Source organism: Channa argus, chromosome 2, assembly GCF_033026475.1.
Source record: "Channa argus isolate prfri chromosome 2, Channa argus male v1.0, whole genome shotgun sequence".
Lineage (NCBI taxonomy): Eukaryota > Metazoa > Chordata > Actinopteri > Anabantiformes > Channidae > Channa > Channa argus.
This window is the reverse complement of record NC_090198.1, coordinates 31,217,765-31,506,122: the sequence shown is the minus strand read 5'-3', so window position 1 is coordinate 31,506,122 and position 288,358 is coordinate 31,217,765. Positions and strand designations below refer to the sequence as shown.

Below are 288,358 nucleotides of genomic sequence, written 5' to 3'. Positions count from 1 at the left end.
ACACTACATTGGTTTAAATCTTATCTGTCAGACAGATTCCAACTTGTTCATGATGACTCTTCTTTGTGCTCCAAAGTTACTTACGGAGTTCCACAGGGCTCTGTGCTAGGACCAATACTTTTCAATCTGTATATGTCACCTTTAGGCAAAATTATTAGGAAACATTCCATAAACTTCCACTGCTATGCAGATGATACCCAGCTCTATTTATCTGTGAAACCAGAAGATACTAACCAATTAGTCAAACTTGAAGCATGTCTAAAAGACATAAAGACCTGGATGTCCTACAGTTTCCTACTTTTAAATTCAGACAAAACTGAAATAATTCTCTTTGGGACTAAAAACATAAGAAATATGCTGTCTAACAATATAATTACTTTAGATGACATAACTTTGGCCTCCAGTACTGCGGTGAGGAACCTTGGAGTTATTTTTGACCAGAATTTGGCGTTTACATCACATATAAGACAAATCTCTAGAACAGCCTTCTTCCACCTACGGAACATTGCTAAAATTAGAAGCATCCTGTCTCAAAGTGATGCCAAAAAACTGGTCCATGCATTTGTAACTTCTAGGTTGGACTACTGTAATTCCCTACTTTTGGGGTGTCCTAATAACTCTCTAAAAAGCCTTCAATTAATCCAAAATGCTGCAGCAAGAGTGCTGACTGGATTAGGAAAGAGAGATCATATTTCACCTTCACTAGCTTCTCTCCATTGGCTTCCCATAAAATCTAGAATAGAGTTCAAAACCCTGCTTCTTACATACAAAGCTCTTAATGGTCAAGCTCCATCATATTTAAAAGATCTCATAGTTCTGCATCACCCGATTAGACCACTTCGATCCCAGAATACAGGCCTACTTGTGGTTCACAGAGTTTGCAAAAGTAGAATGGTAGGCAGAGCCTTTAGCTATCAAGCTCCTCCCCTGTGGAACAAGCTTACAATCCAAATTTGGGTTGCAGACACCCTCTCTACTTTTAAGACTATGATTAAAACCTTCCTATTTTATAAAGCTTATATTTCAAACTACTCACTCAACTTGAACTAGCTCCTACTTAAGATGCTATAGGTTTAGAGTGTTGGGGGACTCCCGCAAGTGCAGTGAGCTCCTCTCCTCTTTGTCTCTCTATACATTTATTTGTCACCACTGTATGCTATTAATTTTGTGTCCTACCAGCCTGTATAATGCTTTGTTGTTGCTTTTTTGTTGTTTTGTTGTTGCTTTTGTTGTCATTTTGTTGTTGCTTTTTGTTGCTGCTTTTTGTTGTTGTTTTGTTGTTGCTTTTTGTTGCTCTGTTCTTTTCTCCCCTCACTTTCCACTCACCCGAACCGGTCAAGGCAGATGGCCGTCCACCCTGAGCCTGTTTCTGCTGGAGGTTTCTCCCGTTAAAGGTAGTTTTTCCTCTCCACTGTTGCCTAGGGCTTGCTCAAGGGGGTTTGCTGGGTTGCTTCTACATACTTGTGTACTCTGGACTTTATTCTGTAAAGTGCCTTGAGATGACTTTGTTGTAAATTGGCACTATATAAATAAAGTTGAATTGAAAAAGTTTAATTGAATAGAAAGAACCCAACAATTCCCCCTTGAGCAAGCCATAGGCAACAGTGGAGAGGATAAACTCCCTTTAATGGAAAAAACCTCCAGCAGAAACAGACTCAGGTTATACGGCCATCTGCCTTGATCGTTTGGGGTGAGTGGAAAGGGGAGAGAGAAAAAAACAGAGCAACAAAAAGCAACAACAAATCATCGAGAAGGTTGGTAGAACCATTAGCTGCACGCTGGAAGACAGACAGCTTCAAAGCCGGGGACACCTGCAGAAAAGGACAGAGAGAGGGGGATGGAGAAGGACAAAGACAACTACGGGAGAAAACACACAGAGTCAATGACATACAGTGGTGACAATTGCGGGTTGAGAGGAGAGGAGAGATGGTCAAGAGGAGGAAAGGAGCTCAGTGCATTGGGGGGTGGGTCCCCCAGCAGTCTAAGCCTATAGCAGCATAACTATAACTAACTATATGCTTTATTAAAGAGGAAGGTTTTCAGCCTAGACTTCAAAGTAGAGAGGGTGTCTGGTTCCCGAATCTGAACTGGTTCGGAGCTGGTTCCAAAGGAGAGGAGCTTGATAGCTAAAGGTTCTACCTCCCATTCTACCTTTGGAAATTCTGGGAACCACAAGTAGGCCTGCATTCTGAGAACGAATTGGTCTACTGGGATGATATGGTGCTATGAGATCTTCTATATATGATGGACCCTGACCATTCAGAGCTTTATATGTAAGAAGCAGGGTTTTAAATTCTATTCTAGATTTAATGGGAAGCCAATGGAGAGAAGCTAGTGTAGGTGAAATATGATCTCTCTTGCTAGTTCCAGTCAGCACTCTTGCTGCAGCATTTTGGATTAATTGCAGGCTCTTTAGGGAGTTACTGGGGCATCCTGAAAGTAGGGAATTACAGTAGTCCAACCTAGAGGTAACAAATGCATAGACCAGTTTTTCGGCATCACTTTGAGACAGGATGCTCCTAATTTTGGCAATGTTCCGTAGGTGAAAGAAGGCTGTTCTAGAGATTTGTTTTATATATGTGAGGTAAAGGATAAATCCTGGTCAAAAATAACTCCAAGGTTCCTTGCAGTAGTACTGGAGGCCAAAGTTATGCCATCTAGAGTAACAATATGGTTGGACATCATGTTTCTGAGATTTTTGGGCCCAAATACTAAGACTTCAGTTTTGTCTGAGTTTAGAAATAAAACTGTGGGACAACCAGGCCTTTATGTCTTGTAGGCATGCTTGAAGCTTTATGAACTGATTATTTTGATCTGATTCCATAGATAAATATAACTGGGTATCATCAGCATAGCAGTGGAAATTTATGGAGTGTTTTCTAATGATGTTGCCTAAAGGAAATATAAATAAAATAAAGAGTATTGGTCCTAACACAGAGCCTTGTGGAACTCCATAGCTAACCTTTGTGTGCATGGAGGAATCATCATTAACATGAACAAATTGAAATCTATCAGATAAGATTTAAACCAACCTAGTGCAGTTCCTTTAATCCCAATTTCCCAATGTTTTAGTCTCTGTAATAAAATGTTATGATTAATGGTATCGAATTCAGCATTAAGATCTAACAGAAGAAGTATAGAGATGAGTCCATTATCTGAGGCCATGAGAAGATCGTTAGAGACCTTTACCAGTGCTGTTTCTGTACTACGATGAACTGTAAATCCTGACTGAAAGTCTTCATACAAATTATTCCTATGAAGGTGATCACATAATTGTTTGGCAACTACTTTTCAATTACTTTTACAATAGAAACATCATCAGTGAAGCCTTTTTTCTCAAAGAAGTGAAATGTAAAATATATTAAGAAATAAATTCACTTTTTTGAAAATTATTCATCAGTACATGGTTTATGTAAAAAGATGAGAAATGTTTTATTGTTCTTGGGTCGGTCTTTTTGAGGCTCAGTGTGGAGGGAGGTTTGCTGATCAGAAACAGAGCAGAGGAAAATGTTTGTATGTGTGTTTCTGGGGGTGGGGAAGGAGGCATCTTGTTGAGGACAAGGGGGTAATAATAAATTAGATTGCTCAGTGGGGATTTGAGTGCTTCTTCTTGAATGTGGCTGAGAATTAAAGTCAGTGACGCAGCCAGCTGGTTTCCCACTGAGCTCTGAACAATGGGAGTTATTTCCATCAGTTGGCTCATAGCCGTAGTGGGGAGGGAAGGGTGGGGGGTTCTTCTATGCTGCTGCACACACCCCATATTTGATTCTGGACTAACATCTACACTCATCTCTCCCCGGTGCTATTGGAAAGGAGCTGTATTTCCTCTGTTGTCGCTCTGCCAGAGTAAACACTCTCTCACACACACACACACTCCAAGTTCACTCTGAGCTTGTCCTGTGGTTGCCAGTGTGCTGCTGGTTAGGTTCACTGCAAGATGCTGCCAACAGCTCACTCACTGACCCAACTGCTGCTGGACCAGGACCAGAACACATAAAAGCACATCTGGTCGTATTAGGACATAAGTTCCTAGAAGCCAGAAAGAACCCAGAGTATAAAGTGCTTGTCACATGTTTTAAAGATCTGGATTTCTCTGCCTCATGTCTCCTACTAACGGGTATTGCTGAATTGAAAGTAAAACAAGAACTCAAATACCTTTACTCATTTCAGAGAGAAACACTGTACTGTGGTGACATGCACAGATGCCTCAATAAATTTCAACTTTTGTCATGTTACTTATTTTTAAAGGTAAATAAATTAAAGTCAGCTACAGCTGCCAGGCATATGACGGACCACACAGGCCACATTATAGAAACGCTGCATCATTGCTCTGGAAATGATAGTTTTTTTACAGAAAATACATGTGAAAATTACAGAGGCCAATATTTAAAGAGAAAACAGTAAGAAAACAGTGTAAAACAGAAATACAACAAATGGAAAAGAACTTCAATTCAACTTTACTTTTATAGCGCCAATTGACAAAAAAGTAATCGCAAGGCACTTTATTATATAAAGTTTATAAATTTATAGACACCCCTACTGTTTAGTTGAAAAACGTTGTCAAGGAAACAATGTTTTGTTTGGGCAGATTTTGGAGCTAACGGACAGGAAAACAACAAGGTAGTAGCGAAAAGTTGAGTTTGTAGCTGTGGAGGTACACAGTTTCTTACTGTGGAATTAATTGGTTATCATCTCATTGTTTTCTGTGGAACTTGTTATCAGCTCAAATGTGGAATGTGGAATTCAATAAATGTTCAGTGGTTTATCATACAACATCCTCTGGAGTGGATAATTGTTGGACAACCAGACACGAGTATGCATGCCTCTACAGAGAGAAAGAGAGAAGCTAGTGAAGGTGAAAAATGATCTCTCTTGCTAATTCTATTCAGCACTCTTGCTGCAGCATTTTGGATTAAATGCAGGCTCTTTAGGGAGTTACTGGGGCATCCTGAAAGTAAGGAATTACAGTAGTCCACCCTAGAAGTAACAAATGCATGGACTAGTTTTTCGGCATCAGACAGGATGCTCCTAATTCTGGCAATGTTCCCTAGTTGAGAAGAAGTCTGTTCTAGAGATTTGAGATTCTAGAGATCATTTATATGTGAGGTAAAGGACAAATCCTGGTCAAAAATAACTCCTTGTAGTGGTACTGGAGGCCAGATTTATGCCGTCTAGGTTAGAAACAATATGGTTAGAGTATACTATATAGAGTATACTTCTGAGATTTTCAGGCCCAAATACTATGACTTCAGTTTAGAAGTAACAAATTGTGGGACAACCAGGCCTTCATGTCCTCTAGGCTTGAAGCTTGATTAACTGATGTTTTCAAATCTGGTTCCATAGATAGATATAGCTGGGTATCATCACCATAGCAATGGAAATTCATGTGTTTTCTAATAATGTTGCCTAAAGGAGACATATATAAAGTAATTATCATTGGTCCTAAAAGAGATCCTTGTGCAACTCCATAGCTAACTTTTGTGTGCATGAAGGATTCATCATTCACATGAAGTTGTCTTGTAGGAATGCTTGAGGTTTGATTAATTGGTGGCTCTGTGGAAGAGCATTGGTTTTGGATGCAGAAGGCAGCGGGTTCGAATCCCTCCCCACCAGGTGTCGCCCCACCCAGCCACTTAGGGCCACCTTGGTGCCATTCCTGCGCCCAGATAAAATATGAGAGTTGTGGCAGGAAGGGCATCCGGTGTAAAAAAAAAACAAAAAAACAAAAAAGCCAAATCAATGTGCGGGATTGCTGGAGGTCTGCAGCCTATTCCAGCTGTCATCAGGCGAGAGGTAAGGTACATCCTAGACAGATTGCCAGTCTATCGCATGGCCACAGAGAGACATGCACAGACAGATAACCATTCACACTCACATCTCCGCACAATTTTTAGATTCACCTGTTAACATAACATGCATGTTTTTGGACTGTGGGAGGAAAACGGAGTAACTGAAGGAAACCCACGCAAGCACACGGAGAACATGCAAACTCCACACAGAAAGGCCATGGCTGGCCGGGGATTATATAAAGTATAAAGTATTGGTTCTAACACAGAGCCTTGTGGAACTCCATAACTAAGTTGTGTGTTGAGGATTCATTATTAACATAAACAAATTGGAATCTGATAAGATTTTAATCACACTTGTGCCTAGTTCCTTTTAAAAGAGAGCCATGCTCAAAGTTTCTCTGAACGTCAATTCATTTTTGCAGTTTTGATCTTTTTTCGGATGAAAAAATATCCATTAAGATTTAGAATATGTGGGAGCATATATATGGGGACCGGCTGTCCTCTGAGCAGCTCACAGTGCCCTGTCCTCTCTGTACTGCTGCTCTGCTGTAATGTAAAAATTCACTTTGAAATAACAAATTAAATGTCGGGTCATGAAACTGTGTTACAGATTCTAAAGGGTCCTGAAGCCTGAAGCTCTTCATGACAACGCTGCCTCTGTCTCACCTTCACCAATGTGTGTTTCATGACTTATTTCTGTCTGTCATACTGTGACCTTACAGCTTAAAAACCCTGTGAGTGACTGCGCAGGCCAAACAGGAGATCATGCAGTTTCAGGTCAGGGGAGACCAGAATAGTTTGGTTCTTCTGGGATAGAGGATGTGATCATCCCTCTGCCACTGTGCTGCCCCTCCTCCCCTCCCCACTCTTGTTATAGATTAAGTGATTTAATAACCATTTAGTTCTTCCATGCAAAGCACCTAGTGAAACTGCTCTTTAAAGATGTGTTCCCTGCACATCGGAAATCCAGAGGATGTACCAGGATACTTAAAGTTACTGCATCCTGCTCCCTGCTGTGTCTTGGATAAGATCTGTGTTTTAAACTGTGAAGTATGTGGAGAGAATGTGTGAAATTAAACGTTGGATCTGTTTTTAATTATCTAATTTATTTTAATTTTCCTCTGACATAAATGATGATGACAACCATGGGGTCGTATAGAAGCTGAAAAACTGACTGTGATGTTTGGCGCTTGAAAGTCTCCACTCACCAACTTCACCCTGGTGTTTTTTCATCCAAATCTGCATCATCCGAGTTTGCAGTTTAAACCAAACATACATACCTCTGTATGGTTTTTATTAGGATTTTTTATGTCTTTGTCTCTTGTTTTCTGCTTTACAACAACTATTTTGTTGTGTATGAAAGCTCTTTGCCTGTGATTTAAGAAAAGCCTAACGGTTTCATTACACACAAGAAACGCACTCATCACATCAGCTGTTTTAACTCATCATCACCTTGTTATAGCTTCACTTTTACTGAGAGGATGAAGATGAGTTGACGCTGTCCTTTTCTTGACCTCTCATGCTGAGCAGTTAGAGGAAGTGTTTAGACATCACCTGTGTGACAGGTATGTAAGTATGGGTGTATCGATTCTCTGGTATTGATACTTAAGCTGTGGACACACCTAAGGACTTGCAAAGACTGTTTCCACCAACTATAACAGATTTCCAGTCTCTGACAGTCTGAAAATAGCACACAATTAACGACTGGTCGGGAACTACTGGATGTTCTACACTCCCTTGTGAACAGGAATTATAGCATATTCTTGTACCAAAACAAATATGGCAGCAAATGGGAACTTTGGCTTTTTAACTTAACAATAAGTGGGTGAAAGAACAAAAGACGAAAAAAAAAAACCCAGCAAAATCACGGATGTAAAGCGAGGACCACATGGACCACAAAGTCTACAGAGAAAAATTAAGGTAAAATAACTTTATAAAGCAACGCTACATTCAGGTAAAGCTGCAGTTACTGTAGGTCTGCTTCTGTTGTTTCAAAACAAATCATTTTGAAAACAACTGCCAGTGACTTGGTCTTCTGATGGGCTTCAATGTCACATGACATGGACTTTTATTTTTGCAGTCCTTTTTCCCATTTCCTGTTCCCGGTTCTCGCTTCCAGCTTCACCACTCATTTTTGTTAATTTTTTGGTTGGTTCAGGAGTTTACTCCTTCTCAGTCTCTGCACTTGGGTCCGCGTTAATACAAAATGTGATGGCCTTAATCCTCACTCTGCTGCTCAGAATGACCTCAGAGTCAGGAGCTCCGTGGCAGCATCGCTGGCTGAGAGACAGAGAGAGATAAACTTAGTGTGGTGCTATTCACCCAAAATTAATGCCATGTGCTCTGTCTGCAACAAAGTGCTGCCACATACAAGCCATCTATCCGAATTATCTCAGTCTAATATAAACAATTGAAATTATCATTTTGCATTTTGTTATTGATGATGACAAGAATGGTACTGCTGATGATGATGATGATGATGCTAGTTTTGGTGATGTTATGATGATTTACTGGTTTAATGTAGGTTCTTGAGCACACTTTTGATCTTTCAATTTAAGAAATGTTACTTTGTAGTAATTTATAGTTTCTTTCAACTATATATGTTCTTGAATTTTAATAATATTTCATAGTGCCCTTGCAATAGTTATTAATGAACACAGCAATCATGGGATTTTCCTGGTATCGTATCGATAAAAAGTAGCATAAACTAACTGTATCGAAACGGAAAATGTTGGTATCGCCCATCACTACAGGTATGTACTGTATTTTTTATTTTTGTATTTTTTTTTAAATTTCAGCCTGTGATGTGCTGTGAACAAGTTAATCCAGGTGAGGGGCCTTTAGGGGCCTTCAGGGACCGATCAGACTTCAGTAAATTTAAATGTAAATATCTTTTCTAATAATCCTTTAACCGAATAATGAAAATAATCAATAGTTTCAGAGTTAAAAATTAGCCGACTGTGTAATAAACAGTCACAGCTTTTGTTCATGAATAATTCACAGCAAAGAAGAAAACCTGTTGTCCTCCGATCTGATTCGGCTGTATTCAGTGTTCACCACTCACTGTTCTGTTTCATGTGGAGCCTTCTTATGTTGTCCTGATGTTTGTGGCGGTTCCAGGTCGAGCAAACGCCCGTTCGCTGCTCTGGAATGTGGGGATGCATCAGGAGACCGGCCATGTGAACCATCATGTGGGTCCATGTGCTTCAACAGAAGCATTCTGTCTCTTCATCCCTCATGTATTCTTCTGTGGTAGATAATGATAGGTCCTCAGGAATTAAATGAAACTCTTATATAGACTATGGAAGCAGATAAAGGAGATAAAAATGTTGATTATCTTAAGTTAAAATTTATTCTGTTAAGATTCGGTCCCTGGTCTGTGGTGCTCAGACTTGAATCTGACTGAACATCTATGGATAGATTTGAAAATGGGTGTTCACTGATGGGGAGCATCAGGTACTGCAAAGACTGTGCCATGTTTGCCAAGCTTGTAGCATTCTTACTCAAAAAGACTTGAGGCTGTAATTGGTGCCAAATGTGCTGCACCAAAGTAATAATCAAAGGCGGTGAATACTTATATACGTGTGTTTTTTTTCATTTTAAATATGTTTGCAAAGATTTCAAACAAACTTTTTCATGTTGTCATTATCAGGTATTATTTGTAAAATTTTGAGGAAAATAATGAATTTGAAAACATTTTGGAATAAGGCTGTAACATACAAAATGTGGAAAATGTTAAGTGCTGGAAATACTTTCTGGATGCACTGAACCAAGAGTAAAATTACAACATATAAGTAATAAATGTTTTTATGCTTCTCGAATCAAGAGTCTAGTAATTATTTAGAGTGGTTAGCCCTGCTACCTCACAGCTAGAAGGTTGTGGGTTTGTGTCCCTGACTGACCATGCATGTTCTCCCCATGCTTTTGTGAGACCCTATCCCCACCACTCACCCAATGACAGGTGGGATAGCCACTCAACCACTACAAGAGTAGTTGGCTGTTTTGCAGCTTAGCACACATGATTCCCACCAATATAACAAAGAGAGGAGGCACAGTCTGAAAAATTTGACTTTTATTTCTATCAAGGAATAATCCAGGTGAACTTTGACATCATGTTTTTTCTTTTACATTTTTATACAAAATTCACAGTTTAAGTGATGACTAGAGAAGAGACGCCATAAATAGCTTCATTTGAAAGGGAAAACAGGACATGGGCTAATGAAGGAAGTCTACGGAGCTTTATAGAAACTATAAACACATGATCCAAAATCACCACTTTCTAGCATTGTGGTGTGTTAATGACGCAAATCTTCACCACAATAAATGCACCTGTTCTTTAAATATGTGAATTTGGAATAAAGTTGAGGTTTGAGTTCTGTTGGATTCATCGCAGCTTGTTAGTTTCTGCTAAAACATGACACAGTATGAAAAAAGATTTCCTGAATATAAAGATATAGTCAGTGTTTGTAGGAAAAATGACCTTGTGTTTGTTTTCTGGCAGAGAGAAACTGCATTTAACTTTTAATCGAGAAGCACAATTGTATTATCATGCTTCATTATCTGATTTAAAATGATCAGATAATAAAATGATAAACAAAGGTCCAAATGAATTGTGAAACGTATTAGTCTCGTCCAGCTTCCTGCTGTCTCTCTAATGTAGTAAACAAACACAGACAATGTGTAAATGTATTTTTTTACACATTATAATGGGATATACATTCAGAGATGCAGAAATCTGTGGGTGGATGCAGAGAGGAGCCGCTGCAGGAGCTTGGTTTTGGAGTGTGTGTGTGTTTCAGGTCTCCTGACAGACCAAACAGGTGGGGTTAGTTCTTGTTTCACACAATGCTTCTCAGCAGCTTAACCACAAATATCTCTCCAAACTCTAAGAGCCCCTGTGATTGGGCTGGATCGGATTAATCCATCACTGATTCTATGATTCTATGACAACTCTGGGCAAGACGACCACCAGGTTTGGCTCATTTGGTGCAAGAACTGGGGCTTAAAGTCAGCTTCACTTAGCAGAAGGATTTGGATAGAGCTTGAGCCAGAGTTAGCACTTAGAGTAAGGCCGGTCTATTAAATGAGGTGAATAGGAATTATATTATATTTTGATGATTAGGAAATGTTCGTGAAACTACATGACACAGATATTTGTGTATGTCTGCATTTAGAGACGTTTCACATCTGTAAAAACAAGCTGCTGCAGTGCAGCATCCTCTCCGTTGTCTCCGTTGTATCGCTGCGTGATGAAGGCACGTGACGTCAGTGTGACTTGGTACAGTACAGCTGATCTCGCTGACAGATGGGAAGTCTTCTCTGTTTGACCTGTGGCTGCATCCCTATTTCTACCAGGCCCTGGCCCCTGTCCTACAGGTGTGTCCTCTCTGAGCACGGGGAGGTGTCTCAGGCCAGACAATGCAGAAAGAAACAAACATTTGGGTGCATCATTATGATCCCTTCAACATGTTAAAAACACCACATAGGAAACGACAGGTTCAGCTCTGTGAGTGCGTTACAGAAGTGGTCCTCTATAGCTGCAGGATTATACCATCAGTATGTGTCTACTTGGGTTTCTCCTCCTCGTTGTTGTTGTTGTTGTTGTTGTTTTGCAGGCTGAGGTTCAGATCAAAGCCTGACTGCTTCCTCAGAGCACGAGGCATCAGTTTCTTCTTCATAAACAGTTTCTGGAGGAAGAGGTTGCTGAGGGTGTAGGGGCAGTAGCTGTAGATAAAGTACATGAGGCCGACGCCAGGCCCAGCAAAATAGCGCATCTGTGGCTGCGGCGACAGCAGCGCCTGGATGATGGTGTCAATCACGGGAGTCACGTCGGGGTTAGCCTGGCTGGCATGGCTTTGGAAAAGCTCCTTGGTCTCATTAATGTAGTCCTCGCCATAGTCCTCAAGCAGTGCCGGGGACAGGCTCTGCAGCAGCTGTTTGTGCTGCTGCTCCCAGTAAGCGTGGTTACTGGACCGACCTGAGGAGACAACACAACATCACATCACAACACATCATTATTTAGGATGGGGATGAAACTAATTTAAACAGGGTTAAATATTTTCATCAGATGTGAAAAACTAATACATGAAAAACTAATCAAATCTCTTTCTTTAGGTCCATCCGTCCTGCTTCAACATCTTACCACCCAATACCAATACTTCTATCCAAGCTTAGAAATTCTCATCAAACCCAAACACACAGCAGAAAGATTTTTGTAAAACACTTCAGTTAAAAATGTACTTATTTGCGACTGCTCTGATGGTCTATAACAGAAGACATCAGAGGTCAAGTCAAGTCGATCATTGTTTGTCTATTTGTGCTTAAATATGATCTGGACCATCATCTGGTACAGATGATAATTGGTCAGATGGGTTTTTGTTTTAAATGCCTCATTAAGTCAGACCTCAGAATAATCCGATCAGTCATGCAGTGACTCTACAGAGTCATTGTAGCAGAGACTAAATAAAAACAGAAATGTGAATAGCAGAGGTAAAAATATCTTCACTTTTAGTCCCAAAATGCTGGACCCTACAGTTCCCATGAGGCACCTGGATGAAGGTTTCATAAGAGCCAGTTCTTAACCCAGACTTTGTGTTAGATAAAGTCCATGATTTGACAAAGTATTAAAATACAGCCAAAAGCCCAATAAATGTTCCCAGAATTTTCTGGTTTAGATACTTATTTATTCTGTTTTCGTTCCTATTTAGTTTTTGGCTCTCACTTTATTGTTTGTGGTTTTGCTGATTAAGGTGCTTTAACATTGTTATGATTGTTCCTCCTTCCAGAGGCTGCGTCAATGATGGATACAAAATCCACAGTTTTCCACAAAAGTCACATTAAGTGGTTATTTTTCATAGCAAATTTTCTATTGTTATTTTCCTTTTACTGGAGCTCAAGAGGGAAACGCAAAACACAAATTTCATTCCTTTGTAACTGATTCTAATTCTAATAGACTGAAAGAAGTCAGACTGATAAAAAGCCTCATCTCAGCTTTAGATACATTAACACATTTGAATGCCTTTTGCACATTTGGCCCCATCACTTCCGCTGAAAAGGTTCTGGGAAGTGGTGTCAGCAAGATTTGATTAGGAACTATTTCAGTGTTCATATGGGAACCTTTTGTTTTTGAGCAAATTGTCGTGATAGTTTTTTTAATTGTGATTTTGTCTGTTCTTCATCTCTAGATAATTATGTGGCTGTGATGTTGGTGTCATGCCTAGAGTCTGCAGAACCCAGTGACCTAAGCTCAGAGTTACTGAGACATGATGAAACACTGTTTTTTAAACCACACTGATCACAAAGTGTTTTGTATTGGTCAATGTGCTGGCTCTGTGTGGATGTACTCTCTGCCCCAGCCTCTAATCACATCCATCCATCCTGCAGGAGTTTCAAAATCACAAGTCAGCAATTTGTAGCGGCTGTGTGTGTGTGAAAAAAGATGGTCCATCCCACATGTGGTACTCATAAAGAGAGTATTTCCTCAGCAAGAGGCCTGTCATCATGTTTAACATGAGGCCAAACCACAATCTACAAGCCTGAGTAAAGAAGTAGCCAGAGAAGGAAGAATGAATTTACTTCTGACTGATCAGCATCAGTGAGCATCTGATTGTTTCTCTGCGCCGCTCCATGCTTACACAATGATTCCACCGCTGCCTGACCCAAGTTATTGTCCTGACATATAACTTTATGTTTTAAACGCTGCCTGAACTTTAAACTTCACTCCTACTAAAACACTTAACATGTGCAAACATGGATTTACAGTTCAAACATGTCCACAAGTGTGCATGTGTTACTTTCTAGATTAAATACTGCTCACTGACCGAATTTATGGTTTCCATGTTTTTACGGAATTTGAACATTGAACTTTACAAATTAGTAAGTTTTATCAAGGATTTATTTGAAATGGGCAAAAACATTTGGTATGTCTTCAAAAATGAACTCTAAAAATACCACAAAGTCTCTGGGGAACAATGAATGTTGGTTAAGTAATGAAGCCCTGTGAGTGAAGGCACTGGGATGAGTAACACTGATAGTGTCTGTGATCGACATCTGGATGAACCACAACCTGACAACAATAACGGAGCTTTGTGGCTTTACACTCTGATGTCCTGTAAATAATGTACGTGGAGCTCTTTACTGCTCACTGCCTCTGATTTTATATTTAGTCAATAAAACATCAGGTGTTACGCGACTGATCTGCACACCCACCATAACTGTAGGCTGCTGTGGAAATGAGAGGGGCTGTCACCTGTCTTGTATGCGGCTGGTAGGATGGTGGAGACTCGGACTCCCCAGGGCTCCAGCTCATGATGCAGAGTGTTGATGAAGAGGTTGAGAGCTGCTTTTGACGCTCCGTACGCTGCCAGGCAGGGAAACGGTTGGTCACCTGAAAAACAGGTGACTGGTTAGTTTTGATGTCATGATGATGTGGTACCACAATATGCAGTACCACAAAACAATAGTGCCACTAATTAGTCCACTAATTTCAACTGTATCTGCCAGTGCTCTGTCATCGTGAGGACAGTCATCTGCTGATGCTGAACAATAACTACACTGTATTTGTATATATTTAACTTTAGGGTTCAGATCAAACAGTATAAATGTGTGGTTTTTCTGGCTGTGTAAATGTGAAATTACAGGAACAGCCTCACTTGTGCCATCAGATTATAGACTTTACAAACAGACATGTGGTTTGGAAAAGGAAATGCTTTACAATGAAAAGTGCAATGGATGAAAGTGTGAACAGGAACACACTGACAACACTATGAGAAAAAAAACAGGACAAGCTGGTGACCAAACACTGAAGTGCATTTCTCTGACACGGTAACCTTTAAACTATTTCTGAAGCCTGTAGCCAGTGTCCCCCCCATTCTAACGTGAGACCCCTTCCGTCTTGGAGGCCATGTGAACAGCAACTGTAGCATTAAGCTGTGGCAGCTTGAGCCCAGTTTTTATAGGATAAACTCTTTTCCTCCTGACTGCAGAGAGGCCAAACCCTGAACCCTTGATGAAATTTCCAGAGGGGGGGGGGGGGGGGCTATGTGATTGATTTGGTTGTTTTGGTGTGGTGACAGAGTAGAGTTAGACAAACATACAGACGGCAGAGAGACGAGGAGCAGCTTTGTTTGTTTGGTTTGGCAGTAGCCAGTTCATGTGGTTCTGGAACATTGATTTAAGATTTATTACAGAGTGTGTGTGTGTGTCAGGCACACACCAGCAGGGCTGGAGATGGTGATGATGCGCCCTTTGGCCTGTCGCAGCAGAGGCAGGAAGGTCTTGGTGATGTACAGCGTCCCGAAGAAGTTGACCTCCATGCAGCCACGAAAGTTGGACATCAGCGACAGCTCAACATCTCCGAAGTTCACACACACTCCAGCATTGTTTACCAAAGCCCACAGACCTGCCACACACACACACACACACCAAAGATTAGTGCGTCTGGCGAGCTTGGACAGAAGACCTTCACCTCATGGAGGCCGAAAATAAAACAGTTTCCTTTAAAACCAGTGCAGGAGAAACAAACTCTGTAATGTTTCCCAGATGGTGTCCAGTCTAACATGTCAGGGCCTGAGAAGGGTCTGACCCAAACTAATTCAAAGGAAAACATTTTGTTCAGATCTTCAAAATGCTTCAAAATGACTAATAATACCCCCCTTCTTTTGGAACCTGTCCTCATGTTGCTGTTGCTCCAACCTTGTTTTCAAATTAATTCCTTTGTCCTTCTATGTGTGACAGAATATATTTACACAGTCGTATCAACGCCTTCACTGAAGTCTCTGTCCTGCAGTCCCATAAGACAATCATCACAACATCTACACCCTATCAAAATGTTACTGCACCGTGAGGCCAACCCTCTCTCCCTCTTGTTTTTCTAGTGTAAACAAGTCTCGCACGCCCTTATCTGAGTGCTGACCCAGAATTCCTCTCTTTGTTTACCGAGCCGCTGTGGGAACTATGTTTAGGTCTAAAGTGCCTCAAAGCTGGTGAAAGATCGTTCCAGGTTGGCAGACACTCAAACACCTGCACGCTCACTTCCTGTCTACAGTTTGGAGGATGAACAGGATCCCAGTTCTTCTGCTTGGAAATATTGGCACATCCCAGACAATCAGTATGGTACATTTAGACCGGCAGGATGTTTCACTATGAGTCCTCATGTGTGCAGCACAAATAAAACTGCAATACGTGAGTTCATGTTGCTAAATGCGGTCCAAAGCCCCTCTGGCTCTGACTGGTCTGGAGCACATCCCAGTACAAACAGGAGTCATATTACATGTCAATTAAGACACACAGCAGCTGTAAAAATTACAAAGCAACTAATTTTATACTTGTACCACAGTACTGAAAGTGAATGTTCAATATAAATTATTTTAGTACAACTGTCCAACATTTCACAAACCTCTGGACTAAAGTGATGAAGTAGATAAACCAGCTCCTATGCTGGTTCATCAGTCAGTATTAACACCAGCACAATTGTTGAAGGTGCAGAAAAGGTACTTTTACTACAGATGGTCCAAATAGATTTTGTGCTTAGGACAAAATGCTCCATATGTGCTGCTGTCAAACACCTGGCTGCAGCCTGCGGCAGGGAACACACAGTGATTCAGTGTGTGTATTAGTGACCTTTCTCCTTCAGTTCTTTTATTACCCCCCCTCCCAAACACACACACACACACACCCACACACACACACTGTGTATCCTTAGATGACTCTGAAGTAAAGCCAGAAGTCGGGCTGTCTAATTACAAAGCCAGTGGGAGCTGTAGGCCTGAGCCAATCACAGAGTGACCCTGGGGACTCTCTGCTCTGATTCAGCATGTGAAACATGAGACACCTCTCCCCCACTTCACCGCTGAATCCCTTACAGATTCTACTCTAAAATCGGTTCAAGCTGCTCTGAGATCTTTGGTTGTTACAGGAACTCTCCCATATCGTGGCCTGCTCTGCTGCTTCTGTAGGTCAGTGATTTTCTAGAAGGCTGCTGAACAAACTCTACCACACATTCCTCTGCATTTTAAGTACACTGAGTGTGCCTCCAGATCCTGGAAAAACCCACCCTGAGGTGAACTCACATGCTCTGCAGAATCAGCAAAACCGCGGAGTGTTTAGAGGAACAAGCCAAGAGTTTGTGAAACTCTCGCCTGTTTTTCTCAGAGTAGAGAACAGGAGGAGGTGGTGTGCACATCAGCTGGACTGACTCCATTTCAACACACCTGTACCCATGGCTACGTTCTGTGGGAATAAACTATCTCAATACAAATGTTTCCAGCTTCACACTGTCACCAGTGAAATAGAGCCTCGCTGACCTGCCTTCTCCTTACCAAGAACAATATGATGAGGTTTAACACGAGCTCAGATTGATGTAGGACTACACAGCCTGTAGGGCTTCTATTACTTTGGCTTAGCAAAAAGACTGGAAACAGGGGGAAGGATTAGCCTAAACTCCACATGTGTGTGATTGTCTGTACCTCTGAGGCCCAGCACTGCCTTGGTGTCCAGCAGCGCTTGTTGGACCTGTTGTGGTTGGGTAATGTCCACCTGCAGGAGAGTGAGGCGGGGGGAGCAGGTCCTCTGCAGCTCTCTGGCTCCTTCTCCGGACAGGTCCAACACTGTGGCAAATACCTCGAAGCCCAGACTGTCTAAACGTTTTGCCGCTGCCTTTCCAAACCCGGAGTCACAGCCTGCGGGGACACAGAGAGGACTTATAATCAGCTGGTTCCAAGGAAAGTTCCTGGAAAACATTTTACGTCTTTAATTGTGAAGCCATGCTCAGACCCTAACAAGCTAGCATCTCCAGTCCCTAAAACCAATTTGTGGGGTTTTGTTCAAACACAACATGGAGTTTAAGCTCTGCCTACGAGGTACAGGAATAAAGTCTGCAACAGATGTTATTACAAAAAAATTGAGACCCTTTAGCATAACTGCGGTCCACAGGTGGGCCATCAGCCAACACTAACCACTTAGTAACATCCACTGAGATTGACATGCTGACAAAAACCAGCACAAACCAAAACCATGTACTGAAGCACCACAGCAATTACTGACTCAGCTGGAACACAGAAATGCCCAGATTCAAAGAATTATCTGGTGCTTACTGTATATCTCCCACATTGACATTCATTACGATCCATGCTGTGGCTGAACCCGTGTTGTTGGTACTTTATCAGACTGGATCAGTACATTATTGTGTTTTTCCTTTAGAGGAAACTGATTATTATACAGCATCAGTGTGATGGAATACAGAGACTAACTCCAGCCAGCTGTTGGGACGGGCTGATGTGATACTGACAGCTGCTGTCAGTGCAGGTTTGAACAGACACTTCTGTGTTGTGGCATCAATCCACTGCTGCCTCAGCATTCTCGCACAACGAAGACTGATGAATACCAGTGGTGTGATTTACTGTTTCAGAGTTATGCAGTTGGCTACATTCAGTTTAAAAGGCTCAAAACAACTGAAAAGAACAGAGAACTGACCAAACTAAAATACATCTTTACCCATCGACTCTTTTTTATGCTGCTTTAAGAAAACGTGCAGAAAGAGAAGCTAAACCCATCTCTGTGAATGTGACCTACACTATGAATTGTCCCTAAATGCCTCAGGTTTGGTGCAGCAGAGCTGCTGATGAGGGCTGCTATTGCTACCTGGGGTACTGTCATAAAGTAAAATCTTTTGTAAAAGCAACTTGTAAAAATTACTTTTTACAAATTTTAGCTAATCTCCCCCATCCATGTTTACAGACTTTTCTGTAAACAGTGAACATCTCAAAGTGAATGTTTGTGCTTGAGCTGTTTTGGTTGAAACTCTGTACGTGACTACAGCAGCTTGACAGCTGGTGGACTAGGTTTAGTTCAGGTGTCAAATTCAGCAGCAGAAGCTCAGGTCTCACATTCAGCCACATGCAGTACTCGTGCAGCTCTGCTGTTCTGTGTGACACAATCAGAAGCACGTTTATTCATTGTCTTGTCCCGTGTAAAACATACTGAGGGACTTACATTATCTGAATTTTTGAGCAACCTTCACACCCACACATGTTTTCCCAGAGAATCCCTCACCACCGGCCGCCGTAGCTAATCTCTCTCGGCATCCATTAAATCCCAGCACCTATAACCTGATCCTCAGCAGTACTCGCTGTTCTGCTTGCTCTGTGCTGGTGAGAGTGTGGAGGTGTTGGCACGCCGCCGGACTCCCTGTCCTTGGAGGGGTTCCAGAATCACATCCCAGGAAGAAAGAATCGCTGGCTCCAGAAAAAAATACCACCGCTCAGTGTACACCCGATCCACACATGCTCACATTTTCCCTCGCAGATTTCTTTGTGAGCTGTGTTTCTTTGTTGTGAGTGGTTTGACGGCTGACAGCAGAGTGAGAGGAGCCGCAGGTTTATGACTTTCACATCTCTTGTCTCTCGCAGTCAGATTCAACTGAAACAAGACTCAACTGAACCTGCTTGTTTTCACAAAAGACACCAAATTAGTTTTTATGTAAAACGCAGACGAAAAATCACTTACCTTGAGTTGTTGCTTTGTTCCTTTTTATGGAGCCAAACTCTTTAATGACGTGTATCCTTCCAGTTTTGAAAGGTTTAATTCTGAGATATCTTTAGCCCAACGTCTGTTTAGCTGCGAGTCTGTGGATATGACCAATAAAGCAGGACGGAAACACAGACATCAGGAGAAACAAGCGTTATTCTAAAAACATCTAGTTTGCAGCTGTTTGTTCGAAAGTGTCATGACTCCAGCCTTTTTAAGCAAAGTGCAGTTTTTTACATTGAGCTGGTTCCATTTGCTCTGTATTGCATCTTATTGTGCAGACTAAAGCTTTGGGCCATGTTGCACTGGGCCCTGCAGAGTGGGGTGGCTTCAGACCACACACTGTCCCACATTCTGCATCCTGTCCACCACTGAGCTCTGATTACACTTTCAGAGACATCTGCAGAGATGGACTCAGTCCTGTCCATACACCCAATTGTCCATGTATGTTGAGCTTATAAAGAACATATGAGGCTTTCTTTGTAAAATACCAGCTGACAGGAACATCCCCAGTCCAAATGGAAAATTTGCCTTCACGAAATGTTGGGTTTCAGCTTAACATGTGGCTGAGGAAGTGCTCCAGGAGCAATAGGAGGAGTAGCCTTATGTAACAGAATCTCAGGGAGACGTTAGATGAAGAGGATGAACACTGAGATAGATGAAGTCAAAAGTACACATCTGCTTCTGGGTGGAGGCCTCAGCATCTGCACACAGCAGCCCCACCTTTACATGGATTCACAGGTGGACGACACAAGTAGAGACAAGAGAGGCTGTTGTGTTGCAGTTCATCGTTGCAATAACTTGACTTCACCTGACTTGAATGTTTAGTAGGTAACAAAAATTTTGTAGCATTTTATTATTGAATATTTGGAACAAAAATCAAAAATAGCAATTGAGAAAAAGTCGTGAATGACACAAACAAACTCATTCCCACTGTCAGGTTTAAACGTTCAGTCGAGTTCTGAGAATGCGCACCAAAATCCCAACCAAATTAAGGCTTTAGGTTTCTTTGTGGACATCACAATTCAGAAGTGTATCGGGAGCTTCAGCATGCAGAGGCTGATCAGAATATCCAGAGCAGACCCCAGTGCTGCACTTGTGCTGGGCTGTACCTTCAGTCTGATTTACACCATGCAGACATGGGATGTATCTTCTGTCTGGTCAGGTTACTGTAGGTAAATTCTGGTGTTTCTTTCAGAAAACTATACACAGAAGGAAATGGAAAGTGTTTTCATGGGACTGAGGGAGCATCGCAAGTTTGTCAGCAAGAGAAAAGCTCCTCAGTAAATCACATTTGAACCATATCGCTAATACCAGATCTGAAAACAGTCTCAGCTGGACTCGCCCCCCTTGGTGGGTCGCTCATGGTGGACTGGAAACTCTGCACAATTTCTGTCCAACTATTGAGAAACATTTTGCTGAATGGTGTTTGTTCTGTTAGACAATTTAGAGTCTGTAAACCAAACAGGAGTGTGCAGCAAAGGTCTTGATTGCTTCATTACTCAGAAAATGTGCAGTGACAAAGTGACGTCCTACTGTGAGCAGAGTTCAGGCAACAGGAAGGAAACAGAGTCAAAACTTAAAATTACCAGGGTTCAGCAGATAATGATGGGCATCAGGAGCTATTCAGCATGGCTGAAGCATTATGTAAGACTGGGAATGTGAGAACGTGATCAATGTGATCAGGGCACAGCGCTGATTCAACGCTGTTATAATCAATTTTTCTGTTAATCACAGACGATGGGAACCATTGATTGGTTCTTTATTTACACCAACCTGAAGTTTCAGAGAAGAGAGGAGGATGAAATAGAGGAGTCGCCTCAGAGAGTGCAATGAGATGACTGACAAGAGAAAATAAAGTGTTGAAAATGCAACAATGAGAAAAAAAGACGAAACAATATGTAGACAAGGACTGACAGAGAAGAGAAGGGAAGATGGCAGAAAAACCAAAGAGTCATACAGAACTAAACATAGGATTTAGACTAATTTAGAGAGGGAAGACGGGGGGAAAGGAAAGGAAGCAAAGCATAAATCACAGGAAGAATCAACAACCTAGAATAGAAGAGTTTTGAAGGCTGCTGAAGAATGTGTGTTCTTGTTTCTGTTGGACCAGTTTTACTGCAGCTGTCAGTACAGACATCAGAGTCTCCTGAGAAGCGATCCTGGAAACTGGCCAGAGTTCAGCTCCTCCACCAGAAAGCTAAGGAACACATAAACAGCAATAGGAACAAGTCCTGAAGCTGACTCTTCAGACAGAAGTGTCTAAACATCAAACCCCAACCAGCAGGGACAGAAGTCTGTCTCGTGGAGCCTAGCAGCTGAAACTAGAGGTGAGCAGTGGTTCTGGGTCAGCAGTACAGTTAACGGGGATCTACTCACCACAAACTGGATCCCTGTCCATTTAACCTCTCAAGATTAAATGAAATATGTCGGCTTATAAATTGTTGTGTCTGAACAGCAGCAAACATCTGATCCACCCTATGTCACCAAAAAGGATGCCAGAGCACTTTGAGCCACTGACAAAGTGCAGGATTCAGAAGTGAATCAGGATCTATCTCATCAGCCAATCATGCCTCAGCATCCATAAGGGGTGAAATCAGTGGTTCCTGTGTTGAGTGTCCAGTTCCGTCCTCATGAAAGGACTCAGAGCGTGCAGCGCTGCCTGGTCACCAAACCCTATGGCTTCAGGCCTCATCCTTTGAAGAATGTGCCTCTGTGTGGAACACTTCAATTAGCTTTCTAAGCGGTTTACTGGCTCCTTTTTCCACTGCTCTTATTTCCAGAGTGAACCTGTTTTGAACTTTACCAGCTTTCATTAGAGCCAATTACCAGTGGGGTGTAGGTGGAGATCTCTGCCTTGGACCAGTCTTAAATCTCCTCTTAGATATAACCTGTTGTACTAGCCCATGAGGATGGGATAACTTCCACACCAAAGTCCGACCTAAAGCAAAGAGGTTTTGTTTCTCGAGGAACTGAATCATGAAAACAGGAAGTCATGTGTCACACAGGCTCATGGATTTCATACCATGTTGCCAAGACACCAGACGACCTCCAACAGCTCTCCAGCTCAGCCAAAAGACAGCTTAGTCTGCGGTATATGTTGATCTGATTACTTCGGCACAGCACCAACGCCCAAAGGTGTAAGCGCTCTAACAGGTTTGATCTAATTAACTGCTGTATTTATAATTTATGTTTCTGTTACTTTCCCTCCACTCCATATGCATTTGTTTTAAATTAATGAATTAATAAACTGTGATATGTTACTGTGGATTACTCACCTGTCAGAACATAGACCTCAACATTCACCTGCTGCTGGTTCTGTGCACACCAGGTCTTTTTAGTCACACTCATAGTTTCTATTCATCACTACTAATGCTTCTTGGATTTTTCAACTTTAAACAGGTATTTGCTGTTTACAGCACAAATGTAAAATTAGTTGACATTAAATATTTTGTCCTTTCTCTGCTGTTTCCTCCAACATTTACTGTTTTATTGCTACTGACTAAAGTCATTTAGTGAACAATAGACATGAATGTTGACTTTTTCAAATTAAATAGTCCTAAATCAGGTTTGTGAAGTGCGTTTGGTTAACCGTCATTAAAGATGGTAATATACACATTTTAGCTCTGATGCTGTCGCACATTTATCTTCACTGGATTATAGACAATTTGTCCAACATGTCCCACATAAACGTCACTCATGATTTGGAGAAAGACAGACTTGTAGTTTGAGCTGAAACTCTGCGTGTGGAAGTGTAGTATCAATCTGCTCACTCCATACACGTCTTCTCTGGATCACTGCAAAGTTCACTATATGATGTTTGTGTAAGCCATGCAGGTGGAGACAGGGACCACTCCAAAGTCTTAAAATGTTTGCCCACAGGTCGTTTGAAACGCAGTTTTACTGCAAAACAGTAAAAACCACAAACTAGTTATGTGGGGTTTGTAACGCTAAGCACATTTAATTATTAAACATAAAATAATGGATCTGTGAATGACTAATAAATATGTGTCCATTTTCTCTTTGCTCCTTTTGAGATTTTCATTAGCAAACAATTATTTTAGTGTGACCTGCTGATTAAAACTCATCACGTTAAAATCATATGAACGTACAAACTCATTAATGCAGTCCATGGATGCTTCCTTCAAACTGGATACTACACTCAAAGATGGTAACCAGTTTCTGGGACAGTTTTACCAACATAAAACTTCCATGAATGAAAGAGTTCATAACACAAAGAGAGGGAGAGTTATTCTTGTTTGGAGTTGGACATGTACAAACTAGTCTTTATTTTTATTGCAATACCACAAGTGAACACTGGAGGAACTTGTTCTCTCGAACGTGCATGTTTTTGGACTTAAGGCTGCAGCCAGGCAAGGATTTGAACCGGGGACCTTCTGTGAGGCAGCAGTGCCTCACAGAAGGTCCCTGGTCCCCGGTCCCCATCATCCCCATCATCCCCATCATCTTGCTGTCCACTCCCCACACAACTCACAATAAAGTTTCCAGTTTATCCTCTGGCTGCTACTTTGGTAACGTATAAACGCTGACTAGGCAGTAAAAGACACTTATATTTATGATCTTTGGACTCAGAGTGTAACATTATTTCACTTTCAGCTGTTAAATGAAGCAGCAATAAAAGAATGACAGCCCCCCCCAAACATCCATAACATGAAGTTACTTCAATATTTTACTTCAATAATTTGGTACAACTATGTCAAATCTTTGTCCTACACCACAGGACAGTTTTGGATGATGTTCCCTATGTTCCCCAATGTCTCATTGTTTCCTGCCACTGCACAGACCCACAACCTGACAGTGCCCACAATTATCTACTGTACCCTTACAGAAAAACAGCAGGCAGCATGAAACCACAGCTAAGTAAAGACAGCTTCACCCATCTCCATGGCGACAGCAGTTTTGTACCTGTCAGGTCACCTGAGGACCAGGAGATGTCTCTATGTCATAGTTAACAAGGTAATCAGATCTGCAGATTAATGCACCACGCTCTGCCTTTGTGTAACTGTGCTCAAAGAACCCAGAGCCAGCTGGCTGTGAGGCATCAAAAATGTGATTAAGGCTGCATGGAGATAGATCCAAACACATACACACACACACGCACAGATTCATAAACAGACATCAGTCATCTTATTGCACTCAGAAAAACCACACTCAGCTGATGCTTTCCTCCCCTCTGTGACTTTTATTATGAAAGGGAATCTCCCCTTGCAGCTTTCTATTGTCCACAAAGCCTATTCCCCAGGACACACAAACACAAAGACACACTTCCTCCTGCTCAGTCCGGTTTCAGTGGGAACCAATGGGTTCCCATGTTCATATCTCAACTCTCATCATTTACTATTTCAGGATAATAAAGCTGCAGCACAAAAAACAACTTTACAACCCAGAATCAATGTGCAAACTGCACATCTTTGCAGTCACACGTACACTTGAGTGAGTGGGAGGGGCCCCCACTTACCTGTGATGAAGACGGCCTTCCCGTGAGCAGACAAGGTGGTAGATGGGGGGCTAGTCCTGGTGGCAGAGTAGATGCAGCAGGCGAGGCCAAGCAGCGTCAGCAGCAGCACGGCCGGCAGGCAGAACGCCCATAGGCGCTCCACTAGCACGGTGGCCCCCAACCAGGCCACCAGGGTGGGGGCGGTGCTCAGGTGGGACGCCAGAATCTTCTTCATGGCTCCTCCAACAAACACGGTTAGAACCAACAGGTAAATCCAGAAGGGGAGAGTGTAGTCATCCATGGTGAGAGAAGAGTTTGCTGGTTCACCTGATTTACCTGCCTGAATCTCTCTGGTTCTTTATGTTGTTTTCTGTCCCTGCTTCAAACCTAAGCTCCACAAGGTGTGTGTCTGTGTGAATGTCTCTTTACCTCTCTCCCTCTCTGTCTTTTGCTGGACTGCAGCTGGCGCAGAGCTCGTCCCTGCCTCTCTGTCCGTCTCGCTCAGTGTATATATAGAGGAGAGCTGCATGGTAGGAGGGACTACAGGCTGCAACCCCATCACACACGCTCAGAGTCTGGCTCATGAATAAACATGAGTTTGGGATGTTGGAGTATTCTAGGCAAACTTTCTAAACAGGAAAACTGAAATACACACAGCAGAGAAACTTTGTGTCTCTAAACCATGTCAGGTTCTGTGTTTTAGGGAAAGCCTCAGTTGAGCAGCAGGTCTCTGTCTGAAAACACAGCAGGAAAAAGTGGAGATAAAAGGTTTCCGCCCTGCAGGCTGTGTCACACTGCAGGGTGGAAAGTGTTTCCAGGCTGTGAATAAAGAAAAACTGGAACCAGAACACGGAGCAGTCAAAGCTGCTCTGCTCAGAGATGAGAGTTGAGGCTATGGAATCCCATGTTTAGTCAGCCCAGTGCCAGCAGTTTGCCTCCACACATATCGGAGGACCTCTGCACTGACATTCCTTCGCTGCATTAGCATGTTGGAAAACAAAGACTTTTTTTCCGTTTGAGCAGATGAAGGAACCACAAGTCAATGTTTTTTGTCCACAGGAACATCCCATACTGACTCACCTGAACAGAGGAAGACGTCCAAGCCATCGAAAAGCAAGAAGAATAGAAAAGTGGAGCGTGACAAAGCAGCTGAAGACACAAACATGTACAGAATGATCTGAGGTGGAACTGACTGTTTGTGAAAGATGTGCGTTATTAAAATTTTTTAAATGTCACAACAATTTCCTCAGCTGCACCCTGGTCAGATGTTCTTTACAGTAAATGTTCAGTACAAATGGATCTAACCCCAAAATAGATCTCAGGACACACATAATAGGGTTAATGTTTAAATGAACTGCCTTGCATTACCAAGTGGGTCTGATGCTACCACAGGTATGAACTGCTCACAGACATCCCAGCTCTCAGAATCTGTGTCTCCTGTCATCCGCCTTTAAACCCTGGAAATGTGAGATTTTCTCCTCTTGTTTTCATCATATAATCAGGGCGTCAGCTTGTGAAGATGCAGTCTCCATATACATTTTATTTTCATGTGAATTTGACTGTTGAACTTGAGTCTTAGTAAAATATTTCTACATTAAAAACTGTCCTTGGTTGTATCTAAGTTTAGTTCTTGTTTTACACTCTAATGGTTTTTCTGTCTTAGTCTCCCCCGTTTTTTAGTTTTTAAGTTATTCTTCATCCTAAATTGACTAAAAACTTTATTTTGGGATTATTTCCTTCCTTACTGAGGATGGTGGTTTTGATCAGAGATGCTCTGCTGTTCATTACCTCCTCTTCATCAGTTACCTCTGGAATTAAACACCAGTGTGTGAAGATTTTGGACACAGACAAATGAGATGCACAAACCATATATACATGAGTGTGGACACATAGACACAAGTCATTGTTGTCAAGTTTGAACCTTTAAATCTGCAGTTCACCTAGTGAAAATTGTTTTTATCACGATTTTCAATGTCTCTGCCGTCTGTGTGTAGACCTAAGGCTCACCTCGTCCTGACTTTAGTTTCCTGCTCTTCTGCACCCTGAGCTGCAATCAGGATCAGGTCAGCAGCACATGGCAAGTGTGTCTGACACGATTATCTGCCACTGTGAACACACCTGCTGAGCTGCACGGTCACAATGCAACTCTAACCCTTTTCCCTTAATCCCAACCGCATTTGACAAGCATCAAACCGAGGAGCACTCCTCACGTGGCTCAGATCAGCTTTACTGATCCCCCAAGAGGCGCCTGGATGTTCCTCAACCTGTAGATTAGAGACAGAACACAACCAGCAGAACCAGGTCATTTGGAGAAGCTTCAGCATATTCACTGAAACCTTTTTCTGAAGTCCCTAATGATGTCTGATAAATCTGCAGGATGTTTAACAATGTTTGGCCGTGATATAAAAGGATCTCCACAATCGTCAGAGCATCTGGTGATTCCCAGGTGAAAGGTCAATATGCTCCTTGTGGGTCTTTAAAAAGCTCAACTGGCCTGTGATTAAAAACCTCCTGCTGGTGCAGCTCCAACCTCCAGTGGTTCAACAAAAGCACAGAGCAGCTGCAGCATCACTGCATATAGACATGAATTCAATCTGTGAGGAAGCTGTGGGTTAGGAAATATCACGGTCTTGGTGGTTCAATCCCCAGCTCATCCTGTCCTTATGTCAAAGTGTCACTGGGCAACACACTGAATAAGAATGTTTTATCTGTGCTATGTGACGAAGATGCTTTCAGTTCCGAGCATCCGTCTCACACACACACACACACACACACGCACACACACACACGCACACACACACACACACACACACACACACTCACAGACACACTCCTCCAGGGTGCAATCAACCTGAGAACAAACAAAGCTCTCAGTTAGTTACTCAACAGAAAAATGAACTAATGACAGCTTAATCTTTAGTACAAAGCCCTCTGTGGTTGGAACATGGTTTTCAGCCTTTTACGGCTGGACATTAAATATATTTTGTTTTAATGGGAATCAAGTCTTTATTTTACATTAGTGAAAACATAGAAATGTAGATGTGAGTGATGCATGTAATAAAAGTTTTTTTTTCAGTTTTTCTTCTTGGAGAAAAGTCACTGAACATTTTTATCAGCTCTTTTTTGTTTATTGTTCCCAAATGAACCAGATTCATTGAGCTCCATGTTTCCCCCTCAGCAGCTCCAGACCCCATTGACTGTACGGCTTCATAACAACACAGAATCCTGGAAATCATAATCTTTCCCTGAAAACCCGCTGGTGTAATCCAAACAGAAAGAATCAGGCTGTGTTATGATGCTATCAACGCTGGTGCAGGTTTTTCACCTGATGGACTGATCTGTCTCAGCCTTCTCTGAGGACAAGAGCTTTTTGGATTTATATAGGAATCGCATACTGTCTGTCTATATCTCTGATGGAGGTGACCGTAATCACCTCTATCACCACCACCTGTCCCATGTTGCACTGATTCTGGAGGCCTTCAGTCAGGGGAGCCACATCTGCAGCATGTAACTGGAATTCTCTGAGCTCCAGAGCTAAACACAGTAGACATAAACCAAGACAAACAAACACTTCAGTAAATTGCATTTACAAACTAATAGAGCAGAGAACACAAGACCACTCATCCTGCAGGTGATGGGACCCTGACACAGCGTTTACAACGAGAGCTGAAGAGGTTTTAGCCTCGTGCTTAGAAGACACATGTCATGTGATCGATACCCTCCTCTTCTATTACATTCTAGCTGTCAACAGTGCCTGTGTGTCAGGTCACACACTGCTTGTGTTACACGTGTGTGAATGTGACCTGAAGCATGTTTTTAACTCTATTTTACACACATAAACATGTCCACAGATTAATACAGCTGAAACTAATGAGCCTTTCTGCTACACCTGCGACCCCAGGGTTTACTACCAAACCCACAGTGTGTGTGTTATTTTTTACATATTTTCACGATGAAACAGATAAAAACTTCTTAGCTAGTGTTGAACGGGACCTCTGTCCTCTTCAGTGTGTTACTGTAGGGTCCTCTCTGTCTCACAGTATCTCCAGTGTGAACATGTATCTGATATTACACTTTCTGTGCAGTACCATCCTGAAGAGGACTGTAGACAGCTGGACACAGACAGCTAAATTCACTCTGTCGTTGTTAGTTGGGTGAGGCACCCAAAAAAGCCCCCACCCCCCCCCCAGTAGAAAAAACATGGTTTCTCCCTGTGTGCAAAGTTTCTTCAAGGTTGTACCTCAGTTCATCACCTGGAAAGGATTCATGACACAACTAGTGAGGAGCCAATCACAGCTTATCATGAAACTGACACAATGAGTAAGGACTTTGACACATTGAGGAAGAAATGTTGTAATCAGTGTGACCTCATGTTTGTGGGGACTTGAACACAAACTTTAAAACACTGCTGATTCCTTGCTCTTGAGCCCATTGTGGATCCCTGCAGCCAGCCCACCTGGTGAACACAGTTTGTTCAGCTGCTGTCCTTATATTCTGGTGATACACATAGATTGAATTTATGGAGCTCTTTGTAGGTCTTTATGTCCAAAATGATTTTTCTGTTCAAGATCTTTGGAGTAAATTTACTGGATGTTCTGTAGATGGAGTCTTAGTTTAATTAGATAAAACTGATAAAACTTATGTAACGGCGCTCCTCTCTGCCAGTGTTTGTCTGTCCTTGTCCAGATAAACATTTTTCCTCCTGCCCTCTGCCTCCAGGCCAAGCTGGGTTTGATTGCAGCTCGTTGTGCCAGACATGCTTCATTACAAGAGCGGGCTGGCAGAGACGTTCAGTCAGGCGGGCCACTCCATGAGTCCAATTTTAGAGAACTGCCTCAAAAGAGACGCTGACACTATGGGCTGATTGTTTGTCAGTGGGGGCAGCTGAAGTTATGGATGCCGGCTGGTCCCAACTGTCGAGGTGGACAGGAGCAGATTTATGTAACACCTCCGGGTCTTGTTATAGCTGTGAGAACATGTAGAACATGAACAGTGGTTAATAAAGAACAACCCTTTGTGTGACAGTCCAATGGAAACATCTTTCAGAAATTTCTGTTCTCTATACAGATCGTGATCCTTGTGTTTCCAGCCCAAACACCTGGTGCAGCATCAGGTGCAGGTCCTTTAAAGCACTCAGGCAGTTTATCAGTCAAATTTCCTCTGTCTCGCTGTGGTTGTGCTCTTCTGTCTCGGTGTGAGAGAGACGCGGGGGAGAACAGTCGGTGTCTGTTTCCAGCTGGAGAACAGTGTGACACACTTAAACGAAATTTGGGAACTTAAAGCTGAACTGAACAAAAAACAGGACCTGTTTACTCTTCTGTACAGTCTGGACTCAGCTGGTCTGTGCTGGTTTGTGCTGCTTTCAGGAAATAGTCTCACCCTCACAATCTCAGTGGGACACAAACAACTAAAACAAACCACAACAATAAATCAGGGAAATACTTTAAAAATTTCTTCCAGAGTTTTTCCAGAGTCGTGACAGCAGACGTGACATTTTTAGTTTCAACACACATTTTTACTGCAAACATAAGTGCTTGTCTGAAATTAATTATTAACACAAAGAGTGACAAATTAGAGGAAAAACCTGATTAATTGATTAAAGAAACAGAATGAACACAGATGTTTCCACAAAGGTCCAAAGCACTGTACAATCCAGTCACGCTCTCATAAACATGCTGAATAGGCCCAGTTGTAGCACACAGACTTCAGAGCTCCATCACTGATGACAAGCCGTTCTGACACCCCCCCGGACAGCTGTAGCTTGGTAGGTAAGGCAGTTGCCATTGGATCACAGGGTCAGTGGGTTGACAACCGGTCCATCGTGGCTATGTGTTGACGTGTCCTTGGGCAAGACACTGAATTGTTTCAGGTGGGTCAGGTGAGCACCTTGCAGCTGCTTTCATCAGTTTGTGACTGTGTGTGAATAAAAGGTACCTTAGATAAAAGCAGTATATAATAATCAAATCAAACTGCGCTCCAGATGTTAGTCAGATGAGCCAATCAAAAGTCAAAAAAAGCTTCATTACACAGGAAAGATTTTTTTTCAGGACATGATTGTGTTACCCTTAGTTCTGTCTGCAGATATTCTGCCCTATTCAGGCCACAGACTGTTAGCAGAGTGAGGGGATCATCACCACTGGCTGCTGCTTATTAGCTTTGTTGCATTGATGAAGGGGCTTTCCAGATCTCCTGTTACCTCAAAACACAAGGAAAACATTCAGGCCGAGTCCAAACATACATAGATATTTAAAGACGTAGCTTGTTCAGGCGTATGGGCCTGTCATTCACACAAACTCTGTCCATGGTGAAGATATTTAGAAATCTGTGACACACCATTCGAAACTGGCTTTACCTGCCTGAGTGAGCCATTGAGTGAATGAATAGCGGGAGAGCAGTCCATTCTCATTCCAGAGGCACCAAAAAGCGTTGCTCTTAACATAACCATACCTTGACCTTAACCCTGTTTTGTGAATATGTAAAGTTGGTTCCATGGCGTTCAATGGTGGTTCTCCTGGAGCATCCAATAGTGACGGGTGAGTTTACCTGTGGCATCAACATAAGATGCCAAAGGATGTTAAAAAAAAAAAGACAATTGGGAAACATCATCATGTGACACTGTGGGATATTCGTGGAGCTGGAAAAAACACAAACTCTCAGGTCTGCACAAACCTGCAGGAGAATCATTGTCAGGCTTCTGTTTGACCAACATGGCTTAACAGCCACTGACTGTGGATTTGTTTGTTCTCAACACTTTTTGTGTTGTCAAAGGGTTTTTGAAACAATGCTTGAGTGGCTTTTTTTTAAATGAAAGAGGAAAACCCTGTGTTAAAAATAGACATCTGGACTAGGCCTCAGATAAACGAGATGCAGACACGTTTTCAGAAGTCTCACCCAATGAGGAACACACACCAGGAATCAGCGTGTCCTGGTGTCCACAAATCACTATGTTGACTAGAGCAACCAGGGATCAAACATCCAACCCTGGAGTTAGTGGACTACCCACTTTCCCCCCTGAACCACAGTTGTTGGCGTTTCCCTCATCGCTGTTCAGTCCTGCATCCAATGACTCTGCTGTGTGATGTTATCATACAGTGGGACCAGGTGTAAATGTCCTCACGGTTTCCTTACACCAGGTTCTTTGTCTCTCAGGTACTTCCTGTTTCCATTAGCAAGTAATTTATGGCCAGTGAGGAAGACGTTTATATCATGAGAAATTCCTGTGAGGATGTGTACAGGAAGTGTTGTGCTGGGGAGGAAGGGGTCATGTGAGGAGCTGCTCAGCTCGCACACCTTCATGCCTGGTGTACTTAGCCACTCACAGTGAACAATGAGCTGCAAATTGAGGTCAGTGTGTCACAGATTACCCCCCCCCCCAAGGCTTAGGTTTCTGCAGGCTGGCTCACACCAGATTGGTCATTGTGGAAACCAGTGGACTTAATGGGGAAAGACTCAGACCTGTGAGAAATGTGTGTGGAGTCACTGCCAAAGACTTTTACTCTGTGTGTGTGTGTGTGTGTGTGTGTGTGTGTGTGTGTGTGTGTGTGTGTGTGTGAGTGTGTGTGAGTGTGAGTGTGTGTGAGTGTGAGTGTGAGAGAGATGAAATCGTATTGCTTTGGTACACAAACCACCTTGGTCAGACTCTTCAAGCTCCTGAATCCCAGGGTTCATCACTGGGATTTTTGTGTATGTCATCATTTCATGAGAAAATGAATGGTGATTATTTGGGTTCAATAGAATCTGCCTTGAATTCTAAATGTAGACCTCATTTGTACTTTGAAGTTCACATAAACACATGATTTTTATATAAGTCTGGTGCTTTTATAAATTGTAGAGGGAAGTTATGTATCTGAGCCGTCACAAGATTCTTCCTCCTCAGATACACTATATTGCCAAAAGTATTTGCTCACCCATCCAGTAAATGAATTTAAGTGCACAAAGCAAGGTCCATATGTATAGATGTGTGTGTGTGTGTATATATATATACATATACACACACACACATCACACAGTGTTTGGAGCTTGTTAAAGACTTTGCTTCACACACCTGTGTCAGGTTGTAATCAGGCTCTCGGAACCTAAAGCCTCTGTTCTCTGTGTTTCCTGCAACAAGTTGTCTGAACATACACTGAGTTTATACATATGCTTTGGTGTGATGATCCAGATACTGGGATCTCCCAGAAACCCGTGTAATAAAATGTGACTTCAGAACAAAACAAACATGGAGGCTCCCTGTGGTCATTTACCAGCATGTCGGCCAGTAATATTTGTCCCAAGGAGAACAGCAAGCAAAAACAAAGGAGGGGGAAAAAAGTAAGAAATTAAATCAGGGCTGAGAGAAGGAGTCAGCATGGTGTGTGTTGTTGAGGGTCAAAAGAGTAAAACCGGGCCCAATATTATCCTGATTATCCCGTAGTGTTTCCCTAGGCTCAAAGCAGGTAAACGCTGCAAATTCTGCCTGTTCCAGATAAAACATCAGCTGTGGTGATATTGTTGCTCTTGGCTTCTTATGTATCCTAGAAAGCACGACATGAAATGATACGTCAATAACATGCCAGGCATAATTGAACTGGCAGAGTGGAATGTTTCATAGGTTAATGGCACCTGATCAATTTGCTACCTGTCCACACACGTCCTACTTACCCCCTCATGACAGTTCATGTCTGGCCAGAAGTTTGAAGCTCACAGGTTCTGGATGATAACTTCAAGACACCTTATGAGGAGGTTTAATGACAGGAAATGTTTCTAGAGCTCTGAGATAAAGATACAAAGTGTCACCTGAGTTTTTACCTTCAAACACACACAAAACAGAAAAACATCAGAGTGGCTCAGTTCATTTTCACCTTTTGTTGAGTGTTTACCTGAGCCAAAGGGCCCTTCATTTGAACTAATTCACCACAATCGGGGGATTCGCTCACAGCGTAAAGCCCTGTGAGCGTCACTGAAATCATTAAATTTACCACAGGTACTTTTAGACCTTTGACTGTGGATGCTAACTAGGGCTGAACTTTTTCTTTATTTCCTGTCAGATGTTCTCTTTCAGAGGTGGCCACGAATCATGTGCCTCCACCTAACCCTATCCTCTGCATCCTCTTCTCTCACATCAACTAACCTTATGTCCTCTTTCACTACATCCATAAATCTCCTCTTTGGTCTTCCTCTGGACCTGACTTTGTCCCCAAAACATCTAACATGAGCTGTCCCTCTGATCCTATCCATCCTCTTCACTCCCAAAGAGAACCTCAAAATCTTCATATCTTCAGTGCAACTGTCTGTAAGCCGAACAACATCTCTTGTCTCACCACCTTCTTGAACACCATCTGCAAACATCATAGTCCACAGACATTCCTGTCTGACCTCATCTGTCAGCTTGTCCATCGCCAGATCAAACAAGAAGGGGCTTTGAGCTTATCCTCGATGCAGACCCACCTTACATTTACATTTAGTCATTTAGCAGACGCCTTTATCTAAAGCAACTTACAAGTGAGGTACAAAGCAACAAAAATCTAAGTCAAGGAGAAAACATCTAAGCAAAGTCTAATCATAAAAGTGTTTAAAGTTCATGAGATGCATGTGCAAGAAAGAGCAGAAAAATTTTATTTTATTTTTTTATAGATTTAAGTGCTTAGGAAGATGTGGAAGAGTTCTGTTTTCAGCAGTTTTTTGAACATTGGGAGAGAGTTTGGTAGCTCATTCCACCATTGTGGAATCATTGCGCTAAAAAGTTTTGCTTGGTGTCTTATGTGCGGTGCTGGGACCACCTGACCTCGTTTGTTGGCAGACTGCAGCGGGCGGGAAGGATTGTAGATTTCAATGAGTGAGTTGAGGTCAGCGGGAGCTGTCAAGTTAACCACCCTGTAAGCAAGAGACAGAGCTTTGAACCTGATGCGAGCAGCTATAGGAAGTCAGTGTACAGATCTAAAGAGTGGTGTGACATGGGTCTTTTTTGACTGATTAAAAATGAGGCGAGCTGCTGTGTTTTGGATCATCTGCAAGGGTTTTATTGTGGATATTGGTAACCTAATCAACAAATTGTTCCAGTAATCGAGACAAGATATGACCAGTGCCTGTACAATGAGTTGGGTTGTATATTCTGTGATGTAGGGTCTGATCTTCCTGATGTTGTAGAGGGAAAATCTGCATGCCCTAGAGACTGAGGAGATGTGGTCCTTAAAGCTCAGTTGGTCGTCGATGATGACCCCCAGATTTTTCGCCGATTTAGTGGGGACAATCACTGTAGATTCAATGTTGATGCTAAAGTTTTGTTGTGTCGAAGGTCTGGCTGGGAAGACAAGGACTTCAGTCTTGGAGAGGTTGAGTTGAACATGTCTCTTACTCATCCAGGCTGAGATGTCTGAGAGACAGGCAGAAATGCGTGATGAGACAGTTGAGTCGTCCGGTGGAAAGGGCAGGAAGAGCTGTGTGTCATCAGCATAGCTGTGATAGGAAAGACCATGTGAGTGAATGATGGAACCCAGGAATGCAGTATAGATAGAAAAAAGAAGAGGACCAAGAACTGAGCCCTGTGGAACACGGGTAGAGAGGCTATGAGAGTGAGAAAGATGCCCCTGCCAGGACAACTTGAAGGTTTGTCCCGATAGGTAGGAATAAAGCCAGTCTAGAGCTGATCCAGAGATTCCTAAGTCAGAGAGTGGGGACAAGAGGATCTGATAGTTCACAATGTCAAAGGCTGACAATAGATCAAGTAGAATTAAGACAGAAGACTGACCTGTGGCTTTTGCAGCTCGAAAATATTCAACGACAGTCAGGAGTGCCGTTTCTGTGGAGTGACCCCTCTTGAAGCCAGACTTCTGTGAACTTCTCCCTTCCTAGTTCCAGTCAGCACTCTTGCTGCAGCATTTTGGATTAATTGCAGCGTCTTTAGGGAGTTACTGGGGCAAATGTGTCAAATGTGTGGACTAGTTTTTCGGCATCACTCTAAGACAGGATGCTCCTAATTTTGACCATGTTCCGTAGGTGAAAGAAGGCTGTTCTAGAGATTTGTTTTATATGTGAGGTAAAGGACAAATTCTGGTCAAAAACAACTCAAAGGTTCTTTGCAGTAGTACTGGAGGCCAGACTTATGCCATCTAGAGTAACGATATGGTTGGACATCATATTTCTGAAATTTTTGGGCCCAAATACTATGACTTCAGGTTTGTCTGTTTAGAAGTAAAAATTGTGGGACATCCAGGCCTTTATGTCTTGTAGGTTTGCTTGAAGCTTGATAAACCGATTTTTTTTTTTATCTGGTTCCATAGTTAGCTCAGCGAGATCTATGGGTAAAAAGCAGTCTAAGAGGGATTAGGGCCTTAGTGATGATTAACTAGCACTGTTGTACGTAAAGATCTATCTGTAATATTTGGGAGGAGAATCTGGTGAATTCTTTCTCTAATAGCTACAATTTTATTCATAAAGAAATTCAGGAAGTCATTGCTGCTCACAGTAGAGGGAATACTAGGCTCAACAGAGGTATGGCTCTTAGTCAGCCTGGCTACAGTGCTGAACAGAAACCGTTTTGTTCTTGTTTTCCTCCGTTAGTGATGAATAATAAGCTGTTCTGGCATCACGGAGAGGTTTTTGTACATTTTTAAACTGTTTTTCCAGGTTAAATGAGATTCTTGTAAATTTCTAGAACGCCACTTCCTTTCTAACTTTTGTGTTGCCTGTTTTAAGTTGCATGTTTGCGAACTATACCATGGAGATCGCCTCTTCTGATTTACTGCCTTCTTTTTCAGAGGGGCAACACTATATAGTATTGTACGTAGTGAGGCTGCAGAGTTGTCAACAAGATGATCAATTTGTTCAGGAATAACATTACTCTCCATTGTACTGACATATGAAGCAAATGAGGAAAGACTAATTTTTTTAAATTTTTTTTACAGCTTTTTCACTTAAGACCTGCTATAGTTGAATTTTTCCCTAACTGCTGTTTATTGACTAAATGTAAATGTAGAATGAAGTCCATTATTGTAAATTCAGACAGAAGAGAGTTGTTAAGAAATATTGTTAAATTATCCGTTGGCTCATGGCTCAGCATTTGGAAATTGGCATCAGCAAAAGTTTTTCATCAATAACTCAACAAACTGCTTAGTGGGGCTTATTCAGTCCAAAGGATATTTGTGCTGTGTGGTCACTTCAGCACCACAAGGTTTTTCGTAGTCTGTTCTCTTGTTCAGTGACATCAGGGTTTGCTTCTGCTGAGGCCATCTTCACTACAGTTAGCAGCACTGTAGGTGGAGGGGGGGCCGATCTTAATTCTTATTGTATCATTAAACACACAGACTTCAATCTCAGCTTTTGCGATATGAAAGTTGTGTTCTGTTAAACTGGGGCTAATTTAAAAACTATTATTCATTCAATCCTTTTTGCAAACTTAAGATGAAGTGCTATCTTGCAGCCACAATGATCTGTGGCTGCAACCTATGGCTTTGGCAAACAGTGAATTTATTGCATAGTTGTATTAGCAGCTGTGAAAAATGTGAGAAATTGTCGTTTACCTCACATATAAGACAAATCTCTAGAACACCCTTCTTCCACCTACGGAACATTACCAAAATCCTGTCTGATGCCAAAAGTCCATGTATTTGTTACTTCTAGGTTGGACTACTGTAATTCCCTACTTCTGGGGTGCACTAATAACTGTCTAAAAAGCCTTCAGTTAATCCAAAATGCTGCACCAAGAGTGCTGACTGAAACTAGCGACAGAGACCTTCACTAGCTTCGTTCCATTGGCTTCCCATAAAATCTAGAATAGAATTCAAAACCCTGCTTATTACATACAAAGCTCTTAATGGTCAAGCTCCATCATATGTAAAAGATCTCATAGTACTGTATCGTCCAATTAGACCACTTCGATCCCAGAATACAGGCCTATTTGTGGTTAGCAGAGTTTCCAAAATTAAAATGGGAGGCAGAGCCTTTAGTTATCAAGCCCCTCTTCTTTGGAACCAGCTTCCAATCCAGATTCTGGGGGCAGACACCCTCTCTACTTTTAAGACTAGGCTTAAAACCTTCCTTTTTGATATTAGTTATACCTATAGTTAAAACTGCTCAGTCAACCTGAACTAGCTCCTACTAAGATGCTATAGGTTTGGAGTATTGGGGGACTCCCGCAAGTGCAATGAGCTCCTCTCCTCTTTCTCTCTATACATTTATTTGTTACCACTGCATGCTATCAATTTTATGTCTTCTCATTCCCGTAGTTGTGCTTCACCGCCTCTCTCTCCCTCTCTCGGTCCCTACCTGCAGGTGTTGGAATTTATGTAAACACAGTGAGGGAATGAAAGAACTATTTAGCATGGAGATGAGTAGCACTGTGATGAAGATGGCGGATGCTGCTTTCCCGTGCTCAGACTCGATTTGAACTGTTTTCTCCAGCAGGAATCCGTGCAAACGTGCAAAGGGGGGATGATCAAAATAGTCGATGCTGAAGAAGGCTCTCTTTGTGGAGGTCGAGCTGTTGCTCACGATCGCTCTGTGTTCAGACTCATTAGAGGATGGCGTGACACGAGGACCAGTGTGGACACAACCGGATTCAAACAGAACAGCAACAATACCACACCATGTCCACTTCATTTAACAATTAGTGCTTCAGTAGTAAACAGCATATTGTCTGAGTGAGCTAATGGTAAACTCTGTATCAGATTGAGGAAGATGAGGTTGATGATTGATGATTGAGTCTCTTTTAGAGAGAAATGAGATGAACCTGGGAAATGTGTTGCAGTAGGTGCCAAGCATGACTCCACTTTACACAAATGCCTTAATGTTTTATGGCTAAATGTCAGCACCTTCTGTTCCTCCACTAAAATGAGCCAAACTGACACAATAAAACTAAGTCCATAAAGTAAAAACTGAATGTGGACTCATACTGGTGGAACTAAAACTAGACTAATCTTCAGATTTGCTCCAACATATAGAGTGACTAGACTGCACAATGGACACTTGATGAACATATTTCACATTGATAGGTTCTAATTAACAGAAAAAGTATCCCTTTACTTTCTGTGGGACCCCCACCTTCAGGTGTGGACATTTGCAGACAAAGCGTTAAAAAACTAGACCTGATAAATCATAACTCATTGCTGCGAAACATCAAGGTTAAATTAGTTCAATGAAATATTCTGCCTTCTGCAGACAGGATTAATTCCATCTTTGTTGGAAAGTGGTCAGGACTGCTTAGACAAACAAAGTGAGATAGTTGAAGATGGTCACGTTAAAACCATGTTTAAATAGACTCCTAAATGCCTGAGCTGCTGCCTGACTCCTGCAGAGAGTTGTTCCCAGTGCTGCAGCTTTGTGCTCAGTCACATGTCAACAAGAGGTCCTTGTTCCAGGTTTTTCTCCTACATATGCTCTTTTGCAACTGCTGCCAGAAGGAGCTTTTAATCACATCACCTCTATTTTTACACCACTTTTGCAGCACATGGATTCAAAGCAGATATGAGATCAAAAGGCAACAAACTCAAACATGGTGCAGCAATGAAGATGTTCTGTTGTTGGAGTAAACTCTAATGAGGCTCTGTGTGAGTCTGATCCACCACTCGTAAACATAAATGGTAAATGTAATGCACTTATATAGCACTTTTTCACCTATTGGTACTCAAAGCGATTTACTCTGCTTTTTATTTACTAATTTTTAGTACCAATCATTGGTACGTTGGGGAGCTGCTATGGGACGGGGAGCTGCTAGCAACTAAGTTGGGGTTCAATGATTTGCTGAAGGACACTTTGACATGTGACCAGAGGAGCCAGGCATGGAACCAGCAACTGGGGGATTGGTGGTCGATTGCGCTACCTCCTGCAGCACAGCAGTATCTATGAAAGTAGTTTGTCCTGCTCTGGGTCGGTCCATTAAAATCAGAAGACTCGACCTCGACTTACCAAGACCAAAGTAAACTAAAGTCACAGGGACACAGACATTGTTTACCAGGAGTGTCGTGGTGAGACTGTCAGGTTGTTCTGTTAGAATGTTATCACTGAGAAGTGGTTTTCAAGAACCACAAGTTGTAGAGAACATACTACAAGTGAAGTATGTGAAAAATTACTGTGACTGTTTCTCCAGGTACATTACAGACTCTACCAATGTGAAACACTCAAACTTGCAGAAGTATTTTTGAAGTCTCTTTTGACCTTTTAATCTCCTGGCCTGGTGCAGTAACCTCATTTGTTATGCAGGGTCTTACAACATCATGAGCCAATAGAGCTGCTTTTGGTAAAGTTTCCTCTTTGGCTGTGGATGTACTGACTTTAAATTCACCGTTTGTGCATCCTGATGACCTAGTGGATCCTGCATTGATTCAGAGAATCACTTGTCATCATAGAGTATGCATGTGCATAATGCAATCCCTGGTATGTGTGATGGTGCAGTGTCAAGTCATTTTAGAAGCAGCTTTACAGTGAATGTATGTTTGTGAGAACACGTATTGAGCCTCTACTTGCATCTTCATAATGTTGTTGTTGCCCTATTTTCTGTCATCTCTACATCAGCCTTCTTCACTGTCCCTGTGGCCCCAGTTTAAGTTAATTTTTGATCGATGATTTTTTAAGAAGACAGCCAGAGCCTGATCACAGTCAAGTGCTCCACAGAATGTCACAGGAGATCCTTTCTCCCAGTGGCCATTAAACTGTTCAACTCGTCTCCCTTCTATAAAAAGGAGGGGGACTGAAAGGCCTAACTGGACCTAACTAAATTATATTGTTTTTACTTCATTTATTATTTTTATTTGTTGTTTTTTTTACACCTGTAGCTGGATTTTTTCTTATTAATCAGTAGTTTGTACTTGTTAATTGTTTTGGTTTGGTGGAAGTTTTTTTTCTTTCTTTTCTACTTTCACATAAATACCAGCTGTAACATGCAACACAATTTCCCCATGGGATCAATAAAGTTGTTTGAATCCTAAATTTTAAATCCTTAGACATACAGTGTGTGAACAGTGATGCCGATGCCACAGGCATTGTGATTATTTTGCCTTTATTTAATGGCAGCAGAGTTAACTGTCTGTAAACTGTCTTTAAGTTAAATTTGATGTCCTTCATTAATCTTCAGGAGGATACCCGTGTCCTCCTACTTCCGTGGTGTAGCTGCAGGATCATCTCATTAGGAGATAATGAGTTAATGAGGATTAAGTGTGTGCTCGTTAAGCATAATGTGTGCGGCTCTTTGTTTTGTGGGGTTTAAGGGGTCAGACCAGAGTCTCTAACTTCTTGATCCTGCTGTACCCGAGCAGACAAAAACTATACCTACTTCTTGTGAGAGAGAACTGTGGGTATGATCATAGTGAAATCACTTCCTGCTGCCAGATTACTCAACAGTTAATCTATGTCGTAATGATCCTGCTGGCACCAGCTGAGCTTCAAAGCCTCAGATCCTGAAGACATTAGTGTCCATGTCTTAGATACTAATACCTGCTCCTAACCACAATCCTGTTCTTGGACTGGGCTGATATTTACTCTGCTGCTCGTGTGTTTCCCTCTAGCTGTTTTTGTCAGATGTAGATTGAAAGCCAAGGTCCAGAGGAGGTTAATCTACTTGCTTTTAGTTCAGACCTCCAATAAAAACAGTTTCCATGACACAACCATTAACTATGAGTAGAACAGAGTCTGTCAATGTTTATTTGTGTCACATGGATACTAGAAATATGACCGCTACACAAGCTGCACACATCACCTACAAACATGCGGAAAAACTTTTTTTTTTTTTTTTTTTTTTTTATAAAAACGATCTATTTTATAGACACAGGCAACAATATACAAAGAAGAAAGAATTTTTAAGAGCAGGGTATGTTCAACAGGACACATCAGTCCCAGTCTGGCCTGGTCAAGATCACTTCAGACCAGACAGATGGAACCTGTTAGTATTAAACATTAAGAGTTGTTGGGGGAAGGATTAATTTTCCAAGTGAATTTGGTGGAGTCTTCACCCAAAGGCTCAGGAAAAGGAAGGAAATCCCAATGGACCTTTGGACTTAACAAATTCTAGATATGGACACATTTTGACAGTCTTGTCTTACAGGGACAGAGCGCTACATCCCATGTATGAGTGTAACCTGGACACTTAGATTCACCCAAAATGTGAGGTCGGTGTTTGTCATTTGAAGTTGAGAATGCATTTTGAAGCTCTAAAAGCGTCTCAGAATATTAAATTAAGAGAAAATAAGAGATAAACAGACATGGGGTGTTTGGTAAGGCAGTCACCCACGGACCACATGGTCAGTGGTTCTTTCCCCGGTGCCAGCTATGTGTCAAGACACTAAACCCTAAGTTAGTCCAGGTGGGTGACATTAGCACCTTGCATTACAGCCCCTGCCATCAGTATGTGTGTGAATGGGTGAATGAGAAGCAACGAAGTGGCGAATTATAAACAAAACAAATGTGAGACACTGTAGCTGTAATTAAACCACTACTTAAAAAACCCTGTCTTGACCCAGATGTTCTAGCCAATTACAGACCAATATCTAATCTCCCCTTTATTTCTAAAATAATTGAAAAAGTAGTTGCAAAACAATTATGTGACCACCTTTTATAGGAATAATTTGTATGAAGACTTTCAGTCAGGATTTACAGTTCATCATAGTACAGAAACAGTACTGGTAAAAGTCACCAACAATCTTCTTATGGCATCAGATAATGGACAAGTCTCTATACTTGTTCTGTTAGATCTTAGTGCTGCATTCAATACTATTGATCAAAACATTTTATTACACAGACTAAAACATGAAATTGGGATTAAAGGAACTGCACTAGGTTGGTTTAAATCTTAACTACCTGATCGATTTCAAATTGTTAATGTTAATGATGAATCCTCCATGCATACAAAGGTTAGCTATAGCGTTCCACAAGGCTCTGTGTTAGAACCATTACTTTTTACTTTATATATGTCTCCTTTAGGCAACATTATTAGAAAGCACTCCATAAATTTCCACTGCTATGCTGATGATACCCAGCTATATTTATCTATGGAACCAGATGAAAAGAATCAGTTAATAAAGCTTTAAGCCACCAAGACAAAAAGGCCTGGATGTCCCACAATGTTTTACTTCTAAACTCAGACAAAACTGAAGTCATAGTATTTGGGCCCAAAAATCTCAGAGATATGATGTCCAACCATATTGTTACTCTAGATGAAATAAGTCTGGCCTCCAGTACTACTGCAAGGAACCTTGGAGTTATTTTTGACCAGGATTTTTCCTTTACCTCACATATAAAACAAATCTATAAAACAGCCTTCTTCCACCTATGGAACATTACCAAAATTAGGAGCATCCTGTCTCAAAGTGATGCCGAAAAACTAGTCCATGCATTTGTTACCTCTAGGTTGGACTACTGTAATTCCCTACTTTCAGGATGCCCCAGTAACTAAAGAGCCTGCAATTAATCCAAAATGCTGCAGCAAGAGTGCTGACTGAAATTAGCAAGAGATCATATTTCACCTTCACTAGCTTCTTTCCATTGGCTTCCTATTAAATGTAGAATAGAATTTAAAACCCTGCTTCTTACATATAAAGCTCTGAATGGTCAGGCTCCATCATATATAGAAGACCTCATAGCACCATATCATCCCGGTAGACCACTTTGACCTCAGAATGCAGGCCAACAAGTCACTTCCTCAGTGTTATGTAAAGTACTGATACATGTTTTAAAGAAGCACAAAAGTCAGCACACACTTGGGATTTCGCTAAAGATCAAACACTAGATAATTAACTCCCAAACAAGCAAAAACATCAGTTCATTAACTGCAAGTGACTGCAGCTCCACCACATTAAGTCATCATGTGATAACGGACAAAGACATTTTGTTCCTTTCTGCAAAGTATTTGTGAACATGAAAAAACATTGTTTCCTATTTTCTTTTTTACAAAAATGTGACTTAATTCTATGGCAACTTCATGATGATACTACTTTACTTTCATCACACCTGGGATTTCTTTACTTGTTTTTTAACTACATGGAACTTGTCAGCTAGTGTTCACTTTTAGATAATCTGCTGAGAAAACAAGAGTTTCCGCTCAGTGTTGGATTAAAGCTGGAAACAACATGTCCATTACATAAAGTCCAGCCTGTTCTCTGGCATGTGGTGTTGTTGTTGTGGAGGTGTAAATACTACTTCTCGTGGCTACTATTGCACACAGAATGTTCCGGTTGGACAAGTAGTAGGTGAGCCGATTAGCAGATTTGGAGGCGGAGCTGCATTCAACAACAGAGGCAGACTGTACCAAGATAGCAGACAGTTTTAGAGGGATAGGGCAGCACCTTTCCAAAAGACAGTTTAACCGTAACCCCTGTGTTAAGAATGGATAAACCCACTGGTGAAAACATTGGCCACTGTGTTACACAGCACAGTGCTTTCGGCAGCAGCTATTAACCAAGAACAGAACCCTGCTCCACAGCAATAAAGATAGTAAGGTCACTGTCAGATGTTAGAACAGAGGAATTGATCTGAACAAGACCTGGACAGATTTCCTAGCTACCGGAACCTGAAGGTGCAGATGTGGTGTAGTGTCTACAGTAGGAGTTTGTGCAGTTCGACTGTGTTCATGAAGAAAAAAAGCCAGAGACTGATTTTTGTTCTTAGGTGAGAATGCAGGAAGAACTGAGTCAACTTGTCAATTTGCTTCTCAGTGGAAAAGTCCTGTCATCCACAGAGGTCCCCATCAAATCCTGTTGGTGACCAAGAGTCAATGCAAAAACAATAGTGTGTGTGTGTGTGTGTGTGTGTGTGTGTGAGGAACATTGTTTTCTCTTGACCAGACCAGATTTAACTGAATGTATACATATACATGTATTACAGTACTACAACATTTAAAATCTGTCTGAAGTAAATTATCTGTTTTTGTAGAAGCAAAATGCACCTGAAACAGTGTCATGGTCTGATGCTGGGGCATGAGGACACGTTTTATGCTGAGCTGAACCACACAGTTGCATTCTGTTGAACCTCAGCCATCAGTGTTTCTGTGTGTTTAGTATCTTTATTATCTATTCAATTCAATTCAATTCAACTTTATTTATATAGCGCCAATTCACAACAAAGTCATCTCAGGGCACTTTACAGAATAAAGTCAAGATTATAAAGATATATAAAGAGAACCCAACAATTCCCCCTGGAGCAAGCCATTGGCAACAGTGGAAAGGAAAAACTCCCTTTAACGGAAGAAACCTCCAGCAGAACCAGGCTCAGGGTGGACGGCCATCTGCCTCGACCGGTTGGGGTGAGTGGAAAGGGGAGAGAGAAAAGAACAGAGCAACAAAAAGCAATAACAAAACATCGGGCAGATTGGTAGGACCAGTAGCTGGACGCTGGAAGACACACAGCTTCAAAGCCGGGGGACACCTGCAGAAAGGGACAGAGAGAGGGGGACAGAGGAGGACAAAGACAACTACGGGAGAGAACACACAGAGTTAATGACATACAGTGGTGAGAATTGCGGGGTGAGAGGAGAGGAGAGATGGTCAAGAGGAGGAAAGGAGCTCAGTGCATTGGGGGGTGGGTCCCCCAGCAGTCTAAGCCTATGGCAGCATAACTATAACTAACTATATGCTTTATTAAAGAGGAAGGTTTTAAGCTTAGACTTAAAAGTAGAGAGGGTGTCTGCTTCCCGAATCTGAACTGGGAGCTGGTTCCACAAGAGAGGAGCTTGATAGCTAAAGGCTCTACCTCCCATTCTACTTTTGGAAATTCTGGGAACCACAAGTAGGCCTGCATTCTGAGAGCGAAGTGGTCTACTGGGATGATATGGTGCTATGAGGTCTTCTATATATGATGGAGCCTGACCATTCAGAGCTTTATATGTAAGAAGCAGGGTTTTAAATTCTATTCTAAATTTAATGGGAAGCCAATGGAGAGAAGCTAGTGAAGGTGAAATATGGTCTCTCTTGCTAGTTCCAGTCAGCACTCTTGCTGCAGCATTTGGATTAATTGCAGGCTCTTTAGGGAGTTACTGGGGCATCCTGAAAGTAGGGAATTACAGTAGTCCAACCTAGAAGTAACAAATGCATGGACCAGTTTTTCGGCATCACTTTGAGACAGTATGCTCCTAATTTTGGCAATGTTCCGTAGGTGGAAGAAGGCTGTTCTAGAGATTTGTTTTATATGTGACTTAAAGGACAGATCCTGATCAAAAATAACTCCAAGGTTCCTTGCAGTAGTACTGGAGGCCAGACTTATGCCATCTAGGGTAACAATATGGTTGGACATCCGGTTCAATCCCCGGCTCCTCTGGTCATATGTCGAAGTGTCCTTGAGCAAGACACTGAACCCCAACTTAGCTGCTCCCGGTGAGTGTTGGCCAGCTGCATAGCAGCTCCCCCATCGGTGTATGAATGTGTGTGTGATTGTAAGTGTGAATGGGTGAATAAGAAGCAGTGTAAAGCGCTTTGAGTGCCAATAGGTAGAAAAGCGCTATATAAGTGCAGACCATTTACCATTTACATAATATCTCTGATATTTTTGGGCCCAAATACTATGACTTCAGTTTTGTCTGAGTTTAAAAGTAAAAAATTGTGGGACATCCAGGCCTTTATGTCTTGTAGGCATGCTTGAAGCTTTATTAACTGATTATTTTCATCTGGTTCCATAGATAAATATAGCTGGGTATCATCAGCATAACAGTGGAAATTTATGGAGTGTTTTCTAATAATGTTGCCTAAAGGAGACATATATAAAGTAAAAAGTATTGGTCCTAACACAGAGCCTTGTGGAACTCCATAGCTAACCTTTGTGTGCATGGAGGATTCATCATTAACATGAACAAATTGAAATCTATCAGATAGATAGGATTTAAACCAACCTAGTGCAGTTCCTGTAATTCCAATTTCATGTTCCAGTCTCTGTAATAAAATGTTATGATCAATGGTATCAAATGCGGCACTAAAATCTAACAGAACAAGTATAGAGATGAGTCCATTATCTGAGGCCATGAGAAGATCGTTGGTGACTTTTACCAGTGCTGTTTCTGTACTATGATGAACTCTAAATCCTGACTGAAACTCTTCATACAAATTATTCCTATGAAGGTGATCACATAATTGTTTTGCGACTACTTTTTCAATTATTTTAGAAATAAAGGGGAGATTAGATATTGGTCTGTAATTGGCTAAAACACCTGGGTCAAGACAGGGTTTTTTAAGTAATGGTTTAATTACAGCTACCTTATAGGCCTGTGGTACATAGCCTGTTTCTAAAGATAGATTGATGATATCTAATATGAACGTATCTATAAAGGGTAAAGCTTCCTTGAGCAGCTTAGTTGGAATAGGGTCTAGCAGACAGGTTGTTGGTTTAGATGAGGTAATAATTGAAGTTAGCTCAGAGAGATCTATGGGTAAAAAGCAGTCTAACAGGGAGTGGGGCCTTATCCATGATTCTAGCACTGCTGTACATGAAGATCTATCTGTAATTTTTGGGGGGAGGATCTGGTGAATACTTTCTCTAATAGCTACAATTTTATTCATAAAGAAGGTCATGAAGTCATTGCTGCTCAAAGTTAAGGGAATAGTAGGCTCAACAGAACTATGGCTCTTAGTCAGCCTGGCTACAGTGCTGAACAGAAACCGGGGGTTGTTCTTGTTTTCTTCTATTAATGATGAATAATATGCTGTTCTGGCATCACTGAGAGCTTTTTTGTACGTTTTTAAACTATTTTTCCAGGCTAAATGAGATTCTTCTAACTTTCTGGAACGCCACTTCCTTTCTAACTTTCGTGTTTCCTGTTTTAAGTTGCGTGTTTGTGAACTATACCATGGAGATCGCCTCTGCTGATTTACTGCCTTCTTTTTTAGAGGGGCAACACTATCGAGTATTGTACGTAGTGAGGCTGCAGAATTGTCAACAAGATAATCTACTTGTGCAGGAGTAACATTAAGGAGACTACTTCCCATTGTATTAACATATGGTGAAGCAAATGATGAAGAAATAATTTCTTTAAATTTGTTGACAGCTTTTTCACTTAAGCATCTGCTATAGTGGAATTTTTCCCTAACTGCTATATAGTCCGTTATTGTAAATTCAAATGTTATTAAAAAATGGTCAGACAGAAGAGAGTTGTGAGGACATATTGTTAAATTATCCGTTTCAATTCCATACGTAAGGACAAGGTCTAACGTGTGACTAAAACAGTGAGTGGGTTTATTTACATTTTGGGAAAAACCAATTGAATCTAGAAATGAATTAAACGCAGTGCTCAGGCAGTTACTGTCAGCATCTACATGAATGTTAAAGTCACAGACTATAATGACTTTATCTGTACTAAGCACTAAATCAGCTAGAAAATCAGAAATTTCAATCAAAAACTCTGAATAAGGGACTGGAGGACGGTACATGATAACAAATAATAGTGGTTTTTGAGTTTTCCAGTTTGGGTGTGAAAGGCTAAGAGTAAGGCTCTCAAATGAGTTATAACTATGTTTAGGTCTAGGGTTTATTGATAAGCTACAATGGAAGATTGCTGCAACTCCTCCACCTCAGCCTGTGCTTCTAAGAACATGATAATTAATATGACTTGGGGGGGTTGACTCATTTAGACTGACATATTCTTCCTGCTGCAACCAAGTTTCAGTGAGACAAAATAAATCGAATTGATGATCGCTTATTAAGTCATTTACTAACAGAGATTTAGAAGAGAGAGATCTGATATTTAATAATCCACATTTAATAGTTTTGGGGTTTTGTTCTGTAAGAGGAGTAGTCTTAACTTTTATTAGGTTATTATGATTAACTCCTCTTGTTGTCATATTTACTTTATGTAATTTAGGTCGGGGAACAGACACAGTCTCTATAGGTATGTGGGAGTTGTGGGGGGGTGACGGTTGTAAGGACACTGCAGAGAGGCGTGTAGGACTGGATCTCTGCATCCTAGGCTCAACTCTGGATTGTCATACTTTTGGTTGTCTAATAAAACCAGCCATATTTCTGGATAAGAAAGCTGCACCATCTAAAGTAGGATGGATGCCATCTCTCCTAATCAGCCTAGGTTTTCCCCAAAAACGTTTCCAATTGTCTATGTAGCCCACATCGTTTGCTGGACACCACCTAGACAGCCAGCGGTTGAATGACGACATGCGGGTGTACATGTCGTCACTGGTCAGATTTGGCAGGGGACCAGAGAAAATTACGGAGTCCGACATTGTTTTTGCAAAGTTACACACCGATTCAACATTCATTTTAGTGACCTCCGATTTACGTAATCGTGCGTCATTAACTCCCACGTGAATAATAATATTACTGTATTTACGTTTATCCTTAGCCAGGAGTTTCAAATATGATTCAACGTCGCCCGCTCTGGCCCCAGGAAGACATTTGACTACGGCCGCTGGAGTCTCTAACTTCACGTTTCTGACTATGGAGCTGCCAATTACCAGAGTTGGTTTCTCAGCGGGTGTGTCGCTGAGTGGGGAAAATCGATTAGAAACATGAACCGACTGGTGGTGAACCTCGGGCGTCTGTTTAGCATTAGATCTCTTACGAACCGTCACCCAGCCGGACTGGCTTCCCGGCTGCTCGGGAACTGCCGGGGGACAGCTAGCAGGGGCTACGCTAGGTCGGCCCGCACCAGCTACCGGGGCCTGACTAGCGGAGTTGTTTTCCATGGTGCGGAGCCGTGCTTCCAATTCCGTGAGCCTCGGCTCCAAAGCTGCAAAAACGTTACACTTATTACATATACCATTATCACTAAAGGAGGCAGAGGAAAAACTGAACATGAGACACACCGAGCAAGTGAGAGAAGGAGAAACAGAGGGAGACAGAGAAGCCATTGCTAATGTTTAACTGCTAAGCTAGCGAAGCTAATATAAGTGAAATGTGGAATTTGTAAACTTTAGCTGGTTATGTTTTGCAAAAGCAGGTGCTTGTGCAATACAAGCGTATGTTACGACTAAGTATTAATTCTTGTGTGAAGAAATCACTTATTTAAGTAAAAATAACAGCTACAATTAATCAGTAAACAGTCTTTCGGTAGAAACCCAAGAGTGTGCAGAAACAGGAAGTGACGCAATACGCTTACCGCAAATCTGGATGGCGCACCAAAGTGTCTCTGAACTATTGATGTAACCTTAAGATTTCATTTGGCTGAATCAGGAGCAACCAACATGAGGACTGGACGTCTATCAGCAAAGACTCAACTCTGAGTGCTGCAGATGTGTAGCAGCTGTTTTTCGTTGGACATAAACAAAGGTGGTACATGGGGCGGTTTCCACCATGCCATTTCTTCTGCAGAAAAAAGACCTTGTTAATTGCCTTCTCCCAGCGGCCCAAAGCCTGCAGAGAGAAATATCGAGTCCGCTGTGCTTCTAATGGTGCTGACCAAACATCTTCAAAACTTATATTAATAGTTAAAATGCAAACAGGCTGGGTCCACGCTGTGATATCAGCAGCGTTGTTTCCACTTGAAACACATAAACTGTAAATATACTAAAGAGGATCATAAAATTCACAACACAACTATAATAATTAACAAATTACATTAAACTCTGCTACACAGGTCAAAGACTTTTAATGATTTTCTGCTGGTTTGGATTGAGATTCGGTTGTTTACAGTTACCAAACTTTACTGGGTCATAAACTTAATTTAACACCAGAGAAAATGAAAAGCAGCAGAAGAAGATCTTTGAGGCTGAAGCTTTATAGTTTAAATTATACATGCAACAACTTTTTAAAATAAAATTTGAGCTCAGGCTCACTCTTCACCATGTGGCTCATAAAATTGGTTTTATGGAGCAGAACATAGTCCCACCTCTCCAGAAACACACAGTAAAAATCCACAGTGCAACGAATGAAGGTGATCAAACCCTTGCAGATGATCCAAAACGCAGCAGCTCGCCTCATTTTTAATCAGCCAAAAAAGACCCATGTCACACCACTCTTTAGATCTCTACACTGGCTTCCTGTAGCTGCTCGCATCAGGTTCAAAGCTCTGTCTCTTGCTCACAGGGTGGTTAACTCAACAGCTCCCGCTTACCTCAACTCACTCATTCAAGTCTACAATCCTTCCCGCCTGCTGCAGTCTGCCAACGTACGACGTCTGGTGCTCCCAGCACCGCACGGAAGACACCAAGCAAAACTTTTTAGTGGAATGATACCACGATGGTGGAACAAGCTACCAAACTCTGCACGCTCAGCAAACTCACTTTTTTCAAAAAAAAATAAAAGAAATAAATAATTCCTTTCTACTCTTTCTCGCACTTGCATCTCGTAAACTGCGAACAGTTTTCTAATAGGACTTTGCTTTGATGTTTTATCTTTGACTCAGATTTTTGCTGCCTTGTACCTCACTTGTAAGTCACTTTGGATAAAAGCGTCTGCTAAATGACTAAATGTAAATGTAGGTGATGTCTCCGGGCAGATTCAAGGACTGTGCCTGGCTCAAAGGCAACTGCAGCAGAGTTGTTGGTGCCCATCGTTATCTGGTTTGGTTAAGATGATAATGATGAAGCCACCTGTGGTTGTCATAGAGCTCCAGTTTCAAAAATCATTCTAGCTGCATTCAGAAATGATAATTTCTAATGATTGTTTTTGTTGTGGTGAATTATTGGAGCCTGTTACATGAAATGATCCCACTGCATAAAGCTGCACAGAAAGATCTTAAAATTTTCTGAAACCATAACTAACAAACAAAGTTCAACTGAAAGGTTCTGCTGAATATCATAAAATTTCCTCTGTCGTGTTAGGACAGGACAGGACTCGTTCAGTGATTAGCTGGTACAGCTTCTTCAGTTGGATGTTTTTGTGGTTGTATTTCAATGAAATTTGGTTGAAAACACATGAAGATGTAAAGTGTGTCATATTTCAGTCCTGTTTCTGTTCTGCCCCCCACCAGGTGTCCCCGACTCCTGCCCCCTCCCACACCTGTCCTGCTTTCCCCACAGTCTCCTCACCTGTTCCAAGTGGACCCGTAGGTTTCTCTGTGTATAACTGTAAGTTACCACTTGTCCTGAGCTGGATTATCTTAATTCTTCATGAATCATCTATTCTCCAACCACTGCCACTGTTCTCCTGTGGACCAAGTCCTGTGTCCAGTTATTCCAGTGTGTAGGTTCATGTTTGGACTAAAGCCTGCTCAAATTAGACTGAATGATTTGCTAAATGTGCCTTCTGTCTATGCACCAGTAGGGCAGGTGTGCAGGGGAAGGTCCACTTCCAATTTGACATATTTTCCACATAAATTTAACATGTTTAATAATTTTAATAACAATAAACAGGAAAATGCACCTGAAATGTTTCTTTAAAGGGTGACTTCACCAATTTTCAACTTGCTTTCTATGGCTTTAGTTTAGAATGTAAATTTACATTCATGCTTTTAAACTTCCATCTGACTCCCCTGTTTTAAAATATTTCTCTGCTTCTAGTTGAAAAACTAGAAGCATTAGGAGTTCAAATGATGTCATCTTGAGGAGCTCTGGATAAACAGGTTGACCATGATTACAAACTCCATAATGTGAGGAAGAAGATTACATAATCTGAACTAAAGGTTCCTACAAGTGATGTCATCTGGAGGCATTTTTTCAGCTAGAAGTAGCAAGATATTTTGACATAGGCAATAAAGAAAGTTTAATGGAATTTAGGTATATGCACCCTTCAAACTAGAACCAAAAGCAGTAAGTTCAAAATCACTAGATGCATTCTTTAAAAAAAGATTCAGATTTTTTTTAAAAAAGGAAAAAAAAAGCTTTCTCAAAAACAATTTTATGGCAATAAATCAATAAGCTGTTATCAGTATAAATATTTAAAATCTAATAATTACTAATATTTCCTTTGCTTGCAGCAACAAATCCTCTAATGACATGAGTCTCATTGGATAAAGTGGTGAATACAGTCTTATAACTACTGTTGAACTAATGTCTAATGTGGGTTACTTGGAGACATTTCTCTGGTCTGCAGTGTTTTCCCAGGCCGGTTGCTCGGTCTGCCCTGGGTTTGTTCCTGCTCCGAGGTGTCAGCTCCACTGGCAGCTTTCCATTATTTACACGGCAGCAGAGAATGTGACACAGATTTCCAGAACACGGTGTTCTGGGCGAACTAACCCCCTCCCCTTGTCCTCCTCGCACTGCGTGGGTGGAGAGCAGTCCCTAACAAATCCAGCCTTTGTGCTGCGGCAGAGCTCAGAGGGGAGGATTAGCAGGACGTGCCACCTGTTGTTGAGATGCAGATACGGTGTCAGTGCAGGGCAGCTGTCAAATTATCAGTTCTCTGCAGAAAAAGATCAAGATGAAACTGTTAGGCTGAAGCTTCAGAGAGAGGGTTAAGAAGCTGCAGGTTGTGTGAAAATCTGTTCTCCAAATCTGTCCCCTAATTTGCACAAAACCTCTGGAGCTAAAGAGGAAGAAGAGACGCTGCATCTCAGACTATCTGAGGCCAGAACACCATGCAGAAACCAAATCCACAAACCAGAGCTTTTACTTTGGACAACCTACATTTTGCACACAAAGTTTTTACACGTTTGTCTTGGTGAGCTTTACAGTCTGATCCACTATGACACTTGGGAAAAAAAAGAAGAAAAACCTGAACCAGTGACCAAAATACTAACAAACTAACGTATCTAAATACTGCATTATGTCACATGCTGGGAGCATTCTGAGCTAAACTAACACACGTCTTTACAACACAAATCACTTCTTTCTTCTTACATTCTCCATTGATCAAGTCACTATTTTGAAAATTATTTAAGGTTCTCTAGCTCCTGCTGTGGCCAGTGGTGGAAAGTACATTTTTCATGTATCTGTACTTTACTTAAATACATTTAATGGCTACATTTAATTTTATGGCTAATTTCACTTTTACTCCACTACATCTACTCCATTATTAACATAACGGTTATTATGACATCAGTGAATGATATATATTGTATTATAATAGAAGATATATACTCAATCAGTTGCATTACATGTTACAACCACAATAAACCACTTTGTCCATTTAAAAAAAAAAAACAGCAGTGAAACAGGAATCATTTAACAAAACCTGGTGTAGGCAGATATAGTGTTATTCCCTCCTTCCATTAATGAGACTTCTTTAACACATTAGCCCTACTTAAAGTAAGCAGATATGCAGTGGTTTTACTGTTTGGCCTGTTTATAGAGATCTGCCCTCACCAAGCAGGAGCACACACAGCTAAAACCTACAGGCTAATTGTCTGTCTTCAGACATGAAGCTGCTGAATTCATAGTAAAATGTGCCTTAAATGAGGATCATTGACCACAGTTCCTATTTCTCTCTTCAAAGTCCATGAAACAATAGAACGAGCAGCCTCCAAACATTTCCTGAACCTGGCCTCTGCGTTGCCTCCCTCTCCTTCAGTCTGTGCCATGCATGCAGAGAGCGCGAGCTCTTGTTGTTACTGTGAACAGACAAGAGCGCTCCCTTTTGATTTATACATTGATATGAATATTTTTGTCCACAGCTGCCTCACACATTATGAAGTGTTTTTCTATCTGAAGCTAGGCAGCCACATGCACTAGAGCGCAGAGGGGTTAATGTTGGATTAAATAATTTACAATGAATAAAATAAAACTCAGACCTTTACACTCATGTTTCCCCCAGGGATTTCTATGTCTCTTTAATTTTCTGTGTCCTCATCTTATTTCCAGGTCTCCTGATGTTTTCTATTGCTTGTTACTGTCACTGTGTGATTTGAACATGAGCAGAGTAAAAATAAAACTGAAAAAGCATCAGATCATAAAGCCAAAATAATCTCATCAAGTATTTCTATTCCCATTAACTAAGTGTCATTATGCCACTGACATCTGACTACCTCCCTGCCCAATTTTGCCCGTTCTGTTGCCCCACTGTGAGCACTGTATATTGGTTTTGAGTCTAATGAAAACCTGTTTGGCTCTAGAGCTGTCAACTAATGTGACATTTGATTTGGGGCTATTTTGGTTAATGGTAAATGTTCTGCTTATAAAGCACTTTTATCCAAAGCACTTTACAGTGTTGCTTCTCATGCACCCATTCACACACACACACACACACTCACACGCTGATGGCAGTGGCTTTCATGCAAGGTGGTCACCTGACCCACCAGGAGAAACTTGGGGTTCAGCATCTTAACCAAGGACACGTCAACACATAGCCAGGAGGGACCAGAAATCAAACCAGTGACCCTGGGGTTTGTGGATGACTGCCTTACCAACTGAGCTACAGCCCCGACCTTTGGTTTGAATATATATTTAAAAAATTCTGGCTCACCCCAAAAATTCTGTGCACCCCATCATGTGGTAAAACGATGACATTTGATATTCTTGATATATGGTCAACGATTTGTATTCTTTTTTTTAACAACAAACCCAAAGGGACAGGACAAGCACCGAACTAGGTGCTTGTCTAGGTGAGGAGATATAGGTGAGGAGATATACTCAACAAGTAAGTGCTGTTTGAAATTTGTTAGTTGATTTATACATCTTTATAATCTTGACTTTATTCTGTAAAGTGGCCTGAGATGACTTTGTTGTGAATTGGTGCCATATAAATAAAGTTGAATTGAATTGAATTGAATTTCAGAGATAGCTGAGTTTCTGTCATTTCTCTTGAGTCTGCTGATTTAGTCTGTTTTTAATAAATTCAATTCAATTCAGTTCAATTCAACTTTATTTATATAGAGCCAAAAGCCGGGGACACCTGCCGAAAGGGACAGAGAGAGGGGGACAGAGAAGGACAAAGACAACTACGGGAGAAAACACACAGGGTTAATGACATACAGTGGTGAGAATTGTGGGGTGAGAGGGGAGGAGAGATGTTCAAGAGGAGGAAAGGAGCTCAGTGCATCAGGGGGTGGGTCCCCCAGCAGTCTAAGCCTATAGCAGCATAGCTATAACTAACTATAAGCTTTATTAAAGAGGAAGGATTTAAGCCTAGACCTAAAAGTAGAGAGGGTGTCTGCTTCCTGAATCTGAACTGGGAGCTGAGTCCACAGGAGAGGAGCTTGATAGCTAAAGGCTCTGCCTCCCATTCTACCTTTGGAAATTCTGGGAACCATAAGTAGGCCTGCATTCTGAGATCGAAGTGGTCTACTGGGATGATACGGAACTATGAGGTCTTCTATATATGATGGAGCCTGACTGTTCAGAGCTTTATATGTCAGAAGCAGGGTTTTAAATTCTATTCTAGATTTAATGGGAAGCCAATGGAGAGAAGCTAGTGACGGTGGAATATGATTGCTTGTTCTAGTCAGCACTCCTGCTGCAGCATTTTGGATTAATTGCAGGCTCGTTAGGGAGTTACTGGGGCATCCTGAAAGTAGGGAATTACAGTAGTCCAACCTAGAAGTAACAAATGCATGGAGTAGTTTTTCGGCATCACTTTGAGACAAGATGCTCCTAATTTTGGTAATGTTCCGTATGTGGAAGAAGGCTGTTCTAGAGATTTGTTTTATATGTGGGCTAAAGGACAAATCCTGGTCATAAATAACTCCTAGGTTTCTTGCAGTAGTACTGGAGGCCAGACTTATGCCATCTAGAGTTTAGAAGTAAAAAATTGTGGGACATCCAGGCCTTTATGTCTTGTAGGCTTGAAGCTTGATTAACTGATTATTTTCATCTGGGTCCATAGATAAATATAGCTGGGTATCATCAGCATAGCATTGGAAATTTATGGAGTGTTTTCTAATGATGTTGCCTAAAAGAGACATATGGTATATAAAGTATTGGTCCTAACACAGAGCCTTGTGGAACTCCATAGCTAACCTTTTCATACAAATTATTCCTGTAAAGGTGATCACATAATTGTTTTGCGAGCGAGATCTATCGGTAAAAAGCAGTCTAAGAGCAATTGGGGCCATATTGATGATTCTAGCACTGCTGTACGTGAAGATCTATCTGTAATATTTGGGGGAGGATCTGGTGAATTCTTTCTCTAATAGCTACAATTTTATTCATAAAGAAAGTCATGAAGTCATTGCTGCTTAGAGTTAAGGGAAAACTAGGCTCAACAGAACTATGGCTCTTAGTCAGCCTGGCTACAGTTCTGAACAGAAAGCAGGGGTTCTTGTTTTCTTCTATTAATGATGAATAATATGCTGTTCTGGCATCACTGAGAGCTTTTTTGTACATTTTTAAAGTATTTTCCAGGCTAAATGAGATTCTTCTAAATTTCTGGAACGCCACTTCTTTTCTAACTTTCGTGTTCCTTGTTTTAAGTTGCGAATTTGCAAACTATACCATGGAGATCGCCTCTTCTGGTTTACTGCGTTCTTTTTCAGAGGGGCAACACTATCGAGTATTGTACGTAGTGAGGCTGCAGAATTGTCAACAAGATAATCTACTTGTGCAGGAGTAACCTCAGCCTGGATGAGTGTGAGACATGTTCGACTCAACCTCTCCAAGACTGAAGTCCTTGTCTTCCCAGCCAGTCCTTCGACACAACACAACATTAGCATCAACATTGGTTCTACAGTGATTGTACCCACTAAGTCAGCCAGAAATCTGGGGGTCATCATCGACAACCAACTGAGCTTTAAGGACCACATCTCCTCAGTCTCTAGAGCATGCAGATTTGGCCTTTACAACATCAGGAAGATCAGACCCTACATCACGGAATATACAACCTGCCTCATTGTACAGGCACTGGTCATATCTTGTCTTGATTACTGCAACGCTCTGTTAAAGGGGTCACCAATATCCACAATCAAACCCTTGCAGATGATCCAATACATTGCACGTCACCTCATTTTTAATCATCCATAAAGGATGTCACACTACTCTTCACCACTCTCTACACTGGCTCCCTGGAGCTGCTCGCATCAGGTTGAAAGCTCTGTCTCTTGCTTAGAGGGTGGTCAACTCAACAGCTCCTGCTTACCTCAACTCAGTCATTCAGGTCTACAATCTTTTACGTCTGCTTTGGTCTGCCAACGAACGACGTCTGGAGGTATAAGCACCACACAGAAGACACCAAGCAAAACTCTTCAGTGCAATGATCCCACGATTGTGGAACAAGCTAGCAAACTCTGCACACTCAGCAAACTCACTGCAATATTCAAAAAACGACTGAAAACAGAACTCTTCCGCATCTTCCTATGCACTTACATTTATTCAATTCACAATATTTTCATTCACAATGAAAATCATCCTAAGGCACTTTACAGAATAAATTCAAGACTAATAAGATGTATAGAGAGAACCCAACAAACTATTGGGCAAACTATTTAAAAAAACAAAAACTGCTTTGATGTTTGCTCCTTGACTTAGATTTTTGTTGCCTTGTACCTCATATGTAAGTCACTTTTGATAAAAGCATCTGCTAAATGTAAATGTAATGTAAATGGAAAGAGAGAAAAAACTTTTACTTTGATACAATAAATGCCAATGTCGTACATATAATTTTACAAGAGTACATTTTTATATATGCATTTCTACATTTATGTAAGTAAAGTTTTTGAGTCCTCCATATCCTTAGCCCCAGTCCACGGTGGATAGAGCAGGTTATCCAGTAACTGCATGGTTGGTGGTTCACACTGCACTGGGGGTTGAACCGGGGTGTCCTAAGCTCTAAACTGCCTAAATGTAAATGTTTGTGGTTGCGTTTGGACAACTCTCATATCTTTAAGGTTGAGGAAGACATACTGGTCTTGGTCTTTTTTGACTAAATCCCTGAAAATTAGCCATAGAAGTGTGATATGACCTGAGGCTGAGAAGAGCCATGATCACAACTGCTTTTAACCTGCTGTAAGTTGTGAAAACCCTGAGGCTGACAATTGATTATGAGTAGAGAAACATATTGATTGGAAGAGTTGTGGTCAGGTTTAAATAAAAAGCAGACTGATGTGTCTGGTGTTGATGTCTTATATTTAAATATTTACTGATGAAAGATTTTCACAGATCTTCCTCCAGCCTCGCTCGGCGTGGACATCAAGCTCTGACAGCTTGATGTTATTCACACTTTCTGAGTTTTATCTTTAGTTGTGTGACCAGAATTGAGACAATAAGAGATGCACATGTGCAGCTCATTTACTCCACATTGCTCGTGTCCTCAGTTGAGTTTGCATTAGAGCAAGACATAAGTAGACATCACCATTGCGTAAAAAACAGAATGCAAAAAAGGTTTCACAACACAACTTCACATCATCCAGCAGTGTTGGTCAGATTTAGGTACGCGCATATTCCTGGTACACAGGGCCATGACCTGTGTATTCCTGCTGTTTCCTTAACTTTGCAGAGTTCCAGGCTGTCCCAGTGTGTGTGTGTGTGTGTGTGTGTGTGTGTGTGTTACTCAAACCGGTGTTCCAGATTAGATTTCATCTTATGGACCTGAATCAACATGCCAACAGCCACACTGTTTAGCACAAGGCTATTTTCAGACTGAGCTGTTTTTGTCTGAACCAGTCTCAGCATTAGCTCACAGGCTTCAGTTCTGTTCCCGTGGTTTATTTGTAATCCTGACAGGTAGGTTCATGTTTGAGGATCATGTCACAGAGTGTCCACATCCATCATCAGCCTGACACAGAAAATCCAATTTAAAGAGACGTGGAAGTCACCAGTCATGAGTCTCTTGCTAAAGCAGCAGTAGTGGAAGTGGAACATACTGTACAATTTCTGAGGGTGTGGTACCATTACTTTTTGAGGTGTGTGTGTGAATTATACTTTTTACTATTATTGCTCACCATTTCAGAGAAACATTACTTAAGACCCTCCACACCTGCACAGGTGTTTTCAGTTTTGTTTACCTTCACAGGTTCTCAAAGATGTGTTGGTTGAATGTAAACCAAGATCCAATTTAGTATTGATTCATGATTCACAGTCATATTTAGCTTTCTGTTTTTCTGTTAGGTTGTTCAGAAAAACTAATGACAGCTCTTCATCAAGAGTGGTCATAAATGTCTGATAGAAAGCTGTTTTAGAACCAGAAAAAGCCAAAATTTGCCCTGAAATCCAATTTTCCTATTTTGAGCTGTTCTGCAGTGAAACCACCAGCATTCCTGGCAGCATATTAGATCAGATCACTTCCACAGCTCAGAGGACCAGGGAGAGGCAGGAAGAGACAGATCGGACCCCTGATGAGGGTAAAGGAAAAACATCCAGACTAAGTCATCCTGAGAGTCACAAGGAGAAAAACATGGTTGAGAAAATTACCAGAGCTTCCAAAGTGGAACCCAGAACAAGGGTTTTATTTAACAAACATCATGTTAAAAGCAGATTAATGCAAAATAAAATATCTGACAATCAGCGCTGTGAAAATCAGCTGCACTCTGTTTGTGTTCATCTCAGATTAATAGGTTTGAAAGCTTATCAAATAATATACACTTACACTTAGTCATTTAGCAAACGCTTTTATCCAAAGCGACTGAGACACAAGGACAGCCAAAATCGAAGTCAGGGAAAAGCAACAACAAATCCAAGTCCTATCAGAAAAGTGTTTACAAGTTTAAAAGTGCAAGAAAGGGCAGAAAGGACTTTTTTTTTTATAGAATAGATTTAAGTGCAGGAAGGTGCAGAAGAATTCGGTATTCAGCAGTTTTTTAAATATTGGGAGTGAGGTTGCTGAGCGTGCAGAGTTGGTAGCTTTTTCCACCGTCATGGTGGAAAAACCCTTAAAAAATAGAGATTGTTGTTTTAAACGTATTATATGAAATTATAATTCATAATGGCTCTTCCTATTAAGATTCTCATTAAGGAGCCGAACAATGCAGGTCTCTACATCTGTTTGTTCTTAGTAGTAAATGTACAAAATTTAATTTATTTGTAGACATCAGGTTGAATCTTTTCTTCAAGTTAGCCACAGCAGCCACATCATGTATTGAAATGGGTTTCACGATAAAGACATACTGGAAACTTTGTACATAACATTTCTAACATTTACTCTACAAGTTAAATACAAACGTGTAAAAATGTAGTTCGTGGAGAGCTGGGCAGATTCCCACTTATAGTAGTTAAATTATAGTTAAAATGGATGAACTTAACTGTTCAGCATGTGGATCGTTTCTTACAATAGAAAAATTTAGACTAAAAAGGTGTCTGCTTGTGATTGTCAGAGTTTAAAGAGGAATTAGTTTTGTTTTGCCTCTTTCTGAAATCAGGGTCTTGAGTAAGTGAAATAGTGTAAAAAAAATTAATTTATAAAAGTAGTCAGAGGAAAGATGAGGATGCTGACCTTTCTTTAAAGATCAAAACACAACCAAATTATAAACACAACATTTGACCGTCTTGCAACAGCAGTGGCTCATTTGGTACAGCCCAAGTGCCCCTGGGCACTTTCAGACTTCTTACATATGTTTAATCAGAATCAGAAAACTGTTTTTTGCCAGGCACAGTTAAGAACACTCAACAGTACTTGGAATTTGTCTTGTTGTCAGGTGCAACACATAATCTAAAAAGTAAAGTTAAAATGCAAAGGTGTGACAAACAACAATGTACACAAAGATAGAATAAACTACAAAAAAAAATAAATAAATTAAGAAGCTATGAACAGAAAAGTGAGAGTGACTGTCCTTGAATTGGGGGTTTATCTTGGATTTGGGCAGCAGGCTGACCGCAGTGGGGAAGAAACTGTTCTTGTGGCGTGAGGTAAACAATCTTTGTCTGAGTGCAGCCAACGGCCACTAGGACATTACCACCAACAGGTTCCTCACAGAATGAATGTTCATTAGTGAAACTGGAACCAGTAAATGCAGTGTCAGCACTGAACAGACATGACAACCAGCTGCTGCTGAACATTTTCTATGCCAGGCATGGGCTCTTCATCATATCATAACTGCTGTTCCATCAGTTGTCAGTCTGAATGTCTGCATAACGTGGTGAATATCTAAAACATCTCGGCTTCTGTTCACAAGTGAGTTTATATGATTGTTGATGTGAAACATCTACAATCATATACAAAATCTGTTGTGTCCTCTGTTTGAGTTCTGAAATGGCATTTTGCTTGTTGCTGTGTTTGGAATAGACCATAAGAAAAAATTAAATGTTATATAATGCTTAATGTTATATAATACATATTAAAACTGGGTGGTATTTATTTTTGCAGATTCTAATCCATGTCCAGATCTGCACCAATACCAAGTATCAGTATCAGACCAGGAAATGTCTAACAACATGGTAAAGGGGTCTGCAGTAAGCACACTGTGACCCTTGGAATTCAATTGTTGATGTCTGTTGATAGTGGGGTAATTAATTAACTATGAGCAGTGGAACCTGGTTAAAGTTTACACTGACACAGCAGAGCAGTGATTAACTGGTTTGTTTTGCCTTAAAGTGTCAGAATTTAGTTCTGAGAAGTTATTTCTCTAAAAGATCATATCCCCACATCAAAAGTATTTTGTTATTGTGATGCGTTGCCACACTTCCCAGCATGTCCACACACAGTTCAAAGTTGTTCTTAGATCCTGTGAACAGATTCTTATCAGCAGCTCATTTAGGCTCCTGAGACAAACACAAAACTTCCAGTAAATGAGAAGGTGGAACAAAACAAACAGTAGTAGTAGTAGTAGTAGTAGTAGTAGTAGTAGTAGTTTACTTTTACCTTATTTTTACCTTATTGTACTTTGTATTGTACTTTTATTAGTATACTCACCAATGCCCTTATTGTATAGTTGAATTGTATAGTGTATTTTATATTTTTATATTTATGTGATCTAGATCGTAGCTCCACTGTTAGAACTACCTGTAAGCACCATGGATCCGAGAGAAATGCAATTTCAGTTCCCTGCATGTATGTACTGTACATGCGGAAGAACTGACAATAAAGCTTGACTTGACTTGACTTGACTTGACTTGACTTGAGAATATGTTTTTACAGGGTGACACTCAAAGACACATGAAAGTCTTTTAAGACCAACAGCTGTCAGAGAGGAAGAGGGTGGGGGCACAATAAATATAATAACTATTCCCATCTGCATAGCTGATGTATATATTTCTGATCAATATCACACTGTTGGCTTCCAAAAGTTACTTAAACCATCTAAGATTTCCATTTCCACTTTATACTCGGGAGGAGAACACTAACTGAGGTCTTCCACAAAGCAGTCAGCACAAAGTGTCTGTGGAGATCCTCATCCCAAAGGTGTCAAAGTTCTTCAAAGACATTTCAGATCTCATCTGGAAAACTGCATCCCTGGGACAAAGAGAGAAAAGCTGCAACTGTTTTGAGAGTAAAGGATTCAAAGATGAGGACTGTCTTATTGTTAGACTGTGTTTTGCAGCTGGAAAAGTTTTGAAAGTGTTTGGAATACGAGGGATTGGTAAATGTATCCAGTGATTTGGTTAAACTTTGGCTTTTAACAAACAGACCTTGTTAGTAACAACTAGAACATTTAATCAGACTCTCTGCTTGTATTGTCCCTTTGGATTCAAGGTTCGTGATATGTGGAGGACGTGTGTCCAGTGCAGCTGATGGACATGAACAAAGAGCAGCAGGAGATCTGGGAATATCCAGGGGGTTTTGGAGCTTTAAGTCTGAATACTGATGGGAACCAATAGCTTCCGTTATGCTTTTGGAAAATCTGATGATGAGCCTGGTTAAAATATGAATCTTTCTTTGTTCTCTGCACATGTTCCAGTTTTTGTGTCATCAATCAAATTCTAAAATGGTTTCCGTAGAAAGAAAAAACATTTTTATTTTTAGGCAGATGTTTACTTTAGTTTCAGAGTACCATATCCAACACGCCTGCACATGCTGCCAACTAACCTCTACATTCCTTAAAGGGTCGACTGTGTGTGTGTGTGTGTGTGTGCGTGTGTGCGTGTGTGTGTGCGTGTGTGTGTGCCTGTGTGTGTGAGTGTGTATGTGTGTGTGTGTGCGGAATGAAGCCAATCAAATTTGACTCCTGGAACATGTGCCAGTGTACTTTCTGGAGTAGAAAAACAATAATATATTCACACCTCTGCCTGCCCACCACATTTCCCCAGTTCATACAGATTCAATGTAGCGTGAACACAAACAGGAACCAGACTTTCACTCTCACAGTCAGGACGAAGACCCATCGAGTGATTGTGCAATGACATTCTGACTGTTTCATAACGGCTAAAGGAGCAGTCCCACAGAGAAAGCTCCTGCTGAGTGCTCTTAATTGGGCTTCCCTGCCCCTATGTCTAATGAAACATAAAGCTGTAAAAGTGGGATCTTTGTTTACAGGGTTTTACACATTGGTGCCACATGTCCAGAAACATCCTAGAACCTCCACATCCAGCTGCCTGTGAGGATCAGAGCAAATGTCAGAGCTGTAAATACACAGTCAGGATGAACAGTGTGTGTTTTCTGCCACAGAGTCGCTGTGCAGAGATGCAGCAATAGCACGTGGACTCACTTTCTTTCCTGTTTCTGGCACAAAGAGGCTGATCAGTGACCAACAGCTGGATGTTCCTCACAACTATTGTTCCTCCAGTAATTCAATGTGTCTCTTCCAAAAAGTTTTTGTGTGTAGCATTTTTTGACATTTACCCAAAGTCAGGTCACGTGGCAGCAGCTTCAGTAAGAGACTGCAGACGTCCCAGGTCAAATGAGACATAAAAACTCCCAGTGTTTTTTGGGTCCTGGTACCTCTGTCTCCATGGACGTGTCTGGAAAACATCTCAACTTGCTCCTTTTGACACAAACGAGCAGCAGCTTTACTCCGAGATGAGGCTGAGCTCGACCAGTTTGCTTGTACGTACAGTCTCATTCTTTTAGCATTTTTTTTGCAATTAAGGCACAGAGAAGCAGATTCAGTCCACCAATACAAACTCAAACATGGCAAACAAAATTGGAATTATTATTATGATATATAATAACTAAAAATAAGATAAAATTAGATCCTTACACTTTAACTCAAATACACATTACATAAGTTCTTAACAGAACCTTACATTTCTTCCCCCTCTCACAAAAGAAACGTCCTCGTTTCACAGAACAGCAACAACAAAAACAACAAATGAGCAAGGCAACAGTGTCACTTAGTAACAAAGTCCATAAGGTACCTCGGTGGCTGAACCCGACGCCTGCTGACCCGTGCCGAACAACCACGGCCAGGGACAGGAGTGGCGGAGGGGACAGGGAAGGACAGACCAACCCCTGGCCGACCCACAGGAGAAGTCTGAGGAGGAGGAGGTGGGGGTGAATGAGAAGGGGAGTGGGGCTGAGGTTTGGGAACGCATCTCTGAGGGGCCATTACCATAGTACTGCTAAGTCCAGGTAGGATGCAGGTCTTTGAAGCGCTGGGCTTTGATGCTCCAAAGGGCAAAGCACCTGACAAGGCAGTCAAGGAGGGGAGTTGATGCTGCACCGGGGAGTACCCATGGGGAGTGTTTTGTCCAGTACTTGGCGCAGGAGCATTATAGGGCCTGAGGCGATTGTAGTGAACAATCATGGACTTCGCAGGTAACGAATCCTGTATGTCACGCCTGGAGAATCCATATCAGATCCAAGACACTCCAAGATTTCATAGGGACCCTTCCAGTGAGGAGCAAGCTTTTGTTTTGATGCAGTGGGGTCACTGAGCCATACTAGATCCCCAGAAGTATAGGGTGTGTGTTTCACATATTTGTCATATTGGTGTTTCTGATGATCGTGAGCACAGTCGCTATTCCATGCTGCAGACTCAAACGCTGACTGAAGTTTCTTTGTCAACTGCCCAACATAGTCAGCTGGTGAACCTGAAGTACAAACAGATGGTGTGTTGTTAGGTAACAACAAGCTGGCTGGCATCCTGGCTTCCCGTCCGTGTATGAGGAAAAACGGACTGAAACCTGTTGTAGAGTGAGGACTTGTGTTATAGGCTAAAGCAACTTGATTGAGGCAATCATCCCATTCACCAGGCTGCTGAAGAAGCGACTTGGCCAACTGATCAATGAGTGTTCTGTTAAACCTTTCGACCATGCCGTCACTTTGTGGATGGTATGGGCTGGTTCGGGTTTTCTTGATGCCTAAAAGTTGACAGAGGTGTTTCATGAGGTCAGATTCAAACTGACGTCCTTGATCCGTGTGGAGTGTTTCAGGAATGCCATGCTCACAAACAAAGTTCTCAAATAAGCATTTTGCAACCGTAGTAGACCGTTGATCTGGAATAGCATAGAGATTGACATATTTAGAGAAACAATCTTGAACAACAAGCACATATCTGTTGCCATATCTGTTGGGAGTTCCAATATGTCAGCTGCCACCTTCTGGAGAGGATGAGTAGCGACAATTGTTCTCATGGGAGCTCTGTGGTGGGGTGTAGAACTCCGTCTAGCATCACATGGAGTACACTGCTTGCACCACCTCTTGATATCACGTGCCATGAATGGCCAGTAGTACAGCTTTTGAGCACATTTCAGGACCTTATCTGTAGACAGATGACCAGCTACGGGATTCCCATGCAACAGCTCAAGGACAGTTTCTGTTAAATTTTGAGGGACAACAACTTGGTGCAGTAAGGATTTGGAGAATGGGTCAAAAACTGTACGACAGAGCAAACCATTTTGGAGGCTGAGCCTGTGATACTCTTGCCAAAGTATTCTTAGTGCCGGTGTGCATTTTTTCATCCGCCAGTATAGTGGTTTTTGACCTTTAACTTTCCAGTCAATGACTTCTGACAGTATAGGGTCACATTGCTGGTTCTGCTTAAAATCTTCCTCAGACAGTTGTGATGTAAATGTGGAAGAAACAGACTTAGAATTAGAGTTGTGAGGCTGTGGTGTGGTGTGTTTAGAGGAAAGTTGAGTTGGATCAGCACTGCAGGACCTGTGATGATGTGCAGAACTAACCATACAAGATGGTTGTACATCACTCAAGTGTCTCAGTTCAGGGTCAGGACTGTCAACAAGTGTACAGGGAATACTCTGTTCTGTAGAGTCTCTGTCAGCAGGGCGGCGCGACATGGCATCTGCATTAAGGTGACAATGACCTTGTTTGTGAATCACAGTCCATTCAAAAGGATCAAGTTCGAGAGCCCATCGTGCACGACGACCAGTTCTGTCATTGTCAATGGGTATTTTCCGAAGACCCAGAAGTGGTTTGTGGTCTGCGATGATCACAAAAGGCTGCTTGTAGAGGTAGTGGCGGAAATTTATCACTGCCCAAACAATTGCCCAGAGTTCTCTTTCATAAGTTGACCATTTTCTTTCTGCTTTTGTGAGGACATGGCTGGCATATGCAATCACTTTCTCCTGATGTTCTTGCTTCTGAGATAACACAGCACCAATGGCAGAACATGAAGCATCAGTATACAGAATGAATGGCACTGTGAAATCAGGGAATGCCACAAGTGGTGGATTAGAAAGTGCATGTTTCAGGTAGTTGAATGCATCCTGGCATTGCAAGGTCCATTGAAAAGGTACATTTTTCTCTGTGAGTGCATGAAGGAAAACACTGTGATGTGCAAAGTTTTTGAAATGCTCGCACTCGCGACTGTGGCGCAGGAAGGTAGAGCGGTTGTCCACCAATCTCACAGTTGTTGGTTCAATCCCCGGGTCCTCCAGTCACATGTCGAAGTGTCCTTGAGCAAGACACTGAACCCCAACTTAGTTGCTCCCGGTGAGTGTTGGCCAGCTGCATAGCAGCTCCCCCATCGGTGTATGAATGTGTGTGTGATTGTGAGTGTGAATGGGTGAATAAGAAGCAGTGTAAAGCGCTTTGAGTGCCAATAGGTAGAAAAGCGCTATATAAGTGCAGACCATTTACTTCTGTTGCTGTACGTGGGGTAGGCCATTCTTCAACACTCTTTACTTTTTGTGGGTCAGGCTGAAGTCCATTCGCTGACACAACATTGCCCAAAAATTTAACCCGATCTGTGGCAAAACAGCATTTTGCGGGGTTTAACTTCAAGCCACTTGCCTGAAATCTGGAGAGAATTTCTTCCAGGTGCTGAAGGTGTTCACTGAAGGAACGGCTGTAGATGAGGACATCGTCCAGATAAACCAAGCAGGTCTTCCATGGGATGCCGCGAAGCACCATTTCCATTAGGCGCTGACAGGTGGCTGGAGCATTTGTGAGTCCCATTGGCATGACTTTAAAGTGATAAAGTCCGCTGCCTGTTGTGAATGCAGTTTTTTCACGGTCCCTCTCTTCCAGCTCCACTTGCCAGTAGCCATGCTGAAGATCCATTGTAGAAAACCAAGCAGAGCCTGACAGGGCATCCAGCGCATCATCCACTCTTGGAAGCGGATGAGAGTCTTTTATGGTCACTGCATTGAGTTTTCTGTAGTCCAAGCAGAAACGCCATGTGCCATTTTTCTTGCGTACCAGGATAATTGGTGCAGCCCAGGGACTATAGCTTTCTTCAATAACATCTGCTTTCAACAGATTTTCCACTTGAGTCTGTATTTCAGCTCTCTGTTCAGGTGTTACCCTATAGGCTCTTTGTTTAATTGGTGTGGCATCGCCAGTGCGTATATCATGCTTGACTATTCCTGTGCGACCTGTGTCCTCTGAATGTTTACTGAATACTGCTGAAAACCTCTGAAGTAGTGTTTGGAGAGATTGAACTTGAGAATGTGAAAGGTTTGAGTCATCTATTTGTATAGGTGGTGCAGCATTTTGTTCAGATATGGTTGCGGAATGTATCTCATTGACTGGCATGATGTCCACAGAAGAAGCTGAATGAAACTCACCGAGGTATTGACCAGCATGTAGTTCAATGTCGTCTCTGGAGGGATTTAGCACTCGAACAGCTGTTGTGCCGTTTTGAACTTCACTGAGAGAATGTGCCACAATGATGTCACAAGTTGGATTGGGGAAAAGAACACCACAGTAGTCAGTTGGTACTGGAGAAGCAGGCGTGGCTGCTGACACGCAGGCTGTGATAAGGGTTTCACTCATGGCTGGAATTTTTGTAGATGCTAGTACAGACACATTACAGCAGGCAGCTATTTCATGTCCTTTGGGTAAGAGTGGAATTGTCATTTCCCACAGTTGTAACACTCTGTTTTTAAGGTCAAGAAGGGCATGGTGTCTTTTAAGAAAGTCCCAACCTAATATGATTGGCTGATAAGCACCTCTGAGAACTTCAAATTCCTGTTGCCATACCTGTTTGCCAAGTCTGATTCCAATGGTCAACTTGCCTAAAATATCCAAATGTTGGCCATCGACTGAACGAGCTGGCATTGAGGAGGCAGTCATAGGACGTTTTCTTAAGGCTGGGTGGGAGTTTCTGAAATCTTCGCTCACAATGGAGATAAAGGAACCAGAGTCAATTAAAGCACACACTTCAATACCTTCCACTATAGCAAGTATGTTGGATGAAACAGGAACATCAGTTTGAGAGTCACTGCTGTCATGCATTGACTGTGGGGAGTGATTTGGGGGCTGTGATGTAGTAGCTGTTGTTTGCCCCGCAACAGCAGCTAATTGGAGCTTCCCTGTTGGTTAGAGTTGGTGGGTCGATGCTTTTCCAGTGACTGGAAACGAACACTGCCCCTTACATTTGAACTTGCATCTCTATTTCTCCGAGGGCCTGGACTAGGACTCCGTCTATACCTGTTGGTGTCATCATTATGATAAGAATAACGGGAGTACTGGGGAGATGAACCTGATGGAGAGTGGCGGCGATAGTGACCATAGTTATCCCGGTCATGATGTCTCTGTTCTATTTGGGGACGAGGATAATGTTCATAGTGGAACTCTGACTCACGGCCGCTCAGGGGAATAATAGTCTCTGTAGTGTTGCCTGGACTGATAGGGTGAAGGGGAAGAGCTGCGTGCACCGTCCTGAGCAGTATGTGAGGATGATCGATCAGGCCAGGAGTGTACACGCTGAGCCAGGGAGCTGTGTTTCTCATGTAGCTGCTGCACTTCATTTCTTAAACTAGTCACCTTTAGAGTTAATTCCTCAACTGCCTGAAGGAGTTTTTCTTCAGATGGTTTAGGACGGATCATAGCTACCTGTTCCGAAGGTGGAGAGTGTGATGATCTGGTAGAGGTCAGGTGTAGTGCTGCACGTGCTCTCTCACAGCGGCTAGCAATGCGTAGAGCATCATCAAGGTTTTCTGCACCCATCTCATGAATTTTGGACTGTAAGGTATTGTCTAACCCGGCAACAAAGCGTCGAAATTTTTCTCCTTCTAGTGCATTGTGGTCGTAATTTGGGAATGCTTCTAGCACAAGGCATGTAATGTCTGCACTGTACACATCCAAACCTGATTTTCGAGGGCGGGCATTCACATGTGTCTGAAAAAATGGCAAGGAATATTTTGGTCCAAAAACTTCCCTGAGTTTATCCTTCACCAAATCATATTCTCTCTGCATTGAAGGAGATAGACTGTCCCAATACAAAAATGCAGCATCAGTCAGACGAGTTGGTAGAATGGAGGCCAACACTGTAGATAAGTCCGCATCTGGTGACGTCATCGCCTGCACCGCAACTTCGAAGCGACGAGACCAGCTAGTAAAAGATTCAGTTCCGTCTCCTTTAAACGCTGATGGAAGATCTATTTTTAGGTTACTTGAGACAGCATGTGGAGCTAATGAAGCATTAGTGATTACTGTAGCATCCACTGGTCTCCGTGTACGAGCATGTTGCACTTCAGGCATAGGTTCGCTATCCTCGTCAGACATCGTGCAGGAAAAGTATCCAATCACAAAAACATGGGGAAAAAAAAGAATGCAACGAGCAGAAGAAACTGCAGATATCCTTAATATCTCCAAACTAGTAGTCAGGGACTTGTTCTCTAGACATCAACTGCTTCCCAGAGAGTGAAAAATTTATAATGGCAAAAACTCACCAAGTGAACAAAACCACCAAAATAATCCCACCGCTGCCACCAAATGTAAAGCGTGGTGTTCTATATGTGGTGGTTAAATCACTCAATAAAAGGAGGAGGCAGATGGAGACGGATAACTCACAGTTCGGACTTCCACTTTATTAATCTCACACTCTCGCTTCACTTCCCCTAACATCGACACCTGACAATCCAAAAACCCAATCAGGAACCAGAACAACCTAAACTCAAGCAAATGCAATTAAGGCACAGAGAAGCAGATTCAGTCCACCAATACAAACTCAAACATGGCAAACAAAATTGGAATTATAATTATGATATATAATAACTAAAAATAAAATTAGATCCTTACACTTTAACTCAAATACACATTACATAAGTTCTTAACAGAACCTTACACACTGTAACAAGTTGAACTGTCCACAGTCGACGCGTAAGCATGAGTCTTGTGGGAACACTGAATAAGCTGGTGATTGTTTTTATTCTAGGCAGCTCAGAAACAAATTATGGAAACATTATTTTAGAGCCTGTGGTCTGCGTGGAGCAGACATAGAGAGAAAACTCTGATGGATCTCAGAAATATGATGTCCAACCATATCGTTACTCTAGATGACATAAGTCTGGCCTCCAGTACTACTGCAAGGAACCTTGGAGTTATTTTTGACCAGGATTTGTCCTTTACCTCACATATAAAACAAATCTCTTGAACAGCCTTCTTCCACCAACGGAACATTGCCAAACTTAGGAGCATCGTGTCTCAAAGTTAAATTTTCAAATCAGTTCAATTCAACTTTATTTATATAGCGCCAATTCACAACAAAGTCATCTCAAGGCACTTTACAGAATAAAGTCAAGACTATAAAGATTTATAGAGAGAACCCAACAATTCCCCCTGGAGCAAGCCATAGGCAGCAGTGGAGAAGAAAAACACCCTTTTTGACCCTAAAAAAACAACCTAAACACCCTAATTGACGATTCTAGCACTGTTGTACATGAAGATCTATCTGTAATATGGCACAAGCCAGTGTCTTCTTGTGCCAGTCCCAAGTCTGGATAAATGCAGAGGGTTGTGGCAGGAACGGCATCCGACGTGAAACACATGCCAAGTCAAACATGCGAATCGTGACAATGACTTCCATACCGGATCGGTCGGGGCCCTGGTTAACAACGACCGCCATCGGTGCTGTTGACCTACAGGGTACTGGTGGAAATTGGACTACTGTTGGTCGAAGACGAAGAAGGAGAGGAGGAAGGTGTGTTCGTAGGCAGAGAGAGAAGAGGAAAGCTAAGAATGTAGGACTGACAGTAGGGACTATGACAGGGAAGACTAGAGAGTTGATTGACATGATGCAGAGAAGGAAGGTGGACATACTGTGTGTCCAGGAGACCAGGTGGAAAGGTAGCAAGGCTAGAAGCTGCTTAGGAGCAGGGTTCAAGTTGTTCTACCATGGGTCAGATAGGAGGAGAAATGGAGTAAGAGTTATCCTGAAAGAGGAGTTGGTGAGGAATGTTCTAGAGGTGATTCGAGTATCAGACAGGTTGATGAATCTGAAGCTGGAAATTGAAGGGGTGATGTTCAATGTTGTGAGTGGCTATGCCCCACAAGTAGGATGTGAGTTAGAAGAGAAGGAGAAATTCTGGAGTGAGTTAGATGAAGTGATACAGAGCATCCCCAGATGTGAGAGAGTGGTCATTGGTGCAGATTTCAATGGGCATGTAGGTGAAGGGAACAGAGGGAACAGAGATGAGACTGTGATGGGCAGGTTTGGTCTTCAGGACAGGAACGCGCAGAACACTCAGGTGGACTACATCTTGTGTGCACATTGTAATCTGAAAGAGATCAGTGACTGTAAAGCATTGTTAGGGGAGAGTGTAGCCAGACAATACAGGATAGTGGTGTGTAAAATGATGCTGGTGGTGAGGAAGATGAAGAGGACTAAGGAAGGAGTATTTTGAAGAGTTGATGAATGAGGAAAATGAAAGGGAACGAAGAGTAGAAGAGGTGACTGTTGTGGAGCAGGAAGTGAAGTGAGGAGGAAGTTGAAGAGGATGAAGAGTAGAAAGGCAGTTGGTCTTGATGACATACCTGTGGAGGTATGGAAGTGTCTAGGAGAGGTGGCAGTAGAGTTTCTGAGGAGTTTGTTTAACAAGATCTTGGAGAGTGAGAGGATGCCCGAGGACTGGATTAAAGGGTACTGGTGCCAATTTTTAAGAACAAGGGAGATGTGCAGAGCTGTGGCAACTACAGAGGAATAAAGCTGATGAGCCCCACATTGAAGTTGTGGGAAAGAGTAGTGGAAGCTCGGCAAAGGGCAGAGGTGAAGATTTGTGAGCAGCAATATGGTTTCATGCCTAAAGAGAGTCCAACAGATGCAGTATTTGCTTTGAGGAAGCTGATTGAGAAGTACAGCGAGGGTCATCGGGAGTTGCATTGTGTGTTCGTAGATTTAGAGAAAGCGTATGACAGGGTGCCGAGAGAGGAGCTGTGGTATTGTATGAGGACGTCTGGAGTGTCACAGAAGTATGTTAGAGTAGTGCAGGACATGTATGAGAGCTGTAAGACCGTGGTGAGGTGTGCTGTAGCTCAAGGTGGAGGTGGGTCTGCATCAAGGATCGGCTCTGAGCCCCTTCTTGTTTACTCTGGTGATGGACAGGCTGACAGATGAGGTTAGACAGGAATCTCCATTGACTATGATGTTTGCAGATGACATTGTGATTTGCAGTGAGAGGAGGGAGCAGGTGGAGGAAAATCTAGAGAAGTGGAGGTCTGCTCTGGAAAACAGAGGAATGAAGCTTAGCCGCAGCAAGACAGAATACATGTGTGTCAATGAGAAGGACCCAAGTGGAACGGTGAGGTTACAGGGAGCAAAGGTGAAGAAGGTGCAGGACTTTAAGTACTTAGGGTCAACGGCTCAGAGCAACGGAGAGTGTGGAAAAGAGGCGAAGAGGCGAGTGCAGGCAGGTTGGAACGGGTGGAGAAAAGTGTCAGGTGTGTTGTGTGATAAAAGAGTATCAGCAAGAATGAAATGAAAGGTGTTCAAGACTGGAGGTAACAGAGCTTAAGATGTTGAGGTCTTTGGGAGTGACGAGGATGGACACGATCAGGAATGAGTACATCAGAGGGACAGCTCATGTTAGATGTTTCGGAGATAAAGTCAGAGAGGCCAGATTGAGGTGGTTTGGCCATGTTCAGAGAAGAAATTGTGATTATATCAGTAGAAGGATGCTGAGGTTGGAGCTGCCTGGCAGGAGGTCTAGAGGAAGACCAAAGAGGAGATTTATAGATGTAGTGAGGGAGGACATGAAGTTAGTTGGTGTGAGTGAAGAGGATGCAGAGAACAGGGTTAGATGGAGGCACATGATTTGCTGTGGCGACCCCTGAAAGGGAACAGCCGAAAGGAAAAGAAGAAGAAGGATCTGGTGAATTATTTCTCTAATAGCTACAATTTTATTCATAAAGAAAGTCATGAAGTCATTGGTGCTCAGAGTTAAGGAAATAGTAGGCTCAATAGAACTATGGCTCTCAGCTTGGCTACAGTGCTGAACAGAAACCGGGGGTTCTTGTTTTTTTTTTTGTTTTTTTTATTAATGATGAATAATATGTTGTTCTGCCATCACAGAGAGCTTTTTTGTACATTTTAAAACTGTTTTTCCAGGCTAAATGAGATTCTTCTTAATTTCTGAAACGCCACTTCCTCTCTAACTTTCGTGTTGCCTATTTTAAGTTGTGTGTTTGCGAACTATACCATGGAGACGGCCTCTTCTGGTTTACTGCCTTCTTTTGGCTGCAGAATTGTCAACAAGATAATTAACTTGTGCAGGAGTAACATTGAGGTGGGTATTTTTCATTGTATTAACATATGGTGAAGCAAATGATGAAACAATAATTTCTTTAAATTTGTTCACAGCTTTTTCACTTAAGCATCTGCTATATTGGAATTTTTTCCTAACTGCTGTATAGTCCGTTATTGTAAATTCAAATGTAATTAGAAAATGGTCAGACAGAAGAGAGTTTTGAGGAAATATTGTTAAATTATAGGCTTCAATTCCATACGTAAGGACAAGGTCTAAGGTGTGACTAAAACAGTGAGTGGGTTTATTTACATAATGGGAAAAAACAATTGAGTCTAATAATGATTTAAACACAGTGTTGAGGCAGTTACTGTCAGCATCTACATGAATGTTAAAGTCACCCACTATAATCAAATTATCTCTACTAAGCACTAAATCAGATAGAAAATCAGAAAATTCAATGAAAACTCTGATTAAGGGACTGGAGGACAGTATACGATAACAAATAATAGTGGTTTTTGAGTTTTACGTTTATCTTTAGCCAGTTTCCAATACGATTCCACGTCACCCGCTCTGGCCCCAGGAAGACATCTGACTATGGGTGCTGGAGTCTCTAACTTCACGTTTCTGACAATAGAGCTGCTAATTACCAGAGTTGGTTTCTCAGTGTGTGTCTCGCTGAGTGGAGAAAACCGATTGGAAACATGAACCGACTGGTGGTGAACTGTTTAGAATTAGATCTCTTACGAACAGTCACCCAGCCGGACTGGCCTCCCGGCAGCTCGGGAACTGCCGTGGGACAGGTAACAGGGGGTATGCTAGGTTGGCCCGCACCAGTTACCGGGCCCTGACTAGCTGGATTATTTTCCATGGTACGGAGCCGTGCTCCCAATTCCATGAGCTTCGCCTCCAAAGCTGCAAAAACCTTACACTTGTTATATATACAATTACCACTAAAGGAGGCAGAGGAAAATCTGAACATGACACAGACCGAGTAAGTGAGAGAAGGAGAAACAGAGGGAGACAGAGAAGCCATTGCTAACGGATAACTGCTAAGCTAGCGAAGCTAAAATAGGTAAAGTCTGGAATTAGTAAACGTTAGCTAGTTATGTTTTACAATATCAAGTGCTTGTGTAATAACAAGCGTATGTCACGACTCAAGTATTAATTGTTGTGTGAAGAAATCCCTTTTTTAAGAAAAACGAGAGCTGTAATTAATCAGTAAACTGTCATTCGATAGAAACCCAAGAGTGTGCAGAAACATGAAGTGACGCAAGACGCTTACCGCACAAGGAAGCAGGTACGAGCCAAGTACAAAGTGATGCCAAAAAACTAGTCCATGCATTTGTTAATTCTAGGTTAGACTACTGTAATTCCCTACTTTCAGGATGCCCCCGTAACTCCCTAAAGAGGCTGCAATTAATCCAAAATGCTGTAGCAAGAGTGCTGACTGGTGCTGACTTCACTAGTTTCTCTCCATTGGCTTCCCAAGTTAGTTCCTTTCTTCCTCTTGTCCCTCACTCCTCTCGTCTCACCCAACAATTGTCAATTGTTAACTTTGTGTGTTTTCTCCCGTAGTTGTCTTTCTCCTTCTCTCTGTCCCTTTCTTCAGGTGTCCCCAGGCTTTGAAGCTGTGTGTTTTTTCCAGTCTGCAGCTACTGGTCCGATCAACCTGCCTAAGATTTTGTTGTTGCTCTTTTCTTTTCTCTCTCCACTTTCCACTCACCCCAACCGGTCACGGCCAAGGTGCTGGAGATTTCTTTCATTAAAGGAAGTTTTTCCTCTAATTCCTTTTTCCTCCACTGTTGCCTAGGGCTTCCTCGAGGGGGAATTGTTGGGTTCTCTCTATACATCTTAAAGTCTTGAATTTATTTTGTAAAGTGCCTTGAGATGACTTGTGAATTGATGTGAATTGGCTGTGTAGAAATAAAGTTGAATTGAATTAAATGGTCAGATCAGGACTCAACGTTTAATTTTATTTATTTATTTATTTCTAGTTTATTGAATTAGGACAATGCATATTAATCAACATATCAGCAGTAAGCATCAATGTAAATATGCCAGAATTAGCACAATAGCTAAATTTCATCCGTCATCCTGAGGCAGGTATGTAACATTCAAACAGTCAGACATCACACTATCATTTACAGTCTAAACATTACACATGTAGACGTATTACACTGAACCACAAAGACTAGCTAAAAATAATGGTAAACACTTGAAAGTCAATATGTCAAAAGGCCACAATAAACAGGCATCAATCAGATGAGAAAGTAATTTACATGTGGGCCCTTGACTGATTTGTTTTCAACCAGTATTTAAAAACTTTTAAAGTGACAGCTGGGATAAGGGGTTAAAGATGATGGATCAATATCTCTGTTTACTGTGTCACTGCCTTGTGAAGTTCTGTTCACTCCAGACTCCACCCGTCCACTTTTCAATTTTTCACTCTTACTGATAGTGAATACAGACGTTCAAGTCTCTACATGCGTGCGTACGTGCATGCTCCATTGGGTGGGGGTGGGGGTGGGGTTGGGGTTTACCAGCAGAGGTGGTGTTTGTGTGTCAGGAGGAACACGCTGTGACGCCTCCCCCGGCTTCTGTCCAGGGAGTTTTGGGAGAGCTGAGCATTGTTCAGCTCTGGAAGCAGCAGGAAGCTGGTGGAGAAGCTCCATGTCGCTCCATCACTGACTGTGCCTCCCCCTCTGATCTGTGTCTGTTCCCAGAAATGCTCCTCAGAACAATGTGTTCTGACTGAGATCAGCCCTAGGCTCAGGTCTCCACTTCAGATGTTAACAAGTGATGTTTTTCTGCATTCACTATATTTGAATTGCAGCTCAAAAGACACGGAAGCAGAAAGGTCTGAACAGTTTTACAGTAGCTTTTACATATAAAGGTGGAGTTTGTGCAGCTTTTATTATACTGGGAGTGTGTGTGTGTGTGTGTCTGTGTGTGTGTGTGTGTCTGCCCCACTTATGACAGAGAATGCTGTTTATGATGCAGTACATTTCACCAACACACACATACAGATGGACACACACAGCAGTAAAACAATTTAACATCAGTAAAATTACAATAAAAATGTGAATAAAATCTGTTTGAGAGTTATTTGTACCGACTCGTGCACCATTTTCATTTTTTAATTTTTTTCTTTAAATTGATGTATATGTATTTGTCTTATTTTTTACTGTGGCATGAAGTATTTGATTTATATTTAATAGGAAGAAGAAGAAAAAGTGAACATTATCACTTCATAAAGATGATTTACTGCAGCACTGTTGGACAGTGTGTTCCTAAAAAACTGACCACTGTGTATATACAGCTTGTGGAATGAAGTATTTTTACGGTGTGGTAGTAGTACTCCTATTGAATAATGCTCATGAGAAGCAGTGATCCGACGTTATGTTTCAGCAGATACTGTTTCCGTTGTATCTCGCCCTCATCTTTAGCATCTTTCTGCTGATCCGTTTCCAGCGGTTCAAATTTAAGGAAAAGTCAGGTTCCACCGAGATTTGAACTCGGATCGCTGGATTCAGAGTCCAGAGTGCTAACCATTACACCATGGAACCAGGCGAGAACTACAATGCGCGGTCGGCCTATCAGTTTCTTGTATTTACAAGATAAGTCCTAATTTTTTTCTTTAGTGAATGCAATAGGCCGCCGTAGGGTTTATTTACACTGAGCTGTTTATAAATGCACTTCCGCCATTGCTTTAATAACTAATTTAAACACAAACCTGTTCTGTGTTTATCTGCTGGTTCTGGTCCGGAGCGTCAGTGGCAGAGTAACCGTCCAAACACCAAACGTCATCCACTTCACTAGCAGCACACGAGCTTTATAATTTAGAAAATATCAGAGGAGACGGAAGAAAACGGCTCCATGATTCGTGGCAGCCGCTCTGGTTAACGGTATAGCAGTTACATCGTCACAAAGAGATCGAGTACAGAAAATTGTTAAAATCCCCTGACTAGTGATGAAAACACTTTAGGTTTGGCTTAAGTCTCCTCTCAGTTTACTCTATTTAATTTGACATTTTTTTGCATTAGAGGTCACTTTTTTCTAGTGAGCTACCGTGAGTCATTATTTCTACCACCAGGTGTCGATGTGACACGGTCAGCTTTATCCCACTGTTGTACATTATATACATTTCAGTTTCAATCCTTGTAGTATTTTAGCAGAAATTTCCAGATATTCGTATTTATCTGGCTTTGGTTCTTTTGAGCAAAGAGCATCTGCAACACTGCAGCTTCTTAAATTAAATTAAAGTTCTTTATATCTTAAAAAGGATTATAAATAAATTGATGTGTTCAAAATAGATCACAAATGAGTCACCTTCTCCATTATTCTTATTCTGTTACATCAGCTGAGCAAAACCTGAACATTATCATGTTCATGACCAGACTCACCCAGAGCTTAAAGGGACCTTCAGACAACCAGAGGTTTGAAGCCTTTATTAAACTTTATTTTAAAAAAATCAGTATTATTTCAAGGAGACACAGTAAATGTTTACACAAAGTTGTTTTTCTTGTTGTTTACAAGAAGTTGCTTTTCTCTCAACCATCGAAGTGATTAAATGATTCTAATGGTTTTATCGCTACCTGTGTTTTCTGTTGGGTAGTTTAAGACATCTGTTTTTATTTCGTGTCACACGAATATACTAAAAAGTTAAGAACCATATGTCACTCTGAAATGTGAGTAGAACTTCCAAGTAGCATTAAAAGAAAATACTACATACTTCCTAACCATAATAGTTTAGAACTGCAATGTAAACATTTAAAAAATATTTAGTTTAATTCTGCTCCAGATGCTGTTGACGCCTCGTGTTGTCCTATTAAATTTCATTTCCTACTATTATTTTTTATTCTATTATGTTAATGGAGCCAAGAGGTACTGCAAGGAAGAATGAGAGAAACTGCCCATAAAGAGGTGTGCCAAGCTTGTAGCATCATACTGAAAAGTCTTGACGCTGTAATTGGTGCTAAAGGAGCTTCAACAAGTATTAAGAAAAGGTGGTGAATACATGCGATTTGTTTATTTTTAATAAATTTCAACAATTTTGTTTTCACATTCTCATCATGGGGTATTGTTTGTAGAACTTTGAGGAAAATAATGAATTTGATCTGCAAGGTGTGTACTACAAGTGGCCATTTACCTTTTTTTTTTTTTTTTTTTTTTTTTTTTTTACCTGGACTTTTAGGAAATTTGAAGAAACAACTAACAATGTGAGTACATTATGTACAAATTTTGACATGAGCAGCAGCATGCACCATCAAGTACAAAAAAATTGTTTAACATGATGTATACTTGTATTATGTAACAGTAACTTTCTGCATATAACCAGAGAAAGTCACAGGCTGTTAAAACAGAATCGTGTAGAACCACTTAGGTCAGAAGAAGAAAACTTGTTCAGGACATTTGGGTGATATTTTAAGTCATACAGTTCACTCTTTGTTTCCTCAGTTTTAATTAATAATCTTAGGGTTGCACCTGGTATTTAAGTGAAGCTAAACCTGTGTCAGAGGCAGCTGGGATTTAGTGTGAGCAGCCCACCACTGTATTTCATCGTCTGTGCTTTTGGTCCACTTTGGTCGATCCTGCTTGTTATGTACTGAAGTACTCATTACCATTAACCTTTGAAGAGACTATCATGGTTACTGCTGGGCCCAAGGCCTCACTAGCTGTTTACACTCACCGTTTCTAAACCAACTGTCCAGAGATGCTCTTGTGTCGTTTTGATTCACCTTCTTAATGTTACAGTAGAAAAATTGGGGAATTAGATCGGGTTCTTCGTTTGTCTTTGTTTTTTTATAGATTGTTAAGAACTGAGCTGTTGCCTATTCTGGATATTTCCTTTTTCATTTTAAGGAGCATCCACTGACCATTTGTTTTATTTTTAGTTTGTTTTAGTTGACTTAACTCTACATTGGGGCTTGAGCCAAACACAGCTGACATGGTTCCTCTCCTCTGCAGATTTTATCTATGAGTTCTGCTTTTTGCCTTTTGACCATCAGGGAATGAAGTCGTCCTCTCCAGCCGGGCTTGGCTTCAGATTTCTCTGACTCAATGAGCGTGTCAATGTATTCAGTGATGGAGAGCTGGTTTGGCTTTAGACCAATCTCTTCAAGTCTCTGTAAACAGCTAGCAGACCTTTCCATCATCTTCATCATGTCATCCTCCACAGATTCATACTCAGTCAAAACTTTGTCAACCACTGCCTGTGTGGACATCTGAGCCTCTGCAGCATTAATATACTTTTTCTTAAGTTCCTGAACTGTATGCTTCTCTCGGAATTCCTCATACTCCCACTTGTGCGGCTGACTGACATGCTCCATCCACTTACATTTGCCTGGACACTCAGTGCAGTGTCCATCCTTTCCTATGGCACTGCAGTAGTTTTTGTCTTCATTTCCTGAAATGAAACAGGGATAGTGGCAGGTATATTGACACTGTAGGCAGTTTGTTGTGTGATGTTCTGTTAAGGAAATGTCACAAATATCACGCTTTTTGACAGTGAATTCAAACTCAGACCCCTGAATTGTAGTGATCTCTGCCTCACAGTTTTCAAGTATTTCAATCATATGTTTTATCTCATCCTGTTTGATTAAACTAAGTTTAATCAGCTTCTGCAGGTTTTCTACTGAATCCTCAAGGTCTTCTCTTTCTCTGAGCACCTCCTTTGTCAGTATCAAGCTTTGAGTGTTTAAATTATTCAAATCCACAAAGAACCTCTTCATGCTTTTTGTACCCATGCTCCAAAATATTTCATTAAGGCTTTCCCATTCTTCTGAGTCATCAGCTGTCAATCCTTCGAACAAAGCTGAATTGTTGAATTTAAAGTGAATCTGGGCTTTGTTTTGTGTTTGAGGACCCAGGACCCCTAAAGCTCTCACTACATCCACAAGTGGAAGGTGTTTACCATCTGCAAATGTCACCAGAACCCTGATGTTCTTCGCCACATCTTTACCAAAGATTGAGAGCATGGAATCAAACACACGTTTCTGTGAGGGGGAGTTGAGGTTTAGAGCAGCTGGAACTACAACACAAACAGCATCAATTTCACTGACTCCATTGTCAGAGGTGAGAAGTCTGAGGATTTGCCTTCTTATCTCTTTGTCTTGTTCTATTCCTCCTGTGCACCCAAATCCTGGTGTGTCAACAACAGTCAGAGAGTAGGGGACTGTAAAACCTTCCTGGTGGTGGATTTTGTAAACAGTGACTTCAGAAGTCTGGTTTTGAGATTCCCACTGAGCCTCCTTAACTAATTTAAATCTGACGTCATCACTCCACTCGACACCAACTATGTAGTTGATCATGGTATTGATGAGGGTGGACTTTCCTGAACCTGCTGGTCCAACAAGGATTATTGTACGACTTTGCTTCTCAGATTCTTTCCCCAGACTGTAGCTTCGGCATCCAGCTGGGTTTGCATCTTCTGTTAAAGGCAGCTGGTAAACTGAGGGCAGGTCAGACTTTAGACACAGGCTTGTAGATTTAAGGAGTTCTGTAAGGCTCTTTGTTGTGTAGACAATAACAGGGATGCTTTCCCTGCTGCTACCAGCTTCACCACACTCACATCTGACCCTGACAGTATAATTTGTCTCAGGCTGAAGGCCTGTGATTGTTCCTGTTTCAGATGTTGACACAATCTGCTTCCACTGAAGATGTCCTTCTCTCAACTCACTGTCTGTTTCCATGTACTCCACGATGTAGCTCAACTTGTGGACACCTTTGAAAACTTGGGCTGGTTTCTCCCAGGTAACTGCTATCTCTCTTGCAGTTGGTTTAACATGCAGTTTTTGGGGAGGGCTGGTAGGTAATGTTTTAACAGAACCACGGAATTCTCTGAGTGGTCCAACACCCGCAGAGGTCACTGCTCTGCACCTGATCATATACTCTGTGTTAGGGGTCAGACTGCTCACTGTGAACTCTCCAGCTGTTGATGCTCTCTTTGGTTGCCATTTATTCTCTCCTCGAACACAGTACTCAATACAGTAACAGATGATGTTTGCCGCTCCAAACTGTGGTGGACAAATGTTCAGTTTCACGCTGTTGTGGGTCACATCACTTCCTGTTACTGTTTCAGGATTTGATGGTGGCTCAAAGTCCTCAGTGACAAGAACACCATCTTTATACAAGTGGATACTCACACCTTTAGTCACAGCAGTCTTGTTGGTTAAACTTCCTGTGAGGTACTTCATGTTGTTGCCATCTTTGTTTGCTTCAGTAAAATCGCTAAAGAGCTTTAATTTGTGCTGCACAACATCCAATATTTCCTCTGAAAAGAACCATTGCCCGTCCTCTACGTTGTAGATCGGAGGTTGAAGATCTGGTTCAGTTGTTTTATTTAGGTAGTTCGACAAAGTTGAAAGGTATGAATCGCTTCCCACTGAGGTGAACAAAAAACACACAACTTTCTCTCTACTGTAAATTTCTTTATAGAGGTCGTTTACAGACGGGACAATCTCAGTGTTTTTCATTTTGTGGATGAATGAAATTAATGTGTCAATTTCTTTCTCTTGACAATCCATCCACTTGTTCAGACTGTCAGTAGTAGCAGAGGAATGTGTCTTTGTCAAGGATTGTTGGAATTCTACCTTCAGATGAAAGCAGAGATCTTTAAAGGTTTGAAGGTTTTTGCCGATCTCTGAGAACTGCTGAGCAATAGTAGTTTTCATTGCATTATTACACCTCCATTCCAGCTTAGCAAAGTCCTCCTGAACACGCTGAGAAGACTTAGAAGACTCACATGTTGTTGTGCTGACATCAACTGTGGTGATTTTCTTCCCACACTGACAACAAGGCTTGACATCCTGTACTGTTATTGTCTCTTTAACATATTCCACTTTTTTGGGGGGAGTGATTAGCATCTCTGCACTTGTTTTTAAAGGTAACGTTTTAACAGAACCGCTGAGTTCTCTGAGTGGTCCAACACCTGCCGGGGTCTCTGCTCTGCACCTGATCATATACTCTGTGTTAGGAGTCAGACTGCTCAGTATGAACTCTCCAGCTGCTGATGCTCTCTTTCGTTGCCATTTTTTTTCTCCTCGAACACAGAACTCAACACGGTAACAGGTGATGTTCTTTGCTCCATACTGTGGTGGACAAATGTTCAGTGTCACACTGTTGTGACTTACATCACCTCCTGTTACCGTTTCAGGCTTTGATGGTGGTTGAAAGTCCTTAGTGACAAGAACACTCTCTTTATAAAGGTGGATGCTCCCACCTTTAGTTTCACTTGCTAAACCCACTATCAGGAACTTAATGTTGTTGTTCTCCTTGTTGGCATCAGCGAAATCAGTGAAGAGCTTTGTTTTATGTCTCATAGTATCCACTGCTGAAAAGAGCTGCTCTCTTGGCTCTGTACTGTGAGCATGTTGATGTTGGAGATCTTCTGCTTTCTGCATTTTCTCTAAATAGTTTGAGAAAACTGAGGTCCACACAAAACAAACAGTATGGTCTGCACTGAGAAGTTCAACATCAAGTTCTTTTTGAGATGGGACGATCTTGGTGTTTTCCATCATGTTGGTGAAATATTTTACAAAGTAGATTTCTTTCTCTTCCCAGTCCATCCACTCCATCAGCTTGTTAAAATGGGTAAAGATTTCCTTAAGTGCCTTCTCTTCTTTTTGAAGGAAGTAGCTGATGAAGGCTTTTTGCAATTTCTCCTTGAAAGTAATGCAGAGATCCCGAAAAGCCTTAAGGTTTTTGCTGATCTCTTGGAACTGCTGGGCAGTGGTGGTGTTTATTGCATCATTGCACCTAATCTGCAGGTCAGTGATATTCTCCAGGACACACTGTACTTTGTGGACTAAAGCTGTACTTATTTGCCATTGCAGTTTAGTAGCAGAAGGATCAAAGTATGTCAGTGGCAACAGCCAGACCTTCAGTGGTATAGCATTTTCTTTATCTGGACCCAGCAGTTTTGGCAGACTGTGGTAGACTTGTACTGCATCCTGATAAGTCACAGGATTTGTTTCAAGAGAAAAGTCTCCAATGAATTTGCAGGAGAATTTCTTATAATTTGCCAAGTCCTTATTGTTCATCTTTACAGAACCATTACACTTTACCTTAACCAAAGGAATCATTTTGATCATGAATTTTAACTTGCCCACAATTTCTTCATAATTTTCTCTTTCTGCCACATCACTATCAAAGACAAAAAAGGCCCGGGCCCCATAAAGGATGCCTGTGACTACATGTGTTGCAAGATTTTGCTTAAAAATCTCCCGATGCTTCACATTGTCTGCTCCAAGATGATCCATTGACAGTTCCCTGAACTTTGTAGTAACTTCATATTTCAGTGTAACTCTGGCCTGATTTTTGGATTTTATATTATCACACAGGTATTTGGCTGATCCTTTAGTCTTGATCAGTCCAACTAACACATACAGCGCTGCAGACACCTCAGCACTTAGTGCGGATGATTTGTGATCTGTTGACTCAGATGCAACTATCTCAAAGTCACTGTAGTATTGTGGTCTTTCTCCAATGTGATTTGACAGATCATCATAGTCCCACAGTGATAAGCCTGCAAGAGAACAAAAAACCTTCAGCAAAATTCAAAAGAATCAAGTCAAACCTAAACATATATGTAATTTCTTTATGTATACATAGTGGAGATAATATTTATACATTCCCCTATATTGAAATGGCAGAAAAAGGGAAAAGGGTGTTTTAATCAACATAATATTTAAACCAAATTCAGCTAGGACAAATTATCAAGGGGGGTGCAAACTGTTGTATCATGTACCCTAACCTTATTTACACTCCTTAACCCTATCATATTATTAAGGCACATTCACCTCTATAAAATCAGAAGTAACTAAACTGGTCAAGTTTGTATACCCTCCCACTGAAATAACACATCCAACAGACTCTGGGATCCCTCTCCAAGAACACAGAAAATACAGCAACAAAGTAAGTTTATTTCAAAGACAAACATCTCTCTCAATCTCTCTCTCTCCCCCAAGGACCAAGCAGAACAGGCAGTGTGAAAATTGGGCGTAGGAGAGTTTGAGTTGCACAGAGGCCCATACAGAGATGCTTTCTGCAGTCACAAGATGTTGACATTAAAAAAAACACTCTCTCTCTCCCCAAGGACCCCACAAAAAAAAAGTTTTTTAAAAAGTCACCATTCATATGCACGTCATTGTTTGGTCTGTCGTGTCATACTAATTGGCATTTTATTCACTGCAATGTGCATAATTAACTGTGGATATCATTTCATGATTTATTTGATTTTATGAGATATTATATGTGATGCTTTATTAATTTAATCTGACCAAAAAATTCTATTTCAAATTTGTTTTTAGTCATGTTGGGATCCACAGATGGGAATCCATGTAAGTGATTGATTTCTCTTTATTGTTCGAATTTTCTTCTGAAATTTGTTTTGCGTCACAAGGTAGACATTACAACACAAAAGGCATTAATTGCGGTGACAGTGGTAATTGTAGAGGAGGATAACCTGGTTGTTTTTTAACTGCAACAGACTTACCAATAATGTTAATTTATCTACCTGTGCTTTTTCTGCTACCACAAGTCAAAATGTGCATGGTGGTTAATTTAAGTACGGGGGAATTCTTACCAGTGGCAATTGACTCGTTCCGACAGTCATAGAGCGTCCCCAGGCTAAAAGGTCGGCCAAGTGCTGCTTTCTCAATCGTCTGTTCGTTCATGTCTGTCTGAATTGGAGAAAACACCCGTCAACATATGTTATGATGTCCCACTTATTTGTCCTTGTCACCTTGTTTACGGTAAAAACATTTACAGCATTGTAATTTTACAACCTCAATTTAAAAAAAAGACAATTTATAAAACAAATAGAATCAGAATGCAATGATTTGCATCTCATCAACCCATATTTTTCTAACAATAGAACCTAAACAACATATCAGATGTTTTAACAGACATTTTACCATTTAATGGAAAACCTTAGCTCATTTTGAATTTGATGGCAGGAACAAATCTCAAAAAAGTTAGAGCAAAAGGCACGAAATGCTGGAAGAGTAATTGCTGCAAATAAAATACAAACGGAGGAGCATTTGACAACTAATTAGGTTAATTGGCTGGTTCATAGCCAGTGTTCCCTCTAATATTTCATGCGTCTGAGCAAACAAACTCCCTGAGCGGTCCCTTAGACCACTGTGAGAAACAGACATGTGCTCTGTGCTCACGCCAGCATCGCATCCATCCAAGTTACATGGTTTATTAAAATTATTAAATTACAGCATTTACAGTTCTGTTAGAATACTTTTAATTAAGTGCTTTAGCCCACTTACAATGAAAATTACAAAAATCTTGTTCATGACCTGTGTAGTATGTTAATGCTATTGGAAGTATAAATATTTAATTTCAACTATGGCAAAACATGAACTGCCAACCAAACCAAGCCAACTATAAACTCCAATTTTGAAAACACAATTCACATTGTTAATATAAAGCTCTGACTTGTATTATGAGTATGGGCCAGTGGGTGAGATTGTCCTACTGTGGTCTGGGAACGCGGTCATTGCCTGTCCATGACGTTGATTAGCTGAGTAAATACCTATGTAAATGTAAATGGTAAATGTTCTGCACTTATATAGCGCTTTTCTACCTATTGGCACTCAAAGCGCTTTACACTGCTTCTTATTTACCCATTCACACATACACTCATACACCGATGGGGGAGCTGCTATGCAGTTGGCCAACACTCACCGGGAGCAACTAAGTTGGGCTTCAGTGTCTTGCTCAAGGACACTTCGACATGTGACCGGAGGAGCCAGGGATTGAACCAACAACTGTGAGATTGGTGGACAACCGCTCTACCTTCCTGTGCCACAGTCGCCCGTGAGTCACTATGTGAGTCACATCAGTGGCTGGAGCGGCCAGTCATTCACTAATTCACTGCAAAATAGCACAGAGTAAATCGTTATGCGTTTATTTTATTTTCAAATCAGGTTGGATTTTTTAATTTCTTTTTATTTTTTTGGTGCGCCGAGCAGATTTTCTGTTCACGGAGACAGTGTCAGCAGTGCAGTGCGCAATTGCGCACGCGCGCAGTTTAGAGGGAACACTGCTCATAGCCTCTCTACCGGTGTGTCAGGGTTCAGTTCTTGATGACTTTTCTAAATCATTGCATTCTGTTTTTGTTTTTTATTTTACACATCGTCCCAAACTCACAAAGCACCACAGTGGAAGAGAGAGAATTTTCCACTTCAGACACTAAAACATATTAAAGCAACAGTGAGAGTCACAATCAGATATTTCTGCTCTGCCCAGTCCTTCACTTAGTGCCTCTAACTAAAATGTTGTGTTTGAGTGTTCACAGCAAAAACCTGTTGTGAAACTTACCCGATTTTGTTGCCTGGTGCCAAAAAGGATGCGGTTTAAACAGGAACTGGCCAACAATTCTGTTGATGGGGGGGGGGGGGGTCGGGAGAATGACCTGTATGGGCATTAGGTTGGAGGAATTGTTGAATCAAAATCTTTGTATTATTACAAATACAATTTCTATTGTACTCCGCTTTTTCTGCATTATTTCTTAAGGGAATCACTTGCTTTGATAAACCCTGTCTGGTCTGTGTGTATAAGAGATGGGATCCATTCCTTAATTCTATGCTATTGCTTTACTTATGATTTTATTGTCTGTACAGGTATTTGTCTGTTTAGAATTTCAAAACTATGTTCAGTAAAATGCTCATGTCTGAGGCATCAAACGCAATGATGCAATGATCTTTTGTTTTATGATTTTTCCTTGTTTCGTGGCTCTGTGGGTTTTTAATTTATGATATCATTAAGTTCCATTTCAAGTTTTCTAAATTCACATTGTGGATTTGGATGGGTTGAAGCTCGTTTTGTTTTTCGTCTGCAATACTACAAAACACAAGCAAATTTAAAAATATATAAATAAATTATTTGCTGCAAAAGCCACAACACAACTAAGCAGAGAAAGCACAGACGACTACAGTAATGCCTCCAAGAACAACTAAAAAGCATCTGTCATTCCCATTGCTTTTGAAGTTTTTCAGATTACGTCAGCAAGATAATATTAGAAAACACTATAAATTACAGCACCATCCTTCTTTAACCACAAGACTTTTTGGACTAAACATATCCACACACTGGACTCTGGCCCGACAGCCTCACCTCAACCAGCTCCATGTGACTCAGTCACTATCGCATCTCATTCAACCAAAAGATGCATCACACATAACCAAAAAAAAAAAAAATCGAGGCTTTATGTTCCCTTTGATGTTCTGGTTCAGTGAGACATCCAACAATTAAATAAGGTGCTGCTCCAGCCAGTCATGAAATTAAAACAAAATGATAAAAGAGCTAGTAGCAGGGAGGCCCAACAAATCAGAACTTAATCACAAGGTTTAAAACAATTTGATTCTATCCGACTGATCATTTCAGACATTTGCAGCCTTTAGCAGACACTGAAATGCAGGTGTTTGACCCCCAAGGCCTCAGACACTGCTCTGAGTTTAAGCCTTTGATTTCCTCCCAGGTTTAACTTCTTTTTCTCTGTTTGAAAACACCTTGACTCTTACAGGAATCTTTGTCCCAACCACGGTGTGATGAAGGAAGTCCAGAAGAGAGGGAGAAGCTATCAGCACCTGCAGACACAGAGTAGGAAACTACAGCCCCAGGAGGAAGACGGGCCCTGTAACTGAAAGTTGGATGTGATGGTGGTTCTGTCTGCCTTACATAGCCCTTATCTCTCTGACATAAGGACAATATTACCTCCACACACACACGCACACACACACACACACACACACACACACACACACACACACGCTTAAAAATAGTTCAAATTGATTCTTTGTTCCACCTGCAGAATTTTATAGTTTGTTTTATAGTTTGTGACTTCTGGAGTTTCAAATAAAGGGTCAAGTTCTGGGCTTTGATCCCAGCCAGCATCTCCTCTGACTCTGCTACTTTATTTCATAAAGCAAATTTAAAAACACAATTGGTTGGGCCCCAAAGAAGACAGATGCCAGTTGTAATTTTCATAAAAGTACGTTTTTAAACACAATTTATTTGAAAATAATATTAACAGGATGTCACAGTGCTGCTCTTCTGCAGATAGTGAAAGCAGTTGGATGGTAAACATGAGAAAGAAAAACATGCTCAGTAACCTTAATACACACTATATTACAGAGTGAAATGTAACTTTTACTACTACAAACACTACTTTTAGTTTTAACGTTCTGTAGGATAAAACTCTCTTAATGTGAATTCCAAAAGGGAAATTCTCTTTAAATTTACATTTAGTTAATTTATTCTTGAAATTAACTGAAAGCTGAGGATTTTCATTGTGCACATTTACTGCACAAAGTTTAGGTCACTCTAAGTGTTTGACAGCAGGATGACGTCAGTAAAATCAGCTGCAACTTTAATGTGTTAATAGTAAGAGTCTTAAAACATCATATCCACTGAGACGTTCTGGAATTTAACTTTTGCTACTGTCGTATTGTCCCTTTTAAACAAGCAGTGAGATTTCAGTAGTTTCCTCTCAGATATTTCACTACTCAGAACCAACAGATGGACTCTTTTCTACATTCTTCAAAACGTTTGTTTGATTTTCTTTTGATGCCGTTTGTGGACAATAGACCTAATATTTTGAGTCTTAAAATTCCGCAACACAGGAAATCATGAGAACAGAAATAAAAACAGTTATAATGTATGCTACTTACAGTGAAAAGGTGCTCGTGCTCAGGAGAGGTTATTGTCCAGCTTTCACTTTGTCCATCCTGTCAGACAGTTACTTTGATCAGGAAAGCGGACAGAAGGTGGTTGAGGAGAAAAGGGGTTGTTCTGAAAAGTCATGTGATTTCTTGTAAATCAGTCCTGGTATCTTTAGCAGCTTGGTTTTGCTTTCAAAATGTGTGGTGGAGATCCCCTCTCTGGGAATATATAAACGTCGAACAGAAACTGAAGCCTGCACAGAAGCTGAGCACACACACACGCCTTCTCACAGTAAGTATGGTAAACCTGTCTGTATATTCTTGAATTTACTTTATTACGTTTTGATATTTTTTCATGCGAGGCAGTACACATTTAGATTTACTATTTGTCCATTTAATCCAGTTATTTCTGTTTGTCAATTTGGACGTTTTTTTGCACAGTCACTCACTGTCAGTAAGACAGCGGTAATGCCAGCATGCTGCAGTCCAGCTTCTGAAAGCATAATATCTGCAGTCATACCAGGGGACAACAGTAACCTCAGTCTCAGTAACCTGTGGTAGTTTTACCTCTAACTCTGTTGTCAGTAGCATTTATGTATGTTATTGTTGTTAGAAATTTGTTAAAAAGTAAATGAAAACTTAAGAAATTGGGCTTTTAATCTGGAATGTACTGAGCCGGACATGTTCATTCCTCCCGTAGGAAGCTGAAAACCGCTGTGTCTCATCTGCTCTGAGACGGTGGCAGTGGTTAAAAGTGGAAATGTGAAATGCCACTGCAGAATTAAGCACAAAATTACATTCGAAAAAAATGACCCACTAAATTCCGCAATTCGGCTACAGAAAATAAGCAATCACGGAAAATAAATATTGTCATAATATGACAATGTTATACATAATAATAATAATAATAATAATAATAATAATAATAATAATAATAATAATAATAATAATTCTTCATTTTATTTATAAAGCACTTTACATTTGCTAACAAATCTCAAAGTGCTACACAAGCGGATTAAGACCAGGAATAAAACATAAAACATGTAAAGCCTAAAAACATATAAAACATAGAATAGTACAGGATTAAAGTAAAAAAGTAATGATCATTTTAAAATGATCACTTTAAAATGCTTTTCTAAACAAAAAAGTCTTTAACTGTTTTTTGAAACAGTCCACAGTCTGTGGTGCCCTCAGGTTCTCAGGTAGAGCGTTCTAGAGCCGTGGAGCAGCTGCTGAGAAAGCTCGGTCCCCCATTGTATGGAGTTTGGGTCTGGGGGGGTAGAGGCGATAGGTGTTGGTGGAACGGAGGTGTCTAGTTGTAGAGTGCAGTGTGAGGAGTTCCTTTAGATACTGTGGGGCATTTCCATGGATGCACTGGTGGGTGAGTAGACAGACTTTATAATCAATGCGAAGGTGGATGGGAAGCCAGTGAAGTGTTCGGAGGACAGGAGTGATGTGTTGGTGTTTCCGCACTCTCATAAGGATCCTGGCGGCATTGTTTTGAACATATTGGAGCTTTTGAAGGCTCCTGCCGGGGATTCCAATGAGAAGTGCATTGCAGTAGTCCAGCCTGGAGGAGACAAAAGCGTGGACCAGCCTTTCAGCGTCACAGAGGGACAGAAAGGGGCGGAGTTTGGCTATGTTTCTCAGATGAAAAAATGCAATTTTGCAGAGGTGTTGGACATGTGTTTTGAATGACAGGTGGGGGTCGAACTTGACCCCCAGGTTGCTAAGTGAGTTGGAGAGGGTAATGGTGTGACCAGAAAAGGAGATACAATTAATGGGTAAGGAATGAAGCTGATGAGTGGTGCCAACTAGAAGGGCTTCGGTTTTGATGCTGTTTAGCTGAAGGAAGTTCTCTGTCATCCATGCCTTAATGTCCTCCAGGCAACAGGTGAGAGTTGACGGAAGTGTCGGTGGGGTTGGGCTCAGTCTCACGTAGAGTTGAGTATCATCAACATAGCAGTGGAAGGAGACTCCATGCTTGCCAATGACGTGGCCCAGTGGGAGCATATAGATGTTGAAAAGGGTCGGCCCAAGAACCGACCCCTGTGGCACCTCACAGGTGACCAAGTGTAACTGAGATTTGGCATCACCTAGGGCCAAACACTCAGCTCTATTTGTGAGATAGGAACTGAACCACCCTAAAGCAGTACCAGAAAAACCAACAGTATGCTGCAGACGATGGAGGAGAATTTTGTGGTCAACTGTATCAATAATTGACATATTGAAATAACTAAGTTTTAATGCAACTTAAACATAATGATGCTGCAGACTTGTACATGATGATATTTTGTCTGTCTGGACCTCCTCATATCATTTTTGACTACCCCATGTGTAGGGAATGACAGGGGTCCTCAGTAATCCAGGTTGCTTTCCTCATCACCAGTACCCTGTAAAGTTCAGACAGGAGTCTGTGGTGATCCGGTTATTTACATTTAGTCATTTAGCAGACGCTTTTATCCAAAGCGACTTACAAGTGAGGTACAAGGCAGCAAAAATCTAAGTCAAGGAGAAAACATCAAAGTCCTATTAGAAAAGTGTTCACAATTCACAAACCGCGATGCAAGTGCGAGAAAAAGCAGAAGGGAAGTTTTTCTTTTTAAAATCGATTTACGTGCATAGGAAGATGCAGAAGAATTCTGTTTTCAGCAGTTTTTTGAATATTCTGCTGAGCGTGCAGAGTTTGGTAGTTCGTTCCACCATCGTGGGATAAATGTGCTAAAAATTGTTCTTCCTGGCCTGATTAAATATGTATGAAAATTTTGTTTTGTGTATCATGGTGAGAAAATTATATCAGGTTGTAATGTTGAAGGCGAGGATGATTCAATGATGGATTTGTAAACCAAAGATAAAATTGTTCTTGCTGATATAAAAGATCCTTACCCTCCCTTAACATGTGGGGGCGCTGTTGGGCATTTTTTGTACATTGATTCAGTGTGTTGTGTGAAGGACAAGCACGTGTCAATCTCCATCCCTAGATATATAAAGGAATGCACCTGCTCCACCAACCTTTTTTTTTTTTATTCCTCACTACAAGATATTACTTGTGTAGACAGAGAAGAGCATAAGAGGTAGTACACAGTCCTGTGTTTAAAACCAATGTGCTGGATTTTAAGCCATTAGAAAGCACGTGTGGCTTGTCCTGTAAAAAATTCTTTATCCATAATATCAATATGGGGTGTAAAGACGGGAGAGGCAGTGTAGTAGGATGTCCATCGGTAGAGCTTTAACAGCAGAAGAAAAGCCCATAAATAAAATTCTGGTGTGTGGGTGTGCAGAATCCAGGTTTTTTATAACAGTATCTAAAAGTGAAACAAACATCAGTCAACAAGTACGGCCCATGTTGATCAACAGAAGAAAAGAAAATGTTCTCTTTTTTTCCCTCACTCACTAAGCAGGACATTAGTTTACCAAATAGAAACCAAGAAGTCCAGTTGACATGACTCAACTTTCGGATAACCAAACCTGGATGACTAAGAACCTTCACTGAGATATTAACTTAAAGTTGAATTTCTTTTTTTTTTTTTTTTAGTTACAATGGAGACCATAACTGTTGCTTCACTGGGACGCCCTTTTTACCCCGGCATGCTGTATGACTGCCGCCATGACTCACTTGTTCCCGGTAAGGATTTATATGTAAAACATTAAATTGATTATTGAATGTACTTTATAAATTCATTGTCCTTTAAAATAAAGGGAGTCCTTAGATTATTGATCGTGAAACTGGATCTGTAAATGTTAAGAGAAAATAATTTCCAAGCCCTCAACACACCCAGTTTCATGGTTTACAAAGCAATATGTAAGCAGTGAAGGTGCAACTAGACAGAGAAGCTGAGGCCATCTCTCAAACATGTTCTACTTTATCTGATACTGTGGGATGAGGGTGTGTTTAAAACTGTTAACACTTAATGCTCTGAGTGGTACCAGGTTTGTTAAATTAGGCTGGTACTTTAAATGGCTGTCTCGAGCAGTTTGCTGAAAGCAACAAAAACAATGGGAGCAGGAAAACCTTCAGTCAGAATGAAACTGGGGGACCTACATAAAGCTTGTGAGGAATGTGATAATATTTCTACAGTATTTAAAGATGTACAGATAGAACAGAATTTGAGACCAAAATCTGGAGATGGATGAAGCATGGACATACTTGGACTCTTCCAACAGCTGAAAGACCAAAAAGAAAAACAATAACTGAAATAGATGCTAGGAAACTTGCTCAAAATCTACTAAGGATCCAAAATAAACAGGTAGAACAGGGCAGGCAAGCACAACATCCAGTGGCATCAAAATTACAACAAGGCAGTCTGCCATGGGACTGTAGGGGGAGTCAGGTTTAAATAGGCAAGGGAACATGTGAAAACAATTAGTCCTGATGATGAGGAGTAGTGAAGTTGCAGGAAGTGGGACAGCAGATCGACAAAATAAAAGCTGGAAAACAGGAAGCAGGGCTCAGGAAAACAATTGAGAGAGGAAACACGAGTGAGATGGCTTAGGATAAGACAGACATGGAGAGGCAGAGAGGGGGAGTGCAGGTCTAAGAATTGACAGAGGGTAAGATGTGTGAGCTGGTAGATTGATGCAGGGAAGGCTGAAAGGTCAAAGTGAGTAAAGTCCATGAGTAGTGCACTTTTACTTTTTTTGTCACTTCATTGTAAGGTATGCAAATGTTTTAAATAGCTGTATGCACAAAAAGTCATGATCCAAATATTTTAACTACAGTCAAAATTCCCACTACACAAGTTGCTTCCTTATTTTCTTTAGTGTTCTTCTATAACTGCTGGTTAAAAATAGCAATTTTTTTTTTTTTTTATACTACAGAATTCAATTTTCTCTTCTCTTGCAGGATTGACGTTGTGGGATCGTGATCAGCTGTTAAAACATTTAGAAGAAAGGCCTCATTGCTACAGTGACTTTGATATAGTCACATCTGACTCAACAGAGGACAAATCTCATGCACTAAATGTTGATGCATCCTTAAAAGCCAGTTTCCTCAGTGGAATGGTGGAGGTTGAAGGGTCAGGCAAATATATGAAGAATAGCAAAACCTCCAAAAATCAGGCCAGAGTTACACTGAAATATGAAGCTACCACAAAGTTTCAGGAACTGTCGATGGATCATCTTGGAGCAGACAATTTGAAGCATCTGGATATATTACAAAAAGGAGTAGCAACACATGTAGTCACCGCTGTCCTCTATGGGGCACAAGCTTTCTTTGTCTTTGACCGTGAGGTGTCTAATGATGAGGATATTAAAACCATTAGTGGCCAGTTAGAGATAGCAGTCAAGAACCTCCCCAGCATTTCCATTCAAGGTAAAGGATCCATCAGTTTGGAAGAAAAAGACATCACTGCTGTCGAGAAATTTTCCTGCAAGTACCATGGAGACTTCCTCCTTGAGACAAATCCTGTGACTTATCAGGATGCAGTACAAGTCTACCTTAGCTTGCCAAAACTGCTGGAGGCAAAGAAAGGAAATGTTGTACCACTGAAGGTCTGGCTGTTGCCACTGACATACTTTGATGTTTCTGCTACTAAACTAGTACATCAGATAAGTACATACTTGGTATGTGAAGCACAGAAAGTTCTAGAGAACATTACTGACCTCGAAGTGAGATGCAATGATGCAATGAAAACCACCATTGCTCAGCAGTTTCCTGAAATCAGCAAAAACCTCAAAATATTTAAAGACCTTTGTTTTTATTTGAAGGTGAAATTCCAACGAACCTTGGCAAACAAACTTCCATCAATTCGTGAGGGAAACGAAGATGAAGATGAGCTTGTCGAAGTCTTAGTAGGTTATCAATCTTTCTTCAACAAGACAAACCTGAACAAGTGGATGGACTGTCAAGAGAGAGAAATTGACACTTTAAAGTCAATCACCATCATGATGGAAAACATCAAGATCGTCCTATCTGAAAGTGACCTGAACAAGGAAATTCTGAGTGCAGAGAACGTAAGGTGTTTTGTGTTTACGTCAGAAGGAAGTGAGTCATATCTCTCAACTTTGTTAAAACACCTACATGACCGAGCAGATCTTGAAAATCCAAAACCTTACAATGTAACAGACACAAAATGGTTCTTTTCACCAGACGTATTTAATGAAGTCAAGCAAAAAGCAAGGAAGTTCACTGATGACAATAAGGATGATGTGAAACGTCTGGTAGTTGCTTTAATGGATGAGAATGGTGAGAAAGGTGCAAAAATTCAACATTATGCAGATGGTGTCCTCACTGAAGTGAACTGATCTAAACACAGAGTACCAATCAGCCACAACTAGCTGTGGTTTTCATGTTGTGGTGGACAAGGTCAAAAGGTATTGCTGTTAATGACTGACTGATGTCAGAAAACACAGATCATTGTTGCTTGTTGCGCATGAACCCGCTTGTAGAACATGTTGTGGCTGATTGGTGCTTATACAGAGCAGGTGCAGTGACAGTAAGAGAATTTAGAACATCTGCTTCCATGTAACTAAACCAAATGTCTGAAAACAGGACCATAAAACAATAATTTGTTTTTGTTTACCTGAAATTTAACAACACAAAAATAACACACATGTACACACATGACTGAAGGTGTACGGCATCTGTCTCATTTAATCAAAGACATGTATGTATGTATGTATATTTTAAAAATCAGTATAAATACACAAATCAGTATCGCTTATTACGTGGATGTTTGAACCTTGACATTAACATTTTAAAATCCAGTTAAATAGCTATTTAACTGGAAATAGGTCAAACTGCGAAATTGAAATAAAACTATTCACTGGCTACTTTCATTAATTCAACTTTATTTATATAGCACCAATTCAAAACAAAGTCATCTCAGGGCACTTACAGAATAAAGTCAAGATTATAAAGATGTATAAAAGAAAATTAGTAAATAAAAGTTAACAAAAAAAACACAGATAACAAAACACATGATTGTTGTTCATTACTTATAATAAAATCTGTAAACTAGTTCAGGCTAATAACTAATAAGCAAGACAAGAACTCATTTATTTTAAATGGTGTGGCCAGATCATAAAGACCACCTCTTAAAGAACACATTCCAGCCTGTCTCCAAAAAGAAATCTCACATTCCCAGGAAATAAAATATAAATGAACAATAAAATAACGATTGAGCTATTTTTGAACAGCAAACACCAGTTTTTTATTTTTCAAGGCAAGTTCAACAATTCAGAATATTAGTACAATTTTCTCAGTAATTAGTATTATAGCCTATGTTTCTGTGTAGTTACAGCCCAAGTACTAAATGTGGACTGTAAATTAAAGTGGTTTTCTTATAGTTTCAGTTTAATTGTGATGTGGTTTTACATTTTTGTTTATTAAACATAAAACATAAAACAAGTCTCTCCTTTGTCCTTATTTTTTATTAATCTGTCTCTAATTTTTGACACAGATTGAGCTGAAATCCTTTGCATTTCCACAAGCTTTTCACTTTGTGTGCAGTTGTTCGTTAGTTTGTTGCACGTTGCTGTGAGAAAATCATTTTGGGAACTACAATTACACATTAAACCCTATAGCGTTGGACAATTTATTTGTGTTTAAGGGAGCTGCTATCGACCACTTACTATCCATCTCTAACATCTTTAGCATCATCAGCACTTCACTAGTTTATGAGTGCAGTATGGACATGCACTCACACACTCAGTATCTTCCTCAGGGACAGTTTGACTTGAGACAGGAGGAGCCAGGAACTGAACCAACATCCCTGGGATAAGTGGACGACTGCCCTAGAAACAGTAACCCACCACAGTTTGCAACAATGTCGCAGATTTTACTTTCATGCTTTCTAATATAGACAAAATGCCAATAGATAATTAGAGAACTGAGATTATGTTCTGTAAATGTATGTGCATGTTATACAAATACAAAAAACAAATTATGATGATTTTATTTTCTATACCAAAAAGGAGAGAAAAGAAACTGATTCCTGGCCTGGCTCTGTTAATTGATAATTGCTCTTTACAGGTGTGTCCATTAAAGGTGAAAGTGTCTCAGTCACCAGACTTCCACCTCCCCTGTTACCCCTCATTAGCCCACGGTCTGTACACCTGCCCACTCATTTGCCCTCTGCTGCTATTCTGTGGATGTGTTACAATCTCACACTATTAACATAAAGCAATTGTGTTAAAAATTATTGCTGCTGCCTTTGATAATAAACAGTACTAGTAATACAGTACCTTACAAAAGTAATCATAGGTCTTGAACTTTTCCACATTTTTTCATGTTACAACCACAAATGTAAATGTATTTTATTCAGATTTTATGTTATAGACCAACACAGTGGCACGTAAGTGAAAGGAAAGTGATAAATGGTTTTCAAGAATGTTTTACAAACCAGGAGAATGTTTTACACACAAAAAGTGTGGCGTGCATTTCTCCAGTGAAACAATTGTTTTCAGAAGTCACCTAATTAGTAAATAGAGTCCATCTGTGTGTAATTTAATCTCAGTGTAAATAAAGCTCTTCTGTGAAGCCCACAGAGGTTTACAAACATTCACATTAGTGAACAAACAGCGTCATGAAGTTCAAGGAACACCAGACAGGTCAGAGATAAAGTTGTGGACAAGTTTAAAGGAGAGTTGGGTTATAAAAAAACATCTCACGAAGCACTGTATAATCTATCATCCACAAATGGAAAGAGTGTGGCACCACTGCAAACCAAGACATGGCCGTCCACCTAAACTAATGCTATGTGTGGCTGAAACCTAACACTGCACATCACCTGAACACACCATCCCCACCATGAAACATGGCAGCATCATGTTGTGGGGATGCTTTTCTTCAGCAGGGACAGGGAAGCTGGTCAGAGTTGATGGGAAGAAGGATTGAGCCAAATACAGGACAATCTTAGAAGAAAACCTGTTAGAGTCTGCAAAAGACTTGAGGAGGGTCACCTTCCAGCAGGAAAACAACCCTAAACATACAGCCAGAGCTACAATTGAATGGTTTAGATCAAAGCATATTCATGTGTTAGAATGACCTAGTCAAAGTCCAGACCTGAATCCAACTGAGAATCTGTGGCAAGACAAAAATTGCCGTTCACAGACGCTCTCCATCTAATCTGACTGAGCTTGAGCTATTTTGCAAAGAAGAATGGGCAAAAGTTTGATCCTTCAAATATGCAAAGCTGGTAGAGACATATTCCAAAAGTCATGCAGCTGTAATTGTAGCAAAAGGTGGATTTGACTAAGGGGGGCTGAATACAAATACACGCCACACTTTTCAGATATTTATTTGTAAAAATAATTTTCCTTTCACTTTACATTATTATGTCTCACTTTGTGTTGGTCTATCACATAAAATCCCAATAAAAGACATTTACATTTGTTGTTGTAACATGACAAAATTCGGAAAGTTTAAAGCAACTTGAATACTTGTAAAGTACTGGGTGTGAGCAGCCTCTGTCTGCATCTGCATGACAAATGTTTGGTTTTGTAGCAAGAAAATAAAACTGCTCTTACAGATTCTACAGTGAGCAGGGAAACAGCCATGTTCAGGATGAGGCTAGCTCCATCAAAGCTGTCAATACATTTTTATTTTCGGGAAATATGTTTTTCCTTTGGAGACTAACAAAGTATTTCTGGCATGTTGAGTTATTTGTTGTTAATTGTAATATCTGCACCACTTCTACAGATCTTTATCAAAGCATTAAAGAACATAAAATACAAGGAGTATTGGAACATGTGACTGACAGGTGTTTCTTATTACCCAGGTGAGCCCTGTGAGACTGTGTTCCAACTATAACTAGCTCTAAATGACTCTGAATTAATTGGTGCTCCAATGTTTGTCCAGTGTTTAATGTGGAGTGAGGGATATCCACAATACAGGTCAGCAAAGTAAACAACAACAGCTGATGACAAAAACATTGTGAGCTTTGTGAAGAAAAACTCAAATGTCAGTGACATCAGTAACAACCTCCACAGAGCAAAGTGAAGGTATCACAATCCATCATCTGGAGAAAAGTTCCTGAAGGGTCATACCACAAGCTGTAAACAACTCATCAGCAGTAGGAATCAGAAAGTCAAAATACTCCAGAGATGATCCACAAACGTTTTAGAACAACCCAAGTCCAAAGTGTGGAGGAAGAAATAATCTGCTCGCAATCCAAACCATCAAAGCTCATCATTTAAGCACAGTGGAGGTGGTGTCACGGTTTGTGCTGCATGACTGCTTTTGGAACAGACTCACTGATCGTTATTGATGATAGAACTCATGATGGGTGAACAGAAACGTGTCGTCTGCAAATTTATAGAAAATGACACAAAACTGTGGAGGAGTTTCATCATGCAGCAATGATCCAAGGCACACTGCCAATTTAACAAAGGACATCATCAGTGGGAAGGTTTGAGACTGACTGAGTCCATCACCAGACCTCACCCCAACTGAACATGTACTTCACCTGCTGAGGAGGAGACTAACGGGAGTTGCAGTTCTCATAATATGAAGGTCTATAAAGGATAGGATTATTGTGAGACTAAGCTCTGAGAATGCCTTTCTATATTCATCATACATGTGGGGAAAATGTAAAATAGTTTTATAGTTTTGGATAATAATTCTGCTCTTACGGGCAGCATGGGGTGTAGATAATATGAAGATGGTAGAAAACGTTTTTTTTAGGAGCAGTTTGACTAATGACGTGAATATAGAGGAAATGGAGGCAGCACAGTGGGAGAGTGGTTACTAGCTGCTGCCTCACAGGAGGTCCTAGTTCAGATCCCCTTCTGGCTAAAGACTTTCTATGTGGAGTTGGCATGTTCTCCCTGTGCTTGTGTGGGTTTCCTCTGGTTTCCTTTTACATTCCAAAGACGTGTATGTTAGGTTTGTTGGTGATTCTAAATTGTCTGTAGGTGCGAATGTGAGTGTGAATGGTTGCCTGTCTGTGTATGTCTCTCTGTGTTGGCCCTGAGACAGACTGGAGAACTGTCCAGGGTGGACCACGCCTCTCACCAGAGGACAACTATGACAGGCTTCAGGCCCCTAAACACTAAGCGGTCAAGGATAATAATGGATGTATGGATTCTGTCCCTTGGTGGGCAGCTCTCTAGATATGAATAGATGGAGTTTCAGATTACAGAATATGATCATATGTGTGTACGTGACAAAGTGATAAAATACTCACAGAACTTTGACACTAGATACCAGCTGGAAAGAATAAGCAGACAATTTACAGAAACAGATATTTGATTTACCAGTAGGTGGCAGCAAATCTGTTACAATTATGTCCAGTAAGTCACTGCTGCTGTTGGTGATGATTAAGCCTTCTGCAGCCTCAACGTGGATTTCAGTTAAGGAGTTGTCTACTTCGTTAAAGTAATTTTTTGGCACAGCAGTGTCCTCACTTAGTGCATCACCACATGTCATGGACTGCAGAAGGTGGTAAAGGAGGATCACTATAGGTGATATTTATTGGTGCAGGAAAATAGCCTCTATCATAAAGAGTAACTCCACTAATCCTGCCAATAGACTGTTTGTCCACCCCGTATCAGGCAGCAGGCTACGTAGCATCACAAGCAGAACCACTAGGCTGAGAAACAGCTTCTTCCTTGAAGCCATTGTGCCACTGATCAACTCTGCACTCCACTCAATAACGGCTTTCTCACTACTATCTCCAAATCTAATCTGCACCTTATGATTGAATTATTATTATTTTTTTACTTGACCTAGGACCCAAATAATGTATGTTGTTCCTCCCTCATGTAAAATGTGTTTGAACCCTTTGAAATGTTTGTTGCCTGGTGATTGGATATTGTTCCATATTAAAATCTACAGAAGCCTGTGTTGACAACAGATATTCAGATAATGCCCAACCAAGTTATTCCAGAGAGACACCCCTCAGACTTCCTGAATGTCCTTATATAAACACAGAGTAAAGTGGCTGATATTAGATTCTTGTGTAACTGAAGCTGAGGATCCATCCACATGTTCACGAGTGGGAACTGCAGGTGATGATGCAGCAGACAGTAATGAGATTGATCTGCCAGAAGTGATGGAAACATGAGACATCTGTTTGGGGGACAGAAGCACTTTAACAGGCGGCAGCTCTTCAGACATTCATCAGACATCAAACCATCAGTCTGAAGGCTGGAAATTATGTTTTGTTTTTAGTTTGGTTCTTTGTGCAAGGAACTTTCCAGGTTTGTTGAACAATAGAGTGTTGTTTTAGAGACCAGCAGACAGCGGCTGTGGGGTCTAGCAGCTGGTGAATCCAGTAGACAACAAGCTTTGGTCCAGTAGATGACAGGTCCAGCAGAAAGCAAGCTGCGTGGTCCAACAGCCAATTATTTCAGTAGATAGCAGCCTGTGTGGTTAAGCAGATGAAGGCTGATGTGCCGCTGCAGCAGGAACGGTGTCATCACTGCAGTTAGCCGGTCAGAATAATCAGGATGAATGTGCTGATGATGTTAAAGTGCTGCAGGGATGAGTCTACACCTGAACAAACCTCTGAAGAGTAACCTGAAACCAACAGCTTCGGCTTAGATTGTAACAATATAAATGAGCTTTTATTTGTTGGTATAATACTGCATTATGATACTCTACATCATTAAAACTAACTTTAGTGGGTATTTTTACTGTAACACTAAATCAAATAATGTGTGTAATGTGACAATTTAAGTATTTGAAGGGATTTTGTTATAGTTATTAAAGTATTTTTGTCTGTCAATTTTTAAGCTTGTCAACACCAAAGAAGGGAATCTTGAGAAGAAGCCAGATGGTGGATGGGATAAACATTATTTGAAAAGGTGTAAAAAGCTGTAATCAATTGTAATCAGTTCAATCAAAGTTATATAAAATCATTAGACTCTTGTTTGCATGAATTTTAGCTGGAGGCTGAGGAGCATATTTTCTCTCAGCTCAGTGTGAACTCATTACAGTACTGAATCTCTGATAAGAAGCGTCACGGAGCATCGAGCAAAAGAAAAAACTTTTATTTATTCTGGCCAGAAAACTTTTTTCTTGGTCAAGAGATAGCTGTTATATCAAGTTTGTAAGAGGCAGGAAAAAGTTTACCAAAGCCAAACATTTACAGGTGAGATGACAGAGAGCCCTTCCATCAACTGAGCTACAGTTTACTATGATTGTCATTATGCACCAGAGCCTTTGACTACACCAGATGTACAAAGTAACCACAGCTACAAGCAATTTACAACATGCACTTTATGAAGAAAGATTGCATAGCTCTGTTTTGCCCTTAAAAAGTGCTTTTTCAAAAGAATCCAGTCAGATGATCTGGCCTTTCTGCAAAGCACAAAAGTCAGAAAAGCCCTGTTCTGCTTCGTCTGCAGCCTCATCCTCCCAGTATCTCCAGGTGCATCTCAGAAGAACAAAAACGTCCAGAGGAGACACGAAACTGCAGAGAAAATCTCGTGGTATAAAATTAGCCCCATCTTGGTTTGTAACTCCTCCTCATCTGCCACCTGACATTCAGGATCAGTTCAGGAGAAAAGATTCATGCAGTAAAAACGTCCTCTCTAAAACATTGCCGCTGTGGGTTTTTTAAAGATCCAGACTCTGTGTCAGGTCTTAGGTTCTGCAGGAAAAGAGGACACCACACTGGCGATATAAAGGACAGGCACTGAGTCGAGGTGGGTCTGAGGTTCAGTTTCAGGTGGACTCTGGATCAGAAAACCTAGTCAACATCAGACATCTTTCCTCTGCAGGATCTCAGCTGTGGAATCTCATATTCGTATGTGGAAGTTGCTGCAAACACAAAACAAACCAAAAGTCATCAAGATTTGATCAGTTTCCATCTCAAATAGTAAAAACAGATGAAGGTTGTTTCATCAGGTCTGATAAAACGGCATCGACTGTCGCAGTGTACGAATCTGCTGCAGCGTCTTTATATAAATTAGTGCAGCAGCTCGTCCTCATCGGCCTCACACTCCAACACTGTCATTATACCTTATCTCACCTGGTTGCTGTGGCAACAAGGACACCCGTGCATCATGTGTAGGTACTCTGTGAGTGGACGTTCAGGTGTGTGAGACAGATTTATGTCTGAAATCAGTGAGCGGATAAATCCAGCCCTTCTTCCCTGTTCTTTCTGCTCGGGTTGACTGGAGGAACAAAACAGTGATTGATCCTCTGCAGTAAAACCAGGCGGATGGAGCTGCACTGTTGTTTCTCTGCTTTTATGTCTCTGTGTGTGGACTCAGAGATTCAGCTGCTCGCCTGAGAATTCAAAGGTTCGAGATGCTGAATAACAGGCCTGATGTAACTGCCACATGTGGTTGAAGCCTGAACTCAACCTCCAACGAAAACGTCATGAGTGCGAGGTAGTTTCTACCTCGCACTCATGACAGCAGAGAAAGAAAAAGAATAAAAACTACAAGAAAGTAAAATGTGTAGGATGTAAACGATGAGCAGACAAAGTCTACACCATGGTTTTGTCTCTCACATCTCATAGTCTTTAGTGGTTAAAGGTGAGAAATTTAGATCTTTTAGGGAATCTACAGTGGAGCCATGAGTATTTGTACTCAGGAAGTTTTCTTCAGATGGTGAGTTGTGATACCTTCACTCTGCTCTGTGGAGGTTGTCTCTTATGTCACTGTTTTCTCTTCAAGCCTCTCACAATGTTTCTGTCATCACTTTTTTTCATTGCTGACCTGTTTTGTGGGTGTCTCTCATTTCACCAGCGGTTTCTTTCTTTTTCAGCACATTCACAGTAGTTGTATCGGCTGTGTCCAATGTTTGTTCTATACCTGATTGTTTTCCTTCTTTTCTCAGATTCTAACTGGCAGCTTTTGGTTTTCATGTTGATTGATCCCTTCAACAACAGATACAAGTTCCAAGGGGAAAACCCAGACTAAACCAGGAGTAGTTATTTAGAGCTAGTTATCGTTGGAACAATCAGCCTCACAGGACTCACCTGGGAAATAGGAAACAGCTAATTCTCTGTTTGTTTTCCTGTTTTTGTAATTTGGTCCAAAACAATGCAGCTGATATAAAAAGTGATATGTTCCATGTAGTGTGTATATGTATCGAGGTGTAAATATCAATAAATTAAAGCTGAAATTTTGAACTCAACTCATGTCACATACGTCTTTTGAATTTAAACCCAAAGGGCTTCAGTGCAAAGTAAACACTAATGGATTAGCTGTGCCATTCCGATACTTTTGGAGGGTGACTATACTTGTACTATGCTGTTCAAATGAAGGTCAACAGGAGCCAGGTTTGTCTGGAGTCATCAGTGACAGTTGAAGCTACTTCTGCACTGATTCAGCCTCCAACTGCTGCTTGGTAACCACGCAAACATCCACGTGTCAGGTAGTTGTGATCTGCTCAGATATCAGCAGATCAGTAAAACAAGAACTGGATTAGACTCCAGAACATTGTCAATACTGTAGTGATGAAAATAAAGGAACTCGCTCAATAATACTCATCAGGGGACAAAGGTTTAAAGTTTCTGGGATAAGTCAAAGATGACCACAGTACCTCAAGAAGTCCGGAGCCTTTGAGATCATGTTCTCAAAGTCAGCGAAGGAGAGCTTGTTGTCTCCATCGAGGTCGGCCTCCTCGATGGCTTTATTACAGACCAACGTCACCTCCTCTGGAGTCAGTTCCCCTTTGGTCAGCTTGTTCAGAGTCTTCTCGAGGTCCTCTTTACAGATGAAGTTGTCCCTGTTATAGTCTAGACCAGAACCAGAGCATCAGTAAAAGCATCTGCTGAGGAACATTTAACAGAGAGAAGTCCAGTGAGTTACCGTATATCTTGAAGGCATAGATGGTCTTGAGCTCTCTGGGAGAAGTTTCACAGAGGGCAGAGAACATGTCGACAAAGTCGTTGAAGCTCAAGTTCCCTTGTCCGTCCTCTGAGAATGTCTCCACAATTCTGTCTCTGAACGGGTTCTCCTGTTAGGACAAATAAAACTGCATCTCTCTAAGCTCCATATTCCAGTATGTTTCATAAATATGTGGTTGCATCAGTTTTGCATGTTTCAGACTGTGACTGTCCACAGCCCCAGATCTATACACATTAAGAAATGATACAGTCCATAATAATAAACTGTGGTCCACCAGCACCACTAACGCAAAACATTTCAGCATTCATGGAAAACAATCAGCTTTACATTTCTGTGTGGACACATCTGCGGTTTCGGCCGCGGGTTCAGCTCTACCTTCAGCTCAGGCATGGTGACGATGAGTGTCAGAGGGACTCTGATCTCGGGGTTGTTGGTGTAGTCCAGTGGCACTAAATGCGGCGCCAGCTCCCGATATCGACCGTGTAACCTGCAACACAGCAGAGGACGGGGACCAGGATCCAACACAGGACCGGAAACATAATGTTAATGCAGTCGTCTGTCTGTCCATCACTTTGTCCAGACTAAAACACCTTACAACTGCAGAGGTCCCCGGACTGTCTCCTGGAACCACTGGAAGGTGGAGTTTATGCTGTTAACCAGTAGAACTGACTCTCTCCCAATATTAAAAAAACTGCTGAAAACAGAACTCTTCCGCGTCTTCCTATGCACTTACATCTCTTAAAAAAAATAAAACATCCTTTCTGCTCTTTCTCGCACTTGCATCTCGTGAACAGTGAACACTTTTCTGATAGGACTTTGCTTGGATGTTTTCTCCTTGACTTAGATTTTTGCTGCCTTGTACCTCACTTGAAAGTTGCTTTGGATAAAAGCGTCTGCTAAATGACTAAATGTAAATGTAGATGGATGATGATGAGTCTAGGCCTATACATACCTCAGGTGATTTCAATCAGATTTAGCTTCATCGACAAAAAGTACAATGAAAACACATTTGTTAAAAACTTTTATCACAAAGATGAGACTAAAACAATGCTTTGATAAATGGAGCGAGAATTACCTGAAGCAGCAGCTCTCACAGCACGGCCACATCTGTCATAAAACTATGAGTGTTAATGGCTGCCATAAATCTGGTCCAGAGCAGCAGAAATAACCCTGACCCACTGTTCGCTACACTACGAACAAATGCGCTGCAGCCGAACAGGCTTTTAATTGTACCCAGAGAGATTTCAGCCTGACAAGTGTCCTGCAGCGGAGCTAATGGGAGTTGAATTGTTTCAGAAACTAATTACAGACTCTGCAGATCTGGGTTCAGGTTCAAGATAAAACAGAAAGGACATTCACATTTGTTGACTATGTCCACATATGTTTTTTCCCTCTTTTCCCAGATTCTAAATAGCAGCTTTTCTGCCATAGACAGGTTTCTGGTTTTCATATTGATTTATCCCTTTAACATTAGTCTCCACAGGGAAAAACAAAGACTAAAACCAGGAGCAGTCATTTAGAGCTAGTCAGCCTCACAGGAAACACTGGTCAGTCAAATGTTGCAAATTGATCACTTAAAATGTTAGTCATGTGATACAACGGGTTCTGTTTCATGTTGTTCAACCTGTCAAGGTATAAATACCAATAAATTGAACTGCAATTCTGACCCAAACATCTTCTGTGCACAACAGAAAAAAAAAAAAATTTGGCCTTACTCTCCCGCTACTTTTGGAGGGGAGTGTATGTTGAGCATCATTCACAGACTGGACACAGGGCCGACCATCAAAGATGTGTCCAATTACTGAGTTGAGTGTATGACTTTCCTTCAGACTGAACAGCTGACTAAAAATATAATAAAATATAAAATCTTTCTGTGTAAAGTTGCAGCCACGGTGATGATGATGATCAGTTCAGCATCATCAATGCCAATACACTATAGATCCACATCAGCTGTAAAGAACTGTGAACTAAAAGAAGTGTGAACTAAAACCTGAGCCTGATTAACTTTATCACTATGGGATTGTTCTGCAACAGCTCAGTGGAGATAAGTGGATAAATGATGGATCTCAAACAGAACCAGGGCAAAAGACTCACCGCAGGATCTCTTTCCGGGTGAAGAAGGTGCAGTCCTGCAAACAGACAGAAGATTGAGAAGAATCAGAGGGCGGGTGTGTTTTCACAGCATCAGTCAGACCCACAGCAGCAGACTGGAGCTCAGCCAATCAGCAACAGGAGAAACATCCTGGCCTGTTCTGATCCATTCCATCCTGTTCTTATCTGTTCTGACCTACTCTTTTCTCCACCCTGATGAACATGATGCTTCTCTATACTCCTGTCTGGTGCTTGTGCTCCTGTTAGCGGGAATAACCCGTGTCGCGCGGTATGAACGCGTCACCTGATACGCCTCGAGCTGCTCCTCGGTGAAGGTTGTCTGCTTGTTGCCCATCCTGCTCTGCTGAAGCTCCCATCACACAGCTGCATCACACTGCAGGTCACCGCCGATTTCAGGACGACATTTTCCGTTGTGGAGCTCCAGTCCTGCAACTGAGACGCCCACGGTTCCGGTCCCGGTCGGGTCCTTCTTCTCCCGTCCGTAGCGCGACTCTGAGCTGCGCAGATGAAACCGAGATTTTGACGCTTCAGCGGCAAAGAGCCGTTTGTTGCATTCAAGTGTAGCTCGTAAGACTCTGCTCTGAAGAGCGGCGTTGCGTTCATGTGTCTGTGAATCGAGAAAACAGACGATATACATATCGATGCTCCATGCTGCTGAATATTTCTGACAATATAGTGTCAAAATCTATAAGGACCCAATTAAGATAAAACAACTGAGTTCAAACCAATAACATTTTAATAAATCTTGATCAGATCTAAACGTTTCTGTAACGTTTTTCCTGAAAATTGTTCTCCAGCTTCTTGTCTTTTCATCCTAATACAAAAAGAGAAGGAGTGGCTCTGTAATCTAACATAATGAACTCATACAGTTGGAGAGAGAGATTTAAATGTGAATTTTGTAGCTTTTAATGTTTGAGTCTGAATCAACGTATGATAAAACACTAATTTACTTCAAATCGTCAAACGTGGCAACCCTGATTATTGACGCCACACTGACGTCCCCCACTTCCCGTCTTATTTTAATACTACACTAAAGATCTTCTATTTTACACTGATAAATCACTACAATTTTCCTCCCAAAAGAACTGTAAAGTAAAAGGTGGTCTAAAACACCTTCTTACATCGTGATATAGCAGCGATGATGTTATAGTCACATAGGACGGGCAAAGTGAAGTCAGTGTTGTCTGTCTGTGTATGTTTCTCTGTGTTGGCCCTTGAGCCAGACGTAGAGACCTGTCCAGGGTGGACCCCGCATCCCCAAAACGGAAGCAGATGAAGCTCTCAGAGTGAGACCTCGCATCTACAGAGGATCTTTATCCGCAGTAAAGCAGGATGGCAGGCAACGTGTGGAGGTCAATGGTGAGTAAAAATTGTTTTATTAACGGATTGAAACTACAAATACCAAGTTTAACAGAAATAAACTGAGCGATGTGTGTGAGCTGATGTCTTTAAACCTTTTTGTTGTTGTTTAGTTCTCTCTGAATGTGTGTTTTTCCGCTGCTGTAACAGGTTAGCCGGTTAGCTGCTAGTGAGTGTCCTTCAGCGTCAGAGCAGTCAGTGGAGCTAACGCAGCGGATTTTCAACGTTAATGATGAATTTCTGTTTGAGTCTCCCAGCGTTACACCCTTTACCTTTGCAATAAAACGTCAGTTCACCCAGTCAATTCAGCTTTAGTGGTTGTAACAGTTGATGTAGCCGCTCAGCTCTGGTTAACCCGTTAGTAAAGGCTAACACCAAACTGTGTTTAAAAAAAAAACGATTTGATTTTGGGTCAAATCAGTTTCTCACAGACAAGAACTGAGGGACTCACGAAGAAGCTAAGCGTTCTGTGGTTGGCTTCGCATGGATGACATCCAACATAGACTGTGTTACCTATAGTTAATTGTTTTTTAAAGGCATTCTTCTATATAACCTGTTGGTTGAATTAATTGAAATAATGTTTCTGAAACTAAAGGAACTGTTGGTAATTTACTGGGAAGGCAAACTATTAAAATCACCAAACATAAAACACGTTACTGCTTTGATTTCTTACTGATTTTAAAACATCTGTACCTGTACAAGCAGATTGCTAATGAAACTAGTCAGCTGCTAATGTTGGCCAGATATGATGAGATAATACAATAACAAGTGTATGTGTTTTGACCTTCATGTCTTTGCCCCCCAGCTGTCACAGGTGGTGGTGGGGGCAGTAAGGAGACCTACCTTTCCTTCCTCTGCCAGAGGGGTGAGTAGTTCAGTGTTGACCAATGTCTCCTGTAACACAGTCACTTTAAACTGCCTGTAGAAATACACTGACCCCCCAACCTCTCTCTCTCTCTCACACACACACACACACACACACACACACATACACTGCCGAATGTTATTTACATGCTTACTTCTTTATTGATACTATTAGTTATGGTAAATTTTTGAACCTCAAAGTTAAGATTTAAACACTGTATGTGGGACACTTGTCTCATGCAAATCCACTGAAAGGACTGTGTCTTGGTCCATATTTTTATGTCTCCTCACTTCCATGTGCTACAGTGAGGGTGCAGTGATCTGTAGCAAAGCTTCTGTCCACAGATGCAGACAGTCACACTGATTCCTGGAGATGGGATTGGACCAGAGATCTCCACTGCGGTCATGAAGATCTTTGAGGCGGTGAAAGTGAGTGATCTCAGTTAAAACTAGAGGAGTCTCTGTAAAGAGCAGCAGGTGTGTAATCCGTTGTTCTCTGTAGGCTCCAATCAGATGGGAGGAGAGGAACGTTACAGCCATTAAAGGACCTGGGGGCAAGTGGATGATTCCTCCGGATGCTAAAGAGTCGATGGACAAGAGCAAGATCGGGCTGAAAGGTCTGTAGCTGCTGAGTGAATAAATGTCAGATGGCTTTAGAAGTCCCCCTAACCAGTTCTTTCCTGCAGGACCCCTGAAGACCCCCATTGCTGCAGGCCACCCATCCATGAATCTGCTGCTCAGGAAGACCTTTGACCTATATGCCAACGTGCGACCCTGCATCTCCATCGAGGGCTACAAGACGCCGTATGCCGATGTGGACCTGGTCACCATCCGAGAGAACACGGAGGGCGAGTACAGCGGCATTGAACACATGGTGAGTGGCCCTGACACGGAGTAACAATGCTTTACAATCATCTGGAAAATGTGAAACGTGTAGCTGTGTGTAACCCCTGACAGTCAGTGTGTGCTTCACTTTAGCTGATGTTACTGTTGCTGCTGACAACATCTGCTCAGCTGGGAAACACAAATACAGTTTTTATTTCATTTTTCTACTGTTTACCGCAAACAAGCTGAAAGTCGATGTAAAACCAAACCAGCCTATTGTCATGCTCTGTAAACTGTAGTATTGTACAGTGTTATGTTACAAACTGCTTTATGTTGGCCATGTCCACACGAGAAAATGATAAATGTTAACCACTTTACTTTTTTAAAGAAAAACTAATATCTGCATTTAAGTTCAGTACTTCATTCAAACTTAAAACACCCTAGTCACAGGGATAACACATGATACTTTTTCTGACCCTGATATTAGGCGATAAACCTTTATACTGGCTGAGGCACAATTGCCCCAAATTTTATTATGAAATAAGAATTTCGAAAAGTAGAGATTAAATATTATTACATCTCTTTTATTTATCTTAATAAAATATAATTGTCAAAATCCTTGTTTGTTTGTTTTTAATTATTATTTAATAGGTCTACATTTTTTATTTTGGACAAGTAAGTTTGGCTGTTGGGCAAGTAAAAAAAGCTTAATGTCAAGTCCTGACTGACTTTTTTATGCAGTGATGTTCTCACACTGGAGCCAGTGATACCGTCAGCTGATACTTTACTTGTTGTGTTTTCACCATTGATTATCATTCACAGCCTGACATGTTCAGTACAGCACCTGTTCCTGCTGCACCTTCAGGTCTAAAACTAGAACAGCAGCAGAATCTGATGTACTGGTTTGACTGTGTTTATCTGACAATATTTTTAGAACAGCAGCAGCACTGCTGAGTTTGTTTCTTCAGCTCTGTTCATCCAGTCTGACTCAATTCCTCTGCAGGTTTCAGGTGAAGCCTGTGGGGACGGTTCTATGAATGAGTGTTCAATAACAGAGCCCCCCTTACCTGTGTTCCTGTAGGTCAGGTATCTGCTGCAGACAGGATGTTCTGCTTTTCTTCAACTTCAGGGTAAGGAGGAGGAAGCAGCACCTAACACATTCAGCCTGAACCCTGCACAGTCCTGATGTGTCCACCCTGTCAGTTCAGATCTGAGGGTTTTAGTCCACAAAGAGAATCCTAATTAGGACTCCGGCTTTATCTGATTGTTCTTCTTTGGGGGGTGATGTTTTAGAATACAATCAGTTGGAAGCTTAGACTGAGAGTGTCATTTGCATGTTGAATTAATGGACTGAATCTTGACCAAACCACCAGTGCAGATCCTTGAGCTCCCAGTCGATGTCCCCATGTTAATGTGTTGTCTCTACTTTCGCTTTCCCACCGTCAAGTTTTCCTGTCACATGGATCCATCATAAACATCTTATTGTGTCTCCCTCCGTCCTTCTTCCCAAGTGGATTTGATCAATTTGTCTTATCACCTCACTTCCGCTCCCCCTCCAAGATTCCTTTCAACTTCACAGTTTAGAAGAATGTCTAAGATGTCTTTCTTATGTGCTATCATAAAATGTTTCAGAAAAGATTTGTTAACACTTTGTTGAACAAATCCCAACCTGAGCTGTGATGTGAACATAGCTTTTGTTTCCAGGAGTCCTGAAGCTCAACCTAGTAAGAAGATGTGAAAAGTTTAGGTCCAGTAAACTTCACAGTGTTCCTGAAAGTGTTGATGAAGTGGGACCCTAGTCCCACTCTGTAGCCCAAAGTGTTTCCTAAAAGTGTAGTCTTTGCTCTGAAGCTATCTTGTCTCCTGTCTCAGATTGTGGACGGCGTTGTTCAGAGCATCAAACTGATCACTGAGAATGCCAGCAGGCGCATCGCAGAGTACGCCTTCGAATATGCAAGAAACAACCAAAGAAACAGCGTGACGGCCGTCCACAAAGCCAACATCATGTGAGTCTCAGTGTAGTAGGACTCACCAGAAATGATTCTGATTCTGGAATAAAATTACCAGTAAACCCGTCTGGAATCCTGCTGTGGGCACATTTTTGTAAATGCATTATTTTTTGCCATATTTTTAAACAGCATAATTTAATATTTTAGCAAGAAAATACATTTAAAAAAATGCATACAAAGTATGATTGATTATAACTTTCCTGTCAGAAATTTAACAAAAGTCCCACCAGAGTTTGACAGCATGAAATGCATCAATAAAATTTGTTGATTCTGTTTACTTTCAGTCTGCAGCTCCATACATCAGTGTCTTTCAGAAATCTAAATTGTAAATTTCCACTTTTCTTGTTTTGTTCTGATTGTTCAGATTCTGACTAACTTTCCCTGTGATCGCAGTCTTATAACTGAGCAGTGACAGAGGGAGGTCTTGGGTTCCCATCCCGAATGAGATCAGTTTATGTGAACACACAAGACGCAACTACCAGTCAGAGTCAGAACAACCAAAACAAAACAAAGTTTGCATTTTAAGGAAAATGTTGCTGCTGCTGCTGCTTGATAAACTCGCTGTTCGTTTCCAGGAGAATGTCCGATGGTCTGTTTCTGAGAAAATGTCGCGAAGTAGCTGAAAACTACAAAGACATCAAGTTCAGTGAGATGTACCTGGACACTGTGTGCCTCAATGTGAGTTTGTTAAACCTCTGTACCAAACCACCTTCACGGCATGAATTACTCACTGGAAACTACTGAACACAAAATCCCAACAACCGGACTCTTTTTGGAACTTACACTGCTGTTGTCACATTAACACAGTTTTAATTATTATTGTGTGATTGAAATAAATACATAATCTATCTGAACTGTCTGAGCTCCAGTCAGATAGTCAAGAGTTTGTTTAAAAATGTCCTGTCTGTCTTTATATTTAAGGGCTTTATATTTAAGGGTAATTGAAAACAAAGTTTTCACCAACCTTTGAACAAGTCTCCCTTCTTTTTCTGTTGCGTATCCTAAGTTTTTTTCCTGGTGTTCTGCTCTTCCAGATGGTTCAGGATCCAACCCAGTTTGATGTCCTGGTGATGCCAAACCTGTACGGAGACATCCTGAGGTCAGTTTTATTCTCTTCTGTTGATAACCACATGCTCTGAGTGGGAGGAATACAAGCCCTGAAACTGCTGTGTGTTGCAGTGATCTGTGTGCTGGTCTAATCGGAGGACTTGGAGTCACCCCCAGTGGGAACATCGGAACAAATGGAGTCGCCATCTTTGAATCGGTGTGTTTGTCGTCGTCACAACTGTGTTTGTACAACTAACATGAGTTCATTGTGGATTCGCGTCTCGTAGTGGAGTTTAGGCTACACCATTTTCATTATCATGTCCTATTAAGTGACGTAATGGACTTGCTCACCTCCATACCTGTGTTCCAGGTAGATAGTTTCAGTGCGTGTTTGTCTTGCAGGTACATGGCACTGCCCCAGACATCGCTGGCATGGACCTCGCTAACCCCACTGCCCTGCTGCTCAGTGCCGTCATGATGCTACGTCACATGGGACTGCACGAATACGCCCAAAAAATCCAGACAGCATGCTTTGACACCATCAGAGACAAGAAGGTAAGGGTCAGGGGTTCAGAAAAGTTCATCTGTTAGCACTAAGGTCAGTAGGAATAGAGGAGCACTTTTCTACCCATTGGCACTCATAGCACTTTACACTGCTTCTTAATCACCCACTCACAATCTCACACACCGATGGGGAGCTACTATGTAGCTGGCCAACGCTGACTGGTAGAAATTAAGTTGGGGTTCAGCATCTTGCTCAAGGACGCTTCAACATGTGAACGGAGGAGCCGGGGATCGAACCAACAACTGTGGGATTGGTGCATGACCGCTTTACCTTTCTGTGCCACAGTCGCCCAGAATGTGTTTTAAGTGAGTGTGATCAGAATTAGATTATGGCAGATACAGTCTCAGGCTCATCTCTCCAGCAAAGCTGCATCTTCCCTGTTAATAAACCATTCAAAGTTTTAATAAAGGGGCTCCTGTGGAGACGTGTGATCTTTATGATAATCTTAATCTAATTTTAATGAGCTCAGCTCTGCATCATTATGTGAATATACACAAGTTTCTGCCTGAATATTGACAATAGCAAGAAGAGGTCTGCTCTGCAGTAGAGACAGAAAACATCATGTTAGGAAGTTGTAACAGTCTAAGACAGTTGACAAATACAAGTCCTGGCCTGGTTAGATGCTCATATGAATTTTGTTTTACTGTTTAATGAGCTTCTTTTGAGTTGGTAACCATGTTAACATTGATGATAACGATGAAGACGACAATGATTTCCCTCTCTATCAGGTGCTGACAAAGGACCTGGGAGGAAACTCCAAGTGTTCAGAGTTTACAGCTGAGATCTGCCGTCGTATTCAGGACCTGGACTGAAGCAGAGTATCTACCTAAACCCCCAAACACTGCTGTGACTGATCACAATGTCTCTCCACGTCCCCTTTGCCTCCCTCCTCTTCCTCCCTCCTCCTCCTCCTGAGCTTTCCCATTTCTCTCATCTGTACTTGTGTTTTCCTGTATTTACCAATCTGGGGGGGCCGCTTCTGCAACTGTTACCTGTGCACCTCACACAAGGAAACATGTAGCAAAGATACGCACACACTGACATGACCAAAGGGGGATGAAAGTATGAAAGTAGTATGAAATAGATCATTATATTAATAATATTAATCTCTGCGTTTTTGGGATATTTTCTATTTTTTTATGGTGATCTGCTAAAAATGTACCTTTGATGTCGTTATTTATTGTTTCATCTACTGTTTCTGTCTCATGCTCCTCTCTTCAGTAAATACACAAATCTGTTAAGGAAGTTAGTGTTTGATATGTTTATATCATAGAGTGTATGTAAATTTATACACATTCTATGAAGTGTAGACAAACCTGCTGGTTAAAGTACTTTAAGTTTCCATTAAAAAGGCCTTTTTGAAAAGATACTACCAGAGTTTTCAGGCTCTTTATCAGATAAATGTGGATGAGTGTGTTTTGTGCTAGTGGCAGTGAAGTCCAACAGTTTCTGCAGGTGTTTAAAAGTGTATAAGGTTTGAAAAGCTTCAGTTTATTGTAAAAAGTCAAACAAAAATTTACAAACCAAATCCTTTACATTCTTTAGCTAAAACATCAAATATTTAACTTTTACATTTATTATCCATTAATCTTAAAGACTTAACCAATTAAACATTTTTAATTCCAAATGTACACTAAAATAGTTCATGTTTATGCTTGTTCATGTTTAAATCTTACGTGTTGTTACAAAGGAATTAGATTTAACTTTAAGCGAACTTTGAGACATATGAGGTGACGACAGTAATTCGTTTTTTGGCTGCCGGACCGATTTCATTACTACATCAGTGTCATTGTTTCCAGCTGATCTTGGTAAACTTCGTCCAAACTGGCGGCCCTCCACTGAAGACACGCCCCGCCCCTCCCTGACGATGTCGCGGGAGAACCACACCCCCTGTTTCCTGAGTGCGTCAAGCAGCAGGACAGGGACCGGAAAAAAACGCGCTTTCACCATCAAAATAAAGCTCTATTTGTTATCTGCAGTCCCACTGCAATGAGGTCTTAGAGACGAGGCCGATCCGCCACCGATCGGTCAATAAGTCTGTAGGACCTAAATTAAATAAAATGCAATGTCCTCTAGAAAGAAAATACAATAAAGCTTATTTAAACAGGATTATAGTAAACAACCTTGAATTAATGAAATACCCAAATGCTTATCCTTAGATAATGAAAATTTAAGTCTAGTTAAAAATCAAACAGCAGCTAATACACATCACTGGCTGAATAGTGCAAGGATGATTAACTGACAAAGCCAGCAGAATACTAAGAAGATCAAATAACAATAAATCATGAGCAAATTATGCAATTTCTCTGCGAAGTTGTGATTAAATTAATTTGTTGCTGTAGTTATGATTAGAAGGTAACTATACCAAAGTGAAACTAACTCAGGTGCGAGCAATTACTACACAAATTAATAGTAGTGGTTTGGGTTTACGTGTTTTATTGTGAAAATCCCGCCCCGGATGTGCGTTGTGGTGTTTTGCGGATTTCTAAAGCAGGGCTGTTTCCTGCTCCCTGTCGGTCCCGTTTCTACAACAGAACCGGATCTCCCAGTGAAGCAGTGAGGACGTGAGGAGGCTGGTGGTTCCGTGAACTCACCGGGAGCAGCGGGACACACGGCAGGAAGATGGCAAAAACCTACGACTACCTGTTGAAGCTGCTGCTGATCGGTGACAGCGGCGTCGGTAAAACCTGCCTACTGTTCCGGTTCAGCGAGGACGCCTTCAACACCACCTTCATCTCCACTATAGGTGAGTAGACCGTGGACCGTGGAGGGGGGGCTCAGACCGCAGACCTCTTAGTGGGGCGGGGGGAGACATTAGCTGCGGAGCTAGCTGAAAGTGAAACCGTTGTGGGGGGGGTGACCTTTGACCCCGCCGATCAGCACACAAAGGCACTACTCCAGTAAAAGTTGTCCGCAAATTCTCTACTGAAGTCAAGTTCTTTAAACTTTTGTGTAGAAAAGAAAGTGATTTCTCTGAACAATAATTAATGGAAAATTTATTAACTTAAAATCCAACAATTTTTTATTATCAGAACAAATGAAATTGACTTGTTCTGACCTGAAATGAAGAGTTGGATGAAGGGGCTGCTAAAATCCAGTTATTAAATTTAAGCAACAGTATGTGACTTAAGCTAACGGTAGCTGTAGCCTTTAGATTAAACTTTGTCATTACACATGTACAAGTACAAGGCAACGAAGCTCTGCTACGCATCAGGTGTTGATCTTTATCACATTTACAACAAATAAGAAGCCCAGGAAGAAACTCTTTGGTTGGTCACAAGGGTGATCCTCTATTAAAGCTCTGACTGTGCCACAATCAGAGCGATTACAGATCATATTTCTATTAAATATAGTTGTTAAAGTTACATAACAACACTTCCAGTGTTCAAATTACTTCATAAGGGAACTCAGTCCTGACATTTGTAAAAAGGAGGGCTTAGTTTGCTGCAGTGGACCTCCCTGCTGGTGCAGACGTAATAGATCACAGTGCTTAGAATCAAAACGTGATGGTGGTGCAGGTCTGATTGGTTTAGGAAGAGAACAGTTGTTAGTTGTGACAGCAGGACCTGAACCAGGACCATCCACAATGTCCTTATGGTGCAGATGTGTCTTTACCACTTGGTTAAGCCCTGACTCTGGCCCTCACAGAGACAATCGTTTGCTCTGTATGTGTTTCCGGTGCATCACAGCGACTCGCTCTGTGGTGGTTCTGCAGGAAACAGGAAGTGGGAGATGTCTTCTTCTGCCTATAAACAGGCTTCTTTCTGTTCAACACTGGAGACGTCCCTGCACTGTCAGAAGGTGTTGACCTGGTCCTGTCTGTCTGCCTTAGGGTTCAGGATTGTTTCACATCCACAGAATGCCAGATGGACTGTGGTTCTCATATAGATTCAGGATTCAGGTAGATTCTTTTAGTTACAGTTACTTTATTACATCTCTGGTCGTTATTAGTGGACCGTGGCTTTGCAAACTTTTTTAATTTTTATTTTGAAATGAATAAACAAAAGCTGTGGATTGAGCTGTAGGGAAAAATAAAATCATCTGGAGGGATTTTCATTACATCTGGGATGGAAGAACTACTTAGATCATGAGCCACACACAAGCCCTTGATTTAAATTCTTGTCTTTATACATGGAAATGAGAAATTAATCAGTGTGGGGCATTGTCTTTCTCTCACTGGAAGTGGATGTATTAAAGGCAGTGACGGAGAACAGTGTGAAGTTTTCTTCTCTTTGTAGGAGGAAAACACATAAAATACGTTCCTGTGTTGTGAGAATTCCTCCCTGTGATGATGTTGATATCGTTGTGTGATGTCGTCTCACGTGACCCTGCAGACAGAGCGAATCTGTTGGAAAAGTCTGAGAAAGAGTTAACCAGGCAGCCGTTTACAGATTACAGGGTCAGTGGTTCGATCCTGGACCCTCCGTCATCAGTGTGTGAGTGTGAATGAGAAGCAAGCTTGTAAAGAACTTTGGATGAAAGCGTTAAGAAAACAGAACATTTACATTTCACTGAAAATAGCAACAGATGAGAATCAAGCATTTTCTCTGTAATGCGGAGCCTTAGTCTGTGTATGTTTGATTTCACCACATCGTCTCCAGTAAAACCTGCTTGTGTTGTTTCTTTCCCGCTGAGCTGACTTCAAGGTGAAAACTGACAAAAGAACATTTTCTATGCACATTTTAATTCTAAGTATAAAAAAGTGAAATAGTCATTTTTTTATTTTCTGAATTTTGTTGCCAAATCAGGAAGTGGATCATTTCCTGATTTATGTTTTGTAATTTCAAAGCACACATTCATCTACTAGTGTACTTCAGGACCAGTGGGGAAAGAAGTACTCAGATCACTTCCTCTGAAATGTAGAAGAAAATAGAAATTATATTAAGTTCAGTGCAATAAAAGTACCTCAGAACTGTACATGAGTGCAGAGTGGAGTAAGTGTATTTACTTTCCACCATCACTCCGTGTCGTCAGCTTCTTGTTTAGTTATGAGTCGTTTTGTTCCCGCAGTCAGCTTCTGCTTCAATAGTTTGGTTTGAAACTTGAATAAAATAGAACAATTGGACGACTGGGGCTCAGGAGGTAGAGCCAATCGTCCACTAATGCCAGGGTTGTTTGTTTAATTCCCAGCTCCTTCTGTCACATGTTGAAGTGTCGTTGAGCAACACACCGAACAGAATGAGTGAATGAGAGGTCTAAACCATTTTGGGTTCAGTAAGTTACAAAAGTGCTGACTATTTAAAATGAACACATCTTGTTTTATTGTGAAAATCTTATCAGTCACTTCATGATAAACTCCCTCCCACAGTGGTCAGACAGAGGGGGCTCTGTGATCAGCTGACTGTTTGGTGTCCCTGCAGTAGCTGTGGACGTGTTTTGTAAGGGGCAGACAGGAGCTGCTGTCCTAAGTCAGGACGAGTAGTGAGACCAGAGGTGTTTGATGTGAACCAGACCAGAAAATGAAGATAACGAACAAAACAAGGTTTCTGGATCCAGGTGTCGAGCTGTAAGAAGCTGCACAGCTTCTATTTCTGCAGGTCTTCTTTATGCCGCAAGTTTCAGATTGGTGACTGCAGCACAGAGTTAGTTACAAGTACTTAGATCATTTACTACAGTAAAAGTATCACACGGCATAAAGTAACTAGATTACAGAGCATAAAAGTCATTACGCCTGTGACATACTGACGTGCACAGGTTGTGTTTGTGCAGTTGCTTATGTTTTATTATATAATAACCCCCCCCCCAAAAAAGGTAATAAATGTTTTTCACTTCATTTAGAACTATTCTTGTCCCCCACGCAGTAAAACATACACACTGCAGATACTGCCTGTGGGGGGTGGGGTTAAACAACACCTGCAGCTTCATGTTGGTTTTGTGTTTCAGGAATAGACTTTAAGATCAGGACGATTGAGCTGGATGGCAAGAAGATCAAACTGCAGATCTGGTGAGTTTATCGATGTTTACGCTGCCTTCCTGGTTCCAGATTCACTAATGAACATCAGTTCTTTGGTGAACTTGTTGGTTAAAGTGTCTCTGTACTCTGACAAAGATCCTGATTGTGAGGGAAGATACTCAACTAACCCAATGTGTCTTCCATTCATATGACATTAATGTGAAGCCAATAAATCACAGAAGTTCAGAAACCTGTTGTCATTTTCAGTCAGAAACAGGTTTTATGAAGGATTTTCTGGGTCCAGGGTTGGTTTAGTTGGTTTATTGGAGGTAACATCTGACACCCTGTGACCAGATAAGATAAACTGTGAAGCCACCTGGAACGTTATTGGACAGAGGTTGTGAATCAGGATGTAGCCACTGTGTCAGAGCTGGTTTATATTGTGTGAGCTCCCCTTTAAAAAATGACCTGACTGAACTCAGGCTGCTTCTTGTTCCTGCAGGGACACTGCGGGCCAGGAGAGGTTCAGAACCATCACCACAGCCTATTACAGAGGGGCCATGGTAAGACCCACCCCCCCCCATTTACATTTTAAATTATTTACAGTGGGTGACATGGTCAGTGTGTTTTCAGTCACTTCCTATGCTAAGGTCACAGCTGACATCACATCCTGCTCATGTGTTTCAGGGCATCATGCTGGTGTATGACATCACTAACGAGAAATCCTTTGATAATATCAGGAACTGGATACGAAACATTGAGGAGGTTTGACATGAACTCTGACATCACAGATACAAACACGTTGACATTTTAAAAGTGAACAAGTTTTCCCAGTTGAACGTTAAATTATTATTCTAATATTTGATATTAATTTCATATGAAACAGACATTCCACTACAAATTTCATCAAAAGCAGAATTAGGATTTTCTTCATTTTTAAAATGTCAGATTGACAATTCCGATTGTCTCTCATTTCCTAAATATTCTAAAATGGCAACATGTCAGTCATTTTACAGTTCAAAAGGACAAAAGGATAAACTTAGAAACGAACAAAAGAAATATGTTGTTCTTAGAGTAATCTGTTACTGTCTGTCATCAGAAACATGTTAACGTTACTCACTTCCTCTGTCAGGAGGGGAAACAGGAAGTGAATCAGCTGATCAGTGGAAAGAGGTCACATGCTGTCAGATTATTGTCAGCAGAGCTGGATTTAACAAATATGAATCTAGGTTCCAGTGTTAACACAGAGAAAAATATGCAGATGTTTTGTTTCCCTTCTCAATAAAAGCTCCAGTGAAATAATTAAATTATTCAGAGGTGAAAACAAACTTTATTAAAACCAATTTATGTGGAAGGTTTGCAGATGATTTTTGTGTTTACACATAATGTTGTATTCATACGTGTTAAACTATGACCTTAACATGCCTGTGTGTTTGCAGCACGCGTCTTCAGATGTGGAGCGAATGGTTCTGGGAAACAAATGTGACATTAACGACAAGAGACAAGTGTCCAAGGAGAGAGGAGAGAAGGTCTGTTCACAGCTGTGGTTCTTCTTCTTCATTAACAGCTACAGTTCTGACCATCACATGTTCAGAGGGTTGTTAAGAAGGTGGAACTTTCAGATCCTGTGAACTCATTGTTCTGCTTAGCCCAGAAATTTTAGAGTTTTATTCTTGAAATCACGTGAAAACACACCTGACTGATAATCTCCCTCTGAGACTTGGACAATCACGTGATGGCGTGGAAATATTTGCATTAAAAAAAAATCAAATAAACTGATTTTGTCAATTTTGCATATTGACACTTACACTTTGTTTGTGCAGCTGGCCATTGATTATGGGATCAAGTTTCTGGAGACCAGCGCAAAGTCCAGCATCAATGTAGAGGAGGTGAGTCCTGGTCCTGGTCCTGAATTATTTGTCAAACTTAACTTTATACTGAAAAGAATCCACAGGAACAACAGAATAATCCGGTTCCTACTGAACATGTTCTCCCCATGCCTGTCTGGGTTTTCATTGGTTTTACAGTTCAGACAGCTCTAGGTGTGAATGTTACTCTTTATCAGTGCTGTGACAGATTGGACACATGTCCATGTAAACCCAACCTTTTCCCTGAAAGAGAAGCAGCTGATGTGGATGTTAACTGGATGTTTTTTCCTCTGCAGGCTTTTTACACTCTGGCCAGAGACATCATGAGCAGACTCAACAGAAAAATGGTGAGGGACACAAACACGTTAGACGCTACAGCAGATAGATGATTTCTCAGTCAGTCAGGGGTGTTAGTGTCACTGACAGACACTAACACCGTTTGAACTGCAGACGTGTTGACGTCGTTTCTTTCTGACCACTCCTTGTGTTCTTCCTTACAGAATGACAGCGCCCCCTCAGGTGGAGGAGGACCGGTTAAAATCACAGAGTCTCGCTCTAAAAAAAGCTTCTTCAGGTGTGCTCTGCTGTAGGTGGAGCCTCCACCTGCAGGGAGGAAACAACATGCCTTCTTCTGCATGCCACCTTCTCTTCTCGTCAGGACAGCAGGTGAATGAGACTGAAACATAAGTGATGATGATGAAGAAGACAATGAAGAGCAGAGGATCTTTTTATTTCTACCAAAGCTTTTGATCTGAAACTTGTCTGTCACTGTTTGCATCACAGTGTCTGCTTTAAAGGGTCAAACTGTCAGTTTCCACATGGAGCAGAAGCAATGTTTCTGCATGGAGGTTCTGCACTGTTCAACTGATCAATCTATTTTCAGTTGGTTCATTCTTTTGTTATCTGTTGGGTCACTAGAGTTTGGTCAGTTTTTATTTTTTCAGTTTAAAACAAAAAAACAAAACAAAAAACTTTTGCTTCAGAAATCAACTAATTTTAGAGTTAAGTTGAAAATAGTTACTAATTAAAGTCTTAAAATTAAAAGTATATTTTCCACACTTTTGTTCCTTAATAAATGCAATGAGCTTTGCTAGTAAATTTTAAAAAGTCTGAGCAGTAAATGTAAAGTTACGCTAATAGAACATCAGGTAAAAAGCAAAAGAGAAAATGTGCAAACACACAAATAAAAAAACAAATCAAAGTAAAATTTTGTGATAGGCTTTCAATAAAAGGGGTAAATATGCTCATTATAATGGGTTTAGTCTTAAAATGTTCAATGAATCATTTAAACAAATGTAAAATGTTTTATTTCCATTGACTAATGTGTGTCTTTATGTTGAATATCAAATTTATTTTATCTCTTGCTTTAGTGGTTGGGACTTTAAATCTGATGAATTTAAATCTTAAGGAAATGAAAGTTTAGCAGCAAATGAAGGAAAAGTTTCAGCTTCAAACTGTAAAATCAAACATCATCAATCAGAACCAAATTCCTGGTTTACTGTTTTTAATGCAGACTAAATTTTTATTTTTATTTTTTTTATTTTGTCTCATTTCTTGAAAACCACTTTACATTTTTTTGCTTTATTTTTTAACATTTCAGGGATTTATTTTATTTTTGTATCAGTTTAAAAAATGTCAGTCTACTTAGCTAGCAGTTTCTTTACTCACACAATGCTGTTACATTTATTAAATTAACCAATAAAGAGAAAAATGTCAGAATTCTTTCTCAGAATAAAAGTTATGAATTAACTGATTAATAATGAGAAAAAGATCATTTTAAAACAATCAGCACATTTCAACTAAACAACTTTGTGGAAACGTCTGCATACGAAGTTTTAGTTTACAGATTAAACCTGAGCTGTTCTTATTTTCAGTAAAAAAAACAAACAAACATATTTCATCGGTGTTAAATTTATCAGCATGATCATAAATTAATCTGCCAATCTTAAATAACTCACCATTAATTTAGAATATTCGCGTTCAGCTTCTCATAAATAAACATAAGCAGCAGATTTTGTTTCTGGGAAGAACTTGAAGATTTGTCAGTTTGTGTTAGACTGATGTTTGACTGAAGCTTTAGGAACATTTAAGTCAAGAAGAATTTACACTTTTATATTTACGCTGATAAACCTCAGAATCAGTTTATCAACAATCAGTCATCCTCCTCTGGTCAGTTTCTCTGATTGTAAAATGTTGTTAAATGTGAGTGAAGTCTGGTTTGTAAATCCTGATTTTTTTTTTTGTTTGTTTGTTTGTTTCCTGCACTTTGTAACTTTGCTAAAAAAAATTCTATGCAAAACTTTTTTTTAATTATTATTTTGTCATACGTTTTTGTTACAGAGGATCAGAGCTTCATGATGACACCGAATCAGTATTTCTGAGTTTTCTTTTCTTAAAGGACTGAGTTTATTTTTTTGCATTAACATCAGATTTAAACCTTTTCACACTGAGTTTAATGAAGATTTTCTTTTTAATCTCTGCAGACTCTAAGTTGTAATTGAGATGTTTCACTCATTTTCAGACTGTGCAAAAACTGAAAAAAAAAAAAAAAAAAACAGATGAAGGCTCCAATCAGGATCTGGATGTTCAACTCAACCGGATAAATCAGATTTTCTCTGTGTGAAAAGTTGTTTATAATTATGAAGGAAAATTAAGTTTGGAATGTGAAGTGACAGATCTGATCATCATGAGTTTATTCCTGTGGAGAGGTGACCTTTGAGCTCTCACAGTGTCAACTGATTGTACAATAAAATAAAATACTTTTTCTACTGAAAGTCGGTTTTCTATGTGCTCAAATGATGTTGGTGATGTTTTTACATATTCAATAAAAGTATTTGACAGCTTTTGAATTAATTTAGTGTTAAAGGACCACTTCACAATTTTCAAGTCTGTGATTTGAAACAGGTTGAACTCACTAGTTTTCATAAAGCCCCTGTAACAGACCTCCATCTGTGCAGAAATGTCTAACAGTTTATCTGAACACAATACAAGCCTTCCACAGTAGGAGGAAAAACCAATTTCAGCGTTAATAAAGTCACCTGACTGTCACCTGAGGCTTCAGGTGAAAACAAACTAAGTAATAATTCCACACACTGCACCTTTAACACTACTTCACTGATAAATGTGATCACACTTCTTCACCACTGAATCAGTGGGATTTAAAAAAAAAAATTTTAAACATGAATGTATTTGAACAGATCCGGATCAGGTGTGGTCATTTAAATTGTCTTCACTTTTAATTTCAATTCAACATGTAAAACCCAATTCTTAGTCCCGAGTCTCCTCCCTCCTTCATCACCCTACCTTCTCTACCTGTAGCTAAACGATGAATTGATCTCATGGCAACAGACACAAACACTCACCTGTGTCAGGAAGTTGTCCACCTGCTTGTCTGCAGGACTTCTCAGACCAGGTCCTAATCAGCAGAGAGGACCTTCTCAGGTGAGTATACCTGTCAACAGAGTGACATCATCAGTGAGATTCCTAAAGGTGATTTACTAATTTTCCACTGCATTCTTTTCCTGCCTCCTCCTCTTCTTTCATTTACTTCATCTTTTTATTCTATTCTAGTTTTTCCTCTCCTTGCTTCCTTCCCTCATCCTTCACTGCTTCCTCACCTCTCTCTCTGTCTGCAGGTGCTTATTGTATCTGATGAGGAGCAGCAGTGATGATGAAGGTGAGGTTTCTCTAAACTACATTTCCCAGAATTCTGTTCAAACTGTGACACTGATGATGTAAAGATAGTTTCCTGTTAAGTGATGAAATTTAATTTTAAGAGGACTGACCTTTGACCCCAATGTTAGTTACCACCTTTAATCTGCTTTTCTACACCTGTTGTTGGTTTCTAGAGCTCAATGCAGAGAGAAAAACTTTAAATCTCACTACAAAAAATTAAACAGTAAAGACAATTTGCTCCACATCTAGGACTTCCTGCCCAACCAGTTCTTTTTCTAAAGAATCATCTTGGACCCTAAACTTCCTCTGCAGATATGAGACAGCAGGATCATTAAAATGATGGAGTTTCTGTCTCTGATCACAGATTTTCCTGTGACTTAAATATTCTATCAAGAGGTTTGTCTAAGAAAATAATCAATAGTTGTAAGATGTTAAATTTTAATAAATCAACAGCTTTCAGCTTGTCCCTTCAGGAGTCGCCACAGCAAAATGTGTTCCCTATGTTGATTTAGCATGAGTTTTTATGCCAGAACCCCCTCCAGCCACAACCCTCCCAGTTTATCCAGGCTTGGGACCAGCACCAAGGTGGACCTTGGTGGTTGGGCAGGGCTACACCTGGTGGGGTGGGATCCGAACCTGTAGCTTTCTGCTCCCCAACCCAATGCTCTAACACTGAGCTACCAGGTCGCCACAATATTATATTTTAATACAGTTCTAGATTATCTATTTTTTTAAATACATGAACCATTTCTTCCTACTTTTAATCACCATGTCATATCTGTGGTTCCGTTGTAAGACTCACCTGCAGACAGGTGTTCTGTGGCTCCGCCTCCTCACTCCTGTCTGAGATCTGGACCAATTAGGAGCTGGAGAGTCCGCTTCAGTCAGGAGGAGGATCCAGGTGGAGTTCAGACTGTGAGGACTCCTACTCTCAAACCGCTGCAGCCAGACAGCTGGAGCAACCTGTGCTCAGGTCAGAGATCAAAGGTCAGGTCCCTTTCACCACCTTTTCCGTCCACCATGTTTTCTGTCTGTGCAGATCTGAATGACGTCACTCAGTGCTCACAGCAGGTGGATATTTCTTCTGTCAGTCTGCTCCAGGATGGACGGGGACACACCTACTCCAACACCTGGTCCGGGTCCCTGCAGTTCAGTGCGTGCAGAGAAGCAACTGACGAACCTCTGCAGCAAGCCAAACATTTTATTAATTCTATTAAGTACATTTTATTTCTCTGTTTCCTTGAGGAGAAAACAAACTGTCCTGGAACAGAAAATGTAGTTTAATGAACACTGGTGCAGTGCAATTCTCCCCCAGCAGATGGAGACAAAGGGAAGGGTTTTTAACTCACACACACACACACACACACACACACACACACACACATCTTCATATTTCCATTCTTGTCATTGACATAATGTGTTTCCCTAACTGCCAACCCAAACCCAAACTTATAATCCCGAGATCTTAACTTATATAACTAAACCAGTTCTCAACCCTCAAAAAGGCCACGTGAGAACAAGAGGACCATCCTCGTCCTCACTCGGCACTTCATAAAAACCTAAACACAAATATCGGGTCTCTGAGCTGGAGCTCTTTGTGTTTCAGAACGACAGGGCATGTCCTCAGTGTCTTGGTGTCTCAGAGCTGTCAGCGTATCTCGGATGTCTGCTGCAGTTGGTGGACCAGAAGTGGAACGGACCCGGATCACTCCAAAGGAACCAGCAGTTCCTTGGTAAATCTGCGGGAAACACATCCATCTTTTCAGCTCTGACACAAATTCAGATGTTTGATTTTAAACCCTTTATCAAAGCCAATGATGTCTACTGTCAATGTGGCCAAAAAACAATAAGTTTATTGTTTGAACTGACAGAAAAAAACTCTAGTAGAAAATCAGTCTTTTGCCTCATATCTTTAGAAGCTGCTCAGACTCTCTATAAATCTGTGTGAGATGGGTTTAGGGAAACAAAAGTAAGTCTGAGCTTCTCACTGCTGAGGTTTGTGCTCCTAAAAAGGTTGAAGAAATATTTTCTAACTTTTCTGCGTCTCAGACTCATGTTTCATGTTCCTTCATAGCTGACTTTTTCTCAGTGACTGGGAAGTGGGTGAATCTAACCTGGGGTTTGTGCAGGTGGAGCCTACGACCTCCTGTCTGAGCTGCTGCAGTTTGTGACAGGTGAACTCTGTCAGGATGGAGGTGGTACTGTGTTCAGTGGGACATCACAGAGTGTGGACCTGGTTCTGCTGAGGAGGAAACTGGACAGAACTGAACAACTGGTCAGTGCCACAAAGATCTGCAGCAGATTTCCCAAACATGACACAGTCCAAAGAAGAAAGGTGTTTATTCACCAAGCAGCAGGTGAAAAAGGTTTAGTTTAGTCCAACACCTAACAAGAGATGAACATAAGGACAGGAGCCTATAGAAAACTGCAGAAACATTTCAATGTGAACAAAAGCTCAGAGTTAGAAGTAAAACCTGCTGCATGACACAGAAAACACATGTCCATCATTCACGTTAATGTGTGCATCAGCAGGGACCAGCTCGGTCCCCGTTCTCAGTGCAGTAACACAAAGAACTGGTTTTGCTCAGCTTTACATCTTCCCCTTTCTGAGCACATGGAGAGGAGGGCAACGCCAAGTTTAAGTTCAGTAGATTTTGTTTGAGAGACTCTGGCATGACAGAGAGAATTTGACACAGCATTCTATGATTCTCACTGAATATGTAAGTCAGCGGCTTTATGTCTGAAAAAACATTAGTCTGCAGGGTTTCGCTCCGGCTCAGTGAATGCAAATCTCTGTAGACAGGCCAAACTCAGCACAAAACACCAATTCATGTCACTAGGGATTTGTTCGCATTAAAAAAACAGAAGAAGTGTAAAGTAACATTATTGTAACATGTAAAACAACTTTGCTTAAACATGTAGTGCAGTAAAAAGTACAGATATTTGCTCTTAGATGTGGTAGAGTAAAGGTCAATGTAGCCATAATTAAATCTACCCAAGTAAAGATACATACATACATACATACAAGTACTTATATACTGGTACTTCGTTCCTTTCCACCACTGGCAGTATGCCTCTCTAACCTAACCAGCAATCATGGGACTAGCTATCGTCCCTCTTCTCCTACACCCCAAAGTACAAGTGGTGCATAAAGGTTTGTGAATTCATATGATCTAAAATATGATGAAATTTTCACGTTAAAACATTACACTACATTTTTGGTTGTAAAAAACCAAAAACTTGTAGCTAACTATGTGACCTGTGCCTCGTCCATTCTACAGGAGATGATGAAGAGAATCCTGGTGTCGACTCTGACAGAGAACTACAAACTGAAACAGAGAAAAGAACATGAACTGACAGCAAACACACAGAGTTTACAGAACATGGGCACAAACTGTGTGAAAACAAAATACAGAGCAACAGAGACGACTCGGTTTCGAACAAAGTCATGTTTATTACAGAGTAAGAAAAGTGGGAGCAGATGCTCAGCTTCATTATTTACACACATGTACAGAGTCTGCTGAGACACTTAACTCAGTATTTACAGAACTAAGTCTACCTGCAGCTGCAACAACAACATAAATAATCAGCTGCTTCAAAATCACAGAAACTAAGCGGTTTTAGTTGAACAGTGCTGCTTAATTTTGACCGTCACAGTCTTCACACTGCAGCAGGAGAGACTTGACCTGCAGACATACACACACAGCACAGAGGGTTAAATCACATCAGTCACTTGGACATGAACTGGACGCTGCAGTTTTTCTTATGTTTATGAAAAGGTTGTTACATCAACATTATTACCTTTAATGTGCATTAGAAAATCTTCAAATCAGAAACCCAAAAAGTGAAACTGAAAATAAAGAACAGTGTTTCAAACATGTTCTTAGCTCAGTGGAGCAGAAGGTTCACAGTGTGAATGTGATCATTTACAATGTGAGTATTTATAACACAGGCTGAAGTAACAAAGAACCTACAGAATTAAATCCCGATGGTCTCAGTAAAGTAATTTTACACAAACATTTTCGTCTGACTCTGATTTTGTCCTGGTCCGATCACCAGCTTACACTGCAGCTGCTGCACATGTGGTATCATGTAATACATCACATAATAAGTGATTATGAATTTTTGTGACTGTATATGTTTCCTGCTCCACCCCATCAACTGTTATTAAGTACTGATTAAATTTCACCTTTTATATTTTTAAATACATTTTTTACTTTTTTACTTTTTTGACCTGTACAACAGAAAATACTGGTCTAATGTGTCTAATGTGTATGGTTGTGGATGTGAAAAATAAATCTGATCTGATTTGAGCCTTTGTAAATGATATAATTATAACCCATCACTGGGTTTGATGGGTTTCATCACTGACATTTAACACAAAGTCTAAACATGTAAACTGAGGGTATCAGAATATAAAGACTTTGATCTGGATATTTTCAATTTTTTTTGCGGTCACACTTACACTGTTAGTGTATGGGCTCAAACGATGGAAGCCGGGCTGATGACTGCAGCTGATTTCTAAGGAGAAACACACACAGGTAAGGTTAAGGTTAAATATTTCTGCTCACACCATCACTTTAGATTTGCCTCTGTACTCACAGCTGAAATGTACTTTCTGCTCAGGTTCTGTTTGCTGGAGGAAGGGGGCTGGCTGGAGAGGCTGGGCTCCTCGGGGAGGGCTTCTTGGAGGTGAGCAGAGACACAGCCGCTGTCAGAGCCTGTGGATCCAGAGAGACAGCGAGACGACGAACCGGAGCTCTCTGTGGCTGAGAAACAGATAAAAACCTGCTGTGAGACAAACACCAGAACAAAAAAACTCATCTGGGTTTCACAGAGAGATGTTCAGACCAACAGCTGGTTCGTTCCGCTTAGAATCTGTTCCTCAATTGGTGCACTTTTATTTTTCAAATCCAAAGGAACCAGAAAATTTGTTTTTGAATATACTTCCTGTTAAATAAGTGGTGAAGTGGTGGATGAAGTAAATGGATCATATTCACAGAGCAGAAACACGGTTACAAGTAAAATGCAGAAGAATGAGCATTAAAAAAAACTGAAGTACCCCAATTAAAAGTTGTCTTCATACAGAATTTTATGAACATTAATTGTACTCAGTTACTCTGTGTACATACTCATGGAAGGCTGGCTGCTGGTCTCATGCTCCTGCTCATCTTCCTCGATGCAGGAGGTGATGAAGGAGTTTTCAGCAGTTGGTAGGGAGGACAGGGCTTGACTGTGGATGGGGGACAGACGTCATTAAATGTAAACTTTAATGTCAACAGTGACAGGACAGGTGTTTGCTGTACCTGTACATGTGCAAGTTGAGTGGGCCCAGCAGAGTGGAGGAAGAGGGTCCTGACGCTATAGGGTCAGAACTCATGGCTCCTCGTTTGAATGGGGTGGAGTGATCAAAGACAGAAACGGCGATGGATGCACGCGTTCTGGGTCCTGGACACACACATCAGCATTAGTTTTCTTAGGTTTTACAGAATAAGTACTTCAATGTGAGTCTCTGCTACTATGAGTTCAGATCAACTGATTCGGTTTTATACTTCATTTTATTTATAAAACCTAATCTCTCCTGCCACATGCTTTGTCGTGTGTGCAGTTGTGAGGTATTGTCTGACATGTTACCTCTGCTCTTCATGATGCAGTGAACAGCTCGGTCACTGATGGCTGCATCGCTCGGCTGGATGTCCAGAAACGGTTTATTGCCCACTCCCATTGACACCATCTCCTTCAAACGCATCTCTGCATGTACGTGCGCACACACACACACACACAAACACACAAACACACACACACACACACACACACACACACACACACACAGGGATTCAGTGGTTCAGCGTCAGCTCTGGTAAACAGTCTTTTGAGTTCTCTTCTCTGTACCTTTGTTTCTAGTGGCCTGGTTCCACAGGATTCGGGCAATGTTACTTGTCCAGGCATTCTTCACGTCCTCTGTGGCAGCCTGAAGGATGAAGTTCTGATTCTTGGTTGTCCTCCTCCTGAACCAGATCTCAAACCTTAGCCCACTGTCTCCTGTCGTCTCAGTCAGTCCCACGTCTGCTGTCTAAAGAATAGTTTACACTCAGAACCGGGTCCAACCTTAGAGTCTTGTCTCTAAATGTCAGATGTTTACCTTAAAGGAGTGTTTGTAGGTGAAAACGTCCAGCCCTCCCTCCATCTTCTTAGGTTTACTGAAGAGAATGAGCTCCTCAAACAGGAAGATGTGACGCTGACATTTCCTCCTTCCAGTCAAGACAGTGAACTCATCCTGCCGGATCAGCTGACCCTGCTCCTTCAGGTTCACCTGCAAAAACAAATTGTCATCATTTACAGCAGCAGAATCCTCTGTGACCAGTTGATGTTTGCAGTTTATCATGGCTGCACAGAAAAGTATCCTTGGATTACTGTGATGTACTAAATGTTTAAAGTTCTGCAGCCTGTTTTCTTACGTCACAGTCCTGGATGGCATCCATTGCCAGCAGGTCATTGCCGTGGCGAAGCTGAAACTTAACCATGTTGGTTGCGGCCTGCAGAGAGAGGAACTCTGCCTCCTGAGCCTCGCCCACCTCCTTCATCAGGTCAGTGAGAAGAAGAGCATATTTACTCATCCTTTGAATGGGCTTCAGCAGGTAAGAGGACAGGTCCATCTTATCCCCCAACTCTACCTGCTTCCTCTACAGGGAGAGGGTGTAAGTGTCAGGACATTTTATTCTTGTTAAAATGTGAGCATCTACTCAGAGGTCAAAGGTCATGGTTCTCACCCTGAAGAAGCAGTTTCCGTGGCTTGCCAGCAGAGCATCAGACTTTGGTTTGTTCTTGCTGTAGAGAGCATAGAGACCGAACTGTTCCTGCTGTTAGAGATAACCACAACACATTAGTCACACAAAACAAAAATCTAAACACATAGAAGTTATATCACAACAAAAACATATTGACATGACAAACATTTTATATTCATTAAACATATTCTCTGATTACAAAGTGATACAAAATTAACTCGTAATTGTATGCCAATTATAACACATAAACATACCATGTTTTGTCGTGCTTTTTATTTTAACACAACCAAATTTATGCTCTACTTACAAAATTATTTCCAGGTAATTTTACAGTTATTGTCATGTGAATGTTAAACATTTTATTTTGTGTTTTGTTTATTTTCAGTTATAAGAATAAAATTTTTCAAAACCTTTAATTTGTGATTAAGAAACATTGAAGTTTTGACTACAGGTTTTAAATACATTACAAAATGTTAATGTCTGAGCTTTTGAGAAATGGACAGATTATATTATTCACATTAAAATCCCTGCTGCATTAATAACTATCAGTATGTTCTGTACTGTACATGTGCCCTCTGATGGACAACCTTTGTAACAGAGACTGTAATTACATCTTGGATGTTTCTCTCACAATTACTGAAACTGAGGGATCTGACAGGATATCAAATCTGAGGATATGCCAGCCTGGTTGCTGTAGAAAAGCTAGAGGACATCACATCACTGAACCTGTGTCTTTTAACAGTTGTTATTCCAGGGGTAAAGAAAAAAATTCCTTATCCCAAATGAAACCATTCTTTGTTTTTAAAGATTTCTGGGGAGAGACCTGCAAAACTGATCCCTGGGCATCATACTGTAAACATTTCTAACCTGGCTGACATGAGATTGTGTATTTCTGAGCATCATACAGTGCGACCTACGTGTCTGAGGAAGCAGTGCGGGACTCGCAGAGGGTGTTTCCAGCAGGCCTCCAGCTCCCTGAGGAAGAACTGACTGTGGAAGTCCAGAAGTTTCTCCAGGTTCCCAAAGACAACCGTGCGCTTGCCCCTCAGGTCCTGAGGCAGGTCAACTCGGTCCATCTCAGGGAAGTAGTGATGGATGATGTAACGTAGAGAGCGGACATACTCCCTCTCTGTGGTCACCATCTCCTCCACAATGTGACGCAGTTTACTGAACGGAAACATAAACATCAGAGACTTTTCAGTGTGATATCCTCTAACTCTACACTGAACTGTGTCCTCTCCTTCCCTTCAATTACCCACCTTCCCCTCGGTCGGAAGTCTGCTGTGGTGCTCCCTGTGGTTCTGGGGGTGCCAGGTGTCCTGGGGCTGCGTGGCCCGTGTCCTGCCCATCCATGAACTCCTGACCTGGGGCAGAGTGTGCGGTCAGCTACCTCTGTGCTGCTTACCTCCAAACCGCGGATAAACACACCAGTGTTTCCTCTGCGTGCCGGCTCGCTGAGGGCACGAGGACACAGTCCGTGCCTCTGCACCTCAGGCGTGGGGGGGCAATCAAAACTCTGAGTTTTCCTGAGCTGCTGTCGCCTTCTGGAGGTTAAGCGGGCTAATGAGGGGGTGGTGCATGCTGAAGAATCAAAGCGGTGGAGGCCAGGACTGGAGGGGCTGACGTCCAATTGGTCCGCATACTCAACTGTGGAGAAGCTGCGGAACAGACGGTGGATGAGGGGGGTGTGCTGGGGGGTCAGAGAGGAAGAGGTTGAAGACGAAGGTGTAGAGGTGTTGGGGAGCAGAGAGGATGTGTTATGAGGCAGCGAAGAGGTGCTGGTGTCCTCCTGAGGTGGACAGGAGGATGTGGTTTCATGGACACCCCAGGGTACTGAAAAGGTCTTCCTAGAAGATATGGAGTTTCTGCTGATGCAAGAGTCAGAGCGGTGTCTTTGGGCAGAGTCCCGTGTCCTGAGAGCTGCCTCCATCTTCCTCTCAAACATCTTCTTGGTCTCTTGACACTTGGACCAGGCAAAGCTCCACTGACGGAGTCCGTGCTCCCCCCGCAGCTCCCCTGCTACCAACTTCATCTCCTGGAAACGGGCCTCTGGGATTGGTGGATGCTGCTGCTGGTAGTCTCCTAGGCAGCCAATCACAGCCTTGCATTTGTCTGGCAGCGCACAGTCCTCCATACTGACGGCAGCTAGATGACGCATGCCCTCCAATGCCCATCCATAGGCCTGCAGACAGAGAAAATCAGTTTTAAAACATTAAATACACAGATTTATGTTTACCTTTGTTACATAGAGGCTCATTACAGAATGAATTAAAGAACCAACTTTTTTCTCTTAACAAATGCTAATTAAACCTGCACTGAGTTCAGTTTACTCATAAGCAGCAGCAGCCACAGATCATCATGTTGACAACTGAGCTCTTACGGGTCAGTACCAGAGTTCACCTTAATGTTAGGGTTGGGAATTATGTCTTCACAGACAGAAAGACAAGCATGTCCTGTTGTTTGTCTCTGATGAACTGAATGAGCCTTCACCCTCCAGACAGACACATTCACTGTTACAACAGAACAAAATGTGCAGTGAGTAAAACCTCTTTTCTGGTGTGAGTTCGGGTTTGAAACTGGATTAAATGTCTTGCACACAAGAAAAGTCATTTGTGCCTTAATGTACAATTTCTCTGCACATTTGTTCATGTACGTGTTACCAATGTAATATGATTCAGTGCAGTCACATGAACCAACACACCCTGTGCTACAGTAGGCCACTGGGTCAGTGTGTGTGTGTGTGTGTGTGTGTGTGTGTGTGTGTGTGCGGCTGCAGCGATCAGGACACATCAGCAAGTTAATCAGTTTGAAGACCACTCAGCCGACACACATTAACATGCAGGCCCCCCCCCTCACATTTTAAGTGAGGTCCACGATCCCGACCTCCCACTGTGTTCTGCCAACAGAGAGCGTCTGATGGTCTGTACACCTCTCAGCAAAAGATCTCAAGCAAAGCTCTTGTGCTCAGTGGTCCTACAAAGGTGGATCAAGATGCCAAACTGCAGGCACTTAAACTAAAACTCTGTTTACTGTGCATGTACAAATAAACCTACGTTGTATGTCATAGATACAAAACAGTATCTACACACATTTAGTTTATTTGTTGTTCTACATGTTTTACTCAGTTTTAAAATTTAAATCAAACTGAAGCCGCAGAGGAGCCACATCAGTTAGATGCCCCATGTGTGACAATGGTCAGCTTTAGTTCGAAATTTTGTGTTCAGATGTTATGATCAAGGAGCGTCTGAGTAGAGAGCACACATGTAACTTAAGTCTGCATGTTGAAAGGAAAGATCAATCAGTCCTGAGGAGGAGGATGGACAGAGCAATGAAGGCTGTGTCTTTGCTCAACAGAACCATCATTCTGAGCCCAGCCTCTCCTCTGTTAAGGCAGAGACAGGCTTGGAGCCAGTCAACCAAAGGGGAGGGAGAGAGGGGGAGGAGAGAGGGGGAGGCCACGGCCCTTAAAAACCAGATGAAAGAATGAGGGAGGTCTAAGAGGAGGAGGATGAGGAGAAGGAGGACGATGGGGTGGCGGAGGGGTCTGACTTCAAACACACCAACATACTTACAGAGTCAGTTTTTAGACATCTAGATGAGCTGCACAGACTGGTCCACTGTTGTTTCAGTTTCAACAGAGCTTCCACTCAGGGCTGGCCCCTTTACCAAAACCAAAGCAATTAAACTGCTCCTTTAAGCATTTAAATTGCTGCTGCTCTTGTTTTATTGGTTTGGTCGGATTTATCGCTTTCTTCATACGGTTGTCTGCTAAGGTTTTTTTATGTATGTTTATCATCATGAGCAGGGTTTATCCCTATGTGATGTGTTTAAACTTTGAGTAATCAGATTACGAAAGCCACAAAGAGCAGACAAACCTACATGAGGTTTGTTGCAGCAGAAATCGGGAATAGATGACACCACAGATCCACAGAGACAAAGAGTGTCACATGTTCTGGTACGGAAACAAACATGGATGACATGGCATTGAGTGTTTATGTGGAGAGATACTGGTGCTGATAGACTGTGGAACTACAGAAGGAAGCACTTAAAACACAGCATATACTTCAGTCACAAATGTTATAAAACAAGTTTACCACTAAGGTAAACTTGTCCAAACCCTGTCAGTAGGGAGATCGTTATCATTTCACACAACAACTACAGGTCTGTAGGACAAAATTATTTAAAAAACATTCACTAAGCCAATTAGGTAACAATTTAGGCAGAATCTGAGAAACTGCAAATATCAACATAAATGCACACATCGACAAGCTGAAGCCTACAAACAACAACTGTCACAAAATTTCAGTTTCAGGCAATCAGGAAGCAACAAACACCTGACCACAACAGACTGGACCACTGGTTGGATACAGCTGGAAGTTGGAGGGGTACTAACTTCAGGACTGTGCCAATTACTCAGACAGTTTTTGTTTCAAACAAACATGGACAGTAACCAATAACAGCTTGGACTGTTTATATCAAATTAACCTTAAACCGAAAAAGACAGAAAATGGAAAAAATAATATCCTGGATGGAGAGATGTGACAACACAGGCTGTAGAGCATCACAGAAAACTGCAAGTGGATCTAGTGAAAACCACGGGCCAACAATCAGAGCAAAGACAGTCAACAGGAGCAGACATGAAGATCAACAGACAGGATGGATTGAAACTGTGATACAGATCTGGAGGTTGTTGAGTGTAGAACACTGAGAACCTAATCCAACTGATTTGGAGAGATCATAATTCAGCAATGCCATCTGTTCTGGTGTTTCACTAGATTCAAGATTCAAGATTCAAAGTGTTTATTGTCATATGCACAGATAGAACGCATGTTTCCCTGTACAATGAAATTCTTACTTTGCCCTCCCCTCTAAATATCACACAGTAAGTAAAATGAGAATTTACAAAAAATAGAAATAAAATAAAATACAAAAAACAAAACAAAAAACAAAACAAACACCCCCCCCCCAAAAAAAAACGCACGCACGGCTGGTGATAACACCGCCTTGTCAGATATGATGATCAGTGACCATGGCTGTATAACATGACTAGAGCTCCCACTGATTAGGACGTGTCACACACGAATCTGAGTCAAAGCTCATGATTTACCACAAACTGTTCCCCAGTGTCAGTGAACACACGTGGTCTGCCTGAGAACACAGTAGTCTGGACTCAGGACAGTCTGTAATAAGGGGACTGACAGACCTGCTCCAGTCAGGTTTGGTATAAAGCTAAAGACCCAACATGTGTAGAAACTAAAGACACAAAAAGCTTTACTGTTCTCTGTGAGGATCAAAGACACTGCTGAGACTCCACTGTTTGTTACATGATGATTTAAAGGCAACACATTTTTATACTGACCACATTTTCTGATGAAAGCTTTCTGTATGAAAGACGTGAGCCACGTTTTAGGAATTAACTTTTTTTAAAAACTTTATTAACGTTATTAGTAGAGAAGTGGACTAGAGAAAAAGAAGAATGTTCTGCTAATGTTCAAATACCGATTAACAGAGAAAACAGTGGAATCAGGGACACATCAAATCTTCATATGGGAAATTGAATGATGTACAGTACGTATCTGCCAGGATCCAGACCACACTCCATAGACATGTCTGCATTATGGAGAAATCACTGCTGTCAAGAGTCACATCTGTCAGGCTAATGAACCAGGATTTCAGTTACGACGTACTAGAACCTGTGACTTCTGAACACAGTAATGTCAGCTAAAACCCCTTCTTTATACTCACTACATGCTTTTACTCATCCACATAAAGGATGGAGACATAAAATTACTGGTTTGATGTGTTCTCATACACATCCCAAATGGAACGGTGCAACATAGAGTTTGGTTAAGTGCTGTCAACAGACTTGAGTGCACTGTGTTGATTATCAGCGAGTTATCTCTGTACATGAGGCACGAGCTACACTGTGTCTCACTTTAACCATCATTCTTACACAGCTTGTAACTGCACAAACTCCACCAGTCCCTGTTCAGATCCCCCTTGTTTATACTGAACATCCATCCACTGCATCTGTGTGTATTAAAACATACACCATCATTATCCTACATCCCAACACTTCATCTGTAAATAATAATCTTCTAACTACAATTCACTGGCTCTTATCTAATCACAAGACAGTGCCACAGCTATTATTTAGGAGGTACCTGCAAAGAAAATTATGTTTTTATATCTCTAAAAAATGTTTTCTGATTCCTCACCCTACAGCTCAGAAACAGCCTAAACACAGAAAAGTTATACTTTATCTGCAGGGAAACACACAGGAAGATGAGCAGAGCAGCAATGATCAGTGTGGAGCCAAACTGTCGCCAACTACTCATCTCTCTCACAAACACAAACACACACAGTGTAAAGGTTACTGTACCTCGCTGTATCCTGCTGATGAGCTGCAGCCTGACTGAACTGAGCAGAAAACGGCATCCCGACCACACACACACACACACACACACACACACACACCCCCACCCCATTCACAGGCTGAATGGCAGCTGGGCGGTCCCAGGAGGGAGAGAGAGACAGAGAGGGGGTGGGGGGGGTCACCACAGCAACAGAGACTTGAATGAAAGGAGTGAAAGGAGGAAGGAGGGAAAAGTTGACACTAAAGTGTTACCTGAACTAAACCCCAAACACAGACAGTAAACTGTAGGTTTGTCATGTGCCTGTTTTACACATATGTTTACACCAAAGCGGCTTTGTTTGTCTTTTCTCTGTTTTTCTTCCTCAGAAAACCATGAAATGGAGATATAAGGTTTCCAGCCGACAGCAGACTCTCACACTGTGACTCTGTGTGTATGTTTGTGCGTGTGTGTGAATTTCCTCACGGCTACAATAAGACCAGAATGTGAGTGTTTGTCACAGTGGAAATGAAGTGAAACATCTCTGAACCTCGTGTTTCAATCAAATACTAAGTCAAATGACATCAGCATCAATAAGACAGAGCAGTCGTTCACCTGACAAATCTTCTTTAGTAATGTCAAAACTTTATTAATCATCACAAAACTTGCTGAAGCCTATTAACTGTGAATGAGTTACACCTACACACATTGAGTTAACCTGGCACATGTGCAGTTGGTGCACCAGGACTGCAAACTGTCACACACATTTGGCCTGCACAAGGTCCCCAACAGAGAGGATGCATAAAGTACGACTGGCCTTAAGACACATTGAACAACTCCAGGTTCTGACAGGAGACAAACCTATGACATCATATAGAGCCTTACATGTTGCTGATCTGACAGTGTGTCTGGTATTTATTTAGTCCACCAAGTAAACAAAGCTGTAAATAAGATAAAATGATTTCTGTGATTATAGTTTTTTTTTAAATATTTGATCAGCTGTTTTTTAACCAATTCATTGATCAGATTGACTGATTTGGCCTAATTTAATTAAAATCTCCACATCAAAGTAAAAATGACAGTAAAGGAGTATTACAGAACTGTTAAAGAACCCATGTTCATATGGACAAAGACCCCCACCCCCTTTACAGTCTACTATACAAAACAATATTGACAGGCTCTCCCCCCTCCTCACCCTTCTCCCCTCTGGCCTTGATACAAGCTGTCAGTTTCCCTGCAGGAGGACGACTGTGGGGCGGGGGATGTCACACACACAACAAAGCATCTCTCACTTTTATCTTTAAATAAAGACTGGTTTTTCAGCTGGATCTGCCCTCAGCTGTGTTTGATTGTTGTTCAGTGAAGAGTTTTATTTTTTATCATGTGGGATGACAAACAAGAACATGGATTCAATTAATTTTATACTACATGTTCCACGCATAGACAGTACAAAACAGAAGGAGGAGGAGCACATGAAGGAGCAGAAGAGGAAAAGCTCCTTTGTGGTATTTGAACATGAAACACTGAAAACAGAAAACAGAAGCCGTAACAGTAGAACAAAAACAACAGTGTCAGGGACACTGAACTATAGTTCAGGTCGTTTACATCACAGACACTTGTTACATATGGATGAGGAAAACATGAAGGACTCATTAGTGGAAGTTAGTAAAAGCTAACACAAGACATTTAATAATACTGAATACCACTGCACCAGAAGTTGTGTTAAGAATAGGTTAGGGTTAGGCTTTTGTCCGTGTCATTCTCACATCATTTGTTATCTTGTTGCTGTTGAATATATTCTGTTCTGTCCTTCACAGTTACCATGACCAAAATCTAACTCCAAGTACACAATTTCATTAGCCCAGTTGAGGAATTGGCAACGCGTGTTAAATGTCCAGACATCTCATACAATTCTCCAGACGCTAGTAAACAAATATTCAGTATACAAGATATATTTATTATATATATATATTTGTGGTTTTAAAAACAATCTCATCTATAAAAAGTTGAAAACCAGAGATGCATTTGGTTTCACAGGTACACATTTAAAGCTCAATAATGAGGCTCTCGCAAGCCCAATTGCACATCTGATAAATATATCCACAAAAAACAGGGTAAAGTACTATCGACATGGAAGACTGCTAGGGATATCCCAGCCATGAAGGCTGGAGATAAGACAAAACAGACCAATAATTATTTTACCAATAGTATCAACAATAGCAGAGAAGTGCGTCATCACACGGTTAACTGACCACTGCTTGGTGGTCATACCCCTCTCCACATAATGCAGTTCGCATTTAGTAAACATCACTCTACAGAAACCGCCATGTGTTCCTGTCTTGAGAATGTAAAAAGTCTGTTAGGCCACGGTGGCTGTGTAGGTGATTTTAGTTTTAAAACAAGCTTGCTATACCATAAATAATGATGTGGTTTGTAAAATTAACTTTTTTAAAATTTTCTAAAAGTACCCACTGCTGGACAGAATCATACCTATCAGACAGAAAACATGCTGTACAAATAAAATCATCTTAGCTTATCTGCTCTGCTGGAGTCCCAGAAGGCTCAATACTTGCGCAGATCCTATTTAGTCATTATGTCAATAACATACCAAATGTCTGTCCAAACATCAAAATAAAATTATAAGCCGATGACACAGTATTGTATGCTCATGCAAAAACAAAACAATAAGCTGATGCAATACTTTCAGGAGCTACGGTGCCAGTGTCCCATTGGCTACAGAACTGCTGTCTACATCTTGTATATTTTTTCACAGCAGAAGGCCCTCAACTATCTGTCTTAGTCTAGAGAGAGTCTAGATGGTGGAACAGTTTAAGTACCTTGGTGTGGTCTTTGAATCAAGTCTAACATTTAGCAACGTGTTAAAAAACAAAAAACAAAAACTCCAGTATCATCCCATTTAACTTGTCAAATTTTTATTATATAAGATCTTTTCTAAATCTTATGTCATCAAAAGCTTATATGCATGCAATGATATTTTAGTCACATAACTTAGTGTTATACAACTTGGGTCACATACAGAGAACAGAGAAACTTTAGTCAATACTGAGGCCACACCAGGAAGTTCTTAACCTCAATAGTATCTCCACCTAGATAGTAAATAACACTTTTTAAAAAATTGTTTTAGTTGTAATATATGGTGTAATGCAACCACAAGGGGGCACAACACAGCGTCTTTTTGTGCCGGTCCCAAAGCTGGATAAATGCAGAGGGTTGTGTCAGGAAGGGCATCCAAAGGAAAACACATGCCTAATTAAACGTGCAAATCATGACTTCCACACCAAATATGAGTTCCATACTGGATCGGTCGGGACCCAGGTTAACAACAACCGCCACCGGTGCTGTTGACCTATTGGGCTACTGTTGATTGAAGGAGGAGAGGATGAAGGTCTGTTCATAGACAGAGAGAGAAGAGGAAAGCCAAGAGTGTAGGACTGACAGTAGTGACTGAACGTTGGGACTATGACAGGGTAGAGAGTTGGTTGATATGATGCAGAGAAGGAAGGTGGATATACTGTGTCTAGGAAACCAGCGATGTTGTACAGGTTAGTGACACTGGCACTAAAGAAGAGACAAGAAACAAAACTGGAGGTAGCAGAGCTTAAGATTTTGAGGTTCTCTTTGGGAGTGACATGGATGGACAGAATCAGGAATGATGACATCAGAGGGACAGTTCATTCAAAGTCAGAGAGGCCAGATTGCAGTGATTTGGACATGTTCAAAAGAGAGACTGTGAATATATTGGTAGAAGCCGGGCAGGAGGTCTAGGGGAAGACCAAAGAGGAGATTTCATCAAGGAGTGAGAGAAGACATGAAGTTAGTTGGTTTGAGAGAAGAAGATGCAGAGGACAGGGTTAGATGGAGGCACATGATTCGCTGTGGTGACCCCTGAAAGGGAACAGCCCAAAGGAGAAGAAGATCTGTGCTGCTTGCAAGTTTGTGCAATAATTTCATCAGAGTAGAACCTGTAATTTGCTAATCTAACAAACTAATTGATGGAACATAAAAGGGTAGTTTCAACAGGTAGAGAAACAGAACCAGTACCTGGTCTAAGAAGCGGTACAGTTGTACGGCTTGATCTACATTCCGCCATGTGGAATTGATCCGCTGGGAGAAATCCTGAAGCCGAGCCCAGAACGAGTGAACTTTGACCTCATATACCTGGAGGTCAGCTGACGACAAGTCCTCCCACTGCTCCAGACGAGCCAACAGGGCCTCACCTCGTTTACACTGATCCTGCAGAGACAGAGAGTCAGGCAAGAGCTGAGGTTAACACTAATGGTCTTTAGAGAAGACGGAGTTGCATAAAGCTTAGTTGTTGGTTTACTGTAGGTTTTGTGTGTGTGTGTGTGTTTGTGTGTGTGTCATACATAGGCAGCTGTGTAGAATTCCCTAAATTCCTGTTGTTTCTTGGTGAGAAGCTCCAGAGAATCTGCAGGTTCTTCTAGACTCTTCAGACAGACCTCGCCCACTTCGTCCAGCCAAGACCTCACCTGACACATGCACACACGCACACACACAGAGATTAAAAATATGAACACATGCAATACACAGTTTCCTTTTTCATTAGTGCTTTCTACTGTGTTCAAACCATTTCGTTATTACTGGTAAATCAGCATCAGAGAAGTGAAGAATTAACACAGAGTTTTCTGGTTAGTGTCTGTTCAGGCCCATTACAGGATAGTAACACCAACTACTACTCTCCTTTCGGCTTATCCCGTGAGTTCGGGGTCGCCACAGCGGATCATGGTCCGCATGTTGATTTGGCACAGTTTTTACGCCGGATGCCTTTCCTGACGCAACCCTCCCCAATTTCTACCGGGCTTGGACCGGCACTGCATCGCTGGGGAGGGGGAATGGGCTGTTAGGGGTTCAGGGTCTTGCCCAGGGACACTTCGACATATAGCCAGGGCCAGGGATCGAACCACTCACCCTGTGGTCCATAAGCAACCTTTACCAACTGAGCTATAGCCGCCCCAGGATAGTAACACCAACTACACAGGGTAAATTGTGTGTACATGCAGTTGTCACTTTATTAGGAACACCTGTCTAAAACTACAATAGTCTAATCAGTCTAATCTTGCATGTAGTAAATCCTGTGATAATGTTTACTTTTAGACTGTTTCAGAGGCAGACCAGAAGGGAACTGTTCTCCAGCCTCATCGGCAGAGAAATATATATTTTGATTCTTAACATGGTTCAAACTCAGTTTGATACAAACTGCGGAACTTTTTACAGTGATTTAGTTTCTCTGTGGTTCAAATAAACTAAAACCACTGTCATGACCACACTGTTAAACTCATAGAATTCTGCCAAAACTGTGTTAAACCAAAATGGAATGTGACCCTTGACCAGCTGAAATGGGGAAATGAATAACTAGTAAATTACAACTGGTTCCATACATATTTGAACAGTGACACTATTGTCAAAGACAGAAGAGTAAAAGCATCAACAAAAGTTGCGCTCTCTGCCGGACTAACTCTGTCACAGAGACAAAGTTTCTAAATTAACTCAAACACCAATGAGCTGGGAGGGGGACATATCACCTGGTCTGAGTGTATTTTCCGTTCCACATAGTGTTTATGATGAACCAGTAATAAGCGTGAAGTAGACAATCTCTGTCATCACATACCAGGACTGTCAAGCTGGTTACAGTCTGAACTTTTTCTGTAAGTTATTGTCACCTGAGCAGGTGAGTGCACTCAGACTAACCTCTGTGAAGCCCTGCTCCAGGCTCTTAAAGTCCAATATGAAGTTGAGCTCCCGAGTCCTGGCATTGGACAGTGTCACCAGGCGGTGCAGGAGCTCGTCCACCTGATCATACAGACGCGACACAGCCTCAACCTCTGCCCGGTACTCCTTTGTCAGGCTAATGCTGCTCTCCTCCCTGCGTAGCCTCGAAAGAGAGGCCCCACCCTCTTGCTGCAGCTGGACCAACTGGGTGTCCTCTAGGATGCTACACATCACTGCCTTGTACCTGGACAACAACTGATCGGCATCCTGGGACACACAAGAAGACAAGATGGGGGAGCTTTTAGTGAAAGCTGGAACCAGTGGGCATGATGGGACAGTCCTACTGAATGCTGGACAGGTTTAAACAAATAGGGGCCATTAGCTTTGACAGCCAATGGGAAGAGAGACGTGAGGTTCATCTTAAGTGCTGTTCACTTACTAAAAAGATAAGACATTTTAACCTTTATTTTTTTTTTACATATTTACCTAACTCATGGTGAAAGTGATAAAGATCTTATTCTACATTAGAAAGGAAGTTGAAAATATTACTGAAGATTCCCAGTGTTGAATTGTTAAACCATTAGGACTCAGGTGAGCTTTTTTTTTTTTAAGGGACAGACCTCTGTCTCTCCTTCCTGCTCTACACTCTACTTAAAGAAAAATATATTTTTGTTTCAACAATCAATTAGTTTTGTAAGGATAGAATAATATTCAGTGTGTGTGCTACCTCAGCAACAGCAGGTAAAGGTGTGCTCTGCAGGAAGTTGATGGTTTCCTGTAGCAGGTTGATGATGTCTTCACACTGCCTCTTCAGCTGTTCTATCCTCTGATACACAGAAACAAAGATAATTGTCATGGGTGGTTCTTTACAGCATGCTGTATGGTTTTTGTTTAATGCCATGACTCCCATTTCTTTGCATTCACGAAAGAAAAACAACGAAAAGCACAGACGGTTCAGTCCACCATCATACACAGACATGAAATAGAAGGGAAAAAAAATAACATGACAACAGGGTTGCACCTAACTATTATTATTTATTTATGGAATTACTAACTTTTTTGACTGATTAATTAAACAATTGTAAAGAATATGTCCAAACACCAGTACAGTGTTTCCCCTACATTGGAACAACCATGGCGGCCTGCCATGGCAATCAAACCCCGTGCCCTGCTTACACGACAGGCAAAAAATGATGTTACAATGCTTCCTTTTAATGTATCACAGGTAGGTACGAAGGGATGCGAAAGCCATTTTTGTTAATAATGTGCGCAGATTTCACTGCCTGTCCTACATTCGCTCTCTTTTTGATGAAAACCAACCGTTGTAAAAACAGACGTTATTGACTTACTAAAGGCCATACGATTTGTCCATTGCTGTACTTAAACACCATATAATTGTCCCATCCTCCCCAGTTCGGTGAGAGGGAGAGCAGCTGTAGTGACATAGTAAGTGAATTAAGGGAAGGAGCGGTGTTAGCAAGAACTAATTGCTTGATTTCTCTGATTTACATGTCTATACTGATCGTTACACAGCGGTTAGGTTCTAAAACACAAACAAACAAGGTCACACCTCCAAGAAACCTGCAAGAAGGACTTTTTATCAATACAACAGAAGTGTGCGACCTGAAACTGGATGCATGTAATTTTCCCAATGCAGAGCAGTGACATTAGGTCTGACAATGTGATATTGTGCTGTTAAACCAAGTCCACACATAACCGAAAACATTTTTTATAGATGGGATGTTAAATTTTAATCTGATTTTATCAGACTACCGAGGGTAAGTACCAGTTTGTTGCCTGCATAAATTTAAAACAAAGTTTAAATAGAAGAATGTTAAACTTCTTTTTATTATAATACATTTTTAAGCAATATTTATGAAAATAGCATGATAAACATCGTCTCTAACAACTGACAGGTTTGGCAGGAATATATGTTGTATATTTCACCAGCATAAACAATCTGTTGGAACATCTGGAACATCCCAGAGCTCTTTAATTGAGGTCCCCAGAGAAAAATACAGGAGAAGTAAAATTTGTAATATAAATACATCTTAATGTTCCCTTTGTTTTACTTGACCCTTGGAACATGGAATTTACCAACCAAAAGGTGCTGCATGAGAAATAAATACCCAAAATATTTTTGTGTGTGCATCTAAAACCTCTATTATCCTCTTGCCACCGTGTATAAAAAAATCTCTAGTGGAAACACTGCTAGTAATATAATTTATATTACTATAAAACCACAAAATATCTGATTGGAATGAAACTGTCAGCTCAAAAATAAAAACAAAAAAACATTTCTACTGATACAAAAACAATGGAAGGTAAAATAAATTTTCTTTCTGTTGTTGAAAATCCAAAGAGAAGATTTATCCTGTAGGATATATCTGAGGACAGGACAGGTGGGGCGACCGTACCACTCACACCTGGGAATCCAATCAGAGTGTGTCACTTTGCACTAACCGATCTGAAGCAGATCCAGCTGTTCTGACTGAAGTTGAAGGTTCCTCCGAGCTCTACAGGAAGCTGATGAACCTCCACGTGTTTCTGCACAGACTTCAGAGAGCTCAACACCTCCACCTGCACTTGCAGACAGACACCCACACACAGTGTTAATGAACAAGAAGTGCTCTACCTGTCCGATGAGTCTGTAATAAGATGTTACCTGTGCAGGTTTGTCCAGAGGTAAAGACGTGTCCTTGCTATTAACCAGCAGCAAGATAGTGTGTATGGAGCCTGGTGTGTCTTCCTGCATGGATGCACACACACACAAACACACATAAGCAGAGAGAGCATCAACCATGAACATCTAGTTTTGAAATTAAGATCAGGTGTAACACAACAAGGGAATCTCACCTGTCACTCTCAATGGTGTGAGGTTAAAAACTAACTGAGTAAAAAAAAAACTAACTTACTGAGCCTGTACAGTTTATTTTTATCCAACCAAGAATATTTAGCATGTTATTTGGCTATTTGGTACATTTTGCCTAGAAAGCAACCATTAATATCTCCACATCCACCTGAACCCTGGATTTAACGACAGGTAAAACTGAGCAGGCCAGAATGAGATCTGGAAAATGCAACTTGTGCATTTTCGGTCTGAACTGAAACTATTTTTTTATGACGTGATTTGATGCAACTGACATAAAGCAAAGCAAACGGTTAACAGATCAACATGCTCAATTAAAAACACAGAATGGGGGGTCATGAAGAGTGATCTTTGATTATTATCAGTTTATGATGTGTGTCTAAAATTTGTTGTTGTGTCCTAAGTGAAATAAACTTCAATGGTCACATCAGAAATTAGATAGACTGTCTCTCTATTTTAGGACACTTCTGTTACTTTTTTTTTTTTTTTTGGGTCCTTTCGGTTTATCCCGTGAGTTCAGGGTCGCCACAGCGGATCATTGTCTGCATGTTGATTTGGCACAGTTTTTATGCCAGATGCCCTTCCACAACCCTCCCCAATTTTTACCGGGCTTGGACACAGCCGGGGATGGGAATGGGCTGTTAGGAATTCTGTGTCTTGCCCAGAGACACAGCCGGGACCGGGGATTGTAGGGGTCTCAACATTAATGTGTTAAATGAAAACCCAACTTCCTTTTAAACCCATTATTTATTTGATGTTGATAACAACATTTTGCCTCAGCTGTGCAGATCCCGGCAGTGTGAGTGACCCTGAGTTGGAATTCTGACCAATTTATTTGTGCTCTAAGAGTGAACTGAGTGGTTTAAAAAAGGAGGTTATAAGGTTATAAGCAGTGGATCACAAATCCCACCTAAGGTAAGAAACTCGGCTTGTCAATTCTTTTACTGATGTGCCTGATATGTCACAAAACTTAAACTAAAGTGAGCAAGTTCTGATGGAGTCTATTAACAGCTTCCACACTAAAATTGCCTCCCTCCCTCTACCAGCTGTAACAGGAAATCACATCAAATGGAATGGAAAAAAAGATCAGCGAGTGATTAAATTCTATAATAATTTTAAACCTTACCCAATTATTAATATCTGGACTATTTTTATCTACCATCAGTGCCATGTCTCTATTACTATCCCCATAAGAGTAATGAAACTTTAAAATTGTCACTTTACATACACAAATTCTGAGTAGATCAAACCTAAATATGACTATTTAGTACTAACTATTGACAGTCTGCAATTAAATATCTTAATTGATTGAGAGCCCTAAACACAACCTGTCTGAAAATGTACCTGCACAGTGAGTGAGTGTGCATCATATTCATCATTCAGTTATAGATCACTTCAGTAAATCTGCTGTTTGATGCTCTAAACGTTACCTGAAGTTGAACTGGATGTTGCTCTGCTACAGGTCACAGAACAGAGTGTAACAGCAGCTCATGGCTTCCCCCTCTACTTATCAAGAGTAACTCTAGTCCATACTACAACATGTTCAGTTCTGCAGAAAATTCTACACTCACCTGCAGAGACCTGAGGGCAGAGAACAGGGTGGGGACAGGAGCAGCTCTGCGGGCATCCACCAGCACCATCAGCCCCAATGTTCGTACTTCCTCCCTGTTGCACACAAATAGGTCAGAGGGAGAACACCTGCATGGTTACCCGAGACACCACTGGGGGGCGGGGGTGTACCTGAGAGTGGAGATATAGTAGAGTAGGAGGCCAAGCAGCTCTGCACTGTCACAGTCAGGGTCAGACCAGATGGAACTGCTGGTGCAGACTGTCAGCAGAGCTCGTCCACTTCTGTCTCTGGTTCCTGAAGGAGACATAGGAATATGATACATTCAATGACACCACAACATTGGGAAAGCACAGTAAGCCTCATATTTATTTGACTGTTTAGTGGTGAAACTGATTCTGTTCTTTTGTTTTTCTGCTGATTTTCAAACTAATAAATCTGTCTGATCATATCACTGATGTGAACACAAAGGACCAAGCTGTTGGCCTAGACCTTTATTTTACAGTTATGTCTAATGCATCAGTTTCTTGTCAGGAACTAACAGAAGGCTCCTCCCCAACCTTTTTGCAGGTATGTTTGTGTTAAACATAAGGTTTAAGTTTTTCTCACCAGGTAGACAGACTGCTCCAGAGCTCAGCAGCACACTGTAGAAACTGGATTGGGAGAGATGGGCTGGGACTGTGGGAGCAGCGGACTGGTAGAGCTGTGGAGAGGCTGCTGGTGGTTCTGGTTCAGGTTTAGTGGGACCAGTATACAGCTTGGGGCTGAGGCCTGTAGATGAAAACACACTGAGGCACCTGCACCACGTTTATACATTTACAGTTATGGTACGAGGACTAAAACCAGCTTCTGAAGAACTGACAACAAGAGTTGATGTTCTCATCATTTAAGTCTATCTGTCTTTGTGGGAACTCAAACTGGTCCTGATAAAGATAACACATTTGGACACACAAATCTGTGCTGAATTTAATAGTCTTTGGATTATTATTTAATTAATAGATAACAAGTAAATCTTAATGACATCCTGTAATTTGATGCAGGTGCATTAGATATGAGCTTAACACCGCCGTTAAATATATATAAAAAGAAGTGTGTGGAGCATGTGGCTTTTTTTAGTGATGTACATTCAACCCCTGCTGGTTTGTAAAATAAAGTGAAAAATAAAGGCAGATCCCACCACCTTTACATTCACCTGACCAGTTCAGGTTACAGAGCGGTGAGTTCCTGGTCTTCTAACTACTTGATCTTGATTAGTTCACCCATTAACCCGGTCACCTTTGTTGTGGGTTAGAAAAGAAACTGAAGTTGTTTTTACTGAGGAAGAAGGAAGAAGGAGGTGATGTCAAGGAAGAGGAGGGTAAAATCAACCACTTAGTGGAGGAATGGGAGGCAGAGGTGGTGAGACATGAAGAGACAAAGAGGTGGATGATTTGTGGGATGATAAGCAGGAGGAAAAAGGAATAAGGAGGACAAAGTAGTTTCTGTACCTTTAGAGTGAAGCTCTGCAGTTCTTCCTGCACCAACCTCCTCCTCCTCTTCCTCTTTGTCATCGTCTTTCTTCTCCTCTTGGTTTTTCCGTCCATTTTCTGATTTCTCAGGTTCAGCCCCGACTGAGGCTGGATCCATGTCTGGGCAGAACACACTCAATGTGCTGGACTCATCAGACTCCTCCGAATTAGTTTGCAGTGTGCCATTTTCAGAATAAGAGGTCTTAGAGTGTATGATTTGTGTTTTTCCAGAGTAAAAGTCCCCACTGTGTCTTTCTAGAATATTATTTTCTACAGAGTCCACAGAGTTTGTTTGTGGATTACTGGACTCTATACTGTTTTCAGAATACAAGTCATCAAAGTGTTTGTTTTGTGCGTTTATGTCAGAACAAAAGCCATCAGAATCTCTTTCTAGTGTGTTGCATTCACAATAAGATTCATCAAATGGACTCTGTAGTTTATTGGACTGTTCAGATTCTGGTTGTTCCCTACTTTCTTCAGAATATGATTCCTCAGATTGTCTTTCTAGTGTATTATTTTCCACAGAGTGTGGTAGTAGTATAATGGACACTCTAGACTCTGGTTGTTGTGCACCGGTTTCAAAATAGGAGCCCTCAGAGTATGTTTGCAGAATTTTGGACTCACCAGATTCTGATTGTTGTCCATTGTTTTCAGAACAAGAGTCCTCAAAGGGTTTGTTTTTTATGCTTTCAAAAGAGGATTCATCAGAGTGTTTGTTTTGTGTGTTGATTTCAGAACAAGAGCCCCCAGAATCTCTTTCTAGTGTGTTGTATTCACAATAAGATTCATTAAATTGTGGTTGTAATTTATTGGACTGTTCAGACTCTGGTTGTTGCCTTTCTAAATCCTTGTGGACTCTGGTTGTCGAATAAGAGTCCTCAGAGTGTCTTTCTAGCCTGTTACTTTTTGAATATGAGTCCACAGAATGTCTTTTTAGAGTATTATTTTTTGAATAAGAGTCCTCAGAGTATATTTGTAGTATGTTGTTTTCAGCATAAACATTCTCAGAGAATGTATGTGGTTTATTGGCCTCTTCAGATTCGATTTGTTGCCCATTGTCTTCAGGATAAGACTCCTTGGAGTGTATTTGTAGTCCGTTTTCAGAATAAGAGTCCTGAGAATGTGTTTTAAGCTTATTGGAGTCTCTGAAATCTAACTGTTGTCCATTGTCTTTAGAATTAGAGCATATAGGGACTGTTACAAGCATATTTTTGTCATAACAAAAGTCCTCAGAGTGTGTCTGTAATATGATATTTTCAGAGTATAAGTCATTTTTCTCAACATGCATTTCTCCACCTCTTCTCTCATTCTCGTCTTGCTTTCCTGTTGTGTCTTTCATCACATCATCCTCCTCCCTTCTTTCCTGACTCTGCAGCAATATTATAAACTGAACCTCCTCCTGTACCTCCAACTCCTCTGCTTCATCTTCCTTAAACCCATCAAACTCGTCTTCTCCAGCTTTCTCTGACTCTTCACTTTCATCCTCCAATTCTTCATCAATGTGTGTGTGCTGCAGTAAATTTTCATCCCTTCTACACTTAGTCTCTTCCAACTGTTCCACCTCCTGCTGCTGCATTTCCTTTTTTTCATTTTCCACAACCTCATCAATTGACCCTGCTATGTTTAGCTTTCTTTCCTGGCTCCTATTTAGCGCTGCGTCTTCCCTTTCTTCCTCTTTCTCCCCCTGTTTTACTACCTCCACCAAAATCTTTTCTTTGCAGTTTTCCGATTCAGTGTTTAGACTCCTGGATAAATCAGTACCTCGTATTTGCTTCTGTAACCTCTGCTGCTCCATGTAACTGCTGGGGACTCCCAAAGCTTCATGCGGAGTAGAGGAGGAGATGGGGGTGAGGATGACAGGACTACATGAATCCTCAATGAGGGTGGAGCAAAGCCTGGTATAGGAACTGACCTCCACAAAAGGCCCAGCAGCAGAGCGTGCATTGATGGTTGGAAATGTGTTTGCTGCAGCAGAGTGTGTCTTGGTGATTGAGGGTGCTGCAGTAGAGTGTGTGTTGGTGTGTGGAGGTGTGTGTGTTGTGGTGCTGGTCCTGGCTCGGTGCTGCTGGCTGATTGACTGAGTTAAGGAGCCTTTCTGTGGGGAGAAGCGAGGTAGCGGAAGCTCTGTCAGCTCCACATACTCCCCCTCCGAATCTTCGCCGTCACTGCTTGCTGGTGAATGGTTGGTTTTCACAGAAGAAGGGATTTGCTTTGTGTCCTGTCTTGAGGCATCTGTTTTACTACAAAGGTCATGTGATGTGTTAATTACATCAGAGTTCTGGGGGCAGCTGATAAACTGTGGATAGACTAGGTCCTCCCAGGGTACCCTGAAGACATCTCCATTGGCTGATAAGAGGCAGCGGTCCAGCCTGGATGCTCCTCGCTGTTCCCTCTCTGTGTTAACAGAGTCCAGCCATGCCATGGTAAAGAGGGATTGCAGGGCTATCTTTGACACCTCCTGCTGCTCCACATGACGGCTGCCAGCCGACAAGCTGCACAGGAGCAGGCGGGGGCGGGAGGTAACACTACCGCTGCAGGAGGCACTGTGAGACTGAGGAGGAGGAGGAGCAGCAGAAGAAACAAGCAGGTAGAAGTCACCTGGATGGAGGAGGCACTGGTCTAGTGCACAGAGCTGAACAACTACCTTCTCGTGGAGACACAGAGGCCAGCCTTCATGACGGAACAAACCAGAGTACTGCAGCTGAGGAGAGGAGAGGGGAAGAGAAAATTAATTTTCATATTCAGAAATTTTTCAGTAAACTTCACATTTACCTGTGCACTAATAACTTGGTTAGGATCAAATCTGGCCACAGTAACTTGATAGGAGTTAAAAGTGATTTTAGTTAGTTTTCTACCTGATTGTGTTGGTTAGATTAAGTCGCAATGGCTGTGATGTATCTTCCTGTTCTACCAGTCATTTTAGAAACTGTTAAATATTAGCACCATTAACTAAAGACATTAATTTAAATTGATTTAGCACAATATTACAGTTAACCTGAGAGGTTAATGACCTAGAGCAATGTTAGAACCTGAATATGTCATGTGTGTAAAGGAGGACTCCTGTTTCTCTGACACCTCTAGTCACGGCTGTTGGTGCTACTTTTTTGGTTTGATCCAATTAACTATGAAAGAACCAAACAAACTGTGTCTCTGGAATGTTGTCCAAACCTGGACATTTTTATTCATTCAATCACATCAGCAGGCCAACAGCTACTGAACAGTGTGTCCTTTGTCTGACTATGGGCAAGGGCGATGCTTGGCAGCAGCCAGGTGAATGATGATCCCACAGTCACCTTTACAAAACATGACACATCAGCCAATCATGCATGGTGTTCAATAGGCAAGAACAGACATGAGCAGAGGTGGTGGTCTATTTGATTCATCAGTGAGAATGCTGACTCACAATGTCTCTCAAACACAGTGATAATCTCTTAAAGGGTTTTTTGTTTGTTATTGTATCCTCCACCATCTGACATCATATTTGACTGCACAGAACAAATCCAAAACAAACACAATATACAGAGCAAAGGACAGAAACTTGCTGAGCTGACTGAGTGAACTCAGGAGTCAGCTCAGGATCTGCTGGCAGTGTATGTTCTCAACCTGGTCCCCCACATACACAGCACTGACATTGTTCTCTGTTAGAATCTATGGATGGGACGTAGTTTCTACCAATGAGACCTAGCCCCCACAAGATATCAGTTTGTGAGTGTGTGATTGTGAGCACAGACAGGTGAATGAAAACCAGCAGAAAGCGCTTTGGCTAGGTTAGAGAAGTGCTATATATGTGCAGACCATTTACCATTCACAGACAGGAGAAAGACTGAACTGACACGACACAGCCTCTACATACACGGCTCAGGCTCTGGGGATATAGCCTTTATTGACGGGAAATACTCTTTACAGACACCATATAACCTACACAGATGAGATGTTGCCTCCATACATGTAGCCTGGAGTGTAACCCTTACAGACAGAATGTGATACTCACACAGGTATCTTGCTGGAGGTTCTGTAAAAATTGCTTTGCAGGCAGCAGGAAGTGAAGCAGGTAGTGGAGTCCGTCTCCTCGGTAGCAGCTCTCCACCACATTGAGGACCTGGCAGAGGACAGTCGAAGACGTGGCCTGAAACGGAGGATAGAGGGCTGACAGTGTGTTTTGGATGCACCGGTCCAAAGATTCAGAGTCCTGAATGAAAAAGAATTCAGAGAGGCCAGGGTTACTTGTGAAATAATTACATTGAAATATATTTGAGTTGTGAAAGCATGTGTGACAAAGCTGAGATACCTCCGTGTTAGGTATTACAAGTGTGAAAAGCCAAACCAGAACAAACACCTGAGAACGTGTGTGTTTACAGGACATCCTGCTGCTGTTGCTAAAACCACCACACCTCTTCATTACATTCCTCTCACACAATAAAAAGTCAGAGATCTGAGTCATATCAGTTCTTAAAAACATGTCTTCTGTGTCTGAAACACATCAAACCTCAGCTGACTCAGATGTGAAAATGTAGGGCAGACTGACCCATCAGTGTTCCCAGCATGACTGGTCCCTTACACCAGCCACAGCAGCCTCACTGGCATTTTTAATCTCCACATTTAGGTCCATGTGATCTCCTTTATTGTCCCCAGTCAGCTGTCATTGCCTCTACGAACTCTGCTCTCATACACAGCAAACACGCCTCTCATCAGCATGTGTTTGTTCTGTGCTCTCAGTCAAAAACAAGTTCAACATTTTTTGGCTAACCGCTAAGGGTGCGCCCTGCAGGCCCTGGAACAGTGGGTGGGAGGCCCCGTTTGCTCCAGGGCTGTAACTGGATGCACTGGTCTAAGGACAGTCGAGACTGGTCATATAAAAATATCAGCCTGCACATGGTGACTGGCTCCAGACAGCTCTCTGTTTCGCGAGTGTGTGTGATGACATACATTTAAGTGCAAACTTTCTGTTTTACCCTTCTTCTCTCTGTACAGATACAGTACCATTGCTTGACCTGGAAGTTTTTGTCCATAAGTTTTTATTTCTGCTCTGAGGAGCAGTGATCATTAACACAAGATCATGCTTTAGAAGGCTTTTTACTTGAGAGACACCAGTTTATTATATATCTGAGAATTACTGGACACTGGAGCTGATCAGACTAATCTGAAACCATGTCACCACAACTGAAGTAAAGAAAGACAAATAAGTGAGCCAGCTATTTGTCAGTTACCAGACTTGCACGTTTTTTTTTTTTTTCAGGCTCACCATCTGAATAACAGCTGTGTATTTACTATTTTCAAATCTGATATCACCAAGGACATGAGGAGGGTCTAATGTCTTTCATTTAAATAACACAATTTATCTGTCAATCAACGTATTTCCATTCAGTTACATGAGTCTGAATGTTCCTGTGCTGTAGAAAAACCGTTTAATGCTCTACATTTACATTAGCTGTTACAATCTGCTGCTGGTGAAAATGAGTTGTTTTAACCAGAAAAGGGCCAAAGTAAGAAGTTAGCTCAGAGCTGTAAATGTGCAGACATGAGAAACTAGATATTATGGTATGTTTATATTTTATTAATTTGAAAATATATGTGCATTTTATTTAGAAATGCCTGCCTTAAATTTACATATTGAATGATGATTCAAAAGGTGCAGAAACAGAAATGAAAACATGTTTTAGCAGCAGTTTGTGTTGGAGCTGTCTGAGTGACCTCTAAAATCCCAGACCAACAAATTTAGTGCGGCTGACTCCATGACAGGTGACTAACTCATCAGTTAACATTCAGCCTGTAAAGTACTTTAGAGTGGCTCTGTGCTGTTCCAGTAACGTGTGTTGAGCTGAATATTCTGGATGAGACTCCAATGGGATTCACACACAACAACTGGCAGCTAAATGTAGAGCTGAGGCCAATATTAGCAGCAGGATATCCGATGGCACTGTGGTGGTGGGGTGGGTCTGCTGAAAGGCCGGTGAGCAACAGACATCAAGTTCAAACTGGTGACGTAAACAAAGCAGAGTGGCTAACACCCAAACAAACCAGGGTATACTTCAGTGTGAATATGAAATTTAAAAAAAACGATTTTGGAGAACAAATGTAAACACTAAGGCTGTCTGAAACCACCCCTTCACTCATTCACTACTCTCTATATAAATGTACACTAAGTAGCTCACTCAACATTGAGCAATTAACTGAGACTTGTGTCATCACGAACAGCCGTTTGAGCCATATGACTAATTATCTGATCGCTTGCACTGCATTGCAGGATTTATAGCAGAAATTGTACATATACACTACTTTTTTAATTTCACTGTGGAAGTTTTGCTGCACTATATAGTGGATACATTTACACACTCAACATTCAGACACTATATTTGGCACTATGTTAAACACAGCCTAAAATTGGGCAGCACTGTACGGATGTACAGGAATCAAAAGTACTAAATTAATCCTATGACAGTTTTGACAAGTTGCAGATTTAACAAACATCCAGCAACCAGTTGTACTGAGCAGCTGTGTGCACCTTGCTGCGTATGTTTTATGAGTCTGTGGTAACCAGCTCCATCATCTTTGGAGATGGCAGACAGTAACAGACTGGGACAAACTAATAAACAGGGCTGGTTCTGGGGGAGGAGCTGGACCCTCTGTATGTTGTGGCTGAGAGAAGAATGTTGTCCAAACTCTTCTGAATCCTGGACAATCCCTCAGAACCCACTCCACTGCTTGTTGCACAGAGGAGCTCGATCACAGGGAAGCCACAGGAGATCCTTTCTCCCAGTGGCGATTAAACCGTTAAACTCATCCCTCTTCTTTAAAAAGGAGGGGGTGTAAATGGTGAAAATGCACAATTAGTATCGTTTTTATTTCATTTTTTATTTCAATTTCACTTATCTTTTCCCCTCTAGCTGGGTTTCTTCTTACTTTACTGATCTGTAGTTTGTATTTTTTTTGTTGTCTTGGTTTAAGTTTTTTTCCCCCCTTTATTTTCTACTTTCACATGGAGAGTAGCTGTAACAAGGCAACACAATTTCCCTATGGAATCAATAAAGTTTGAATTTTGAATCTTAAATTAGCCAAGTCAGTGAGGTAAACAGGAACATAAACAAACAGGGCCTAAACCTGTTGGTTCTTCATAAGACATGTTCTGGCAACAGGTCCACAATCTTACCTCCTCAGGAGCAGGTTTGATCAAGAGTAGTAATTGAGTAAATCACTTTTTGCTTCCATCTCTCAACTTTTTACTGATTATTTGGTTTTTAAGAAAAAACATTTTGAAAAAGGACAGGAGTTTGAAACTACATACAAACATATATCAAAACAGAATAGTCAGGTTTATACAGAAAGATGTGATGCTCATCAGTACAGTGAGGAAGGATTTAGGTCTTTTTGAAGATAATTAACAAGAAGTAAATTCATTGTTGATTTGATTGTTTGAAACTTCCAGACTTTTTGATTTGTGGCTGGAAATGACATTGAAATCCAGCTCTCTGAAGGAAAGCAAACTGTGGCAACACAAGAGGCTGCAAAACTAGTTTATACAGCAAATGTGAGGATAATAAAATTAAGACTGCAGCTTTGCCTGGATCTGAGAGGATGAGGACAGGGGAGAAGGGGGGACATCAAAACAGGCTGACTGAGGTTCCCATGGGAGACCGAGGGGCCACCCACTCTGAGTCCCTGCTGAATAATAACTTCATTATCACTGACATACAATACACCAGTTATAAAACACATTTTTTAAGACCTTTATTCAGCTTCAAGGTTTCCCTGTAGCTCCCTCTATTTATTCAGAATGCAAACGAGACAAAGCTTTACTTTCCACATCATTGACAAAACAAACTGCTAATTATATGGAAGTCAAAGGTCAGGGGTCAGGTCCTTCTTCCGGTAAGTCTTCAGACAGAGCAGAGAAAAGAAAAACCCACACTCTACATTAATGTAAACTTTATCCAAGCTGAGAATATTCATCTTTATGTGTTTATCAGGAAATGGCAAAAAAATCTAGTGTTAACATATAATCCTGACTAATATAAAGCATAGAAACACTGTAAACAAACCTGAGCTTCTATTATTGGCCTGGGGTAAAAACTACACATAATCATGTTGTGTTATTCAGTGTAGGTTACTGCATGAACAAGGACAGGTGAGACCAGAAAGACTTGATCAAGGCTAAATAGGCGAGGGCTTTTCTCCACTGAGATACAGTAATGCCTCGTTATGTAAGAGATACTGTGCTATGAGGGATCCTGAGACAAAACAAAGAGTATTGTTGTGTGTAAATTGACAACTCAGACACCCGGTCTGTCTCCTGTCAAAAAAAGAAATCAGGAGTTTTTAGTCACTTTAATTCATGATGTCTCGTTCATCTTCTGACCGGCAACCTGTGCTTTCTGTGACTATACCTGATTCTTTGATAAAAGAAAGCCTAAGGACATAAGAACTGTTTGAGAGAAATTAACCACGACTACATTAGAGTACAAAACTAATAATACCAAATAAATACTAACAAAAGTTAAAGTACACTTTGAGCAGATGGTCTAATTAAGATTAGTATATAAGATATTATTTAAATATAATTTTTCATGCATTAATCTGATCACCACTTCCATATTACAGCTGGTAAAGATGGAGATGCTTTCAATGACCTTACACATTATCGGTTACAATATGTTCTGAGTCTAATAATTTAATTAATTATAATTATTAATTATAAAAGGGAAAAAAATATACAAGATTGTGTTGGGTTACTTGCATGTTTTGAAGATGAAGGCCATAACATGACATTGTGGCTTAGTCCCCAAAGTAAACAACAGAAGCTGGTGGTGTGTCACTGTGGATAGTGTGGAGGTCATGGTACAGAAAGGGTTCTTGTTTAATTTCCCAGATGGAGCCTTTAAAATAAACTAATCCAATCTCTCAGGTTAGGCTGGTTTAATAAATAGTCAGTGGCAGACTCTCTCAGTCCCTGGAGGGCCATGATTCATCCATCCAACTGTTCAGTCAACTGCTGATGGAAAAACCAGTTCCTGTTGGGTGTGGAGAATGAGGGTGTAGCAAATAACAGGGTCACTGTGAGGTTCCCTGAAGACAGGACGCTACAGCCCAATAGATATATAATATTCTGTATCTCTCACACACAAACACAAAAATGTCAGTGTTCAGCATGTCCTACAATCAAGAAATAAACGCCCATTGTAGTCCCTTTTTCCCTACAATTTAGTACTAACCCTCTGATTAGTAAAACCATTAGTAAAACCATTTTAGTTAAGTTTCTCTCTCTCTCTCTCTCTCTCTCTCTCTCTCTCTCTCTATCTCTCTATCTATCTAGCTTTACCAGAACCACAGCAAGAACTCTGTGGTACCACAGCTGAAGACATTAGCATCTCACAGGGGGTCTTCATCGGGGAATATTTCAAGTATTACTTCTCGTGTCCCTGTTTGAAGGGATGCTAGAAAAGAAGGGGTAGGTTCCAGTTCCCGATGGCAAACCTCGTCGGCCATATCAAAGCTGTTCACATGTTTAAACAACCAGAGCATAAAGAGGGGTCGTGGTTCCTAAAAGCTGAGGTCACAACCTTTTTAGTCACCAATCAGAATGACTCTGTTGGGGAAGGACCCATAGGGGACATGACCTTCACCCCCCACAAGTGAACAGTGACAGATGAGGCCAGCTGCTGTTCAGATAGAAAAGTACAGACTTCAGAAGAATAAGTTTGGACTGTAGAGATTTAAACATCTTAAAGCTCATCAGGATTTGATCTGTTATGAATAAAGAATGTTAGTTTGGGGTCTATAATTATGACCTGATGAACAAAACATCTGTAAACCTATAGTGGTGCAAACAGAATGAACTATAAATCAGCTCCAGCAGGACAGTTGGAACCTCCACCGGTTATACATGGTCCCAACCCTGTTCACAAACAAGGAGCTGTTGGTTTTAGCACTTTTAGACACTGAAATGAGAAGCTTAAACACTGAGCTACAGCACACTTTTCTCTCTAAAATGGGGCTAAACTACAAGCGTGATTCCACCTTCAGACTGTGTTCAGACAAATGCTTACAGGGACGACAGTTCCATTGACACTGTGCTTAGATCAGTGATGATACTCCGGTGGCATGTATAGTTATTGAAGGCAGAGCTCAGAGTTGGCATGAAGAGCTGTTGGAATAAACCTGGTAAGTTGTCATTGATGTAAAAACACCAGCAGATCCCCAGTGATGTATATTTTGAGCTATACAGGTTCATCACCTGAAATATCATGATCCAGCACTTCCACCAGTCTCCACCACCAGAAATTAAATGGATCCAGTGGAAACAGAATCAAAGCGTTCACAACAGCAACTCAGCAATAAAACACTGCAGTAAGGCTTACTACAGAATAGTGTTTTCTGTACAAATTTAAAAGTCTGTGCAGACCGAATACCTGAATTTACCATGTAAATTTACTGCCTCAGGCGCAGTCCCGTATCCCTTCTTCAAATAATGGACTAGATATTCATTTACTATTCTGTATACAGTCCTCACATGTGCATTTTGTGAAGTTTTCAGCAGTCCAATAGTCACTCATCACTGACAGCCAAAAACAGCACACACACGGCTCAAAGCTTCACCTCATAAAGTTAATCTGTTCTCGTTGATTGCAGATGGGAGTTAAAACCACTTACCTCTCTTCTATGTTGCAGAGATGGGCTGACCACTGATGGTCCGCCCTGTTTAAGAAACTCAACTGAAGTTCAGTAGTTCGAACACTTTGCTTTATATATTGTGACAAAGCTCAGGTGTCTGTGAAACAACAGGGTAAAAGGCTGTTTTTATACATAGTCAAAGCAACACAAGAGGAAACGAGATGAGGACAGTGTGATACAGACCAATTGCCAGGACATTCCAAAGTCTGTTTAATTGCTAATTGTGTGCACAATTCATGTTTTTTAAGCAGGGAGATCCACTGCATTAAACCAAGCGGTCCCTTTGCCACACAGTAAAGGAGATCTAAAAGAGACAAGTATTACGCACTGTATGGTCTGTCAGGTATGCATGTTGGATATTTGGACTATATCACAAACACAAATGAATGCATATTTTGGACACTACGGACATATTCCGGACACTCTACGAGCTATGATTCATATTTTAGTCAGCATCATGCAGCCCTGCTAATCACCTTATGAATCCGCTGTTTTCACTATCACTGACTATACCAACACCACTCACTATGTTCTTTGGTTAACCTGACTGATAAATGAAGAGTTAAAATAAAATACTGGATGTGATTACCATTTATTTAAACACACACACACTTGGCTTTTGTAAAAATAAAATGAAGCAAAAGAACAACTCTAGAAGCTGAGAGCCTCCTGACTTTATTTGATCATAAATAGTCCCACTACAGCTTAATTTCAGAGGCTGAAGAAAAATGTAGACAAACTCCAGCTTGACTGAGACACTGTTTCACATGGCACTTATATTATCTGATGACCTGTGCTGAATTGTGGCTGTAGCTCACAGAGGAATTTCAATTTTACAGATGAAACACAGAGAACCTTTTTTAATAACTACACATCAGATGATGTCTCATGTGAAAATGATGTTTCATACCAAAATCAATTTTAAATTTCTTAATTATGATAAATTTGTTGTCATTCACAGAGCAGTTTCCTCTTCTTCCTTTACTTGCCGTTACCTGCTGCAGCTTGTCTGAAGACAGAAAGACAGACTCCCTACAGGGATCAAGGTTTCACCTGTCTGATCTTATCGGACTCCGTGACTGACAAGCAGGAATGAGTTCTGAAAGATGGAGAGTGTGTACGCCTATGCTGAAAGTCCCCACAGTACACTGACCACAGGAAAATGCAAGGTGTGAGAGGAGGCAGCATAAAAGGCTATGAGGATTCCACAGACAACTGAAGACGAAACTGGTATGTTACAGATACACAGCTGTATTTGTCTTTTAGTTTTTCACAGATGAGAGAGGTATAAGCTTTCCTGTCTGGGAGATGAACTGTGGATGTTTCGTTTGTCTTGTTAACTTTCCTGGTACACAGCTTCCTCCCTAACTGATCAGATTAAAGCATCGTCCAATAAAGTTTCTGTCTTTGCGCACAGTTTGTAATAGCAATATTTTTGGACAGTTTGGACAAATGTCAGAGGAGAAAACTAGAGAGAGAGAGAGAGAGAGAGAGAGAGAGAGAGAGAGAGAGAGAGAGAGAGAGAGAGAGAGAGAGAGAGAGAGAGATTTTAAACAGTTTAATGTGAACATCTTGTGTCTGCAGAAAGCAGCTCTGTATGGGCCTCTGTGCAAATCAAACTCTCCTACGCCCAATTTTCACACTGCCTGTTCTTTGTTTCTACCTCCTCTGGTGTGTTTTCATAGGAGTTCACACCTTCACGAAAGCGGGTAGCAGCTGGGGCTGGAGGGGTGGATAGGGTGAGGGTATCCATCCATCCCACACAAAACACACACCTCTCAGAATGAGGGAAAGACAAAGATGTCCAAACATCAGCGGCGGTTTTGAAGCGGGCTACAAAGTGCTAAGACTGATAGTGCAAAGCGATGACCTTGACATGGTGAGAGTTTCTAAAACAGCAGATTAGATTTGAACGTTTTCAGATTTGACAAGCTGCCAGAGTCCGAGTGACTTTAGTGCTGCTCAATAAGCTGAGACCAGCTGTGCAGAGCAGATCAAGACACAAAAAGCCTGACTGCAAGGTCCCTAAACTGACGGCTGTTAAAAAAAATAAAGAAGCAATTCTCTGTCCTTCTGAGACCTAGTTTGCTGTTACCAAATCTCCAACACCTGAGAGGCTCATTGCACATGCAGGAACACTCAAGGGGGGGGATCATGATCAAAAGAGACAAGAATGGAGATGGCAGCCTGGGTGGAAGCCTTTTTTCCAAGAAAAGAGCTGAAACAGCTCATCCTCAGGTTCAAACTAACAAGATGAAACTGAAGGAGCTAGTGTTTGAGCTTAGCCCTGATCACATCTTCACCTTCATAAATACGCTTCAGCAGTTCATTGTATAACAGCGGGAGTCTATCATTTCTCTTCACAACAACCCTAAACACTGGTGTCTGGTGCCTCCCTGGATTTTTTGCAGCAGAAAAACTTAATTCCCAAAATGTGCTGCTAAACCACTGCTGAAGACCATCATGAACAGAGAAATTCAAAGATCACAGTTGTACTTTCAATGTTGGGCTTTTGGTTTCCCTGAATTCTGAAGAATTAATGTTAAGTCTCACCAGACAACAACAACACAGTGTCAGACAGCAGCAACAGTGACTTAAGTATTAACACTGCTCTGACTAGTTAATATAGTACAGAACAAGAAGCAATGTTTAGTCTGCAGTACACCTTAAGTAAGAAGTTCTAGAAGCACGAATACACCAATCCAGCAGACCCATTGAATGATTTTATTTCATTTTATTTCTTTTTATTTCATTTCAATTCAATATAATTAATTTCATATGAGTACCAATTGACATCCAAATCACCTCGAGGCACTTTTCATAATAAACTAAAAATTACACAGATTTATAGAAAATAAATCCAACACATCCCTGCTAATGCTGCTGAGAGAATCGACCTAGGAACACTTAGTGCTTATATTTCTAAAGTAGTTTACCTCACTGAGTGAAACTAATTAAGCAAAGCAGAATGAGGCCAGATAGGTCATCACACTGAAAGATGACTGATGAAGAAAATGTATTTACTGTGCATCAGTCACATGATAATAAGGTCAGGGTCAGCCCAAATACCAATCCAGTGTTCAGACTGGTGTGTCAGAGCAGATTGTGTGATTAAATTTTGTATTGGATCAAGTCCCCAAACATCAGCTCTTTGTTGAATGGGTAGTTCAGAATCTTTCAATTTCAGCAAAAATGTCGAAAAAACTAAACAAGGTTCCTTTCCTCGGTTACCATGTACTGCAGGAATATTATTTTACTGTGATAAATACAGGAGTGACTGATACCCAACATCACGCTGCTGCTCAAAAACATCTGAAACTTGTAACCTGAAATCCCTGATGTCAACATAAACAGAAACCAGCTTAAAAATACGAAGCCTACCTAAATTTATTGATCAAGTAACAATCTATGTTCAGACCGCACCAGCGTTAGAGTAAATGTTCTGCACTTATATAGCACTTTTCTACCTATTGGCACTCAAACTGCTTTAAACTACTTCTCATTCACCCATTCGCACTAACAATGACACGCACACTCACACACCGATGGGGGAGCTGCTATGCTGCTCTGCTATGCAGAGAGCCAACACTCTCCGGGAGCAACTAAGTTGGGGTCTTGCTCAAGGACACTTCGACATGTGACCAGAGGAGCCGGGGATTGAACCAACAACTGCGAGATTGGTGGACAACTGCTCTGCCTTCCTGCGCCACAGTCGCCCTGTTAGAGGGGTTCAAGGCGTCGTGTTTCAGGCAGAATTATTCTCTAAATCTCTAGAAACATTGGTTCATTGTGCTGCCATGTCTGAAATCCATGACCAAGACTTTGTAGTTACCCTGGGATTGTCCTGTCCCAGCAACACAGGACTCAACACCAGGGACAATGGAAACTTCCTGGCATTGACAGGTCCAGAAAGTAAAAGCATTTCTGGGTGAGTTGTAGCAGGCAGGTGCAAAGGCTGAGCTCCTTTCCCTGACATCTGACCCAAGACAGAGCTTGAAAACAGCTTCCATAAGGACATCATGTGATGCCGAGTGGGTTAGTGTGTTAAATGTAATGCAGATGAGTAGCTTCACCGAGCCAAGGCACCCAGGACACTGAAAACTACTTTGCTGTGGAGTCAACACCAGATAAGTGAAAACTAGAAACATTAAACCAATTACTGCTACTTATAAGAAATGTGTGCAAAATATTTCTGACTTTAAATTAGGATTTCAGGGTTTTAAACTGTTTTTTTTACTAGTAATAACAAAACAAAAATTTATTTAACTATCTGCATTTAGTTTTTTTACTCCTGCGTTGAGCGTAACCATATCACAGCTTCCATCCATCAAAAGTCCATTAACTGAACATTCCTGCAGCTTTTCATGAGTCCCCCTCCCTCTGTCTTTTTGCCCAGCAGCCCCTTAACAAGTCTAAACATCTCTGATTTACAGTTTGAGAGGAAGAGCCTGAACATGTCTTACTTCCATCTCCTCTGCTCTTATCTTTGTCTCTCAGTTAAAACACAGAGTGCTACGCTGCCAGGCATCAGTTAGTTTGAATTAAATTATACACAGATAAAGGCTTTTTAATTCAACCACTACTTCTGGCCATGTGCAACACAAAGAAGCAATTCTTCCACCAGCTGCTGTAGCAGTTTGGAAAATATTTTGAGTTGCTTCTTCATCTCAAGGGCACATGGAAACTTAAGGGAGGTCATTTCAGGTTGCATTTTGATATTGACATAATTGAGGAGTTGTTTACAGTCTGGATGGCAGACAGGTTGGAATCAGTAACACTACCTCCAAGTGGGCATTAAAACTGAAATCAGAAACCTGTTAAAAAAAAACTTTAAGCATGGAGGTAGTGCTAAAGGCACAGATGATAAAATAAGTTTTCCATACACTGCAACACAACAACAAATGTTTTATCATCTGTCCACATGATAAGGAACACAGTAGAAATAAACCATGAATGTTACAATCTAACTAACCAGGACTTTGCTTGTGTATGCACTAGATTAGCCAACACAGCACAGTGTATTGCTGGATTATGTGCTGTGTTGTAGCAAAAGTCGAAACATTCTTTCAACTTTTTTGCAGATGATTTTGCAGATGATATAGCTGGAGCAACTAAGAGTTTTTTTCGGATGCAGATCTGATGTAAAAAGGATGCTACTGTAATAAACTTTCAGTGGAACTACAGAACAATGTAGCTCAGTTTGTATCTACAATAACTACAGTTGTTAATGGAAGTTAAGGGAAAATAACTTCCATTAATAGAAACTGGAAGTTGAAACCACAAGATGTTGCATGATTACAACCCAGGCATAAAATACACAGAAATATGTGTCTGTTTTCTGATGTGTTATATGTTGCCCATAAAATGCTATGTGGAATTGTTAAAATTATTCACACAGAAGTTCGGATTCACACCACTAGCAGAAAAAGACCCTGCTATGAGGTACAAGCAAAAAAACACCAGCAAAGACCTTCCAGAAATCTTGATACAAAAACAAGATTTTATTAGTAGGGCGGCTGTAGCTCAGATGGTAAAGAGGTCAAAGTGTCCTTGGGCAAGACACTGGACCCCAAGTTGCTCCCGGTGAGCACGTTGCATGCCAAGCACTGCCATCTGTGTGGGATTGTGTGTGTGAATGGGTAAATGAGAAGCAACAGTGCAAAGCACATTGGATAAAGGTGTTATAAAAGTAGCCATTTACTAAGATTTTGTCCAATTCTGCATAGAACAATCCTCCAATCACACAAGGACAGGGTTGTAGGTCACTGAAGACGTCTGCTACAAAAAAACTGGTCAGCAATGGTAGTCATACATCAGGAACATCAGGGTGCAACATCACACTGAGTCGCAAGTCACTTACAACAAATGCCAGGACACTTGACATCAGAATGAGTAAAAACAGACACAACAACCAAGGTTTAACCCCAAGCAGCTTGTATATTACCATGTCTAAACAAAGCTGACAACAAAACCTCAGAGACCTGAGTGATGCACAGTTTCGCAGAAAGTCAATCAGATACTAAGAAACTATTCTGAAATGTAGATTGACTGAGTCATCAACAGTAGCAAAAAAATAAATATATCAAATATGTCACGGTATCAGAGTCATTAACTATCTACTGCTTTTCTGTTATATTTAAACATAAACATGTTCAGCTTTTGGGCTCTTGTTCAGATATAGTAAGCTTATTCTAATTATTAATAGGGCTTTAATAAACAACTATGTACATAATACCATGCAATTATTATCACTAAATCTACTAATTTTCTGATACACAACAATTGTTCCAAAGTGCTTTAGAGAACAAATAGGGAAACAGGAAACAAGAAAAGAATGAGAACAGAGTTTTGTCTATAAAATGTCTGAAAAATGAAAAATGAAAAAATAAGTCCTTTCGGCTTATCCCATGAATTTAGGGTCGCCACAGCGGATCATTGTTCAGATGTTGTTTTGGCAGTTTTTACTGGTTGTTTCATGCAAAAAACTCAAGATACTTAATTTACCATTTCATCACATCTCAAACAGGAACCAGCCTAATGGGCTCAAAATGATTATCTCATTACATCTCTACAGATAATTGTAACTGACTGCACAACAAAGCTCATATTGGACATAAAACAAAAACTGTAAAACTAGATAAAACATGAACATTGTGTCGTCTCTAATGATTTTTCTCCTGATTCTCCAACATGCCTGAGCGGGTTTTTTCAACCTCAGTATCATGTCACCTTTATATGAAACAACACACCCAGTACCTGAGTATGTACAATCACACACAGTATCCATGGCAACAACAGCTATGAGAGATGATACACATTGAAGTGGTGATACATAAGCAACAGCCACAGGTATTCTGTCTTCTTAGTTGCCAACACAATATAGTACAACAATTTAGCCTGGTGCAATGTACATGGTTTATATATGGTTTGCTCTGACTTTTCACACTCACTGTAGCATCTTCTGGTCACAGTGTGATATTTTCACATAAATCTGGACATAACCTGAATTTAAGGATTTACAAACAATATGCAGTGACATGAAACTGAACTATTTCTAGATTAGAAATCAAATTATCTTTTAAAAACACAGGAATCCCCGGATGGTTCATACACCTACAACTAAATCCATAAAATGCTAAAACTGAATTGTTTTCTGTATATATAGCCTCACGATGGTTAAGGGAAAATAAACAATAAATAATGAAGCACGGGATTCCTGTGACATTGCACAGAAAATGTTAAAATATTTATTTACAATTAATCCATCCATGTTCTAGATCACAGGTTACTTCCCTGCTTGGATGAGGAGTCATTTGTGGTCCATGTGGATTCACACCTGTATTATGTAACTTCAAGCTGTAGACACAAACCATCCTTTATTATTGTTCACTGATTTATAAAACTATGCAGAGCTACATAAAAGCTTTGCTACATCTGATGGACACAGTCAGGTGAATTCATTTGTATTTCACCTTCAATTTCAGGTCAGTGTTTAGTTTTAAATCCTGAGACTAAAACCTGTTTGACTGCAATGGTTTGTGATGCTCCACTTAATCTTTTCTTTCAATTTGTGAAGCAGAAATGTTTTTTTATTTCCTTTAGAGATGAAGGCCTTTCTGGAAAAATGAACACATTCTCCATCTTGCCTTCAAACTGTGATCACCCAATGAATGAAAAAATGAAAAGAAGCACTGCATGCTGCAAATTCATTGTTAGTAATAGTTCAGCTCTGCACCAGTGATCCAGTTCTCAGTCAGGTCATGTTAATCAGATAAGCTCACTGCTTAAAAGCTGGTAGGTAAACTGTTACTGTTAGCTAAACAGGACATTTCCCAGTCACAGTCACTATAAATGAGAAACGCAAAAATACAAGGTATTTAACCTGATGAACAATGGCCACATGAAACCTGAATCCACTACCGTAGTCCAAACCAGATTCTGTTTCTGAGTTAATCCAGGCCAAATTTATAGGTCTGACAGACCACAGCAGCATTGAAACATGTATCTATGTCCAGCCTAATAGAGGACGATGTGCATTGTCAAATACAGAAGTGAAATCTTACTCAGGTTTAAATCCACAAGTTTCTTTACAATTTGAAACAGTCTGTTGTTACAGCTTACTGTTTAAAGAAAAAACAGCAATGACAGACATAAACAAACTGCTACACATAGACTTCAAATGTCTTTGTTTACCATTTAGGTTAAAATTTAAATGTTTACATCAGTCTGGAGAAAAGTTTGCATTAATCTTAGTAAACACTGAAAAGCTGGAGATTCAGACTGACTGGCTTTATTTATACACACACACACACACACACACACCCACACACACAGACACACACCCCCCTCAGGACAAATGTTTGAAGAACACACCTTGGAGGAAACCCTACACTTCTGCTGCTTCCCCCACGCTCACCCTCCAACATACACATACACATAGACTACATGTGCAACAGTAGGAGCCTCAGTATGTGTGTGTCTATATATATATTATTGTGTGTTTGTGTTGGTGATCTTACCATAGTGTGTGTGGTGTGTTGGCAGCAGCTGTATATTCCACTTAGAGACCATTTCAACTACCTTTGTTGATCTGCCTCCGTGCTTTGCGAGTGTCCCATCAGATCTGATTCTGCCCTAACTCATGGTCCAGCTTCCCACAAATTAAGCCCCACCCACAAGTTGTCAATCCCTCCCCCTCACATCACCCCTATGTCTCTCTCTGCTGGCGGCATGTTGTCTTACAGCAGCTTGATTCATGTTGGAGCAGATCACAGTAAGTACCCCTTTGACACATAGTTTAACTTAAAGAGGAACACAAAGAGTAACTTTCCTTATAAGCATTATTCTGAGAAGAAAACACAGCAGACACTAGTTGAAATAACCTCCAAAGGATTTGTGCATTAGTGTAATAACCCTTAAATATACATCCTTAAAGTGCAAACATTACAACAGATGAAGAGGAATTCCTACAGAATTTAGGAAGGAAAGTGGCCTGCTGTTAAGGTCTTTTAACAGTCGCTTCAGTGCACTCTATAAAAAAAGAGCAGGATGATTTAGATGAATGTTTTACCCTACGTGCTTCTTCCCTAAAAAGCAGATTAGTTTCCTTAAGTAGCGGCTTTTCAAACCCATCATATAAACAACAACTGAAATGTCTGTTCTGAACATTTTCTTCTCCAGACCAGCCTGGATACCGCATCATATCCTCCACAATATAGCATAATTTCTCCCCACAATACAATCACTAATTTTACAAAATTGATATTGTGGGATTATGTATACAAACAGTACTTGTGCGGATAACCATTTTTTAGGTCTGTCCAGGAGAACACTATCCGCAATCATTCAACTAGAGGACTATTTTTGCTTGCCCTACCAGCATTTACGAGGTGCCTTTTTTTATTGTTTTGACTTTGTTTAAGAGACCTCTTGGTTTTCTTTGGAGTCACATCATATACTTGTTTTGTACTGTGCACAGAGAGAGGAAACAGCAAAGATAACAGACCTTCAATTAGCTCAAATCATTTTCCAGACACAGAGCCAACTGGACAATTGGTCTGGTGCAGTGCACTGGCCCCCTGCTGCCACATTATCTGCATCTCCAACTGCAAAGCCAGAGGTTAGTTCACTGTGATGATGGCAGCAGTAAAAGACCAGCGGTTTGTCTCTAGCTGTGACTGCTGCCTTATTTTCTCCAGCAGGGTTCAAACTGGACACACGTTCTAAAACTAAATTAAGTAAACAAAATTAAACAAATTAGAATTCAATTATAATTTTATAGTGTGAAAACTTACAAATCATTGTGGGGCCACAGTATGTGAAGCTTCATTTCACAGGAAAGTGTAATAATTAGTCTTAATTATTACAATCTAATCTTGACAACACAGGTTGGAGAAAGGAGATACCTGAAGTAATTAGAAGAGTCGTTTATGCTCACCAGCCTGGAAATGGTTAAAAAAAAAAATCTAAAGAGGCTGGACTCCACCAGTCGACTCTTAGGCAGATTGTGTTGTTTTGTCAGAGCAAAAACAACAGGTTTGGAAATTACTTGTGTGAGAAACAATCAGCTTCATTTAGATAAACAAAGCTGATGTTACTAGCTCCAAGTCTAAGTTTGCAGTTTAATTTACAACTGAATCAGGAAAATGTGTTACTCTGGCAGCACCTGGTGGAAGTAATAACACACTGTGCCAGACACCATTTCTTTTATTATCTCCACCATGACAGTGTCACCTGACCATAAGGCTGTGTACACATCCAATCAGCAAACACACCTAAGCAGATCATTCAGTGTCAGTGATTCAATACCTTAGTTTACACAGCGAGATAACAGTGAATGACTGTCTGTAGTATTCACTCCTTGCAGGAAGTTCAGAGCTTTCACTGGATAAGATCAGACAACACAGGCTGACCAAACATTAGTGACTCAGTGACTCACACAAAGTGATCAAAGACCACTTTACACACACCAAGCTCTGCTCCAACTCTTCTACTACAATTTATCATTAATCTGACGTTTAGCACATTCCAAAGCTTTTTACGGTTAGTCATGTTAAAGAAATGTCCACACCATAATATTGTAATTTTTCATTTTTACATGTTGGTTAATCTACAAAGCACAGGATCAAAAATGATCAAACTGATCAAACAACAGAGCTTTAGATAAGTGGATTCTGTTCACTTTAAATAGAGTCAAGGCAACTGTTCCTCATCACCCATCATTATGCTAAAAGAACTGTTGTCAGCAGCTTCATACAAAATTGAAACCACTAAACTGTGATCACGGAAAGGACCACATCACTTTTTAGCAACTGGATTCTGTAGTGTTGCGGGGCGTGAGGGCGACTTGCTAGAGTCACCCTATCAACTTGATTAACAGGCTTTCACTTAAGCCAAAAGACAGAGGAACAGTAGGCAGAGGAGCTGCAGGATAGTGGTACACAATAAACAGCTGTAACCTTAACTGTTTTTACGGCTGAGTAATGTGTTTCTGACAAGTAGTAAATTATGTTTATTGGATGTGAATTTAATAAAATTAAAGGGGGTGCAGGTTGGTTTGAAACAGGTTTTGTATCAAAATCCAAATTTGACAGAAATTCAGAGAGTCAGTGGGTCATGTGATAAATTCTATTTCTACTCCATTGTAGGAGGGAGAGACTTTTAGGAAAAACAACACTAGTAGCTGTTCTCAAAATAAAATGACATTTACACAAAGGACAATCACAGAGGCAGTGAATCACCCTGCCTCCATCACTACCTCTGGAGATGGTCCAGAGAAACCTCAACTCTGACTACTCCTCGCCAGTTTGGTACCTCACATACAGAACAATGAGGCAATGAGGACATTCCCAGTTAGCAAATTCCTGAGAGGCCCCATTAACTACTCCTGTGTGTGCAAAAAAGCTTGCTGATCGTTAGTGTGTATGTGCAGCCAATAAATGTTCCCTGTACTTTTGTAAAATGGACGCAGCACAACAGAAGCAGATAAAATAAAAACCATAAAAAACATTAAACAAAAGACTGTGGAAAAGATAAAATGCCAACAAACACTTTTACTCATATGTCATTTACTAATATGTTTTGACTTAGTTTCAATGTGATTATCAGGTAACTTCTGATTTCACTATGGAGGCCAGGTCAAAGAAGTGTCTCAGCATGTATGAGGCTGTATGGAACATCAGAAGGAGACTCTCACCGCTCTTCTGTCACAGCGCCAATCAATGAGCTTAGAGTGGTTCTCACACCTGGGTGATTAATACATCACATCAGCCCCAGTCGCTGCTGACAACTCAATCTGGAGAAAGGAGAACATCATCTTCTACATTCTACTCTAAAAGTCTATTCCTCTGGTTCAGCGAAGCAGCAGGAGGCCTAAGTAGCAGTAGTTTGAATCATGATTTCAATAACGACCAGCTAACTCTCGTTTTATCAGCATCAACTTCTCCAAAGAAAAACAAAGTCAGTATTAGTAATCCAGGAGACATCATAGTCTCAACCTCTCTAATAATAGAGTGGAAATTTAGTGAAAATAGAACAGAGGAAATCTTTGAATATTATCAATAGAATTTTGAGGCAGATAGAAAGTCTGATGATTGACAGGTGGTTGCTGGCTGCTCTCTTACTGATAAGAACAACCGCGGATACGGTCCTGACGCATTAGTGGGAGCATGAGGTGAAATGAAGGTCAATGGACACACAGCAGGCCATCACTAGCTAATCAGAAGAGAAAATACAAAAACCTGAAGACAAGAGGACTGAATATCTGAACTGATCTCTTAATTCAATTTAGTTCAAAAGTTCAATGATTTTGATTATTAATGAATGTCGTACACAAGGGTGGAACACAGAGGGATTGATTTATAAACTGGATTGGAACTCGAAAAAATGCAGCATAGTTTTCGTATTGCTTACACAAACACATACTCTTCTTTTTCTCATGTGTGAAGATTTCCACAGGCATAATGCATATCCTCACTTCCACTTTAACCTCTGAGGGTGTGTGGACTGGGCAAAATGTTCTCACATCAACAGTACTGAACTGAAATTTGTCCTTACAGCCAAAGAAAGACATGTACACATCTGCAGCAGCCGTGCAACCTGGAATAATGACTGTGTGTGTTTTATTTTCAGTCCAGTCAGGTAATTAGTAATTCAGGAAAATTAACAGATGGGTTAGTCGAAGCATCTGGTTATGTGACAACAACAAACACTAAACGACTGCGATGAAACTAAAGCAGTTTTCTTCTGAGCAGAGATCAGATACACAAATCAAATACAGAAGCAACATTTAGCTCATTTCCATATAAAAACAAAGACCACTGAGACATGCCTGAATAAAAATAAAACGAAAACAGTGTCAAAAAATCCTTGAGCCCCTCTCCTTCATAAAACTGATCTATACCCAGAACCTAATGGGTTAGCTGCCACACGTGCCTCCATCTTGTCTCCACGAGATTGTTGAGCCACTTTGTCTCCCTTCAGGCTTCAAATTGAACAGATATTCTGACCTTTAGTATAAAAAAATAATATTTCTACAACTGGATTAAGTTAAAACTTCAAACTGCAGGTGCTGAAAATTCAAAATCAACATCAAACATCAAGATTATTTCATGCATCTGTGGACTAAACTTTTTTTTATAATCTCTCCAGTTGTTTTTCAGCTTAGAGAGCTGTAAAACAAAATGAGCTAAACTGTAAAAGACCCTCAGCTGCTGCTGAGTGAGCCACATGTATTCTGAACATGTTTACACAAGTTAAACATTTAGTTGCCTGAATGTCCCCTTTTACATATTACCTGATATTGCAGGACTAACAAAATAAATTATCAATTACCAAAACCTCATCTTGAGCATCTCTGCAGTGCAGAGTAAATGTAACTCTTATTCCTTAGCCTGCAGATAAAACAGTCAGACCATCAAACAGCAGCTGTCCGCACTCACCCTGTGTGACCAAAGAATGACTCCCACTTTGCTCGTCTCTTCACAAAAGTAAAGTATTCCAAAATGCCCATGGGCAAAAAAAATGCTTTAGACCTCTGCTGGAGCGTAGTTGAGCCGTGACAGTTGAGAGTGCAGCTCCAGCATGTGTTCACAGAGACTGCAGCCCCACACGGCTCCACCCCTCGCGCTCTCACTCTCTTGTTGGAGTGCGTGAGTCTCTATCGGACATTCTGAGTTTACCTAACAGCTGGTAACAGACACAGACCGTAGGTGTTGGCAGCAGTGAACAGCACATTCTTTGGACAGCAGATCAAATCTTTAAATAGCCCAGTGAGAGCTGGTCTGAGAACACGGGCGACTCTTTGTTAGTAGGCTGTTTGGAGTATAAAGCTCATTTTGATTTAGTGGACAAGAAAATTATCTAATTTTAAATTTTTATCCAGAGATGGGGAAGGAACTTTATTGTTTAAATATTTCATTTTTACTCGCAGTAATAGGATAATTTTTCATGTTTTCAAGCCTGGCTGTATTTGTATTAACAGGCTAATAAAACTAATTAACACTAATTTGAAAATTGAGGTTGAATCTAATAACATCAAGCCAAGCCAACTTCATATAAAAGTACTTTAGGAATATTATTCCTGCAGAACATTGAAGGTGAACTCCTCTGTAGAGGTTTGCACCAATGCACGACAATCCGTTTATTTCCCACTTGCATCACCCCAATCTTATTAGCTCTGCGATTACATGCTGAAATAAAGGCTGTGAAACAATCAGCAGCAGTACACATGAAGCAGCAGTAGAAGTAAAAAGGAAGAGAAGCCAAACATGAAGTTTCTTTTATCACATCTGTATGTAAATGTACAAAGGGTGTGTCTATTTGTTTTTAATTTCCTGCTGATTATCGAATTTTAAAGGAGACAGAAAATTAAGTGTTTGGGTCAGCGTTCCCTTATAACTTCTATTCAATTGCTGTTTGAGAAATAGCTATTTTACAGTGATTTGTACTGATTTTTTTTTTCTCCACACAAACTGAAAACACATGGAAATGTTTCCATTGACACTACTTTAACCACAGCTAGATGGAATGGCTGCTGCACAAAACAGCTGACTATAGACAGTATCTAAAATGAGGTTGAACAAAATAACAATCAACAGGCTTTTAATGACACTGGACAAAAACTGAACCCTTTGAAAAGAATTCTAAAGTCTAAAAGATTTATCTGCATATTTTCTTAGGAATGAGTGCTTATTTTCAGATCAGTGTTCAGCTATTTTAGAAACTTTGCTGTGTGGTCTCCAAAGCTATTAAATGGACTAGTGGGTTAAAAAATTTGCAGACACCATGGAGAACAGAATCTTTACATTTTAGAAAAAGCAGAGAGGTGTTTTTATTTCATTAGACACCAGCTGTGAGGGATATAGACATAAATCCTGTTGGCAGTGTGTGCTGAGGGCTGGAAATCCACTTTTCTGCTGAGTCCTGCTGTTACTAGCCCTGTTGGGACCAATCTGACTTCTGTTCATCAGATCTGTTACACAGGACTTAACTACGCGACCAACAAACCCTGTTTCGTTTATAAGGAGAAAGGTAAGTAACCCTTATAACATTACATAGATTACATTACAAATACCGGTTTGTCCTGGGTGATAGTGGAGTGAAGGCTAATGTTTAGTCTGTGAGCCTTCTTTTGACCACAATGTATTTTCTCAAGAATAATATTTATTTGGAATAAGTACTTTAACAAATTTAAATGTGAATATAGGAGGTCGTTTTCAACCTAGAACAAATGCTTTAAAGATGCAGTGTACATTGCCCTACTATTAGAAAATTAATATTTTTTCATTAGAAAATAAGAAGTAGCACTTTGATTTAAAAAAAAATGGAGTACCATGCATTCATTATAATGAAAGGCAAAGAAAAGGAACATGAACACTCAAAGAAGCAGAAACATTAAGAAGCAAAATTAGAATATTGCAGGCAAAAGAACAAAAGCTAAACAAAACAAAAAGGAAAAGCATTTACTTTGCTTTGTGTGTGTTGCTTCCTAGTTGACAGACCCTCACCAAATTGCACTGTGGTGCACAGGTCATGCACACTAATTGACCAACCTTTGTCCTGCAGGAGAAATTAAGTTAAAGAAGGTCAGAGTGATCATTAAATGGTTTCCATCCTAAATTCTTTGGTATATTTTAACATAACAAATTTTGGGTAAGTCAAGGAATACCATAATGTGTGTCTGCATTTTAATGTGTAGTTTTATAATTTTATAAAAGTGAATAAGTTGTTTAACATTGGACCAACCTGGAAACATACTGATATGCTGTTACTGTATCTGCTAATGCCAAGTAGCAGGTGGTCCTCCAAACATCAGTGAACTTTGACCTTAAAGGTTTGCACAGAGGGACCCTGGGGTATGTCGGGGGAAAAGACTTGATGGGGAATCAGAATGAATGAATAATAAGCAGCGTCTCACAGGGAGCTCAGTAAAGTATATGTTAGAGGACGCAGCTGTGCTCCATTACTGTCAGACTGAGTTAACAAAGCATCAGTGCGACTCCATCAGCTTTAAGGAATATTCATAAGACTTCATTCACAAAGACGATAATTATATCCGGGACACCAGATATTATACACAACAGAACTGTCCAGAGTCTGTACAGATAACCTCCTTGGGAGTATCATATAGAGTAATAAACGTCAAAACCATTAGATTTACCTAGTCTGTCTGCAGTGCAAATTCATCAGTGCTGATCTGTGTGTCAACCACCTGTTTCAGCTACATAACAATAGTCTGATCCTTTTCAGATCATTGTTTGGTTCATGATTTTTACCTTTATAAGTACATTTTTCTCCAGGTTGGATGTTGTTTTTGGGTCTGCTTCTGACCAACACACATTAAACCGATCTGCAAACAACCACAGAACGAAACAGTGCTTTACTTCCAGACAATGAAACTTCCCCTGAATTCACAAAGAGATTGTTATCTGTCCATCCAGACTAAAACAGAGTTGCTGGTCAGTCACATATACTAAGTTGGAGCAGAATTACACGTTCTGATCAGGTGTGGATGCACTGTGGTGGTGTGTTGTCTTAATACAGAATATGAACTAAGCATAAACCAATACCCATATTCTGCTGATTAGTAAAAGAGGATACAATTCATCTACCAACCACGATGCACAAGAGAACACAAACCTGCACTGGACAAGCTAATGAAATAATGAATGACACGTCTGATAATTACATTCACTGACACTGTGTCTGACAACCATTCACAGTGCTGAACACAGGCCTAGACATGAAGCTACTATGTTGGCAGAAGGATCTAAGCTCTTTTCACTGACTTCTAATGTTGAACTCTCATAGGAATGTGTAGATTCATCCAAACTGAGCATGAGCCAATAAACATCAATAAACTATTTTTAGTGTAACTTCCAAAACACCCTGCAGGTCCCAACAATAAGGATGTTTAATGAGTGTTGGCAGAAGTGCTAACTAAACTCACTGGTTGAACTATTTTTATTTTCTGTGAGCTAGTAAATCATTTCAGGCTAAGTGACATGCACCAAGAACACTAGAGCCAATATCAGAGTTAGTAATAGGATAAGATGACAATTTAAAGTACAATCTAAAGTGTACACATTTATTTCTGTAAGTGAAAACATGCAGGATAAGCTTCACATTTTTGTTTTCTGCAGGCTGTGTGACTTAACTACAAATAATGCATATTTCACTTGCTTCTCCTGCTCTAAAGGCAGCTACTGGCATAACAACTGATTTGTAAAAGAAGTCACTAGCTCAAAGTGTGAAGCTCTTCCAGGATCTTTTTCTTTATTTTCTTTTCTATTTTTTTCATTTCTATTCTTTTTCCTCCCGAAAGCACATTCTGTCAGGCAGTTCTACTGTGGTGGTCTAGTCATTTAAAATCAGCCCAGTCTACTTCTGAATCCTGGCCTTGAAGGGGCCTCTGTGGGGTCTGCCTTAAATCCAGACCTTTAAAGTGTTCGCCAGCCTTCCCTGGAGGGCTACAAAACTCAGCACTTCAACCTGACTACAGCTTCAATGCCCTGTTGGGCCTGAGACCAACCTTCTTTCATATGACTGCTGAATATGTAAAGGATAAGGGCAGGAGGTGAGCATGCTGGGGTTCAAAGTAAAAGACTTCAAATCCAAACCAGCCAAATTAAATTTATGCAGGCTCTAGAATATGTCAAGTCTTCTAAACTCATTTGTATTTACACCTAGAATGCAAACAGCTCTGTTACCTTCCAAAAATAAAACATGGAAGGGATCCATGCAGTTCAATTTTCATCACCATAAACACATACATTTAGCACAAACAGAGATGGGATGGGCCCAAACGTTTCTGTTCTCTGCAGTAATTATCAGCCTTGCCCTTTTTCAGGTAGCCACAAAAACAAATTAGCAATATGTACTGAAGAGAATAGAAGTTTTATCATCATCCTTGAGTGGGTATACACAGTACACATACATGTTGGAATGAAATATGTGCTCTTTATTTAACCCATTCCAATGGGAGGGCAGTGGGCTAGGGAGCTAAGGTCCAGTGTCTTGCTTAGGGACACACCTGGTGCGTGGCCTGGGATTTGCTCCCAGAGACTTCCACATACCAGCCTGATCCTCTGAGCCACCAGATCAATGCCCTTTATTCTCACTAATTAATAACGAACATTCAGAGAAGTTGTAGTTATTTAAACATGTAAAACTGTTTAAAGAATAAACTAAAACACACACATTTCAGGTCCAAATCCGATAATGACCACACTCCTGTTGACTGATCTGGACTCCACACTGAGGCAGATTCTTGCTAAAACAAATCTGGATTGATTCAGGATCAGGTTGTGATAAGATTTTTCCTCCAGCTGGGTGAATCACTGAGATCCACATCTCTGAGAAAAGAAGAACCAGTTTAGTGGTTGATAAAGTGATATTTCTGGTCGTGGATATGTCTATCTTTTTGATTCCTGTATTAATGATTTATTCAGAGAAGTTGTATCATTTAAAAGATTACCTGACAAACTGTACAGTGTTAACAAAATAAAATCTGAAATTGTATTCTATTTTTGCACAACAGGTAGCAAAGTCAGTCACTTTGACTAAGACCAGCGGAGCAGTGTTTCAGCAGCTGAAACCCAGAATGAAGACAATTTCTAGTAATGGTTGCAGTGTAGTCCTGACAGAGCATCACTATGGAGTATTGTTTGTAGTGTTAGTAGAGCATATGCATAGTATAGTTAATGTTATTTTGTATTATAACCTTTGGTCACCTAAAATTAGGTGACTGCAAAAACTAAAACTACTGTACTACTACTACTAGATTACTAGTGACAGTGATAAATTAAAAGATTCAACATGAACATGTTTAGTTGGTAATCTAACTAAAGGTATCAATTTGCACTATTCTATAATCACCAGCAGCATGTACAGTGTGCTAATCTCATAACCCAACTCTATTCTAACATTAGTTTAGCTCCTTAAAAGATCGCAAGTAACTTTGAGAGATGAAGTTCCACAACTGACAGCATTCACACGCACAGCTGTTCACAGAAAGTATGTGCTTTATCCTATATCCCATATATATATATATATATATATATATATATACATACATACACACACACACACACACACATACATACACACACATATACACACACAAATAAAAGGATCTTGTGGCAGAATTTCAGAAATAAATGTGGAAAATACTGGGAAGGAGGCAGCTTCCACAGCAATACATATATATTTTGCTGCCCCTACCGAAGTGCAACTCAAGGCAGCCTGTAACATCTGTATCTCCAAATAAGTAATGCTACCAGCTTTAAGCTATCTTGGCATATGATATAGCCAATGTTGCCAATAGTGGTTTCAAAACATGCTTATTGTTTGGACGATGAAAGTTCCACCTTCTCCACCTATGCACTCTAATATTATTAAACAAACGTCTGTTTGTAAAACCAGAACACAGTTCATACTAAATGGTGGGCATTCTACATACTGCGGGAGCTGACAGCAGTCATTATAACCAGTGGTGATCCTAAAGCCTGTTGGGGCCCTAGGCAAAAATGTATACAACATAAATCCACTATGCTTAAGATATGGAAAATATAATAAAATACACACCACACTGCACAATAACTTACAGTAATACACAATAGCGATTTGTAATATACTTCTAAATGTCTTTGTATCAAAGTTCCATAACTTAGCATTCATATCGAGACAGTTGGAACCAGATTTCATCAGTTTACCACAGAAAAAGTATTGTCTGAGTTAGCTGATTATTTGCAGCCTGCCAGCTAAGCTAACAAAGTGACTTCTGGACACATTAGGCTCCTCTTCTAACTTAGTTAGCTAAGTTAACTCATGTTAAATGTCAAAGTAAACATAAGAAACAATGTGATACCAGTGGAAGTTCTGTTACTCAGCTGTTTTCACCACAATTACAGCTACACTAGCAGCATTTAACTAACACTATTTAGTTTATTATATTTAATTGTTATTTTCCCTTCTCCATCTAACGCTATCTTGATTTTTTCCCCTGTTCTTCTTTTTTCGCTCACAGAAGGATAACTTCTCTCATTTTTTTCAGCTGGTTTTCCTTGTTTCACTAGACCTGTTGTTTACACTGCATCATTCAATACTTGCAACAGAGTTTGATTCTGGCTCCTCATAGGGAGGTCTGCGCCTGGTAGAGTCATTACAAACTTCAATGTCAATGTCGTCAATGCTGTACATGGTTTAACTTTTGTCAGGCTTCGGGGGCCCCCTACTGCCTTGAGAATACAAAGCAATATACAGAATCCGTCATTGACATTAATAAATGCATAAATGATAGGACAGTGGTCAAAACAATCAAGAGGTGAGCAAACCTCAAACCACGGCTAACTTGGAAAGTTCATTCTCTGCTGAGAGTACAGAAATCTGCATTCAAATCAGGGGATGATGCAACATATAGCCTGGCAAGTAAAAAAACCATTGGGCATCACAGAGGCGAAGAAGCTATACACACAAAAACTGAACAGCCACTTTGTTTTTTTTTTTTGTTTTTTGGTCCTTTCAGCTTATCCCTTGAGTTCAGGGTCACCATAGCAGATCATTGTTCCCCGGTTGATTTGGCACAGTTTTTACGCCGGATGCCCTTCCTGACGCAACCCTCCCCAATTTCTACCTGGCTTTGACTGGCACTGCACAGCTGGGAATGGGAATGGGCTCTTAGGGGTTCAGTGTCTTGCCCAGAGACACTTCGACATACAGCTGTGACAGGGGATCGAACCACTGACCCTGTGGTCTGTGGACAACTGCCTTTACTAACTAAGCTACAGCCACTTCTCAATCTGCGCCTGTGGCAGAGATTTCAGAACATCACAGACTTCAAGTCCTCTCCTTGGACAGTATGCCAAATCAACGGGTTTCTACCAGAGGAACTGAACAACTTCTATGCATGGTTTGAGGACAACAACACGATCCATGCTCCCACCATCACTTAGCAACCAGGTACTCCACGTGTGTAACATCCCTGGACGTGTTTTAAAGGACTATGCAGAGCAACTGAAGGGTGTGCAGACGTGTTTAAGTAGTCACTCAGACCTGCAGTTGTGCTCACTTGCCTTAAAAGCACCACCATTATTCCAGTCTCAAAGATACCCAGCCTGCTTAAATGATTTTTTCCCTCTGACCCTCAAACCAATTGGGACCAAATGTCTGGAGCGGCTGGTTCTGAAACACAATAAGAACAGTCTCACAGCAAACCTGGACCCCAATTTGTATATAGGGCAAATAAATACCCAGAGGAGACCCAGCACAAGATTACCCCAGGGGTGTTCTCAGCAGACTGCTCTTCAGCCTGCCTGTACAGCTAAAACCAGCACCAACCACACTGTTAAATTGGCAGATGACACTGCAGTGTTTCTTGTCATCACTGACGATGAAAAATCTGCAAATAGAATGGAGATGGAGCAGCTCGCAATGTGGTGCAGATCCCACAACCTAGCCGTCAATGTGGATAAAACCCAAAAAAATGGTGATTGATTTCAGGAAGTCTGGCATAGATCACCACACACATCTCACCATAAGCGGTTCTGCTTTGGACAGGGTCAGCAGTGTTTAGTTCCTGGGTGTGTATCTCGCTGACAACCTGTCCTTTACCATTAACTCCACAGAAGTCTTCAAAACAAGCACAAAAGCGTCTCCCTCCAGAGATTCCGAAAGATAGGATGTCCAACACCTTACATTTTACGTGTAAGGTGAGGATTTTTTACATTTTACATTCATTACATTTCACAGGGGGGGCACTGAAAACATCCTGATGCACAGGGGGACTGTGCCGTTTTATATTTCTTTCTGTGAAAACAAGGTCAGTATCTCTGAAACAGTTTTAATATATTAAACACATCTTTGGAAGGACTATGTTGAGTGTTTGCAAAACTTTGAAAGACAGATTTGTAAAATTAACGTTTTATTTTTAAATGATCAAATATCTATATTTCAAATTTAAAACTATAATTTTCACATTCAGATTTTTTTGTTTGACATGTGAGCCATCACATTTATACTGAAGCCTATCCCAGCTGCCACTGGTCAAGAGGTGGGGTGTGGCTAACACAGAGAGACATACAAACACTCAGATAAACATTCAAACTCATAGTCACACCTAAGGGCAATTTAGAGCCACCAACTCCCCTAACATGCATGTCTTTGGACTATGGGAAGAAAACTGCGCTCCCACAGGAAACCACACAAGCACGGTGAAAGGAGAAACCCACAGCCATGGATTCATACCAAGTACCTTCTACCTGTGAGGTGCCAGCGCTACTTCCCCCACCGTGTTGCCAATAATGCATTTTTTAAATGTCTAAATATATTAACCTTTCAACAACAACAAAAAAAAAGAACATGACACTGTCAACACCAGGTACGCTCCACACAACTGTTCAACTGTTATAATATGTTCAAATTCTTCTCAAGTGTGTTAATGACACATTAACATGGCCTAAAAACCAGTCAGTGAGTATTTGTAGAACTGACAAGACTAATTCTGGTACTGATGCTGATAAACACTACGGGTGTACTAAAGTTACTGGTATTAACAAAACTGTGTTTAATGCTTTTTGAGTTTATGGACAAACTGATCAGTTTGGCAAACGATGACATTATAACTGAGGTAGAACCGTAACTACAGATTTACCTTAATGTAGCGTTGCTTTACTTTCATTTCGATCTGTAGACTCTAAAAGATTTTAAAAGATTTTGATCCCTTTTGTCCTTTTACGCACAAATTGTTAAGTTCAAAAGTCAAAGTTCTTGGCTGCCACTAAATTTCATTTGGCACAAGAACACAAGAGAATTTTCCACTCTTGCGGAATTTATATGTGTGTGTCAATCTTCAGAACCAGTCAACCAGTCGTTCAGTGTGTTGTGTACAGTTTACTCAGTTGTCAGGTGTGTGCTGTTCCCAGAATGTCAGTGAGTAAAAATCTGTGATCTTTATGTGTCAACTATCCAGCCCTGGACAGTCTTCACTTGTCTTCAGATGTGTCCCCACCTTTACGTAACCACATTGTATTTATTATATGTGAATACACAAGCACGTGCAGTGACGAAGGGAAGTCTTGCATGTATTCACATGTAGAGGATTGAAAGTGGTGATTATGGATTGCACGCTGCCTCGGTGGACTGGTGTGTGTCTTGTTCTGTATAATTACTGGAGCTGTGTGAGCTAAGGGGGACATCTCTACATTTCTATGCTCTGATGGAAAATTACTGACAGCAGGCAGAGCTCTCTGAGCGACAGCACAGCTCATCAGAGAAGAATGTGAGCAGGTTTTCCACCTCACAGAACAAATTACAGGCAGCCAATGAGGATAAGGACCTGACCTGGAGCTTAGTCCTCACAGAGTAGTTTAATTCCTGGTTGCTGATCCAAAGAGAGACAGGGACTCCTAAATGAGCCCCCGGGCTTGGTAGAAATTTCACTGCACAGCTGGGGAGGGGAAATGGGCTGTTAGGGGTTCAGTGTCTTGCCCAGAGACACTTCGACATATGGCCAGGACCGGGATCAAACCACTGACCCTGTGGTCCGTGGACGACTGCCTTTACCAACTGAGCTACGGCCGCCCCCAATAATAATAATAATAATAATAATAATAATAATAATAATAATAATAATAATAAAAGGCAGACATGGCATGTGAGTAAGATGTGACTTTGCAGTTATTATAAGCAAACTAAAACTGATCCATACACACAGTAGTCTTAATTGTGTTGTTTAGCATTGCTACATAGCAGGCCTGTATTAGCATCAGTTTTCCATTTCTATATTTCTATATTTAAAAAAAAATAAGACTGTGGTTGGTTGCTACTATGCATTTTGAGCTTTAACAGTTAGTCCAATGCCACTATGTTTTGGTTAGCAATGCAATTGGTCAAAGCAGCTTGAATTGTATTAGTTGGTGAATTTTGATAGTTTCGTCAGTTTAATAATAATAAATAAAAAAATCCAAAAAAAAAATCAGATTCCCAGTGCAAATATCTAAGAGCAAAACTTTTGCATGCGTGCAGCAGCATCTGAGTGCAAAGAAGCATGTTTGAAGTGGAGCACAGAAAATCTGAGAGCACACAGACAGTTTGGAGTGTCACCAGAAACTAATCCTGGACCGAATCCTGACACCAAGAGTCAGAATCAATTTGACAGTAATATAACCTTTCATCACTACATCAGAGAGTCTAATGTTTTTAATCAAGAAAATAATGCTGCCAGTGTTTACTCAGCTCATGGGGGATCCTGCAGTGAGCCGAGAGGACATGCTTCTAAGTGCTGCTTTACATTTGTATATTTTAGATGTTTTGAGATTAAATTTCTGAGCTTTTTTAAAAAATCGCCTAACAGTAATTTCCACACTAAATCCTATCAGCAGTAGGACCAAGTTGAGAATGGGAGAGCTGAGGGTTAGAGTGAAGCAGCTGAATCGGAGAGTCTAAGTGGGTGTGTGCTCCTCATTTCCTCCCTGTTTATGGCTGGTCTGCTGTCTGACTAACTAACAATTAGACTCTGATTTACACCCACCAAGCCAGGTGAAGTTGCTGGATACACAAACAATTACATCTACTTGGGCCCTGAGCAGAAACAAACAGAAAGCAGACAGTGATCTGACCTGCAGCCGAGCCTTTGTTCCTCTGGCCTTAGACACTGATTCAGGTCCAGGCCTGCAGCTCAGTCCTGCAGGTGGAAAGAAACAAAGCCTTCAGGGAGAGGTAATGACAGTATATTGCTTTCAACAACCACATGGAATGAAGATTCAGTTTTAATAGCTGTTCTGTGACACATCCCAACATGCTTCATATATAACATCAGGAATTACCTTGTACTTGTGAATATGTCAGTCTAAATGAGTCAACCCCCCCAAGTCATATTAATTATCATGTTCCTAGAAGCACAGGCCGAGGTGGAGGAGTTGCAGCAATCTTCCATTGTAGCTTATCAATAAACCCTAGACCTAAACATAGTTATAACTCATTTGAGAGCCTTACTCTTAGCCTTTCACACCCAAACTGGAAAACTCAAAAACCACTATTATTTGTTATCGTGTACCGTCCTCCAGTCCCTTATTCAGAGTTTTTGATTGAATTTTCTGATTTTCTAGCTGATTTAGTGCTTAGTACAGATAAAGTCATTATAGTGGGTGACTTTAACATTCATGTAGATGCTGACAGTAACTGCCTGAGCACTGCGTTTAATTCATTATTAGATTCAATTGGTTTTTCCCAAAATGTAAATAAACCCACTCACTGTTTTAGTCACACGTTAGACCTTGTCCTTACGTATGGAATTGAAACGGATAATTTAACAATATGTCCTCACAACTCTCTTCTGTCTGACCATTTTTTAATAACATTTGAATTTACAATAACGGACTATATAGCAGTTAGGGAAAAATTCCACTATAGCAGATGCTTAAGTGAAAAAGCTGTCAACAAATTTAAAGAAATTATTTCTTCATCATTTGCTTCACCATATGTTAATACAATGGGAAGTAGTCTCCTTAATGTTACTCCTGCACAAGTAGATTATCTTGTTGACAATTCTGCAGCCTCACTACGTACAATACTCGATAGTGTTGCCCCTCTAAAAAAGAAGGCAGTAAATCAGCAGAGGCGATCTCCATGGTATAGTTCACAAACACGCAACTTAAAACAGGAAACACGAAAGTTAGAAAGGAAGTGGCGTTCCAGAAAGTTAGAAGAATCTCATTTAGCCTGGAAAAATAGTTTAAAAACGTACAAAAAAGCTCTCAGTGATGCCAGAACAGCATATTATTCATCATTAATAGAAGAAAACAAGAACAACCCCCGGTTTCTGTTCAGCACTGTAGCCAGGCTGACTAAGAGCCATAGTTCTGTTGAGCCTACTATTCCCTTAACTTTGAGCAGCAATGACTTCATGACCTTCTTTATGAATAAAATTGTAGCTATTAGAGAAAGTATTCACCAGATCCTCCCCCCAAAAATTACAGATAGATCTTCATGTACAGCAGTGCTAGAATCATGGATAAGGCCCCACTCCCTGTTAGACTGCTTTTTACCCATAGATCTCTCTGAGCTAACTTCAATTATTACCTCATCTAAACCAACAACCTGTCTGCTAGACCCTATTCCAACTAAGCTGCTCAAGGAAGCTTTACCCTTAATAGATACGTTCATATTAGATATCATCAATCTATCTTTAGAAACAGGCTATGTACCACAGGCCTATAAGGTAGCTGTAATTAAACCATTACTTAAAAAACCCTGTCTTGAGTCAGGTGTTTTAGCCAATTACAGACCAATATCTAATCTCCCCTTTATTTCTAAAATAATTGAAAAAGTAGTCGCAAAACAATTATGTGATCACCTTCATAGGAATAATTTGTATGAAGAATTTCAGTCAGGATTTAGAGTTCATCATAGTACAGAAACAGCACTGGTAAAAGTCACCAACGATCTTCTCATGGCCTCAGATAATGGACTCATCTCTATACTTGTTCTGTTAGATCTTAGTGCCGCATTTGATACCATTGATCATAACATTTTATTACAGAGACTGGAACATGAAATTGGAATTACAGGAACTGCACTAGGTTGGTTTAAATCCTATCTGTCTGATAGATTTCAATTTGTTCATGTTAATGATGAATCCTCCATGCACACAAAGGTTAGCTATGGAGTTCCACAAGGCTCTGTGTTAGGACCAATACTTTTTACTTTATATATGTCTCCTTTAGGCAACATTATTAGAAAACACTCCATAAATTTCCACTGTTATGCTGATGATACCCAGCTATATTTATCTATGGAACCAGATGAAAATAATCAGTTAATAAAGCTTCAAGCATGCCTACAAGACATCAAGGCCTGGATGTCCCACAATTTTTTACTTTTAAACTCAGACAAAACTGAAGTCATAGTATTTGGGCCCAAAAATATCAGAGATATGATGTCCAACCATATTGTTACCCTAGATGGCATAAGTCTGGCCTCCAGTACTACTGCAAGGAACCTTGGAGTTATTTTTGATCAGGATCTGTCCTTTAAGTCACATATAAAACAAATCTCTAGAACAGCCTTCTTCCACCTACGGAACATTTCCAAAATTAGGAGCATACTGTCTCAAAGTGATGCCGAAAAACTGGTCCATGCATTTGTTACTTCTAGGTTGGACTACTGTAATTCCCTACTTTCAGGATGCCCCAGTAACTCCCTAAAGAGCCTGCAATTAATCCAAAATGCTGCAGCAAGAGTGCTGACTGGAACTAGCAAGAGAGATCATATTTCACCTTCACTAGCTTCTCTCCATTGGCTTCCTATTAAATTTAGAATAGAATTTAAAACCCTGCTTCTTACATATAAAGCTCTGAATGGTCAGGCTCCATCATATATAGAAGACCTCATAGCACCATATCATCCCAGTAGACCACTTCGCTCTCAGAATGCAGGCCTACTTGTGGTTCCCAGAATTTCCAAAAGTAGAATGGGAGGTAGAGCCTTTAGCTATCAAGCTCCTCTCTTGTGGAACCAGCTCCCAGTTCAGATTCGGGAAGCAGACACCCTCTCTACTTTTAAGTCTAAGCTTAAAACCTTCCTCTTTAATAAAGCATATAGTTAGTTATAGTTATGCTGCCATAGGCTTAGACTGCTGGGGGACCCACCCCCCAATGCACTGAGCACCTTTCCTCCTCTTGACCATCTCTCCTCTCCTCTCACCCCGCAATTCTCACCACTGTATGTCATTAACTCTGTGTGCTCTCTCCCGTAGTTGTCTTTGTCTTCCTCTGTCCCCCTCTCTCTGTCCCTTTCTGCAGGTGTCCCCCGGCTTTGAAGCTGTGTGTCTTCCAGCGTGCAGCTACTGGTCCTACCAATCTGCCCGATGTTTTGTTGTTGCTTTTTGTTGCTCTGTTCTTTTCTCTCTCGCCTTTCCACTCACCCCAACCGGTCGAGGCAGATGGCCGTCCACCCTGAGCCTGGTTCTGCTGGAGGTTTCTTCCGTTAAAGGGAGTTTTTCCTCTCCACTGTTGCCTATGGCTTGCTCCAGGGGGAATTGTTGGGTTCTCTTTATATATCTTTATAATCTTGACTTTATTCTGTAAAGTGCCCTGAGATGACTTTGTTGTGAATTGGCGCTATATAAATAAAGTTGAATTGAATTGAATTGAATTACTTCTGACTCTGCATCATTTCATCCTATAAGCAGTCTGAAAAACTAATGGCTTTACAATTAAATGTTTTTCTTTACAAGAAAACTATCCTGAAAACTAAATTACATAAGTGATGCTATTCATGATTCATATCTTTTTGGATTCACACATTAAATCCTAGTATTAAGATATTAATATTATGTAAGAATCACAAGAAAATGGTACAGCACAGACTGTATCCTGTAGTCCATCTTTAGAACTGCAAGTATTTCAGTGAATTTTAATAACTTCAGGAGTCTGCTTCTGCAGAAAACATTAACACAGCAGAGCTTTCATATTGCAAATTATACTTCAATACCATTTCATTTTTCTTTGTTTTTTGTCTTTTGTGTTTTATTTATTTTGTTTGATTCACTTAGAACTAAACAAAACAAAAACTGTAAAGCTTCCTCCAGTAGTGATTTAAGCTGATGTTGACACCATGTGATACTGCCCCCACCATCCCTGTGCTAGACTGCATCTCACATATATTTAGCATTAATGTCTGATATTGTAAACAACTGCTGCAGTAAAAGAATGCAGTATATTTGAAGCAGCCATGATGCAGACACTTTAATACTTTCCGCACTGTCTGCCACACAAATTAATGAATATATTACTGTGCGCATTTGTGCCACAAATAGTTTATAAACTCAGAATAAAAAAAGCGAAATCAACACCCAATCGGCCACCACCACCAAAAGCATATTCAAATGCCACTATATCAGCAATAGACCACATGTGACATGTGTTTCCTCTGCTCTGGATTAAATCATGCCCCTTCAGCTCTGAGGAACCAGCTGAGCTGCTGCCAGGCTTCAAGATGTTTCTGAAACATTTTTGAAAGAGGGAGCTGACAGCTTGGTATGTGCTTTCACTGAATGTTACAGAAGCCAGGCGGAGGGTGAGGCTGTGATTCAGAGGATAGACTGAGAAACAACAGCAGCTGAGGGGTTAGAAGGTCCACTGATCTGGGAATAGTTGCTGTAAAACAGATGTGCCACACTCCATGTCTGAAGGACAAACCTCTACCTCAGAGACTGAAGCTGAAGTTCTTTGTAAGAAAACACTAAGGAGTAAACAGCAGGACTGTTTGTTGGGACCTGGACAGAAATCTACAGTATATATATCCTGAACTGAAGTTCATTTCAAAAGGGAGAAAACAAGGAGATCTACTGAAATGAAATAAAATTTCTATTAACACAAACTACAACAACATAGCATGTGACCCAGGACAGTTTGGTCAGACTGATCCACAGCTCTGACGAAACACATAAAAACAGACCAGTTCATTAAAACAGCTGCTTCCAAATGGTTTTAATATAAAGAAACAGCACTACAGACTAAACTAGTTCTACCGATTTGAACTGTAAAGTTCATACCTGCTCTTCATGTAGTCTCTTATTGAGAGAGCAAATTTTAAGCCATAACTGCACTGTAATCAAACAAAATAGGAAGCACGTGTGCCCGGCTCATTTTTGTAAACTGGCGTCCACAGGTACAGACCCCCCTTGGATGTACTTATAAGTGATTGCCATTAAAATCCAATTCACATTTAAACAGAATCAGAGACTCTATAAATCCCCTACACACACACTTCCTACAGTATGTGTAGGGTTATGGGCAAGCTGCTGCAGAGCCCAGAGTTACACAAGACTTGTAGCTGCAGGGGAACTGTGGAATTACACAAACTAAATCAGGGACAGCTAAAAATCAAATCTCCAAGACATACTACTCTTAAATAGTATGTCAGAGGGTGGTGTGAAGAGGTGGGGTAGCACATCAAGAGGAAGAGAGACATCATGTTGCAACTATAAATGCCACTATTGAGACTAAATGCTGAGGAGAAATTGTAAATTAGAATTTCCTCCAACTGAGTCACCAGTTACATAAGGCAAAAAAGAGAAACTGTAATTACATCATCTCATTACATTAACGTTCCACCACAGGCAAGAAATGAGTTATTACTGCCTCTGTCACTCACTGTATAACCAGAAATAACAACATTCACCTTTACAAAGAATCTTTATACTCTGTCTGTCTGTAAGTTATGCGAGTGTCCAAGATTAGTAACACTCAGTAACAGAGTAAAAATTGAAAAAAAAAAAAAATCAATCATCCTGTACAAGTACCTCAAGACTTTACTTAAGTACACACTTTGAGTAAAAGTAATGTTAACTAATTAGTTTCCTCCACCTCTCAACAGCAACACACTAAACAAACCACAAAAACTGTGAAAGATGACAAACGTTACACAACGGTGATTTAAGCTGTAACGTTAGCGTAAGTGTTTGTCTCCGCCAGGTAAAAGTAACAACACCTAGCTCCATCACCAACATGCTAAGAGTTAGCATTCCGAGCTAACGCCAACCAACAATCATACGTTTAGATTTCTATTACACCAATGTTTTTCAGTGAGCAGCACACCACTGAAAACTCTCTTTAAAAACAGCAGGTAGATTTCTTTTCACTTACAGCCATTCTGGAGACATTTTCAGATTCCCCAATTTCTTCTCCATCCAGGAGCAGCACGTCCCGTCGTCACGTCGTCTCCTTTACCCGGCCGGCAGTTAGCGTTAGCTGCTGAAAGCATTAATGTTGGACTTATTTCCGAACAAACGACGGTGGACCTCAGTTCTTGTTTGTAGTTGCGTGGTTGGGCTAAGCGTGGTTTTAGAAAGATCTCCAGGGTCTAAGCTACGGTAACTAGTTCGGAGTGAGAGAAAGGTTAAGGGGGAAACGTCACGACAGCACAGGCTTGGGTCAGAGAGCAGGTAATTGTGAACTAACGAAGTTGGACATCAACGTGGATCAGAGTTTAACATAACACCTGAACAGATTTGTGCAAAGCTTCAAAAACACAGGTTTTATTTGTATTATTATTTAATTGTCTGGTCATTTTTATGCACGTTATGTAATTTAAACAGGTTTGTAATTCAACAACGAGCAAAGACTCGTTACTTCCGCCCCGAAAATATCCGGCTGCCATCTTGTTTGGCTTAATTTTGAAAAACAAATAGAACGTCTAAGTTTTTTAGCCTATTGTCAAAATAACTGCATATATTTGATGAATCTCAAATACGAGGTAGGATTAAACCTGGACATACAGAAAAACAGGTACTTTATTCATCCAAAAATGGAAATTGAGGCTGCACCCTTTTCTATATCAAATCAATACATGGTGGGTATGTAGCCTCAAATTTGTTGCTTCAAAATGTATTTGGCCCCTTGCAAACTGGTAATTTCTTTGGTTTTCATCAGAATAGTTTTTTCTCCAGATTAGGGGAAATGTGACGTTATGGACTGTTTGGGGAACTGTAGACTGCAATGAATGCACATCCCAATAGACTTTTGTGCACTGTGAGACAATCATCATTAACCACTTGCTGTTTACTTGTTCAGAAATGTGTTATCATGGCATAAACAGATGTGAAGTTAATGCAGACCTCTGCCTTATGCTATCCAAGTCTAATTTACAATGACTTGGGTCTCTAGTGGTAAAATGTGGTTATGGACTCCAGCTGTTGTAAAATTCTTGTTTTCAAACAGACATAGGTTAAAGGCTACATCAATACCCCTAAACACTACATGTAATAATTCATATCAGATGTGCCAGTTTGTTGGACTTCAACTTTTATTGTATGAACACACCCAACAATAGTGATGGGTCAAACAATAGTGAAGCATTGGTGCGTGTAACAAGTACAAAGCACTTTGAGAAAAATCAAGTTACAGATACAGCTGCTGTGTCATAAGGAAGTGAAGCACCAAATCTGGAAGCCCTACATTTGACTCTTCATCTTGAAAGAAGGGGAGGAGACTGTGTTTGGTGCCGTTTGTAGTAGTTTTTGTTTTGTCATTATCCGCTGATATTTATGGAACCATCGAGAAAGAGGAAATTATCTACAGTCTGGGATCATTTTGATCTTATAACACCAAATAAGGTTAATGTATTTCTTTCCCTTTTCCACTTTTGCTTTTCATTTGAGTTAATTATGTTTACATAACTTTCTGAATGACTCTTTTTTTCACATGAATGGACTTTTAATTTTATTTGCAGGTAAAGTGTGGTCTCTGCACCACAGAACTGTCTTACATAAACAGGAGCAAATTATCAGTGCACCTCAACAAACTTGCTTTACAATTTTGATGTTCTCCTGCCTCATCTGTACCTTGTATAAGAGTTTTTTCAAAGCAGGAGATCTGGTCTCAAAGAGACAAAATCACCTCGGCCCAACTATGCTCCAAAAACGTCTCTTAATAAAAACGTGTAAACCCTGCCATTTCACCTCACATAAGTGCACAAGCACTCCCATTTTCACTTATTTTTCATAAATTACATTGATTTCACGTTTTTCACTTATACTTCCTTGCAAAAAAGATTTTTGAACATTCAGCATTTATAGTCATATTATTTTGGTTATATTCAAACCAATTAGCATAATATAAATTTCTTTTTTGTTCAGTTGGCACTTTATTTACAGCTGGCTATGTAAACAGGACTGTTCATCCACACGTTAGAAGGAATGAACCAAGTTCAGTCTGCACACACTTTATCCATGTTGCCTGCTATTTATTTTTGTTATCCAGCAGATGTCGGTATCAAGTGAATCACTAACACAGTGTCAACACTGTGTCGGCCCAGTTAGAGAACTGTGCCATACACTCCATGATGTGTCATCTAGCCATCACTACTCAACAAGTAATTAGGCAAAACTTGTTAAGCCTTATCAAAGCATTTGCTAATATTAGACCACATAGATTATAATTGTCACACTTTTATTTGTCCTGACTAAGGTCTTTTTGCTCACAGATGACAAAATCACCAACACTTGATTTGCATGTAGGTGACAGTACCTCCAGCTGTCAGAAAACAGTTATTTTCCGGAAGAGGTTAAAAAGGTAAAGTAAATTCTTTCAATGTGGGAAAAATCCACAAAAAATCTAAAATCTGTGTATCAAGAGTTCAGAATGACACTTAGGTGCAGTCATGTTACAGTTTCTGTGATTTAGGTTCTCCTGTCACAGTAGGAACCTCAATTAGTTTTCGGCCCGCTCAGCTCACAACACCTGCTGTGTGAAGATTTGAGCAATCAGTACAGATATGTACCATCCACACAGCCAGAAACAACCAACCAAGACCCCAATGAAATAAAGATTCGACACCCCTTGTCAAATATCTGTCCAGTATGAAGAACTTTTTACAAGAAGCAACACATCCTTGTTGCCTCGTTGTGCAGCGGTGAGGCCAAAGGAAAAGTCACTGAGCTGCCAGATGCACCAGCATCACTGTGACAAATTACCAGTAAAGTTCAGCAGGGGTCACAATGACCTCCAGGGTAAAGGGAAACAAAAGCCAGTTTGTTTTACTGAACTATTCTGCACTGAAAACCACCCCTTTATGTATTAAACCCAATATTGACATTTAGTAGATTTGTTCACACCAGGACAGTTGTAGGCTGCTCCTTTGCGTCCCGGTTACACAATTTCAAAAGTCACATTTATGAGCCAATATTTGCATTTTTTCAGGAGCTGAACAACAAACAAACAAATATGGACTCCAGCCAAACAAGTTCTGTATGCAGAGACACATTAGGGATTTTAATCAGATGGGAATGTGATTGATTACATAAAAACACTGTGGAAAAGTTCTGATTTGCTCTGTGTTTGTTATCCCCAGGCTTGTGCTGGACCAGACAGTATGGAGCAGATCCAGGAGCACATGGGGGTGGAGCAGATAGGTTTTGTTTTTTTTTCACACTGCAGAAAAAGGATCAGATGTGAGTCAGTTCATCTGAGAACTACACGCAGCCTGAACAGACGAGGACTTAACTGCTGCAGACTGACGGAGCTGAGGCTCTGACACGAAGACAGAGACACAACAGGCTGAAAGGAAAAGCATCACACAAACATCTCAGCTCTCAGCATGTACACATCCTGCTGGTGGATGGATAAACCTGTGGATGGTTTCCGCCGTCACATAGAAACGGATGATCAACACACAGTGACACAGACAAATATTAAGGCAGTGCTACACACACACCCTGTAGAAATGTACATTATGATGTTTTTACACACTTTGTTCAGTCAAAATAAACTAGTCTGTAGATCTAAGATATCTGCAGCTTTACAAAATGTAGCTTCGACAGGGTAAATACACACGTTACGTTTGTAGAGTAAGGAAACACAAAGCTTCTGTGAGCTCAGTTTGAAAGGTGACAGGAAGTCAGTGAGCATTTGTTTTTCATAACTTCATCCTTCATTTCTAGCTGCCGAGCTCTAACATCTGACACACAAGGTAACAGCTTAATGAGTGCCATCTGATCATAAATTTAAGACCCATAAAATAAGACAATCCATCATTCTGCAGGATGACTAAATGATTATTACTGATTGATTACAGATGGTTACAAGGAGGCCTGGTGGATCAGTGGTAGAACATTGGGTTTAAATGCACAAGGCAGTATGTTTAAATCCCACCCCACTAGGTGTCACCCTGCCCAGCCAAAAAAATGGGAGGGTTACGGCAGGAAGGGCATCCGGAATTAAAACTAATGCCAAATCAACACATTCTGTTGTGGCGACTCCTGAAGGGAGAAGCTGAAAGCTGTTGATCTTCGATGACAGATGGTTACAGATTTGATTAAAACAACAATATATAGACCTAAAGACAAGCAGGTGTAGGTGGAAAATAATAAAGTACATTCAAGACTTGTACCTAAGTAGAATTTTTGGTACTTTTACTTTGCATGAATATTAACATTATACCTTTTCTCCACTTTATGTCTCTGAAAACTTCAGAAACTTTATGGAGTCAGACTGTGAAACCAGGACCTAATGAACTACTGAACACTGATATTATTACTGATGTATTACTGTGGCAGCTGTCAGTACAGGAAGTGGTGAAAATCAGCTCCACCTTTACCCGCTGACACATCAGTGATGTTTACACATTAATTCATTTAATAATGTAATCCAATATTATAATTTTCAATGGTATTTGAAGTATACACATACCAAGTATTTGTGCAATGTAGTAATGATACTTTAACTTAGACAATATGAGTACTTTGTCCACCACTGAGTATGTAGAGACCAACTGTCAGAACCTTTACGTTCCACTAAATAAATTGGTCAGGCCTTCTCACCAGCAGATCTGACCAGTCCTGGCTGTGACAGTGTGATATGATATGTCATTTAAAAACACACTGTTTCTTAATGTTTCTTCTCCTGGAAAAATAATCCACAACACAGAGAGGGAAATCTGTGCACCTTTTCTAACATACACCTCTCTGTACCTTCAATCTGAAAGTGGAAAAGCCACAGGAGCTGGTGAGGTGCAGATTAGAGCAGCAGGGATGAGCTCAAACTACAGATGGCTGGAACTCAGACATGTCAGCTGGTGGCAAAACAAGCATCAGACAGCTTTTGTCCAGAGTCGACAAAAGACTCACATAACCCTGACCCACTTGTTGTGTTCTGATTTGACTAGACCCTGGTTTTCTTATGTGCCTCCATCAGATGCACCAACAACAGTGGTGGTTTGTTTCCTCCCATCCTGCTTCACTTTTATGTCCTGGGAACTTGGTTAAAACCTGTCATTGAGATCTAGAACACTAAGACTGTTTCCCAGGTCTGGAGGTAGTAAAAGACTTTATCCTGTGTGTTACAGCTGTCACTCAACCTAACATTATGAATTATGAAGCTCTTTAAAAAGACCTGGTTTTGTGTCCCTGCAGCTCCGTCTCCTAACAACTAAACTGCAAACGCACATCGTGTAGGGAACATAATTTTAACGACAATATTTTCTAATAACATGATGAGAATATGTGGATAATGAAATAAATGTCAAAATATGCTGATACCGAACACAAAATGACCCGCGATCCAGTTTTTCTTTATGGTATGATCTGTAAATTTGCTTTAGGTCAGAGAAAAATTGTGGTCTGGGTTAAATAAACAACTTTAAACCAAACCACAGTCTTTCTCCGACATTAACCAAACTTAACCACATATACTTCATTCACCCACCTCCCACCCAGCCTGCTCCCCATCATTCTGGTTTTATTAATAAATCTTCATTCATTCAGACATGTTGGATCCACTGATTACATTTCCCACAGAAACATAATCACATTTGTAGTTTATTTGCATTGAAACGAAAATAAGAAAGCAGCTGCTCTCTGAGCTCTGAGCTTCACTGCAGGGGATTGATGACACTCAGCTTATTGTTAACATCCTCTTGATCTTCATCATTTACAATTCTGCTCCACTCCGGCAGGTAAATGAAACTTTTTAACAGTTTCAGTCTGCCCAGTTCTCTCAGTTGCATCGGTAAGATTTAGCACATAAAAACCAACAGTGATGGTGGGAAACAATTACAGATGAGGCCGACTGCTCTACTACACACACAGTAACACACCTTCAGCTCAGCTGCTTTCCTATTGGACGGCCTGACAAATTGGAGGTCTTCTGTGCAGTGAAGGTGCCCTGAAGCTGCTGATTGGTTGAGACCAGTTCCTGTTTGCTGATCTGGAAGCTGTGGTTACAGCTGGGTGGGGCCTCGATTGTGCAGGTCACTGCTGCCAGGAGGGGGGGCCGCCACCAGGCTCCTCAGGTAGACGCAAGGGTTCTTCCTCCTCCCTGAGCCTGGGACAGCACCAGGTGGGGGCGGTGGGGGTGGCAGGAAGCCAGGGGGTCTAAGAGGTGACATGAGTGGCTTCATCTCCTGTAACACTCCCCCCCCCTCCTCCTCCTCCTCCTCCTCCTCCTCCTCTTCCCTCAATTTCTTCTTCTTCTTCTGTGGGAAGTGAAAGGAGCCCTGAGTCACCTGGGTTCCGATAGAGGAGGTGCTGCTCCCCACGCTGCCTGGCGGAGTGTAGGAGGTGGGGCGGGGTCCTCCCAGCCTGGAGAGGGCGCTCACCCGAGGATGGACGGACTCAGCTGGAGCCGGTGGGGACGAGATGCTCTCCAGGGAGGAGATACTCTGGTTCCAGGCCTCCTGGAGGTCCACAGGGATGATCTTTGTGGCCTCCACAGACACACAGGGGGGGGGCGAGCCCACGCTGCCCTTCCACGGCAGGTGGCTGTCTCCACCAATGGGTGAGTGGGGGCCAGCTGATGGACTCTGACACCCTTCCAAAGCTGCTGGGACTGAAGGAAACAAAACCAGGACAGATGCTGTGAGTCTCTGTGTTGTGGGGAAAAATACCCAAAACAATATTTAGTGGGTTTGTACCTGATGTGGGGCGTGGTTTGGGGGACTCGACCTTGCGAGCTACGAAGGTGATCCCCACGTCTTCCTCCTTCTCGGGGTCTGAGTGTTCAGCTTTCTCCTCCTCAGACTGCACAGGGACAACCACTTGATCTGAAAACATATCAGTGCACGTTAGACCTCTGACCCAATTCTGCTCATTTGACCAGTTTTTTTCACCTCTGTGACTTGTCACAGACCAGGCATCCTCAGACTTCTCTCCTTTTCCTATCCTTTCCTGTCCTTTGCATCATCTAATCTCCCACCCCACCCCATCCTCATCCACTCACCAGCCTCTCAATTCATAAACCAGGACTCTGATACTTCCTATCCGCACTCTTCTGGTTTCAGCTCTGGGTGATTTGGCCCATTTTGGACCTCTTTTTATATACTGTGATACCAAAAACTAAATGGTTTTTGTGTTGCCACCAGTGACCAGCAGTCACACTCTGTCTCTGTGTGGAGCCTGTTTGTGTGTCTACATCTACACAACATGGCGACACAAACACACGCAGATCGTGTTAAGATCATTGGACTAAATGGTGTCATGAGGTCTTTGCTGACTCAGATATTCTCACAGGTGTGATTGTGGATGTAAAGAAAGGCCATGGGTGCCCTGAGCAGCAGCTCTAACTCTGCATAATGGGAATTATGCAGTGCAGGTTATTTACCTTTGTCCACCCAGCTGACATTACGTCTGGGTTTGTCGCCGCCTTCCTCCTTGGAGTCAGATCCTCTCCTCTGGTGAAAGAATCAACATATCAGCTTCTTATTGAATGTAATTTCATAATGACTCATACCTGAAGGGCTGTGCAGCACAGGGCGAGGCAGAGCTGGAGCTAGCTTATTGTAACTTAAAAATGTCAGAACTAATGCTGCCAAATTGTGTGGCAAATTTTAGTTCACTTCTAGCGACAGAGATTTGAAGCTCCAGTTTAATCTTTGTTTCATCAGTGAGACCTCCAGCTTTACTCTCGTTCCGGAGTTTGACTGCGAGTCTGGAACAACTTGGTCAAATGAGTGATTCAGTTCTACTTAATATCATGAAATGTGCGAAATGTTTCCTTAAAGGGGCTGGAGGTGGTACAAAACACACAGAGTACACCAAGTTTAGTTTGCAGGATTTCCTTAAATCAGTAATTTTGACAAGCCAGTCGGACGTTGGCTCAGCTCATTTTCTGTACCTCAGCTTTGTTCTATAATCAGTATTATTTAGTCTGTGTCTCCATGTTTGTGCGTCTTGACTAAATAAAGTAAATGACAAAGGAAAAGTTGTTTAACCAGCACTAACAGAGTCTTACCCACACAAACTAATGGCCGATCTCAGACAACAACACAGAATCTGTCCTACTCGTACAGAAAACTTGTGCTTGACTTTGATTTTTGCTGCCTTGTACCTCACTTGTAAGTCGCTTTGGATAAAAGCGTCTGCTAAATGACTAAATGTAAATGTAAATGCTGCAGCATATAATAAAAATCGCCTGCCTTCTTGAAGCTGCGGTCCTTCTTGTGCCGTTTGTGTCGCGTAGACTTGAACGTCTCCATGCGGCTCCTCATGTTCCTCTGAAACACCTCCCGGTCCTGACGCTCCTTCTCGCCCAGAGGCATGAAGTGTCGGCTGTAGTGGGACTGATACTGAACAGGGACGACACCACAGCCACAACCTGATCAGTAGACACACTTTTCACAGAACATCTGAAACAAACACACATAATTTAACATTTTAAATGTGTGTGTTACCCGTCTCCTGGGTTTGTACAGGTTCTCAGCAAGGACATGATGTGTCTCTGTGTCCTCCTCCACTTTGGCTCCAGGCACGTTATCGATCACCTGTAGGTCCAGACACACGCCACTGCCATTCTCACGCCTGCAACAACACACAGCTGATATGACTCTGTCATTGTACCAGGTTCTGGATTCACATGTCACAGTCCACACATGTTGTGTTCAATGAAGGGTCATGTGACTCACAGGTAGTTGGTGACATTAGTGACTTCAGGGAATGAGGCTCTGCTGGCCATAGAGGGTAGAGACAACCTGGCTGAGGTCAGAACGTTCCCGCCCTGTACACACACAGGTCAAAGGTCAATCTTTAAAGTGTCTTCTGTCTGCCTTAGTCCTCGATCTCAGTTTCTAATGAACCAAGGTTACCAAGGTGATCAACCGGTTTAGAGGGCTTAATGGTAGTAACCTGTGCCTGATGTCTCCTGCTGGATGTTTGACAGTAAGACATAATTTCTGTTTCTGAAACATGAGGCTGATGATGATGATGATGAGGATCTTAATGATGATGAAGTTGATGATAATGTGATGATAATGAACACTCTCCTCAGGTGTCAGTGTTGTTATGTCTTTGGTGTTGTAGTGCAACATATGAGCAAGACTGTGACTTGATTACATTTTTTGTCCATGAACAGTTTTTTCACCATCATGTGTGTATGTTATAAGCATTCAGACATTTAAAGAGACCATATTATGTATAAATTAAAACTTTTAACGTTTTCTCAACTAAAATAGGATTGTATGGTCTTTGATTCAAACAGAGCTAAGAATCTTATAAAATCTATGTAAATGAAGTTGAATTGAATTGAATGTTTAAGGGAAAACAGTGGGATTGTTGGAAAACTGAAAACCTTTCTTCTCAGTCCTCCGGTTCATACTGACTTTCCTTTAATGGTAGTGATGAGGATCAAATTTCACAGCAGTTGTTTGTCGTTAATGTAAAAGTGTTTACTCAAACCCAAAATGAGGCTCTATCAGTCCGACTTATTCTAATCAAATGTTTCTTTGTTGTTCACCGTGCATCAGGGAGGTCAGAATGAACAGAACATATACAGCAGAATAGAAGAGTGTTGGTGGTTATATGAGATCATGGCTGCTGCTTTAAGACAGACATGAAAACTGTGAACCCTTTTTTCCTTTCCTCTCGTCTCCCACCTGGTCAATGAAGCTGATGGCGTCTCTGATGTTAATCTTCTGATAAGCCTCCCACAGTTCACTCTTCCTGTACACAGACTTCCTCAGCAGCAGCTTACTCAGGTAGTTCTTATCAAACTGCTCCCACCTGGACAGGAGACAGACACAGACCAAGCCAGAAGGAGAGACAGTTACAGACAGAGAGACAAGTGATCAGTTGTCTTCACCTACGGAAAAGTCCAATACTGAACTACAAATTCATGCAAGGGAGGAGCAAAGAATCAAGTTCCCACTGTGTCAGTGTTGGAAAGTAACATTCGCTTAAGTACTGTATTTAAGTAGTATTTTGAGGTACTTTACTCCCTGTATCTGACAGCTTGAGCGAATTAGCAGAAACAAACTCTAATGAACTACTAAACTCTGATGTGTTACTGTGAATGAAGTGGTAAATGGTAAATGGTCTGCACTTATATAGCGCTTTTCTACCTATTGGCACTCAAAGCGCTTTACACTGCTTCTTATTTACCCAATCACACTCACAATCACACACACATTCATACACCGATGGGGGAGCTGCTATGCAGCTGGCCAACACTCACCGGGAGCAACTAAGGGTTAGGGGTTAGGGTTAGGGTTAGTGTTCAGTGGGGTTCAGTGTCTTGCTCATGGACATTTCGACATGTGACCGGAGGAGCCGGGGATTGAACCAACAACTGTGAGATTGGTGGCCAACCGCTCTACCTTCCTGCGCCACAGTCGCCCAGAGTGGCTATCAGTGTTGAAATCAGCTCCACCTTCACCTGCTGCAGAAGTACTGATTTTTTTACAGTATGCACAGCAGAGATGCCTGGTGAAGAATTTCTGTTTGTACTTTCATGTTATCAACAGCATCAAGGTCAATAGGGTTTAAATACTTTGTCTTTTTTTTTTTGTGAGCAACTCAGAGAGCTCACTTTCTTACTGCAGTACTGCTACTTTTAGACCTAAAGTAGATTTTGTGCAAAACAGTATCAGTATGTGAAGATGTACTTCTATGTGTAGTGGAGTATTATTTAAAGCAAGTACTACTACTGATCTGCTGTGTCTGCTCCAAATTGTATGACAGAGCTCCCCCTAATGCACACAGTAGGTTATTACAACCACAACAGTAACAAGAAGAACATGTTGTATTTATTCTGTTTCCTCTCCTGGAGGTTAATCTGATGTCATTAAAACAGTATCGTCATGCCATTATATTGACTCACTTGTCTCTCCAGTGGTGGTATCCCTGCAGCCCCGCAATGTCCTCCACTGCTGTCAGGATGTGATCAAACGCCTGGACACACACACACACACACACACACACACACACACACACACACACACACACACACACACACACACACACACACACACACACACACACACACACACACACACACACACACACACACACACACACACACACACACACACATCAGGCTTCCTCACACTGAAGAACTGACAGTTTTCATCACCAGACTTCAGCAGCTTCAAAAAAGAACTAGAGAGAAGCAGAAGAAGAAGACGGTCTCACTCTTTCATGAATCTCCTCATTGATGGTCGGCTTCCTGCTGGTAGAACGAGGAACTTTGAGCCACTTCACCAGAGGTTTGATGGTTAGACCCTGAAAGAACAGGGGCCGTGACAGAGACAGAGGGGACGAGCTGCAGGTTTTACTCTGAACTAGAAACACATAAATCATTGTTTGTCCATATTGATCACATTTGTCACACACTGAAACAGCTGGTAACATTGTGTTTTGAATGTCTCATGAGACTGAAACATTTCTTCAAACTTTGCTGTGATTTCTCTCTGCTGGATAAAAGCAGCTGCTACATGATTAGATGCACATGTGAACCTGGAGTCAGCATCAAACAGTGTGAACATTCAGAAAGTACAAGGTTTTCAATCAGAAGCCTGTGAAAAAAGCTATTTTGCAGCTTGGCAGGAACATCTTTGTTTAGAGGACAGATTCCATCACAGTATGAATCTGCCTACAGTCTGTACTTCAACATAAACAGGTTCCTTTAAACTGGAGTCGCAGATGTTACAAATGTTAAGCTAAATGGAAACAGTTGACATTAAAATACCTGATTTTAGCTGAATTAAATATATATAATATAATAATAATATATATATATAAATAAGTATCTGTGTCGCAGCTTGTGTCCTTCAGTGAAATGTGCTGAAGGACTGATCCTGCAGGAGTTTGAGTTGATGCTACAGCCCTGACTTCAGTTTGTTAATGAAAGAATACTCACAACATGAAACCTGCTAATGAGAAGCATGTTACTGCCGCCCTGTGGTTGTACAGGAAAAGAGAAAAATGAGCACAGAGTCAGAGACACCTGCTGCCCTACAACACAGTCAAAATCTAATTAGAGCTTGTTTTCATTATGGGAATCAGTCCACATCTGAGGTCTGCTGCAGCTGGACGTCCCCCGTCTCCACCTCCCACTGAAGTTGCATAAAACAAAAGGACGCTGTGACATCAAGCTGTGGCTCCTAAACTCAGGACCTTCTGCAGGGACTCTGAACACCATTAAGATGCGCCATCGTGCACCACTTTGCCACATGGTGTCTGAATAAATGTTGATTTACTCTTCACATGATGAGGATTTGCTGAAAACCCCCAGAGGATCTTTTCTTGTTCACTGTCTTTTTTAAATTTCTGCTGACTCTACCACATAATCCCCAGGGGTCCTTCCCACCTCCACCCTCTCTGGCCTGCCTGCTTTGCAGCTGCACTCATCAACAGGTTCTCATTGATGAAGTTGTTTTCTGTGCTTTCACTCAATAAACGCTAAAGACACTGTACTGATCACTGCTTATTGACCTGATGTTCACAGGTCACTAACCCAACAACACACACGCGCCAATATCCTACAGAGTCTCATTCAGGTCGTGTACACTGTTAATTGAATGGTGCAATGATGTGTTCATGTACTAACTATACTCTAACTCTGTTTCCAGAAAATGTTCCCGAAACATTCTCTCTAGCTGAGGGAATCTGAGCCGACTCATTTCAGCTGATTCTCCAGGCACTGCAGAGAATGATGGGATGATTAACCAAGAAAACTCTTTTATGCACTCTTCAGTAACACACAACTACTGTTAATATTCACAAAACCATCCAGTAAAACCCTGAAAAAGACAGAGATCATCTTTAAATCATAAGTTATCACAGTGCTCCTTTTCTAACTTTATTATAACTATAACTTATGGCCATGAGAATTTGTTCTGTGATGATTGCGTAGAAACCAACAAAGCAGCATGGAGATCATCCAGAGAACCTTTATGGACTCCCCAGCCTCTGATTCATGGTGGGAAACAGGAAACACTTCAGATTTAGTGTGTATTTACACTTTCTTGTTTAGCACTTCCTGCCTCTGACTTCAGTTGCTGTACATTCACAGACACACAGAGTAAAGCTGTCACACTCTCAGGAATTATGTCATGAAACTTCCTGGTTTTTAAAGTAACATCTAACAAACAGAAACCCAGACCACACGTGTGTCTTTAGGACCGGAGACTGCTGGATCCACCTGGTCCTGATCCAATGCTGCAGATGTTTTTACTGGCCAATAACAGTAAAAACCAAAAAGTACAAATACAACACTGCAGAAATACTGAGGTATAAATATATCTATGCGTTACATAGAAGTACAGGCATGCTAGGAAGGAACAAAGTTAATTTGTATTAAATGACAAATTAGTGACAAATGAAGATGTAGGTTTTCCAGGCATTTAGATTTTAGAAACCACGGGTTCCAACATGGAGACTGAAGACAATCTGCACCACAGCTCTTGATGATCCATTAGTCACGTGGTTTTCTGCTCACTGTGGGACCAAGAGGTCAAAGGTGATACAGATCCTGACATCATTGTTAATAAGCAACATGAAGCGGGGGAGCAGAGGTCCCTCTGTGCTGCAGCAGCACATGTCTGAGCCATGGCCCGACAAGGTCTGTGATGCCCTGAATTTTCCAGTGCCAGTCCGACATGGCAACCAGGTCCAGACTGCATGAGATGTATGTGGCCACATGGTCACTGGGTTCACGAGATGATTACAGAGTCATAAGTTCTCACTGTGATTTTTAGACAGGTATGTCAGACCACCTGACCAATTACAGCTCTCCATCAGTGCCTTTGTGTTTGTCCACACCAGAGGAGATTATACTGGGGATTTGAAGGCTAATGCTAATGGAAGGACTAAGCGTTTTGTCTCTAAGGAACACGCTGTTGTTTCCACAGCTCCTCCCTCTATCAACAACAACCTCACACTCAGAGCTTTGTGGTCTTGTTGGTCAGAGGAACCCAAACTGTGATTTGACCACGCTTGATATTTTTCTTCTGTGTTTGATGGTTCAGTTTTGACTTTTCAATGTGAAAATTTCTGGAAATCATCTGGAGATGTTTCTGCATATTTGCAAGTTAACTAATGAGGGATTAACACACGCTTGGCCAAATTTAGAGCCCCTCAAACTGCAGATCTTTAAATACAAGTGGCTGTTTTTTGGCAGAACATTTAAGAAAAGATTTATAGTCACAGTTAATCAACTGTAACAAATGTTGGATGCAGTTAAGTTAAGAAGAGCTGCAGACCATTTTCTGCCCACGGTCAACACTTTAACCACAGAGACAACAGAATGACTAATGATACTAAATGTTGCCATGACAACAGGCTCGGGTTGCGTTAAATTCTGGACAGGAAGTGGCTCCTACCTGAAACATGACAGTGAAGAAGATGACCACGATTGTCGTGGCAACAAAGTAATCTTTAGCTTTGACCTGCTGGCTGTCCAGCAGCACCACCAGCGCGAACGCCACCGCTCCCCGTAGGCCACCGTATGACATCACAACCTGATCGAGCTTGTCCAGAGGAACGAGACGGAAACGGTTGAGAACCCAGGTCTGACCGATCACACCTGCAGCAGAGAACATCACAGCGGTGATGGTTAGTTCGTGTTAAAGGTTAAAGCAGGTTAGATTAACTGGAGTGTGGCATTTAAACTTGCTCAGTAAAGATCAGCATCACCAAACCCCCCAGCTGCAAAGCTCAAATGTCACAGCTACTTTAATCTTATCATGTGAATGTATCAGCCCAACGATGGATATTTACACTGAACATTTAGATTAAAATCTTTATTTACATTGTTTTCATTCTCTTTCTTCTCTGACTGGATCAAATCTGTTCTAAAAGAACCTGGATTAGGTGCCTGAAGAGAGGACTGACCCATAGCTCTGAAGACAAAGATGAAGACGAGGGTGCAGGACACCAGGCCTGTGTCCCAGGCCCACTTGGATTTGTCCACGGCTGAGATCCCCAGGAAGATGAAAATGATGGTCTCAGCAATGCTGGCCAGAGTCTTCATTGTGTACTTCACTGTGGTCCGAGACTTCTGGGAAATGTTGGCCTCCACATATTTGTTGGCTCCAATGCCACAGAAGGTCAGACTGCAGAGAGGAGGGGGTAAAGTGTTTTTATCTGTCTCACTGGAGTGGCTGCAGCTGCTTCGGCTCGTGGACTATGTGTAAATAAACAGTGGTGCAGGGCTCTGACAATACAACGGTTAAATCTACTTCAGAGACTGATGCTTCATATCAGACGTCATTGCAAAGGTCACCACCTTTCATCCAAAGCTGCTCAAATGTTAACATGCAGCTTTGAGGCTCACACAGATAGAAATCCTGAGCAAGTTCACCTGTTGATGCTCGAACATTACACAGGGTCTATTTACCAGCTGATAATATTCATTCTGTTCTGTAGGTGCAGTGTGGAGACACTAAAGACCCTTCAGATTTATTCTGAACCCACTGATCTATCACCTTTACCTGTGATCAGCTCGTTCAATTTTGGATCAATATCATTCATTTGGCTCAGTTTTAGCTCTGTATTTAGTCTCCACCTTCTCCTGAGGGAAACATCAGCTTCTACATCCTCCCCTCTGTTCACCAGCTGCTCTCTGACTGCGTCTGTCTGCAGTTTCCTGATGAACTCTGACCTTTTAACAGCTTTTTCTCTGAAACACTTCCCTTACGTGTTTAGTCTGGGCACTAAACTTTGAGCTGAAACTCACTGTAAAGTCATGGTGGGCTCTCTGACTTACGACAGAATGGCGGATAGGGAGAAGAGCTCGGCGGTCAGGTAGGCCAGGTAGACCAGCAGGAAGACAAAAAGCGGCTCGATGATCCGAACCTTCTTGGTGAAACGAGTGATGAAGCCCAGGATGACGGCAAAGACCAGACCCACCAGAGTGCCTCCGATACTGACAATGAGAAAGGAGGCTGCAGAGGATGTGAAGGAAGATCAAGGTGAGTAGGAGAAGAGTCAGAGATTAGACGAATTCGATTAGACGTTGTGCTCCTAACTGTGGACTCACCCACTCCTTTAAAGTAATCAGCTGTCTGAACATTCTCTGGTCCTACTTCCACAAAGGAAATGTAGACTTTATATAAAACCTGCAGAACAGAAAAACGCGTTAGAGTCAAGGTTAGATTCAATTGTTACAGATTTTTAGATAAAAGCTTGAATTTCTGAAGTTGATCCAGACGTGGAGTTGCAGTGTTTCCTGCTGAAAGTTGGGACCAGTGCTGCACAGCCTTCAACAGAATATTATGAGGTTGTGTTTCTGTTTCTAGCCACCAAAGTCTGATGTATCAGGACTGACACTGAAATCAGATGGCTCCATAACCTTCTGGACAAAAGGAGGAAACTAATGGGCTGATATCTGTGCACTAACAGCTCTATGAGAGGCACACACCTGCCTTCTAAGGTGATGAAGATGAAGAGGTTGTCATAATGCTGGAGCAGGCTTATACTGATCTAAATGCACAGTTTCCCCCTGTATGAACTGGTTTTTCATGTCTAGCACTGCACAGTCCCACCAGAATAACACTGAATGATTATCTATCTACTAACTGCTCTACATTAATGTCATTCAGTGTAAAACACTGATTCAAAATGACACAAAAACATTAACATCTGCACCACTTTGTCTTTTTCCTCTCGTCTTTGTGGGGTAGCAGGTCACAGGCACAGCCTTCCCACGTTTCTTGGTGGGATTAGCTCATATTCTGAGTGCTGCTGAGGATTAGAAAGTGTTAATCTGCTCACCACTGTTTAATCTCAGCTTTCTCAAACTCAACATGTTACTAAGTAAATGTGAAGGTTTTGCTCTTCCTGCTGTTTGTCATCAAACATCTCATTCTTACTGTGGGAAACGATGAGCTGAAAAGGATCATTCTGCTGTTTTTGTCAGGAACATCCAGGGTTTCTGGTGTCTGAGCCAAAACTAGAAGTCAAGATTTCTCCAGCTCAACTGCTCAGATTTGGATTGTTCACAACTACCACTGTAAGGAGGTTACACACTAAATCACACAAATATTACTTTAAAGCATCAAATAGTTCAGCATGTAATGTTGCAAATGATAGACCTGCTGCAACTAACTAGGAGGGATCTTAGGCTAATACTTGAATTGTTATTACAAATACTTCAGGCCCTCTGAACTCTTTGCCCCAGCGTGAATAATATTCACAAAGAGATACAACTATCTACAGAGAGATACCACCAAGATGCACAAAACAACCACAAAGATGCTTAAAAGCTGCATAAAGATACACAACAAACGTGGAGATACACAAACTACTACAAAGAGAGAAATTATGCCAAATGTCTACAGAGATACATACAACAACAACTTCAAATGAGGCACTATTTATATTTATGTTATGTATCATTGAATCTGGGGTCCTGTGTAGGAAGGTGTGGTACCTGTGTGTCCCAGGGGTCCACTGTCCACAGAAACCCAACTATTACATAACATTACTAACCCAACAAGGTCAAAGTGGACCGAAAGTACAGTAAACTCTCACACACACACACACACACACACACACACACACACACACACACACACACACACACACACACACACACACACAGTGCTGAAATCGTCTGACCTTGTGTGCCTTTGTTGCTATAACAACACAGCTACAGATCTCAGCATGATGAGATGTGTGTATACAGATTTCCCTACATCTACCTCTTCTGTGTGTGTGTGTGTGTGTGTGTGTGTGTGTGTCTCACCACGGTGACGGCATCGTTCAGCAGCGACTCTCCAAATACGATGATGAAGAGTGTGTCGTTGACATGAACCTCCTCGAACACGGCCAACACCGCCACCGGGTCGACAGCTGAGATCAGTGCCCCGAACAACAGGAAGTCCATCAGGTCGGCCTGCACACGTTCATCTACAACACACACACGTGATCACACAAATGAACACAAAGAGAACAGGAAAAAAAAAAAAATATATCATTCTCCCTTTCTTTGACTGACCCATGACCTCTGACCATCAGTTAATGTCCTACAGGCCTCAGTGACTGACCCCCGAACAGGGCTTGACATTAACAACTTGCGCAGAGCTGCATACTGACGAAACACAGATGACCTACATTATTTGTTGTTCTGGAAAGTACTTTATCAGCTAGATGCAGCAGACCTGCAGCTTTCGACAGAAGCTGAAGCTACGCTGGTCTTTCTTTAAATTAAATCCCTGACACAAAGGGAAATGACCCAGTTACAGGAAGAAAAGAGGAAGTGTCCAATCCAACTACCATCCTCAGTTTAATAAATATTCAGTTGCTGATGAGCATCTGTAAAACACTATTTGGCTAAAGGAGTTTCGCATAAACTAGCAAAGTCAGGTCCACATATCCGACGATAAGTACTAGTAGCTAAATGATCAAAACAGGCCTGTCTCGTCTGGTCTGGTCTCATCTCCACAGGGATGTCTTCTTTACAGTGCTGTGTCAGTCACTAACGCAGAAGCACAAGGTGATGGGCAGGTAATACTCATGGGAGTGGTAGTGTCGTAGTGTCACATTGCAATTATTTCAGATGACTTTTGAGAATACAGTAAAAATATACACTCACTGGCCACTTTATTAGGTACACCTGTACAATTTAATGCAATCCACCACAGCCGCTGCCATGAACTTTTTCTCAGTTTATCAGGTTGAAACTGTCAGAAAGGTGATGATTCTACTCTCTGTTTATTATTGAGGTTGAAGTGGGTGGTAGAGTCCTACTGGAGAGTGACAACTCTACGCACAGCTCATGGCAGAGCTGCTGTATCGGACTGCATTAGATTGTACTGGTGTACCTAATAAAGTGGCCAAGGATTGTACATAAATATGTAGAAGGTTTAACCTGCCAAAGTTGCTAGTGGGAGTAACTGTGTTATCCACCACTTCTGAAATCCAGTCAAGCCCCCACCTATAACTCATGATGTTAAATGACTGACCTATGACTCCCAGCAGTTTGGCAGCATACAGGCAGAAACCAGTGCAGAAGGCATTCCACAGGGTTCCTACTACAGCGTACATCAGGATGGCTCCCAGGTTGTCGAAGAAGAGGCGGGCTGGCATGAAGTACCCAGCATCACCCACTATAGTTGGCAGCAGGAAGAGGAAGAAGAGGGCGGGCTCCAGCTGGTACAGCTGCTTCTTACTGGCTATGAGCACGATCCCACCAAGCACCAAACCCAGGAGAATCAGCATGCAGCTCTCTGGAACGACTGTGGTGAAGCGCTGGGAGAAGTGGAACACTGCAGAACAACAGAGTAGAGTTAGATGCTCAATATTTATTTTGCAGGATTATTATTATCACTGCACCATTGAAAAAGCCAAAAAGAGAAATCGAAAGAATGTGGTTTATTTTTTCTGTTTGTTCTTTTAAAGTCCAGGTGATACTGTTTGGTGTGGTTCTCGTTTTGTCTACTCGTCCCGTACACGGAGGTATACTGGGCCAGGAAGGGAGAGACTGGCCCACTGCTATGGGAAGACAAAGCCTTTCCATGCAGTTCGGTTGCAGTGGGCTGATTCTCAGAGCAGGAATTCTTAACTCACTCGGAAGGAAAGACAGTGGTTTCGTTCTCTGTCCCAGTCTGAACTGACAAAGGGACATAGTGCATCCCTCCACCACAGCTCCCACATGATTGATGACTAACTGTCCCACGTCCTGGTGTGGATGGTCTGTTTCAGTGGAATTTAATTACAGAGTGGCCAGTGGTCCAGAGCAGGGGTGACTGTGGCGCAGGAGGTAGGGCGGTCATTCACCAATCCCACAGCTGTTGGTTTGATCCCCGGCTCCTCCGGTCACATGTCAAAGTAATGTTGAGCAAGACACTGAACCCCAACTTAGTTGCTCCCGGTGAGTGTTGGGGAAGCTGCCATGCAGGTGGCCATCGGTGTGTGAGTGTGTGCGCGAATAGGTAGAAAAGCGTTATGTAAGTTCAGACAATTTACCAGCGTTCGTCTGAAAGGAGGACGTTTGTGGCCGGTAAGAAATAACAATGCTAGTAACAGTGTGGGGTTAACATTGAATAATGGTTTGATCTAGTCTGAATTTTCTCTAACAGGACATTTCTCAAGCTTTAAAACTCTCACAGGAGTGGACACTTGATGGTACTGAAGCTAATTAACAACAAAAAATTAAATTCAATATTTTCTGCAACAACAGCCACATATAATACAAACATCTCCCTTATTCCTTTATATACACATAACAGTGATTATAGAAATTAACTATCACTCACCGATTCCTTTAAACTTCTCCATTTGTTGTAGTTTACAGTTGGTGTGTGTGTGTGTGTGTGTGTGTGTGTGTCCATTAGTCAGAGACAAAGATCAGAAACACCACAACTATACTGGCATCAGCTAACTGTCTTTGTCTCAAACTGTTAGAATTATATTCATATTATGAATCAACCTTGAGTTCTGTCTCAGCCTTAAGCTGCAGTAACTACCGACCAAGTTGCAAATCTATAATTGATATAGTGACATTTGTCTTGGCAAAGAGTTGATGCAGATCTGGAACCAGTTTTAAGTTCCTGCTCTAAACCAGCTAGAAGGTACAATGTGACTTCTTTTAGATCAAGAGTAGAAGTGTTTCATACTTTATTGTTTTGTCTGTCGTCTCCCTCTCTTTAACTGCTCACTGACAGTTTTCCAACACACACACACACACACACACACACACACACACACACACACACACACACACACACACACACACACACACACACACACACACACACACACACACACACACACACACACACACCTGCAGAAGGAACAAACTACACATCTATAATCAAAAACCATCAAAGACTGATTTGCTGTGATCTGATGTGTGTGCAGCCAGCAGAGCTCCTGTTTGATTCATGTAACGGTCAGACACATCTGCAGGGGCCACATGCCCCAGGCACACGCACACACACACACGCACACACACACACAGTTTTCTGGGGGCAGCTGCACGTCAATTTAAAAATAAAATGAAATAAAAAGTAATGTAAAAACTTTGTGTAGATGTTTTTTTTTTTTTTATTTGACACAACATAAACTGTGTAAATGTCCCATAAGAGGTACGATTCACAGTTTAAAGCACAGAAAGTCCAGCATGAAGCCCCGACGCCCCCCGGCTAATAAAGACAGAAGATTCAAAAATAAAACCTGGAACCATCTCAACTTTTTTAACAAACTTACATCTGCTATTTTCCAGGGATTCTGTCTCTACATTGGACAGAGAGCTGAGACTCCCACACACCAGACGGACAGCGAGGACAGAACCACTGAGAACATTCAGCAGCTCGACATCTTAGTCAAACATGAGTCTGATCAGACTCACATTGACTTCAAACTGTGGTCAAAAGGTCCAGAAGAGGCTCAGTGTCTCTACATGGACACGTGGAGCTGAGAAAAAAAAGTGCATTACTGAAACAGTTCTGTTGCCAAACAGAGCTGATGTCAGGTGAACGTCATCATCATAGCGATGTGTTTAAATAAAGCTCTGCTGGTGCGGGACAGGAGGACAAACGGGCTGCACGTCTGTCCCTCTGTTGTCATGAGATGTGAAGACAGTTCCCTGCAGACTTAGCTGAGTCTCTCATTAAAGTCAGCAGGGGACAGAAATGTTCCAAAACAAGCAGGTAGATACGGCAGCTTGTTTTGGACAACAGTCTAACATTGGCCAACACTCTCCCCTCACCTGTCTCACCTGTCTCCCCTTTCATTAAAGGTTTATTTTGACCATCTTTCTTCAAACATTCTGAAATCTGAAGTTCCTCCTGAAACATCATCAGTTTCTCTCTGAAAGTCTCAGTTTTAAAAAGTAAATGTGCAGTTCACCGTGTACCTGAGGTACTTCTACTCCTTTATAATCAGCACCGCCATCTGGTATTAATCCGTGTCCAATCTGTAGAAGGTGCTGATGAAGCGGAACTGTCTGACATTCTCTGATTGGTCAGCAGGACGAGCCTCGCTCAGCATCTTACAGGAAGTTTCCACAGTACCCCTCCACAATAAGACGAGTCAGGGGACATATTCTGCTCAAGTGTATTTTCTATGAAGCAGCACAGTGACTTTATTAGGAGTTTATTTTGGACAGAATCCTGATGTCCTCATAAGAATGTTGGTGACTTTCCTCCCTCAGACTAACAGCAGAGGGCGTGAGAAACCATTTCTTCAGTTTACTGGAACTGTGACCATGTTTATCACTTCTGATGATGAAGGGACATTTGTCCTAAAGCCCAATATAGATATTGATCTGTTGGGTTTATGTCCTCACCATTTTAGTGTGAGGGGACGCTGTCACTCAGGTGTCTCTTCACCACAATTACAGCTACACTAGCAGCATTTAGCTGTTTGCTTAATATAATAAACAGTGTTTATTTTATTAAGTTTTTATTATCTTCTCCACTCATCACTATCTTGCTTTTTTCTCCAGTTCTTCTTGTTTCTCTCTCAGAATGATAAATCCTCTTCATTTTCATCTGCTGGTTTTCGTTGTTTCATTAGACCTAGATCAGTCGGGGTCCTCTCGTGTCGTTGCAAACTGTGCACACAGTAAGTACTGTACATAGTTTAACTTTTGTCAGCCCTCAGGGGCCCCTACTGGCCTGGGGCCCCAAGCAGCTGCCCGTCTTGCCTGCTGGCACAGAGGCCTCTGCTCGAGCTGTGTCTCCTAGAGCCTGGTTCCAGTTGCTGCTTCAGTCATTAATGGACGCACTGACAGAAGGTCAAGTTAGTTAAGGTCCAGTGGATCTGAGCAGGTTCAGAAGCACGTTCAGAACCAGGCTGAGGCCCGTATATCTTAATAGCTCACAGTAAGAAGGAAACAGATAATTTGCTTTGAAGTTCGGGTAAATTAAAGCGTTTTCTTAAAGTCAAACAGGTTCAGAATAAAGTCAGTCTGAACAACTGGACCCGAACCACATGGTTCTTTCTAGGAACTGATAAAACCTGAACAGCGTCAGTCTTAATAGAATCTAAACTCTGAGTCACAATGTGAACAAGAAGCAGCTGTTAACTCCGATCTGGTCTAGCACGGTTCTGGTCTGGGTACTTGTTCACATACACACATACACACACACGCGCGCGCGCGCGAACAGGATGGGGACTTACGGATCTTGGCCACGCTGGCCACCAGGAGCCAGATGGCGATGATGTACGGAGTCTGGACGTAGCTCCACTCCCACTGGACCACCCGGTACCCGCCGCCGTGATGATGATGCTGCCCTCCCTCCTCTTCTTCCCCGGTACCGGCCGGTTCCTCCGCGGCGGACCGGGCCAAGGCGAGACCGGGCGCTCCGTACTCCACCGCGGGCTGCGGGAGGAGGAGGAGCGGCGGGGCGGAGGGAGAGGCGGGGACCGGCGCAGAGAAACCGAGTCCCGGCCCCCGGAGTGGCGGAGCCTTGCTCCCCGGCAGGTCGGCGTCGGCGGCGGCCCGCAGCAGCAGCAGCATCAGACCGAGCGGCAGCATCTTCCCCCGGTGCTCAGCGGCTCTGCATCGCTCGGGGTTTTTATGGACTCCGAGAGGACGCAGCGAGGGAGGACGGACCGTTTAGGACGGTTTACTACATTAACACAGGCTCCGGTGAGAAACAAGGAGGAGGGGACGCCAGAGCTGGACATGTGACCCGCCCAGTCCCCCTTTAAAGAGACGCACACCGTGCAGGTGGAGTCCAGGCGGGAGGGGGGGTTATAGACTGTAGACCCCCCAGCAGTTCCCTGGTTGTCTGATTAGTGTCCTCTGAAACTGCTTGTAAGTAACTACGTACATTTACTTAAGTACTGCACATACAGTAGGTATATATTCGAGGTACTGTTTCATTTTCGCATTCAGTTTTATTTGAGGAAAAAACGGGACCTCGGATTCAGCTAATTACTGCAACTACTCAGCTGCAGCATAACGTGATGAAGACACTAGTACCTTTACTATTTTACCATCCTAAATTACAGACAACTTGACATTACTGTACCTAAATACATCGGATTAGTTCTTGTGTTCAGAGTGATTCCTAGATAATTCATTATCAATTCATTAGTAAACGTACACAGTAGTACTGTAAAGTAAAATACTTCACAAAAACGCAGGACAGAGTATTTCTGCAGTTTGGTTTTGCATCTTTTACTTGAGTGAATGATACCAAAGCTTCTTCCTATTACTGCTACAGTATTTGCCTTTGCAGATGCTTGTAGAACCAGAACCAGCTTAATTGACCAAGTGTTTGTATGTTGAAGTGACTGAGTGGCTCAGTGGGTCAGAGGAAACCTAACCCTAAACTCGGAACAAAGCAGAACAAAGATAACTTTGGCTTCACCGGTTTCTGAACCAGTTCTGCTGTACAATCACCTCTCAGCTTTTTGCAGGTAATGTGGTTCTGCTGGCTCAGCATATCGTGACCTGAGTGAAGCAGCTGAGCAGCACTGACTGAAACTGACTGACAGAATAAGGTCGTGAACAGAAGCAGCTGCAGTGGTTCCTCTGGGTTCAGAAGAGCTGCTGCTTCAGGCATCTTATCAAGATCAGGATCCTCCTGAACGACTTCCATTGGAGATGTTCCCTCTCCAGCTGCTACAAGACCCTGTGACATGTCATGTGAAGAGGAACTGTAACATGTTACTGGGGGAGAGGGACGTCAGTTAAACTGCCACTGTGACCCCCACTCTGGACCAGTGGCTAGTAACAGATGCACAGTCGTTTTTTGATGAAAGCATGAAAAAAAACTCAAAAACGTTTAATAAATTAAAACACTACATCCTTTATTAAAATCCTAAAGTGTCATATTTCTACAAAATGCTGGTGTTGCTCTTAAGTTAAAACACGTAATGAAGAGTTTTGCACAAACTGACCTGGAGTCAGCTGCTGAGAGAAAATAACCTGAAATACCTCAAAAGTGCAAAAAATTTCATCAGAGAGAATAAAAACGTGGACACACTGAGCAGAAGCAGAGACTGTAACGAGTTCCTCACTTTGTACCTTTTTCAGTAACTTCTGGGTCATTTTTACTTTTTGCCACTGACAGAAACTTTCACAGGCTTTTCCATTAAGCCCAAAGTTTTACTTTTGTTTGATTTATTCCTCCAACAGAAACTTATAGTTTGTAATAAAACTGTTTCAGTTTTAAAACAGACTTTCTGAATTCCTGTGCATTTTGTCAAAACCAATGAACAAAGTGTGAAAAGCTTTGACTTGATGCATCATCTGAAGACTGTACCGGAAAGTCACTTTGACCCGTTTAGAGGAGTGATTGTTCAGAAGGAATCATCTCAGACCCTCAAGGCTTCCAGCACCGGAAGTGTTTGATGCTCAGATAAAATGAGAGTATGTGGACATTAACAGTCCGTGTAACATGGTTAATATTTCTATGAGGTGTAACCTGTGTGTTTTCTGCATTTGTTTTTTCACCAACGTGTCCAGTCACCAAATGTGTTTCAGAATTATCGTGTGCTGAAATGTGTGATGAAGTGATGGAGAACTTTGACCTATTGATCAGGTTTTGTGCAGGTGCAGAGTCTGAAAGTCGCTTCTCTACACTTTGCTGAGCTTAGACATCGGCTGTTGCTCTGCAAATCAATAATAAATACACAGCTTCAGTTAGAGGTTCCCTGGGTTCAGTCTCAGACTTTGTCTCCGGTCATGTTGTTGAGTCCTAGAGCCTGAACCACATCCAGGGAGAGGCCGCTCTTCAGTGTCCTCCGCACTGAAACACACACAGACACAGACAAGTCAGGTACAGAGGTGTGTGTGTGCGTTCTAAAGTTAAAACAAATAAAATGAGAAAAAGACAAATTGTGACTCTGGTCATGTAGCCCCAGGTTTCTGTGTTTAACTCATGTCAAACTTCCTTTTTCCTTGTTTCCTGTCCACCTCCTCCTCAAACACTGTGAGATTCCTTTTGATAGAAAAACCTCAACCCTCCCCCCTAATTTACGGCACTTCCTGTGTGTTGTTCTTATAAAGGGAATAAATAAATTCAGGTGTAGACGTGCTGAGAATTCGACAACAAATACAGAGAATCTTCCTACTTTGTGTTTCACTGTGTCTAAGGTGCAACAGGCCGGATGTGAGGATTATCTGCTGTGAGGGATTTACTGAGGAGGGGGAAACAGTGATAGCGAGCTGCAGCGATAGCAGCTGTTTTGGACACAGAGCTGCTGTTGTTGGAGACACATAGTCTGAACCAGCTGAGGCTCCAAAGCCTCGACCTTCTGAAGGAGAAACCAACAAACATCCAAACACCTCAACAGGTTGAAATGGGTCCATTACTGGGTCAATAAAAACTAAATGTAACAAATTTATTCGGTTCACTCTGGTTCTTATACGTGAAGAAAAAGAAAAGCTCAGTAAAGATTACGTTATGTACTCACTGGACTTCCTGTTGAGTCTGGAACGTTTCCGGTTCTTGGGACTGGACGGTCGATCTGAAGGATTCTGAGTAACAGATTTCACAAGCCGGTCCATGATCTCATCTGTGGCATCCTGCTGGGAGCTGCTGCCATCGTCTTTGGCTACAGACATGGGGGATGGGCTCACTCTGCCCAGACCTGAGGACCAGAACCAGAATATGATTGTGGACCAGAACTAGACCGATAATTGGGGGTTTGACACGTCAGATGGTTTGACATAGAACAGCTAAGCGTCGACCAACTTCACATAACTTAAATCTGATACTTAAAATTTACAGGAGGAGGTTCCCCTGTTGCGTGGCTGGATCAGAACTTTGCCTCTTTAGGCCACATACCCAAAATATAACTTTGTTCTTGAACCCTAAGGATTAATGTAATTAAAGTGGATCAATTATTTGTAACGTGGTGTTTATTGTGCGAAATTAGCCTGAATTTCCTCCAAAACTACTGTGCTCTGATTTCCAGCAGCCAATTTGAGCTCAAACACTGAAGAATCTGGTTTTAGGATTAGATTCAGGGTCCAAGTTGAACTAAGAAGACGGGTTCTTACTGCGGATGCCTCTGGAGCGTCTCAGGCCTCTTTGGTCCACAGTCAGAGTGCTGCTGATCAGCAGGTTCTTCATGTTCTCGTGCTCCTCCTCCTGACCTGTGTCCACCTCCGACATGGTGGAGACCGGCGAGGGACTGTCCTGGGGAGGCACGGCCGCTGAAAACTTTTCTGTCTGACAGGAGGAAAAAGAGTAAGAGGAGGATGAAGTGGAGTAAACTGGGCTTAGTGAGGTTTCTACAATATATTGGATTTCATGCTTCGTAGTGTCTTAACCACCATGAAGAGACGAGTGTCCTCCTTTCCTTCCATTTTCTCCACAGATAAAAATTTATCACTTTTATTTTTTAATCGTAGATCCGTGCGGTTTTTCCCCCTTCTTCTATGTGGCAGCAGTGGCTCAGTCCCTCAGCCCGACTCTCCCTGACCCCAGGCAAGACACTGAGCCCCCAACCTGCCATCCCCATCTCCAGCCGTGCAGTGCTGGTACCAAGCCCGGTTGAAATTGGGAATCAACCCAGAAATGTGTCAAATCAACATGCGGCAACCCTGAACTTACAGGATAAAGCGAAAGAAAAAAAGAAAAGTGCTGATCTAACCTGTTCTACCCATCTAGTGTAATGGGTTAAAGCCACAGCCAAAGCTGTAAAATTCCAAATTGAATATATGTAATAACTCTAAATTCATTTTTCATACATATCAAACATATGTACAGATTGACTGTCTGTTCGCTGACATCTTTAGGCCACCACAAGTCAACATTAAAATGAAAGGCATGTTTAATGTAAATCCTTCTATCTATAATAAAAAAGCATCTGTTAAATCCAAAAAGGAAGAATGTAACTTTAGTGTTTTTGGTCAATGAGGGAGGGGCCTACCTCTGTGATCATTTTGCCCCTGGTCTTGGTTCGTTCTCGGTGAACGGCCCGTTTCCGCTTGAGGGTGAGGACTCGCTCTCTGGTGGTGCGATACTCCAGACAGAACTCGCTGATGATGCGACAGAACGTTGTGACCTTAATGTCTCTGACAGAGGAGGATGGCTGACCCAGGAACAGCAGGAAGGAGTGGAACCTGCAGGAGCATCACATCTGTTTCACTACCGAGGTCACAAACGGAGGTTTGAAAATGTTACTTGTAGAAAAATTATTATTTATAGAATGTCCCCAGAATAAGAGATTGGACACATGATCAGCTGAACTTTGTTTTCTTCCAACGATTGAACAGATATATGGTGATTTCTCTAAAAAGGGTTTTATAATGAAGAAACATGCCCCCAGTGCAGCAGCCTGTCCGGCTGATGTGTTTAATAGTTGTGAGACAACAAAAGTAGAGACACTGTGTGTCCCCATGAAGATCAGGGTCTCGGGTGATATCAGTTTTGTCAAAATACAATACCCAATCAACATTTTTTGCCACTGTGAGTTTTAGTGACCTATGACCACAATTTCACAAAATTATCCCAAAGCAACCTAAGTATATTTAGGTTATCCAGTGAGCTCCTCTGTTCAACATGATGAGTTTTCACTTCAACACTGCACTTTGACTTGTGAGAAAGGATGTGTTTACAGGGCTCTTAGTGAGCTAATACTTCAGTCCAACCTGATTTGCCCCATATGTAAAAATAACTGTGGTCATCAGCATGGTGGATGGGAGATACATGTACTTTGATTCCAAGTTTATGTTGGCTCTGTGTGGAGGAGCTGAGTCCCGCCCTCTAACCTCAGTCAGTGCTCCGCTTCAAGTGACAATAGAAATGCACCTGTTTGAAAACCCGCACCTCCACTTCTGCGCCCTAAATGCTTTTTCACAGTCGCATCCATTGGTCAGTATCTGTAATGTAATGACTGCTTTGCTACTGCATTACTGAATTTCAAGAAAACATGCACTTCCACAAATGTGCACAGATGTAAAACTTAAAACACAGATGTTTACATTTTGCATCAGATTGCTGGTTATATGATAGATTTAGCATAACATCCCTGATTAGTTCATCTTTACAGCCTCCTGAGAACTGCTACACGCCCACCTCTGGGAACATCTCTATTTTAGACACACGTCAGCTGTTGTTAAACCGCTGACCTTGTGTGTGTGTGTGTGTGTGTGTGTTTGTGTGTGTGTGTGTGTGTGTGTGTGTGTGTGTGTGTGAGAGAGAGAGAGGGCGACAGACCTGTTGATGACCCTCCTGTGGACGACCTTCAGGATGATAATCCTCTGTGTGCAGTCCTTCAGAAACTCTGTCATCTTGTTTTTCATCACCGCCTTGGTTTCATGTTTGGCCACCACCTTCAGGTTGTCCCATGATGCTTTGCAGCGTTTCTCCAGCTGGACCAGGTTCTCAGAGAGCTGCTCAAAGTCCACCTGGAGGAAAAAAGAAATTTACCTGGTCACCACCTGCTTCTACCTGAACAAACTTACAGAAGGAGAAAGTAATTTGTACTTTGGCAGAGCGGGTGATGGCAGGGATCTCGGAGTAGACATCAGAGGATTCTGGGTAGTTTTCCACCACCTGGGTGCAGGTGTGATACAGCAGAGACTGACGGTGAACAGTGTCCTTCACCTCCACCACCTTCTCCAGGTAACTCAGCTCAAATCCTTTAGCCTGCACACACACACACACATACACACACACACACACACACACACACACAAAGATTAAAGCTGCAGATAACCAGTGTTGTCTGTTCACACACAGATTAGCGACAGAGAGTGAGCTGTTTCTTCTGTTTACCCAGAGTTCAGCCTGTCCAAAAGATTTAATCTGGGATCGTGAGAAAGAATTGGTCTATGCACGTGTCTTTATTCCAAAAGCCACTGTTACTTTAAAATATTCAAGTAACAGTGAATTAGTCTTTTGTTCAGCTTCAGGCTGAGGGCAACATAACTAAAAGTGAAGAACTCTTTTCCTCCTCACATTTAAAAACCGCACAAAGATAAACCCAGGTGGCAACCTTGGTATTAACATAATTTATCCAATTACATAGAAACTTTTTTATGATGTGTCTGGTTTAAAAGACCAATTCTGGATTTTTCCAGTCAGTCTTTGTCATTGTAACTTTTCCTGTTCATCTTATTTTCATATATTCATTCATATATTTCATATATATTTTTGTGAGCGTATTTAGTTCTCCAAAGCTCAAACTGCCAATGTAAGGCATCAGCTGGCTGTTAGCATCCTGTCAGAACCTGGATAAACACAGTGTTCTGTGTCTAATAAGGTGCAGATGAAGCAGGAACAAAGAAGTGGGTTCTGGGGAACAATAGGTGGAGCAAGCTTAAATTCATTAATAATAAATTATCTGTGTTCCAAAAACTGCAAAAAACTCCAGTTGTTAAATCAATAACGTTTCCAAACCCCAGCAGTCATGTTTGCACTCTCACATTGGATCCATTAAGGAAGTTTCCAATGGCGAGCAGCGTAGCAAGGATCCTCTTGAAAGTCTGATTGGAGGCAACCTGCTCCATGCCCAGCTTCAGGTCAAACAGTGGCTCTGCAATCTCCTGCAGAGGACAACACAGTCAGTCAACATCCTAGGTAGACACTATGTTACTGACCTGTTCAAACTTTGACAGGAGCACAGGCAAAAAGAGAAATTAGGGTCAAACATTTTTACAACCAGCAATGTTGCTTCACAGAGAAAATAAAATCCACCTCACATCAAAAATAAAAACTAGAATGAGTTTCCATCAGGCAGAGTAAACATTTATATTTAACAATTATGAGGCATAAAGGCCAGTCTTGGCCAGGACACACTAAACCTGCCGTCTGCTAGGGTTTCTATAAACCCAGTAGTAACATGGCGTGCATATGATGACAAGAATACACACCCAATACCCAACATAAATCCTTGTGGTACAGCACAAAGGCATTATCCATGTTAACCATTACTGGGGGTCACATCCAGGAAGAGTCTGTAGTGAGTGTCTTAAACCTGCAGAGTACCTGGGGGTGCGTTACCTTCTCCAGAGCCTCATAGTTGAGTTTGAAGGCCCAGAGCTGCAGGCGGGGGATCAGGGCACTGATGGAGGCCAGGGTGAAGAGGAACTGCTCTGCTGTGCCCAGAGGGACATCAGGATTGGCCAGCTGAGCATCCTGGATCTTCTGCTTCTCTTCATCTGTGGGGGTCATGGTCAGGATCTTCTGCTCAGAAGAGAAAGGGAGGTCAGCTTGGTTGAGTCTGATTCATTCAATCAGAGCTTTGTCTCACTTGATCTACAGCTCACTTAAATCTTCTTAAGTTCACTGGTTTAACAGTAGCTAAAGAAAATACCAACTGATCATGTTTCATTAAAACCACATTCTAACCTGTGAAACCAACAGGAAATAGTTTTTACCTCAATTCCTTCTTTGCTGATGGCAAACTCGTCAAAGTTGAGGATGGCACTCTTGATGACATGGACAGCTGGCAGTACGGTCATACCAATGTTAATGGCGTTACTCCTCTTTGGGTCCAGAATCAGAATCTCAGACTTCTTCATTTCAGGCCCTTTCTGCCAATTCAGTGAAACACATGATGCAAATGAACCTGTTGGGTTTCATAGCTGCTCACAGTGCTGCTCTGCTCTGATGAGGGACGTTTTTCACTACTTGGTTTGGCTCCAGACACACTAGGCCCAGGAGCAGTGCCAGAGGCGTGGCCTGGGCTACCACTTGCCACCCCCAAAGTCTGATAGGCCACCCCAGCTAACATGGTGATAGGTACCTGATTTAGAACTTAAGGAGAGCTAACTAAATCTGAAGCTAAAATAAATTATAAATAGATTAAATTTAATTATTATGTACATTTAAGGTGGTTTCATATACTTCATGAATTATAGAATAATTTTTCTGGCAGTTTCAACCAAGCAGATTAACCCCTCAAACAATGGATTTTTAAATTTCTAGATGTATTTATTAAAATTTGTTTATGACTATTTGGTTGAAAAAAACCTGTAAATTATGTAATCGACATTTTTGATTGTGAACACACTCTGAAAAACCCACTAGAAGAAATTATAGATCTGCCCCTGACTGAACCTCCACAGATCAAAGATGTCCTTTTTAAAAGGTCCAAGTGAAGATCTACTGCATTTACTTTTTGGAAGCAGCAGAAGATCAGTGGTTTTATACCATGGTTCATGGTCTTAAAGTCACACTATTGTGAAATTTGTTTTCATGTGTCTTAAGATTTTTTTAACATCATTGCAGAATATTATTGTTCTGGGCGCTGTAAAGCATCTAGGACATCATTAATAGCCACTGTCCTCTGTTCAGAGGGTTGTACCTCAGGTGTTCCTGCTCTCCCGAGGACAGACCTTTACATTTGTACCATCTGTCCTGTGGAACCACTGTTTTTATGTTTAGCTTACAACTTTTCCCATGTACTGTAGATAAGAAAACAGGCCTGGTTACCTTGGGGGCAGGAAGGTCTTTGGCTTTAGACTCAAACAGGTGTTCGAGACGGGTGGTGTCCACCGCCACCTTGTCCAGAGATGCCCACACCGTCCCTCGACCAAAGCGACACTTCTGAGGTCCGTCGGCCTGCTTTAACTCTTTCCAGAACAACTTTACCAGCTTCTTCTTCTGAGAGGACATCAAAGATGAGGGGGGAGGAGGAATGGGAGCACCTGGAAGAGGAGGTGGTGGTGGAGCACCTGGAAGAGGGGGAGGGGGTGGGGGAGGGGCTAAACCCCCTATTGGAGGAGGAGGAGGGGGAGGGGGAGGAGGAGGACTACCCAGACCTGGGAGAGGGGGAGGAGGGGGAGGGAGGCCAGAGAAGCAAGTGGAGGAGGAGGTGGAGGAGTGAAAGTTGTCCAAGTCCAAAACGTCAATGTCTTCCTCATCCAGCAGGTCAGAAAAGTCCAGGTCTTTGATGTGTAGCGCGGCGGCGTTCGGCTGCAGCTGGTTCCAGGCATCAGCAAGGCCCCCGGATCCCAGGGGGGTCATCTGGGTTGACTCCAGGTGGGCGGTGTGGCTCTCCATGTCAATGCTGCTCTGCTGCATGAGGCTTTGGTTCTGATGGTGCATGTGGAGACAGTTTAATCCAGAGTTCTTCATCACATGATCGTTTAAATGGTAAAGTCCCCACAATAATCATACAAAAGCCCCAAAAATAGTCTCTACCCAATCTACAACATTTGGAAGACAAAGAGAGGAAGTCCACCTTCATTTCTGAATCAATATCTATCCCACTTGTCTACACATAATCTTAGGGTTTGTACAGAAGATTAAACCCACTGTGCGCTTCTCATCACACAACAACCAGCACTAAAAACCTTTGACCTCTGGAGAAATGATTTATTACATCCTATCTAAATTTAGTTTTCAAACTATTTTTCTACAAACAATATCTAACTGGTGACTTAACTCTTTTACAGCTTCCTGTACAGTTAAAAAAAAAAAAAAAAGCATCTTTTCTGTCCTTAAACTTGAAAATCCCTTCGGAGAAAAGTGTCTGACTAGTGATTTAATGTAAAGAATGTCCTACTAGAGAAAAATAAAAAGGAAAAGAGAAAATAAAATACAAGTTCTGTTGACAGAGACGAAGTAATTGGATTTGTGTTCTGACCGATTTGTCTTCAGTCAGTCGGGACAGTGCCGCCTGGGCGGAACCTTCCAGACCTTCCAGCTCCATCTTTAGGGAGGTGTTGCTCTCGCTGGAGCTCGGGGACAGCACTGAGCATGCTCTTAGGTTGGACAGACAGTCCAACACACGACTCCGACCAAGAACATCTCCAACACCTGAGAGGAAAGAAACACACAGGTTTCACTGAGTATGAAACAACCCAGAGCTTGAACTTCAAGAGAGAAGAAATATACACAAAAAACCGTAGTATGTTTTGTAAAGGTATGACTGATGTTTCCTCTCAGACTTTGTGGGAGACTTAAATATCAATACAAGTGGATTAATTCCAACATGTCATTAATGTTAAAAGGTCTTTGCTTGTGTGAAAAGATATTAACTTGTACAACAAACAGGAAGCTTCGTGTGTGTTACACTGACTGATCTTGTTTTTTGGACACATTTTAGTCCATTAAGTGCACATTATTAACTATGAACAGTTGGCCGTGGATCAAATAGTACAGAAAAACAAACAACTCTTCTTCAATTATTGGATACTGACATAAAACCTGATGATTCTCTGTCAGGTTCTGAATTAGTCTATTGTCCCTTTGCTGTAATTGTAAGATAAGGACTTGTTGTGTGTTACCGTTAACGTTTCTGGGTGGTTCACTCTCTGACTTGCTGATAGGCATTATAAAAAAACAAAAAAAAAATAAACCCCAAGTCAGAGAATGTTAACTTGATGCTGAGCTGTAATTCTCACCAGCCAGAGAGTTTGATTCTTCCTCATTCGTATCACGAGCAGCAGCTGTTGGGCTCAGTGGCAAAGAGGAAGACGTCTTGGAGTAGAGCATGTCCATCACAAACTTCGTGTTACTGGACAATGTCCCACACGGACGCTGCACAAGTAGAGCTGCACAGAAACACGTCCACATGTTAACGAACAGACTGGTTCACATTACTCTGATTGATGAAGTCCACAACACTGAGCTGCTAAATTATGATTTCTGATATTTGGAACGAGAAAAGAACTTTGTTAAGTGAAAAAAAAAAAAATCAAACAAACAAACACAGGATACATGGGTAATTTAAGACTGTGAGCTCCTCAGCTGAAATCCAGCTAAAGCTCAATGTGTTGACAATGTATTATATTAACATTAAAATACTATATGCAACTAAATTGTTTAAAGTACCCCACTAAATTTTTCAGAAAGAAATAAAAAAGACAGAAGACAAACAAATCAAACAGGAATAAAAATATAAAGTAAAGTGATTTCCTTTAAATGAGACAGACTTTGTGGTTTAAAGATTAGCACATTAACAGCGACTCATCTGGGCTCAAACTGGAACAACGTATGATAAATGTTTTTCTAAAAGTGATGCTGCAGCTGGAGTCCAGACAGGAAATCTGCTGAAGCAGGTGGATCAGGTGTTACAGTCCAAACATGGACGAGAACACGAGGTGCAGGAGGCTGCGTACGTGGTACTACAGCCCACAAAGGAAAAACACCTGCAAGACATCACTCTGGGTATGGCAAACCTCAAAAGTCTAAAGCATATTTCTCTCATAAAATAGTTTTTTGATTTAAAAATGCTTTGACAGAGGATGGCAGAGTTTTAAACTAAGCAAATAATTTCAGAGCAATAAATTAAGTTTTCGTGTTTTCTGTTGTAAATTCATGGTTACCACAAAAACTGCCTTACGAGTCAAATTAACACAATTTTTGTATCACTGTTTGTCTTCTTGCTCATTCTACTGTAATTTCTATTAAGTTACCCCCTACATTTATCCAGTAGTCAGGCAGATTTAACCTCTTAGGTTAAATCTACGATCAGCATCCACTGTTCCATTTGGGCAGTCTGGTGTTTGAGAGTCAGTCATGGAAAGTGTGTAGTACTTCACTTACTGGAAAATATAACATGGTGTGTAGGCTTATATGAAAGCCCTATTACCTTCACTGGGTTCCTCCACTACAAAAAAACAACAACAACAACAACAAAAAAAAAACGGACTGACTGCAGTTTTTTTTTAACCAAAAAAAAAAAAAAAAAAAAAAAAAAAGAAAACAGTTCTGGTCTCAGACCTTCTACTACTGAGACTTAATGGATCGTTGCAATGTCCCAGTTTAGATTCTGATGGTTGTACAGAAGGAGGAGCTGCAGTTCAGACTTTACAGATAGGAGAGAATGCTGCAGAGAAGAGGTTTGGTTCTTACTTGGGTCATTGTGGGAGTCGGAGTCTCCAATGGGGTGCAGACCACTGGATGCTACAGACAGAGGAAGAAAACATCAGCACAGTGTTGACCTGCTCCTGTAGTGGGTGACTGAAAGATTATCTATAGGGTAAAAACAGGATAATTAGTCTAATTAATGCACAACCACTGGAATGTTCACCGGGATACGTCTGCTGTTCAGCTGGGACATTGCCGCCCTCTTCAGTTGTTGGCTGCGGACTCGGGGTTATGATGTCATCAGATGAGGAAAGCCGAGCCTGGCTCAGATTTTTACTTCTCCTCTTCTTCTCCCACTGTGTGGCAGCCAGTCGTTGCAGGAAGGTGCCTCTGCAGGACAAACAGGTATCACATTCACTGACTGTTGTGTTCAGAAAGGAGGGAAATTCTGCCGGGACGTCCTGAACACGTCTGTTTGTAAAGAATCAGTCTGGTGATACTCTGGGTTTTCCCTCTGGTCACTAAATCTGCACAGATTTAATCCTTAACATCTCCTGCTAACATGTCTGATCACAAAGCTCCACATCAGTGGTCCACAGTTCTCTGCAGTGTGGACAACCCACATCAGATATGGTCGTTCAAAGGTGGTCCTAGCCAAGCTCTGTGATCCAAAAACACTCAGATCAGAACAGACAGATACTTTTTAGGTTATAAAGTCACCATCACTCAGTGTCTGCTCATGACAGCCAGTAAAACCAGACATGTAAGAGAGCAGCACCAGAGACAGGTCAGTAGAGAGACATTTGTGGAGACAAACCACCACACTATTTCCTCCTGTTTGATAAAAACTACAATGAGCAGTTGTTTGGGGAAATGAAAAAAACTAAGTTGTGTCTGTGAGGAATTTTTCAGAGTTACACAGTTTTCAGAGAGGAAGAAATATACTTTTCAAGTCTAAAGCTGAAACTTCTGACAAGTATGACCAGACTGATCTTTTTAAATCAGCAGGATCAACCAACGTTTCTTTTTTAAACTGTAAAACCGACCCTGCTCCAGGTCAATTAAACAGCAACTGTCAATGAGCCCCCACCACCAGAAACCCGCGTCAGTCTAAACACAACCATTCATGGTTTAATTTGTAAAGTTTTGGTCAAACTGGTGAGAAAAACTGCACACACACACACACACACACACACACACACACACAATTTCCTCTAGAGGTTTGGTTAATCTGCTGTTAGTTGAGGGGAGTGGGTTTTTCATGTCTGCAGACTTTTCACTGGGGGGAGTTTTTCACTTTGATCTGCAGTTTCGAGTTCAGTTTTCTGAGATTTACTGTTAAAAAGATGATGGTAAAACTGTGATAAACTTACTCTTGAATCGAAGTTGGAACCATTTCACAGTGGTGGAAAGTAACTAAGTACATTTACTCAAATAGAGGTTTGCATTTTAAGCATCTTATACCTCAATAGACCAAAGCGACATCCGTTTACTCCATTACATTTGTCTAAGCCTTTATTTCCAGTCAAAACCACGAATCGGAGCACCCTGTGGTTACAGCACAGTCCAAGTCGAGTTCAGCCTGTATGTGGACCTGTGCTGTTCATCTCCAACTCATTACAGCATCACAAAGCTGAGAACAGGTTTGCTTCTTTAGCTCATGTGGTCTGTGGTCATTTGTCATTTAGTTGATAAATGTACCTATAGTTTATAGTAATAATAATACTCATAATTTTTTTTAATTTACTGAAGTAAACAGCATTAGAGTTATGGTGAAAACAAGGAGCTGGAGAGAAATTTATCATTGGTCTCAAACTGTCCGACACTTGGGTCTGATTTTATAAACAGAAGATAAATCTTCATCTGTCGTCATGAACTAAAGTTGTTAAACTGCAGTTTTTTATATCTGCAATGCAGAAAGACAAATACTGAAATACACATATGTGGAAATTATACTACAGTTGTAATTCAGTAAATGTACTTTCCACCACTGCAGTTCATTCCAGTTCAGTACAGTCCTATATGATGGTTTAAGACGTGGACCTGGTCCAGGTCTGAAGACCTCTGTAATCAGCTGTCTCCAGTTTTACAACAATCATAGTTTCTATTGTGATGGTCAGAACCACAGATGACTAAAGACCAGAAACTAGGACCAGGTCCAGGAGACCGAGAGGAGACAACAGGACAGAGGGAAGTTTCTGTGATGGGAAAATTTTCGAGAGAGACACACATACATAGAGAGAAAGAGAGAGACAGAGAGAGAGTAACAGGGACAGAGAGACAGAGAGAACATATTGAAAATAAAATATTGAGTAAATATTGAGAAAGTTGCCAGTGATCATTATTATTGATCAGTGCTTCTGATATTCAGTCCACCCACGCTCTCAGACATAAGTGGGGTGGACAAAATAATAGAAACACCTGTCACAGTACGAACAGCTCCGCAGCACAAACTGCAACATGAACAAAGAAGTTCATCCACACCAGACTGCCCCATCACCAAGCTGCCGCCCCAAACAGTGAGCCACCAACAAAAACCCGGCAGTCCTTCCTCCAGCTCCCAGCATGCAGTGGGGCTGCAGCGATACTTACTCAAACTTCCTCAGAACCGGCTTGTCCACATTGACACTATGGTCATCAGGGCTGCAGAGACATAACACAGAGCTGAGCAAGACAAACACTGAGTCCCAGATCTGGCCTACATCTCATCGTCAGATGTTACAGAAACCACCCCTTCACCCCCATTTTCCAACACCTTAGGACATGATCTAATAAAACCAGCCACAGGTCCTGATCCACACGGACTGCATGAAGAAATAAGGTCTTTCAGGAGAAAACCTTCTGTCAAAGTGTTAGAACCATTCCAGGTGACAGACAAACAGTGCAGCAGGAAAACAGAACTCAACATAAACAAAATGTCTTAATCTCTGTTTTTCTTTTTAGGCAAAAGACATGACAAGGCTGTAAATGTAATGTCTATAATCACACATCACAAGTCTAAAATATTTCTCCAGGAAATCTCCAAGTGAATCCAAATGATGTTCTAAATCTGTAACTGACATTTTGATTGCCTCCACGTGGACCAGAGTGTGGCATACAGTAGCTGAACAATAAAGACCAGTTAGGTGTCCACAGAGAAGGTGGTGGAAAGGCCAGCAGACAAAGCAGCAGCTGATGGGGTTTAATCTGAGGTTTCTTTTTCTGCTGCTTCATAAATGAAAGAAATTGAACCCGAGCAGCAACAGACTAACAACAAACCTACAGTGTTCAGTTCTGAACAGACTCACTTCAGACTTAGAGCAGCTTCACCTGAATCAGCTGAGTTTAGAGGAAACTGAAATTGATTTGATTAAATACACACACAATAAACTGTACAACCCCACCCACAGATTCTCTATCAATTCTGAAACTGCTGCAACACCACAGACCGTGAACACAGGCCATCAGCTGCAAAAAACACCCACAGATTCATTTCACTGAGGTAACTGCAGCACTTGTAAAATGTAGTCATATCCACAGCTTCATCATCATATTAACTCATCTTCTGTCCAGTTCAGGTCATTATTTAAACCACAAGACTAGGAGCTGCCTCCTCTCTTATAATAATAATAATAATAATAATAATAATAATAATAATAATAATAATAATAACAATAATAATAATAATAATAATAATAATAATAATAACAATAATAACAACAATAATAAAAATAATAATAGCTCTGTTCATACAGATCTAAGCTGCCGAGATTAGATTTCAAAGAGTTTAAACTAACTTCTTTAATGTTGTCATTATTGGGTATTGTTTGTAGAATTTTGAGGAAAATAATGAATTTAATCAATTTGGGAAGAAGTCTGTAACATTCCACAATGTGGAAAAAGTTAAGCGCTGTGAATACTTTCTGGATGCACTGTATATAGCACATTTCTACTGGAGTCTTCCTGCATCACCTGAAATAAGCAAAATTAGCCTTCATCATCAAAAGGCAACCCAGATAGCTTTCCATAGGGCAAAGGGCAATAAAAGACACAGCAGCTAAAGTCAGAAGCAGTTCCCACCTATATTAACATACATCTCAAGAATCCCTGTACACCAGTGAACATTTACTTTTTTACTTTAAATCTCAGATGATAATGAGATTATATCTGAACGGGGCAAGAATAAAGACAGACACACAGGAAGAAGAGAAGGAGGAGGAGGAGGAGGAGGGTACTCACCAGAAGAGCTGGTCATCCTCCCCAGAGCTGGGGGAGGAACGAGAGAGGAGAGAGAAGAAAGAGAGAGAGAGAAACATTAGAGCAACAGACAATGTGGAGGTTATTTGAAGAAATAGTGTCCAACTATAATTGTATGAGAAAGGAGGCAAGAGACATGATGCTGAAACAGGGAAGAAGAAAGTCAGTTGACCGAAGCAATTAACCTGAAAGTTAAAAATATAAGAAGGATTTTACAGAGAAGAGAATCTCAAATATACAGATAAAGAAGATTCAGAAAAGACTCCAAAACAGTAAAGAACTGTGACACCAATTGACTAAAAATAAAACCCAGAAAAGGCATAATTATGAAGAAACAATAAGTCAACATGGTCCCAAAAAAGATAACAGAAATAACAAAATTTATGATCAGGAGACAAAGATGAGAGGATTAAAGGAAGTTTCCAGATGTTCCAGATTTACAGCGACACAATATGACCAGCATATGGGTTGCCATGGGTACCACAGATACCAGGACAGACCAATCCAGCTGCTTCACTTACTTGAAACTGGTTTTAGTGTCCGACTTGGTAACGGGCTGCTCTGGATTCAACTTGTCCTGGACAGAGACATCTGAGGACGGCGAGCTGCAAAACACACACCCACACAGAGTAAACGGCCAAGAATGGAGACAGAAAGTAAAGACTCTAGTTTCCCAACTTAGTTTCTGCCTGTTCATTCCACTGGGTGTATGGACATTTTTTGTCCACATTTGGGAAGATATGTTGGCAGGTCTGGGCCAGTGTCACAGACCTGCTGGTGGCTGACACCTCCTCAGAGATGGAGCTGGTTTTGGAGAAGAGCCTGGACTTCCTGCTCAGGCCCAGAGCGGACATATGGTGGCTGAGGAAAGAGCGACTCCTAGTGGAAAGGAAGACCCACAGCAGAGAGACAGACAGAGAATGGGGGGGCGGGCATTAAATTAAAGACACCAAACCTGCACCAAGTCACCACAAGAAGAAGCAGAAGCAGATCCCAAACAGACAAGCACACAGAGAGTGATGTAACTCTATTATTTGTTGATAATTGCACAGCTTATTTTCTTGCTTTACCAAAAAATATGTTTGTTCATAAAACATGTAATTTGTCAAAATTAAAATTTTCTGGAGCACAATGACAATGGTAAAAACAGCAATGTGCACACTTAGAAGCTGAAAGCACTGAATAGTTAAATCTAAAAACATCTCCACTCTGAAAACCTGCAGGTCAGATGGGGACTGTTCATGTCACATTTGGCAAAGCACAGTTACTGAAGAGACTTGAGTAAATCTGGAAATGGATCACTGGTGTCAGTAGCTTAAGCAATCAGCTGCATGATGTACAACAGCAACCTGCTCTGGAAATCTACATTTATCTTCAGAGCAATGTAACTACAGCTTCACTCTTACACTGTCATTCTTTTTCAAGAGTAGTTCATTAAAACTTGGGACTGTGTTTTTGCCCCTAAATGTTCTGACCCAGTGGAGCTGGTTAGAGACCAAACATGAGCAGAAACATTCTTCATGTGCCCTCAGAAGACAAACATTCCTTTTGATTGAACTCAGAGAAAAGCAGTTTCCAAGTAAAACACATCAGTCTGTCGGTCTAAACTTCGTGAAGCAGAGAGCAGAGGGTAAGAGAGTGTACAAGAGATGCAGTTTTCATCGGATGCAGAGCAGGAAGGAAGGATTTCAAAGTGTTTCTTCCTCTGTCTGTCTCAGATATTTCAGCCAACACATAAAAACTAAACAATAAACTTATTAGTGTTCAAAGTTTTGTACATGCTAAATTCTTCCTGTTGACTCCACCCCAGTCTGATTATGGATTATAAACTCTGACTGTCAATAATGCACAAAGCAGAGTCAACTTACGGGCTGGGCGGCACCTTCGTGTCCTCCTCTGTGGTCATGCTACCATTGGGGGCTGTTTGAGGGGGCACAGGAGAGCCTCTGTGGGATCCAGACGGACTGCAGGTGGGACTGCAGGCATCAGAGGACAGAGGAGATGATGGCCTGCTGCTGAGCCCTGCAGTGGGGCTGGGGGAGGAGGCAGAGGAGACTGCAGGAGAGCTGGGGGGGTTGGTGGGGGAGGAGGACAGGACAGTAGTGGAGGTGGGGACGGTGGAGGAGCTTGCAGAGGAGAAGAGGAGGTCGGGAAGGTTCTGATTGGATGAGCGCCGACTCCTCCGTCCGTCCTGCTCACCAGTAGCCAGCTTTCTTCTCTCTTTACGGAGGAGGGTGGTCGAGTCGTCCGCGTCACCATCCTCTTGCTTCAGAGCAGTCTGTAAAAACACACACACACACACCTGAACAACAAACACCTGGAAGTAACAATGACAACATCATGATAATTATTTGATCAGTGAAGGCAAATGGTAAAAGATTAAATTGTCTGCACTTACCGTGCATTCAGAAAGTATTTAGAGCACTTTTTGTTACAGCCTTTTTACAAAATGGATTAAATCTATTAGTTTCCTCAATGTTCTACAAACAATATCCCACAATGACAAAGACGTTCACTTCAAAATCTTTGCTATTTAATAAAAAATTATAATAATCATATGTAAATAAGTATTCACTGCCTTTGCTTAATACTTTGTTGAAGCACCTTTAGCACCAACTACAGCCTCAAGTCTTTTTGAGTATGATGCTACAAGCTTGGGACACCAATTTTTTTTTCTCCACTTCTTCTTTGCAGTACCTCTCAAGCTCCATTAGGTTGGATGGGAAGCGTCGGTGCACAGCTATTTTCAGATCTCTCCAGAGATGTTAAATCGGGTTCTGGCTGGGCCACTCAAGGACATTTACAGACTCGTCCCATAGCAACTCCTTTGTTATCCTGGCTGTGTTCTTAGGGTCGTTGTCCTGCTGAAAGATGAATCGTCGTCCCAGTCTGAGGTCCTGAGCACTCTGGAACAGGCTTTCATCAAGGATGTCTCTGTACATTGCTGCATTCATCTTTCCCTCAATCCTGACTAGTCTCCCAGTTCCTCCTGCTGCAAAAAATCCCCACAGTATGATGCTGCCACCACCATGCTTTACTGTAGGGATGGTATTGGCCACATGGTGAGCGGTGCCTGGTTTACTTCAGACATCACAGTTGGCATTCAGGCCAAACAGTTCAATCTTTGTTTCATCAGTCCAGAGAATTTAGTTTCTCATGGTCTGACAGTTCTTCAGGTGGGCGGTCATGTGCCTTTTACTGAGGAGTGGTTTCCATCTGGCCACTCTTGCATACAGGCCTGACTGGTGGAGTGTTGCAGAGATGGTTATTCTTATAGAAGGTTCTCCTCTCTCCACAGAGAAATGCTGGAGCTCTTTCAGTGACCATCAGGTTCTTGGTCACCTCCCTGACTAAATTGCTCAGTTTGGCTGGCTGGCCTGCTTTAGGAAGAGTCATGGTGGTTCCACACTTCTTCCATTTAGGGATGATGGTGGCCACTGTTCTGATTAGGACCTTCAATGCTCAGAAATATTTCCATACCCTTCTCCATATCTGTGCCTTAATACAATCTTGTCTCAGAGGTCTACAGAAACTTCCTTGGATTTCATGGCTCGGTTTGTGCTCTGACATGCAGTTTTAACTGTGGGACCATATATAGACAGGTGTTTGCTTTTCCAAATCATGTCCAATCAACTAAATTTCCCACAAGTTGACTCCAATAAAGTTGGAGAAACATATCAATGATGTTCAGTGGAAACCAGATATACCAGAGCTCAATTTTGAGTGTCATGGCAAAGGCCATGATTGAATGTAAATTTATGTTGTATGTAAATTGTTCTTCACTTTTACAAACTTTGCAAAGATTTCAAACAAACTTCTTTAATTTTGTCATTATGGGGTATTGTTTGTAGAATTTTGAGTAAAATACTGAATTTAATCCATTTTGGAATAAGGCTGACATACCAAAATGGGGAAAAAGTTAAGACTGTGAATATTTTCTGGATACGATGTATATAGCACTTTTCTACCTATTGGTACCCAAAGTGCTTTGCACTGCTTCTCTGTCTCACACACAGACACACACACAGACACACACACACACACACACACGGGGGAGCTGCTATGCAGCAACTAAGTTGGAGTTCAATCTCTTTCTCAAGGACATTTCAACATGTGACCAGTCGGCCACATCAGGAGTTGGTGCTGATAATCACACTGGATTGTGTCCAAAACCACCCCCCTATAACTACGCTCCTAGTATCCCACTATGCAACATGCACCATACTTTCTGTTATCAACATCACAATGCAATGCTGCCTGTTTTCGAGAGAATAAACAGCTGTAAGTGATGACCAAAGGTGACGGCGATTAGTAAGAGTCAGAAATGTCAAGCGACTGTTCACTACCGAGTGAACATTACCTGTGTGTTTTAAGTCTGGTTAAGTAGTGACTTTAGATGTTTTTTAATTGAGTCATTCACATCAACAAAGACAGTAGAATTTAGTCACTGTAGGCACAGTTGTTCTCCAAAAGGGAGGGTGCTCTCTTGATCCCCTGACTCTACTATGCCAGCAGCTGCCATGTCTAAATAGCAATTAGCAGTAAAGAACCTGTTAATTACATTAAGTAAACAAGTAAAACTCTGGGAGAATGAAATATCACAGATATGTTTAAAATAAAGTCATTATTTATGAAAAAGAGTCAAAATGATCCATAATATTAGTTCTCTGAGGCACCATTTGTCAGTGTGCTTCAGATGATTAAATTAACTGTTGTTCATCTGATGCCTTTCTTGCTGCTGTTACCTCGTAGATGGTGAACTGTGCTCGGAGCTCAGGATCTGTCCCCTTGTTTTTCATCTGTTTGTGGACGATGTTCTCCATCCCCAGCTGCTCCAGACTGTCTGTCACATCATAGAAGGAGTCCTGATCAGGCAGCGCTGCCAGAGTCTGACGCACACACACACAGAGTACAGGTTGTTGTCAGTGTTACACTGAAGCCAGTTAACCCTTTCTAACTGATTCTGTGTGTTTCCTGTGTTCACACTGTGCAGCTGCAGGCACAGTCAGTCTTCTCAGTATAAATGAAGTCTAACAGCTTCTTCACCTTATTGATGAGTGTCATGGCGAACATGAGCAGCTCTGTGTCAGATCCGTTTCTCTCCTCCAGAACCTCCATCAGGTAACTCCATGGCTTCACACCTAAGACACACACACACACACACACACACACACACACACACACACACACGTCACTGTGAGTAGAGTTATGTGTTAATTACCTCCAAGTAAGTGGACACTGAGCGGACACAAACATTAAACATGATCGTGCTCCTAAATATAAATCCATTAATGCATGTTTTGTTTAAAAGTTTATTTAAATTTGAAACACTTGAATCCTGGTGTTGTCCTTTTTAGGACCCCTTCTGTCTGGTGTGTCTTCTTACAACATAATGCATTGTCTGAATCGTTGTACACAAATGTTTACGTTCAAGTCCACTGCTCTAACTCTAACATCTGGGGTTTTATATTTTTACTGAACCAAATCCTTTAACTTGTTAATTTAAACAAAGAATTGACTGTCTACGTGCTCACCTCTCTGTCCATCCACTGTGTTGACAGCTTTGATTAGTAGAGGACTGTTGGACTCTGAATATTCCACAAACACGATGAGCAGCTTCAGTGACGTTTTCACGACCAGACGAGACTAAAGACAGATAATTTTTTTTTATGTGCAATGTCAATGAAGCCTATTCTATTCTTCTAATCTAGTCTATAAACCTGTTCAATGTGTGTCCAGCAGGTGGCATCATAGCTCTAATACTGACTTAAAAACACCAATCAACAAAAATTGGGTTATGGGAGGTTTACAGAGTGACTGAATTGACTTAGACTCCCTCACCTGAGTGACCAAAATTATTTTGGTGTTCTCATGAGTTTTGGTAATGTATGGTTTAGGACTCACCAGACTTCCTGCCAGTGTGTAGAGCCACTGCACTGTCTCATTGTGATTTATCACTCCGTTCATCCCGTCCACAAACAGCATGATCTGACTGAGAGCTAAGGACACACACAGACAGACAGCAACAGATCACTCTACAGCTCCAGAGGAAACCCATCCAATCTGTATTCGATTGTCGCTTCTTTAAATACACGTGTAGATCAGCCCAGGTCAATGTGTTTGGCTTTATCTTCTTGTAAAAACACCCATAACATGACTAATGAGCACCACATTTTTTTTAATTTTTGGCCCTATGTTTTTATTTGTCATGGTTTCCTGCTGTTTTGTGTAATTCTGTACAAGTAAGGCATAAACGAGTGTCATCTGCACCATTTTCCTCACAGACACGATGACAAATGATTGGTAAATATTATAATAACAGAAGTTATGATGCTTTAAAAAGTCTCTTCATTTGTGTTTTTATAATAAACTGCAGATCATCTCTCTGCTGTGGTAATGAGTGGATTGTAGACACAGACAGTTTGTTAATAAAGTTTCTGGTGATGGGCCACCTGCTCTTCTCACTCCAGAGATAAATGTATGGATCCTGCTTGTGTGACGACCACAGTGATTTATGATGTCGGATTACAGCAGCTACAGCCTACACGTGTTTGGTCAGAGTAACGGTCTGAAAGCTGCAATGGCCAACAGGAGCTCAGTGCAGGGCGTAGCATCCCTTTAATGTTGACCATCTGTCCTGAACTCTGACCAGCTGGGTGGACTCTCACCTCTCAGGATGTAGTTCTGGTAGTTGTGGTCAGCCTCTGCTCCAACTTTAATGAAACACGTCAAACCTTCAGAGGCCACGAACTCTGGAACCAGGTCTTTATCATCCTGCAGAGACAGGGCAGAAGACAGTTGAGTGTGAACCCGTGGACAGGACATTCCAGACCAGCTCAGTCATTTTTCTAATGAGGATGTTCTACACCATCACATCTTTAGAAGTGTTTTCTTCTTTGTTCTTTAGCCCTAGATGTAAACAGGATGTTTCACAAATGACTGTATGTCAAAGACTCATGAGGAAACTGCAGGAAAACTAGAATAAGAGTAAGTCTGGTTTAAAGTTACCTTAGCCCTTAAAAATAATACTAAACATAATATCGCTAATATTAGGTACTGTACATACACAACATAAAACACAAAAACAAGGCTAACGATGAGAAGTGTGTTACCTGGAAGAGTTGTTTGAGAGAAAAGAGAGACCGTCTGAGCTCTGGACCCTGAGAATTATACAGCTTCTCTGAAACAATAAACAAAAATCAATGTAACAATTGAAATAACATGTTTTTAGTGTCTGCTCTTCAGATTCAGATCAAATGGGTTTGAAAATAGTGTGTGTGAAGAAAAATTCAAAGTCCTCTGGCATTTTCTTCCCCATACATTGATGTAAGGCCTCTATTAACTGCATAAATAGATTTGGATAGTTTATATTCGTTACTGTTTACATAAACTTTATCATCTACAGATTAAACAGAGTAGTGAGACAGCAGAAAACAGTGAAATCAGGAGGAAGATTTAACATCTCTCCTGTCTGTGGTACATTTGTTCTCTGTATTTTCCAGTCCTTTACCCCCGCATCTAAATGTCTAAATGTAAACGTACTTGCACTCACATTTCTGTGGCTTGTTGGTTCAGACCAAACTAAAGGATTTTCTTCAAGGTTGGGTTGGTGTCGTTTTAGGACGGTTGTCCAGAAAGGAATTAAACTACTTCCTGTTTGTTTCTATCAGAGGTTGTGACACTGACTCAGTGACTTTCAGAGGAAATGTTGGGAGATTTAAAACTCAGCAGTTTAGAACAACAACAGAAGAGGGAGTGAAACAACAAAAAGCAAGGAAAGCAACTGGGTGTTACTGCTGCTAATACTGCTCACAACCAGAGCTCATCAGATTACTGCAAATGCACTCCTGAAATATACCATCCAGAATCCTCAGTGCAACTAACAACCATACAGTAAGACTTTTGTGAGCAGGAGTGATGGGCTCAGTTCTCCTGTTTCATGGACATGAAGGCCCAAAGAAATTTTTTTAAATCATGTCTGACAATGACAATTATTACTGCCAAACCACAGTCACTAAAATGCAGACTTTTGACAGAAAACATGTTATACAGTAAGTAACATGACATATTACACATTTATTTCTGGTTTAAAAGCCACTTTATTAATTCATTTCATTTTCAATTGTGTCCAGATCATCCTCCCCTGTTTACTCTACTGGTCAGAGTTCAGCCTGGGACGATAAGGTCCAATCAGACGCAAACAAACTGGACTGGAGACCAAGGGACTGTATTAATGCAATTCATGAGAAAATGGTTCCATGATGCAAATCAAAGCAAAAATGAGGATATGAAACAGAAATAAATACAAACACACAGTTAGTGACCACAGTCCTTTATAGTAGCAGGAAGACACAGGAGTCATTGCAACCTGAAATACAAGTCAGAACAAACAGTTCTCAGTGGGACATATGTGGATTCAGTCCTGGTTTAGGAAAGGAGAGGGGGTCCAGTCTGGAGACCTCAGAATGACCTCTCAGCTTTTTGCAGGTCATGTGGTTCTGCTGGATCCAGCAGACCGTGACCTGAGTAAAGCAGCTGGGAGGTGAATCTGATCCTCCAAACCTGAGGAAATTCTGCACCTTTTGGGTCGGGGGTTGTTGACCCAACTAAAGTGGTTCTGGTGACGTGTCTGGGGTTCTTGTTCATGAGGGTTAAATGGAGTTAGACACTGACCGGTGGATTAGTGCAGTGTCAGCAGTTAGTCCAAGTTCCAAATCTCAGCTTTTAGCACGGGCTATGGGTAGTGACAATGGCTGGGCTCAGCCTTAGAGACAGGCTGTGAGGTTTGGACGTCTGGAGGAAGCTTGGAGTCAGGCCATTGTTGCTTTAGATAAAAAGTATCTGATTGAGCTAGTTCTGGCATCTGATCAGGGTATGTTTTCTGGGTATGTCCAGTTGGTAGGAGACCCAGAGATTCGGAGAGATTCTATAGCTAATCTGAGGAGGATCAAACAGTAGAGACATTTAAACTAACTGTCTGCACAAGCTGGGACTGGATGGATGCTTCCTTCTGGGCTCTAAGACAGGCCATGACACCCAGCCTCATTAGTGTTTTTTGGTGTAATATCACACCGTACATCGACAATCAGTCATCTGTTAGATAAGACATTCAAAGACCTCAAGAAACTGCACTGTTTACAGGCCACACACACACACACACACACACACACACACACACAATTCCATGTTGATGACATTGTTGTAAGAGTATCTACCAACAGGAAGTTTGCGTGGGCTGAAAACAGGATCATAACTTAGACAGAGTTCATCTGGAGGGATTGCAGAGACAAACCTATCACGGCTAAAACTAAAATCCCATCAGCAGGGAACTGCTGCAGCCTAATGTCATACGTATTAGATCAGCCATTACTGTGACACCTCTCCAGCAGCAACACCCACACAAGGACACCTGGCTGAATACAATAAGACACATGACTCCCTCATGCACTGATTTACTCCCACAGAGCTCTGCTCAGTTCAGTGGCTCTGGTTGTGTTTTCACATCAAATTGTTGCTTCATCACAAAGGATTCAGCTCTCACTTCTTCACCAGATTCTGACATGTTTTCTCTGCAATTACACTGTTCTGTCAGAGGAGGAAACAAGACACTGAGCCTCAAATACATCTTTCATGTCTGCACAGTTAAAAAATGCTGATAACCCCCCCAAAAAATTAGAGAGGCTACTGAGACTAGTGCTTATTTTTCTCTCTGTGGGACACTCTGTGATTCTGCACCATGAATTGATTTAACTTCTTAAACTGTTCTTTACACACGTTGCATGTTGTTCCTGAATGCAGCTCTAGTGCAACTATAAATCCTGACTGAAACAAATGTGGTGGTGTCACAGCTCCTCTCCACAGCAGCAGCTTCCATCAGTGCAGAAATAGCAGGTAGGTATTACAGGGTCATGACAAACAGTTTTACAGGCTGGTTTCAAATAACTGAAGGAATATTTTACAGGAGGACGAGAACTGATATGTGTAGTTCTGAGAAAAGCTTTGCACTGAGTCAAAGTCATAAGAGACAAAGGTCCTTCAGCTGACAGACAAACCTCTCTCAGGGTCCCATTAGTGTTGGAGTGGTCCAGTCTCAGTTTGTGTGGCTCACAAAGCTCAGTCTATGTTTTAGTCAGTTAATCTAATTTATGTTTTGTAGCTAAACTATTAAACTTTGCTTTTTGGTTTACAGCATGTAAACATTAACTGCTGACAGGACATGGGGTCACATCTCCCTAAAGACATAGGATCACGCAGCTTTTGCAGATTTGTCAACTGCACATCCATGATGTGACTCTTTTTCCACCACATCCCAAAGATGCTCTATAGGAGTTACATGATTACAAGATTCAAAAAGCTAACGAATGAAAAGATCAAGGCTGATGTTAAAGATGGTAACTACCGTCTAAGAGTTCTGGAGGCCATTTAAATAACAAATGAACAAATGAACTAATTTTGAATTCCAACATACCTGTTTGAGATGATTTTAGCTTTGAGTAAGTAAGTATAAAATCTATTTATATAGCAGCTTTTACAGAGAAGAGCTCACAAAGTGCTTCACATGAAAACTATAACAATAGAAAACCATAGGACACAACATAACAACAAACCAAAATAGAACACATCAAATACTGACAACAGACAGAGACAAATATACAACATCAGTCAAAGTAACAGATTATCTACAGTTCAGGCATTCTCTTTCAATTTATGGTCAGAGTTAGGAAACACGGTCAATTTGGAGTTCAAAAGTAAAAACCTGTTCCAGTGTGTTACCCTTAAAGTGTGTAGGGCCACGGACACGCTGACAGAAGGTAAAGGATTCACTAACGCTTAAAAATTAAAATCACCAAGGAGGCCTGTAATCCTAGGGACACAGGTGATAGAGCATCCAGGTGGGCAAAGTTCATTCACAGATACTTTTCACTCCTTTGCCAGGTTTCTGTGAGAAACATAAAATCCAAATCTCTGGTGGCGTTCAGAATAAATTATTTAAGACTCTTAAGTCTTAATAAGTTGCGCTATATAAGAGCGACCACGAAGGTGGATAAGCCTTCTCATTTTCACAGAGACATCCCTCGCCCTCTGGTTCAGTTCCCCCTAGAGTTCCGAATGGAGCAGCCACGGGGGTCCTAGATTCCCCCCACCCCCTGCAGCATGGGATGATAGTTGTTACAGGAACCCTGATGTTCTAAATTACATTGAGGCGCCGAGTTATAGTAACCTTTCCAGTAGCTTTGTGACATGGTGGGTTATCCTGCTGGAAGTAGATGAATGGTGGCATTGTGGTCAGAGAGATGGTCATGGTCAACAAAACTCAGGTAGGTTGTGGCATATAAATAATGCTCAGTAGGTACAAAGGGGCCTAAAGTGTTTCAAGAAAATATTCCCCACACCATTAAACCACCGGCAGCCTTAACTGTTGATGCAAGATAACAGATCACATGCATTCGTGTTGTTCATGCCAAATTGTGACCCAACTAAGCTGACATGTTGTGTGCTCACGGATGCTCTTCTGTCCACCTCAGTTAGAACTAGCAGTTCTTTCAGTTACTGTTGCCTTTCTATCCTCTTGAAGCAGTCTAGCCATTCTCCTCTGACCTCTGGCATCAACATGACATTGTCACACAGAGAACTGCTGCTCACTGGATACTTTGTTTTTTTTAGACCGTTCTCTGTGAACCCGAGAGATTGTTGTGTGAGAAAATCCCTGAGTCAACAGTTTCTGAAATATCCTGTTAAATATATATGATGAATTTAAATTTCAAAAGAGCTTAATGGGAAAATAAATCAAAAAAATAATCTACAAACAAAATGTGTGTCAAAAGGAAATATGGACAGTTTCACTATGTGGATAACACCTTTACACACACACACACACACACACACACACACACACAGTGTTGCTGTCAGGAGTGTGTGATATTTGTGTCCAACACATCATCAAATGTCAGCCTTTTTTTTTTAATCCTTTCCCATCTGTCTAACACAATGTTTACCTGTGTACATTGCTGAATAATACACTTTTTTTAATCTATATCACAGCCACAAAGCTGAAATCTGTAAGCTACCAGGAGTAAACATGTGTCCTCATGGCCTTGACAACTGCAGACAAAGAGGTTGGACGAACACATCCGTGAGCAAGATATGACATGCAGTGTGTCTCTCATCAGAACTGGTTTTAGTTTAGTTAGACAAGAAGCAGCAGCAGGAGGAGGTGTGGAGCTCTAAGTGTTTGGATTAGTTAGAGACCACATGAGGACACACCACAGATCTCTACCCATCTTTAGAAAAGCTCCACTGGGCTGCATTTGATGATTTAATGATTAAAATGCTTCTAGAGTGGAAACCACAATCTCTGGTGGGTCAACCAGAGCAGATACCTGCAGAACAGAAGTGTTCACGGGAGAGGAAGTGTTCATGATTACCCTGTCATACAAACACGAAATTGGCTCTGTGATAGGAGAGTTTTAGGAAAACAAGATACTGCTCAACACAGTCAAGAAGGACTTAAAGTTTAAATCCTTCTTTAATTCTTTAAGGGATCGTCATTCAAATGTTTATGTTGAGTTTATTCTTTCATAACAAAATCAATTCTGGGCTCAAAGCTCCAGTGTCTTGACACTGACCTAGAGGGCAGGTTTGCATGTTCAGCACAAACATGTCATATATAAAATGAAGCAGCAGTTATTATGTGACCACAGGCGTGGAGCTGTGTCACATAATGTTTTTCTTTGTTTTTGCAAGGGCAAAGCTTCAAATGGTCCCACACTGTGTGATATGCTTAATAATGTTTTTAGTGTTGTGGAACCTTTGTTTCTAACCTGTGAAATGATGCAGCAGACATCTTGAATTTCACTCACAGTTTGACATAAGTTAGATCTTTGGAACCAAGAGATTGGGAGATTCTGAACAAAATGTTGCAGGCTCTCAGTGGAACAAACAGGACAGATGGGACTTGTCATTTTAAACTAAATTACAGCCACACAAAATCACAGAGGAACAGTTAGTGATACAAACAGAAGGAGAAAGATTACAGAGCTGCAGTTTAAATCTGAGACATAGGCACAGAGTTAGGATAAATACAGTTTGACAGGAGCAGCAGCAGCTCTGACACAGCCGGGTGTCACAGTGGAACAAAGACTGAGTCTTTTACATCCGTCACAGCTTCTGTGTGCACATCTGGGCAATAAAAACTGGTGCTGGGTGGAAAAAGTCCATCCCAGAATATCTCTGCACACTTCAAGTGTTTGACCACTGAAGCTGGAATGTTGATTAGATCAGAGTTCAGAGGTGAGAATCAAACTTTGCACCAACTGGCCAACAGGCATACAGAAGCATCTGATAAAGCATTGTCCACCTTAAAAATAAGCTTATTTTATTTTAGAAAGTAATGCTTTTTAGCACATGAGCATGTTTAAATCTAATTCGAAGATAAAGCATGTGATCTGTGGATCAGCTGTAGAGCTCAGGGTTTGGGAAAAACTGGTCTGATTTGATTTTAATGCTAAGCTCAGAAGCTCCAACTAAAACCTCAGTCTCCCCTCCAAACCTCAGTGAAACGGCATGTGTGTAAAGACTCACATAGAACACAGTCAGCAGCCTGCTGGGACCAGCATGCACCATTAACAACGATAAGCATTACAGGGCCTCACACAGCAATGGCCAAGAGGTCTGCAAGTCCTGGATGCAAAAACAGAACAGAGATATGATCCACTTTCAGACCGTCTCACAGCTGAGGTGTAGGTTTCTTTTAATGAAAGTCTAGAAAAGAGCAGCAGTTATGGCAGCAGAATGTTTGACTTAGATTTTTGCTGCCTTGTACCTCACTTTGAAGTCACTTTGGATAAAAGCTTCTGCATAATGGCTAAAGTTAATGTAAAAAATGTATGGCACAAAGGAAAAAAGGTCAATTTATTTCTGTGTTCCCATCCATCTGCTCAGACACACCTTAGTTCAGTCAAAAGACAGAGCTGTAGCCTGTGGTTACATAACAGGACGAGTAAAGCACACACACTGTCACTCAGATGTGCAGCTTAAGGAATCTGTGGTTTTATGCAGAGTATGATGTGCAATCAGACACCTTTCTCTCCTGTTCAATAAAACCTGCTCCAACATGTGTGAGGGAGGTGGGTTTAAAGCATCACAGCAGTCTGCAGGCGATGAGGACTGATGCAGCAGGAAGCTTAAGATCAATCACTACAACCATCTGTGTCTGAAACGACTGATGTGGACCCCCCAGCCACTGACCACCTCTACAGGTACAAACACACTGAGACATGCTGAAACATCAGGAGACAGTGGTTTATTATTTTGTTAGAGGATTGTATTTTATTAAATCACAATAATCCAAACATTAGCACTGATACAGTGATAAATCTCTCACCTCAGGCCTCGACCGACATTCACAGAAAATCTTTAAAATGCTGGTAAACTGTTTCCTGATCCAACTACAACAACATGGAAGTTTAACATCCTATAATAAACATTAGGACATATGGTTTCTCACAGAAACCTGGGGGGCTGCAGATAAAACAGCATCTGATGCTCTCTGGCTCATAACGGATATTTCTTCTCTTCTCGTCATACATGGACCTGACGTCCAGAATATTTGTAATTATTTGTGGGCATTCTAGGTTTTGTACAAACTGAAAGTTGAAAAACAATTGGAGAACCACTGAAACGCAGTAACAGATGAGACAAATCGCATTGAGAAAGGATCGAGCTAAGTTTGATTAAATAAGCAGCTTAATGGTAATGTATCACAATCACAGTGAAGAAGAGAGGCTCACAAACTCTCTCTGTGTGTGTGCACGCGCTTGCAAGTGCGAGAGAGAGAGAGAGAGAAAGAAATGGATGAATGTGAAGCAACACTGTAAAATGCTTTAGATAAAAGTGACATGCAGTTTACTATATACAGTAACACACTACCATGCTTTTTTTAACACTACTAAAGTTAATGCATATGCACTCTGGAGAAACTGAATCTCCCGTTTGTGCCCACCACCTTTGTCAGGGGACAATACATTAATATTAGAAAAATCACTTTTTGGCAGTCTGTCACTATTTGCACTGACACTCACACATCAGACTCTAGAGAACTCCATGTCTCCCTGCAGCAGGGAAAATGTCAACCTAAACATGGCGGTGAATGCAGAATAATATATCCTATAATATCCTCTGCTCTAAAGGAACATTTCTGTTTGTATGTGCATTTATTTCTTCAGCTGGAGCAGTGTTTGACACAACAAATGTGTTTCTGGCTGCACCAGCAAACAATACAACACCATAAAATACAATAAAAAAAGAATACAATACAGTAGGTTTTGGTACAGAGACAGAGACGGAGACAACATTCTCAGCTGCTTTAAAAAAATACAAATAATCAGGTCTCATTATTGAAACCATGTGACACTGTCTCAATATGACAGCTTCACGGCAGCTTTTCAGCTTTACGTTAACCCCCGTGTTTGTGCTGTGTGGTGGAATGATGCAGTGCAATAAAAAACGGGTTTTAAAGCAATCTGAACTACAGACACACTTCATGAGGTCTGACTGGCAGCAGGACAGTTTACAGCAGGACTACTGAAAGCCACCAATAGGGAAATTTGGCTGATTCAATATGTCTGTTAATCACAGTAAGAGTGAAGACGGGTTTCCTCACTGTGTCTTTCCACTGTGGACGCTGCAGCATGAGTCACTGAGCTATTCTGAACTACAGTGTTAACCTGTAACTTTTCCCGTCTGAGCCCGATCATCAGGGTTTCCTCTCAGAAGAACATGAGTCATACCGACAGACTTTGACCCAACATGGCCACCAGCCAATCCCAGTTTCACTACAACAGCTGAAAGGTCTAAGGAGGGAGTGTCCCTAGATCACAGAGATTCCTCCGTGCTGACTGCTGCTCCTCACATAGACTGTTGCTACGCACTGTTTGTGCATCTGAAGGAGAAGGTCACTGTTTTGCAGCAGCTGTCGCAGTCAGTACTGCAGGTAATAAAATGGAGGGAAGTGCAGTAATTATACTGGTCTGTGCGCAATAAAACAGATGAATGTCTTTTCTGGTTTGATTTGATATTTACAGCTTGTCAGTTTGAGCCAACTGAAGATTTTAACTCTAAAAACTCTAACACAGCTGCTCCAAGTGTTTGTGGAGGAGGGATTTGTCTGTCATTGGTCTGTAAATTCCTTCAGCGTTTTGCCGTGTAACTCCCAGCTGCACTGAGCTGATGCATCAACACCAGTATGTTCACCATACAGCAAATTAGGAATCCTGGGCTACACAGAACTGATAACTATAACTGATTCTATCATCACACCAGCTGTATAAACCTGTGTGAAAACTCCTCAGGTGTCAGTAAGGAGTTTGGTAGAGCATGAGGTTGGGATGCAGAAGGCTGTAGGATCAAATCCCACCCCACCAGATCTGGCTCCAGCCATCCATCAAGGGCCAAATGGGACAAGCCAAAAGCCGTTGATCTATTCTTTTATCAGGAAGGGAATGTACAAAGCAGAATCATAGAAATGATCAGTGTGGATGAAAGTTATGTAACTAAGGATTTATTCCTTTTATTTTGCAGAGACAGGAAGTGACCCGGAAAAACATATCCTGGTATTTCCTGAAATAAAAAGTACGATACCAGCATCCCCAGTGGTGACTTTGCTGTATTGCTGCTGTCTAAAGAGACAGACAGCATGAGGTTTGGGGGATAAAAGGTGTAAAGTTTTGTGACCTGGTCATGACAAACAGAAGGAGGTCAGCTACGTTTTGGTATCAACTATTTTTTATCAACCAGTCATATGTTATGTTAAATCTGGGTGGTCTAACAGTCCTTAGAAAGTCTGTTTTTCATGCAGCATCTCATGGCACAAACACGCTGTTCACAGGAAACTGTGCCTGTAAACACAATTATTAACATGCTGTAAACCTGCACAACTCTGCTGAGGCTTTGCATTCTCTGTAACCTAAGAGAACCAGAAGAAGAAGACTGATGACGTAAACAAACGAGAAAACTGACGCCGTTGTTAACAAGAGTCACGATGAACCATCTTGAAGGCTCCAAAGTCAAAAAACAGCTGCACCATCTAACATTTGTTCCTGCAGCATAGAACTTGTGTCACTGTAAGTAGAGAAAGACGAGGGATCAGCCTCAGCTTAACAGTGATGATCATTTTCCCCCTAGTTAAGCTTCAGTTTGGTTCACTGTCGCTTCTGTTTTTTCCATGATTAGCTGAATATTGTAAAACAGCTTAAAACGTTGTTGTTGCTGCATGACTCAAACCGACAGGATGACGGATTCAGAATGATCCTGAACAAAACCTGGAAACAGTCACAGTGTGATGACTGAGCGCCAGACAACAGGAGCCACTTAGCATAAGTCACATGGTTCCTGAGAGGAAGAAGGCGTCCAGTGTCTCTGTGTTGAATCACGTCAGGATTGGATGAGTTTAAACAGGATGGGGTCAGTGTGTCAGTTACAGCAGGACTCAGACTGACCCAGTTCTTGCAGCAGCAGTTACACTTCTGCAGCATTGTCACACCTGGATTTGTGCAGTTTTTACATTCTTCCAGTCGCATTGAACTCTCTAAACACTGTGTTAAGTTACTGTATGTGGAATAAATCTGTAAAATATCTGAATACAGTTCTATTTTGAAAGGCTGTCTTCAGCACAGCTCCTGTCTAACCAGCTCAGTAGCAGCTTAACAGGGTGAAGAGGATCAGGTGTGGAACAGGGGTGTGGCCAGGACATGAACAAAGATGCTGTGGTAATAGGACACCTAAAACCATCAAAGCCTGTCTGCACACTTTCACTTCTATAGAGAGATAATGGTATGTGGTTCCATCGGCTTAATTCTTGCTATGTTGGTTTGTTACTAGTAATCTCAGGTCACATAACTACAATTAGTTCATGCAGAATTCAGATCCCTTAACATTGAGTACATTTTACTATGTTATACATTTACTTTGAAATGGAGGAAATAAAATGACTCACTAATCTAAACATAGTGTAACAAGAAAGTAAAAACTGAGTTTAAGGATTTTTTAAGCTAATTTATAAAATTAAAAACTGAAATCTCTCATTTACAAAAGTACTCAGTTTTTGCTGGGGCACCGAATTGTGTTCAGATTTTTTAAGCTAATTTATAAAACTAAAAACTGAAATCTCTCATTTACAAAAGTACTCAGTTTTTGCTGGGGCACCGAATTGTGTTCAGATTTAAGCTAATTTATAAAACTAAAAACTGAAATCTCTCATTTACAAAAGTACTCAGTTTATGCTGGGACACCAAATTGTGTTCAGGTTTATCTTAAAATGAGTCTGGAACTTGACCCGGGTCTCCCTGTGGTACTGTAGAGTGAACTGAAGGTCAGGAAAATAAAGTCCAAGGAGCTGTCTTCAGATCTCTGTCCAAAACATGATCCTCACAAAGTCAGAAGTGAGAAGCTTAGAGACTTCTCCCATAGACTTAAATCTGTAACTGCTGCTATAGGAGCTTCTACATGGGACTGAATAAAGGGGGTGAGTTAGTGCAGAAGAAGATCGATAACCCACAGTTCTCAATGGAACACATGCCCACAAAAGGCTCTGTCAACATGTGGAACATCAGAGACCAGAGAAGCACCAGAAAAATCAAAGTGTATCGAGCCACGAGTGTTGGTAAAAACTGCAGCTTCCTCCTTCATCTTAGCAGAAACTGTGAATGTAAAACCAGACAAAGTGTGCACTTAGCAGGTGAAAACATTACTCAAGTAAATGTACTTTCCCACTGCAAATCTGCTAACAAGAGGAGAGAGTTCATATCATCTTTGTTCTGTGTTTGTGAATGCAAAAGCTGATTATGATGATGTGTCGACACAAGAAGAACAAGCAGAAACCGTCAGTCATTGATCTGCAGAGTGTTGAATCCTCAAGGCATCAGCACACACACACTGAGCTCAGTCACTTAGAACATAGGAGGAACCACGCTTGGAAATCCCCTGTGGAGGAGGAAGGGTGGGGCCGTGCCAGGCAGTGCAGAGGGAGGGAGAGAGAAGGAAAGAGGAAGTAGCTCAATACAGAAAACCCTGGGAAAACCAAATGTTTCCTAGAAAAATGTGGATGTGAGGAATTACTGAACAGAATTATTGCTGCTCTCCAGAGGTTGAACCCTACAGAATTTACTGGGCGTAAGCCTCAACACAGACTCTTCAAACCTTTATTGTATGGTGAGCTGACAATTTGTTAAACTCAGTCAAACAGTCTCCGTTAACAACAGCTGAGGTTTCTGATCAGCTCCTGTTACAGAAGAAAAGTTTTAAGTTTTAAAACATTAAGATTTTCTCTCATTTCTAACTGGACTTCTAGAGGTGTGTTCTGGATGAATAAATCTTCTACTAAAATAATATGCTCAGGAAGTGGAAGTGCTTCATATCTGTAACCTTACATTTCACTGATTTAGGAGAGAAAAGAGAAACACCATTTCTGACGTGAATCGTCCTGAGTTCTGACATTTTGATGTCACAGTGTCTGCTGACTCTGTCCCTGTCCCTTAACTCAATAGAGTACTGTTGTCCCACCTCTCACCCTCTCCTCTGTTGTTACCCCCTGTTCTGTAAGAACTTCCTAAAGACAGAAATCAGAAATCAATTCTGTCAGAATTACACAGCCCTACTTGTCCTTGATAAATAATATCCAAGTTGTCGACAACAGGTTGTGACACAAAGCCTGCAAACTTAACACCAGGCAGTTCCCCAGCTGTTGTGAACAGGAACTATAGCAACTGAGAATGTTAAATAAAGGCTAAAAATAAAAACCCTGAAGCCAGACTGGCAATGCACTCCGATCTGAGGCTTGTGACAGCCCAGGGACATATCAGACTGGACTGGTTTTGCACTAGTGCTGTGTGAACAATATCCAACCACAGACTCAGCTGCTCCTTCACAATAGAGCCTCTGACCCTGAACAGTACACAGAAGCAGACACAGCAGTCAGGCTGTGTCGAACCCAAGGAGCAAAATAAAAAAAAAAAGGGGGGGGGGGGGGGGGGGGGGGGGGTTTGGGACCAGATTTAGATTTAACATTAGCCAGTCATTTACCATAAGCTGCAAACAAATGAGGTGCCACATTTCTCCACACAGTACTGACGTCAATATGAACATGGTCTAAGGCTAAAGTAAAAGTCTATGCAGGGCCAGGTCCTGTTGATAAAGTCAGCAATGAAATGTGTTAACGCTAGTCTGTTTGGTTTGTCCTGGTGCTGCTGATGGTTTCTGCTGTTTCCATCCACCTTTGGGGTCTATTATTGATTTTATGTAGAGCACGTTTATGTTGGGTTTATGTTGTCACTTTGGCAGAAATGAATGCATTTCCACCAAGTTAGCAGTTTATTTGTGACACCTATAGCTAAAACCAAGTCAGTCCTTCAGTAAATTCTCAACTTAACAATGTCTATTTGGTTTTTGAAATTGTGTTGGGGGGGTTGGCTGCCATACGATCATTGTGGAAGATTGTGCGTTGTTCTTAGCCCAGCTTCACTGATATAAACACTAGCTCAATGGCATCAAATACTACAGCCTCCAAGATGATCAGACAATGTTAGAAACTGATTCTAATTTGGGTCTGAAGAAATACAGTTTGCTCAACGCTCATTTTTATTTGTAATTATTTGAAATAGTTCAGATATCCGCATTGACCACTGAAAAACTGAAAATCAGTCGAGCACTACCAGAGGCACGCAATTTGAAAGCACAGATGGCTCTGCTCTCTTCTCTCCACAATTCAGGCTTTAAAGTCCACCCTTGTTCAGAATCCCATCCCAAAGAAAACGTACAGTTCACTGAAACTGTGCAGGAACCTGCTGAGAACATACTGGGTTTAAGTGGAACAGCAGCTGCAGAACCAACATGTGCAAATAAAACTTTGATAAATTACAGATCAGAAATTTCCTGAAATGAAACAATCTGAAAAGAAAAAATTGTCAGGGCTCGTGTCTGCTGTGCGGCAACTTAAAACAGAAAAAAACAACAACTGTTCTCCATCCTGAAACAAACTGCTGTAAATCCTGACACAACCTCCGTGAATGTTTGCGCAACTAGTAAAATATTTTCGGAGATGAATAACAAGCCAGACGTTGCTCAGTAAGCAGCAGAACCAGAGAGAGAGGAAATCCTCCCCACTGACTTCGAACAACACGTCATTGTGGTGAAAACGTGGACGGAGACAGAAGAAAGTTTCCCCTGACTCATCACTGTCCTGCTGGTAGAGAGGATGGAGCTGTGGAAAGAAGAAAAAAACCAGAGGGAAGATAATTACCGAGGATGGAGTGAACGCGGACAGAGAGCTGAGTCCTCAGGATCAGAATGGGCTTCTTTCCTTTCCTGTGGAAAGAAAAAAAGAGACTTTTGAGACCGTCAGAGCTTCATACGATCTGACCATTTCAACCAGTTCAAGGAGCAGCAGACACACTGGGCTCAGTTTCACGCCAATCTAAAGCGCACGAACACACTGTTTTATACACGAGGGAGCGTGTGAGTCTGTGAACCACAGGTCCTGCATCTTTTCAAGGCTCCTCCGGCTGAGCAACTAAAACTTTCCCCCTGGACCCACAGAAGCACAGTCGGCTGACATACAAGCACTTTGCCTGCTGCTGTTGGCTAGTGTCAGAACAGACTGTGTTCACATGGTAGTTTGTGTGACAGAGGACAAATGTGACTGGAGATAATGAGAAGAATCACACAGTGGAGTCACATTATAATAAACTACAGCTACTGTACAACAGGTTATGAAGTAGATCAATAAAGCTTTGGATTAAAACGTTTCCTCATTTTTCATCTGTGTAACATTACAAACCTCAGTGGGCAGAAAAACACCACGTCACTATCTTTGTACTAAGTGGATGTCAGAGTGGTGAAACAGCCACGTCTCACTGAGTCCTGAGTCATCCTTCAGCCTGACAGACCAAGTCAGGCTTCAGAAATAACTTCCTGCTTTAAACTCTGAGCATTTTAGTCTTACGTTAATTTTCTAAAGGACAGTTACAACATTGTTTGATCACATTTGTACTTCTACTCTCTGTACTGTGTTTTCAGATTGTCCATCCCATTCTAATGAACTTTTTTTTGGTCCTTTTGGCTTATCCTGTGAGTTCAGGGTCACCACAGTGGATCATTAGTGCACATGTTGATTTGGCACAGTTTTTACACTGGATGCCCTTTCTGACGCAACCCTCCCTAATGCTGGGGATGGGGATTATGGGTTCCATAGGCGCGAACCTCCGACCCTATGGTTGATGATAAACGTGAGGTCTCTAAAAACAGTTGGACAGACATTACTTATTACATTTCGCACAAATGTCCACTTGGACATTTGGATGAACTGATCAGAAAATGCAGGTAAACTGTAACCTGACTGGTTGGTGAAGACATACAACTGGAAGTGGTGATTCTAATTTCTTAAAACTTTGCATAACACAGGAGGATGTAGACAAGAAAGAGTAAGAAAGAGTAAACAGGAAGTGTTCTTACATCACGTCATCATAGAAGCTCTCCAGCTCATCTCTCTGCTCAGCCAGAGACAAGTCCAGGTCCAGGTAGTTTCCATTAGGAGACAGCTGAAGGGTGCAGTCCTCTAGCTGCGGGACGAGAAAGGCACAGACAGTTAGATTTCTCCTGCTTCAAACAAGTCGTGTAATTCTGCTCCTTTATCAGCAGAAGTGCAGAACACGATCTAGGAACATGCGTAGGAACAATCTGCACAAACAAGCAAAGTGCATGCACAGCTTTACGCATTAAGTGATGATGAATCTATGCTGTTGTACTTCCCTCTGCTTATGCAGGCTCATTTACATACAGAAGCACCTCCTAAATACCACACAGCATCCTGAAAGCCTTAGTAAGGTTTTGTTGTGGACAAAAACAGAAAATGAGAAACAAACATGAAAACATAATAGTCACATAAAAAAATCATGTAGTGTCCATTATACACTAGATTTGTTGATATTTATTTATGTGGGACATAAATAAGTGTGAGTCCTCAAGAACTCTTCATTATGGTAATGTACCAGCTGGCAAGAGAAGTCCTGCTTGATGCTGGTGCATGCTGCAATATCACACTGTCATATAATGTCTCATACAATAGAGGACAACAAACATGACCACAGTATCAAAAATTTATTCAGTCTGGTTACCCTTTAACATGTCCTAAAGACATGAAGACAGTCAATTCTCTTTAGTTGGTAGTGAAATAAAAATTGCAGAAAACAAAATAAGATTTGCCCCAGTAACAGAGAAACAAGATAAAACAGAGGCATTAATGGCATCTTTCATTCTGTTTATATTTAATATTTATAATAAACAACATTTATCTTGTTCTCCAAATAAACTGGGAACTCTATACAGGGATCATCGTTTATATTATTACCTACATGCTTGACAGACCTGATTTAGCATGGATTTATCCACAGGAAATTTGGTGTTACTCCTGGTCAAGGAAGACAGAAACACTCTTATGCCCCGTTTTAAGCATAAATCTGTGCATACAAATGGGTGAGGCCACAGATCCTGAGCAGCACTCAACATGAGGCCAAAAAAAAAAAAAAAAAAAGATTCAAGATCTCTGTAAATAAAATATTAGACTTTTTAACTTTAAAGTCCCCTTTAGCTCTGAGGGGATCACATTCAGGGCTCTTCTGAGACCTACAGAAGCACTGATGGAGGATATGAATTTTGAGTAAATGGTCTGCAATTATATAGCATTTTTCTACCCATTGGCACTCAAAGCGCTTTACACTGCTTCTTATTCACCCATTTGCACTTACAATCAAAACACACACACACACACGGGGGGGGGGGTGTTTACTACGGAGCAACTAAGTTGGAGTTCAGTGTCTTGCTCAAGGACACTTTGACATGTGACTTGAGGAGCCAGGGATCAAACCAACAACTGCGAGACTGGTGGACGGCCGTTCTAGCTTCCTGTGTCACAGCACTTGTAGACTTGTGGCCTCAGTAGAAACTGTGTCCTGCAGCAGCTGCTCTGATGACAACACAACTAGCACAACCTGTTCCACTGCTGATGCATGACCACCGTCAGGCTCATCTATAAGGGCACACGTTCATACCAACACCCTTATCTTGACCTAACATGAGAGAAGTTAAAGCCCTGAAGCATCATATATGCAAAAGGCTGAAGTAGTTTGGACTAATATCTGAGTTCACGTAAGCCCGTGCGACACGATCCAGTGGATTTGACCTCAGTGATTAGTGAGGTCTTCACGATATTAACTCTATGCAATGACAACAATAATTCAAAATGTTGATAAAGAACAAGAACAGCCAACCACAGCACACCAAGGAATGCAATTCTAACCAATCATATGGGTTTTTTGGTTGGACAGTGAAGATGGAGACAGGAAACTTGAGGACTTGACAGAGAATGGGGAAGTTCTGTGGCATGCACAGTACACATTCAGTGTACCACCTATCAAACCTTTAGTGGGTGGATGGAGTTAGTGAAGCTACTGATTTGCTAAAACCTGTAAGTAAAAAGATAGTTGTGTTGCCACTTTGGCCAACGTGCAGCAGACTGAGTGTGTAAACTGAACATTTTTACCATCTAAAACTGGACATTAATAATTAATTTTTTAATCTGAAGAGATGCTGTCCCCTTAAAAGCCACTGAGACAGGAAGTGTCTGAGAACATCTGGCAACAAATCGTCATCTACAACATAAACTGTCAATATCGGTACAGTGCTGACCTCACTCTTTTCCAGGGGGGTCATTTTCCAATGGTCTCAGAGGCAGAGCAACTCAGGCAGTTGTCGTACAAGTTAATAAGACTTGATTTGATTTATATAACACACTTATCTGACTGAATCAGAGCTTCAGCAGCTGGAGACCCTAAATAAAAACACGATAAGTTGTTTTTATTACAGTTCGGCCTGCAGTAATATGCCGCTCTTTCACTTGACTGGTGACACCCACCCAGTGAACACACCTAGTGACTCCAACACTCCTGCAGCCAGTATTACTATAAGAGATTTTGCTCAAAGTCACTAATGTCACCCTGATGGTGCAGCTAGAGCCGGGATTTAAACTGACAACAATGCAACTGAGCCGGGATGTGTTATTATTCAGTCAAACTGTCCCATAAACAGCATCTGAATCCTGTTTGTAGTGGGTCATGGACGTACTGACAACTTCTGCAGCCTGTTTTCCCAGTGGATTTATGGAGGTTTATTCTTGATGCACGAAAGAGATGATGACATCGTCAGGAACTCACACTGACTAATCAACATCTGTTTCATGTCTGTCTGGTTCACATTTCACTATGACTGATGAAATCAATCATCATGTGACAGCGGGACCATTGACAGTGAACACACAGGCTGCAGAGGACTTAATAATAGGCTTGGACAAAGAGCCCAAACCTGGTGTGGTGTTGTCCTGCGGCAGTATGAACAGGTTCTGTAACTGACTTTTCGTTATGTATTTTTCGTTATGTTTAATCACCTGTTATTATTTTCCTGGTCTGATTGAAAGCTTCACGTTTGTCCTGCAGCTTGTCCTGCAACCTCTCTGTGACCCAACAATGTTCTGAGAAAATGAAGCTGCAGCTTCTTCATCTGGTTTGCAGCCGACCTGACTGACTGAGCCACAAACTTATTTTCCAGTATTTGGGTGAAAGCGGCGTTCAAATGTAGATGCCTTTTGGCTATTTATAGCCTTTGTGCTGGGCCAGGCAGCCACAGCATCTTGGAGCTGTGTACAATGAGTCATGGTCAGGTATGAGGCTGGAAACAAGGACAACAACTAGGACAGTAAGCTGATGCAGTGATTCTGGACCTGCAGAGTCACATTGTTCAAAATTTAGATTCTCCCTGTTGCACAAAAATCCACACACTCCTGTGAAGCACAACATGGCATCACCTTGACATTTTTAACTAATGCTGTAACTTTCTGGAGCTTTGCACAGTGAGCTAGCAAGTTTACAACTTTAGATTACAGAAAACCAAAATAAAACCGTGTGCCCGATGACTAAACTGTCAGAGCAACCAAGGCAAATATAACAGGAATTCCTAGTATTGAGTCGATTGATAATATCTAGACAGCCCTGTGGGGTCAGGAGGCTTTCTTAAAGGGACAAAATCATTTAAGGCTGGTTCAGGCTTTTGAAAGTAAGAGAAGAACACCTTGCAGAAACATTGACTATAAAAACTGAAACCTGCAATAGCAGCAGTGGAGACGATGTGTTCAAATATTCAGGACTTAAAGACAGCGGCAGACAGCTCTTTATTATATTCAGTAAAAGTGTTGCATTGCATATGTTACAACTAATATGACATGAAGTTTTAAAGTACACTCTACTGTGCGGTTCAGTCTACAGGATATTGATGACAGACAATTCCAAGATCTTAGTCTGAAAACCGGTTAGTAACTTCCATTTTGTCCAAAGCTCTTCAATTTAAGATCAGCACCATGAGTTCATCCCATTATGAGCCTATTTAAAGCTGACAAGCAAGGAAAATAAAAACTCATTAGCTTGTTTTGGAGCAGCTGCTGCTCTTTCACATGTGCAGAAGGAAAAGCCTGTTCAGTCCATATCATCACACTGCTGTTAGTATTACATCCGTCCATCAGCTTATCTCCTGTTTACAGGTCCCACCCTTTTCCTCTTCGTCCACACTCTGCTTAGCCCGAGCACTGAGTCTCCAAGTTGGAATGAGAAAACTCCTGCACGACCGTAATGTTCAGTCGAGCCCTAGGGCACGATGGAAACAATTAGGGCTCTGTGGAGGAATGCAATCTTGTTGGACCAGCTTTCTCTGGTCGTTATCTGATCCTGGAGATTTCAGTGGGGCTCTAAATGCCTCGTCATGCTGGAATCTGCCTGGACATTTGTCTCCTGTGTGTAACTCAAACTTTGATCTGGAGCGGATCTGGATAAAAGTGATCGATCACAACGTGTTGAAGCAGGCCAGCCAGCTGCAGCATGCAGAGACTTTTACTAGAAACCCCAAGCAGAATGTGTTCACAGGCTGCTCAGCATGAGCTCAGCTGCCCTTTAATAAGATGAGCATAAGACGAGCGGTGGGTCTGTCTCAGAGACGATGCTGCGTCTGTGATAACTGAGGAACAGCATCCTGTGTGACTGAGCCACAAATGAAGCTGCATCCACTTCCTGTTTAGAAAAGTCAGTTCCCTGCACTTAGAAATGGGGAGTGGGGGGTAGGAGTGATAAACATTGTGAGCCGACCTCTGACTCATAAGACAGAACTGTACAACCTTCAGGATCTGCACTTAAGATCAGCTCTTGATCTTACGATCTTGGTCTTTACTTGAATAATTACTGTACATTTTATGGTACATTAACACATTTTCCTCCACAGACTTTTTAAATTGTAGTTGCAGAAAAACCGCTGTCTTATGGTTCAAACCAATCCAAAGGTGGCGATTTGTCTTCCATTTCCCCACCATCTTTTAATGTAATTTTTTTTGCAATACACAAGTATTTAAAATGTTGAGGCTGTGTTAAAGCTGAAAAATGATCAGCTGACTAATACACAAGAAAATAATTTGCAGACATCAAACTATTTTTCCATAATAACCAATCGTTGTCTGATGTGACAATTTGCTTCTTTCATAGTAAAATTATCATTGTGGGGTTTTGTGCGATGAACAAAATGGGACAATGATACTGTAAATGTCATTTGACACGAGACACAAAAAAATAAAGAATTAGATCAATAGATAATCAAAGCAGCTGTGCAGCTCTGCCTGTTTCGTGTGCCCAATGGTTGCTGAGACGTTTCCATTTGGATCAAACTGGTCTCAGTCCACTTACCCGAGTGTTAACATGGCTACAAAGTAAATGCAACATTACAGTCTGGACTGGTTAGTGAGTGGAACTATGCCAGTTTCTGTAAAACATGAATCAGAAAGATGCTGTCTTCAGAGAGACCAATGAAGAAGAAAACATGGCCTCAGGACTGATGTTAAATGACTAGTGTTGGCAGTCCCGCACTGTCATTTCGTATTCCCCTGTCTTTCCACTGCAGCTCATTGTTTCGCTGCTGCTCTATTCTTTTTTTAACCCTAATGATGTGTCTCTTCCTGCTGCATTGTTTCCATCTCTTCCCAACAACAAAATTGGAAATTTAAGAAAACAATCTCACCCTGTGAAATTAAAGAACCACAATACTGACTCCAGAATTGACTTCAGCCATTCTTAGCTGGACTGGAATTCACAGAACTGTATGAAAAAACCCTGATACGAGACTCAATTTAAATAACTGGTATTTTAAAATGTGAATCCAATTATTTGAATCAGGTCTTTTAGTAAATACAACACCAAGAAGCAGCTGAGGAGCTGATGTTTGCTATTGATTTGTTTTTAGATATTTAAATACAGAAATTTGACCTTTCACCCGCTGACACGAGGACAAACAGCAGAGGGTATAGAATTTTGGTATATTACCACAAACACCTCCCACAGCTGAGGCTGTTCACCTGTGTAACACCCGAGCTTCGTGTAGAGAAGAGGTTCAGCCATTTTAGAACTTTTTTAGAACTTTTTCCTCACTGAATCCCTGTTTACTTCCATTTAACTCGCGGTTTAAGTTAAACTAGCAGCAGGTTAAAGAACCGCCTCGGTATAAAACCTGTCCCATGTGATGATGCAGGTAAGCTAACGTCGGTTCTGACGTTGACCCACCTTCAGCGGCGCCTCCAGCAGCTTGTGTATCCCGGCGATCTGCTCACTGAGCGGCAGGTTGTCCTCCACATTCACCGTCGGAGGTCTCCGGGGTTCGGGGAAGTTTGTGCAGATAAACGGATCCGAGTCCTCCAGGAACTGGACCCGGCAGGTGAAGGAAGCCATGTCCGTGTGACCAGTCTCTGTGACTGGGTTCAAATCCGTCCTCCAGTGGAAGCAGAGACTTTTAAACAGAATTGAAATCGCTCCTACTGAAGCTAGCAGGGACGCTTATAGACCTGCATCCGGTGCTTTTCAGAATAAAATCGTTGAAGTTTCCTGAATGAGTCGCATAGTTTCCGCTCAACACTGAAGCTGCGCCACATTATCCGAACCTGAATAATTTCAATAGTTCATTAAACACACGCACTCCTCTCCTCTTAAAAGTGCTTAAAATATGCTACTTTTTCTTTTACTTTTGCTCAGATTATATTTAATCAAATTACATTATATTCACATAATATAACATAATATTACATCTCACACTGTGTAAAAAGTTGTATGGAAATGAATTAACATTATCCAGAGAAAACATCCGAAAAAACTCGCCTGTGGATAGTTGTATTTTGGAGGTGTGATCACGCTCTGATGATCTACAACTTGACTGTCCAGTCGCAGACCGGCACCGAAATACAAAGGACATGGTATGACATCATCATTTCATCTGTGGAAACAATGTTTTGAGGACAGTTTGGAACAACAGCAGCGCCCTCTGGAGGTTTCTATCTGGTTACTGAGACTGTCCTTTAGTTCCTCACACCGTTTTTACAGCGACAGTGAATACAGATATAGTTTGTAGTTTTACATCAGTTTGTAGTGGTTTCAATTCTTTATTTAACATTTGCAAAGGTTATTGTACTTCAGTGAGTTTTTAAAATAGACCAGGACGTAACTCTGATAATAAAATGTTTACACTGTGGAAAACGAATGAGAGGTGAAGAGGTTGCAATATAAATGGTATATATTACTGTGGACTGTGGTATCGCTGAGGACACTGTAGGTATCTAAGGATAGTGTGGTGTGTGAGGATGACGTGGTGTCTCAGAGTGTGCTGTGTTTGTGTCTGTAGGCCTTTGAGGATGGTGTAGGTCTTTGAGGACAGAGGGGGTCAGTGAGGACAATGTGGTGTCTCTGAGAACAGCGGAGATGTGCTGTGACGACCATGTGGACCTTTAGAAAAGGTGCAGTGTCTCTAAGTGATCCTCTGGAGAAGAAGCAGGTCTCCTGTCAGCATGTTCTGTTCTGACAGTTCATGTTTGGTCCAGCAGGTGGGAGTGTGTCTCTGCGTTCACACCGACAGCTTGCAGAGTGATTGCATAAGAAACATGACGAAACAGGCTGAAACACACACACACACACACACACACACACACGCACACACATACACACACTTTGGCCACACTGACAGACACAGTGTTTGTTTAGGTCTTCTCAGCTGTCAGTCAATCAATCTATCACAGTGACAGATCAGGTGACTCACCTGAGTTTAAATGAATCGGTCACCATGGAACTGTGCTTCTTGTCTCTGCTGGAGCAGGAGACATTACTAAAACTTTTCAGAATGTTTCTGTCCTAGGACTTCAAGTTCTATTAAGGAGTGTTGACACATACACCTGCCAGCATGCAGTTTGGACAGGCAAATTAATGTCTTCACAGACTTTTTTCCTGCGTTTGTCATGCTGTGTAAGGCACCACTGGATACAGCTTTAAAGGGAGCACTTGGTTTGATGCAGGGGATCTCCCTGCTGTTACATATGTGATAAAATCAAACTGAGATTGCCCAGGGGATATGTGTACTACACGTCTAACAAATGCTGAAAGCCTTTCAAGGGTCCACCTCTGAACAACTGCTCCAAAGCTCCTCTAGTGGACAGAAACTGAACCGGGCTCCTTTAATGTTTGTGTCTTACATCTGAACATAGTCTTGATCTGAGCAGCAGCTGTGTTCTAAAAACTAAAAACTTTTGGACTTTCCCTTGGTCCCCACAGAGGGAAGACTGGACTTTGCCCAGTTTATCAATGTTGTGATAGAGCTGTAAATTTCCTACTGATGGACCAGCACCTCCAGCTTTCATCCCGCTGATCCGATAGTGATTAGTGATTTCCTCACTAAAACAAGCTGATTATCAATGACTACTGGTGCTGGAGCTGCTGAGTCACATGATGTCAGTTCCTCATCTGACCTCTGAAATTAAACCTGGACCTGATATTGGTTCTGCAGCGCTGAACGAGTCCAAAAGCGATTGGATGATTCATGACAGTTCAGGAACAGTTGCCACCAGCTCTGACAGCATGAACGTTTGCAGCTGTTGGGCTTGGACTAGCCTCATTCTCCTCGGCTCTGTGCTCCACCCTGCTGGACCAGTTCAACCACAGCCTTCTGTACCGGTGACCACACAGTCCCAGAGGAGACATCCTCAAGCCTCCTTCCCTTCACTGACACAGTTTAGCTGTTACATGTCCTCCTCAGCAGATTCTTCATTTTCGATTTTCTGCATCACTGTGACAGTCCTGTACTTTTATCTCCTTCTTCGCTTTATATTTACTTGTCTCCTATAGGACAGGATGGGACTCAAAGAAAGTATGAATAGAGGACAGTTAAGGAGAGAAGTGAAAAGAGGCCAGACAGCTCATCATATTGTTATAAAGAATAATGTCACCTCAGTCAAATTTTCTTCTTTTAAAAAATAATGGACATGGGAGGAAAGAAAGAAAAGAAGAAAAAAGGTAAGAAAAGGGAAATGAAATGGAAAAATAAGTAATGAAGGAAAAGGGAAGATGGGAAAGGAAAAGAAAAAATCAGGGGACGTTTGAGGAGGTTTGGAGGGCAAAAGGAGGTAAAGATAAGACACCTCACTGGATATCACTGCATCTGTTTTTCCTCCATGAAAACGAGCATCTCCTCCCTCTGTATGATAGAGAGCAGCTGTGTGCTGCAGTAAAATATCTGGTGGTGGCACCTGGAAGTCGATCGTCTTCTCCCTCATCACATTTTGTTTGTTGCTCTTCTTCACTTTCTGCTTTCCACTCACCCCAACCGGTCAAAGCCGATGGAGGCCCACCCTGAGCCCAGTTTTGCTGGAGGTTTCTTGAGGTTTCTTAAAAAGAGTTTTCCTGTCCACTGTTGCGTTTGTTGGGTTTCTCTATAATAAGGTCTTAGCCTTAAAATTTAAAGTTCATTTGGTGCAATATAAATAAAGTTGAATTGAATTCAAAGAATAAAAATGAAGGAAATGAGGATGTAGGAAAGGACAGGAGGAGGAAAGAAAAAAAGGTGGTCTGTATGTGTTTGTGTGTGTATGTGTGTGTGTGAATGAGAAACAAGTTTGTACAGATCTGTGAGCAGAGACACGGTGGAACAGTCGTGTCAGTGCAGAGGGTTGAATCAAGTTATATGAGGACATTCAGATTTGTCGTGCAGCAAGCTGTAGATCCAGATCCCGACTCGCGGTTGTTTCTATTCTGCTCCTGTTGGTCATCATTACCTGCTGACATGTGGAGAGACTCACATATTTCCTGTTCTGTGTATGCAGTCGTCACTGCGCCCTTTGTCCCACATCATGTAGTTTCATGACCCTCGTCTTATCTCTGCTCTGTGTTACAACGATAGGATCCTGAACCAACATACTGTATCAGTTACCTGGGCAGCTGTCCAGGTGTGTCAGCTGGGCGGCAGGTTTTTACACAGTCCAACTTCTGCTGTTAGAAACCTGCCTCTGCCTCATGGGGCATTCGAGGACACGAGAAGTCTTTTTTTTTAATGCAACAAACAACATGAAAACATAACTTTTGTCATTTTCTATTGCATGAAAAGTTGACCGTCCGCGGTACAAAGAAAATTTTGTTTGTTAAAATATGTCGAGTGTGTGTTTTGGAATGAAGAAGTATGTCATCCAGTCTGCCTGATGTGTTTTTACTGGATTTGGGAAAACAATGGCGGTCTATGGCAAAGAAGATCAAACTAATCCAGGTTACAGACCGACGACTAACCAAACACGACCAGAGAAGATTCGTTGTTGGTGTTAGCGTCTGTATTGTGACTGTGGACAACAGGATTAATGTAGAAAATGATCAAAGTCATCCTTTAATGACAGTGATCTTTACACTCTGTTTGTTCAGTGTTCAGTGTTCAGCGTCCGCTCTCTGATTTGGTGACATCATCAGTGTTGGTTTTGGCAGCCGTCCGTCAACACTCAAGTGTCCTTAAAAGCCCTGTGAAGAAAAGTTTTAAAATGGCTGCTGCTCAGGCAAATAGTGAGACAGTAGAGTTTATGTGAACAGAACATCACTGACTTCCTGGATAATTAGAAAAAAACAGATACATGTTTCTAATGGGAAGTGAGATACTAAGATATTTTACATTACGACGAATTACAACCAGCAAACAATTCATCAGCCCTCTGCAGTGTTTTATTAATACCACCATTGTATATTAGAACTTCATTAATTTATCATGTAGAGACAAGCTGAGAAATCAGCTGAAAATGTTAAAATATTTCCAGACTTTCAGTGAACAAAGCAGAGAAAATGAACGGAAATCAAATCATCCTTCAATCATCAATTATCATGATGCTGTTGTTTGTACTAAAAAAAACAATGTTATATATGTAGAGGAAGGAAAGTGAGATCAATGTTGATATGCATATTTTTACATTAATATTTATACCAAACATGAACATATTTTTAGTCTCTTCCACTTTGACCTGAGCTCTGCAGGTTTAGATTTTCTCACCCCTGTGGTTCTGTGGCCTAACTTAGGCTGACTTCAATTGGGCTTACAGAAATGAGAACAAAAATCCCATATCTTAATTTCTCCCAGACCCTTTGATAAAATGTGGTTGGAACCAGCTGAAACTCTTCCTCTCAGATGGGGGCCACATTTGACCTGCAGGGGGTGATGTCCTGCCACTGACTCTAAAGGAACACTGAACATGACATAACCAACACGGAGTCTGAGCAAACAGTTTCAGTTGATAAGTTATCAGGTGTCCAGTTTTGTGAGGAGCACCTGGCTCTCTCTTCTGCTTCAACTCCAAAGTTTATTTACTTGTAAGCAATGGTCAGAGGGTCTGTTTGGTGGATGAGTTAGAGAAGGTTCAAAAGAAAGTTCTAGAGGTTCCTCTAAGTTGTAGTCAACAGGTTCTAAGTTTTTTTTACATCATCTGAAGCATACAGAGGCCCGAGTGGGAATCTTACAGTAACTCCCTGAATAGGGGCCTGGAATCCCCTGAAGCTATAAAATGTTTAACCTGATGATGCAATGAGTCACATCAAAAATACTAAACTAATTGTGACCAAAATGATCATATATTACAATCAGACTTTAGGTTCCTCACAAGGAAGAAAAGATTCCACAGTGTGGAAGAGGTTCTGTAGGCAGTTCTATTTTTCATAAAGATGACAGTTGTGAAGGTCATTAAGAGGTAATTCTGTAGGTTCATTCTGTAGTTCTGGAGCTCTAATGGTCATTAAATTGGTAGTAGACCTTTGTTGTGGATTCTAGTGGTCTACCTAGTGTCACAGATTTAGTATTCAGTATTTAGGGACCAAAGTAAGGAGACAACAAGAGGAAGATTTAATGTTAAAGGGGGTTTTATTGTAAGGGTCTGGGTGGGCCCCTCCAAATGACTGGGAAGAAGAACAGAGGTGGAGGCGTCAACCCACTTAGGAAGCAGAACAGAAGTGGCGGTGTGGGTTGGGTTGGGCTGGGAACATAAACAGGCGGGGCAGAGCCAGGAACAGAGGGGGGCTGTTGGTCAAGCCCAAAGAGGGGTAACTCAGTTTAGCCTCACGCCTAAAGTTGGACAGCATCTCAAATAATTTTGGCATCCAAGGCAGGTGGCACAATGTGTATTTCTCGGTCGGTAGCCTGCTCCCAGGAGTCCATGAGGTGGGGGAATAGCTGCATAATGAAGGGGCACTGTTCACGCAGGTTAGAGTCCAGAATTGGTTCGTGTGGCAAGGGGGAGATGGGTTGAATGGGAGGCTGGAAGTGTCTGACTGATGAGGGTAGATGTGTGATGCTTGGCAGACCCTGGTTATGCAACTGGTACATCAGCTGGTTCAAGAACAGTCACAGACTCCAAAGTAGACAGGGGACCAAGGGCTGTGGTAGCAGTGGTGACATGGTGGAGAGCGGGGGCAGGAACAGCAGTTTTAGCCGCATCAGTTATGTGCCAAGAAGCAGAAACTGGTGCAGGAACAAACAGAATGGCCAGGGAGCCCTGGATTGGTTGATGAGCAGCAGGGAGGTGGTGAATACCGAAGGTGGGGGCCTGAGGTGCGTTCAAGAAGTTTTGGTTTTTGCATCTGGCACCCAGACATCAGCAGGAAATAGAAAGGTGAGAAGTCATCCTTAACAGAAGGCTGGTTTTCTGACTGTGGCAAGTAACCTAGCCAGCGCTTAAAGGCCTCAGTGCCATCCATGGTGGGAAACCTGTTGCATCAAAAGGAGGGTTTAATGTTAAACAGAGTTTTAATGTAAGGATTACGGAGGTGAAAAATAGCAACTAACCAAAAAGGGGTCCACACATACTAGTCTGGACTAGTCCTGATCCTGGTCTAAACCTTTAGAAAACTAAAGGTTGTGTGGACACAGGGATCAGACAGAACAGTAACTAATATCATCAAGACACACTATTGCAAAGGTAAACAGGGATAAATAAACTGAGTTTTAAACTGAGGCTGACAGACATGAATAAATAAATAATCAAACCTCACACAAAAATGGCAGAAACAGAGTCCAAAATACAGGAAATACAGGAAATGCAGGAAACAGGCAGATCAGAGAAATAGGAGTCCAAACAGTGAAAAGATCCAGAGGAATGCAACGCAACAACAAAGATGGACTGGCAGGGAGCTGAGGAGAAATACAAGTTTAAAGGACAGACAAGCAGGTGAAAATAATCAGGGGCTGATGACACTAAAGACAGGAAGTAGGCTGAAGGGGTACAAAATAAAAACTGGAGTAAAAGCTGGAGACAGGAAGTGAAGCTGGCAAAAACAGGGGCAAACTAAACACATGGAACAAGATCATGATACCTAGAGGTCCTGTACACTGATTCTATAGGTAATCAACATGACTCTAAATGTTGTGCAGTTGGTTCTAGTGTTGTCTGTTTCTAAGTGTCCTCTAGGTAGTTCTAATGGTCTTATAATGTTCTAGTGTCAATTTAGATGTTACTACAGGCACTTGGTGGTGATCATTAAGCTGATTCGACCTGTAAATGGTTCTGCTGTTCATTTAGATAGTTGTATAGATTGTTAGGTGGTTCTGGTGTTCATAAGATGGTTTAGAGATCCAGGTAAAGGGGGTTGAAAGTCTCCAAAAAGGTTCTAGTGTTTACTGGGAAGGTTATATAGGATCTTTCAATTCTTCTGTCAGGATGTTCCTGTTTTTCCTGTTTGCAGTGTTTGCAGCTTTTCTGTACTTTTGTAGGTTTAGGATATGGTCCTGGTTCTAATAGTGACTAAGTCTTCGTATTTGAAGAGATCTTTACTACTTCAAATCAAAGTAGTCTTTAAGGTGTTCTAGTGTTTCTTTGAAATGTTCCATAATAATTGAGAAATGCTATAGAGGAACCTCAGAATGTTATAATAGGATAACAGGATGAGGGTATGATAGGATGTAAAATAATCTGTAAGTGGCTAGAAGAGTTTACTTTCCTTTGGCTCTTATTTCAGTCTGGTCATCAATAACAAATGTCTAGAGATCATTTAAATGTTTCTAGTTGCCCCTGAGGAGGTTTTGTAGGTCTTGCAGAATATTCCTGTGTTCACTTAGAACATTGAAGGGGTTTTTCAGTTGGCTCCATGGTTCCTATAGAATTTTTAAGGATCACTAATGTGGCTCTAGTGTTTCTCTGGGATGTTCCATTGGACATTAATATTTTATTATCTTTCAAATGAATCTGAATGAAATGAAATGAAATGAAATGAAATCTTTTAAATGAATTTGTTCCAGATTCACAGAATATGTGACGGCTCTCTCGGAGGATGAGTTTCACTTTCATTTCTATGCATGTTTTTGATGGATAACGCAGGTCACAGAACCGGGACACTGATGGAAGATCCAGGCAGGATTGCAGGTCACAGAACTGGGGAACACATATGGGACTGCACCATATCTCTGCCTCGTCCTCTCGTTTCCAACCAGCCTCACGATTGTGCTGAGCCAGGACTTTCAGCCAGATCACCCCATGAGCAGGACACACACACTCGCCAGCTGTTTCACAATCACTGCATCGCTCCGGTTTCTAGAGAGAAGACGAAAATACACACAGAGTGTCCTCTCGGGCTGGGGGGGCTGTAGAGTTGGGGGGGTTATGCAAGCTCTGCTGAGCCGTGTGGGGAGGACAGGACGAGTGATGGACGGCCGGCAAACTCTGGACGGACCCCCCTACAAGCACCACGTCCTCGCCCCACCTCCACCCACACAGGCCCCAAGTGCTAAAGTGGGGGGAAGCAGCACGGTGCCTAACACCGACAACTGCTGAACACAGTGGTGTCAGTCTATAAACTCAATGATTTTACCTCTTTCCAACTGGACTGTCCAGTCATTGAAGTCCTTCTCTCTGCTTAGTGGAACCTGAGTCAGGTCACTGTTGCCCAGGTTTCTGCTGATAGTACCCAGAGTTCAACACCTGAGTTAAAACTAGTCGGTGCACAAAACATTTGAGTGTAAAAATGCATGTTGGTTTTCCTAGTGTTTTACACACCACAGAGACAGTAAACTCACTCATTTGAGCTCAGAGAAAGGAATCAAAAAACCTCAGGGGCTGAAATACATCATTTTTGAATGAATGGACTCCTGTTTAAAGACTTAGTTACACTATGAAGGTATCACTTTTTGAGTGGCACTAAATGTGTTTGTTTGACCTTTGTTTAATCCATCATTCACTGACCTGAGACCCTGTAGAAAATTGGTCTGGTGGATTTTAAGACTGCTAGTAATGTTGTTGCATCATAAGTCAGTTTTATTGTCCAGCAGTGACTTTTAAAGGACTGACTGTGACAGGTGCATGTCTGCTTGTTGGTTTTAATCTTCCCACAGCCTCACATCTGACTGCAGGACTGTGGCTCCATCTCACCTGTGTGTGCAGGTGACTGGTTCCACCTCCACTGTGACTGCATGCTGCTGTAGAACCACAGAGACCATGTTCACACCTTTGAGCTTGTAACCAGATCTGGTCTGACGTGAGCCAAGAGTGAAACAAGAAACAAAGAAACAGCGTGTGTGCTCAGTCACGATGAGCTGGACGGCAGCCAGGAACTCTCTGGCTGCAGGTTAAACCAACAGTGAGCTGCAGGTTTTCATGTGTGTGTGCTGCCTCTAAATCTCTCCATCATCACAACAACAACACACCAACCAGTGCAGACTAGAATGGTCTCACACAGGTGTGCTGTGTTGTTTTAAAGGTTTGATGATGAACATTTTATTGCTGATAAACCATTAGCACATCAGTGTAATTACTATAACTGGCCCCAGGTAACAGAGTGTTCCTGCCTAACACCTGGGAAAGGAGTAAACGAAGAACAACATGTGCACACTGTTTTCTATAAGCAGCTGCAGCTGAAATGATGTGACCTTATCCAGGGGTGGCAGAAGTATGCAAAAAAGTAGACGTAGCACTTTAAAGCCTTCACGACGTACTTACTACTTTCTAAGTACATACTGTAAATTGTACCTTAAGTACAAAAACAACAGTTATTCAGTGACAGGAAGACACTTATCCTATCTGCTAGGTAGAAATACAGTGGAACATCCTGCTTTGGAAACACTATGAAAGTACAAAACTGAGAGTATTCATCATGCAGAATAATATATCTGTGATATTATAGGATAATAATTAGTGAGTTTTTAATGCGTGAATTTTAGTGATTTAGTGTTTCAGGTGAGGGTGGAGCTGATTTTACCACTTTCTGTTCTGACAGTGGCTTGTAACCTACATGTAACCTCAAGTTAACTTGAGTGAAAGGACATGTGGGAGAGCCGAGAAGAATCAGGCTCAGGGTGGGTGGCCATCTGCCTTTACCGGTTGGGATGAGTGGAAAGAGAAGAGAGAAAAGAAAATAGCAACAGAAAGCAACATTAGGTGGGTTGGTAGGACCACTAGCTGGGTCTGGAAAACAGCTCTAAGGTCGGGGACACCTGCAGGAAGGGACAGAGAGAGGGAGACAGAGGGACAAAGACAACTATGGGAGAAAGAAGATACCAAGTTAATGTCATACAGTGGTGACAAATAAATGTGGGGGGAGAGCTTGATAGCTAAAGGCTCTGCCTCTTTTTCTACCTTTGGAAACTACTAAGCCTGAGATTGAATTGATCTATGGGGTTGATATGATGTTATGATGAAACTTTATGGGAAAGATGATGAAGCTTTATAATGGGAAATACAATGTTGAGCAAGCATATACATGAAAGAGTCACCTACTATTATAATTTTATCTGTACTAAGCATTAAATCAGATGGAAAGTCTGAAAATTCAGTCAAAACTCTTAGGGACTCTCAGGAGTTGGAGGACGGTGCACAACGACAAATAGATTTTAGTTAGTGTTAACAAATGGTTTTTGAGATTTTCAGACATGAGAGGGTCACAGTTTGTACAGGTGAATATAACACTGTACTCAGTGAGTAGGACTGTGGAAGTATTTCTACTTTACTCGAATATGTTCATTTTACATATCAGATGTTTTCAAAATCAGATAAAAAAACAAAACAAAATACAGTTTAATCATTAGACTTTTATTGTGAAATTCAACAGCTATCCAGCAGTCGTAAAGTAATTTCATATTTATTAGATTTGGAAAATGTGATCACAAAACAGTGGATAAGGTCGTTGATAAATGGCAAATGTTCTGCTTTAACAGCACTTTTATCCAAAGCACTTTACAATGTCACTTCTGTTTGACACACACACTCACACACCGACGCCATGCGAGGTGCTCACCTGACCCACTGGGAGCAACTTGGGGTTCAGTATCTTCGAACCACTGACCCTTACCAACTGAGCTACAGTTACCAGCTGCAACATTAATGTGATGAAGAATTACTGTAATTATATACAATAATTATAATCCAATATCATATTCACTTACCTGGCACTAAGAGTACTTTTGTTTTTTCAGTTAGTTGCTTTTGAATTTTTCTTTAAGTAACATTTTCAATTTAGGTCTTGTAGAACAGTACAATGTGGTATTTATACTTTTAAATAAATAATGTGTGTACAATCAAGAAAACTGCAGTACATCACATTGACAGGTGGAGCAGCATGAATATCAAAGTGCAGGTGACCCACAATGGCTCAGATTATCCAGGAGAACTAGGACCAGAACCAGAACTTTGGCTGAGAGTGTGGGGAGAGGAGCTCTGCAGCAGGCTCAGGCCTTTGTTTTATAGAAAGGAAGCTACATCCAAACTGCTGTAAACAGTCTCCTGAGCTTGTGTCCCACTTCAGTCCAAGACAAAGTGCAGACAAAGCAGCAGGTTGTTGTAGTAGTTAATGACCTGTTGATGGAGGAACCTGTTGGGACAGTTTCAGTTAAACGTGTCAGGCTGGGGCAGCATGACAGCAAATTCCAGTGGCTTTTGTTTCCTTTCAGCTAATTTAGAGCAAAGGTTTCACTGTTGACCTGAAGGTACTGTCCTGTACATGAGCTCCACATACAGAACTCAATTACAGCACCTGAATTTAATTATGAGTGTGTGTGTGTGTGTGTGTGTGTACACAGAGGTGGTGAGTTCTCACACTGCGATGGTGAAGTTGGACGACGGACGAAAACGAAGCTCGGTTTGCTGCAGAGAAAGAAGAGCGGGAAAATAACGGGGATCAGTGGGGGCAGGGGGTTTGTGAGGGGGTGATGTGTCAGAGAGGTATTTGATTTGTTTGTGTTCTTTAGTTACATCATGAGAAGACGCCACGACGGCACAGAGCTGACTACCAGCAGCAGCATGCCTCATCCTGCTCCTTTATTTCCCCCCCAGCGTACAGGCTTTGGGAGCTGTTGGGAGGTTGGGTGTGTTTGTTTTAACCTGTCTACAGCAGAGGACGTGTGTCTTCAGCTTTCAGAGAAGTAGGTAAACCTGGAAGCAGCTGACCCCCTCAGACCAGGCTCCAGGTCTGTTCTCACCTGTGCAGGTCTGCGGACTGAACGTCAGAGCGACGGAAACCAAGTTCACATTACTAGGTTCACACAGAACCACAGAATCCGGCTGCTCAGACACAGAACAAGGAACTGGACTGACTGCACTCACTCATAGTAATACTACAGTCACTACAGACAGGAACAATACAGTAATTCTAAAGTACATACTGTAAAATTAGTGCACAGTAATATTGCATTAAATACACTAATACTGCAGTGTCAGTACAGTAATAGTGCAGTAACTACAGTATTACTGCAGGTTGTAGAATAATACTACAGTACATACTGTAAAATTAGTGCATATATAATATTGCAGTTCCGGTGGCCCTGTTAGTGCCCTGTGCCACGTACTGATCAACACTCTGACCTTTGACATAGACATTAACACATACTGTTAATGTCACCAGTGACATAAACACCCCCATACACACACACCCTCAGCCCATCAGAGTGCAGACCAACTGAGTGAAGGGTGGTGTATGTGTGTGTGTGTGTGTGTGTGTGTGTGTGTGTGTGTGTGTGTGTGTGTGTGTGTGTGGGGGGGGGGGTCTGCAGTTGCTCAATCCTCCTTTACAGACACCCAGAGCCAGCACCCTGTGTGTGTGTGGTTCTGGCGCTTCTCGACCCACTCGCCACCCCCAAATACTTACTGCCCCCCCACACTCCCCCCAAGGAAAAGTTTCAAAATGTGCTGATGCAAGGAGCAGTGGAGTTACAGCAGCTCCATCAGATGGAGGTACAGTGATTAATGAATGGCCACTGACTGTTTGTGGGTCTGTGTGTTATTCATTCGTCATTGTGGGGGGGCAGTTTGTTCATAGCAGTGCATGTGGGGACTTGCCCCCCCATCTGAGGACAAAGAGCCTTCAGTCCCCACTTGTCTTTAGGTGTGTGCGTTTGTGAAAGGGGTTGGCTGAGTTCGCTGCAGCTGGAGGATGAACCTGGAGTCTCTGGGTGTTGATTGGAGGAGGGGGGAACCAGCCCCAGCCGTCCCCTGCCATTGGTGAATGAAAAAAGAACAGGAAGTGTGATGAATTAACAGTGTTTTTATGCTTTTACAAACGTTTTCTAAAATAAAGACGAACCTGTTGGCTTATTTTTATTTGATTTTCAAAATAAAGTGCTACCGGAGACTCGGGGTAGAATGTATTTTCTAAATTAAAGCCCTAAAAGTGAATATTTTCTTACAGCAAAGTGTTTTAGTGCTAAACTCAACACATTTCTGCATGTTTTATAGTTACATTTATATTTATTTATTTTTGTATTTTTTTTCGTCCCCACCTGATGACCTACAGATTACGTCTTTTATTTTTCCCAGTCTCGTCTAATAAAGCACAGCTCGGTGTGGGGGTGGGGATGGGGGGTGTCTGTATGATTCATGAGTTTCCTCATTGACCACAGATCTCCCATGATGCTCTAAATTTAGTTTGACAGTCATTCCCATTTCATGGATGAATAAAGTTCAGCTCAGAATGATTTGGCCAGGAAACAGTTCAGCACACAACGATCAACAACATCTGCACTTTCTGACTTCAGTTCAGTGCCCAGTAAAACACTAGTGAGCACCGACATACAAATCTTTCTTAGTTGCAGGTGTCTCCTGGCTCCTGGGAGACGCTCGAGTTGAGTCTGCTATGATACCTTGATGCACTACAAAGGAGGAAGAAGAGTATCTTGTGAAAGGTGGATCCTTACAAAGATGTAGTTCTGCTTGTTTGAGCTCCATCAACAAGTCACAGTTCTGCCTACAGCTCCCAGCAACATGTAGTTTAGCACTGATGCAAAAAAGTAAAGAAAAGTGTGTTTGGTGTCACAGAGACGAAGTGTTAAGTGAGTGTTAGAAGTTAGATAGAAAGAAAGATCAAACAAGCAATGGAACGGATTCTAAGACAAATGTTCAATGCTGAGTCAGTTTTAACATTTTCCTTGTTTGTGGTGTTTTTATTATGTTTTTACTTATGGACTGTATTGGTTTGTTTATGGTTATGTGGTTGCACACATTTCTACTGTTGGCTGCAAGAAAGATTCCACAGGGGGATAGTAAAGTTTACCTTGACATTTTCCCCCTCGTCTCCACGTTTTACTCCAACTCTCGAGGGTAGAGTGTTGGAATTTGAGTCTCTGAAAACCTCAGATTACTTGCAGTCCAGTCGCTGCATTTACACGTGTACCAGTATCAGTTTCGGATCATAGTTGAAATATTAAAATGTCATAAATATTCATATATACCTGTACGTGCAGGTGTCCTCACATCTCTGCACAAAGAACTTAACTGAAACAGAACAGATGAAAATGTTTCTGATTCCGATCATATTGACAGTTTCATACCGGGTCAGAAAAAACAGGAAGCAGACACACACAGGTTTGGGAAAGGTTTTACAGACCTGTAACTAATTCTGTAACAGGTTGGCACGAAAATGATCCTGATATTGGTGGAAAATTCCTGAAAACAACTGAAGTTTGACGACAGAAGGAGATCTGGTGCAGGAATGATTACAACCTGCAGCAGGTGGTGGAGATGGTGTGGAACATTACATCACAGCGCCGAGTGCTGCCAAACACTGGACCTTTGACATTTGGTTTCAGCCACAACAATTCAATGAAATATGAACAAATCAGTTTATAGTGTTGATTCAAGTGACCATGCCCTGTTTTATTTGCCAAAATGAAGTGAAACCACACCCAGCTGGCACGTACCCTATCAGCAGTGAGCAGGGTGGGTTTTGGTGCACAAATAATAGAAGAATTTACACATTGAATTGTTCCTCTGATATAAGGACAAGAAGCCATCGCTGCCCACAGCTGCTGTCTCAGTCTCACACACACTCACACACACACACACTCACACGCATAAATACACACTCGCACACGCACACACACATACAAACATTACACACACACGTACAAACATACACAAACATATATATACACACACACACACACACACACAGAAACACACACACAGTCACCTATTCCTACTTTTTAAAAGTAGCAGTTTACAAGTGGTTTATTTCATTCTTCTTCTTCTTTTCCTTGGGCTGTTCCCTTTTAGGAGTCACCACAGCGAAACATCTGCCTCCATCTAACCCTACCTGCAGCTCTGCCTCCTGTCTTTTCTTCAGTGCCGCTTTCTCTAAGCTGAACAACATCGCTGGTCTCACCACCGTCTTGAACACCTTTCCTTTCATTCTCACTGATACTCTTTTATCACACAACACACCTGACACTTTTCTCCACCCGTTCAAGTGGTGGGCATTATTTTTAAATGTGGCCTCTGGTGGTTGTAACTCAGTCCTGTATATCCTGTTGTCTTTGCTCAACCAGAGACAAAGTGTCTACATAGACAACAAAAGCGGAGAAGCTTAGAAAAAGAAGATCTTAGTGTTGCGATACAGTTCCTGTTTTTGCCATTCACTGACCTGTGAGTACTCTGAGTACTCCTCTAAGTAGTCTTTACCTCTGCTGTTGAGATACACTGCAGTTATTGTCTCCCACCTCCCTTCTCTGAAGACCTGTAGGCTCACCTGATCTTACTACTCGCTCACCCAATCACTCCCCGTCTCCCAGTTTGCTGCATCTGTAGAAAATAGCCCCAGAATCTGCTGCGTCCAAAGATGCTGAAAATGTGCAAAACTGTGTGTTCACTGTTATTGTTGCCGTAGTGACGCCTGAAGCTTCTATTGTATAAAATACAAAATGTTTCAGTTATTATACATAATGTGTCATTTGACGATCATGCCTTAAATACTTTTAGTTCTCAAATTTCAAGGAAAACCACAAATTGTTACTGCGAGTTTTTCAACTTTTTCAACATTTTCAACATTTGAAATTCAAACTTCTAGAACTTACTACAACTTTTCCACATTGGTCAGTGTGATGAATACTTTGGACCTAGAGAGACACTGGGACACAAAGGTTAAGGTGAGATGAGTTAAGAATAGTGGGGAGTGGGTTGGTGGGGCATCTACAGCTGGGGATGAGGTGTATGAAGAGAGGGATGGAATGACTCAGGACAAAGGATATTTACTGGACAGAAGGACAGGTGAGTATGTTATAGGTAAGAGGCTGAGTGAGCTTACTGGTGGATAAAGTTTTTCAGGAACAACTATTTGACTGATGAGGTGTGAAGTCTGGGGAGTTGGTCTGGAGGTGATGGGTGGTGATGGTCAAAACACCTGCAGGAACCATAGAGACTTCTGGTTGCTGCAACCAGACTCTCAAAAATAAATGTGGCGTGTAAAAATCTGTCACAGTTTGAAAATGTTTTCTGACCAATAAAGCAGAACAAAATGTTGAGTTCAGAGTGTGTTTATGTCAAGAGCTGAAACTAGTTTAACTGCATTATTTATTTTATTTCTGTAGGTTTATTCCATCGTGCTGATGATTGATGGGAGCAAATGAGTCTCCATGAGTCTGTAATTTGATCAAGACCTTTTCTGCACTCGTTCAGTCATAATTTGCCATCTTTACATAATTAGTTTTATTGACATGAATATAATAATTCATGTGCATCTAATCCAGCAAAATAAATCAGAGGGTCTTCAGTCAGATTCACAGTCTGATGTGAGCTTTTTCCATTTTAGCTGCCTGGAAAGAGAACATGCTGTTGCTGAATGACTACACACACAGGTATGCAGCATTATTCGACGTGATATCTCACATTATGTCATTACTACACTGCCGAGGTTTCTCAATCAGTTAAAAGAGTCAACGTGCAATTGACAGTTTGTTTGAAAAGTGGCTGCACAGGGTTGGTTAATCAGTACTGTTGTGGTTGTTTGAAGTTGGAGTTTTGGGAAAGCTGCAAGGTGCAGAGATGTGGTGACCAGATAAGGCCGACATCTGTTCAGAACGAGGAAATGATTGTGACAGCTCTTTGTGAAACTTTGTTCTCACTTTTCAGGAACATGATAACAGAGCTACTGCTGCTGCTGCAACTATCTCTGTGTGCACGATAAAGAGGCCAAATGAGAGAATGTGGAGACCAATTGAGTAATTGGCTGCAGCTTGGAGATTAAAACAGTTACTGCAGCTTTGTACTCACAGTTCTGAGACCTGCAGGTTAGACCACGTGCAGGTGAGACAGTCAGGAGAACAAAAGACAAAGTAAAGGTTTTTATCACTGATCGGTATTAGACTATAGTTAAAACAACACAGTGTTGCTGTCTTGTCTTGTGTCACCAAGTCTGTTAAGTTTCACACAACAGTGGTAACTGTGGGACCATTGGTAGGTCAGTTGTCCATGAACCACAGGGGGCACCAGGTCATTAACATTCCAGGGGAATGAGCCACCCCTCTGTCCCTGCTCTGATTCCACGTTTAACCCCTGGGGCCTGTACGAAACTAAGATTACAGTTCACCCATTTTTTGCCTTTGATAATATTTGTGTAGAGGATTTAGGCAGGAGCTGTCATATTGTCCAGAACGCCTTAGACTAATTCCTCCCTATTATGAGAATTTGTCCTATCATAATACTGACTATAGCTGTGTGATGATGCGTTCAAGTGCGTGCTGGGGCGCGAACTCATGCGATCCTACAAACAAACATGGTGGAAGGTGGAGCTCACACGCTGCATGAGTCTGAGGAATGTGGTTCAGCCAATGTTTGTGTTGGGTTTTAAAGTGATGTGTGGAGAAGATTGTGTTTATGACCTTTTGTTTGTCTGAAGGAACGTCTGTTCATGCTGCTGCTTCTGGTTCAATGGTATTTACATCATTTAGCATTTCTGTTGATATGTATGTGGACATTTACAGAAGGGTTATTGTACATGGTCCCTTTCTAAATAAAGTTTAAAGACAACAGCTTCCTCGGTGGATGCAGTTGTTAGAAACAACAACAGTAACAGAGTCTTTGAATTCAGAAGGTCCCTATGATAAGAGAAGGAAATAGTTGAACCAACTGGTGGAGGAGGTGGCTAAACAGGAGCTAAACAGGAACAGGCTGCAGTAGAGTCTAAAGTCACATGTCAGCTGTTACTTTACTGTTTTCTTCTTGGTGATAAAGACACATGGCCAGAGATGATTTATTCAAAACTGAAAACACTGAGCTGGTGCTTTGTGATATAGCAATAGACTAGTTGGACGGCAAGAAACTACCATTACCGTAACTACATAGTGACACATTAACTCTAAAATCAATTATAGACATATAAACATAACGAGCAGCAGTTCACTCAAAAGCATCTGGTTGGTCCAGTCCTTATGTGTTTGATGCTCAAAACCTTCTGTGTACTTCAACGGAAACCACAATGTTTCAATATTTGACATATAAAGCAATGACGTAGTATAAAAACGTGCACACACCTCCCCAAACTCGTATGACCTTAAAGGCTTAATTGTTGATCGAACACACAAACAAACACTAAAATAACATAAAACAACAGAAATAACATTGAAACATAATAAAATGAAAGAACATAAATAAAACCAAAGTTCCTAATCAGGAATTGTGCAAATATTTAGAAATATGAATACTAAAAAGGTGCTATGTTCAAACCATACAGAACTGTGCAATATACTATAAATACATAATTCCTTTTCTTCAACAACATAAATGGAAATGGTGCTAAGCTGTAAACAGACAACATAAAACTATGATGTAGCACTGAAATCTTATCCAAACTCTCTGTTGGCTTTCATGCTGCACAGAGCCTCCACTGTGTGATACGTGTATTGTCCAAAATGGATGTCAGCTTGGTAACGTCCTCTTCTCACACACCTCCTCCACAGAGTCCAGCGGGCAGCCCAGGACAGAGCTGGTCCTCCTTACCAGCTTGTTGAGTCTCTTCTTGTCCAAGTTAGTGCTGTCCCCACCCCAGTAATATGACTTGCTGTTAAGTTAGAGCTGCTAATTATTACTATTATTTCCTTTATTATTTATTTATTTGAAGGCTTGCTCCCCCTCCCCAGCTCTGGGAGAGGTGGACAGGGTGGTTGATGGAACAACAAGACGACTTTTCCCTAGCAGACCGGGGTCCATCTCTAGTGCAAGAAGTTGTGCTTTTTTACTTGATGTGTTCATGTAAAGTTCATTAAGAGGCACTGTCCCTTTTAAATAAATAAACTAAACTAAAGTAATCAAACTGACTAATTTATCTGTGTTTTTTACAGGAAGTAGTGTAATAGCTAATTTAATATTTGACTATATATAACTGTAGCTCTTTTCTTTCCCAAAGGCAAAACAGTTGGAACATTCATTTTTCCCATATCATCAAATGACAATCAGCATTAGCGTAATTTAACGTTCAAAGTCAGATCTGTCCTGTACAGTTTAAACAAATTTCATTACATGTTGACAGCTAATGAGCTTCCTTCCTACACCTCAACCTCATAAATACTCTTTTTTCTTTGATCATGCCGTCAACAATCGTACCACAGGGCAGACTGCCCACACTGAATACGGTGGTTGAAAAATTAATATCTGGATTTATAAAGGTGCACTCTTATTGAACATCTGTGGTAGAAGGTGACTGGTGTGAGGGAGCTGGACCCAGGAGTCGAAGTTAACAGTGGAAAAGCTGAGGTGAGACGAGTCCTTAGACCAAACCAAGTCATCATGAGTGAATGGCCGGATAGTGGAGGATTACAGGACATGAACTGCAGTGATCAGTATTTGGTGGTGGGGAAATAGAACAAAGAGCCTACAGAGGCTACTATTACACATGGAGTCACAAAGTTGTTTTTGGACACTTGAAAAAAATAATTTGCACTAATTTGATATTTTATGCTCTTATGTTTTGATGAATGATAGTGCTGGCAGCCACTGACGCATTTATCCAATGTCAAGCTTTATTTATTTTTGTGGTTACCGAGCAGAGAACTGAGCCTAAAACTAAACCAGTGATGGTTAGAAATGCTGCACTGCTCATTTACAAACATGATTGGAGAGATCTGTGCCTAGTCCGGAGGATTTAGCAATCTGTGCGAGAGCGGAGAATGTGTAGAGATAGGAACTGAAGTTTATGGCGGTAAACAAAGACAGACAATTAAAGGATTATTTCCTAAAATTGCAGAGTGATAACATGTGGAAGTTGCCCTTTGATTCCAACCACTCAGCAGTTTGAGCGTTGCTATTGGGCATTTTCCTGAAGTGTGTCTGTCCTTTGACACCTTTGGTCACACTGCCTGAGAGGTTCTAATATGGCCGACTGTCACCTGAAGCAGCACGTCTTTTCCATCACGAGGTATAACAAGTTGCCAGGCGTTCAGACAGCTGATAACATTGAATGACTGCAGGTTAATGGTGGCAAAGGTCAGAGAGTGTGCCAAGCTCATACCACCGCTCTGAAGATAAGACTAATCGGAGACTAATCTGAAATTCTGCAGATGTGCCCGAGACTCGTCTTATCTTCTACCCATCAGCTCATATTTAATTTGTGAGCTGCTTGAGCAACATGGCTCGGGCTTTAAAAGCACTGCCAAACCAGGCTGCCAAAAACCGTTTCATAACCGTGATGGTGTCTGCTTTGTCCAAACACACACACACTAATTACATTCTGTGGCACATTTTCATTCTGACAAATACAGGATATTTTTCATCATGTGTGGACTGAAACGTCTGCACTGTGTCATCTCCTGAAACAGCAGCCTCAGTGTCCTGCACTTTCTGTTATGTTGCTGCACAAGGGGCCAAAATTTAAAGTCAGTTTATTGATATTGTCATTATTTATTAACCAAAGAGTTGGGGAAGCGACATTTAATCTCAATGTCTGGAGAAGAGCAAAGTTCGGGTCCTAAATTGTAAGTCAATGTAATTTAAATTGAAATAATCTTAAAGAACCAGAAAAGATAAATAAGAGCAGAGGTTTGTAGGACCAGTAGTGGCTTACTGGTAACCACTGTATGACATTAACTTTGTTTCTTCTTCAAACACTTAAATCTAAAAAAAACTTTCTGCTCTTTCATGCACTTGCATCCCATGAAACAGAAACACTTCTTCGCATCTTCTGATAGCTCTTTGCTCTCATGTTTTCTCCTTGACTTAGAGGTTTGTTACCTTGTACCTCATTTTTAAGTTGCTTTGGTTAAAAGCCTCTGCTAAATGATTAAACGTCAATGTGTCTTCTTTCTCCCTCTCTCTGTCCCTTTCTGGAGCTGTGTGTCTCCTATAAGTGCATAGGATGATGAGGAGCTCAGTGTGTGAGGGGAGGTCTGCAGCAGTCTAAGCCTACAGCAGCAGAAATAACTCGATGATCACACACACAGACAGTATTTAGCTGTAGCTGTAGTCCTGGAGGTGTCATCACTACAGGTTTCTCGTTGTTTGTAAAAGCTCTTGTTTTTTCCTGTGTCACTAACTGTGATCCACAGAACAGTGTTTTACTCCATTCTTTCTTTCTTTTCATCCCTTGTCACTGGGCAGGCGCCTACAGGAAGTGTTTCCACACCATCTTGTGAGGGACGCGATCACTCTGCTTCACCTCTTACATTCACCCCCACAGCCCATTCACTCCATTTACATTGACAGTAAATCTTTTGACAGACGCTTCCAATTCCGCTTCGGAGGGGAGGTACAAAGCAGCAGATTGTAAGTGGGAAGTTAGATATACTCAGCTACATTAATCTTAAAAAATCCTGGTAAAATCAGTTTTGCTGTGAATGAAACTCCCCAACAGTAAACACAGGTACAGCAGAAATGATTAATGTATACAGAAAATTAAATCAGCCACAGGGACACTTCTCTGCATTGAGTACCTTTACTTTTAATACTGTTTACGTTTAATTGTATTACTGTAATACTAAGTTCATTTTCCTGATTACACTGCAGATGTGAGCCAATCAGAGCACAGACACTGCTTCACTCTGGCCGACTTGGGTATCGTCCCTCCATTTATCCATCTCTATGCTGAATCCCGGGGTCGTCACCATCTCAGGCAGTCGGCCTACACGATTGGTTGAGCTGGGGCGACCCCCCCTCAGGAGGCTGAGGTGACATTTAGCCTCCATTTGTAACTGATCTCCTCCTGATGTGAAGCAGAGCAGACAGACGAGCGGGGCGCGGAGGACACGTGAACGCCACGCTTCCAGTGTTGCTCAAAAGTCCCAGGGCAGTCATTTACTCCCCCTCCTCCTCCACCCTCCTCTCCCGCAGACAGAGGACCCACTGATCTCTGCTGTACAGAGGTTAGACAGCTGCAACACACACACAGTCATGACTGTAGCTGTTCGTGCTGAGGCTGTTGGGACAGTCTGGATCTTCTTAACATCTTGTCTCAAACAAACAGTTGGATAACGTGTGATTTCTTTGTAAACGCAGCTCTTCAGCCCTAAAACTGAGCTTTTTGAATGAGGTTAGGTCAAGGAACAGATACTTCCATATTGACTCAGAGAGACGGCACACATCGGGACACAAACCCCCATTTTTTTGTTCTTTTCTGGCCATGGTCAGTCAATTTGGTCCAAACTGCTTCAAGGACTGTGATGAAATGTAGCTCAGACGTTCATGTTTTCCTCAGGGTGAACTGTAATAACTTTGTCAAACCTCTGACTTTTCATTGTTTAACACTGTACTGTGGTCTAAAACTAAATACCTTCAAAATATTGTGTTTACTGATCATTATGGGCCTAGAGACAGAAGAACCAATCCGAACCAATTGTTTCTAATTATATTCTGCCATTTTTTCGAGCCATGTTGCTGCAGTAATTAGGACTTTGTACCAAACTGTTGCTGGTGAAGACGGAGCTAAACTGCAAGGCAAGGTTCTTAATTTACAAGTCAGTCTAGGTTCCAAACCTCACCTATGGTCATGAGCTCTGGGTAATGACCAAAATACAAGCAGCTGAAATAAGTTTCCTCTGCAGGGTGGCCGGGCTCAGCCTTAGAGACTTGGACATTTGGACTCTGCTTGGAGTAGAGGCCCTTCTACTTTGCGTCTTAAGGAGCCAGTTGACATGGTTCAGGCATCTTATAGGAATGTCAGCTGGGTGCCTTCCATTGCAGGTCTTCCAGGTATGCCCAGCTGGTAAGACACATAATGTAAGACCCAGAATGCCCTGCAGAGATAAATCTCATCTCTCATAAATTTCATCTGGCCTGGAAATGCCTCTGACTTTCCCCAGAGGAGCTGGAAATTGTTCCTAAGGAGAAGGAGGTCTGGAAAACCTTAGTAAACCTGCTGCCACTGTGACCCAACTCTGGATAAGCTGAACATAATGGATGGATGGATGCTGCTGCAGCCAAGGAATCTGATTTGATTGCAGAACTAACTATTTGCTGGTCTAGAACCAAGAACCACTTATGTCAATGTGTTTTCCTTTATGTTTTGTGGTTTTACTGTAGTTTTATACCTACTGTCCGGCTTCCATTCATCCATCCGCTTTAACATGTGCTTACTTAAGGTTTGGTAAGTTGGCCCCATTTTCCATTCTGCCAGATGAGATATATAAACTCTCCAGGTGGATCTGAATCTCTCCCAGGCTTTCCTGCCAGTGGGACAGGCCCAGAAAACCTCCATTCACCTGAAAAGGCAACAACAAAAAAAGAGATGAAATAGCTGAGACGTTTGGTAACAGGTACAGACTCTGCAATCGTTTGTTACCAAGCCACAAAGTAAAAGTTGATGAGTTTTAGGTTGTAAGTTTGTCACCTCATGCTGACCCATCATGAGGTTTGGGTCTCCCACAGTTCTCTGCAGCATCAACATGAACTAAATGTACTGAAGTGAATGCAGACTGATCTGTTGAAGAGACGTTTCTCCTCAACAAATTTATGAGCTTTTGAATAAAACTGCTCTGACAGTTTGACTTTGTCTCCAGCAGTGAATCATATGACTTCAGCAGCAATGTGTCAGGTCTCTTTACCTGCTGCTAATGTTAGCTGCAGCGCTAACCTCTCGCCTGCCAGGCCACAGGCTCTGAGTTATGGTTCAGTTTAATCCGACACAGCAGCAGAGACACTCTGCAAACTGAAGCAATTACCACCAATCCCATAATTTATGTGTGCAGCAGCAGAGTTCTCCAAATGTTCAAACTTCACCCAGAAAACCACAGTGACAGTGCAGGGTGGGGTGACTCTGGAGGCCTAAAACAAGATATCTCAACAACTACTGGACACATTCCGATACTTCTGCTTCTGATCCATGTCCTCCAGTGTTGGACTGATGATCTGTTTAACCTGACACATCAGAAAGAAATATCTGAGCCAGAGATGGTCAATACACACAGTGACGTAAGACAATATAAATTTTTGACTGACACGGCTGTAAAACGTGACTCCTGGTACCTAGTACAGTGTGGTAAAGAAAAAACAGTTCTAAAGAAACATTGTATCGTTCCTGCAGCACCACCATTACGACAGAACTCCCCCAGTCGTTCTGGAAAGAGCTGTGGGGTCTGTGGACCACAGTATGAGAACCAGTGAGTGTAGGCTGAACTCACTGGTCCTAAAAAGCAGGCCAGAGGTTAGACTGTCTCCCAGTCGGTCTGTGTGATGTCCCTGCTGCAAGAATCATTGTTCAGACTGTGGAGGTCAAAGGTCAGCAGCTCTGAGTCAACCGTGACTGTGACAGTTTCCCCTTCGGCCCAGTTCAGAGCTGACAGCAGCTCACTGACTGTTTGTGTTACTGTGTATGTGTCTGAATACATGGTGAAACAAACCTGACGAGACAGTTTAATGCTAATTGTGTATAAAGAGCAACACAGAATCCACAGCCCGTCAGCAGAGGTGGTAGAAGTACACAGACTCAGTACTCATGTAAAGGTGCATTAAAGGTGCTACACGTAGCAGCAGAACATCAAACTCTTCAAAGTCCAAAAGGATAAGTGCTGCAGTAAGAAAGTGAAAGTTCTGAGTTCCTCCTTAATATGTTTAAGCTATTTCCCACTGATCCACTGCTTAATTGTCTGGTACACTATCCTGGAAATGTGTTGCAGCTCTTAGAACAATTTTTTTTTAGGATGAGCTGTGTCCTCTTATCAACTGATTTATTACATATGTCTCGTGTTCAGATAGAACCGTAATAAAAGCAACAGGTGATTTCGTGTCACTTATTCAGATTGAGCTGAGCTGATTGGTCTCATTGATCTGGTGACTGGAGCGTACCTGCTGCCAGGTGAGAGACAGAGAAGTAGGCCAGTGTCTCTTTATCACTGTGTAAAGACAGTGTGTCCTATCATAGCTGGAAATTACTGTGATACAGCACACAGGAGACACAAAGCGGCAGCCTGGCCTGCATTGTGTGTATCCAGGTCACTGTGCTGCTATCTGTGGGATTAATATTTAGACTGCAGAGAGCAGAGCACCTCTGAATAGAGCTGGACCTGCAGAGCAGCCAAAGCTTCACCTCAGCCTCTGTTTACTCTGATTAATTATTCTCTGAAGGCGGCAGCGGCTCACGTACTACACGCCTGCTGTACCCAAGTGTACATGTTAGATGGAGGCTTTTCGGGTCGAGTTTTACTAGACGACTGGCCGTAAAATAGTGAGTGTGTTGGATTGTGTGCCAGTCTGTGTGGGTCAACTTGGCACCATTACAGAGAATCAGGAGCACAGAGCTAATCTGAACTACATGTACCTGATGTTGTCCATCTAATCATCATAATCATCCTAATCCCTTTAAATCGTCTTTAAATCGACACCCACTACACCAAACATGCAGCGTTAGCCAGCTGCACCACAGGGGGGTGGACGATTACTAAAAGAACAAAAAGCACCAGCGAAGACAGTTTAAAGTGTCAGGTCGACACGTGTCTCACTGAGGACTGAGTCACTTACAGCACGATTCTCATTTCCACTGTTACAAACTGAACCACACACCAACCACTTATTGGCCAATTTACCCACGATTAGCTAATCCAGCTCCCCGAGGACCGAGGAGGAAGGAAGCGTAGCTGGACTCGAACTGTTGCAGCTTATGATCGTAATAAATGAGATTTACAGTAAGATTAGGCTTCGACCAGAGGGAATCCCGCTGAAGGAAAAAATTAATGTGACCTTTCAAAAGAAAACATGCGCTGATTTGATTTGAATTGGCTGAGACTCAGAGCAGCAATGACGTTGGCTTCGGAACATATTAAATTAGAAAAAGAAAAGGTGCACGGCTGACTATTGGACTCCAGGGGTTAAAATGTCATTATAAAATGTCTCATTTCAGCGAGGCCTCAAAACACACACTGAGCGTGCTGAGGGATTTATGGCCTCAGATGTTGTCCAGCTCTCAGGGAGAGTTTCCAGTTCATATTTCCTCCTTTGTGAAGGAACGATGAGAAACAGCAGAGGCCTCTGGTCCAGCTCCACTTTCCTGCTGGGTCCACTGACTTACAGCAAACACAAAGTCAGCACATTCAACTGCTGCTGTACTTTGACAAAACAGGCAGTCCTCTACGTCTTCGCTGCTTTTCTTCATCTGTTGTAGGAATGCAAAACTGCAAGTGGGAACTGCAGGAATCAAAAAGCATGCAGCTCTGATTCAGAAATCACATCTGGTCTGTGCGTGGATGGATCAGGCTCACTGGGCACAGGATCAGAGACAAAACAACTCCAAAAGGATGCAAAGAGTCACAAAACAACTGATTGAGAACAACCACAGAGATGCAAAACCATACAAATGACCACACAAGACACTGCAAAGAGACACCCAATGATCATAGAGACACAATCCGAGGTTTGTTGGACACTGTGAATTTCAGAGGTCTGCTGGACGAGCCCCCGGCAGGAGCTGTGCTTCAGCCTCAACTCAGGTCAGGGAGGTGAGAGGACATGATCTACACGTCTCCAGTATCTTGCTCGGCATGAGACAACATTCCCATCATTTTAGCTCACTGACGCTGAGCTCAGCCCTGCACCGAGCGTTTATCTTGTTTATGAGTTGTGAAACCTGGAATAAATCAGCCGTGTGGAGCGCGGCGCTGCCAAGCTCCCAGTGACGTTATCAACCTCCGCCATGAATCAGAAACACAGAAGGCATTATTCCTGCTCCACACCGCTCTTCTAATTCACCCTGACAAGAGAAGCCCCAGCTTGTCGATCATGCTGACCCCGATTGCTCGGAGACATCTGGAGGTTTGACAGCTTTCTGCAAACTGTGGCTTCTTGATCGATAGTTGATATAAACAGGTTCACCTTGGGCCTCCTCCCCGGCAGAAAACACATCGCAGAACAGAGCTGTCAGTCCATCCGTCTGAACAGAAACACACTCTCAGACCTGCTGGAATCTGAAGTAGGAGTTTGGTAGTTCAGCTTTAACCCCCTAAAGTCACACACACACACACACACACACACACACACACACACACGCACGCACACACACAGCAGCTGCAGCTCCTGATCCACACTGCCTGTATGAAAGAAATAATGCTCCAAAGTTCTGAGGAGCAGGTGTTTGAATCCGGAAGCCAAGTTGGGAAAACTACTACTACTTATACTACTGCTACTACTACTACTGCTACTACTACTACTACTACTACTACTACTACTACTACTACTACTACTAAATACTAAATAATCTGTGTCTTTATATTTGAAGGTAAATGACACGTTGCAAATAAAACCCCAACTAAAAAAAAAAAATTCCCATAATTCGGACACACATCCATCTGAAATGTGTTTTTTCATGTAGCATCAGGACAGAATTTGGAGTTTCCAAGT

The 288,358-nt window shown here is 41.4% G+C and overlaps 9 protein-coding genes, 1 non-coding gene and 2 pseudogenes across 41 annotated transcripts; 3 read left to right on the top strand and 9 right to left on the bottom strand.

Moving 5' to 3' along the window:
- Positions 1 to 9,844: 9,844 nt before the first annotated feature.
- Positions 9,845 to 25,270, bottom strand: hsd11b2 (hydroxysteroid (11-beta) dehydrogenase 2). 3 transcript variants are annotated; one of them, XM_067492510.1, is made up of 5 exons: positions 24,793 to 25,270; positions 17,255 to 17,467; positions 15,004 to 15,189; positions 14,038 to 14,175; positions 9,845 to 11,766 (listed from the first exon to the last, which is right to left on the bottom strand). In XM_067492510.1, the coding sequence occupies exons 1-5, from the start codon at positions 25,070 to 25,072 to the stop codon at positions 11,354 to 11,356; spliced, it is 1,230 nt and encodes a 409-aa protein (XP_067348611.1). In that variant the 5' UTR covers positions 25,073 to 25,270; the 3' UTR covers positions 9,845 to 11,353. The 3 variants fall into 3 exon arrangements, with proteins under 3 accessions (XP_067348611.1, XP_067348620.1, XP_067348627.1); XM_067492519.1 differs by lacking the exon at positions 15,004 to 15,189; XM_067492526.1 differs by lacking the exon at positions 17,255 to 17,467.
- Positions 25,271 to 34,385: 9,115 nt separating this feature from the next.
- LOC137108491 (uncharacterized) lies at positions 34,386 to 36,596 on the bottom strand (annotated as a pseudogene).
- Positions 36,597 to 44,749: 8,153 nt separating this feature from the next.
- On the bottom strand, positions 44,750 to 45,962 carry LOC137108151 (uncharacterized; annotated as a pseudogene).
- Positions 45,963 to 77,641: 31,679 nt separating this feature from the next.
- Positions 77,642 to 77,713, bottom strand: trnaq-cug (transfer RNA glutamine (anticodon CUG)). The gene has a single exon. It is a non-coding gene; the product is annotated as a tRNA-Gln (tRNA).
- An 867-nt stretch (positions 77,714 to 78,580) lies between these two features.
- On the bottom strand, positions 78,581 to 89,946 carry LOC137108052 (uncharacterized). Of its 11 annotated transcripts, none has more exons than XM_067492389.1 (5): positions 89,831 to 89,944; positions 87,480 to 87,573; positions 86,844 to 87,032; positions 85,732 to 85,828; positions 78,581 to 84,672 (listed from the first exon to the last, which is right to left on the bottom strand). In XM_067492389.1, the coding sequence occupies exons 4-5, from the start codon at positions 85,820 to 85,822 to the stop codon at positions 80,063 to 80,065; spliced, it is 4,701 nt and encodes a 1,566-aa protein (XP_067348490.1). In that variant the 5' UTR covers positions 85,823 to 85,828; positions 86,844 to 87,032; positions 87,480 to 87,573; positions 89,831 to 89,944; the 3' UTR covers positions 78,581 to 80,062. The 11 variants fall into 11 exon arrangements, with proteins under 11 accessions (XP_067348490.1, XP_067348462.1, XP_067348455.1 ...); XM_067492361.1 differs by lacking the exon at positions 86,844 to 87,032 and adding an exon at positions 88,670 to 88,747 and having other exon boundaries at positions 89,831 to 89,906; XM_067492354.1 differs by lacking the exon at positions 86,844 to 87,032 and adding an exon at positions 88,682 to 88,747 and having other exon boundaries at positions 89,831 to 89,906.
- A 43-nt stretch (positions 89,947 to 89,989) lies between these two features.
- On the top strand, positions 89,990 to 97,170 carry LOC137108105 (cytolytic toxin-alpha-like). The gene is made up of 3 exons (XM_067492427.1): positions 89,990 to 90,113; positions 93,357 to 93,446; positions 94,665 to 97,170. Exons 2-3 carry the CDS (start codon positions 93,362 to 93,364, stop codon positions 96,062 to 96,064), a joined length of 1,485 nt encoding a protein of 494 aa, XP_067348528.1. The 5' UTR covers positions 89,990 to 90,113; positions 93,357 to 93,361; the 3' UTR covers positions 96,065 to 97,170.
- A 5,563-nt stretch (positions 97,171 to 102,733) lies between these two features.
- Positions 102,734 to 108,329, bottom strand: LOC137108126 (calcium and integrin-binding family member 2-like). Of its 4 annotated transcripts, none has more exons than XM_067492464.1 (6): positions 107,964 to 108,155; positions 107,663 to 107,697; positions 105,896 to 106,055; positions 105,530 to 105,677; positions 105,261 to 105,456; positions 102,734 to 103,526 (listed from the first exon to the last, which is right to left on the bottom strand). In XM_067492464.1, exons 1-6 carry the CDS (start codon positions 108,012 to 108,014, stop codon positions 103,505 to 103,507), a joined length of 612 nt encoding a protein of 203 aa, XP_067348565.1. In that variant the 5' UTR covers positions 108,015 to 108,155; the 3' UTR covers positions 102,734 to 103,504. The 4 variants fall into 4 exon arrangements, with proteins under 4 accessions (XP_067348565.1, XP_067348574.1, XP_067348547.1 ...); XM_067492473.1 differs by having other exon boundaries at positions 105,944 to 106,055; XM_067492446.1 differs by lacking the exon at positions 107,663 to 107,697 and having other exon boundaries at positions 107,964 to 108,329.
- Positions 108,330 to 108,941: 612 nt separating this feature from the next.
- Positions 108,942 to 115,718, top strand: LOC137108117 (isocitrate dehydrogenase [NAD] subunit alpha, mitochondrial-like). The gene is made up of 11 exons (XM_067492434.1): positions 108,942 to 109,039; positions 109,845 to 109,904; positions 110,249 to 110,332; positions 110,406 to 110,520; positions 110,590 to 110,777; positions 112,601 to 112,734; positions 113,313 to 113,415; positions 113,772 to 113,836; positions 113,917 to 114,001; positions 114,187 to 114,339; positions 115,078 to 115,718. Exons 1-11 carry the CDS (start codon positions 109,013 to 109,015, stop codon positions 115,159 to 115,161), a joined length of 1,098 nt encoding a protein of 365 aa, XP_067348535.1. The 5' UTR covers positions 108,942 to 109,012; the 3' UTR covers positions 115,162 to 115,718.
- Positions 115,719 to 116,814: 1,096 nt separating this feature from the next.
- LOC137108036 (ras-related protein Rab-8B) lies at positions 116,815 to 124,953 on the top strand. Its single transcript, XM_067492312.1, has 8 exons — positions 116,815 to 117,095; positions 120,233 to 120,293; positions 120,745 to 120,805; positions 120,930 to 121,007; positions 121,682 to 121,771; positions 122,066 to 122,131; positions 122,407 to 122,457; positions 122,611 to 124,953. Exons 1-8 carry the CDS (start codon positions 116,972 to 116,974, stop codon positions 122,698 to 122,700), a joined length of 621 nt encoding a protein of 206 aa, XP_067348413.1. The 5' UTR covers positions 116,815 to 116,971; the 3' UTR covers positions 122,701 to 124,953.
- plekhg4 (pleckstrin homology domain containing, family G (with RhoGef domain) member 4) lies at positions 122,652 to 169,938 on the bottom strand. 9 transcript variants are annotated; one of them, XR_010912127.1, is made up of 27 exons: positions 154,910 to 155,035; positions 154,613 to 154,810; positions 150,601 to 153,322; positions 149,723 to 149,884; positions 149,287 to 149,410; positions 149,118 to 149,211; positions 147,343 to 147,426; positions 147,141 to 147,257; positions 145,405 to 145,503; positions 144,657 to 144,944; positions 143,315 to 143,437; positions 142,989 to 143,180; positions 133,833 to 134,755; positions 133,491 to 133,740; positions 132,556 to 132,645; positions 132,244 to 132,468; positions 131,928 to 132,098; positions 131,678 to 131,858; positions 131,420 to 131,536; positions 131,092 to 131,233; positions 130,918 to 131,018; positions 130,388 to 130,554; positions 130,251 to 130,306; positions 127,900 to 129,114; positions 126,588 to 127,524; positions 125,473 to 125,561; positions 122,652 to 122,786 (listed from the first exon to the last, which is right to left on the bottom strand). XR_010912127.1 is itself a non-coding variant. In XM_067492276.1 (24 exons), the coding sequence occupies exons 1-23, from the start codon at positions 155,018 to 155,020 to the stop codon at positions 130,268 to 130,270; spliced, it is 6,720 nt and encodes a 2,239-aa protein (XP_067348377.1). In that variant the 5' UTR covers positions 155,021 to 155,035; the 3' UTR covers positions 129,196 to 129,471; positions 130,251 to 130,267. The 9 variants fall into 9 exon arrangements, 3 of the variants coding, with proteins under 3 accessions (XP_067348377.1, XP_067348388.1, XP_067348362.1); XR_010912126.1 differs by lacking the exons at positions 122,652 to 122,786; positions 125,473 to 125,561; positions 126,588 to 127,524; positions 127,900 to 129,114 and adding exons at positions 129,196 to 129,471; positions 129,587 to 129,635; XR_010912125.1 differs by lacking the exons at positions 122,652 to 122,786; positions 125,473 to 125,561; positions 126,588 to 127,524; positions 127,900 to 129,114 and adding an exon at positions 129,194 to 129,471 and having other exon boundaries at positions 129,587 to 130,306.
- A 23,133-nt stretch (positions 169,939 to 193,071) lies between these two features.
- Positions 193,072 to 215,618, bottom strand: slc9a5 (solute carrier family 9 member A5). The gene is made up of 16 exons (XM_067492232.1): positions 215,117 to 215,618; positions 210,955 to 211,257; positions 209,736 to 209,899; positions 208,029 to 208,107; positions 207,756 to 207,933; positions 206,882 to 207,102; positions 206,371 to 206,573; positions 203,180 to 203,269; positions 202,869 to 202,939; positions 201,646 to 201,772; positions 200,680 to 200,771; positions 200,449 to 200,575; positions 200,194 to 200,343; positions 199,380 to 199,449; positions 198,694 to 198,822; positions 193,072 to 198,608 (listed from the first exon to the last, which is right to left on the bottom strand). Exons 1-16 carry the CDS (start codon positions 215,472 to 215,474, stop codon positions 198,001 to 198,003), a joined length of 2,970 nt encoding a protein of 989 aa, XP_067348333.1. The 5' UTR covers positions 215,475 to 215,618; the 3' UTR covers positions 193,072 to 198,000.
- A 1,113-nt stretch (positions 215,619 to 216,731) lies between these two features.
- fhod1 (formin homology 2 domain containing 1) lies at positions 216,732 to 260,865 on the bottom strand. Of its 9 annotated transcripts, none has more exons than XM_067492158.1 (28): positions 260,592 to 260,862; positions 254,404 to 254,510; positions 253,193 to 253,257; positions 239,013 to 239,080; positions 238,569 to 238,674; positions 237,805 to 237,899; positions 237,435 to 237,546; positions 236,947 to 237,041; positions 236,646 to 236,789; positions 233,769 to 234,178; positions 232,672 to 232,779; positions 232,422 to 232,505; positions 231,883 to 231,909; positions 230,257 to 230,307; positions 227,873 to 228,054; positions 227,710 to 227,760; positions 226,257 to 226,406; positions 225,497 to 225,669; positions 224,341 to 224,943; positions 223,284 to 223,439; positions 222,907 to 223,089; positions 222,330 to 222,449; positions 221,389 to 221,550; positions 221,119 to 221,309; positions 219,830 to 220,022; positions 218,955 to 219,126; positions 218,366 to 218,542; positions 216,732 to 217,698 (listed from the first exon to the last, which is right to left on the bottom strand). In XM_067492158.1, exons 1-28 carry the CDS (start codon positions 260,754 to 260,756, stop codon positions 217,616 to 217,618), a joined length of 4,233 nt encoding a protein of 1,410 aa, XP_067348259.1. In that variant the 5' UTR covers positions 260,757 to 260,862; the 3' UTR covers positions 216,732 to 217,615. The 9 variants fall into 9 exon arrangements, with proteins under 9 accessions (XP_067348259.1, XP_067348266.1, XP_067348275.1 ...); XM_067492165.1 differs by having other exon boundaries at positions 227,888 to 228,054; XM_067492174.1 differs by lacking the exon at positions 231,883 to 231,909.
- Between the last annotated feature and the right edge of the window lie 27,493 nt (positions 260,866 to 288,358).

What these genes read in the sequence shown, in the direction of transcription:
- hsd11b2 (XM_067492510.1), bottom strand. Translation starts at nt 25,072, where the DNA reads ATGGATGACTACACTCTCCCCTTCTGGATTTACCTGTTGGTTCTAACC. An exon ending in GAAGGCCGTCTTCATCACAG is followed by an intron (nt 17,468 to 24,792) that starts GTAAGTGGGGGC and finishes GTGTCCCCGCAG; the next exon opens with GCTGTGACTCCGGGTTTGGA. An exon ending in CACCATCTCCAGCCCTGCTG is followed by an intron (nt 14,176 to 15,003) that starts GTGTGTGCCTGA and finishes CCTGTTTTTCAG; the next exon opens with GTGACCAACCGTTTCCCTGC.
- LOC137108052 (XM_067492337.1), bottom strand. Translation starts at nt 87,585, where the DNA reads ATGCCCATACAGGTCATTCTCCCGACCCCCCCCCCCCCCATCAACAGA. An exon ending in GCACCAGGCAACAAAATCGG is followed by an intron (nt 85,825 to 87,479) that starts GTAAGTTTCACA and finishes CAATTCAGACAG; the next exon opens with ACATGAACGAACAGACGATT. An exon ending in GAACGAGTCAATTGCCACTG is followed by an intron (nt 84,673 to 85,731) that starts GTAAGAATTCCC and finishes GTTCTCTTGCAG; the next exon opens with GCTTATCACTGTGGGACTAT.
- LOC137108105 (XM_067492427.1), top strand. Translation starts at nt 93,362, where the DNA reads ATGGAGACCATAACTGTTGCTTCACTGGGACGCCCTTTTTACCCCGGC. An exon ending in CCATGACTCACTTGTTCCCG is followed by an intron (nt 93,447 to 94,664) that starts GTAAGGATTTAT and finishes CTTCTCTTGCAG; the next exon opens with GATTGACGTTGTGGGATCGT.
- LOC137108126 (XM_067492446.1), bottom strand. Translation starts at nt 108,283, where the DNA reads ATGAACGCAACGCCGCTCTTCAGAGCAGAGTCTTACGAGCTACACTTG. An exon ending in AGCAGCTCGAGGCGTATCAG is followed by an intron (nt 106,056 to 107,963) that starts GTGACGCGTTCA and finishes GCTGTGTTGCAG; the next exon opens with GTTACACGGTCGATATCGGG. An exon ending in CTATGCCTTCAAGATATACG is followed by an intron (nt 105,457 to 105,529) that starts GTAACTCACTGG and finishes GTTCTGGTCTAG; the next exon opens with ACTATAACAGGGACAACTTC.
- LOC137108117 (XM_067492434.1), top strand. Translation starts at nt 109,013, where the DNA reads ATGGCAGGCAACGTGTGGAGGTCAATG. An exon ending in GCAACGTGTGGAGGTCAATG is followed by an intron (nt 109,040 to 109,844) that starts GTGAGTAAAAAT and finishes TTTGCCCCCCAG; the next exon opens with CTGTCACAGGTGGTGGTGGG. An exon ending in TGGACACTGTGTGCCTCAAT is followed by an intron (nt 113,416 to 113,771) that starts GTGAGTTTGTTA and finishes CTGCTCTTCCAG; the next exon opens with ATGGTTCAGGATCCAACCCA.
- LOC137108036 (XM_067492312.1), top strand. Translation starts at nt 116,972, where the DNA reads ATGGCAAAAACCTACGACTACCTGTTGAAGCTGCTGCTGATCGGTGAC. An exon ending in CACCTTCATCTCCACTATAG is followed by an intron (nt 117,096 to 120,232) that starts GTGAGTAGACCG and finishes TTTGTGTTTCAG; the next exon opens with GAATAGACTTTAAGATCAGG. An exon ending in GGATACGAAACATTGAGGAG is followed by an intron (nt 121,008 to 121,681) that starts GTTTGACATGAA and finishes GTGTGTTTGCAG; the next exon opens with CACGCGTCTTCAGATGTGGA.
- plekhg4 (XM_067492276.1), bottom strand. Translation starts at nt 155,020, where the DNA reads ATGAAGAGGTGTGGTGGTTTTAGCAACAGCAGCAGGATGTCCTGTAAA. An exon ending in CCAGGCCACTAGAAACAAAG is followed by an intron (nt 131,537 to 131,677) that starts GTACAGAGAAGA and finishes ACGTACATGCAG; the next exon opens with AGATGCGTTTGAAGGAGATG. An exon ending in GCAGAAAGTACATTTCAGCT is followed by an intron (nt 130,307 to 130,387) that starts GTGAGTACAGAG and finishes GTTTCTCCTTAG; the next exon opens with AAATCAGCTGCAGTCATCAG.
- slc9a5 (XM_067492232.1), bottom strand. Translation starts at nt 215,474, where the DNA reads ATGCTGCCGCTCGGTCTGATGCTGCTGCTGCTGCGGGCCGCCGCCGAC. An exon ending in TGATTACTTTAAAGGAGTGG is followed by an intron (nt 207,934 to 208,028) that starts GTGAGTCCACAG and finishes CATCCTCTGCAG; the next exon opens with CCTCCTTTCTCATTGTCAGT. An exon ending in TCCCTATCCGCCATTCTGTC is followed by an intron (nt 207,103 to 207,755) that starts GTAAGTCAGAGA and finishes TCCTCTCTGCAG; the next exon opens with TCTGACCTTCTGTGGCATTG.
- fhod1 (XM_067492158.1), bottom strand. Translation starts at nt 260,756, where the DNA reads ATGGCTTCCTTCACCTGCCGGGTCCAGTTCCTGGAGGACTCGGATCCG. An exon ending in AGCTTCTATGATGACGTGAT is followed by an intron (nt 253,258 to 254,403) that starts GTAAGAACACTT and finishes TTCTTTCCACAG; the next exon opens with GAAAGGAAAGAAGCCCATTC. An exon ending in CCAGAACTACATCCTGAGAG is followed by an intron (nt 237,900 to 238,568) that starts GTGAGAGTCCAC and finishes GTGTGTCCTTAG; the next exon opens with CTCTCAGTCAGATCATGCTG.